Here is a 261,404-nt window from a genome sequence, read left to right on the forward strand (position 1 = left end):
ATATCTTCCTTGAAAGGATAATGGAAGATGCTCTCGAAGGCCATGAGGGCACTGTAAGCATTGGAGAAAGAAGAATTACAAACTTGCGATTGTCGGATTACACAGATGGCCTAGCAGGGACAGAAGAAGAACTTGTCGATGCGCATAGACAATACTCCCTCTGCACAGGGTATGCAAATAAATGCAGAAAATACTCAAATCATGACCAATCGCCAACAGGGCTTTCAAAGGGGCATCATCATTGGTAACGAAAAGCTGACAAGTGTCAGTAGTTTTAAATACCGTGGAGCTATTGTCTCAGATGAGGGAACCACTGGCCAGAATTGCATAGTCCACAACAGCACTGGCAAATCTCAAAACAATAGGGAAAGACAAAGCGCTAGATACCAAAGACACATACATACATACAAAGACACCAAAGTCAGGCGTTCCCTGGTCATGGCCAAATTCTTTTATGCTTGCGCGTTTTGGACACTGACTGCAGAGCTAGAGAGGAGAGTCCTAACAATGGAATTGAGATGCTATATTTAAAGACCGCATCACAAACGAAGAGATTAGGGACATGGTTACTACAGTGATTGGACCCCACGACGACCTGCTAACTAGTGTAAAAAAAAAAGGAAACTAAAGATCTTTGGCCATACTTTGGTGCTTGCAAAGACCTTCCTACAGGGAACAGTACCAGGAAAAAGAAGCAGAGGCAGAACATATATTTTGAATTATTTTTTTTTTGGACATTTCTGAAGTGGTAGAATAATAATCTCGGTTTAAGATTGATCAATCATATAACAGAATAAACTTTGTGGGAGGAAAAAAAACGCACACATCAATTATGAAAGTCTTGGTCCTCTTGGCGCCCCTTTCTCCTTAAAAGAGGATGTCTCCTCCTCACTTGTCATCAGGCAAACTTGTCCTCATTCGCCTCGTTCGTGCACTCTCTTCCACTAAACTCCACCGGGCAGATGTTCGGGATTAGCAGACGTCCCGGGGTTGAGTCTTTTCAACTTGTATCCTCCTCTCTCTTCCATTTTGACACCAGTCTTCCTCCACTCTTCTTAACTAACCCCCCCCCCCCAAAAAAAAAAAAAAAAAAAAAGTTATGCACCCCTCTCCGCGCCCACATTCATCGTTGTTGTAAGCAAAACAATTGTTTACAGGTCCCTGGCTAGAGCACGCTCCCGTATTGTTCCCCTCAAAGTCTCGCGAAGTCTCGGAGAACTCGGTCTCCATGGAGATTAAGGCCCAATGCCTTCTACGTTCTGTTCTCCGTCACAATAACATCTCTCCTACTTCAGTCTCTACACACACACATACTCACAGATGGAGAGAGGGAAGGAGAGAGAGAGGGAAGGAGAGGGAGGGGGAAGGAGAGGGAGGGGGAAGAGAGAAAGAGGGAGAGGAGGAGGGAGGGTGGGAGAGAGAGAGAGAGAATTAAACTCAAACTGTTCATTCTTCGCATGATGCCATCTCCACATCCTAATATGTCCAGATCTGTGCAGTGGAGAGAATTAGAGCCAAAAATAAAAAAAAAGAAAAAGTCGGTAGGACAGAGGGGCTTCTCTGAGATTGGAAATAACTTTATGCATTAAAGAAATAGTGAACTACAAGGACGAATAAAGACTATATTTATGATCTAAATAGGGTGGCGTTTAAAAGTTTTTATTTTTAGGTGTAGGGGGAGAATGATAGTCGTGTTTTTGTGTGTGTGTGTTTTTTTTTAAAGAAATCTTGTAGCGCAAAGTTCTCATTGCGGTGTCTTCAGTTGAAAAAAACCCAACTGTCTCACATATCAACCACAAAGAAAACCCGAGTGACTACGTAGCGAAAACTATAGCCCTCGGGTAAATAAACAAACGCGCTAAGCGTACTAGTAATCACCGGATACGAAAGATTTTTTTTTTAAGTAGGAAAAAAGGGGGGGGGGGTAGGTCGATGGGGAAGGCTGGCTGGAGAGGGGGGGGGGTGTGTGGGTGTGAATAAAGGAAGAAATAGCATTAAAAAAAAAAAAACTCGATTCATTATAAAAGCATTAAGGCTCAATTATAATTGTAAGCGTAAGTTTTGATGTGAAAGTTATTTTAGATGCAGATCCACATAGTAAGTCAAATATACTCACTAGGATATTAGTAAACTTTCACACATCTTCGAATAAAGTTTTTTAAAAAAATAATATAAACTTCTTCGTTCTCATTGTTATGTTGGAGCGTTCGGATGACTAGACCAATAGATGAGATGAATTGCGCAGTGGTTTCCAAATCAGGCAGCTCCCCTTTGAGTTTTCTTTCCACAGGGGTGTTCTGAGGCCAGTGACTTGTTCGGGACTCTTGGTAAAGAATGCATTTTAGAATAACATGGTCAGCGTTCTCTGGTGACACTCCACGTGGGCAGATTTCACTGGTTCCAATTTTGAGCTTCCGGTAGCCTACATATGTTGACTCATTTTGTTGTGTCCGGTGATGAATCGAAAGATTAGACGTTGATCTTGTCAGGATAGATTATAATAGGCATCATCTTTCTTGTGATTCGGATGAGAGCTTGTCCATTTCTCATTTATTTTATTCACTATTAGTTTCTTCATTTCTTCTGGATAGAGTGCAATGTTGAATTGTGTGTTTGTTTTACAAACCAAATGATTTTTTGTAGTCACAAATGTGTATAGGTTTTAGTTTTCAGTCTAGAAATAAACTAAGAACTACAAATTAGCTGGCTCTATGCTAAAGGATTTAAATGAATATCTCAACTTTATGTCAACTTTATGTCAACTTTATGTCAACTTTATGTCAACTTTATGTCTACTTTAAGTCAACTTTATGTCAATTTTATGTCAATTTTATGTCCACTTTAAGTCCACTTTATGTCAACTTTATGTCAACTTTATGTCAACTTTATGTCAACTTTATGTCAACTTTATGTCAACTTTAATTCAGTTTTATCTCAACTTTATCTCAATATTATCTCAGCTCAACTCCCTTTACGTCCTGTTGTTCTCACTATTCACGCGTGTGTCCGTTCCCAAATGTCTTTCTTCAGCCATCCCTCGCCTTTAATACCCAGCATATGCCTTTTATACCCAGTATATGACTTTAATACCCAGCATATGCCTTTTATACCCAGCATATGCCTTTTATACCCAGTATATGACTTTAATACCCAGCATATGCCTTTTATACCCAGCATATGCCTTTAACACCCAGCAAATGCCTTTAATACCCAGCATATGCCTTTAATACCCAGCATATGCCTTTAACACCCAGCATATGCCTTTAATACCCAGCATATGCCTTTAATACCCAGCATATGCCTTTAATACCCAGCATATGCCTTTAATACCCAGCATATGCCTTTAATACCCAGCATATGCCTTTAATACCCAGCATATGCCTTTAATACCCAGCATATGCCTTTAATACCCAGCATATGCCTTTAATACCCAGCATATGCCTTTAATACCTAGCATATGCCGATTGGAGAGAAAACTAGAAAAAAAAAAACAACAGATTTACAACATGCAAAATATGTTTTAAAAAGCTTATACTTTATAAAAAAAAAAACCTTATATAAGGGGGGAAAATTCCGCACTTACAACTATGTCTCTCAATAATGTAGAAGTTATTCCCTTATTCCTTATAAAAGAACATAATTAATTACAAACATTTAATTGACTAATTGGTTAATGTTTTAATTATATCGTGTTTTGTTAGTTACAATAAATAATTGTGGTAAATTTCCAATGGATACGAGAATTAGTGTGGGAGAAATAATGTGAACAATATATAAGGGAACCAAACCCTACATACTTAGCCATATGTGTAAATATTAAGGATTCATTACCAGTACTTAATTGGCTAATTGGTTAATTTTTTTAAAAATGATTCGTGTCTTGTCTATGCCTTTGAACTATTGTGCAAAGTTTTAACTTGATCCGGGTAATGGAGAAATAACGTGTACAATGGCAGACTTACTGACAGACAGACAGTGTGTATTGATATAAACTTAGCAAAAATCATTTTGACAATGCGATATTAAGTTAACTGTTGTTAAGAATTTTTATGTGTACTTGAACTAACCTCATATATCAAATAGTGTGGTCTCTATCGTAAGTATTTTTTAAAATAATGTTGTTATATCTTTTTAGCGGCCCCCGAAAGGAGAGAAGACGCTATTAGTTTTGTGTGGCCTGTCTGTCCGTCCGTCCGTCCCGTTTGGATCTCGTAAACTAGAAAAGATAGTGAAAATCCGACATCACAATAATTTAGACCATTCAAAGTTCTGATGCAACGGCTACTTTTTTCTTTTCTGAAAGCTAAAAATCTAATTTTTTAAATCACTTATGCAAGCAGTTTTTTTCATAAAAATACACCACTTTTACAACTATTCACTATTAATAGTGACAAACACGTGAGGCTCTTTATTTGGGGAGGCACTGCTTTGCTATAATTGTACCTCAATAATGCAATCGGTTGTAGATTTTTATTTTATTTCAAATAAAATAATATATTATGTCTTTTCATTTTGAATAAAATCTTCTTAAAAAAAAAAAAAAAAAAAAGGAGGGCCCAAAAAAAGAGGTTAAAGACCAGAAAAGAGGTGAATGAAATACCCAAAAAAGAGGCTAAAGCCCAGAAAAGAGGTGAATGAAATACCCAAAAAAAAGAGGCTAAAGCCCAGAAAAGAGGTGAATGAAATACCCAAAAAAGAGGCTAAAGCCCAGAAAAGAGGTGAATGAAATACCCAAAAAAGAGGCTAAAGCCCAGAAAAGAGGTGAATGAAATACCCAAAAAAAGAGGCTAAAGCCCAGAAAAGAGGTGAATGAAATACCCAAAAAAGAGGCTAAAGCCCAGAAAAGAGGTGAATGAAATACCCAAAAAAGAGGCTAAAGCCCAGAAAAGAGGTGAATGAAATACCCCAAAAAGAGGCTAAAGCCCAGAAAAGAGGTGAATGAAATACCCAAAAAAGAGGCTAAAGCCCAGAAAAGAGGTGAATGAAATACCCAAAAAAGAGGCTAAAGCCCAGAAAAGAGGTGAATGAAATACCCAAAAAAGAGGCTAAAGCCCAGAAAAGAGGTGAATGAAATACCCAAAAAAAGAGGCTAAAGCCCAGAAAAGAGGTGAATGAAATACCCAAAAAAGAGGCTAAAGCCCAGAAAAGAGGTGAATGAAATACCCAAAAAAGAGGCTAAAGCCCAGAAAAGAGGTGAATGAAATACCCAAAAAAGAGGCTAAAGCCCAGAAAAGAGGTGAATGAAATACCCAAAAAAGAGGCTAAAGCCCAGAAAAGAGGTGAATGAAATACCCAAAAAAGAGGCTAAAGCCCAGAAAAGAGGTGAATGAAATACCCAAAAAAGAGGCAAAATCCCAAGGATTCCCAGGATGTAAACAGCTCGACAACTGAAGTCAAAAGCTTAAAAAGCTGAGGTATCCTAAAAAAAAAAAAGATTGTAGATTTTTTTTTTTATATTTGTATTGTTAAGTAATGTAAGTTCTGTTTTATTAAGTACTATATTTGCACACACAAAAATTGTTTATTATTTTTTTAAAGAGAAATAAATCTATTTAGTATGCTTATAAAGTCAAACATAATTGTAAAAAACAATTAATAAGAAGTTTTTCATATTATCGAGTGAACTACAGTACCACAAATGCTACTAAGGACCTAACCAAAGAAAAAAAAATTTTTTTTTTAGATTTTTTTTTCACGGAAATGTTTTATTCTTGAGAAATAAGAGAGTGGCCCTTTACAAAACATTAGATCAATTAGATATTCATTATAATTCATCAGTTAGGCCAGTTTCACATCTAACGTCACATTCACTTTCACCTATCCTTTGGTCTGCTGGACCGCTGGGGCACCACACGAGATCTGTTAACCTTTTTTTTTTCTCCATTATTTTTTGTCATTTGTCTTTGATAGAAATTTATTCTGATAATATTGAAACCTGCCTTTTTACCTGCCTGGGTGGACCACTTCGTGTGGGGGGGGGGCGATTTTCAGTTTGTGTTTCCACACAAACTGTCTTAGTAAGCTTGTTTTGTTTTTGTTTTTCGTGTGTATTAAGCCCACACTCATTACAATTATTGAAGCGAAAATGTGCTTACCAGTGGACTGTGAACATTTAAATGTACCCATTGCGTTGACTGGGCAGCAGGTATAATTGTGTCATTCTGCTCAACAGCAGGTATAATTGTGTCATTCTGCTCAACAGCAGGTATAATTGTGTGCATTCTGCTCAACAGCAGCTATAATTGTATCATTCTGCTCAACAGCAGGTATAATTGTGTCATTCTGCTCAACAGCAGGTATTATTGTGTCATTCTGCTCAACAGCAGCTATAATTGTGTCATTCTGCTCAACAGCAGCTATAATTGTGTCATTCTGCTCAACAGCAGCTATAATTGTGTCATTCTGCTCAACAGCAGCTATAATTGTGTCATTCTGCTCAACAGCAGCTATAATTGTGTCATTCTGCTCAACAGCAGCTATAATTGTGTCATTCTGCTCAACAGCAGCTATAATTGTGTCATTCTGCTCAACAGCAGCTATAATTGTGTCATTCTGCTCAACAGCAGCTATAATTGTGTCATTCTGCTCAACAGCAGCTATAATTGTGTCATTCTGCTCAACAGCAGGTATAATTGTGTCATTCTGCTCAACAGAGGTAAAACTTTATACTACCAACAAAATAAGAGAGAGAGATAGAGAAGGGGGGGGGAAGAAAGTGCTATAGAAATATATATTGAGACTGAAAGAGAAAATTAGTATTGAGGAGATTGAAAGAGAGTGTGAGAGAGAAAGTTTGTGTAAAAAAAGAGAGATTGTGTGAAAGAGTGAGAGAGAGAGTTTGTGTTAAAGAGTGAGTGAAAGAGAGTTTGTAGTAAAGAGTGAGAAAGAGAGAGTTTGTGTTAAGGAGTGAGAGAGAGTTTGTATGAAAGCATTAGGGTTTATTAAAAGAAATTTCTATAAATCAAATACGAACATTAAACTAAAATGTTTTTTAACCTTGGTTAGGTCAATAGAAGAATATGCATCCTCTGTTTGGGACCCCTCAACTCAACTCAAGAAAACATTGGAACAGACACAAAATAGAGCAGTGAGATTCGTAACAAACGAATATTCATAGTTGACAATAGTAACACCTTCAGTAAAATCACTAAATTTAGAAAGCCTTCAAGAGAGAGGACTCAAAAGTAAAGTACATAAAACACTGAACCATAATCTTCAAATACAAAAACAAAATTTAATAAAATACTCAGAAAGACACAAAGATAAAGGCACATTCCTCGTCCCATATGCTAGGACAAATGATCCTTCTTCCCTAGCGCTATTAGAGAATGGAATGGGTTGCCTGAGTCAGCCATGAAAACCAGTGACTTGGTAGAATTGAAGTCATTAGTTAACATGCATGACTAGATGCATGAAGCGTTGAACGTAATCATCCTTTTTGAAGTAACGTCTGTTTTATAAGAAGACAAGAAAGCGTGTGAGAGAGAGAGAGAGAGAGAGAGAGTTTGTGTGGAAGAGTGAGAGAGAATTACTGAGAGATCAAGAGATCGAGAGAGAAAGAAACTTTGAAAAAGACGTTATGTCAGGATAGAAAAAAGAAATAAGAGTGTTTGTGTGTTTGTGTGTGTCAGACAGAGACATGGTGTGTGTGTGAGACATTGACAGAAAGATGAAATTCCAAGTCAACACAATATGATTGTAAGAGGATAGGAACTCTTCTATTTTGTTTATCGTTTGGAAAGGTATGAAAACGAGTTTAACCGGAAGTCGAGAGGAACTTTTGAACGCCTTGTTTTTATTTGGCATCCCCACTCCCGCCAAAACACCCACATACACACACACGCAAACCATCATTGAATCCTCAAAGCAAACAAACTGGCGATCGTTACAACAACATCAAAGATGTTCTTCCTAGGAATTGAGAGATGGATAGAGCAGTGTGGGAAAGAAAGTGTGTGTATGTCTGTGTGTGTGTGTTTGGAGGGAAAGGAAGAGGAGTCTTTGGGAGGGGGGTTTGGTAAAAGGTATTTTTTATAACAATCGCCAAGTGACTAGGTCTAACACTATAGGGTAAGACAGTGTTTCCCAAACTGTGTTCCGCGAGGCTTGAATAGGTGTTTTGAGAATTACTGGAATAATTAACCAGTAAGCCACCACGTGAATTAATATCTCTTAAAAGAAAACAACTAAGCAAAGTGTTCCGCTAAATACTCAGAAAGTGCGAAGTGTTCCGCTAAATACTCAGAAAGTGCGAAGTGTTCCGCTAAATACTCAGAAAGTGCGAAGTGTTCCGCTAAATACTCAGAAAGTGCGAAGTGTTCCGCTAAATACTCAGAAAGTGCGAAGTGTTCCGCTAAATACTCAGAAAGTGCGAAGTGTTCCGCTAAATACTCAGAAAGTGCGAAGTGTTCCGCTAAATACTCAGAAAGTGCGAAGTGTTCCGCTAAATACTCAGAAAGTGCGAAGTGTTCCGCTAAATACTCAGAAAGTGCGTGCGAAGTGTTCCGTTTAGGAAAAAGTTTGGGAAACACTGGTGGTAGAATAAAAGTAGAAAGGGAAGTAATCCTTGTAGGTGAATTGAGATTAGAGTTTATGCAAAGGTCGGTTAGTGTTCTTGTTGTTTTTTTTCTTATTAAGCATAAGACCGTGTGTATCAAACTGCGGCCCGCGAACCCCCCCCCCCCCACCCCCCAAAGGGTCCAGGAAACGACCGTAGGGTTCAGCAGAAAGATTAAAATTACATACAATTAAAATAACTTTTTCGCTAAAAGCCGGTTTAAAAGATAATGAACTCGTTTCTCACTTATGCTATTTAATATGTATATTACGTACTGTGTATGACGACCTTATCCAAAGAGTTGAGAACTTTCTTTCCCTTGGATATCCCGACTGGGTATTGAGCCCTTTTGCGCATGGACCATCGCAGATCCAAAAACACTCCATAATAATAGAGTAGCAGCTTTTTGAAACATCTACAATTGAGAAACTTGAACTAAAGTTTAAACAAGGATAATACGAATTTTGGTTATGAAAACAGATCCTAATGTTATATCCAGCATTATGGATTATTGTAAAGAAGTTGCTGACTGTTTTCCTGTCTTTACATTTGAACCTATTTGAGAACTCTAATGGGACAGGAGCGTTTGTCTGACTTGGCATTGCTAGGCATAGATAAGGCGCTCATCGAAACAATTAACTTTGATGACGTCATTGACGTCATTTTGCGAATGCAAAATCTGGAAAAGTACTTCTGCATAAAAATGTGATTGTCGCTATAGATTGTCCCCTCGTTTTGTATCGCTTCCTGGTGACTGTTATTCGGCAAATTTAGGGTACTGTACAACAGCTTCTATCAAACTATGGAGCACCCTCCACCATTCAATGGGGCACCCTCCACCATTCAATGGAGCACCCTCCACCATTCAATGGAGCACCCTCCACCATTCAATGGAGCACCCTCCACCATTCAATGGTGCGTCCTCCTGAAAAGGGGGAGCGGAGGTCTGACCTAGGACCTAACAAAATAAGTATATTGGTATTGTAGTTATAAATTCATGTTTAACTATTAATCAAACTAAATAAAAATGGGTTCAAAAATTAAAATATTTTAAACAAGAGACGTCATTTCAATTTTCTTAGGAAGAACTTTTAAAATATATCCCGCTTGCTCGAGAGTCCAATGCACCAATGTCACCTCAAAAAGTGCTCAAAGAAACATTCAACCCACGTACAAATAAAGTTCCCTAAGTATAGATGATTAGAGATGTTATATTAAGAATTACATATTTTAATTTAATATAGTGTAAGTTATACATTTAATATAATATATTGTACCTAAGGCTCTTATGTTCTGTGGGTTTAAGTCACCCCTTTTTTTTTCTTTGTCCATATTCTGAATTAACTTTGTGTGTTTTATATTTATGAGTGTGTTTTTAAATAGAAATTTATCCCTTCCTCCCTGTGACGTTACAGCCCAATAAGAGGCTCTGACCTTCAACACATCCTTCCTTTTCGTCTTCATGCCCGAACTCTAAATGATCGTCTGCTTCTACGTCCTCTATCCATTTGATTCGTGGTCTGCTGTTGGGTAGCCTGCCAATTCATTTTTTGCTTTTCAAATAACAAAAACAAAAAACGAAAAAAATTCTAAGAGATTTTTTGTTTATGAAGTTTGGCGAATATTCTAAAATGTTTACCAACTGAGTATATGGTGGGTTGAGTGTTTTTACTCTAAAGAAAACTAGAACAAGAACTATGTGGATGCCTCTTGATAACGGTGTAGCCTTGAATGAATAACTACTGTCCCTTTGCATAAATAATAATGGATTTGCGAGTTGGTAAGACGAACGCTCGTCCCCTGTGTGAAATGATGACCGAAGGTCCTATGAGATTTACGGGACATAGATAAGACGATATTCTCGGGACATAGTCAAGATGAGATTCTCGGGACATAGACAAGACGAGATTCTCGGGACATAGACAAGACGAGTTTCTCAGGACATAGACAAGACGAGATTCTCGGGACATAGACAAGACGAGACACGTTTAACTAAAGTCAGTTATACAATGGAAGCGTAGTAGATCTGACAGAATATTTTCCAACATTTTTGAGAATGAATCCCAAAGTGAAGTTGATAGATTGTTAAGGGTTCTATTGAAAAGTCAAAAAGGTTTTGATTTTTTTTTTCTTCAGTATATGTTACATATTGGCAAAAATATGCATACACACGCAAACCATTATTGAATCCTGAAAGCACATCCTTAAATAAGAATTTCATAAATCCAAAATAACTATTCACCAACTACTAACATAATCACTGTAATTCATCTGCCCCATAGATTGCAAGGCCTTAAAAGGAAAGGGGGGGGGGGCGAGAGACTTTCCTAACTTACACAGACCCCCCAACTGTATGAAACAGAGCCCCATCCATTTCAAACAGCTCACTATTCGATTGTCTATTTGTATGCAGATTTGATATGTGGGGAGGGGCGGAGATAGACTGGAGAGAGAATGAGAGAGTATGTTCGTGGGAGGGGGGGGGATCATTAAACGTACGTGCAACACCTGCACAGTGATAGATACACCGGGTAGATCAATGAATGTATGAACTATTCAAACCTCCTGGGGAATCCAGTGGCACTCGGAACAGCTTCGTTATCTGTCTTTTGTTCCGCAGCAAGACGTCCTCGTGCTCATTGAAAGACTCGCAGCAATGTCTTATAGAGGCCTCGAAACCATGTCTAACTGATGCTTTAGGGCAATGTCTTAATAAACCCAAATCATATTGTCTAACTGAAGCCTCGATAAATTGTCAACTTGAAGCCTAAGTAAATTGCCTCAATTAAAGCATCAGTTGTCTAATTGAAGCCTCAGTAAATTATCTGAACTTCAATAAATTATCGTATTGAAGCCTCGGTAAATTGAATAGATGAAGCCTCAGTAAATTGTCTAACGGAAGCCTCAGTAACGTGTCTAATTGAAGCCTTAGTAAATTTTCGAATTAAGGCATTGATACATTTTTTAAAAAGTCATGCCTTTATCTTATTAAAGCCTTTGTATTGTCTATTAAAAGTTTTAGTATATTTCATTGATGCCTCAGTACATTTATCAAATTAAAAGATTTATTCTAAACACCAATATTACATATCTAACTGGCGAATCAGTAAAATGTCTGCATTCAATTTCATTCTCTTATTCAGGTATCAGTGTGTTGTCTGGCATTCTTTGTAATCTAACCATTACGAAGTAAATTAGTGGCCAGAAATATAGACAAGATCCCCAAAATGAAATGCAAAACCATAGAAGCTGACACAAAACTGATTTCAAAAAGATACAAAACTGATACAAAACAAACAAGGGTTAGATACAACACATATACAGAACTCATACAAAATTAATACAAAGCTAATAGAAAACAGATACAAAATTTAAACATAAAACTTCTTTGCACTTTTTTATTTGTATTTGGTACCGAAAAGAAATGTATTGATCCGAACTATTCAAAAATCTAATCTCTTTAGTCAAACCTCAGACTCAATTCAGACAGTGCAACTGAAGCCTTGTTTTCGGACCATTGTCCAGTTTTATCGGTCAGGTTTTGGAACATTATAATCCTGCAAGCAGCCACACCCCATGGAGATCTGTGCGTGTGCTTATTCAGCCCAGGGCCCGCCGCCCCCCACACCCGCCCTTCCTCACGCTGCTGCAAGGACAGAAGCACTGCGTGAAGTCTCACACCTCCGACAACCGAGGACTAACGAAGTCTATTCGGGTGCTGATCATCTTTACCTCTTGAAGGGAAAAAAAAAAGGAAAATGGAAAAAAAAGGTGGGGCGTTTGTCAGGTGTAGTTGTAGAAAGCTGGAGTGGGGGAGGAGGAGGATGGGGGGTCGCGGTTTGAGACCAAGAAAGGTGACAGAAAGAATAAAAAAAAAAGAAAAAGGAAAATGGACTCACTTCTCGCTTGAATGGACCGACACTTTTTATTTTTCTGTTCCTCGGGCCGCCACAATGCCACGGACTCGGGGCACAAAAGAATACCGGGAAAAGGGAGGGGGTGGGGAGAAGACTATAAGACAGGGGGGCGGGAGATGTGCAGCGTGAACGTAGCGGAGTTAGGGACCTTTTTTTTTTAAATGTGTATCATACGAAGTACGCTGGGATTGGATGGAATAGATAGACGCTGAGACGTCCAAGTGTTCGGATGCCAGGTGTCAGGTCTGGGAGGTGTCCGTCCTACAATATGGCATGTCATCTGCTCTGGTGTCGTTATGGAGTCCTGTACAACTTGCCCGTCATTCTGTGTTCGAGTCTGCTTGTATGTGTGTTTTATCTTATCTTATAAAATACAGATTGTACTTTAAAAAAAAAAAAGAAGATGATTACTTCCATCGCTTTTTCCTAGCTCAATCTAGTCATGCATGACTTAAACTCTGCCAAGTCATTGGTTTTCCTGGCTGAATCAGGCATTCCATTCCATGCTCTAATAGCACTAGCTCTAGCTCTTCTAATGTATATGTCCCAGTGTTTATGCATGAGTCTGTGCGTATATGGAGTCTGTGTGTCTGTGTTGCTGTGATACCTTATGGTTATTACATCTTCACATCATAAAGGGGTTAAATCCGATGATCCAAAGTCCAATGAACATCGGGAACCCTTTCCTTAGATGTAGAGATGACAGAATTCTTCTTTACGAAATAAAACACTTTAATTCTTCCATTATAAATCATAAAATTATTTAACTCTTTCTCTCCGTAATTATTTACCTGATTCTGGTGGAATCTACGCTGGTATAGTCAGTTAGGAGAGAAAGAGTTAATACACATTATTAACACTCAACTTAGTTTCAATAATAGATTTATAAAATAAGACTTAAAATGAAACTTAATGTTCCAGTATAGAAAAATCGAATTGCCTTCCCTTGTATTTTTATTCTCACTAAAGAGTAGATTCTCCAACAGATAAAAAAGAACCAAAACATTCTGTTGAAAATACCCCTGTTTATATTGAACTCCATTCGACTATATTTAATTATGTGGGAAATTACTGTTATTTTTCGAAATGTAAACAAGCCTAGCTTTGATCTGGTCTTGTGGTATGCGAGCTGAACTGTCGTTCGGTCGTCTCAATGTTCCCGGGTTTATACCCTGCCATCCCCGTCGTCCTGCGAGAGCCTTGAACTAGGAAATAGATTATCTTCAACTCTGAAAGAACATTTTAAAATGTAGTGTGTTCGCGGATGAATAAAACAAAATGGTCATATCATTATCATTACAATGAAGGCTATCTCCTCCCAAGTCTAATTCACACTGTTTTGAATTTCATTCTAAATATTTTGACACTATTGAGCAGGAGGAGCGGTGGATCAGCGGTAAAGCGCTTAACTTCCGAACCGGGGTTCTTGGGTTCGAATCCCGGTGAAGACTGGGACTTTTAATTTCGGGATCCTTGGGCGCCTCTGAGTCCGTCCAGCTCTACTATCCACCTGACATTAGTTGAGGGAAAGTTAAGGCGGTTGGTCGTTGTATTAGTCACATGACACCCTCGTTAACCGTTACCTTTACATCATCTGCCTCATAAATAGCAAGGTTTGAAAAAGGAACTTTACTTAAATTTTGGTAAAATTAAATCAATTATTTTGAATCAATTATGTAAATACTATTTAATAACTGAAAATTTAACAAAATACTCGCAATATCATTTAGGTTTGTTGTCAAAAAAAGATATACCATTTGGTTTATCCGCTGACCTTGTCTTATGGAGTGCGATCCTAGAGCACTATTGAATATTGTTAACTCTGTGTATGCATTTTGTTAATTAATGGTATTTTCCCTTGACCTTTATTTTGGATGGGAATTGTTTAACGCAACTTTCATGCTTTTTAAGATGCTCAGTACGTTATGGTCACTTTTGTGGACAGGTATGGGATGTATCTTGGAAGTATCTGGGAGGTATCTGGGGGGTATCTGGGAGGTATCTGGGAGGTATCTGGTTGAAGGTTTTCTTGGTGCCTTTTCAAAAGCAATTTTACTGGATTATTACTCTATTTTTAGCGGCCCCCGAAAGGGGAAAAGACGCTATTAGTTTTGTGTGGAATGTCTGTCCGTCCGTCCCGTTTAGATCTTGTAAACTAGAAAAAGATAGTGAAAATCCGACATCATAATATTTTAGACCATTTCAAGTTCTGATGCAAAGGCTACTTTTTTCTTTTGTGAAACCGAAAAATCTATATTTTTTTTTTTTTTTTAAAGTTTGTATTGCTAAGTTCTGTTATACTAACAACTAGATTTACACAAAAAAATGTCTTTGATAGTATTTCATTCTGATGTTCTTTCTGAAAATATTGAAACCTTTTTACCTGCCAGGGTGGACCACTTCGGGGGCCAATTTTGAGTTTGTGTCTCCACACAAACTATCTTTGTAACCTTGTTAGTGTATGATTATTGACATGGGTCGCCAGCCTCCTATTATTTTAAATAAAAATTAATTAATGATGACTAATTGACTAACTGAATGGTTAATTTTTTGATAGATGTATGCGGAAAGTTTTAACTTGTTTCGAGAAAGGAAAGTGGACAATTAAGGTGTACATGTTTACACCCAGATAGACGGATACGCGGAGTCTATATAAGCTCAATAATTACACATTGGGGGGGCGCGGTGGCTGAGTGGTTAAGGGCTTGTCTTCCGAACCTGGGATCCTGGGTAAGAATTTCGCTGAAGACTGGGATTTGAATTTCGGGGTTTTATGGACGCCCCTGAAGTCCACCCAACTCTAATGGGTACCTGGCTTTAGTTGGGGAAAGTAAAGGTGGTTGGGCGTTGTCCTGGCCACTTGACACCCTGCTCGCCTGCTCGTTAACCGTTGGCCAAAGATACAGATGACCTTTACATCATCTTCCTTCTAGATCGCAAGGTCTGAAAGGGGAACTTTACTTTTAGGCCTAATTACACATTGTTACATCACGCTTTGTAATCAGCTTTTAAAATTTATATTAAATTATTAAATGCTATAAATGGTCAGCAGTTTTTTTTCCAATCTCTAGGAGACATGCTCTATAGCTCTTAAACAGAAAATTTAACATGACCGGATGACCCTTTCATAAGGCTGTATCAAGATGGGCGGTGTTTGCCCGAAAAGCTCTTTGAGAGGACTTCATAATACAAGTTGTCGCAATGTCACTTTTATTTCTGGACCCAAGCGATGGACACGCCTGGTCACTCCGGCCCTTTGAGCCCTCACCCCTATCTCGAGACGGGATCACAATGCATCTAATTTTGGAACAACAAAAGGAAGGGGAGATGACTCTTCACACTTGGGTTAGCACCCCTTCTCTTTCAGTTGACAATAGCAACATTGGGGTTGGGTCGAACTGTTTAGATCCCCGGCAACTTATCTCCATGAAGACTAAATAGAGAAGGCGTATACACAGGGGTGGCGACAGTGCGCACCGACATCAGAATTGAATTCTAGATGGGCAGGTAGTGTGATGTTGTAGACATTTGCATTCCGCCTACTTCCGACTGTATCAAACAAATTCATTAGTCGAGTAGGGCGTTGAAAGGATGGGTGCCGAGGTTCTAAATATCCGTTGATTAGGGAGGGAGTTTCCAAAGAGTCGTAGTGCGGGACATTCAATTTGTACCTTGTCACAAATACTGACCTTTTCTTTGACCACTACAAACCTTTTAGGCGGCCGTGACACCTTAGGACCAAGTGATGGGTACAGGAGTTCTAAAAAGAAAAAAAAAAGGGGGGGGGGTAGTATCAAGCCAATAGTAAATAAAAATAATTCGATAGTATTTACCCCTAGAATAAAAAAGGGGGGGGGGGGACGTTTTAAAGCGAGATTTTTAAAAATAGTTCATTTATACACAAGAATATTTTTTTTGTACAGAGTTTTTTATTTATCCAGGGTCTGAAATTTGAGTAAATTCTCACTTTTACAATTGAAGATTCAAACTCTAGACCTATTGGTTCGGAAACCAGGCCCCTTATCACTTAGCCACTATGCCCCGATCCTGGTAGACGTCGAGCTTAATGGTGCCAATACATAGACAAAGGGCCAGATAAGTCATAAATGTATCGTTACAGTGGTCTTTGATTTATCAATTTGTTCACTTATGTACATTTTTTTAAAACCAATATTTTTTTTTAACTTTTCATCCATCTTGTCATTCCTTGGCACCAAGGACGCCAAGATATCAAGACATTTCAAAGTTAATCAAGACAGCAGTTAAAACTAATTAAAACTATAACTAACTGTACCAATATAACTATACCCACTCAGTTCTCACAGGGACCCCCATAAGAAATTTACCACAGAACTATCTTGCAGAATATTACATATAGCAACTCTTTAAAAAATAATCTATGATATATACCACTACGTAGAGGCAGATCTACAAAAAGCTAAAAAGTCCGGGCATGGAGACGTAACTATCAGAATAGAGAGATAGGCTAAAGCAGGCCAAAGACCCCAAGGGTTGTTGCGCCACTGGATGGCTGGATATCACTATTGGAATTGATTGAGTCATTACATTCAAGAAAATATCGAAACAAAATGTATTTTCAGATTTCCTGTTGTTCTCTCTATTTTATGTATTTGTCTGTAGTTTATTTGCAAATAACCTCCTCGGTAGGACATTTAGCACTTTGCCTAAAGAATTTCTGATCATGATAGGCAAAGAAAGAAGATGCGACATTTTTTAGTTACTTTGAATATTAACGCCAGACATTCTATAGAATGAGCATCAAATCTATCATTCGCTCTTTCATTTAGAAATAAATTTTGTTTTAGAGAATAACTGGTCCATTCGTGTCGGATTTAAATTTAAAAAAAAAAATTGGCCTGCAACCTTTCCTGCTAATATTGGTAAATGTTCTTTAAACTTAATTCTCGTATGTAACTTTTGAAGGTCGTTTGCGCTGACGTTATATAAAGCAGATTTATGTTTCAACCTAAAAACTGTGGGTGCTATATTAGTATTAGTTTTTACAAAGCTTATATCAACGCACTCTGTCTGTCTGTCTGTCTGTCTGGTACAAAGTTTGTACACGTTATTTCTTCCACACCCAAACTCGGATCAAGTTGAAATTTTGCACAACTATTTCCTTTATCTGACAACACAAGAATCAATAAAAAAAACTATTAAATAATTATTATTGCTAATTAATTAATTTGTTTCGTATCTCAAACAAGGGAAAGAAGTTGTACTTGATTGAAGTGGTGGTATAACATGAATTAGTCCCCTTTTTTAGGTCGCCGCTCTAAATTGTAATAAACACTATATAACTATACAATTTTCTCTCCTCATAAGTACCTCACCAGTGGCGTAACTAAGGGGGGGGGGGGAGGGGGGGGAGAATTTTAAAATCCCCCCGGGCCCCCACCTAGGGGGGGCCCCCAAATGGGTGTCCGAAATTTATTTGTAAATACATAAATTAATATATTTGATTGACAAATAGTGTCAACGGGTGTCTTTTTTTTTCAACATTTATGGATTAAATTTATCACAAAGACTAAACCTAGATCTTGTTCTATCAGTACGTTGACTTTGTTGACATATTTTTTCCCACAGAGATCAAAGTTTTTTTTAAAGTTAGTTTTACATTTTAAACTTTGTTGCCACGAAATAAAACTACATGATATACAGCGAATTCCAGGTATCTTGTTACCTTTACTAATAATAGATCTAAATGGCGAGTATTTTATGGCTACACTAATTAACCTTGAAGCAAAATTTACAGAATCGAGTATAACAGATCCAAAAGTTATTCTTAATAATGCTAGAATAGACTTCACACTCGAGTTATTACCCCTCTATTCATCTTTCCTCAATACAATGGAAACTCTATTTTTATTTCCATCTAATCCTTTTGCTTTCGCACAAAACATAAACAACAAACAATGACGTAATATCATATAATATTAGCACATTCTTCCTTTTGAAGTTATTATCACACCCTTCCTTTTAAAGTACTTAAGAGTGATATTTACTAGCAGGGCCGGCACTAGCATTTGCGGGGCCCTATGCGAAACGGATCGCGCGGGGCCTAGTCTGGGTAGGGATGAGTATAATGTCAATATTATTTTTTTGAATTAGAAATAGGCCTACTTTCGTCTTTGCAATAAATTTTTATCAAATGAAAGCTCGCAATGCCACTTTTTATTTATATTCACCCCAAAATGTCAATTTCGTCTATTCTTCAGGAGATGTGAATAAATTCAAAAAAAGTTCATGACTTTATCGTATATTTTGCCTTTTCATGAGATTTCCGGGAGGCCCTGGAAAATCAGGAGGTCGCAAAAACCCTATTATTTTATATACGTTATAATGGTTTAATTTAATAATGTACACTTAGAATTAGCGCGGGTCCTATGAAAGCGCGGGGCCCACTGCGACCGCATAGGCTGCAGTGGCCTAAGGCCGGCCCTGTCTACTAGGAACTTTAACAATTCGTCCACTTCTGGTTGTCTTGACTGGCACAACAAGTTCTCTAGACGTTGGTCTATAATTGTCTGTTTCGTTTGTTCCAACAATTTGCAGTTCATTGTCTTCATCGGTATCATAGTAGCCAGAGATGTCTTCATCAAAACTCTTATTCAAAAAGCGTTGATTTCTTGTGTATGTTTTCCCGTTTGTCTTTATGATGTAAGATCTGGGTGGCCAGCACAACGACCTAGCGCTTTTACTTTTCCCCAACGTATGTCAGGTACCTATTAGAGCTGGGTGGACTCAGAAGTGCCCAAAGATCCCGAAGTAAAAACAATCCCAGTCTTCACCAGGATTCGAAACCGAAGACATCCGGCTCGAAAAACCGCTAGTCAGAGTACACCACGTTTTATTTGAAACACAAAGTGCCTTAATAAGCTATATAATTCTAGTCATGTTTTTTTTTTATGGCAACTGCTTTCTGCCATGTTTGACCTAGACGAACTCTCCGACAGAATAATCTTTAGGTAGTCTAGCTTTTGCATCGTATTTCACGTTGCTTTTCATGTGTCGTTCGTTGAGTAATGTCTCTGCATTTTCAGCTACCGATGGTTTCAATAGTTTGGGATCAGTTGGAATGATTCCCTGAGTCTTCTACTCGTCAGCAGATGGTGAATACGGCAGTCCACTTATCGGAGTATTTCTATACTCGAGCATAACGAGATATAGATCTTTCCCACTTTTGTATGCTCTGAATCCTTTTGCTTGCGCACAAATCATAAACAACCAACAATGACGTAATACCATATAATATTAGCACAGAATCTTCTTCATGCAGTGGAAAATTAAGAATTTTTTGCCTATCTGGAATTCTGGTCAAAGCTCTTGCGCCCAATTAATATAGTTCAGAAGAAACTACAAAAGTCTGGACTGCATATACGGGAAGCTGCTAAAGAAATTAGTACCCTTTCATGCTTTCTGCAAAATGATGAGAAACTGACAAAAACCCAATCCATCGAAAAAGCAAAAGAAGGTAGTGAATACTATGGATTCCCTGTAATCAAAACAACCAGAAGAAAGAAAAGACTTGATGGGAAGTTGAGTTCTAATGTAGGACTGTCAATAGAACTGCAATTCAAACGTGTTGCGACAGAAGTGCTGGACAGATTTCATATGGAGATGAAGGGCAGATTTCAAAGGCTGGAAAGAAAATGGATACCTTTGGGTTTCTTCTTGAACCAATACACCTGTTAGTAAGACCCGCTTATGACAAACTGTGCTACTTTTCCTGTTTGTATGATGAAATAAATGGAAAATCGCTTTTTCAATGATGTCATTGATGCACTAGCACTTTTCATCAACAAACCAGTAATACAATCACCAATAGACATATTGAGGAAACAGGCTTCATATGGTAATTACGTGTGCTCAAACCTTGCAACTTCCTCCGAATACCGCTAACTCAGGCAACTTCCATTACGTCATGTGAGAGATCATTCTCAAAGCTCAAGTTCATCAAAAACTATCTCAGGAGCACAATGACGCAAGAAAGGCTTATCATGGCTTTAATGTCAGTGAATTCACAAATACTAGAAAGTATCGATGTAGATGATGTTATAGATTTATTTGCTGCACAGAATGTACGACGTGAAGCGATATCAATTTAGATTTGTCACTTGTGCATTATTTAACTAATAAACAACGGTATTATTCATTAAAAGAGTCTTGATTACTTTTTGTTAAGTTTACAGATATACTGAACCAATTTGATTTGGTGCTTATATATTTTTGCGTACATTATTCCATGTCATATGTCGAATGTCAAAATGCAAGGGGCCCCCAAAGAGGTCAATCCCCCCGGGCCCCCAAATCCCTAGTTACGCCCCTGTACCTCACTATCACATCGTCCTGAGGAGACGTTAGCCACGAGCTTGAGTTCAGGTCGTTCTCTCCCTTTTCAAAGTTCTTTTAAAAACCAATGACGGTAAAAATCCACCCAGATATCCTTTATTTCCCATCCCCCATGTTCCCAACTGGTCCAGACAAGTGATAGAATCATAGCGCATTGAGAAAGTGATAGAATCATAGCGCATTGAGAAAGTGATAGAATCATAGCGCATTGAGAAAGTGATAGAATCATAGCGCATTGAGAAAGTGATAGAATCATAGCGCATTGAGAAAGTGATAGAATCATAGCGCATTGAGAAAGTGATAGAATCATAGCGCATTGAAAAAGTGATAGAATCATAGCGCATTGAGAAAGTGATAGAATCATAGCGCATTGAGAAAGTGATAGAATCATAGCGCATTGAGAAAGTGATAGAATCATAGCGCATTGAGAAAGTGATAGAATCATAGCGCATTGAGAAAGTGATAGAATCATAGCGCATTGAGAAAGTGATAGAATCATAACGTATTGAGAAAGTGATAGAATCATAGCGTATTGAGAAAGTGATAGAATCATAGCGTATTGAGAAAGTGATAGAATTATAGCGCATTGAGAAAGTGATAGAATCATAGCGTATTGAGAAAGTGATAGAATCATAGCGCATTGAGAAAGTGATAGAATCATAGCGTATTGAGAAAGTGATAGAATCATAGCGCATTGAGAAAATGATAGAATCATAGCGCATTGAGAAAGTGATAGAATCATAGCGCATTGAGAAAGTGATAGAATCATAGCGTATTGAGAAAGTGATAGGATCGTAGCGCATTGAGAAAGTGATAGAATCATAGCGCATTGAGAAAGTGATAGAATCATAGCGCATTGAGAAAGTGATAGAATCATAGCGCATTGAGAAAGTGATAGAATCATAACGTATTGAGAAAGTGATAGAATCATAGCGTATTGAGAAAGTGATAGAATCATAGCGTATTGAGAAAGTGATAGAATCATAGCGCATTGAGAAAGTGATAGAATCATAGCGTATTGAGAAAGTGATAGAATCATAGCGCATTGAGAAAGTGATAGAATCATAGCGTATTGAGAAAGTGATAGAATCATAGCGCATTGAGAAAGTGATAGAATCATAGCGCATTGAGAAAGTGATAGAATCATAGCGTATTGAGAAAGTGATAGGATCGTAGCGCATTGAGAAAGTGATAGAATCATAGCGCATTGAGAAAGTGATAGAATCATAGCGCATTGAGAAAGTGATAGAATCATAGCGCATTGAGAAAGTGATAGAATCATAGCGTATTGAGAAAGTGATAGGATCGTAGCGCATTGAGAAAGTGATAGGATCGTAGCGCATTGAGAGAGTGATAGAATCATAGCGCATTGAGAAAGTGATAGAATCATAGCGCATTGAGAAAGTGATAGAATCATAGCGTATTGAGAAAGTGATAGGATCGTAGCGCATTGAGAAAGTGATAGGATCGTAGCGCATTGAGAGAGTGATAGAATCATAGCGCATTGAGAAAGTGATAGAATCATAGCGCATTGAGAAAGTGATAGAATCATAGCGCATTGAGAAAGTGATAGAATCATAGCGCATTGAGAAAGTGATAGAATCATAGCGCATTGAGAAAGTGATAGAATCATAGCGCATTGAGAAAGTGATAGAATCATAGCGCATTGAGAAAGTGATAGAATCATAGCGTATTGAGAAAGTGATAGGATCGTAGCGCATTGAGAAAGTGATAGGATCGTAGCGCATTGAGAAAGTGATAGAATCATAGCGCATTAAGAGAGTGATAGAATCATAGCGCATTGAGAGAGTGATAGAATCATAGCGCATTGAGAAAGTGATAGAATCATAGCGCATTGAGAAAGTGATAGAATCATAGCGCATTGAGAAAGTGATAGAATCATAGCGCATTGAGAAAGTGATAGAATCATAGCGCATTGAGAAAATGATGGAATCATAGCGCATTGAGAAAGTGATAGAATCATAGCGTATTGAGAAAGTGATAGAATCATAGCGCATTGAGAAAGTGATAGAATCATAGCGTATTGAGAAAGTGATGGAATCATAGCGCATTGAGAAAGTGATAGAATCATAGCGCATTGAGAAAGTGATGGAATCATAGCGCATTGAGAAAGTGATTGAATCATAGCGCATTGAGAAAGTGATGGAATCATAGCGCATTGAGAAAGTGATTGAATCATAGCGCATTGAGAAAGTGATGGAATCATAGCGCAGTGAGAAAGCTAAACGCATAAATAAGCGCTTAACAAAAACAATTGGTAGAAATATTATTAATCGCACAGATTTATTTTCTTGATCTAGATCTATAAGAAATGTAATTACATGACTGATCCAAATTAATTGATACAATTACACTTTGTATAAGCTTTATTTTTTTTTTTAAGTATTTTATATTTTTATTTTTTCAGTCGATTTCAAGATTATAACAGCTTACCGCAAACCTTCCGAAAGACGGCAGGAGATGAAGTCGGACAGGGTTTGAACCTGCCATATCAAGACCCATAGATCGACAACCCAGTGCGCATACCATACAACCATCCTACAAGCAAATTCAGCGGTAAAAGGTTCAAAAGAAATGATTGTATAATTATTAGAATAAAAAGAGGGCTTAGTAGGTTAGCCTAATTTCATTGGATCATGTGACACAAAGACCTTGTCATACTATGTGGTGAACAATGGTTTCCATTCATCATTGACGTCATAGTCTTAAACGAAAAAAAAAACAACACGGAACATTGAAAATGAGGTCTAAATTTATGGAGAGAAAATGACAATACATCTTTAACAGCAAAAAAAAATTAGTGCTAACAGACGCCATTATAAACTTGTCAGAGGGACAGATGGAAGGCTCGGTGGTTCGTTGGTTCCGGTTTTGTCTTCGGCTAGGGGAAGACAATTATTTTGCGGGTCAAAAGAAAATTCATAGGATGGGAGTCAAGGAGGCGTTCACCGTTAATAGCTTTGGTTGGTCATCTTTAAAGTCTCTCTCTCTCTCTCTCTCTCTCTCTCTCTCTCTGTCCCCGTCTGTCTGTGTCTGTCTGTGTGTGTATGTATGCGCGCGCGCGTGCGTATGTGTATATATATATATATATATATATATATATATAGATGAGAGAAAAAGGAAGGGTGTACGCTATCATTATTAGTATTAGAAACTATAAAAAATGTTAAAAAGATATTCTGATATACATTAATCTCAACTATAACCTAGCAACAAATTACGTATTCATACAGACAATTCAACACACTTTGTACCATTTTTCCGAAAGAGTCAAAATGTGTCCATATTACGACTCCATAATACAAACGGATGATCCTTGTCACTTGTTTACGCATCTTGTTAACGTATTAAGAAAAGTTGTTGGTATGTTAAGGGGAGGCCATCCCGAATTTTCGGGCTCATATCATTCTGGGTTCTGACCCGCAACCTTAGTCCCCGTAAAATGGACCTCATTGACCAATCGTAAACATCACAACGTGATAATATTGATAAAACAACGACAAGAACTGTCATGTAATCGCCATAGTGTATTAAAATTAGATCTTAATTTGTATAGAAGAGATAGAGAATCACGTGGCTAAATGTTGTTTCTTTACGATGAGTGAATGAGGTCCATCGATAACGTGTTCGATAATATAAGTGTGTATTTTGTCTCCATCTTGTGTACTGGTCCATTTCTTTTTACAGGGAGCCTGAATGTCGACTTCTAAAACGACTATCTTACAACACAGGGCGCTCTGAAGGAGACCAACGCAAGAAAAAAAAATAAACACGCCACCCAAGATCCCCATTAAAAATTATGGGATCAACATTTGCGTTTAAAACTTTTCGATAAATAGACATTGTCGAAGTTTAACGTTTCTCAAACTGTGTGGAGTGCCACCTAGAGGGTTGTGGTGTGCAGAACATGATCAGGAAGGCGAGTCTTTTTTTTCCACGACCATATACCCGTGGTACTTGCATTGTACTTATAATTCCAGATTTCAGTATTACTCAAGTAAAGACAACATTACAACCAATGTTTTCAATTAAAAAAACGTATTAAATTAAGTGATATCGTTTCGTCTTTTAAGTAGACCCTTTGAAACTGGTTAAAAAATGAGTCGACTGCATCAAGATTTATCCGAAAGGTTCAATACCAAACGTCTATTCTAATGCGATTCTAGAGTCTTTTTGTCGTACCTCAGAGCTGCCAAATGACTCAATTTTCTGTCGTTCTGATGACGTCCTCTGCGTTAATAAAACAGACCAAACAAGACGGAAGAATACATTTCATAAAATCAGAGTGCTTGACAACTCATTTACAGCGCTCTACAAGACTCACTAGCTTGTTAAAGGGGTGCAAATGTAGTTATCCGGTCTAGAGAACTCATCACTAGAACAACTTGTAGTTAAAAGTCTAGATGCAAAAGAGGTAGAGGGGTTTAGATATATGTGTCATATGTGAGTTTATGAGAGAGATAGGGAGAGAACGAGAGCGAGAGAGAGAGAGAGAGGGGTGTTGAGTAATATGTTCAATCTTAAATTCACATTTGACTGCGGCTCTAATCCGCTTATAACTGCAAGACGGCTAGACGCGGCTGCAACGAATTCCTTACGTTGGGGCACTTCCTACTCACTTGAGTCACGGGAGGTGGCTGCCAGCACCTCTTCCTCGTATTCAGGCGCGACGCCTAGGCAGGAAAGTGCTGCGTTTTTCTGGCGCCGCTTTTGGGGGGTTTAAGCTTTAGTCCGCTGTTGGCTATTCACATTCACATCTACAGAACAATATTGTCTTTAAAGAGTACCTACTCACAACATTTTTTCCCCTACATATTTTTTCTTTTACCTTAATCCTGTGAGCCCTGCGCTTCAGTTCTTTTTTTCAGGTTTGCAACAGAATTTTTTTTGTTTATTCTTTTCTTGAGCGAAAGGGAAAACTAAAGTAAGTGTGTGTGTGTGTGTGTTCAAGTTGGGGCATCGTCTTACCCCCCGGGTGGCCCCAAGATTAGCTACGCTGTCTGTATTTTTTCTCTTTTCAGGAAAGTGAACCGCGCGCTCTGGTTCCCTCCCGTGGCGTCTTTAAAGTAACGAAAGACAACTCCAGTAAGCATGGCGTCGCCTCGCAGAATTAAGAGAAAGGGAAAAAAAAAAGAGAATAAAAAGATTTAAGATTAAAATTGACATTTTTCGGAAAAAATGGTAAACGGGCAACAGGAACTAGCCCTCGGATTATCCTCGAAGTTCGAAGTGACACCTTTTGTCTGCCCTAACCCATGGCATATGTGTGTGTTTGAATGCGTGGTTGGGATTGTTGGTGTGGGTTTGTGTGATAGCCTGTCATAACTTAGACCTTTTTGTGTGTGTGTGTGTGTGTTTTAAGGCCAAGACGGAGACGAGAATAATTTACGGTGATGTAAATTACGGCCGAGAAAGAAGACAACCTTTAACTCTTTCTCTCCGTAATTATTTACCACATTCTGGTGGAATCAACGTTGGCATCGTCTGTTAGGAGAGAAAGAGTTAAGATGGGGAAATCTTTTGAAAACAAACAACAAAACAACAACAAAAAGTTCCTTAATCTTTTTTGAATGTCTAAAGTTTTTTCAATGAGAATTTTTTTTTCTCTCGTTCCAATTTTAAAAAATTAAGTTTTCTAAAAAGTTTAGAAGTGAATGACGAAACTTTAAAAAAGCGGATGTTGAAAACGAAACAATTTTGTATGTCGACAGAGAATTTTTTCGTTTAAAGTAAGGAAATAGTTTTTAAAAAGTAATAATAATTAAGACATACATATAAAATGATGTGGGGTGGGAACAGGTGTTACCGAGTGGTCTAGCGCTTGACTTCCAAACCTGGCAGTTGAGAGTTCAACTACTGATGTGGAATGGGAATCAGAACTTCGTGGGTACCTGACATGAATTGAGCGGTTGGTCGTTGTGCTGGCTACATGGCACCCTAGTTAACCTTCGACTATAGAAAGACAAGCGCTTTCCATTACCTGCCCCATAGATCAGAAGGTATGCAAGGGACCTACTAGCTACTAAACAACACCTCCTCTTTTATCTGCCACCAAAGTTGTAGTCATTATGGTTTTGTCTCCCTGTAAAGACGTTATCAGCTACCCTATGCCTCCCCCCCACACACACTTTAAACACACAAATTGCTACTCTCTACTTTCTCTAACACACATTGATTGCTACCACCTCCACCCTTACCAGATACACAGACACTCACTGATTGCTACCACCCCACCACACATAAATCCCTACACACTGATTGCTAAATCCCACACACTAACTGATACCACCTACATCCCCCACCACACACTGATTGCTACCACACCAACCCTACACACACCCCAAACATACTGATTGCTACCAACCTCACCCCCCACACATACACCATAACCACACACACTGATCGCTACCATCCTACCCCCCCCACCCCAACAACATACACACACACATACATCAATTGCTACCACCCCTACCCATGTTCACATGTTGTGCATTTAATCCTGTCAAGAATTGCTGGCTAGTTGAACAAGGCATCAAGTGTGTGGATAAACTAGAGATACAAAACTCTTTGCACAATAGAGTCCACCTTGGTGAATGTCACTGAGCGCTAGGGCGAGGGGAGAAATGGGAGCATTTCAGAAACGCGGGGAGGAAGCTATTAAAGGGGAGGGGGGGGGACTCCCACCCATACATCGAGAAATATCTAAATATTAATAAAATTTGAAAAGGGAGATTATCACCATGAATGAATTCGCTCGTCTTCTTGTGACTTTCACAAGGTGTCAGTTCATACTCCATTTTGTTTCACCTCCCCTTTTTATGCCCCCCCCCCATCCCCCACTCCCAACTGACTCTTTTTTTTTTCAATAGCCACTAATCCTTTTTTTTCTTTAGCCTCCTATAAAATAAAATATGGCTTTGTGCAGACTCGCTTGGGAGGAAAGGACAAATAACTCCAAATTGTCGAGACTGCTGAGCCATGTTTATGAGTCCTTTCACGCGAGTCAGTCAGTCAGACAAGTTCCAAGCTTTGTCCAGAGTCGCTTGGCGAGTCCATGTGAAGGAATAGTTTATTAAAGCTCCCAAAACAAGAATCGCGACAGAAAAGAAGATATAATAGCCGTAAACCTTGCGCGCGAAGACGGGAGAACTCAGACTGCCAAGCTTGCAAGTATTTTTTTTTTATTTTATTTCAGAGCTTAGACCGTCAAAGTTAAGGGAAACGCCGATGACATTGTATGCTGTTGGACACAATTCAAAATTGGTAAAGGCCTTCTTCGATTCTAGTCAAATGAATGAAGTAGGGCAGATGACAACATATCCATGTGGATGGTTGCCTTTTCGTGGTATGCGCCCTGGACTGTAGTTCGATCGTCTCGATGGCCCGTGCTTTATACCTTGCCCACTGCCTTCACACGTCGTCCTGAAGGATTTTTGGATTAGGAAGTAGTTTATCTTCAACTCTGAAGGAACATCTAAAACATGTAATACATTTTACAAAAAACATTTACAAAACATAGGTGTTTCTATGACAATTGCCAGTACAACGACCAGCTACCATTACTTCCCTTGATTTAGCCAGGCACCCGTTTAGAGCTGGTTGAACTCACTGACTTTACTCTAGTCACTGGAGCCCGGCGTATTATTCAAATATCTAGCTCTAATCATGATTAGACTATTCAGTTCCTTTGCGAGGACTTATTACCGAGACTTTAAGGTTAAAAAACAGAGTGAAACTTTTTGAGATTAACTAATTAAGTGCAGAACGCAGGAAAATTAATTGAGAAATTTATGTTCATGAAAATATGATATAATTAGCAGGGGTCTGTGTGTAGCTGTAGAGTTATGTTAAACAGCTGGGCCGTCCCATTGCCGTCCTTTACACGTTCGGTGTCATCAAATGGACTGACACCGACCTCCATGACATTGATAGACTCACTAGAAAATTACTAACCAAATTTCGATGCCTACACCCAAAGTCCTCCACTATAAGGTTATACCTGCCCAGGAAGGATGTGGTTCGTGGATTGCAGAACATTTTCTAATTATGTAAGATGCAAGTTTTAAAAATGAGATCAAAACTGTTCGCCTCCAGCAATCAATTAGTTTCCTTTCTACGCAAATATGACTCCGAAGGAACCCCTCTGAACCTACACACTGCTGATGTCAATGTCGGTTTGGACGAAGTAGGGCATGAGATTCGCCAATGGGAAGAAAAAACACTCCACGGAAAATTCCGGGCTTTATTACATGGGAACAACATTGACAAGGCTGCTTCCTTAACATGGCTCAAAGCAGGTCATCTCTACCCTGAAACAGAAGGCTTTGTTACAGCAATACAGGACAGAGTAATCAGGACAAAAAATTACGAGAAGCATATCCTGAAACTCAATGTTGTCGACAAATGCCGAAAATGTGGAAATGTGGGTGAGTCGATTGAACACATTATGGCAGGATGTCCAGCCCTATCAGAATCAGCCTTCCTAGGTCGCCATAACCTAGTTGCAAAGTTAATACACCAACACTTGGCTTTGACACACAATTTGATCGGTAAGGACATTCTTCCTTATTATAAATACTCACCACAAGACGTTCTCGAGTCTACTGAACATCTGCTGTACTGGGATAGGCCTAACGGTAGATTTCAATCGTCCTGATTTGCTGCTCATCGATAAAAAAGAAAAGGCCGGTACCATTATCAACATCGCCGTACCACTGTCTCATAATTTAAGAAAAACTGATATAGAAAAAAAAAAAGAAAATATGGGAACCTAGGCTTGGAGATTAAGCGTCTATGGTAATTGTCCAAAATAACAATATACCCCATTGTTATATCAACCGAGGGGATAATAACAACTGACCTCACAGACACCTTCAAGGCCCTTAACATTCCTAGGAACATCTTCGTTGCCTGTTAGAGGGCGGTACTGCTGCTGACCTGCCACATCACCAGAAAATTCCTCAGTGGAAACTGTTAAAGGGAATACGATGAATTTTGTTTCTCTTTAGCGAAACTCGACCCTGGCAGCGCCATAGAATGACTACTCGTTCATTTCTAACATAATAATAATAATAATATGGATGATCTAAAGCTATATGCAGAAACCGAGCAAAAATTACACACCTTAATCAAAACGGTAAAATGCTTTAGTGACGATATCTGTATGTCTTTTGGCCTGGATAAGTGTGGCATCATAAGCATTAAAAAGGGCAAGGCAACGAACACCAACATTGAATTTGAAGGCATCGAGGAATTGAACTCCGCCTCTATTTATAAATATCTTGGAATAAACCAGAATGCCAAGATAAACCATAAGAAATTAAAAGAGGACTTTCTTGGCAAATATAGGCAAAGAGTTAATAAAATCCTCAACACCAAACTGTCTGGCAGTAATCTCATCACTGCAATTAACAGCTGGGCCGTCCCTGTGCTCCTTTACACGTTCGGTGTGATCAAATGGACTGACACCGACCTACATGACATTGACAGACTCACTAGAAAATTACTAACCAAGTTTCGATGTCTACACCCCAAGTCCTCCACCATAAGGTTATACCTGCCCAGGAAGGATGGGGGTCGTGGATTGCAGAACATCTTCAAATTGTGTAAGATGCAAGTTTTAAAAATACGATCAAAACTGCTCGCCTCCAGCAACAAATTAGTTTCCTTCCTACGGAAATACGACTCCGATGCAACCCCTCTGAACCTACACAATGCTGATGTCAATATCGGTTTGGACGAAGTAGGGCATGAGATTCGCCAATGGGAAGAAAAAACACTCCACGGAAAATTTCCGGCTTCATTACATGGGGACAACATCGACAAGGCTGCTTCCTTAACATGGCTCAAAGCAGGTCATCTCTACCCTGAAACAGAAGGCTTTGTTACAGCAATACAGGACAGAGTAATCAGGACAAAAAATTACGAGAAGCATATCCTGAAACTCAATGTTGTCGACAAATGCCGAAAATGTGGAAATGTGGGTGAGTCGATTGAACACATTATGGCAGGATGTCCAGCCCTATCAGAATCAGCCTAACTAGGTCGCCATAACCAAGTTGCAAAGTTAATACACCAACACCTGGCTTTGACGTACAAATTGATCGGTAAGGACACTCCCCCTTATTATAAATACTCTCCGCAAGAGGTTCTCGAGTCTACTGAACATCTGCTGTACTGGGATAGTCCTATTCTGACCGACAAAACGGTAGATTTCAATCGCCCGGATCTGCTGTTCATCGATAAAAAAGAAAAAACCGCTACCATTATCGATATCGCCGTACCACTGTCTCATAATTTAAGAAAAACTGAGATAGAAAAACAAAGAAAATATGGGAACCTAGGCTTGGAGATTAAGCGTCTATGGAAATTGTCCAAAATAACAATATACCCCATTGTTATATCAACCGAGGGGATAATAACAACTGACCTCACAGACACCTTCAAGGCCCTTAACATTCCTAGGAACATCTTCGTTGCCTGTCAGAAGGCGGTACTGCTGCAGACCTGCCACATCACCAGAAAATTCCTCAGTGGAAACTGTTAAAGGGACTACGATGAATTTTGTTTCTCTTTAGCGAAACTCGACCCTGGCAGCGCCAGAGAATGACTACTCGTTCATTTCTAACATAATAATAATAATAATAATAATAATAAGGCTTGTCTTCGACTTCAAAGATTAATGTGGAGAGCAGCGATCTACGTATTTGGCGACATCGAGCGCAGACATAACGGTTTAACTGAATAGCTGTGCAGCTGTAAGCAGAGATTTAGCCGTAAGTTTCACCCTAAATGTAGCTGGAGCCTTACGAGTTAGCTCAATATGTAGCTCTAAATCTTTATATAGTTTTAAGACTATGTGTAGCTCTAAGTGTAGTTTTAAGTCTACGTGTAGCTCTAAATCTAAGTGTAGCTCTAAGTCTAAGTCTACATGTAGCTCTAAGTCTCTGAGTAGCTCTAAGTGTAGTTCTAAGTCTCAGTCTACATGTAGCTCTAAGTCTCTGAGTAGCTCTAAGTGTAGTTCTAAGTCTCAGTCTACATGTAGCTCTAAGTCTCTGAGTAGCTCTAAGTCTCTGAGTAGCTCTAAGTGTAGCTCTAAGTCTCAGTCTACATGTAGCTCTAAGTCTCTGAGTAGCTCTAAGTGTAGCTCTAAGTCTCAGTCTACATGTAGCTCTAAGTCTCTGAGTAGCTCTAAGTGTAGCTCTAAGTATTTATGTAGTTAAAAAGCTGTGTGTATCTATTTTTTTTTTTTAATTTTTTGTAGGCCCTAAAGGTTGTATATTAGATATTTTTCTTTCATTTCATTAGTTGTATTCTAATTTATTATAATGGAAAATATCTAACCCATTAAGAACGAAATACAACATCTTATCTTATCTTATAAGAACAAACTAATTTGGGTAAGTCACATAGGCTCATGTTGTATGTATCAAGCACTCCTTGGCGCCCTGTAATTTAAAAAAAGATCTTTTTAAATCAGTGAGGTCATTGGCGTGACAAACTATTTTGAAGTACAGACTTGAGCAGAAATTTTAAAAAGCGATCAGTTTCCTGTCTGTCTGTCCGTCTGTTCCTCTCTCCCGCATCACTATTCAACACAGGGCGAATAGGACAAGAACTCATCAAGGCAGACGAGGCATCCCGTAATGGGATGTTTTCGTGACCCACCACCGCCCATTCAATGCCCCTCGTGGTTGGTTAATTATCTCCGGTGTCAAATTTAATAACATACCCATTTTGACTTTGGTCCGGGGGTCCAAAGCGCTCGGTACAGCCTTGCGTGCAATAGGTTATGAAGGAATGATGCGGTTGTACTTTGAAAATGGGAAAATATTTAGACGGAGCAGAAGCTGGAGAAAAAGAGGAGACAAAATGTTACAATATGAAGGACTGGAGGAGAGAAATAGAATAGGCAGACACGGACAGACTAAAGGACGGACACAGAAACACAGACATATGGAGAGGCAAAGCCAGAAAGACGGTGAGAGAAAGAGAGAGAAAGGGACAGAGAGACAAACAGAGAAAAAGACAGAAAGACAGGGATAAAAAGAGAGACTGATCAACAAGAGAGAGAGAGAAATACAGAGAGTGAACAAACAAAGAAACGGAAAGATAGAGATAGAGAGAGAGAGAGAGAGAGAGGGAGAGAGGGAATCCTCATTGCATCTTCAAAAAAACATGAAGTGACGCCAAGTCGTAGCGTCAACTTTCGAAAAAGTTTTTTTTTATTAGCCATTTTATTTTAAATAATAAATAGCGACTTATCAAATGTCAACTTCTTAATTACTGATGAGATGAATCAACTGTTGAAGCTTCTATGCATAGCTTCGCTTCTATTCAAACAGCTATTAGAACGAGATCAATCGCTATAAGCCTCAACCCTGACCTAAGACGTCGCTACTTGTAGGCAGTGAAGACAAATAGTTCGTTGCCGCGTCCTGGGTCTGACGTCACTACCTGTGACGTGGCAGGTCGGTGTCGAGGCTTACTGTAACGATTGGTCACGGTTTGACTACATACTTTAATTTTCTGCATTTATTGTATGCATAGAAGGCAGGTGATTTGGGGCTTTTTCATTAGTGTCAAACTGGAAACGAGGATATATTGTGTGGGTATATTGTGTGGATATATTGTGTGGATATATTGTGTGGATATATTGTGTGGATATGTTGTGTGGATATATTGTGTGGATATATTGTGAGGATATATTGTGTGGATATATTGTGTGGATATATTGTGTGGATATATTGCGTGGATGTATTGTGTGGATATATTGTGTGGATATAGTGTATGGATATAGTGTATGGATATATTGTGTGGATATATTGTGTGGATATATTGTGTGGATATATCGTGTGGATATATTGTGTGGATATATTGTGTGGATATGTTGTGTGGATAGCACTTTATCACTTTCTCCCTCCCCCCTTTAGTCTTCGTCCTGGTCATCTCGTGACTATATATTTGTAAGTATCGAAAGCAGACCTGGTGTAGAGAGCTGGATGAGTCGTTGGAAAACATTTAGGGAGGAAGATCTTTTTTTTTTTTAGTTGGTTTTCATTGCCTATGCACACCTTTTACATTAATTTATATCAAAAGACAGTTGACAAAAGTTTTGAAAATAGATAATTAAAAAAAATTAGCTCATAAATCGGCTTTTAAAACAAGGAAAATATAAAATTCATTAAAAAAAAACACTCATCTAAAAGGAAGAACCCCACATTAACAATTATATATCTCAATAATGTAGAATTTATTTCCCTTTTTCGATATCAAGCAAAAAAATTAACAATAATTAATTGACTAATTGGCTTTTTTTTTAATGTTTTTTTTTATATGTTTTCTTAAGTAGAATAAATAATTGTGGATATTTTCAATTTGATTCAAGACTCCATGTGGGAGAAATATCTTCAAAATTTGTAGCAGACAGACAGAGTGAGCTACAAAGTCGCGTGACTTCAGCTTAGAATTCAAATCCTAAACCTTCTGGTTAGAAGATTCATACCCAATCGATGAATACCTAATAAACAAAGAGAGAACAGACCCAATGTCTGAAAAACACACACAGGCATTAACAAAAGACAAACACAAAGTTAAAAATGTCATCAGAGTTCATGTAAGGGGCACTAACATTAAAACGCATTCAAATGTGGCCGTGCTTATCTTCGATCTCCTAGGAAACCTGCCTCTTCCTCGTCCAATACAGCCATCCATACCCGAGTGTCTCTGTCTCTTTTACCTCGCTGATGGCGGCAATAAAAATCAAAGAACAATTCCAACACGCAGCGGTAACATTCCGGGGAACGCGTGGCGAGATGCGCAGAGGCCACCTTCAATTATCGAGTCTTCGCTCGAGGGGAGGCTGGGGGGGGGATATGGGTGAGTGTGAGATCGTGTTGAGGTGAGCGGATGTGGTTCAGCTTTGCTCTTGGTCTGGGGTAAAGGGATAAGACCAGGACAGACATGGTTTCTCGTTTAAAGCCCCCGCGTTGATGGTCACGCAACAAACTCCCTCCAGTTGCTTCTCTCGTCATTCTGACCATGTCCAGTACAGAGTATCGCTTTTTAAACAACATCGCTGTCACCTACGCTCGTAATGCATGCAATAATTAGTACCAGTCATAGGCGTAGATAACTCTAGTGTTGCCAAAGGTTATCAGATTGTTATACTCTCCACCTTACCCAAATAGGCCTCCAGAAATTTGATTTTCACGATATTTTTTTTTATTCCTAACAATGTCATGGACGCTTTTTTTAAAAGATCACTGCTGCCAACTAAATTATAAAATTTTGTTTGTACTACAACCGAAAAAACTTAATACGATTTTAAAGGGCTAAAGAATGTACACAATTATCATTAACCTTTTAAAATTCATAGTTTATTAACATTTTCTAAAATTATGTACGCACGAATAAACAAAATTGCAATGCATAGTTTTCCGGCGTAGATGTAAATCTCTAATAGATCTACATTAACTGACCATAACCAGTTAGTCTTCAAGACTTGCCAAAGTTACTGGCAGACGACAAGAGCAAGAAATAACACGCCTGACTAATTGATTTAGCAGTCAAATGAAAGTATTCACCTTTTTAGAAGAAAAAAAAATTCGACCCGACGTTTCATAATCGAAATTATGATCACATGTTTCTGGGTTCTATCTTAGTGCATTTTGTGTGTGTATGTGTATATTAAACATTATTTATGGAAAAGTTACCAAAAATTAAATGTTTATCTAAGCGTTCTTTTTTTTTTTTTAGAAAAAAAAAATTGTAGAACCTGGCGTGTTGATTCTAAAGAGCTTCAAGTCGTTATTGCGTATATCCGTGTATCTTAGAAGTGGACAACCTGCTGTTCTCCTGCAATATATCTTGCTGCTATTGACCTTGTGACGTTCTGTGAACTTGTACAAGGCAGCCAGTGCGTCTAGTACGTTGGTTGCTTTATTAAATTACAATACCTCTATACAAGTCACAACGCCATCGAACCTGGAACCTGGACACGTATCTCGAAAACGGCTCTAACGATTTTCCTAGAAATTTAAAAGTTGATGTATATCACTCGTTGGCCACACTGGAGAAAGCTTTAGCTTGATTGTAATAATTTTTGACATTAAAAATGTATTTTTAAAAATTAATTTGGGTAGAGAACTAGGTCTAGATTTAGATCCAACATAGGTTTTGAAAGGACTATCGCGTTCTTGAAAGGACCATTGCGTTCGGGAATTTCCTAATGAAAGACTTTATTGATTCAAGAATTTAATAAATTAATGTTCAGAAGAGTTGTGCGCATTGTCTTTTAAGTCTAGATGTAAAGGCCTAGCATTAAGATATTATAAGGTGTATTAGATCTATACGTTGGCTCTACCAGGATTCTTTCTCACGGGGAAGAGGCGGGGTACAAATGTTCCATTGATTTTTAATCAAACATTCATTAGTTATAAAAAGAAAAACAATCGCTTGTATAAAAGAAGTATATTAATGTTTGTATTATGTAATCTATTTTATTTAGCTATTGTAGCAAGCGTTTGAAAAAAAAAGGATTTTTTATAAAAGTAAAAGGCGTTTTGCTTATTCGCATATCTAGGTTAATCGCATAAGCAGGACCTTATCTAAAGATCAAGTGTATGTAGATGTAGCTACATATGTGCGTGCATATAATTGAGAACACCCCTCCCCCACCCCGGCCCAGAATATGAATATTTACATATCACGCAGTTTAAAACCAAAATGAACGCTACAGTTGTCCGCCATCTCGGCTCGGGTGTCAAAAGGGTTCTTTTTTTTGTTCCGTAGGTAAAAAAACATTCGATGAAATTCAGTGCTTCCAGAAAGCTCTGTCATTGGCGTCTGTCTCCTGGAACCAGCAGTGCAACATCGGACAAATACAGTCTGCTGGATCGATGTATCTGGCTTGAGGATCAAAACGTTTAAGCCGTTGCAATGTTAATCACTCGGTAAATCGTTGCGACCAAATCACACTCGCTCATCATCAGAGCGATTATCTGCAAAATAAAAAAGAAAAAAAAATCTTTAAAAGAAAGAATACCGGTACATTTAGCCTCCTGAAATTGTCCCGCCCCCCCCCCTTTTCTCTTTCTGTCCTCTCTCTTCCTCTCTCTCTCTTTTTCTCTATCTCTGTCTCTTTTTTTCTCTCTCTCTTTCTCTCTCTCTCTCTCTCTCTTTATTTCACAAATTCCCTCAGAGCTGTCCCCCAGGGACTTTCCACAGTGGAAAAAGATCCGCGCCTGTACGCAGCCCATGCCATGATAGCATCTCATCTTGCAGCCTCATCTCCCCGGGTCTCTCGCCGTATCTCCCCCCGTCCCGGCCTCGGCAGATTCACAGACAACAGTTTTAGGATTACGGGCCGCGGGATTTCCGTGGCACAAAGACCCATGGAGGTTATCGAGGGATTTGCCCTGTCTTTGGGACCTCCGGACAATTGGCAGCACTGGAAGGACAGAGATGGGTTGTTGATAGAGAGAAAGGCAGAGAGAGGGCGACTCTTACGAAGGCTTGCGAGCCGTGATTATGAGTTGGATTGGAAAGGCGAAAAAAAAAGGGAGGGGGGGAGGGTCTTTCCTTATGGTCTACTGCCCGTTACGTTGTGTTCTTGTGTGTTTGTTCTGGTGTGTGTGTGTTTAAATTTATATTTTAAATGTACGTAACTGCGTTAAGAAATGGGAGATTAGCGTGCAACAGTTACGATGAGTGTGTTTTAATGTTTGTGTATGTGTTAATATATATGTTTGTGTGTGTGTTTCTATATGTGGGTGAATGCGATGACGATGCTAGCTAACAGATAGTCAGGAAATGGATGACGGTCTTCGTGCGAGTCTTATACTCATAACCCAAATCTGGACATGTAGATCTATGCAGCCTAATGCGCAGGCTTATTATCATATAGCGTGAAGGAGGGGAATTTAAACAGATGAGTGGTTGTGGGACTTGAGCGGAGCCGGAGGGGCAGTGCTATCACAGAGGAAGGAGGGGGCTGAGGGGGGGGGGGCTCCGCAAGGTTTGTGCTTCATCTATACCTGTGATGCCCAACTTAATTCGACCTGCGGGCCATTTTAATTTCTGACACTCGTGTCGCGGGCCACATGAACGAAAATGTACACATACAAAAAAAAAAATTAAATTTACCTGAATTTGAAACTATTAGATTAGAAAAACTGTGGAGCCAGTACTTGCATTAAGGAATTGGATATCTGAAGTGATTGTTTTTCACGCGTCAGAAAATGGCTTAATTTCTGTACTTAAAAAAAGAACAACATTGTAGCTAGCTTTGATGTCGACTCATTTTCTTGTCGCTTGTCGGTAAATATTTCCAAGAATCCTCCAATCTCTAGGCGTAGTCTAACAATCTTTTTATTCGCGGCTCAAACCAAGAATATTTGTTTCATAATGACGTTTATATTTTGTTCTGTTTGGAAACAGTCACCTTTTTTTTTCTATAGATCACATATGTTGGCATATGATTATGCTGCACAAAAAAAAAGTAAGAGCCGTTCTCTTTTTCAGGTAGATTCTCATTTCATAAACACACTAATGTTAAAGGTCATGGTTACCAATCAATTAAAGAAAAATTAAGGGCCCTAACGTTGGTAAAGATACATAAGTCAGCTTTTTTTTTTCGATGGTGTTGTCTACACTTTGTGCCGACATTTCGGCGGGCCGGATGGAACCACGTCGCGGGACGGATCTGGCCCGCGGGCCGTATTTTGGGCATCACTGTCCCATACGAATCACTTGTGTTTCAAAGTTTAATTAAATGATTTTTAGTTTTAAAATTATTTTTGGTTTTATTAATATATTTGAAAACGTGTTTAATAATAAAAAAAAATTAATAAAAAATAATTAAAAAATAATAAAAAAACAAAATAAATATAAATAATTACTTTTATTTTTAGAAACAACGCTTTTATTGAGTGAAATTGCATCATTTATTTTGAATCAATCAAGTAATACATTTTTAAGTAGATCTAGACTAACAATTATAAATGTGTGTGTTTAGAAATATTTAGCATTCTCAAAGCAGTTTGGAGGGGGAGGGGGTAGCGGATAGAGGAAAACAAATGTTGTCCTTTGCAGTATGAGGAAAAAAAATATAACTAAATATTGCCTTCCTCTCTCTCTCTCTCTCTCTCTCTCTCTCTCTCTCTCTCTCTCTCTCTCTCTCTCTCTCTCTCTCTCTCTCTCTCTCTCTCTACCTATCTATCTATCTATCTATCTTTTACTTTTACTCTTTATTTCTTATTTTATAGTTCAACAGACCGGTCCGTAGAACCCTGAAGCCTAATGAAACGGAAGAGCCTTTATGTCCTAAAGCCCATTATTCCACGGCCATCGGGGCCGTGCATCGTTATCTAGCGTGGAGCAACTCGCTGCTGCCGTGCTTGTGGCCTGCAGGGAGCAGACGAGATGCCTTCTCGAGAAACAGAAGATGGGGAATCGATGAAACGGAAGCCGCGCTCTACGTCTGACCTAGTTATTCCACCAACAATGTTTATGGTACATAAAGTATGATAATTAAGATATCTGGCGTGGTCTTGTCGCACCCCCCCCCTCTTTTGGAACATCCCCGTAATCCCCCCCTCCCACCCTGCTTGCCATAGTTACACACAAACAGTCCTATTTGTCCTTGCCAGTAACGCGGAGCGAATATTTTTAAAACAAATCGAGTAAGCATTGCACCGAATAGTGAATGGAAGTCAAATTCTATACGATTGAAATGTAGTACATGTACTCGAACTATTTCCAATATAGATAGCCTACTATTGGCAAAATATGTTAGTGGCAATCTAGCGGGTGGCCAGTGATGCCCAGCGCCGTAAGGACCCCCGCGATAAAGAAAATCTTCTCTAGCCGTACAAATATTCGTAGCTCTGATACTAGCTCTAAGGCACTACGCCTAACAACAGAGTTTCTCTCACGGCTCTACGGGAGGACTAATCCTTCCAGCCTTGCTACCAATTGGAGTTCATCTCAGGTGATGTGACAGGTCTGCAGCAGTACCGCCATCCGACAGGCAACGAGAATCTTCTTAGGAATATTAAGGCCCTTGAAGGTATCTGTGAGGTCAGTTGTCAATATCTCCTCGGTTGATATAACAATGGGCTATATTGTTATTTTAGATAATTTCCATAAACGTTTAATCTCCAAGACTAGTTTCCCATATTTTCTTTATTATATCTTAAAATCAGTATTTAACTCTTTCTCTCCTAACTAACGATACCAACGTTGATTCCACCAGAATGTGGTAAATAATTACGGAGAGAAAGAGTTAATGAAAATGTTTCTAAATTGCTAGGAGTGTACTGTAACAACAGTTATAACATACATTTTCTTATTTTTTGTTTTTGTTGTTTTTGTTGCTCGTCTTCATTCCAATCTGGCATGCTCAGTGAGCCATGTTCCTTTCTATTTGTGTGTATGAAAAAAATCTGGTTAACTGCTTCTTGCTGACTTGAGGAGATTAATAAATACAACTGTCATTTGGAGATTTGAACTCTGGTCTTTACGTTCAGGTAACAAAGCAGTTTGTATTATTGAGGCACGCGCCCCATTGCAAATTAACCTAGATGAAGATTCATATTTAATCAATAGCCGTGGGGAACTGCATAGCGCCAAGTAGGACTGGGAATCCCCGAAGAAGTCTTCAGTAAACTGGTAACTCATTTCCGACCAGAAGCAGATCCACTTCAAACTAAACTCACTCGACCGCGCCATTCACACAGGGGATTGAATAATTCAACGATTCAGCTGATACATTTAAAACTGCTTTTTTATAGATGTCAACTATGTGATTTTTTAAAAAATGCCATCTAGATCTTATGTGCTTTTTAAAAATACTTTTCAGAGAAGAATGGAACAAATTGATGCTAATAGTTTTCAAGTGATCGTATATAAATTGCCAACTCTTCAAATAATGTTGGGATTTTTTTTTTATACATATCGGATATGGGCCAGATACTTCAAAAATGGATATAGTGAAGTCACATGATTGCAATCGTTAAAAAAAGGTATTGGGTATTTGCATGTTTTTATCCCATAGACTTACATTTTCTTTACTTAATACGTTTTAATTTTTGCTCAACAATTAGGCCTTACAATTTTAAGTTCACTTAGATAACTTTTTCACTTTTTTATCGGTGCTAGGGTTAGATATAGTCTCTTGGGCAATACATTTATATGGGTTCAAGAAAAGCATCTGTGGTTGCCTCTAGTTGTTGAATATCGCTATTCGCTTCTTGCGGCTAAATATCGTTATTAGCCTCTAATGAAACAAATTATAAAGCAGTAAGGGTTTAGCTGAAAATATTTGTTTCAAAGAGAATAAGGAGCTATAAAGTTCCCCTTTCTGATCTGGCAATGATACATGATGTAAAAGTTGCCCCACGGTTAACGAGAGTGTCATGTGACCAGCACAACGACCAACCGCCTTTACTTTTCCCCTTTTTATTGTCAGGTACCCATTAGAGCTGGGTGGACTCAGAGACGCCCAAAAATCATGAAAAAAAGAATCCAATCTTCACCAGAACTCGAACCCGGTGCGATAGCCAAGCGCTTTACCACTCAGCCACCGCGCCTCATTTTAAGGATTTATAGTCATCTTTTTTATGAAAGAATTTCTGTATTTTATGAGTTAGTGGTGTGGAGTGTGCTTGCGTGCGTGTGTGTGTGTAGCTGAGGTAATTTTGATAAGGATTGACGGCATGTGCACTCTTTAAAAGAGAAAACAGACGCAAATTTTATGTGTGTTTTTGTGTGTGTCACTTCAGTGTGATTACAAAGCTGTACTTATCTAATATATATTTCAACATTGTCAGGCTACCATGAAGACAAAGGAGCTCTTAAACGTACCACAAGCGTTACGCATAGGTAGCGCTCATCATGGCACTAAAAGTACAGACTAGCCATATAAATAACGCAATACTTAAGACTCAAGAAGAGATGTATGAATGAACCATGCCGGCTATTCACTAGTGGAAGATTCCCCCTGCCCCCCCCCCATACCTTTATGGTGCTAATATCAAATGTAGACTACTAATTAAAGCAACGATCAACTTAATTAGCTGGCGAAAGTCTTTCATGTAAAATGTAAACAACCAAAAAAAAAAAACACAAAAAAAAAAAACAACAACAAAGCTTATCTAAACGGAAGAGAAACACATATCATCTGTAATCTCTCAATAACGTAGAATTTATTTTCTTTTTTCGATATCAAGCAAAATAATTCATTGTTAATAATTAATTGTTTAATAGGTTAATTTTCTAGTTGATTTCTGTTGTTTTTTTTTAGATACAATAAAAAATTGTTGGAAGTTTCAACTCGATCTGAGACTAGGTGTGGGAGAAATAATGTGAACAATTATCTAAGGTTACCAAACCCTACATATCACTTAATACTGAAGGATGTTGGTATCAAACAAAATATTTAATTATCAGTAATTAATTCACTAACCGGTTACTTTTTTATTTAATTTATTCATCTTTTAGGGACAAAACTAAAATGAGAGCCACCCTCTTAAGAAATATGCTATTCGCGAATGACGCAGCGGTAGTGGCACACACGCAAGAGGAACTTCAGTCACTAATGTCCCGCTTCTCTAAGGCCTGTAAAGAATATCGCTTGACTATTAGCACGAAGAAAACAAATGTTATGGGACCACGCTACAGCACCACCCTCCATCCTCATAGACGATAACAAGCTGGACTCCGTTAACGAATTCTGCTATCTGGGATCCACAATTACAGATGACCTGTCTCTAGAAGAGGAGATGAAAAAACACATAGGGAAGGCTCCCTCGACATTCACTAGACTCAGACCAAGAGTTTGGGAAAACCTTAAGCTAACTACGGTGACCAAAATGGAAGTCTACAAGGCATGCGTTATGAGTAAACTGCTGTATGGCAGTGAATCAAGGACCACCTACGCAAAGCAAGAGAGAAAACTGAACTCATTCCATTTAAGATGTCTCCGTAGCATCTTGAATGTCACATGGAAAGAAAAAGTGTGCAATACTGAGATCCTTGCGCGATCAGGTATTCCCAGCATCTTTACAGCCCTTAGACAACACCGTTTGCGCTGGCTTGGACATGTTCGCGGATGGAGGACAAGCGCATCCCGAAAGTCATCCTATATGGTCAACTCGCGACTGGCACAAGAAAAACTGGTCGCCCCCACCTCTGATACATAGTTGTAATAAAACGTGACCTCAAATCAGTGAACATCAATACTGACCATTGGGAAGACATAGCTCTAGACCGCAACAGGTGGAGAGAGACAGTGACCAAGAAAGCTATGGACAGTGAAAGTACATGGGTTTCAGCTCAGGAAGAAAAACGTACAATCCGAAAAAAGTCCAGCTCCTCTACCACGGAAGCAAAAGCCACCTTACAGGGGCGTAACTAGGGATTTGGGGGCCCGGGGGGATTGACCTCTTTGGGGGCCCCTTGCATTTTGATATTCGAGATATGACATCTTATCTTATCTTATATAATACAGACGTTACTTCAAAAAAGATGATTACGTCCTACGCGTCATGCATTTAGTCATGCATATTAACCAATGACTTAAATTCTGCCAAGTCACTGGTTTTCCTGGCTAGCTCAGGCAACCCAATCCATGCTCTAATAGCACTAGGGAAGAAGGAGTATTTGTACAAATTTGTCCTAGCATATGGGACGAGGAATGTGCCTTTATCTTTGTGTCTTTCAGAGTATTTTATTAAATTTTGTTTTTGTATTTGAAGATTATGGTTCAGTGTTTTATGTATTATTGCTACTTTACTTTTGAGCCTTCTGTCCTGAAGGCTTTCTAAATTTAGTGATTTTACTAAAGGTGTTACTCTAGTCAAATGTGAATATTCGTTTGTTATGAATCGCACTGCTCTATTTTGTGTCTGTTCTAGTTTCTTAATGTTTTCTTGAGTTGAGGGGTCCCAAACAGAGGATGCATATTCTATTATTGGCCTAACCAAGGTTAAATAACATTTTAGTTTTATGTTCTTATTTGATTTATAGAAATTTCTTTTAATAAATCCTAATGCTTTGTTTGATTTTTTTTGTAGTTTCATCAATATGTGGATTCCATGACAGTTTTTCATTTATTATAACACCTAGGTATTTTGCGTTTTTAGTCTGTGTTACTGGTTTGCCATGAATAAGATAAGTGGAATTAATTTGTTTTAGTTTTTTTGTTACTCTTAACAACTGACATTTTTCTGGGTGGAAAGACATGCTCCAATTTGATTCCCATTTCTGTAATTCATCTAATTCTCTTTGTAAAATATCTGTGTCTTGTGTTGTTTTTATTGTTCTATATATTATGCAATCGTCTGCAAATAATCTGACTTTTGTTCCTGAAGTAATGCAATTTGGTAAATCATTTATGTAAATTAAAAATAGTAGTGGACCCAAGACTGTTCCTTGAGGTACACCTGAGTTTACTGTTATCGGTGTTGATTTAGAGCCATTTATTATTACAGTTTGTTCTCTCCCTATCAGAAAGTCTTTAATCCACTGATGCAGTGGAGAAGACATGAGATAATGTAGGAAAAATAAAATAAGCCTCAAATCAAATTGGTTCAGTATATCAGTAAACTTAACAAAAAGTAATCATCAAGACTCTTTTAATGAATAATACCGTTGTTTATTAGTTAAATAATGCACAAGTGACAAATCTAAATTGATATCGCTTCACGTCGTGCATTCTGTGCAGCAAAGACATCTATAACATCAACTAAATCGATACTAGTATTTGTGACTTCATTGACATTAAAACCATGATAAGCCTTTCTTGCGTCATTGTGCTCCTGAGATACTTTTTGATGAGCTTGAGCTTTGAGAATGATCTCTCACATGACGTAATGGAAGTGGCCTGAGTTAGCGGTATTCGGAGGACGTTGCAAAGTCTGAGCACACGTAATTCCCATATGAAGCCTGCTTCCTCAATATGTCTATTGGTGATTGTATTACTGTTTGTTGATGAAAAGTGCTCGTGCATCAATGACATCATTGAAAAAGCGATTTTCCATTTATTTCATCATACAAACAGGAAAAGTAGCACAGTTTGTCACAAGCGTGTCTTCTAACAGGTGTCTTGGTTCAAGAAGAAACCCAAAGGTATCCATTTTCTCCATATGAAATCTGTCCAGCACTTCTGTCGCAACACGTTTGAATTGCAGTTGTATTGACAGTCCTACATTAGAACTCAACTTCCCATCAAGTCTTTTCTTTCATATGGTTGTTTTGATTACAGGGAATCCATAGTATTCACTACCTTTTTTTGATTTTTCGATGGTTTGGGTTTTTGTCAGTTTCTCATCATTTTGCAGAAAGCATGAAAGGGTACTAATTTCTTTAGCAGATTCCCGTATGTGCAGTCCAGACTTTTGTAGTTTCTTCCGAACTATATTAATTGGGCACAGGAGCTTTGACCAGAATTCAAGATAGGCAAAAAATTCGTAATTTTCCACTGCATGAAGAAGATTCGGTGCTAATATTATATGGTATTACGTCATTGTTGGTTGTTTATGTTTTGTGCGAAAGCAAAAGGATTCAGAGTATACAAAAGTGGGAAAGATCCATATCTCGTTATGCTCGAGTATAGAAATACTCCGATAAGTGGACTGCCGTATTCACCATCACAACTGCTGGCGAGTAGAAGACTCAGGGAATCATTCCAACTGATCACAAACTATTTAAACCATTGGTAGCTGAAAATGCAGAGACATTACTCAACGAACGACAGATGAAAAGCTAAGTGAAATACGATGCAAAAGCAAGACTACCTTAAGATTATTCTGTCGGAGAGTTCGTCTAGGTCAAACATGGCAGAAAGCAGTTGTCATAAAAAAAAATTCAGCACCCAAATCTTACATCATAAAAAACAATGGAATAACATACAGAAGAAATCAACGCTTTTTAAATAAGAGTTTCGATGAAGACATCTCTGGGTACTATGATACCGATGAAGACAATGAACTGCAAACTGTTGTTACAAACGAAACAGACTGTTATGACCAACGTCTAGAGAACTTGTTCAGTCAAGACAACCAGAAGTGGACGAATTGTTAAAGTTCCTAGTAGACAGTGCCGGTCGCAGTGGGCGCCGCGCTTTCATAGGCCCCGCGCTAATTCCAAGTGTACATTATTAAATTAAACAATTATAACGTATATAAAATAACAGGGTTTTCGCGACCTCCTGATTTTTCAGGGCCTCCAGGAAATCTCATGAAAAGGCAAAATATACGATAAAGTCCTGAACTTTTTTTGAATTTATTCAAATCTCCTGAAGAATAGACGAAATTGACGTTTTGGGTTGCCAATAAATAAAAGGTGGCATTGCGAGGCTGCGAGCTTTCATTTGATAAAAATTTATTGCAAAGACGAAAGTATGCCTATTTTCTAATTCAAAAAATAATAATTTTGACATTATGCTTATCCCTACCCAGACTAGGCCCTGCGCGATCCGTTTCGCATAGGGCCCCGCAAATGCTAGGGCCGGCCCTGCTAGTAGATATCACTATTAAGAACTTTAAAAGGAAAGGTGTGATAATAACTTCAATAGAAAGGATGTATTAATATTATATGATATTACGTCATTATTTTTTGTTTATGTTTTGTGCGAAAGCAAAAGGATTAGATCATTAGATGTAAATAAAAAGAGAGAGTTTCCATTGGATTGAGGAAAGATGAATAAAGGGGTAATAACTCGAGTGTGAAGTTTAATTCTGAAATTTTAGACGCCAAACCCGAATAATGGACAATTTTAGCATTGTTAAGAATAACTTTTAGTTATACTCGATTCTGTAAATTTTGCTTCAAGGTTAATTGGTGTAGCCATATAATACTCGCCATTTAGATCTATTATTAGTATAGGTAACAAGATACCTGGAATTCGCTGTATATCATGCATTTTATTCGTGGCAACAAAGTTTAAAATAGATAACACACTCCATCTTTAAATTCTGATCTGTGCGGCAAAAATAGGCATATTTTTAGAATATCTAGGTTTAGTCTTTGTGATAAATTTAATCCATAAATGTGGATTAAAAAAAGACACCCGTTGACACTATTTGTCAATCAAATATATTAATTTATGTATTTACAAATAAATTTCGGACACCCATTTGGGGGCCCCCCCTAGGTGGGGGCCCGGGGGGATTTTAAAATTCTCCCCCCCCATCCCCCCCCCCTTAGTTACGCCACTGCGCCTTAACCTGCGATATTTGTGGACGGGAGTGTCTCTCCAAAATAGGGCTCTACAGCCACATGAGGAAGTGTGCTCTGAGATGAACCATAGTCGTTCTACGACTGAAGGAGGCCAATGAATGAATGAGTACGCACAATAAATAATTATGCGAAATTTCAACTTCATCCGACAATAGGAGCTGGGAGAAATAATGTGGTAAAAATTTTTTACCAGACAGAGTGATTTGATATAATTTTTTTTTAAAGTGTTAAATAACATAAGAATTGAAGCGTTTTGAAAAGTATCCCTTTGTACATCCAGAATAGTCTACCTTGTGTGTGTAACGTACGTCGTAATTGTCTAAGCGTCATCTAGTTTTACGTCACAAGTAATGAATCAGTTGGATAAGCGTCCTGTCTTGTTCATTAAGTTATCACACCGTTTAAAAAATAAAATAAAAGGCCCCGACTCTACGATTAGGTATAAAAGACTCAGAAATTTAAACCAGAAAGAAACGCCTGCAAATATCTGAGGCTCAGTGCCAGATAAGATAATCCTAGTGTTTGTTTCCAAGTTGTCGCCATAACAACATCCTCTCGTTCATATTCTCGAGATAACACGAGAAGAAACAAGCAAGCTCAGAAATCTCCCCAAAAAAACATTTTTTTGTGTTAATATTCGAAACTAAAGAGCTGAAAAAAATCAAAAGAGCTTACTAAAAAGAAATAGCATCCTGCAACTTAAAAGGATGCTCCCGCTGTGTCAGCTTGAACATTTTTTTGGTTCAACCATTTTTCTTTTTTTTTGGCTTCCTTCTTGTATTTTCCCCCCTTGCTGCATCCATCTTCATTCTCCTGACCGCCATGTTTTGGCGACGTCCTGTGGCTTTGCACGGAACTGGCCCACGGCGCGTACTTGATTACTTTTCGGAGGTGCACTAAACACAGGACGGTGGGGAGCCGCCACGGGAAGGCGGAGGGATACAAGTACTCGAATAATGAACTGAGCGATTGGGGCCAGCGCGAGTCACCGAGAGTGAGTATTCCCATGCAAGTGAAAAGGATGAGGAAGATCTGAGCAAGAGAACAATGAAAACACATGCGAGTCAGCAGGCTGTTCATATTAACACAATAAGATCTAGGACATTGTCGAGGGGGCAGACACAATATATATATAATACAGCATACAGAAATTAAATGTATTATATGGAGAGATTGAAGTCATGGTTAGGTCATACGGTATAAGCTTTGAGTTGTCCAAAAGAAAGCCTATATATATTTATATATATATATATATATATATATATATATATATATATATATATATATATATATATATATATATATATATATATAATAGGACACCGTCATCAACCTGCCGAATTATTCAGTCTTTGTTAGTGATGTGTATCAAATATCGAATAAGAATTCTGCATCAAATATAAAATAATTTAACATAAAATGTTATAGAACTTATAAGCAAAAGAAGAAAAAAAAAGGATTTAACAAAATATGTAACAAGAAAAACATTTTTAAAATTATTTTAATAAAAGACAATGCCTCCTTTAAACATCTTATAGAGCAATGTTTTATAACTAATGAATGATAGATTTTATTGAAAGGTTATCATTTTTTGTTTACTATGCCCAGCTCCCCATTCCCTTCCAGTCCACAACCCGAGAAACAAAACCCTGGTTAAGCGAATGTATATATCTAAACTAGACTTAATAGTATTCCAATGATAGACCGTTACATCAGGACTCAGTCGACGGTGCTCAAAATGTTCCTGAACATTTATTTATTAAACTCTTCAATGAGTAGGACCTACATGCGAAAATACCAGAAGATTCATAGTCTGTTCAAGATAAGTATTGTTCATTCCTTTAGCCAAATTTAAATTAGTTATTGTTTATACTTTTAAAAATGATAAAGGACAAACTAGAGTTTTCCCAATGTGGCCAACGAGCTAGTGATTCTTTTACCAACGTAAATTCAACGCCTGTGAAATTTCTAGGAAAAACTTGGGAGCAGTTTTCAACAAAATTCTCAACCATTGAGGTTCCAGGTTAACTCTGAATGTGTGACTTGAATGAAGGTATCTTGTAAAATGTAAATTTTATTATGAAACGTCAGGAAACAAATTAACATCAAATATGTTCTTTGTTGGAAGCGTGGTCGAGAGGCTAAGTACTCTTGAACTTGGCTTGTCTACCTATGAAGGGGGCTCGAGGTTCGACACCCGACAAGAGCAGAGTTGTGTTTACTGAGCGCTTAAAGGCAGCACGGAAAAACCTTCTCCCAGATAATCCCTCCCCCCACTGGTCCACGAATGAGATTAAACCAGTGATGCCCAAAATACGGCCCGCGACGTGAAACGACCTTTTAACATTCAACGTTAAAGAAAAGGTAGCATTGATTGTAAAGAAGAGTTTAATATGAAATGTTAAGAAGAGTTTAACATCAAATATAAAGTACTTTTTCAAATCCCCGAAAACTTGGTCAAATGTTCCTGGGCGTAGCCTTGACCTTACCAAAAACATCAACGTTCTTCAAAAAAAGAACATAAAACTAAAATGTTAATTAACATAGTTTAAGGCAGTTTAAGCTAATAATAGAATATCCATCCTCTGTTTGGGACCCCTTAACTCAAGAAAACATAAAGAAACTGGACACAAGATAGAGCAGTGAGATTTATAACTAAACGGATCTTTTCAGACAAATCGAGACATCTCGCAATCGCTCCTTGCAATAATAATTTGCTTTCTGTCAACCGTTGATATGCAAATATTTCTACTGTGACATTTAAAATGTTTGAAATCATCAGCAACATTTTATTGTAATATATATATAGTACCTGCCAATGAGAACACTTACGCATGTAATAAAAAGAAAAAAAAAAGTCCGATTTATTAGGCAACCCTTGGCTAATCGTCAAGGGGTTTGCGACCCCCAGGTTGAGAGCCGTTGTGAAATTTGTGTTTGAATCCAAGTTTGCAAGCTACACAAACATGGTATCATAAAAATAGATTTTTAAAAAACACTTTTCTCCGAAGCTTTTAAGTAATTGACTCACTGACTTACAAGATCTTTTTCCCTTGGCATTGGTAATTAACTTTTACCGCAGACAAAGTTTCTTGTTGAGTGCCCATATGGTACCTAAAACAAATCGAGTTCCTATAAGACCTATATATTACCTGAAAAGTGATAGTATTAATGACCTAGATCAGCGAACTACACATAGATGACTAGAGTGTCGTCGCGATTCGGAAGGTCGCCGGGGGTATAAGCTAATGCCGGATCTCTACACTGTAACTGTCAGGAATTGGCCATTCAATGTCAACTGGCAAAAGCTTAAGGATAGGTTTGGGGAGTTTGGTTTGTTTGGTTTTGTGGAGGTATTAGAAGCAAGTGGGAAGTCCATGGGTGTTGGACATGTAACGTTGAAGAACTCAGCAGACGTTGCTAAGGCTGTTAGGTACTTGGTCGAAATTAGGTAATAGAAGTATTGTGTTTGGTACTTGGTCGAAATTAGGTAATAGAAGTATTGTGTTAGGTACTTGGTCGAAATTAGGTAATAGAAGTATTCTGGTTGTCCCTCATCGTGTGAGCGCGAGAGGTTGACGCAATGATAGGGTTGATAATTGGGTCGTAGCAGTAGATTTGATGCCGTGTTTTTGATAGGCTTGAGCACACACGGAAGTAATGTGTTACTATTTGGTTGAGTAATTGGTAGTAGAGTCAAATGTACATGATGAAGCTCAGGTAATAGAGCATTTACTATAGTAAAATTACCATCTTAGCCTATTTGAATTTAGCAATTGGGTTACGTAATCTAGTTGCATTTTCTGTCGTATAGGATAAAGGTAACTAATGACATGCAAAATTGTAGCGCGGGTGGTATAATATTAACATTATCTCGTTCAACTGTTGTTTATTTTTAATGATATCTCGGTTGAAGGACTGTTTACGGATTAAGGTGGTCTGGAGGGTTGTAACAAATTAATACTTGTAATTGTTAATCGTGTTGGCGGTTTTGTACAGTGGAGTCGAGCCAGGCTAAGCGGAGTTGTTTCCCGTTACTAATTTACCATGTAGGGGTCGGTCTTTTAGAGTGCACTGGAATCGTGAGTGCGCGGAGGCTTTGGGCAGGGTGCAGGCGTATCTGTGTAGGTACCCCATTCTTCGTTTGCCTAATCCTTCTTTGCCATTTTTTCTTCAGACCGATGCATCGGACAAGGGAATCTCCGGTATACTGAGCCAGTGCGTGAATGATGTTCTGCATCCCGTCAAGTGTGTGAGTCATAAATTGTTGACTCTGGAGCAAAGGTATTCGATAATCATGAAGAAGGTTAGGCTAATGTGTTTGCCATACAAAAAATTGGACGGATATCTCACTGGTTAATATATCTCATTAAAACAATGTGAGTTTTTCACGATGTTATACATAATTTGTTAGATAATAAAATGGTTTCGTAGTTTTCGTGACACTGCTTAATTATTATAAAGATTTAGATGTGGAGCCCTAAAAATTACTAACACGTTATGCAATTCATTTTACTTGTTAGATAATAATTAAACTTTGAAATTAATCATTTCAACCGGATTTGTCTTTTATTTGAGCTACTTCCCATTTTATCAAATTTAAAATTAATATATGCTAAAATTAGAATAATGCTTATCAAATTGATCAAGTAAGGTACACTGGCTGGGTTAATTTGCTGATTCGTGATGTTAACATATGAACTGATACACTATGATCACATATATTGTACTGAAAATGTTTTTGTAACCAATCTCGTCACTTTGAGACTTTGTCCTTTGTAAGTAGGATGGCTGCCAGGTCGTGTGGAATGCGCTCTGGACTGTCGTTCGGATGGTTTCGATGGTCCCAGGCCCTCTGCCGTCCCTCGTCGTCCTGCGTGAGGCTGGGGCTAAGATTAAATTATCAACTCTAAAGGAACATCCGAAACATGTAACACATTTTTAAAAATTTTACAGTGGTCTAGCTTCCGTTTGTCTCTGTTGGTAATCATATGATTATTATTTTTTTTTAAATCACATGGTTCTTGTAGCCTACATGTTCATTGCCCCATGATATATATGGCTCATTCTGTCTCGGAAGACAATGGTTGCGCCCAGATGAGTCACGGGTGAGATGGGGCAGAATCTGGAGTTACTGATCAAGCCAATTCTGCAGCAGCAGAGTTTACCACTGTTCGTGCATGTATATGCATCAGTGCTAGGGCTAGCTGACAGGGCAGCTTTATTTTTCTTTCTCTTGGCTGACGCAGCTTCGTTTCTTTTGCATTCGGCGAAGTTCGTACCAGCTCGTACAGTCTGTCTCCATGCTATTCGGTCTAGTGCTATCTCCTCCCACTTACTTTGGTCGATGCCCGTGGCTCTCATGGCTCGCTTGAAGACATCTCTGTAGGTTAGTCTTGGGCGGCCCTTGGATCTGACTCCCTCTGCGAGATCAGCGTATAGGATGTCTATAAGGATTCTTTCATCCGGCATGCGAGTGACAAGACCAAGCCAGCGGAGTCTTCTCTGTTGAAGGAGAGCCTATTATTATATTTTATTAAATTTTACTTTCATTTGTCAAGTTTTATATCAAAACAAGGAGGGCAAGCGAAATGATGTTATGCTGAAAACCGATTGTTTATAAAAATGGATATTTGATTGGAGATATTTGAAACAAGCCAATCTTACGATTTATTCCATATTTACTTGCCAGAAAACGTAACACAAGCATAGAACATATTATGGTCCTCTAATGAGCAAGGTGAGCATATTCAATAATTGTTCATTATTTCTTCTAATTTAGATTGTCTATTGGTTCCAACTACAGACACTTTATAAAAACTCAATGTCAGGGTCATATCCGGCCAGTTACAAATCAACAAAACATACAAAATTGAAAATGGATAGCAGGCCCACTAAGCGAAGATATGTTTAATAATTTAAGCCTCAAAATTTAGTATGAAAAAAAAATGCTTTATACAACTATGTTACCCATAGGTCGTTGTGTGCTTGTGTGCCTGGTGAGTTTCTGTGTGTGTGTTCGCATGTGCGACACGCACGTGAGTTAAAACTATAATTAAATTGTTAAGTACAGGAAAAGTTATAAAGTAGAGCATAAAACATATCTTCAACCAGGGGCAGAGACACCCCTCCTTTCTTTCCCCCCCCCACCCCATTTCAACTACTACCTAACACACATCCCTGTTGCCCCCCCCCCCCCCCCGTTCTCCTTTCCTTGACGTTACTGAAGGGGCCAGGCTATATTCTCTAGATATTTAAAATAGATTTTATAACTAGCTTGCTGGCAGGAGGCTATCTCGTCAAATACGTCCGGGGACGGGTGTTGGGGGAGGTCCCTTCGTGAACCTCCTGAAAGATGAAATACGATCAAAGGAAACGCCGCGGGAACCATTTCGACAGCTCCCGCGAAATGTTCATGATCATAGCAGGTCGGCTAGTGGGGGAGCGCTCAGGGACAGATAACTCTTCGGTGCAGTCTGGGTGATATGATTTTTTTTTTAAATTCCTATGTAGCAAGTATTGAAACATATTAAAACACACACAAAGAAGTATACAGTGTATTAAACTTAATATTACATAAAGGAGGTTGATCATGCAAAACCAAAATGCGAGTGAAATATTCAGCGCAGAAAAGTTGAATCTTGCTCTGCTATGAAGCTGTTATGAAACACATAGACAATTATATATATGGACAGTTTGTAACATTCTTTTTATGTTGAAGTAAATATATATTCTATTTTAAATCATGCGATCATCTGTGGGGCATAAGTTCATATGATCCCATACCCCAGCACATCAACCAACCGCATACAGCAGTTACAGGGACATTGTGCAGACTTAGCGATCCAAAGTGTTTACAGGTAACAATAACAGACCCACTGAGAGTACTTTAAGAAGCTGCTTACCAGTGGTTTGAAAATATTACTTTCCTATAGATGAAAAATAAAAATCAAAATAAATATGTTCCATACTAGCTGGTGGAGCGGTATACATTCTGGACTTCCGTCTCGATGGTCACGAGTTCGAATCCTACCCGCCACCATATCCCGTAATGTAGTAAGTAATCATTTTAAACTCCACATGAACGTCAGAAACTCGCTAAACAAAGTTAGTTGCCATAATTTATATAAGATTGTGTGCAAACGCAAACTCAAAATCGGCCCCCCGAAGTGGTCCGCAAGGGCAGGTAAAAAGGCAGGTTTCAGAATTTCCAGAGTATCAGAAACTATGAACTACAAACTATCAGCAACTACAACCTTATCTCTGTAAATGCAAAAAGAGGGCACGTGCTTGTGACGAAAGTGTTGTTGTATTGTTAGTTCGACTAACGACTTGATACCACATGATACGCAGATTTATTAGTGTTATAATTATTACATTGTTAATATTCATTGTATTCAATGAACTGATAGTTATGAAGATAAAGTTAAATGTGAACCTGGGCTAACTGATGTTATTGTGTTATTGAATGATTATCTAATTGATCTAACTGTTTTGTAAAAGGCCATACTCTCATTCAAGGACCCAACAAAGAGATTTTTCCATAAAAAAAAACAAAAAAACTATTTCTTATCTTATCTTATATAATACAGACGTTACTTCAAAAAGAAGATGATTACGTCCTACGAGTCATGCATTTAGTCATGCATATTAACCAATGACTTAAATTCTGCCAAGTCACTGGTTTTCCTGGCTAGCTCAGGCAACCCATTCCATGCTCTAATAGCACTAGGGAAGAAGGAGTATTTGTACAAATTTGTCCTAGCATATGGGACGAGGAATGTGCCTTTATCTTTGTGTCTTTCAGAGTATTTTATTAAATTTTGTTTTTGTATTTGAAGATTATGGTTCAGTGTTTTATGTATTATTGCTACTTTACTTTAGTTGTGCTATTCACATTTCGGGGGCCACTAAAATGTATTTTAAAAATCCGTCTATATTAAGGATTATCTTCAAGTCCGAAGATTAATTCGAAGTGCAGTATTTCTCGTGGCTATGAAGCTCCAGCTACGACCTACATATTTTGCCACTCCAGCGCAGACATAACCATTGTCCGCATAACTCATAAATCTCGACTCGTATTGGGTTTTTACATCATGTGTGTAAAAAAAAAACCCTTTAAAATCCCCAAACACCTGCACATCAGTTGGAGGACCAAGAGAAGAAAAGATCTGCAATGTATTTGATGTAACAAATGAATCATGGCTATTACTCAACGTGACTTTTTGTTCTTTTTTTTTTCTGTTAATTCATCTTTATTAGGGCGTAAGCTTTTTATACTGAACAAGAACGGGAACACTTTTGTCTACAGCCCAAGAGACATTTGGACATGGCTCAAAAGCGACAGTTATATTATTCCTTGCAATTCACAGGTTGTGTATACAGTATCTGATAGGCTAATTTGAACAAACACTAATATGGTTTTCAATTTAACATATTACAAAATGTATAGACTTACTATAACATTACCAGAAAAAATTTAAAAAAAAATAATTTCAAGAGCCATAATATGTGACAGTATTTGTTCTTTTGAAATTATGTTTAACACAGAGATGCTAACATGCTAAAAGGGAAATGTGTATTCCCAGACCTGGAAATGTGTATTTTGAAGGGCAAATGTGTATTTTCCTAAATATCAAGAAATATACTCAGGATAGACTCAAATTAAATCATTCAAGCGCATAACATACACAAAATGCAGCTATCCTAAAGTTAACACAGCATAAAGTTATATAAGACATTTTGTATATGTCAAAACATTTACATCTCCAATCTTTGTCTTAGACCTTTCTAGACTATGTCAGAATGATAACGTTCTTGTCACTTGGCAATGATCTTATGATCATAATGCCTCTTGTGTACTTCACATTCCATAATAGTGGCAACAGAACATTTAGCCGGATCAGTGACATCTAGTTTTATAAAAGTAATTCTGTTTATAGGCAACCTCTTTACAGGTATCCAGACACTGTAAATATTTTATATCACTCAGATTTACTTCTTCCAGTCCTTTTTTTTTTTTTTGCATTGTTAGCTATTAAAGCTTTGGCCTCCTCTACAATCACTAATAACAAACATTTTAAATATTTGTTTTTCAGGCAGATAATCCTAATTAGTGATGAACCTCTTTCTAATATAAAAAAAAGCTTGGCTATTGAGTCTGCCTTAAATGCCCCTGAGTTCATTTTTTTAAATTTAGGCCTTCATAAGTAATGGAACCTAGCTAGTCGCTAGTGACTATAACAAAAGCTACCACAGAAGATACATTTTTAGGGCTCTCTCGAGTCCACCCAACTCTAATGGGTACCTGTTTTTTTGTTGGGTAAGTAAATGTGGTTGGTCTTTAGGCTGACCACATAACACCCTGCTCGTTAACCGTTGGCCACAGCGTCATCTGCCCTATAGATCGCATGATCTGAAAGGGGAACTTCCCTTTTTTTCTTTTTTTTTACTGTGAGAAAGCGCAAGGAAGAAAGAAAGAGAAAAAGAGAGCAATTGAAAAAGAGCAAATTAGAGAGATGTTTACAAGGAAAGTGAGCAAAAGACAGAGAAACAAGAATGAAAGAGAGATAGCGAGTGTTGGAAAAAGATTGACAAATAGAAAGAAAGAGAGTGTGCGCTTGACCGTGTGTGTGTGTGTGTGTGTGTGTGTGTGTGTGTGTGTGTGTGTGTGTGTGTGTGTGTGTGTGTGTGTGTATGTGTGTGTGTGTGTGTGTGTGTGTGTGTGTGTGTTGACCCAAGCATTTCGCTCAACCTCCTTATTGTATAGAACAAGACGCACGCCACACAAGGTTTAAAATATGTATTCGAAAGAAGAGAGGTGAAGAGGGAGATTCGATGGGCTCTAAGAAGATTTCAGAGTGGGGGGATTTTAAAACTCTTATTGGAAGAGAAAGAAACCTTTTTTGAGGTGCTCTGATCTTTTGCATTTTTTTAAACATCTTTAAGATCTTTTGTGATGGCTAGATTAGGATAGTATGAGCCTACAGATCGCTGAAGCATATCCGCCACTAGGGCGCTCCAACAAAATGCCCATTCCTGTCCGTTCAAAGTCCCGTCCTAGTTATTTTGTACAAAGACACATGTCAGTCCTTTGGAGACCAATCGTCATAGCAGGCATGAACACTCATCTGCAACATCCAACCTGTGGAGACCAATCGTCATAGCAGGCATGAACACTCATCTGCAACATTCAACCTGTGGAGACCAATCGTCATAGCAGACATGAACACTCATCTGCAACATTCAACCTGTGGAGACCAATCGTCATAGCAGGCATGAACACTCATCTGCAACATCCAACCTGTGGAGACCAATCGTCATAGCAGGCATGAACACTAATCTGCACCATTCAACCTGTGGAGACCAATCGTCATAGCAGGCATGAACACTCATCTGCAACATCCAACCTGTGGAGACCAATCGTCATAGCAGACATGAACACTCATCTGCAACATCCAACCTGTGGAGACCAATCGTCATAGCAGACATGAACACTCACCTACAACATCCAACCTGTGGAGATCAATAAGTGACACTACTTCCGTTTCCTGTCCTTTGTCCTTTCAAAATTCGTCCGTATTTGTTATATATATATATATATATATATATATATATATATATATATATATATATATATATATATATATATATATATATATATATATATATATATATATATATATATATATATATATATAAATACACATGTCACTCCACTCCTGTCCACTCCTGAACAAGCGTCGTAGAAGACCTGAACACTGACCTATAACGTTGCAACCTGTGGGCAGTGGAGACCAACAGCTCGTTGCCAAACGAGCTGTTTGTCTCCACTGTCCAAAGGTAGAGACGTCGCAGGTCTGGCAACGAGCTGTTTGTCTCCACTGTCCAAAGGTACAGACGTCGCAGGTCTGGCAACGAGCTGTTGGTCTCCACTGTCCAAAGGTAGAGACGTCGCAGGTCTGGCAACGAGCTGTTGGTCTCCACTGTCCAAAGGTAGAGACGTCGCAGGTCATTGTTGAGGTCTACTATAACGATTGGTCTTGTTTGGACACTCTCAAAGACTCGGACGTCCAAAAGGTTAATACATTTTTTTTTTCTTTACAGAAAATGTTAAAATAATCAACATACAGAAATTATATTTCTAGAAGTTTGTTGTCACGTCTGCCCCCTTCACCCTCGGTGTCAGCCATGGGCATGTGGGCGCTATACGCCACCGATATTTATGGGCTCATTCTATTTACACAAACTCTTGTTATCGTGCTGCACTAAGATCGATACCTACAAAATTCAATTGATCCCTTGTGATACTCTTTAAAAGAGACTGCCTTACGTGTTGCATTGGTGATCTTCGGTTATCTAGTAGTCGGTGTAATACGAGCAACAAGTGACCATTTGACCGTTTGACCAGTCATTACCTACTGTCACTTCGAGTATATATGTATATACATATATATCTATATAGATATATATATACATACATATTATATAATATATATATATATATATATATATATATATATATATTTAAATGTGTATACATATATATGCATACATACATATATATATATATATATATATATATGTGTGTGTGAAGTCGTTGTGAATTATGTTTTAGATTTGGTTGTGACCTCATTCCTTTCTCTCTTATCTCTTTCCAGTATCTTTACTCTTTTTTATTTCACATCTCTATCAGTGCACTTGGTTCAGAATAGACTGTTTGGAACTGGGGGGCTGGACACTTTTATTTGAAACAAGTTATTTTGTACTTTTTTTTTTTTTTAGAGCATATACATTTTAAAAAAAGTATTTTTCTTAATATATCTTTAAATAACTTCCGCTTTCTTTTTAAAATCTTGTTCTTCTCATTATCTCATTATCGTTCTCCTTCTGTTTCTCCCTCTCTCTCCTTCTGTCTCTGCTTCTGCTTCTTTGACTCTATCCTTCGCTCTCTCTCTCTCCTTCTCTCTCCTCTCCTTTTCTCCTTCTCTCACTCCTTCTTTCACTCTTTCTCTATCTCTCCTACTCTCTCCTTCTCTCTTTCTCTTCTACTCTCGCACCTTTTATCCCCTTCTCTTACTTTCTCCTTCTCTCCTTCTCTCTCCCTCTCTCTTCTCTCTCTTCTTCTCTCATTCTCTCTCTCCTTCTCTAATTCCCTCTCTCTCTCTTCTTCTTTCTCTTCTCTTGTTCTCTGTCTTCTCTCCTTCATTCTCTCTCCTCCCTCTCTCCTTCTATCTGACCTTCTCTCTCTTTCTTTCTCCCTCTCTCTCTCTCTCTGTTTCTCTTTCTTTCACTCTCTGTTTCACCCCCTCTCTATCTCTCTTATCATGTAGGAGCTTAAACAAATCTTACAGATGAGTAAACAAAACAAAAAAGATCTGCAGCGGGGATGTATTGTAAGTCAAGATTTAGCTCAAACTCCATCAAGTAGCTCTTCCACCACACACCCGCTTCCACAAAGAAACAGACATTGACTCCCCATCACGCGCACGCACACACACACACACGTGCTTCTCTTTTTGTATGCCAGTGTCTTTGCGACCTTTTGTGGCATCATTTCTGCCAAGGACTCTTGGACAATGGGACTAGCTCCTGAGCGAGTGGGTGAGTGACGTCTGCATTCTAGCCTCCGGTGTCCAGGAGAGATAAAGAGAGAACATAACGGGGAAAGCAAGAGAGAAAGAGAGAGAGAGAGAGAGAGAGAGAGAAACACTCGATTTTCAGAGCAAATACATTTCCCTGTCCTACCTTCTCCCCTCCCCCCCCCTCCAACATTCTCCAGCAAACATGGTCTTCTCCTCTCGCATCCCCTTCACCCTGCAGATCGCACACGCTCTTGCGTTGAATGGGCCGGGAGTCCCTGGAGGTCTGCGTCACCCAAAGCTGTTGACTCTCGTGCTGGCTCAGGCTCGTCCTGCGGGACCCCCAGATTACAAGTGTACACAGACCAACCTGCGTGCCGCTGAAAGTATTAATGAGCGAGAATCAAAATTCCATAAAGGCTTTCCCCCCCCCCTCATCTTTCCAGAATTTCTTCCCAACCCCTCAAATACACCTCCGCTCACCCCCACCCCCTCTTCAAGCGCTCAAAGATAGTTTGGAATATCCGGAAAGCGTTTTGAGATTGTTTCTTTTTCGGCTCCTTTTTGTGTGCGCTTCTCTTTTTTTTTATTTTATTTCCCAAATCCCGTTAAGGATTTTTTTATTTTTTTTTTATATTTTTTTTTTGGCGATTATTTTCTGAAAAGTTTGGCGGGAAATGAAAATTTGTATATGATAATATTGACTCGCTCAACGTCTCGGCGTTAATTCGGTGTTAAAATATTCCACTTTTCAGTTAACGCTCGTTCAAGTATCTCATTTGGCTGGAACCTCTCAATGGATGGGATATCTTTTTTTTTTCACGACTTTTCACGAGTAAAGTTTTTTTTTGTCGTCTGCAAAGAGGATAAAAGAATCATTTGGTAAAATTTTTGGAAGAAATATTTAGGGAAAAACAAAAAAAAAAATTCTCTTCCTTCTTGGGAGTTGGGTGTGACGAAGGAGGGACAAGATAAAATCTTACTTTTTATGCATGACCTTGAGAGCCCAACAAGGTCTTCAGGGTCACTTATTATAAGCTGTTTAAATAGATTTTGCATTTGTTCCTTGGTCCTATATTTGTTGTTGGCGGTGAGTCTTGGTTTTGTCGTTGTTGTTGTTTTTCTTGCAATACCAAATGTTGTTGTTAGTTGATGTCTACATTAACAACTAATTCCATTTGGCACGTTTTTTCACCCACTTCCCATTCTCGGATCAAGTTGAACTTTTGTATAATTATTCATAGTCGATAGCAATAGACGAATCAATCCAAAAATTAACCAATTAGCTCATCATTTTGTAGTACTAATCAATTAATTGTTTTTATATAATTGTAATTGTTGTTATATAACGAAAAGGGAGCTAAACCCTATAATTTTCAGATAGATGGCAGTAATTATTTCCCCTTCGACGTTCTTTGGTTTTAAAGAGTTATCTCTTTCTCTATTTATCACCAAATAAATGAAATCATGTTGATGATATTTTTTAAATGTTAGAATACAATGTATAATGTTGGTTTATACTTTTTGATTATGTTTTTTTATGATAGTTTTTTTTTAAATACTATTATGATTTTATTACCATTACAGTCCGCTCTTATCAGCCCACTTCTGAATTGCATTAATTGTTATAATAACCGCTAACTATAAGTATGTATGTATATTTTATCATTGTGACAAGAGCTTTGTCTAAGTTGCATTAGACACAATATGTAGATCACAGCTGGGTCTACAGTCTCTCCAGATATTCACATTGGAAGACCTTGCTATATGATTATTTATGTAAATCGTGAGCGTGATGTCTTCTGGCATCGAGAGTATTGGGAGATGGAATGGAAACAAAGTCTTTTGTAGTTTGTCCTTTGTTGGAGCCAGCATGAGGCATAAACCACCTGTCCTGTTGAAAATCCATGGCGCTGAACACCTTGAAAAAACCTGGTCACCCAACTCCATATTCTGCTACACTGATGGGTCAATGCTGAAGGGCATCGTCAAAGCCGAGTACAGGATGCCGATAGAACACCATGACACACCAGATCAGCAGTCAATCATGTGGGGGCCTTCCTGTATGGGCGCTGTGGGGAACAGCGCTGAAGAGTACGGCGTTTTCTTTGCCAGGGCATAATGGGAGGACTAGACTCTTCCTGTTCTAAAAGCAGTCGGAGTTCGTCTCTGGCACTAATAGGATCAGGTGCCTGAGAGAAGACCGAATTCGTTATAGTCCCACTTACTCGGTGCCCGTAAAGGTATTTTCTTATCCTGTTGCCCATAAATGTATTTTCTTATCATGGTGCCCATAATTGTGTTTTCTTATCATGGTGCCCATAATTGTGTTTTCTTATCATGGTGCCCATAATTGTGTTTTCTTATCATGGTGCCCATTAAGCTATTTTCTTATCGTGGTGCCCATAATTGTGTTTTCTTATCATGGTGCCCATAATTGTGTTTTCTTATCGTGGTGCCCATAATTGTGTTTTCTTATCATGGTGCCCATAAAGCTATTTTCTTATCATGGTGCCCATAATGATGTTTTCTTATCATGGTGCCCATAAAGCTATTTTCTTATCATGGTGCCCATAATTGTCTTTTCTTATCATGGTGCCCATAATGGTGTTTTCTTATCATGGTGCCCATAAAGGTATTTTCTTATCATGGTGCCCATAATGGTGTTTTCTTATCATGGAGCCCATAAATCTATTTTCTTATCATGATGACGTATAAATGACAGTGCATGTGTACCAAGCAACCAAGCTTCTTCTTTCCAGTATATGGTTTAGACAATCTCTTCAGGGCTTTGCCATTGAAGAGGTGGTGACGGTGGCAGAGCTCGGGGATCTGAACTGTACATCGATCGCAACTGATCACGTTTTTTTTTAAGCATTACTTTAGCTCGCGAGAGCACTATAGAAAACATCCTAACTCTAAAGCAGCCTCCCCCCCGCCCCAGAAGGAATTGTATCTCTTCCCCCCCCCCACCCCAATCATAAACCATGACTCTCTAACAAGGACGTCCCCCAAGAGTCCGCAATACTTTAATACGAATTCCACGTGGACGAAAATCACTGTCCGCAACCCGCGGAACCAAGAACAATAACTCCGTTACAGCTCAAACGCGTGTAAGGGAGGTAATCCAAGTAAAAATCTGTGTATCCGTCGGAAAAAAAAATCTCTCTTTTTTTCTTCTTTTTTTTCTTTCCCTCTTTCCATTTTTTATTCTTTCTATCTTTTTTTAAGCTGGTCTTCTGTGCAAAATCCCTGGAGGTACTCCTCGGCTATTTTCAATATTTGATTAGAGTACAATCGCTTTTTTGAGATCGTTTGGAAAATGACTTTGCCGCCAAATTCCCTGAAGAGTTCTCTCCCCATTCTTTATTTTCTTTTTTTTTTTGTCTTCCCTTTTTTTTTACTTTCACTATTTTTTTTTCCAGCCCAATCACAGACTCCGACGCTGGTTAACATTTCTGTTGGAGCTCGTCTCCCGTATATTACTGCTAGGAACTCAAAGCCGGACCGCGGGCGGATGTCTCAAAGGGGCAGACGATAAAGACGGCAGAAACAAAAGAGTGACGATGATATACAACAAAACGTGAAGGGATACAGGGGGGGGGGGGCGCTGATCAGGGAGGGGGGGGTGTAATAAAAGGTAAGAGATGACGTGGAGGAGCCGAAGAGATGGGAAGGAGGGGAGGGGGGGGGCTCTTTTGTCAAACGCCATGAGAGTGACTTCCCTTAGAAAAACAGGTGAGAATGGTGGGAAGAATGATATTCGAACTGAAATGATGGCCGCCCATTACGGGTGACGATAGATCGAAGAATAACTTTTTTTTTTAATTTTCAAACATAAAAGAAATCTGGCTAATGAAAATTGATCTTAGATTTGGATCTTTTGTTTTGTTTGGTTTTTTTCCATTTTATGGTCAGGTAGGTTGAGTGATTCACAAGAAATCAAACGTTCTGGATTGATCATTGAAAAACCGAAATATGGTTATCTGTATTCAAGAATCAGGAATCTCAAAATAAAGAAACACCATTTGATAAGAAGACTCTATATAGTTCTCTTTTTCTCGCCCTCTTTCTTTCTTTCTCTCACCCCCTCTCTCTCTCTTTCTCTCTCTCTGACTCTTTGTCTATTTCTCCCTCATCTCGCGCTCACTCTGTCTCTCTTTTTCTGACTTTCTATCTCTCGTTTCTCCCTCTTTCGCGCTCTCTCTCTTTCTCTCTCCCCTTCTTTTTCATTCTCTCTCTATCTTTCTCTTTCCTGCTCTTTCTTTCCGTTTATTTCTCCCTCTTACTCTCTATCATTTCTCTCTATTTCGCTGTTTCTCCCTCCCTCCCTCTCTCTCCCTCTCTCTCTCTCTCTCTCTGTCTCTCTTTCTATCTCTTAAATACACGATTCTCTTCCTTGGATACGCAACAATCTTCCTTGTAGATGGATTGGTTTTCAAAATATCGTATAAGTCAGAGATGATCCAAGAAATCTCCTTTACCTACGTTTGGCTGGCTCTCTACTGAGACGAACGATTGGTCTCAGGACATTTGCGGACATTTGCACTGTCCTGGCAAGTAACTGTATTGTTCGACAGTCTACCTCATAGTTCCCATGTGACAAAGTAACTCATACTTCCCATGTGACAAGTACCTTTTAGTTCCCATGTGTCAAAGTACCTTATAGTTCCCATGTGACAAAATACTTTACAGTTTCCATGTGGCAAAGTACCTCAATGTTACCATGCGACTAAATACCTCAAAGAGCCCATTTGACACTCTTATAGAACGGCATTATGAAGACGCATATAGTTTCAGATCCCAGAAAGGAAATGTAGAACTAGAAGGTAGACCTCTATCAACTAAGCCAGTCCCCTCTTCGTCCAGGCCGATATCATAATGCAGTTTAGACTCAGTTGCTTCTTGAAGACTGCAAGGAACCTCCTTTGTTGACAGATTCCAGTCAAAATAAAGTGCCGAGAATGAAATGGCCTAGAAAACGAGACATTAAGGAGGAAGTGAGAACCGGACATTCAAAGATGATGCTTCGCCGCTGTCTTGCATCTTATGGTCTACTAGGCATAAGCTCCTCTACTTGTTAGCGTCTCTAACAGCCTCGGGCCACTAGATTTCCTCGTGGCTCAAACACTGAGTAAGTCGATAGAAAATTCAGCGCAAGATAGAGGTCTTCTTAGTCTGAGTTGGACATTTGCCTCTAAAAAAAAAAGAAATATGAATCCACTCTTCCTTGGCTGAACGGCTTCGGAAAATCTAAATTTGAGAAGAGGAAAAGTAGAGGACGATTAGGTAGATAGTCTAGTTTGACGTTAGACGAATCCTGCAGTATTGTTGGTAGTACGCATCATGGGCCGCTTTTACCCCCCCCCCTTTTTAAATTGACTTATTGTGTGTGTGTTTCCGTATTGAGGAATTGCAATTGGTGTACGGTATTGCAGAAAACAAACAACAAAAAATCTCTGCCAGTGTCGGAACCTTTTAAAAGAGAAAGTCACAGAACATATTGCTGAAAACGAGTCACCGGATTGGTCTTTGGAAAAGCGGTGAGACCAAAAGTGACTGTAATGTATTCACTGTACCCAAAGACTAATCACAAACCTCAACGTCCTCCGTTATAAGTAAAAGTCCATATCCGAACAATATCCCCTCCCCCCCCTCTGCCCCTCCCCATCACCGCGCCGACCCTTCACCAATTATTCACCTTCATTGAGCTGAACATTATGTCTTATCAAGAAGTTTATGACCGTGTCATCCGCTTTCACTATTTCTTAACAACCCCTCCCCCCCCCACACACACACAAAATATCCTCTTAGGTTTAAATCTTTCACCGTTAACTGCTCTGTGGACTCGTGGTCGTGTGACGTCATTATGGACGCATGTCTCCGACTATAACTCAATATCCGGTCAATACGGGGGACGAGCCTTGAAATTGGAAAATTTTCTCCCCACAAGCTTTTGGAGATTCGAATTTTTTTTTTCTTCTCTAAGTTTATCGATCTCTGAAGGACTCAGGGCTCGCTAAGCGTGAAATTAAAGACTTAGTTTCTAGGGTCTTCACCATCTCTGTCCGTCTTTCCTTCACTATCCTGTTCTGTCCATCTATCTCTGTCCGTCATTCCTTCACTGTCCTGTTCTGTCCATCTATCTCTGCACGTCTCGTCTTCACTTTCTTTCCCTCTCTTTCCTATTCTTTCCATCTATGTCAGCGTTTAAATGTCGAATTACTCGCAAACTGTAACTTGCTCCATATTTTCATTTGTTGATTGTTTAAAAAAAAAACACATTAAGGACTCTAACAAACATTTCTATTTGAGATGTAGATCTGAAGATGTCTTGATGTTACTATCAGATTGCGTTTATTAGACAATGCGTTTCGGATGTTATAATTTTGTTTAGATTTCTATTTTAAACAATTACTGAACACTCAAATAATGTCGATATACCGGATCTTAAAATGTAAATTATTAATCAAAACAAAATAACAATAGACACTATATAGTTTTATAATCTCGATGTCAGCAGAAAAAAAAATTAATGTGATTTGTTGGAAAAAATTCTTAAAATTGTGTTTCTCTTTAACGAAACTCGATCCTGGCATTGCCAGAGAATTAATACATAATAATAATAACAATAATTTAATTTATAAGGCGCTGTTAACAAATATAATGTAGTCTCAGGACGCTTCTTTCCCCTGTGTAAGCTTTGTTTTTTTAAAAAGTATTTTTAAAAAATATTTTGCTAGATAAATACAAATACTAAAATCTAATAGTAAGGTATCAGTGATACCCTATGTTGACAGTTCTGAAAAAAAGCATTCATTCTAAATCTAAAAATCATGGGCGACAAACTCCACTTGGATACGTGAAAAACTTAGTTAAAAAGCTAAAAAAAAATTCTACGTTAATAAGTAATTTAAATTTTTTGGTATCTGTAATTTACTATTGTAAAAAAATACAATTCCTCATCAAAATAAATATATATATATATATATATATATTATATATATATTGTAATAACTAAAGGGAGGCAACTCAACGAGACATATAGACGTTTATTTACATAGAGACATGACAAACACAAAGGGCATCTGCCTTGAGCACAGCAACTCCATATTGGCTCTAGACTTGGGCGGAAATCGTTAGTCTCTTATGCCAACATCCGACTTGTCTGGTCACTGATAGTGCGCACCTTCTTTCTGCACTATCTTGGATGGCGGTGCGCATGGCAAAGTCATAACAATATATTATATATATATATTATATATATATATATATTATTATGTTAAAGACGAACTAATTTTCATTACCAGAGTTGAACTTCCTTATAGAGAAACAAAATTAATTCCACCGAGACATGTTCTGGTGATGTGGCTGTTTTGCTGCAGTACCGCCCTCTGACAGACAACGAGAATCTTCTTAGGGACGCTAAGGACTTTGAATGTATCTGTTGTCATCAGACCCTCGGTTAATTTAACAATGGGGTACATTGTTATTTTACACAACTTCCGTAATCGCTACATATATAGGCTTAGGGTTCGATTTTTATTTTGTTTTTTACAAAGCTTATATCAATTCACTCTGCCTGTCTGTCTATCTGTCTGTCTGGTAAAAGTGTGTACACGTTATTTCTCCCACGCCCTTAAGTTAAAAAAAAACAACAAATGAGTCAATTAGTTACTGGTAATTAATTATTGTGTTTTAAACCAACAAGGGAAACTAATTATTCAGTATTCACAGATATTGCTAAATTTGTTGGGTTTAGTCCCCTTATATAATTGTAAACGCTATTTCTCCCTCGGGCATTTTCCTATCAATTTGATAATATAAACAATTATTAATGAAACCTAGCAAAACATGAATCAATTTTATAAATACCCAATTAGTCAATTAATTATTGAGAATTCATTATTTTGTTTAATATCGAATAAGGGAAGTAACGTGTACATTATTGATAAATATAGTTTTAAGTGCGGAGTTCTTCCCCTTTAGGTAAGCTTTTTCTTTTAATGTTTTTATTAAATATATATTTTGCTTGTTTTGCTGTGGTTTTCCTTGTATTGTGGAATAGTGGTACGGAAATGTACATGATGGTATAAGATTTTTTAAATTCTAATTATTAAAATAATTATTATCTAAAGGTTTTCAGTAGACAAATGGAAATTAGATGAATTAGACTATATTAATCTATATCTGGTGTACATTTAGAGGGGCCTTGATCAGACTTCCGGTACTTTTATCTTAAATGTATTATGGAGATAAAGTCTTATTGACTTGCACAACTTATACGGACTATATCCATCGGTGGCACTACACATCTGTATTGTTTCAATGGTTTATTTGTAAACTTTTCTTCGTGTCTGTGGTATGGATATGACGGCTGTGCATAAATTCCGTCCAAAATGATCGCATCCTAAAAGTTAGCAGATTTCAATGTTTATTTTATGGAGAGAATTCAAATCAAACATGACAAACACACAATCACACTATTTCTCTCTCTCTTCCTCTCTTGTTCTCTCTCTCTTTCTCTCTCTCTCTCTTTCTCTCTCTATTTCTCTCACTTACTCTGTCTTTATCTCTCTCTTTTTCTCTCTATATATATCTCTCTTTCTTTCTCTGTTTCTATCTCTTACTCTATCTCTTTCTCTTTTGGTATCTTTATTTCACTCTTTCTTTCTTTTTTCTTTTTTTCTCAGTCTCTCTCCCTTTATCTCTCTGTCTCCCACTTTCTCTCTCACTCTCTCTCTTTATTTTACTCTCTCTTTCTCTATCTCTTTTTCTCTCTTACTCTGTCTCTCTCTTTCTTTCTCTCTTTCTCGTTTCTTTTTCGTGTTCTCTTTTTTTCTCTTTTTTTATCCCTCTTTCTCTTTGTTTCTCTTCTTCTCTCTTTTTTCTCTCTGTCTCTTTCTATTTTTCCCCTCTTTCTCTTTCACCCTCTTTCTGTCACTCTTTTTTTCTCTTATTTCTCTTTCTCTCTCTCTATTTCTCTCTCTTGTTCTCACTTTTCTCTATATATCTCCTATTTCTCTTTCTCTAAATCTCTCTTCTCTCTCTCTCTTTTTCTCCCTTTCTCATTTCTCTCATTCTCTACATTTTTCTCTCTCTTTCTTTCACTCTCTATTTATTTCTCTCTCTTTCTTTACCTTTCTTTCACTCTCTCTTTTTATTTCTCTCTTTCTTTCTCTTTTTCTCTCTTTTACTCTCGATCCCCACCTTATAATAATGAATCAAATTTTATCATCATCTTTTCTTAGTGTTCCTCATGGAACATAGGGCCTCTGAAAAAATACGCCACTCTCCACGGTCTCTTGCTAGTTTTTTAATGACTTGGCTTCCCTGCTCTTCCCTGTCCTCTCTGTGTCGCCACGTTCTTTTTTGGTCTTTCTCTGCGTCTTGTTCCCTGGGGGTTCCACTCTAAGGCCTGTCTAGCTCTGTTGCTGGTATCTTTTCTAAGGGTTTTACCAATCCATCTCCACTTCCTCTTTTAGATCTGCACCTCCATATTCTTCTGCCCACTCATCTCCCACAGTTTGGGGCTTTCTACTTTGTCCTACCAGTGTAATCAAATTTTTTAATGGCATTTAAAAACAAAAAACAAGCAAAAACAAACAAACAAACAAAGACACAAATCTCTGGTTTCCTATGTTTACCGTACACTTTTAATTCACTTTGAAAAAAGTTTCCAAATGACTTGTACATTGTTTTCCTTCATACTTAATTATCTTTTTTTTTTATTTTGACATCACACATCCATTTCTAATGACATCTTGAAATGTCATCAATATCAATGTCATAATTACATCATTTTATTTTATAGTCTAGTGAAGCATGTTCAACATTCATGACATGTACAATTAAAATATTTGTTGAACTACTCAACAACAAAAAAAAACATAGAATAATAATAATAATAATAATAATAATAATAATAATAATAAAAACTTGAAAATAACCAAGCTCTACCCATAATACATTCTCCAGTGACAGACTTCCTCTACAACATGGTTACTATGATACAAACACTAAAGCTCCATGGTTACCCGGCATAAAAAATAAAATAATCTCCAAACAAAGTCCAGAAACAAATAAAAATAAAATGGATTGTACATTTTCGTTTAAAACGAATTGGACACTGATTTGTTTAAAACAAATATATATATATAGATAGATGTTTATACAGTGACTATTTTCACATCCAATGTACACTATGTTATGTACACTTAGTCCGTAGGAGAATTTCATCTGAAAGAAGGAAGTCAAAGACATATATGGAACACATTATTATGACGTGAACGAAAACGTCCAAAAGAAACATAGATTTTCATGAAATATAGATCACTATCACCCGAGGCCGACATTGCTATGTGAGGTACTCTTTCACTTCATTCAGTCCTTTTATTCATTCGCATTTCAGTCATAAGTCTTATAGTGTTGAAATCGAAAGTAGAAAAAAAAAATATTATGAAAGAAAAATAATTCGCATCACATTCGAAGCGAAAGTTGAAGGGGAGGGGAGGGGGGGGGGCGAATAGTGTCAAATATGAGTGGATTTGTGGCTAACGTATGAACCAGGGTGCCGTGTGACCAACACAATGACCAACGGCAAGGATAATAATTGATGAGGACTGGATTGTAGTTATTCTCTGGTAAATGACACTTGGTTTAGAGATCATAGCGCCTTGTTGGAGGCAAACATTATTATATATCTGTTTGACATGTTTCGGATGTTCCTTTAGAACTGAAGATTGTTACATCCTAGCCGAAACCTCCCACATGACGAGGGGGAGGAGCGGAAATAGACAGGGTTCGAACCCGAACCATCGGCACAACAGTCCAGAGCGCATACCGTACGACTCTGCAGCCATCCATAGCTTTAATGAGTCTAGGTGTGTTTTTGAATTGCAACATACAAGTACCGGAGATGAGCACTTTGTTGCAGAATGTTGAATTACAGAATCTTGGTCTATGCGAGAATTATTTTTGGGGGGTTTAGTTTAAATGTAAGGTCATTCCCAGTCTCTAAGAAGTAAACATCATTAGTTTGTGAACGGCTAGATAGTATGTTGTTGCATTGGCCACACGATACCCTCGTAAACTTAAGCATAAACTATCGATCATTTGTTCCACATATCTAAGGCTGAATGCCAGAAAGTTCTAGATCTAGACATAAATGTGAAAGGTTGGACTGATGACGTGTCTCAAGCGGCATGGCAAGAATGAGTTATCCATTGGTCAAGAACAGTGAAGAGTAATTAAGCACACGTTCGTGATTAAACAGTTTAAAAATAGGAAAAAAATCTGAAATCGTTTATGTCCAATGTCGTGAACATAGCCATATTTTTTTTTTATTTCTAAGATAAAGTCTAGATCAGGTTAGTAAATAGGGTAGCCAAATAAAGAATGGTATGACATCGTTGAGAAATAAATAGATTGTATTGAATATCATCAATGTGTAAATAAAGGTTTAGACAAAAAATTGTTTAGTTATACTGGGCTTCAAATTTTGTCAAAGTCGAAAGAATCAGGTTTCTTTTCATTCTAGTACTACTATAGAGTTTATTTCTTGCTTTGTTTCCCCTTTCAGACCTTGTGATCAATGAGGCAGATGATGTAAAGGTCATCTGTTTCTATGACCCTACGGTTAACGAGGGGTGTCATGTGGCCAGTACAACGACCAACGTAACAATTAGAGTTGGATGGATTCAAGTGACCTACTAAATATCCCAAAACTCTATGTCCCAGTCTTCGCCAAGATTCGAACCCGAGATCCCATGGTTCGGAAACAAAGCCTGCTCAGTAGCCACGTCCGTTTTCTTGCTTAGTTTTTAAATTTCTTTGGAAACTGAAGAAAGAAAGAAAGAAAGAAAGAAAGAAAAAAAATGCACGTTGCGGCTAATCTACTTCCGGGTTGTTGTTGTTTATTTATATCTTTTATTTACATCCTTTCTGATCCAGGAAAATAAAATGGTCATCAAAACATTCAAATCTAGTTTCAAGATAGCATTAACAAAAAATATATTAATCTTTGAAAGTCTCAGAGGAAAAGAGGAAAAAAATATATTAAAAAAATAGAAGATTTAAAGAAGAAGAAAAAAAAAATAAACTTATATACAGAACTTTAAAAAGTTGAAATATGGGAGAATCGGAAGAAAACTTTACAAAATTATTATGCCATTCACAGAGAATTAACACATAGTACAGCCTTCTGAAGTGTAATTATTGGACATTTATTATAATTTAATAGCATTTGTATTTATATGTCTTAACAATTCCATTTCGTGATGTAATGACGTATTCGATAACTTTGAAATAAAATGGTACAACTCATGCGAGGCGCTACGACTTTCTAAGACTTTGCCATTCCTACATATTGGAGAACCCAATCAATAGCTGGATTAAAGTTATCACCAATCATTCCATGACTTTGACTAGATAAAATAGGCAAAACTTTTAGAAATTAAAGTAAAAAAAAAGTAAAATCTAATTAATTTATGTTCAAACAAAGAATTGAATGTCTTCCAATAAACCACTTTCATGGATTATGTCCCCCTGATTAGGAAATACTGAATTCGAGAAGCTAGTACATCATCCAAATTAATTATAATTTAAATTGTATTTTTTTCTATTTCTATTTTATTTCAAACCTAACATTGACGGAAATGCTAAAAAAACCAACAACACATTCATCCCCGAATCAGTTGAACTACAGAATAGATGTTCATAAAAATATGGATAATATTATGCTCAGAGGAAGAGAATGAAAATAGGCAAAGAAAAAAAAAAACAAATATTTCATCACTAAATAAAAACATACCCGATGAGTTAGCGATTTGTTCAAATCTTTCAAACTCTGATTTTAATGTTGTTTTTATTTATTTTTTTGTTTATTCATTTCCTCTCTTAGAGACGTACCATCCAAAAAGAAGATTTTTACCTCCGACAGGTGCCCAGGTGTAAATTTAATTATGCATGTTCAATAGACACTAACACTTTTTCAAATCCTTTTGAATAAATTACAAAATTAGGTGTAAATAATCTGTGTATTAGTATATTATGCGCAGTTACAATAGTCCGAAATATCTTTGAGACTACAACACAAGAAACTGTTTCAAAAAATAGACCATATTCTTATCTTGTAGCAGATCTGAGACAATCAAACCTACACAGTGAAAGCACAGAGAGAACAAAAGAAAGAAGACGATAGTTTTTGAAAGAGTTTTGTTTTTCCTGTTCTGGAACTTTCTAATTCCTCGTTGTCTTCATCTCAACATTCAAACCTCACAATTCAAACCTCGACATTCCAATCGCGACATTTACATCTCGACATGTATACCTAAACATGTACATTTCAAAACTCAGCCAAAACATGGATAAATGCACACACTAAGATTTTGTGTCTTTTTTTTTTTTGTCACCTTTAACATAGTACGTTGCTTCTTGAAGACAACTCCTTTGACCGAGCCTATTTAACTAAGTCTCCTTTACGTAAAGTGTTTTGACTTTATTGCTTTATTGCACTGTTACACAAACTCGCAACATATAGGGCCTACAAAACAACAACACATCTTTCTTTCTCACAGTGGCGTAGCTAGGTATATGAGGGCCCGGAGGGGGGGGGGGGCTTGACCTCTTTAGGGGCCCCTGCATTTTGACATTCGACATCATGACATGAGATAATGGCGTAATATATTTAATATAAAAACAAATTTCGGACACTCTTTTGGGGATCCTTCGAATTTTTCAAATTTGGACCCCCCTCCACCCTAGCTACGCCACTGCCTTCTCAGACTATTAAACTAAAAAAAAATAATTATTATATTTGTTAATACAAAATTCTTTAAAACCCAAAGAGAAAAAAAAATGTTGAGAATACAAGAAACATGAAAACAATATTACACTTTTAATGTCATGTACACACTTTTTAGACATCTTACAGTATTTTTCAGGCATACAATAAATAGTGATTGTTTCAACACAGTTTTTTTTTCCTTCCTTTTTATGATTACAGTAAAAGCTTTAATAATCGACCTTGATGCTGATAGTCTGATAAATACAACGAAATAAGCACATACCAGCGGAAACACAGATGTTTACTGTATCCATGTATCCTACTTCTGTCGTACAATACAGTAGCATCTTTAGAGGGTTAATCCCAGATCTGTCTCGCAGAAGTCAACATTATCTTGGGAAGAGTTATCCTTCGCTGTCTCATGGCGCTTCACGTGTTCGTAATATTCTTCTGTTATTATTTTCTTTATTTAAAATCATTATCCAAAGTTACTCTACGAAACGTAAATAAAATTGACTTCAATTTTTGTTACATTCTTGATGTCGCAGAATTAGAGTATTCTCTTCCGTTGTTATGACCACAATATGAAATGATTGTCAACTCCAATATGATTGGCTCACGTGTTGTCATTCCTACGTATTGAGGCTCCACCTCCGCCAGCGAGTAGGAATTGATTTATGGCAAGTGAAGTGTGCTCAGGCTCACAATGCGCTGAAAAAATAAAGTATCCAAATTTAGGCCTTAGTTCTTGTTTATAGTTCCTACCACATGCACGACTTTGGATAGTGGTGTAAGACTCAATGGGCGTTTACTTCACAGTAGGCCTACACGGGACTCGAACTCCAGCGTTTTTGTTTTAAACCTGTCCTGATAGGTCAAGTTTTGATTGATGTCATAAAAGTTAACATCAGATGCCGATCCACTCTCATAATGTAGAAAAATTTGAGACTTTCTTGAAACTTGTTTTAATGTCACACTAATGTAGTGTCTTTTCTTGGATATTCATATCATTATTTACTTGTTTTACAATACAAACGCTGTTTATTAATTTCTTAAGGCTTAAATTTCCTATATTTGTTCATCATTTCGATTGTGCACCATTATCAATAAGTTAAATAAAGCGAAGCTCATTAGTTTGGTAATTACAAGTAAATAACAACTAATACAATCTCTGTTGATATATTTACTCTTAGTAAGCTTCAGTGCTGGTATCAGATATAGTGCCTCAGAAGCACATGGAGTGGCGACGCCCCCGTTTTATAATGAATACAAATCACAAAGACTAGATGCTCGAAGTAAGTACTCCAAACGCAGTACTATCATCTTTCTAAATGCAAACAAGTTTTTCTTTTCTGTGGATATCAATGAAGAGGAGACTATCTTCTCCAACTGTAGAACCTGGCATGTTTTTTTTTTGTAATCTTCATGTTGGTGTTTTCTTTATTTTTTCTGGTCAAGCAGTAAGAACCCCCCCCCCCCCAACTTTTTTTAAAAAAAAAAAGAAAGTTCACTATAAACACTTCCAGGAATAAAACAAAAGCTAACTTTGAATGCCAACCGACAATGACGAGAGACTGTAACACGGGGAGAGATGTCAGTGATATCCAGGCGTTCATATGTAACCATGGAAAGGTTCCGGTTAAAATTTCGTTTTTGCTGTTAAAATAACAAAAAAGAACAGAAAAAAATCTTCAGAACAGCTTGTCCTGACATTCATAATCTTGCCCAGTGGATAATTGTCACCAAACTTCTGACGTCATCTCGGACAGTTGTTGATGGTGTGGATGGTGCGGGTGGTGATGCGCCAACGAGGGCGAGAGAGAGGGGTTGAAGTGGTGGCCCATGCTCCTGGGAATGCCGAAGGGCTCGTGGGGGCCCAAGGGCTCTGGCGTCGACGAGGGTGGCATCATGTCTCCGGGCATGAACTGACCGTCTGGACCAATACCTGGGGTGAAAAAAAGAGACATTTGGTTTAGACCTTTAGATAGAAAAGGGAGGTAAAAAAAAGTATGTGATGCAAATGCAAACATTCAATAGTTTTAATAATTTACATAGAATGTTTGTTTTCATTGAATAGTTAACGGCTGTTATAATATTGCCATTAGTATAGATGTACCGTTTCAATAATTTCTAATGCTAAATAAAAAAAAGTTAAATTTTGAGTGATTTTTAAAATGCATTTTTAATGTAATAATTTCTCCATAATCCAAAGAGATGCATACAAGTTTTAATGCTAAATCATATGTAGTATTTTCCATAGTTATAAGAGATCTCAAATAGTAACGGTTACGAAGTATTATATGGAAGTAGGTTATTAAAGATATTGAAATATGGGGAAAGGAGAATTAATGCTATAGAATGAATTGTTGTAATTTTATGTTTAATAATTACTTTTATTTGTAACTTTGACTGGCTTTATGGTAAATCAAAAATACTATTGATAAATAGCTGCCCATCAAGTGGGGTGGGAGGAGGGGCTGAGTTCGAATCCCGCTTCGGCCGACTTGTCCTTGCTGAGCGCCCATAGGCAGCAAGGAAACCCCTTGCCAGAAGCACTCTCTCCAACTCTCTCCACGATAAGAGATTGGGCCACATTCCATTTAGCATGCTTTTGCATAGGAAATACAATATAAACAAACAGAAAACTATTACATGTATAAACTTGTTTTGGGTATATTTTTGATAAAATAAGGTTAATAAGCAATGATCGAAGACTCTCTCTGCAGTTTCTCTACCCATAAGATCCAAACAGCTTGACATATGGAAATTGGAAATACGTATACTTAGAAAGCATTATGTGTGACTTTCTGTTCAAAGCAATGCGCGAAACCTTCAAATCCTGACATGTGACCACTGGTGAGTACCATTGCATTCCCATCACATTGCTCAACGCTTGAAGAATTTCCGTTTTGGCTGAGACCGAGGTTCCCGGTACCTCTCAGTCTCTCGCCCCCACACACTCGCAACTACCCACACTTGAACACCAACACACACACACACACACACGCAAGGTGATGCACACATTCGGTTCAGGTCTCGAGTTAATTAACCCACACCACGTGGAATGACCATGGCGTTGAATTTCATCGTCTCCCGCTGACCAGCGCCTCTACCGGGTGCCAATAACAACAGCCCGTGCGAAAGAGGATGCTTGGGTAGGAGGAGGGGGGGGAGGGAGGGGAGAGAGGGTGTTGCGTTGGCTGGGGCCAGGCTTGGAAAGAAGTGGATATTATCTGACCATCACATTTGTACTGGACATCGCTTGCATAGTTCTGAGGCGGTGGAAGTTTGTTTTTATTGCGGTCATAAGAGAAACAGGAGCAGACGGCTTGACCACCGAGTCTGGGTGGCTAGAGACGTCAAGAGAGACTTAAAAAAAAAAGATTCCAAAAATATGTTGTATTTATAACACACACGCACGCATGCACGCACACACACACACGATGAGTATATGAAGCGTAGAGCAAGGATTACTGGAAAGAGGGGGGAGCGTACAGAGCGGTAGACACCTCAGCGGTACTAACGGGTCCTCGGCCAATGTCAAAACTGACCTCAACGTGACCACGTAGTCAGCGCGAGTTCAGACAACCGGAGCATTACGCGCTGTAGAAATGAATCTCGGGATTGTTGGAATACCACAACCCGGGTCCTGGCATGATGTACGCCTGTACTCAACGTGGCGTGCATTTCAGTGTGGGCGTCCCTTAGCCTTTCGTGCCTTCAGACCATTTTTACTCGCCCTCCCTCACTCTCTCTATTCCATACTGACGTATGCGCTTTTTTCCTACCCATCTCCTCTAATGGCGCCCCTCTCATGGCGATCCAACCCCCCGATTCAAATTGTGTTTTTTTTTGTGTCTTTTTTTTTTTTTTGTTTATTGTCGGATCCAATTTGAATGTCATGGGCGTGCCGAAAGAGTGGGGCTTTTTAATGATTACACTATGTACGGTATTTCTCAATAAACACGGTCCGGGTAATTAACTCGCAACTCTCAAAATGTTATGATCTGTGATTTGGAAATTAGTGAATAGGCCCTAGATTATAGATTTTTAAAAAATATTATTTCCGATTTGTTTTTTGATGAACTTCTATTTATAATGTGAATTTTTAAAACCCTCTTAGTAATTTAATTACGCGGCTGGTTACACATTAATGGCATGTGGCCTATGTGGTATGCGCTTCGGACTGTCGCTACAATTTTCCTAGTTCGAACCCTGTGTGTCGCTTTCTCGTGATGAAACTTCTAGGAGTGCGACTAGATCTAGAACTTTCAAATCATGTTTAAAATAAAACTGAAAACTAGGCATTTGAGGTAATTAGGTGTAGACTTATTAAGAACTATTAGGCCTGGCGTTTATTTCTATATAGAGTTATAGCTAGCCCCTCTTATTTCTATATAGAGTTATAGCTACCCCCTCTTATTTCTATATAGAGTTATAGCTAGCCCCTCTTATTTCTATATAGAGTTATAGCTAGCCCCTCTTATTTCTATATAGAGTTATAGCTAGCCCCTCTTATTTCTATATAGAGTTATACCTAGCCCCTCTTATTTCTATATAGAGTTATAGCTAGCCCCCCCCCCACCTTATTTATATAGAGAGTTAAAGCTAGCCCCCCCCCCCAATTTATATAGAGAGTTATAGTTAGCACCCCCCCCCCCACCTTAATTCTATATAGAGTTATAGTTAGCCCCCCCTCCCACCTTAATACTATATAGAGTTATAGTTAGCCCCCCTAACATTGAGCTTGATGATGGTGATTATTATAACAATGATGATGATGGTGATGGTAGTGGTGGTGGTGATGATGATGATAATGGTGATGGTGAACATGAATGGTACAGTGACGTAAAATACACCCAAAAGGTCATCATTACTCCGATTCTTGCCTAGCTTTGACCCTTTGGTATTTATATATGAACATTAACTTTCTCCTTCTGTGTTTCTTAAGAAGACATTCAGCTTGAACTTTGCTTGGGTTAAAAACAAAACTATCGGTTTTCACAACTAGATCCTCTTCAGAGAAAGCGTAAAATAAAACCCAAAGTGCTGGGTTTTTTGTGCTTTTTTTTGTGTGTTTTTGTTATTCCCATGCCATAGAGATTAGTTACATATTATGAAAAAATCGCAACTTCATTATTTCCTATTTCTGATGTTTTTAAAAATATTATTACATGTTAAAGTTTTCATGAGTTAAGAAAAAATTCACAGACAAATGATAGTGTTGGTCAGAACCCCCTCCCCCCCCCCAACACACAGAGAAAGAAGGACCTATCTTCGCTAATCTATTGCCCTAGCGAAGACAAACAAAAAATCGTAATTTCCAAGGTGCAATTGACAATACACCACGTCATGTCAATATATTGGCTGCGATGGGGTGGGGGGGATTCAATTAAATTAAGGGAATAGTCCTACATAGTCTTGGAATCAAACGAAACGCTTCGTAATTAAATTAAACATACAACCCTATCATATTGCATCTTTGGTGATATGAAGACTAAAGCTTTGTAATTATACGAGCGAGCGCCTGATCACAAAACAATGGGAACAAAAGACTCAAAAGTGTACTCTCTTGCATCCGACAAGTATGTCATGAGGAGCATCCTCTCTTTTGCTATCCCCCCCCCTTTTTTTTGTGTCTTCTTTGTACCTCCCCACCCCTCCCCTTTCCCAAACGGATTCTCTAATAAACCGACTCCAAGACGTGGCGCGGTTCAGGAAAATGTTGTAGGCACTATGAGAATAGAAAAAGGGGAGAGGGGGGGGGGAGATGGATCCTTCACAACAAAAGGGATGAAATAAAACAATAAACCAACATAGCAGACGACAAGGATGTTTTTACTGCCAGCGTTCCCGCGGCCATCGATCCCCAGCTGCCAGCAAACGAACCGTGGCCGTGCAACATTTTTTACGCATCATTTCATCTAGCAGCTCTTCCTCCCGCCTCCCTTTCGAGAACGGTGAATACCTCTACACTGTCAAACAGCGACACACACACACACATACAAAAAAGTATAGTGCTTACAAAACTACCCGTACCCGTTTTCGTACTTATAGAACAAGAGAATCTTCCCGCCATTAACTAGACACTACAAATCACGTCCGTTTTTATAGGCGCGTGACGCACTCACTCGCATGGTAAATAGTAACATCAAGGGGAGAAAAAAAAATCCGCGCTTTAAATGTAGTCACGTCTTTCAGTATCTCGTTTTTCCTTTTTGTAGTTGTGTGTGTGGGGGTGGGGGGAGGGGAGGTGAGTTATATATGCATGCTTCTTTATTACTCATGTTCATAAAACCCCAAAGCGTTTCAGTCGCTACGTCATACATCTCCGCCATTGGTGTAGGACGTTATGCTTGACGTCCACGCGATGCGTGAACATTAGAGAAAACGCAAAAAAAAAAAAGAGGACAACAAAAACAAAAACAAGAAATAAAAAAAAAATCGGTGCGTAACTGCGGGTACTTGTTTTTCTCTCGCTTTGATTTCCAGGGGCGAATGTAAAAACGTTAATTGCCTGAAAACACTTTGAACGCGTCGTGTTTACATTTTTACAATGGCGCAAACTGCAAACAGGGCGGTGATTTGGGTAAGAATAATGTTTTTACAAACAAAAAAAAAGTTCTCACTCAAATGCCGGCTACAATTTTAAAAAAAATTAAAATGTAAGTAGATATTCAAGTTGTTTGAACTCGATGGAGGTAGAATCAACACCTTTAACTAGAAAACATAATGTAATTATGACTCAATTGTTCTAGCGTAAAGATATGAGCGCTGAAGTCTACGGCTGTGAGCGTTGGAGTCTATGACTGTAAGTGCTGGAGTCTGTGGTTGTATGTGTTGGAGCCTATGACTGTTAGTGTTGGAGTCCATATCTGAATGTGTTGGAGTATATTACTGCCAGTGCTGGAGTCTCTGGCTGTGGATGTTAGAGTCTCTGGCTGTATATGTTGAAGTCTATGACTGTTAGTGTTGGTGCCTATGTCAATAGTTAGTTAAAAGTATTCTTGTGGTTGTTTTACTTTGGCTATTATCAGTTTGTGACTGCCCTAATTGTAGTTTAACCCTAAACTCCGCAGCAAAAAGAAATCAACAATTTTCGGACAAACTCGTCCAGCCCCTTCCCCCCATTTTTTTTTAATTTTTACATTACCTTCAGCATTCAACCAGCAGAAATGTACCTCAATGGTTGCTTCTTTATGGTTGCACTCATTCAACCGCTGACAATCACCAACGTCCACTTATAAACAGTTACATTACATCACGAGAGATCACGTGTCAGAATTGTATTCAGAAAATCGTCATACTTTCTCCCCCTTTTTAAAAAGTGTTTCACTAAAAGCACTCTCCCCCAGCCCCCCTTCCCAAACCCGACGATCTCATTGATTCCATTTCTAAATGCCTACCTCAGAATTCCCCCCCCCCCTCTCCCACCAAAATCGTTCTGGTGGATGACAGGAAACATTGACAGTGTTACGCGGTGAGCGTTTGTTCGTGTCGTTCAAAGTCCAGAGGCTCATTCGGTGCGCGTGCATTTTTACGTGTCTGGGAAGCGATGGTTAAGTGTGTGTGTGTTGAGTAGAGGTATGAGGGGGAGTATGAGAATGATGGGGGAGGGGGGGTGGCTTCCACGTGCTCCAACGTGTCCATATGACAGGTACCACCCCCCCACCCCCGTTCCTTTCTCTCAAAGCCTCATCACATTCAGAGCTGACCAGAACCAGGTTACACATTTCTACCTTTTCACTCTTTCTCTCTTTTATCTCAAATTCTCTCTTCTACCATTCTCTCTCTCTCTCTCTCTTCTTCTCCATTCTCTATTTCTATTTTCTCTCAATTTCTCCTGTTTATTCAATACGGGGCATTACAATCTAATGTCATTACATTTAAAACCTTTTTTTTTTTTCAGACGTCAAATAATCCGTAATTTGAGCACGGAGACTCTAAACTACTCAAGATTCTATCTAAGAATTTCACTGTGCATCAAAGCAGGAAAAAAGAAAAGGGAAAGATAACTTCTTTACTTCCTCGATATGAGTTCTCTGCGCTTGGTTAACGTGTCATCTTCATTTAAACCAGATCTAAAGGCGGGAAATTTTCTTCGTTTCTGCTTTTGAGATTCTGGGCTCCTCTTAATGGCCCGTTTCGTGGCATTCATGGATAGTTTTGAAACTGTCAGTGTTAATTATATTATAATATTAGTACAGCCTTTTTGTTTTGTTCTCTTCTACACAGTTCATAATATATATATATATATATATATATATATATATATATATGAGGGTGTTATCGACATATTGCGAAATGCAGGCATTCTATGGAGTTCCGGGCGTTTTTAGGCAAATTACGAAATGATTCTCTATAGAATGACATGTTCTGTGTCAGGCAAAGTAAAACAATGTCTTATTTAGAAAGTTATTTAAATATAAATATGTGAAAAAGACTACAAATAAACAACAGGATTTCTTACAACTAAAAATACTTTTGTAGGCCCATGTTTTTATACCCTATGCTAAGTGCAGTTTCAATTTTTAATAAATATTTTTTTTTAAATTTACAAATCGTATTTAAAAAAATAATATACATTTGTAAATATAGGACTCGAAAGTTTCTTCTAAGTAGACAAAAATGATAAATTAAAGATGGCGAAATATTGAGATGATATAATTGTCTACACACAACAGCAGCGAAAGAGAATCAAAGTAATTCATAAACTCTTAAATTCTGCTCTTGTTTTGAAATATGTGTGTTAGTTTCTTAGTAAATACAAATTCAAAATAAATTTAATAATGTTCTAAACAGTTCTCTTAACGTATGTAATAAATAAATAATTTTAAAAAATAAAATAAAACAAAGAAAATTTGACATATTCTATTTGAATGCGTTTTTATTGTATTTCCAAATTTTCCTTTGTTCTTATTATTTTATGTTTAAAAAACAACCGCCGTGAGACCCACTGAGGCTTACCAGACACGCACACCACTCGATCAGGCAGCCATTGTATTGGTTTTCTGTTGTCCGTCTGTGAAGCACCTGATCGTGCATTTTTTTTTGTTTTGTTTCTTACGAAGATGTATGCATATTATGTGTGCACATACTTGGAGACCTCAATTTGTAAATAAACATTTAGAAGGTCATTTGTTTTCAATAAGCACTCTGACGACACTGATTTGTTAAGGGGACTGTATTTCATAACTTTTAATGACGAACCTGAACTGCGATGTTGCAAAAAAAATAATTAAATTAAACATTCGAGGGGAAGGAGGGGGAGAATTTGAAAATCCCCCGAAGCCCCCACTTGAGAGGGGCCACCAAATGAGTGTTTTTTACATTAAATATTACATATTACGCAAAATGCAAGACCTTCAAAGAGGCCAAGCCGCCGGGGCCCCCAAATGATGGTAAATTCCTAGCCTCGCCACTGACCACTGCTCTCCCACCCACACTGATACTCCTTTGAAGAAAATGAAGGTTCTTAAAAAAAAAAACCCAGGATTTTCGACATCGGAAATTGGTGATTGTCAAAGCCTCGCAGTACTATGCCAAACGGACTGGTTTCATTGAATAGTGATCCCCCTACAGATCCATTGCGCCCAGGACCTACCGGTTGGAAAGTACACATTTTGTCAATTCACTTTGATCTTCACCACCTTCTACCAGTCCCATCGCCTCTTCATCGTACACCTTCAACGCGTTCACCACCTCGCCATCCGAAGTCTAAATGGACGCCATGAACTTATGAACACCAAAAAAAAAAAAAAAAAAAGAAAAAAAAAATGAACAAAACATAAATTAAAGAATTCACAACAGCACTGGTCTCAATAGTTTGGGGGAAAGGAAAAAAAACGTATCAAGTAGACACCACGGGGCGCTGCCTTTGTAGGCAACCCTCCTCCCCCTTCTGTAAATATAAAATGTAGATCTTTTTCAATTATTTCCGCACTCTCTGCATTCTTTACCCCTCTCTATAAACACAGATTTGTGCCAATGGGAGTCTCCATCACATTATCGAGTGTGGCTTTACTTCTTAGGAGAATTCTGAGGCAGCCACAGCGGAACATTTATGTTTAAAGGTACATGATTTTGGTACTGACGATCCTAAATATAAGGGAGGTAACAGAAAAAAATTTCTAAGTCAACATGCAATTAAATATTGGAGGGGGGGGAGGGTGTGTGTGTTTACGGCGCCGTCTTCGAATTTTTATTTTTATTTTGCACATTTTTTTGTTCTCTAGGAGCAAGGTACTAGAAAGTTCAAGAACATTCACTTAAGGATGTAAATTATATTACCAGTGTTTACCTCGAATACCAGTATGTTTACCAAAAGTTAGTGTTTCACAATCTTTCACTGATTATGTCCCCTATATCTCCATAGAATACATGGTGTCGAGCAAACTCCATAGGCGGCGTTATAAGTGGGGGCTAGGGGGGTTCGCCGTGTGTAGCCAAAAAAACAAAAACAATTACTAACAGTTCTAACTTTGAAAAAAAAATTATTTATAGACCAGTTGTCCCCCTTCTTTCTACGTGGCGGGTTTTAACCAGAGAGTCTTTAGAATGAATCTATCGCTGCGCTAAATGCACATTCCTTAAATTAAAGTATCTTTTTTTAAAAAAAATAATACTTCGTTACTCAAAAAAAAAAAATACACCACTTGTAAGAAAAATGTCCCATATCTATGAAAAATATTAAATTTTTGTTGAAAAAATATTCTATTTCTATGCAGTACGTGAGCTGAATTTTTTATTTTTCTTTGTCCCTAAATATTTATGGCTAAACCGATTTGAGCGCTATTTGAGTGAGAACATTAAAGATGAAACAGGCAAGTGAGAGGGCAGTATAGTTTTATTTGTTCTCGGGCTCTTCCACTCAAATATCTGACAATTTTCAATTAAATATCAAAAGAAGCACGTGAGCCATTAAACCGCAAAGTGTTTGTCAGAAATGAAGAACTTGGTTTTTTGATTGTCCGCTAGACGCGATTTGTTGTTTTGAGTCTGAGAGAATCGGCACCTGTACGAAACGTAACGGACGCTATGAGTTACCCCTGTAAGACGTTCGAGTATGAACGCGGCGCCCAAACTACGTCCTGCGGGTTTTATCCGGCCCTGACGCAATGCTATCCGGCCCCACTCGAAACGTCTGCCCACAGAGCACAGACTTGGTTCTATTAAACTCGACCTTTAAGCAGCAATACGCGAGTGGGAAAGTAACACGGCTTCTATACCGAACACTATTTGATACAATTCTAAATAAGGGCTGAGATATAGCGAACAAGCTAGCTCCGTATAATTTCATTCTAGACCTGGTCAGCCTCCATCAGTGCTCAGGGTTGAAAAAGCAAATATTTAAAAATCCTATTTTTTTAAATAAAGCTTATCTAAAAATGAATTATTGGTAATGAATTATTTTGTTTCATATCGAAATAAGGAAAATAGCTTGTACATTATAGATAAATATAGTTTTAAAGGTGGAGTTCTTCCCCTTTAGAAAACCTTTTATTTAAGCTGATTTTAATATATATATATATATATATATATATATATATATATATATATATATATATATATATATATATATATATATATTGCTGCTTAATCTCACTTAGCGCTTATGGCATTATTACTACTACCACGAGAAAAAGAGTCTCTCAGACAGTTGAGCTTAACAGTTAACTAGTTAAAGATAGTCTGCAGTTTTCTAGTCAATTTAAAAACACATTCCTTTTATTATAAGCTTGTACAGTGTTTACTCAGAGATACGGGAAAATTCGAGTTCGTTTTCTTTAGATTTCTAATCGAGTACTTAGAGTGTGTGTGTGTGGGCTGATGGTGTGTGTGTGTGTGTGTGTGGAAAGGGGGAGGGGGTTGAGTTCGGATCAAGCGACGGAAAGGGAGGTGGGTCAATACTGAAGGATTAACTCTCTAAGTCCACGCCAAGATCAGCGAGGAGCTTTTGTAAAAACAGAGGCACGGAGAGTCTGTTTATGGGTCTCTTACTGGAGATCGAATTCTTGATCTGGGGAGAAGAAGGAATATGAAACAAGAAATCAAGTACAAAACTCCCTGGGAGTCATCGAATCCCTGTCAACTCGGCTCACCCCCCTCCCTATTTCGCCCGTCTCTCCTAGTCCCTCCCGACTCTCGGTGGTGAAGAGAGCTCGGGTCAAGCCCTTGGTATCAACTTACAATCTGTCTGCTCCAATGCGCGATGCGGGTGACCGACTCGCGAAATCAGTTTGACAGCTGCATAGTACCAGGACCGGCAAGGGGCTGAGACGGAAACCAGTGAGGCGCCCTCTCCCACCCCATATGAGCTCGAGAATCCTTTCCCCCCTCCCCCCTCGTCCATAATTTTTTTTTCCTGATCCAGAGCCGTTCGGTTTCGCTAACCTAACCGGAAGCAGGGGACCGGATCTTACACCGTCGGCCATCGATTCTGACCCTCGTGGCCCAAGTCTCGGCAGCCACACGGAGATTTAGATGTGACACGGGAACACTCGTTTCTCCCCCCTTTCTCCCCCCCCCTCCTCCCGCACAATCAGACACGCATACATACAATAGAAACATACACCCCACAAACAAAAGGATATTCTCAAGACTTATACACAGACAAAAAAATATTCTATCAAGAAACATTTTTTTTTAATTAAAGTACAAAGATTGTTGGAATCCATAGTTATCATGAATTTTTAAATGATAGATTAAATGTTAGATATATATAGTTTAGAAGTCTTCTCTTAGACTTCTACTGAATGTGTCCGATGCACACTGACGATGGCATACCAGAGAGAAAAGAGATTGTACAGAAATGATAAAGACTATAAATGTTCCCAAACCTTCATAACTCTAGGCGTAGGGCAGATATTTACATATTCCTGATCATGGGCCAAAGGCAGTGTCAAATCCGAAAAAAAAATATAAAAAAAATTGTCGACGTACGGTCGTGAGATATGCGCTCTTGACTGCCGTCTCGATAGTCCTAGTTCGAATCTAGCCTGCCCCCCCCTCCCGGTCCTTCGGGAGGTATGGGCTAGGATGTAATAATCTTCTGCTCTGAGGGAACATGTGAGTTAAACCAAGGGAAACCTCTTCGAGTTCATCAGTCACTGTGAGCTAAAATTTTTGCAGATCTGAGTCGCGGGACGGATATAGCCCACGGGTCTTAGGTTGGGCATCACCTCCTTAAGCTGCTGTGATGCCCAACTATGTCAATGCATCTAGCTAACATTCTGGATAAATGGAATGGTCCCCCTTAAAAGTGAGTAAAGTTCCCCTTTCAGACCTTGCGATCTACAGGGCAGACGATGTAAAGGTCAACTGTTTCTTTGGCCGCCGTTCAAGAGCAGGGTATCACGTGGCCAGCACAACGACCAACCGCCTTTACTAATCCTAACTAAAGTCAGGTAACCATTAGAGTTGGTTGGACTCAGGGGCGATCTAAAAATATCAAAATTCAAAATCACAGTCTTCAACGAGATTTGAACCTAGGACTCATGTTCGAAAGCCAAGAGCTTAACCACTCAGCCACCACACCCCCACATTTAATTTGTTTGTTGGTTGTTTCTTTTTCATGAATTTGAAAAAAAAAAAAAAACAGTGTATAGTGGTTGTCTCCCCCCCCCCCCCACACACACACACCCAAGACCAAAACGAAAACAAAACGTTTTGTAGAAGTTGTACACAATGCTTTTATTATAGTCGAATTGAAGTTCACGGCTGACTGTCAGGTCTCAGTGTACGAAATAAAAGATAGAGAGATTAAAGACAGAAAGGGACTGAAAAACTGGAGTGAACGAAAAAAAGAGGAGCTACACAAAAAAAATCCTTTAACATTCTAGAGTAGGCGCCCTGCTGTGATAAAACATTTCCATCCTGTTCCATTCATTGGGAAAACGCCCCGGTCTTACGCTCTTTTCTCGACATCAAGCCCCCATCCATTTGGCGCCCCTTTCGTCTCTCTCCCCCTGCCCCCCCCCCTCCATTTCCCTCACTCACGCACAAACATGTTACATGTAGCATACTGCAGTATCGATATCCTTGTTAGTTGCCACAAGTATTCATACCTTGCAGGGCGCAGTTATCAACACCACCCGGTCGTTTGAACGTGACACTATCGATCTCGCCCCCCCCCCCCACGTCACTTGGTATTCGGAGGTGTTGACAACGTTGGCTCTACACCAGAAGGTCGGGGGCTTGAATGGACTTCAAAATCTACTTGTCTTCTCTCTCTCTCTGTCTCTCTCTATCTCTCTGTCTCTCCATTCCATCTCTCTCTACCTATTCCATCTCTCTCTATCTCTCCATTCAATCTTTCTCTCTCTCGTCTCTCCATTCCATCTCTCTCTATCTCTGCAAAAAGTGTTTGGCTTATCCAGCCATAAAAATAGGATAAAACAATAAACCGACAAACATACAGACAGACAGACAGACAGACAGACAGACAGACAGATAGATAGATAGATAGATAGATAGATAGATAGATAGATAGATAGATAGATAGATAGATAGATAGATAGATAGATAGATAGATAAAAAGATATAGATAGATAGATAGATAGATAGATAGATAGATAGATAGATAGATAGATAGATAGATAGATAGATAGATAGATAGATAGATAGATAGATTACTAATTACTAAACGAGTACTAATATAACTGCCACTCAAATAATAGATATTAACAGTGGCCTAGCAAGGTACTCGTTGGCCCGGTTGCAAGAATATACTAGTGATCCCCCCCCCCCCAATCCTGTAGTTTGTGTGTAACAAAAACCACATCGACTCGTCCTGTAGATATCATTACATTTACAATAATACACATTCCAATGCACGTATTGCCTATAGTGCCTTAGTGTCATTATGCCTGTCAGTATTGACTTTGTACAAGTAGGATTATACCTGACATTATTTAATACATTTACATGCTTAGTGAATTTTTTTATTTTTATTATTTTTTTCCCTATCTTTGTGGGAATGTGGGACACCAAAGTCAGTCTGATGCGCTCCCTGGTCATGGTTACATTCTTACATGCTTGCGAATCTTGGACACTGACTGCAGAGCTAGAGAGGAGGATCCTAGCAATGGAATTGAGATGCTACAGAAGGCTCTTAGGTAACACATACGAAGACCCCCTCAAAGACGAAGAGAAAGGAGACAGGATTAGTACAGCCATCGGACCCAACGATGATCTACTAGTTATTGTCAAAAAAACGCAAATTAAAACTATATGCACATATCACGGGTCCTCAGGGCTTGCGAAAAAAAAAACTTCCTTCAGGGAACAGTACCAAGAAAAAGAAGAAGAGGCAGACAGAGAAAGCGATGGGAAGACAATATAATGAACGGACGAGCCCGTCACTGAAGGAGATGCTATCAAAGACAGAGAGGAATGTAGAAAGGCGGTCAGCAGATCTTGTGTCGTGCCCCATCGGTCCAACAGACTAAGAAATAGGTAAAGGTAAAGCTCTGTGGGCCCGTAGTGGTGATAGGCTCTGGTTCAATGTACAACATCGCGCCATGGTTGTTACAACACTGCGTGTAAGATGTGTCTAGTACCTATAAGCAGTCAAGAAGGTCTACGAAAAAGCTATCGTGAATGTATTCCAAACAAGAGATTAAAAGAGAGAGACAAAGTAACCTAGACATAAGAAAGATGCTCAAGCTAAAAAAAACAACAAATTCTTACAGGTACAATGAGCGAAGAGATCAAACGGAATCGTAACCATAATGCTGCAGGTAAAACTTCGCTTCAAAACAGTGAAGGGGAGACCACTCATTTCTAAATGAACTGATGATGTAGAGTTTAGTTCAGTCTAGAACGTTGAAACAACAATTTATGACATCACGTTAGAATTACACGACCAGAGTTACCTTTTCTTTCACTGCCACCGGATGTGTTTCAAAGTTACCGATTGAAAAAACAAAAACAAAAAAAAAGCGGTACTAAAGGTCTAACACAGCGGTTCTCAACCTTTTAAGCTCGGCGACCCCTTTTTACACCCCCCCCCAACTCTTCCGCGACCCCCACCCACCCCACACTTACACAGCAATAGAAGAATTGATAAAAACAATCCATTTATCGATGGTCTTAGGCGACCCCTGGCAAATCGTCAATCGACACCCAAGGGAGTCGCGATCCACATGTTGAGAGCCCCTGGTCTAACACATTGAAGTGCATTCTAATGTAACAAAGCTCAGTTTTAATTGAGTTCGGCTTATTAACATGGACTGTAGCCCACAGAAAAGGCAAATGAGCTTTTCCTGAAATCAACACATTTGCATAACGACACTTCCTGGTTGCTTTCATGCACACACACACATATTCACAAAGTATTTACCACAAAAAAAAAAAAAACTATGCTATTTAGTGATTGAGATTTACACACACACACATACACACACAAACATAGCATCATTCTTTTTGGCATTTCTTTTCTTCATAACATTCTTTCACTCTCTCTTGATCTCACTATTACCAGTTTCTCTTTTTTACGCTTTCTTTTTACTATCATCTTTTCTCTTTCACACACTTCTCTTCTTTTCCCTGGACTCTCTAACTCCCTTTCTCTCTCTTCTCTCTCCTTCACCAATGACTTTCTCACTCCCTTTCTCTCTCTTCTCTTCTCTCTCCTTCTCTCTTGACTCTCTCCTTCTCTCTTGACTCTCTCTCTTTTCTCTTCTCTCTCCTTCCCCCTTGACTCTCTCTCTCTTCTCTTCTCTCTCTTTTTTCATTGGCTCTCTATCTCTCTTCTCTTTCCTTCTCCCTTGACTCTCTCTTTTCTTCTCTTCTCTCTCCTTCTCCCTTGACTTTCTCTCTCTTCTCTTCTCTCTCCTTCTCCCTTGACTTTCTCTCTCTTCTCTTCTCTTCTCTTCTCTCTCCTTTTCCTTGGCTCTCTCTCTCTCTTCTCTCTCCTTCTCCCTTGACTCTATCTCTCTTCTCTCTCCTTTTCCTTGGCTCTCTCTCTTTTCTTTTCTCTCTCCTTCTCCATTGACTCTCTCACTCCCCCCTCTCTCTCTCTCTCTTTCTCTCTCTTCTCTTCTCTCTCTCTCTCTCTTCTCTTCTCTCTCCTTCTCCATTGACTCTCTCACTCCCTCTCTCTCTCTCTCTTTCTCGCACTTATTCTAAAAGATATTCCGAATTCCAGCCTTAAACAAACATCAAGATTGAGTTATTAATTTTTATTGAGAGTGTAAAACAGAAATAAAAAGGATGCTGAACAGAAAATAGTGCCGGCATTTCTGTACCAAGCATTCAAAGGATTTACTCACAGACTAGGTCACCATCTCGCAAAGACTCACCCAGGGGTTGCGTACCCTGGCAGGGCGAATTCTTGCTACGGGCCAAAGATCACACAACACGTAGAGTAAGAGAGGGAATAAAACCATGGAGGGGAGGTGGAATGAGGAATGAACGACAGTACAGGAACACATTTTTTATTAGGTTTTTTTATGTATTTATTCTCCTTCCTGTGTTTTTTTTTTTTTTTTTTGAAAGCCGTGAGTATAAATTAATAGCGCCATAAAATATAAAGACAGAAGTCTGTGCTAGCAACTACTTAAGAAGGGGTACATATGACGAATGGATTTGAACCTACTGCCCTTTCTATTTGACTTTTATTCTGTCATGTGTATCATATTTGTCTGTCTGTCTATTGTATTGATGTCTGAACCACTTTACATTTGCTTGGTTCGCTTTCTGTATTGAAAGGGTTGGGTTTGTCTGGCTATTTCTAATGTTGTTCTAATGTTGTTTTAATGTTGTTCTAATGTTGTTTTAATGTTGTTCTAATGTTGTTCTAATGATGTTCTAATGTTGTTCTAATGATGTTCTAATGTTGTTTTAATGTTGTTCTAATGTTGTTTTAATGTTGTTCTAATGTTGTTCTAATGATGTTCTAATGTTGTTCTAATGATGTTCTAATGTTGTTCTAATGTTGTTCTAATGTTGTTCTAATGATGTTCTAGTGTTGTTCTAGTGTTGTACTAGTGTTGTTCTAATGTTGTTTTAATGTTGTTCTAGTGTTGTTCTAGTATTGTTCCAATTGAATAGAAGAACAAGAGACAGAGGGACACAATTTCGAGTATATATTAAAGGAAAATCTTGGGCGCTTCCTGGTAATGAGGGACTACACAGGTAACTGACTCCTCAGATACACAGATCTTGCTATTGAGTGTGTGTGTTATATACTATTATATACTTCAATTATATATTTCAGGTCGAGGGCGCGGTGGCTAAGTGGTTTAGCGCTTGCCCGGGGTCCTGGGTTCGAATCTCGGTGAACACTGGGATTTTTAACTTCGGGATTTTTATGGCGCCCCTGAAATTAGTTGGGGAAAGTAAAGGCGGTTGGTCGTTGTGGCTGGCCACTTGACACCCTTCTCGTTTACCGTTCGTCCAAGAAACAGATGACCTTAACATCATCTGCCTTATAGATCGCAAGGTCTGAAAGGGGACGTTTATATTAGTTAACGCCCAGTAATGAGCTATTTTACGTAATATAAAAGTCGAAGTACACATTAACCGTATTGTCATTTTAAAAAAAAAATGCATAATCTTTAAAATTGTAAAACCAAGTTCAACAAATCTCACAAGGAAACTCAATTTTTAAAGTTCCCCCCCCCTCATTTCCTTTTAACCTCCCGTGCAAACGTAGAAATAAATAAAAAAAAAAACCTACCAAAAAATCTAAACAAAATATTCTCCCTGCTGCCTTGGCAATAACAGACTTGGACGGTGGGAAGGGGGCAGGAGGGTTGGCTCGGGCGCCGAGTGGCATGTCAAGAGCCCCGTAAACGAAGACAAGGGAAACAACCAGAGCCAAGAGGTTCAACGAGGGTGAACCTCTTTGGGGTTCAGTCTCAGGCAATAGCGCGGTTCTTTCTAGCGTTGTAACTTCTTTAAGGAAAAAAAAATCTCTCTGCAAAGACTTAGAAACCATAAATAAAAAGAATGCTTTGAAACTCCCCCCTCCACAAATCCTTGGCTTTGCCACCCCATCCCCACCCCATCTATGCCGCTCTATTTTTTTTTTATTTTTTATTTTTGGCGTTTTATTGGGTGTAACATCCATGAAGTATCCTAGCCAATAGTTAAGTGTGTTAGGATAGCCTCCTCCCCCCCCCCCTTTGGCAACTCCAATCCATCCTGCTCCCTCCCAGGTACGCCCTAGCGCCTCTTACAGAATTAATGAAGGGTACAATGATAGCGATACGTACCCCTCGCCACCGCCGCTGGAGAAAAAAAAAAAGACGATAAAGGGTAAATAATGAACCTTTGATGGCGGGCGTAGAGGCGAATCATCGCCACACTCTCTCCAGCCCTGTAGATCTCCCCCCACCCCCTCCTGCATGTCAATCCTTTTCTATTTGTGTTCCTTTTTTTTCTTTTTATTTGTTCAGCATTCAAAAAAAAAGTGTTTGGGGAACAAGTTGGGGAACAAGTTACCAAGTGTTAACGAAACAGAAAAAAAAAATGTCCATGTTTTGGTGCAATGTTTCCTTACCGGCTACCCGAGGACTGAATTGAGCCTCGCCATTCGAAGGTAACAATAATAATGTATATGTACACTCGGGACTTTGTTCATTAAATACTTCACATGTATGAATCCACTCTTTGTTTGCATATCGATTTATTTAATGATCGGTTCTGACTATTATAAGCAATAAATAACTTAGGAAAAGAAGAGAAAGTAATATAGAGAAAGTGGAGGGAGATCTAATGGAACGTAAAGAAAACAAGCAAAAAAAACACAACATGAAGCCTTGGAGATGTGTTAAAATAAATGGATAAACGAAAGACCGCTGATGCTAAATTGTAATAATAACGTCCTTCTCGAAACCAAAGAGCCTAGAAATTCAAGTGTACAATTCTAAAAAGTGAAAAAAAAATATGCATATGATAGTATACCTTTTCAAATACACAGATTTTTAACACGTCCAGTAAGCTGTACACCGGAAGCAAAATAATAGCATAGAATCTGTACAGTAATCCGCCATAGATAGTTAGCTAGTTTTAGCAACCCTCTATAGATGAAAATGACAAAAGATTTCTAAAAAAAATAATTTTAAGTCTCGCTTGATGTTCATAGTGTCGTAAAGTTATAATGTCAGTAATTATGCTCTAATAACTTTCCTATTTAATGGTTAAATCGTATGTATTATCAGAAGACATTAGATCATTAAAACTATAAGCATTAAAAGAAGGTAAAAAAAAACATAATTATGATTAATGTTTACGGTATTTTAAAGCAAAAAAACAACAACAAAAACATTACGAGTGTAGTTTACGGTATTTTACAGTTAAAAAAAAATCAGTGCAAGCATTCTTCGTGTAATTTATATAGGTCATGATGTTTAGAAGGAACACGTATGTTAGCCTTAGTGCATCCGCCATATCGAAACACACGAATTTATTTCTAAATGTATCGATACAACTTTGTATCATTGTGTACTTATACTCCGATATATCGATGCACCTATTAAAGAATAATGTGCATCTGATGAATTAATGAATTTAAACTTTATCTCACCTAACGAGTACCTAGAACATGGTACTTCACGGATGAGCACCGTGCAAGAGATGAAACGGAAGCTAGACGTGACATAGACAACGTGACAGTGTGACAGTTTCTCATGCAGCGTGACAGTTTATACTATAACAAATAGTGTATTTTATGAGGGAAAAAACAACACTTTTTGAACTGCGGACAAAACAACACTACTTGAGCTGCGGACAAAACAACACTCCTTGAACTGCGGATAAAACAACACTCTTTGAACTGCGGACAAAACAACACTACTTGAACTGCGGACAAAACAACACTACTTGAACTGCGGACAAAACAACACTACTTGAACTGCGGACAAAGAAACAAAACACAAATCTCAGAAATCCTGAAAACAAAACAAAACGTCCTGAAGAAGACGTTACTACCTCTTTCTCTCTGGAGATTTCGTTCTTCGTTCCCGGAATCCCCGGGCGTGGAACTGACCCGAGTCCATCACGATGACCTGAAGGTGCCAGCACGAGATGCGGGATGGAAAGCTGGGAGAAATAAAAAAAAAGGGGTGGGTGGAGGGGGGGGGGGAGGAGATGGCTGAATTTCTTGTCACGCATAGACTTTCACACCAACTGCTCAGTTTACTAATGCGAATCTGCTAAGGGAGAGAGATGAGGGCAATGTCCATGGGTGACAGATGACGCCACTTGCACGCGCCAGACGGGCTCCCCTAGCACTGAGCTCCACCAAACGCTTTGCTACTTCCACCATGCAGGGTTTATATATTTACACGTGTTGGAAATAATGACTGATGGAAACGGGGAGATGGGCAGATGAGGAGCCTAGTTGTTTTTGGGGTTGCAGCACCACGCTGTGGCCAGAATAGCAAAAGTCACAGATGCCGACGGGACACGGTTGGTTGACCTCTAATGAGCTTTTTAAGGTCGCTCACAACAATGGAAGGGAAGTCACACCGAAAAATAGGCGCCGAGGTAAATTACATTTTTTTCATGATCTCGCGAGATAAATATGTAGGGGCGAGATTTGCAATGCACACATCTGCAGCAAGGTACGACATTGTGGCTTTTCAGCATATCTGATGACGTCAATCTAGAGCATAACGCGGCATGGCTTCGTCCACGATATCTGATGACGCCAATCTGTACCACAACATGACATAGCGCCATCCGTGGTATCTAAGGACGCCAATCTGTAGGATTATTTGACACTTAGATTTAGCTTTTCGTTATAAAGTATTTTTGCAGTGGAGATACTTTTATATAGGCCATGACACAATAGTGACACTGTTGCAATAAAAAAAAAAAACGCTAACAACTAGAAACAAAAACTATTCTAGTATGCTGTCAATAGTTATGGCGTTTATAAAATAGTATGTGATCGTATATATAAAGAGAGTACACCAGAGTGTTGGAGAGTATAAAAGAGTGTTGGATAGTACATAACAGCATTGGAGAGTATAGAAGAGTACAAGAGAGTATTGAAAAGCATTGGATTGTTAAAGAAACTAGAAGAGAGTACTCAGAATGATCTGAAAGTATCCAGAGAGCTACACATTGGAATCTCAGAAAGTTCCAAACAGTTTTCTCATATTGCCTTTATATTATGTGCATTCCAAATCAAAGACAAGAGGCCTCAATGGTTAATTAGATTCATAGTGGATTTCCTTCTAAGAAAATAACATAGTACTTAAAATAAGACTTGTGTCAAATCGGAATCAAATAATACTATAAGTTTAGCCCGTTCTATCTTCGGGTGGTGTCTCACTACAATAGTGTGCTACTGTGCAAGTAAGTCACATCACGCTCTAGCCTGTCAATACGAGATCGTAGATCTAGATCTATACTTTGTTCGCTTACTTGGCGTTACCTCCAATGAAAACAAGTCTAGGCCTGTGACATAAATCTGCCGCGTCGCCAGGAAGCGAAAAAGAAAAAAGAAAAAATAATAAGTCCACGAGCAGTCAGTCTATCGTGTCATCCTGTCGCGAGGAGTTCGCTAAATATTTAGAGTCTTCTGAGTGGCGGAGTGACATGTCATAAACTGAAGGTCAGGTGTGGGGTGGGGAGGTCTGGGGACTGGGTGATACAGAATCAGTCATGTAGAATTCTTTTATTTTGAACACGATTCTCAAACTTAAATCACACTTTTAACTTTCCTTTGTTTAATGATTAAAATGTACTTTTTTGTTTGTGCTTGAAGTATCTAATTGTAAGAAGATTTAACGGGAAAGATTTGTTTCTTTGATTATTATGTTTGTTAAAATATAATATTGTGTGGGTATTAATTTCTTATGTAATTATTAATTATATTTATGTTATCATTTAAAATATTAAAACAAGAAAATATACTAAATTAAATGTAATAATAGTATATTAATAGTATGGTAGTACCTTCAATGTGCTGATCTACGCCAGACTTGTTTGAAGCCAAATAAAAATGAGAAGCACTTACTGCCCAATATCTATTTTAAAAAAAACTCTTCAGGCCCCATTCACACCCCCCCCCCCCAGCCTCATTCGCACATCAAAAATGAGACACGGGGAGACCAAAGTGTCCCTTAAGTGGCGCTGATGGTTTAAATAGTGAGTGACACATGTCTAAATTCAGGCAGGTATATCTTATGTACATTATGGTGTCAGACGCGAATGGGTTAAAAAAACCTCACTGCTCTGCTACTGTGCATGTACGTCACCTAATTTGTTACTCTTTTTTTTTGGGGGGGGGGGGAGGGGGGGGGGAAGGAGAAAAAAAAAAGGGGGGGGACAATTTTTTTTATTACACAAGAATTAAGCAATTTCAATGTTTGGATCATGTCTCGTTACATGAACAGAATGGTTCCATTCAACATGTAGTGGTCGCGGTGTATAACTATAGTGTACTCTCGTTCGTCTTCGCACACCATAAACGTGGACACTTTCTCCGATTAAATTTGGTCAATATCCAAGTTTGTTCAAACTTAATAGAGAATAGATGTCACGACGCACGAAACGCTAACACTGTAGCTACATGTAGCTTTGTAGGTTCACTGTAGCTACATGTAGCTTTGTAGGTTCACTGTAGCTACATGTAGCTTTGTAGGTTCACTGTAGCCATCTTGAAAATAATTTTTTATTTCTATCCAAGACGCTAACGAACGAGATAACGGTTAATTTGATAACAGCGCACCTATCTTTAAAAAGCTTATATTTACTCACTCCGTCTGTCCGTCTGTCTGTCTGGTTCAAATATTTTAGACGTTGTTTCTCCCACTTTCCATTCGCTGACCAAGTTGAAACTTTGCACAATCAAGGCATAGTTCATGACTATACAATTTTTTTTTTAAATTAGTCTATTAGAGGTAATTAATGTATTTTGTTGTTTTAAATAAAAGTATAAATGAAAAGGGAGTTAAACCTTGCAAGATTGAGAGAAATGATAGTAAATTAGAGTGGTTCTTCCATTTAGATAAGCTTTTTTTAAAAAGTATTTTTTAAAATATATTTTGTTTGTTTTAATATTCTCTTCCATTTTTCATATTTTTTAATAAAAAAAAGTGTCAATAAATGTATCATAAAAATGTGAACTTCTGTTTCTCCCTCTCCCTCCCTCTCTTTCCCAAAAAAATGTGTACAAATGTTACATAAAAAGAAAACAAAAAGAGTAGAACTCATATAGCACGAGACGCGATCTTAGTTTCAACCTAACAATTGTCTGTCTCTCACTGAACGGGACTCTGCATCGTCTGTTTCATCCTAAAATAAATAAAAACAAGTGGCACACCCTCTTCTCCCCTCCCCACCACAACCACCATGGGGTCCGTTGGCAGTTGGCAAAAGCTGGGCAGTAGATCTATGTCACAGTGTCACAAGAGCTGTCTCTGCAGTGTCAGATGTCCAAGGCTGACAGGCTAGTGGGTCGTAACCTAATCGGGTAACAGTCCCCCTTCTAGCCGTCAGCCCTGCTGTGTTTATCTTTTTGCGGTCGCCATCTTCCCCTTTTTATTTTTTCCATGTCACCCTTTCCCCCTCTCTCCCCTCCCCCCCCCCCAACTCGTCTCTTTTTTACCCTCAACTCACTACTCGCGTTTTCATCCTCTGTATAAACTCGACACCCCTCTCCCCTTCCCCCTCAAACCAATACAACTCTTTTGCTTGCTTGAATCCGTCATCCGAATCAACGCTGATAACAGACACCTTAACCAAAGATTAGCATACGATTCTTATATTAGGCCTATAGTGGCAATAAATGAAGGAACAGACAAAGATCGATATATTATGAAAGGACTAAAAATGGGAAAATGCGGTGTCCTTGCTGCCTTAGCAAACACAACTCAGCTAGGAGTTTAATCTTAAATTGAATATTTGATGTCTCCATTGGGTTCCAACTTAAGTCCACTCGGTCACATAGAAAGTTGTCATGACATTCAACCACACGCCACAGCAACTGTGAAATCCAAATAAAAGCAACAACAGCAGCAGCCATTCACCAGATACCAGATCCCGGACTTCCACTTCAAAATGAAGAAGAAAAAAACTAGCTTTGGAACTTTATTTCAGAATTTTCTTAGAAGAATTAGAAGAAACAACAACAGCAACAGAAACAACCACAGCAACAACAGTAACAACACCAACAGCAGCACCACCACCAACAACAACAACAGCAACAACAACAGCAGCAACAACAACAACAACAGAAACACCACCACTACCAACAGCAACAACAACAACAGAAGCAACAACAACAGCAACAACATCAGCAACAACAGCAGCAACAACAGCAACAGAAACACCACCACCAACACCACCAACAACGACAACAGCTGCAGCAACAATATCAGCAATAGTAACAACAACAACATTAAAATGTGCAGAACCAAGGAGGGGAGAGGACAAACTAGGAAGTGTGTATTAGGGGCTCTTGGCTGGGGAGGGGAGTTTGGGGGAGCCAATACACAGAGGCGTGCCCCCCAACCTCATCCTCCATGTTCAGGCACGAGGAAAGAAGCGCTTGTCGACAGACGCTATTTTAACCTTTTCGATTACCAGGGGTTTAAAGGAGGGTTCTTGGTGTGGATCGATGCTTTTCTAATTGAGTAGGAAGCAAGTGATAACACACAGGAGTGAACGGGGCCGGCTTTAGACCGATTTGAGGCTCAGATAGAGAAGATAACGGGTAAATATCTTCCCATCCTGCTCTGGCTGGATCCTTTGGCATTAAGGAGGGAGTTTAAGAGATGAGGAATAGAGAGAGAGGGGGAGGGGTGGAGGAAGAATGTAAAGCCGATTCATCTTTTCTCAATCCATCCTTCTAGCTCTCAGTTCATCCCTAGTTTCTCTCGCTCTTTCATCCTCCTCAATATGTTTTTTTTTCCCACAGTCCCTCAATTTTTTAGCTACATTTTCTTTTCATTTTTTCTAGGACCAGTTTTCTTTCTTTGACTCTATAGAGTGACGTTTAAGTATTATAGAGTACGTCAGTAGCGCCTTGGCTTAGATTTAAAAAAAAAAAAAAAGAGCTAAGTTAATTTTAGCTCTCTAAAAAAGTGAGCACAATTGTTTTTAAATTTCAATATGCAAACTGTTTTTTTTTTTTCTTTTTGAAATAATAAAAACTTTAAACGTGTATGTAGTATTTAGATCTACTATAATATTTGTAGTACTACACAGTTACAATTCTAATAGAAAACTGTGTACGTGTGTTAATAAGTATGCGCTAGTGTGTTTCCGTGGTTCTGTTTCTATTGTCTGGGTGTCCCGATAAGTTACAGCAGTGCGGGGAAGCGGGCGACACAAAGGTCTAGGGGGCTACTAATGACATATGTTACCAAAGCTCGTAAGGTACTAACACCAACAAGTAATCTGATATGAATAATCAGCTTTCCTATCTCGTGTTTCCCCCACACCCCCTTCTGTTTTTGTTTTTTTTTTTGTTTTGTTTTTGTTTTCCTCGATGTTACATATATCATATATACAGAGACAGGGGAGGGGGGAGGGAGAGACAGACTGCACGAGATAGTTTGTGTGAGAGGATAGGACAGTGAAAAAGAGAGAGTTACGGAGAGAGAGAGAGAGAGAGAGAGAGAGAAAGGCAGAGAGTTGAGAAAAGGTAACAAACAGAACTGTGAAGATAGAATTAGAGAAATTAAAAGATTTCAATTAAATACAATGTAGTTTTTCGACTGTCAGATTTTTTTGATTTTTTTTACATGAAATTATAAATTTAGATAAATAAAAAATAAAAAAAAAACATTTTATGAAGTAATTGCAATCTTTCAAAACCGCGCTCTCAGACTGAAGAAACGAACCAAAAACGAAAGTCGAGGTCTCGACAAAATATGTGTGCTCTGAACATGAGTTCCACACAACGACCATCGATCAGCGATACAAGAAGAAATTTATTTTTTTAAAAGTCTCTTCGCGATGAAAAGCGGCTCTGTGGAAGTGAGTGATCCAAAACAGTTAACATGGGCGGTGACAAGGGCGAGGGGGCGTAGAAACAGATGATTATACAACTAAAGACGTCAAAGCAGACTCTCAGCGCCCTTAAGTCCCCGCCCCCGTCTTGCTCTGCCACCAGACAATCCAACGTTTCTTGTTATAGTTTTTATATTCTTTACATCCCCCCCCCCAGCCCTATTCCTTTTGCTCCCGCTTGTCGCTGGACTTTAAATATAAAAAAAAAAATCGCAGATGGCAGCGATGAAGGAAATCAATGTGGACTTTGTCCCCAAGGGCAAGACTCGAGTTGCCGAGGAGATTTTCTAAAATAACTTTCCCCTCTTCCCATACGCACTCTCTCTCTCTCACACACACACACTCACACTTAGACACACACACGCGACCTGGCCTTCTCATCTACCATGCCTTCGCCCCTCAGCCACGGTGATAGATGATCGGGAAGAGAGCGCCCACAACTCCCCGGGTATCTCCGGCCCCGGCCGTGGGGGGAACGGCTTTCCACGAGATGAAGAAGCGAGACAAAGTTTCCTCCAGGAAGAGGAGAGCTCCGAGAAATCTCTTTCGTCAATCTCAGGACTCTTCTTTATTTCCTCCATCATTTCTCTTCGAGTCTCTCTCCATTTTGTTTTTTTATAAAAAAATGTGTGTGTGTGTGTGTCTTTCTAGCTTCAACATCCTCCGTATTACCATTTTCTTCATTCTCTTTCTCTCTCTCGCTTTCTCTTCTTTGTTTTAGTAATATGTCTTGAAGAATTGTTTTTTTTTTCTTCTGTTCTCCCCCCCCCCCTTTTGCCCCTTAAACCTGGTCTCAAGTCAAGCATAAACTGAATAGTCCATGTTTCCATCTATTCTTTCAACATCCATCATTTGGGGTAAAGAAAAAAAAATTAAATTAAAATGCGCACGCTGGTACAACATTTAATTTAGCAAAGAAATAATTTTGATCCAAAATTAATGACTTTACAATAAACTATGCAAAAACATCAAAACCAACAGAATAATAACGACATTAAAATTTAAAAAAATGGAAGGCAAACTATGCAGACTGTTATCGTCTAGCCAAAATGTAATACTCAATAATATTTAGACAAGAAAAACTTAAACATTGTAAAATCAAGTATCTTTTACTAAGAGTATCAATTAGTTTGTAATCTTGACTAAACAATACTAAATCTGAGCGATTAGAAATATTTTTACCAATTATTTTTGTTTAGCACTATTTCATGCTTGTAGCTTTCTCAATGCGCTATGACCCTATCACTTGTCTGGACCAGTTGGACAAGAGTAGGGGTAGGAAAAATAAAGGGGTATCTAGTTGTTAGCTTTTTAAATGCATTATACAAAAAATGAATGAATGTTTTATAGTTATCTATTGTTAGTCTCAAGCTTTCATTCTATACAAAGTATAAAAGGGGATTAATTCAACTTACACCATTTTATCAGTCAATGTACAATTTCTTTCCCTTATTCAAGATAATCAAAAATAATTAATCACCATAGTTAATTAAATAGACAGTTTTTTAAATGTATTAAATGTATTAGTCGTGTAAAAAATAGAATTGCGCAAAGTTTCAGCTTGATCCGAGATTGGGGGTGAGAAAAATAATACGTACAAACCTTTTACCAGACAGACAGAGTTGATATCAGCTTTGTAAAAACAGAAAACAACCGATGCCCAGTAGCGACAAAATCATCATATTACAATCATCCAATAATGCATCTTAATTAAACATTCAATGCTCAGGTCCTTCTATGTAAGACAGATATATGTGTTAGTTACATACTTTACAAATAAAAGCATAAGTGAAGCAAAGTTCCCCCTTTCAGACCTTGGGCATATGATGTTAAGGTCATCTGCTTCTTTGGTCAACGGTTAACGAGCAGGGTGTCATGTGGCCTGCACAACGACCAACCGCCGTTACTTTACCCCAATTTAAGTCAGGCACCCATTAGATTTTGGTAGACTCAGGGGCGCCCTAAAAATCCCGAAATTAAAAATCCTAGTCTTCACCAAGATTCGAACCCAGGACCCCAGGTTCGGAAGCCAAGCACTTAACCACTCAACCTTTAGAGTAAAAAAATTATATATCGTAAGCTGAAAGGTTAAAATTTGTTTCATCCGATATCTTCGTCGTTTTTCCACACTGACAAGACCTTTGACCCGTAAACAATACAACATTTGACCCGGAAACAAAGTTATAAGCTTAACAGTTTATTACCTACTTAAAGAGTTGTTGTTTTTTTTTAAATTTTACTATAAAAATAAAAAAATAAAAAATCTTTTGTTAAATGGCTCAAGAATAAAAATGTTTGTTTTGAAAAGAACAAATTTAGACAAGTGAGAGAGAGTGAGAGTGAGAGAGAGAGAAAGAGGTGGAGGAGGAAAGAGGGAGAGAGAAAGAAAAAGATAGAAATAGAGAGAGATAGGGAGAGAGGCAGAAAGAGAGCTGAAAAAGAGAGAAAAACTGAGAGACGATGTGACAGAAAGAGAGAAATATAGGTACAGAATGAGAACGAGGGGGAAAGTGAGAGAGAGAGAGAGAGAGAGAGAGAAAGAGAGAGAGAGAGAAAGACAGAGAAAGAAAGAGATGAGATAAATTTTAGTCAAGCAAAAGTAATTCATCTTTTCATTTTTCCCCCCGCCAATCTTGATCACATCGTCCTCAACCGATTTATCCACCCCCAACCCCCCCTTTCAAACTTCTCTACCCTCTTCCTTGCCATTTCCCGCCCTAACTATCGTTGGAGACCATCTATGCAAACGACCATATTCCAGTGATTTGTGACTTTCAGGATAGCAAGGATCGGACGGAGCTTTTCCCGCCCTTTCTCCCGCTCTCGTCTGCTCGGTCTTCTCATCGTCTGCCGGAATGCGCTTTCTTAGCCAGAGGCTTGAGATAAAAATCCTCCAGCGCCCCCAAGGAGACGCGCAGTGCGCCCCGTTGGACATTTCCCGGCTCACATATGACAGTCTCATCTCCAGCACGAGCAGTTTGGCAGATCCCCAAACGCCCCCCCCCCTCCCTCTCCTACGCCTCCTCCCAGAACATTGCCTTCTCAATCTTGGGCCACCGAGAAACGACCATCCATTTACATTAGCTTCTTTACATTTAACCAAAGACAAAAAAAAAAGAACAAGAGAGAAAGAGAGAGAGAAGTGGGACCGAAAGAATAAGAATAGAGAGAAAGTGAGAAAGAGAGAAATAGGAAGAGAGAGAGAAGAAAAAAAAAGGGCGAGTCGATCGCTTCCTCTCTGGAGTGTGAGTGGTGAAGTGAGGGGTTGGCTCACACCGGAAGACCAGGACGCCCAGGGAAGATTATCAGCGTCTGCACGAAACAGATATCATATCCCCTTTACGCCATAAAACTAATCACACCCTCCCGCCCGCCCTTACGCCTCTCTGCCCCACAAAGCCCATACCAATGTTTCTTTTTTTTTTTTGTTTTGTCTTAAATAAACGACACGGGGTTGTAAATTTGAGAGATGTATTTGTGCTTGTGTGTGTGTGGGCCCTAAGTTCCCGTTAGCAGGCACTTTGTTTGAAAATCTCAATTATACTTTTTGTTTTGTTTTTGTTTTTTATTGTTCATCGTGTTTGTTTGTTGTTGTTTTGTTTTTTTGTTTATTTGTTTAAATTTTTGTTCGCATTAAAGTTGCACATTTTAAACCAGTATTCCAAAGCACTCTGAATCAGCATATCAATAGTTTGGCCATCTTGACCCGCTCAAGGCTGAACACAGATGCTAATGGACACTTCATTTTAAAAGTCTCCTGGTAGAGCTATTATTTTCTTAGGGTGTGAAAAGCAATAACAGAGCTAGACAGGCCTTAGAGTGGAACCCCCCAAGGAACAAGTCATAGAGGAAGACTAAAAAAGAACATGGCGACGCAGTATACTAGATGAAGCCGAGAGGACAGGAAAGAGCTGGGAAGCCATTAAATAACTAGCAAGAGAACGTGGAGAGTGGCGTGTTTTTTACTGAGGCCCTATGTTCCACGAGGGACGCAAAGGAAAGTTGATGATGATGAATGTAGATCTATATTTCTTTGTTATCAGTAAAGGCTGCCCTTTCAAACCTTGCGAGTTATGGTTCAGATGATGCAAAGGTCATCTGATATCGTTACTATGACTTTATGTTTAGTCCAAGACTTTTATAGATCTAGTAAGTGATCATTTAGTGCTCTAGGTAAAAATGTGCACATATTGGATTGAAGGTTATTTGCTTAAATACAAGTCTCCGTCTTGGCATTTCAAGAGTGATGTTCGTTTACCAATAGAAGTCTAGTTCTTGATAATTAACCAAAGAAGTGATTCCATAAAATGTTTTCAAAATTGTCAAGAAAAGTATTACAAAAATAAACAAAAGACAAGCAACTAAATGTGGACTTTATTTTTTTTATATTATTTATTATCATATGTGTTTGTCTTTTTTAAAGTAGAAGTAATACAATTTTGTAGTGCCAGATCCTGCACTCGTTGGTAAATTTTAGGGTTTTACCGATATGAACAGAAATAGCCCTCCAAGCCATTCTAAAATGTTTTGGAGAATGGGTGGGACGCTAGCAACTGGAAGGTCAAGACAACGAAGTATAAAGGCCAGTGTATGGGTAAGTGTCCGGTGTCCACCCTAGGTTCTTACCTAAATGACGACTGGCCGGATGCATTCCTGGCTCCATGTTCAGAGGCGGCGTTCCTTGAGAGGGTGGGAGAAAGGTTAATCCTGGGGGTGGCCCATCCTGGGGCTGACCCATGAAAAATTCGCCGTATCCTTGGTAGCCAGGATAGAATTCAGCTCCATTATCTGAAAGCGGAAAGTGGAAAAGACAAAATAATTACAACACTGTAGGACTAGTTGATGAAGGGGGGGCAGTCTTGTAAGCAAAGTGACAATAAATGAATCATTAATGAAGTCTGACTTTAACTTGGATTTAAACCATAAACACTACCCCATTTCCCTTGTACTAACCATCAGCATAACTTTATTAATCCAAATATTAATCCCTAAGACTAGACTTCCACCTATCAAGATCCTTAAGCATTAGCCCTAACCTTTGTCAAAATGCCAAGTTAAGTTATCATCCTAAAGCTCAAAGAATACTAGGTTCAAATTGTACACACACAATGTCTTGACTACCTGACAAACATGCACGAAGTCAACGAGCTCTGTGTTTTTAATAACGTAATCACTAATATAAGCTAGATCTATGTTTTTAGAACACGTCTTATAAATTATTGACGTTACTTCAAATAAGAAGATAATTACGTTCTACGCGTTTCATGTGTCAGTCTAGTAATGCATGTAAATCAATGACTTAAACTCTGCAAAGTCGTTGGTTTTTCTGGCTGATTCAGGCCACCCATTCCACTCTCTAATGGCACTAGGGGAAAAGGAGCACTTGTACGATTATGTTCTAGCGTGCATGTACTAAAGGAAAGCTAGATTTTAATAATGCAAACACTTATATAATTTAGAATTGTGACATCAAGAACGATGAAATGATAAACAATACATATAGAAAGTAAAACATGGCATGTCAGTTTAATGACAGTTGGAATGTTGAATGTATGTATATATAGAGATTGATCGTCATTGGATATTCATTGTAAAGTCTTAATCCTACATTAAAAAGAGGTATCGGGTCAAAGTTTACAGATGACGAGACTAGAACGACTTTCATAACTCTCATTGTCAGTATTGGAGTGAAAGAGTCGTTTTCAACAGAACGTGACGACATTTTAGATGTTGCAGCGAGACCTTCATACCCCCGATACTCGTTTTTTTGGAAAGGGGGGGGGGGCAAGCCCCCCTTCCCCACTACTCCCATATACCCTCTCGAACATGGACGCCATTCTGGCGCCCATCACTCCCGCCTCGCACTCCTTTTTTTTTCTTTTTTTTTACTTGTTCAGAATGTTCTTTATATACATTGAGAGTTGATTATATAAACTTTCAGAACGCCCTCTCGGGGGCGCCACTTATTTCTTAACCTTGTTACGATCCTGGATTTAGTCATTTCGTGACAGACTGATAGAAATATGGTTTCCAATGCTCCCTCCACCTAGGCACCAACGCTTCAACCCCCCTCAGACACAGAGAGTCAACCCACCCCAGGAGGGCGAAATGCATGAAATCCTAAACGCCCTTCCAAAGAATGAGTGAGCGAAGGTGGGTTGAGTGAAGAGTGAGAGGGGGGTGGGGAAGAGGACGCGGGCGTCTTTTAAAGAAAAGCCTATCGGTTTGTATCTTTCCGTGCTGGTTTCCCCCCATCTAAAGACCTCTCGGGTTACGCTCCTGCTTGTCACGTTCATTAGATTGTCGTTTGTTGTCGGCCCTGTTCGAAAGGTTGTCACATGTTCAAAGCACGTCCACTTCTCATTTCAGACCGCCCTCTCCACCCCACCCCCGCCATCGCCGCATTCTTTTTCCCCTTCCATCTCAATCTACCCACACCGCACACACGCGCCCCACCAAACGCCCCTCTTTGTCTAATTCTCACTCCATGACGTTGTTTTGTGTAAACTCGCGAGACTTTAAAGCAAAAAAAAAAAATCAACTCAGACTTATGAAAATATATACAATCATGGCAGTTCAAATGGGATTCTTATGCGATATCACAGACAACATGGTACAAGTAATGTTTACAATAATAATGTTTTGTAAGTAAAGGTGAGGACAACATTAATAAGTTTGTCATCCTGACATTGTCTGCTACAAATTGCGGTAACTCTTTCAGACTTAACACTCTACGGAAGCAGATGATGTAGCAAATCTCGTCTGTTTCTATTGCTGACGGTTAACGGGAGAGTCATGTGACCAGCACAGGGATTTTTTCGACCTTTCTTCGTGTGTCAGGAACCAGTTAGAGTTGAGGGGGGGGGGGACCCAGGGGCGTCCCAAAATATCCCAAAGTTCAAAATCCGTGTTTTCAGCGAGAACTTCTCGGTGCGGTAACCAAGCGCTCTATCCCTCGGCTGGCACGCCTCACAATATGTCTACAATATGTCTACAATATGTCTACACTATGTCTACACTATGTCTACACTATGTCTACACTATGTCTACAATATGTCTACAATATGTCTACACTATGTCTACACTATGTCTACAATATGTCTACACTATGTCTACAATAAGTAGTACAAAGTATAATAGTCATACGTTCATATATTCATATGTGTGTCATAAACACTGACTTTGGGTTAGAATCGTTTTAGTCATTATGTGTCTAAGGTTAATGGTAGAACGTGTTAGCCAGTAGCGCTTTGGATTATGCAGATCTAGGCGATGTTTTTATATTGAAAATAATAATTATATTACAAAGTTAAAAACAGAAAACTGAAAATAAAAGAAAAACTTAGAGTGATGACGCCTGAAAGATTCTTGACAGAGCTGCAAGAGAATACGTCTCAGCACGGGGTCTCAAAGCAGTGGGAATCAGCCATGACGCCATACCAATTAGCTAATGTACGGGCTGACCGAAAACAACAACAACAACAAAGCGGTTTGAACACAGGCCTTTCAATCAAACCAGAGCATACAATCTCAGATACTCAGCCTTTTAGAGCAAGAGGTAGAAGGGCTATTGTAGATCGGATGAGTCAAGGTTAAGTATTCCCTCACACCTGACTGTAGACCGCCTGTTACATTTCCCCGCGACACCTTTTCAATTGAAACGAAAAAAAACAACAAAAAAAAAACAGGCCAACAATATTAGAATAAATACAATACTTTGGCTCTACGGAGAGAAAAAAATCCACAAGTCTAGCGTTTACTACTGAAGTAAATTTTACTGCATCATTACTTCTTATCTAAGCAAGTTCTCGTGTATTTCGCCTGATTGTTTTTTTTTTCATAGGCGGAGAGCTTTAATGAGCATATGGGGGCGGAAATAAGAGTTTGGACTATATTGCTAACGTGATAGAGGTCTTAAAAATTGGGACCCTCTCCCCAAAAAGCCCTCCACTGCCACTACTTTTTAACTTGATGTATTACATTCTTGCATCCAATCAGTAGTGAGGATTGTCTGTCATTGACACTAACCCAAACATTCAGCAGGTAGAATGGCTGTTGGCAGGATTCGAACCCGCGACCATGTTGACGACAGTCCAAAGCACATACAACACGATCAAGCAGCCACCGGGCAGGAAGAATATAGACTTAATCATTTATTAGTTTTGAGACTCGCGCTTTTTTAAAATTCATGAATAATGTCATCAATTAGGTGACAAAAACACGTCAAGCCTTTGTGTGTGTGGGGGGGGGGGGGGATGGGTTGAATGGCACAGAACGCATGTCTGCCAGAGCAAAGCGTAGCGCCCCTTAATGGCGTTTCACAACTGCGACACCGCAGGCGCACCCAGACTAGGCACCCGTATGCCGTACTAGCGGCGAGAAGATAGAGACCCTAATGACATCTTACCTTGGTAGCGCCGTACGTCGATCAAACCAGCAGGTAGGAATAATTTTACGGGGGCCATTAAAGCTCGGTTGCACCGCATAAAAAAAAAAATTCCGCTTCCAAATTTTTAACTAACCCACTATTTAAGAAAACAAATAAATAAAAGAATGTTAACTTTGACATATGTCTATGTCTTAAAGCTGTGGCATCGAACAGCTTGGCGTCAATATGACAGATCGTCCTACGTCTTAAGTTGCGCCAAAATTTAAAGACCTTTATATATTTTTGAAGACATCCTTCATTTTATACGTTGACATCTTTCATCGCCAGGAAAAAAGGAAAAAAAAAAAAAAGAAAGAAACGAATGCGCAGTCGACGCCTTAAAGTTTTGTCTCGTTATGGCGTCAGCAAGCCTCGATTTCAGTTCCGCGTCATGGCAGCGCAGATCATTTGCATAATTTCCGTTTCAATGGTGAGAGAATATCGTCTGATCTAATCTTTCTGGACGATCTTCCCTCTATTTTGTTTCTGTTCGACCAACTTCCTGTCTGTCTTTTTTTTTTTTTTTCACTATTTTTTTTTCCCTTCATCTTACCGAACAAAAAAAAAAAGGTAATGGTTTAGAACTGAGAAGGTCAGAACTGTTCTAGTTTATTAGTTTGATGAGAAGAAAGGAAATCAAAGATACGCAAAAGTACATTCTTAAATCTACCATTATACCTATGACTCTTTTAGTGGAACAGTGATTATTTTAGGGTCTGCACATTTCCATGTGGTGGGAACAAATTTATCGCATATAAAAAACAAACAAACAAAACAGTTACATACTACCAATAATAAGAAGGCATGTATTCGAGTCCTAAGTGTTTCCCGTTGCTACACAGCCCCAGCTGCGACCTACTTATTGTGCCAAAATTAACTAAAGTAACATTAAAGGTATAAAATAAGCAGCTATAAAGACCCACAAACGCACATAGACTATATATTGGAGATTTTTTACGCATGGCGGAATAACAAATTCTAACTATCTTTTTGGTGCATCTGGTGTACAAAATAAACAAGTGTTGATAAGCTAAGCTTTTATAAAAGGTAAATGATATAGTTTTACCACTGCGCTATCAAATGTTCTAAGCTCTTTAGTTTGTAGTACAAAATAATTACACTATGAAGGAAGCTGTACATTTTACTCAAGGGCGCAACTTCAAAACTTCTTTAAAAACACATATGGATATAATTGTGCATTTAATAATAAATTGATATATTATTATATAGTGGACACATCCGTCCTTTTTGTTATATTTAGTTGGCAACGTAAGGATTTAATTTAGCGATAATGATATGGTTTAGTAGATCTTGAATATCTTCAAAATAGATTGTTCCCGGGACCAAATATAACAGAAGAGTTTAGCAATTCACAATATTATATTGACCCATCTGTAACCCACATATTTAGTTGCTACTTACGTAGTCTGCCTTGGTGTCTATTTAAGTTCTTGTGTCGGCGCATGTCATGGGCGTTGTCATATATGGTTGCTCACACAAGAAAACATTTACACAGAAGACCATCCGTCCTTTTGGCTTTATAAAAAAATCCTTTAAATTATAAATCTGAATTTTTCGCTCAAGGGTGTAACCCCAAGTTGTGTTCAAACGTCACTCACTACTTCCCATTGGGTGCTGGGGCGTTTCCTTATAGATACAGAGAAGTGTAAAGGCGTTGTCCCACACAAAACATGTTCAATATATTTATCTGAATTTTAAATGCGCGCTCGCTCTGTGTAGATGGGCATTGTGATTGTATGCATGGGAAAAAACAACGAGGGGGGATAACTTTATATAAAAGTGTCAACCAGATCATAAATTTAACTTCCTTGCTCTTTGTTACAACTATTGTTTGTTGTTGGTAGAAAGCTTATATCAACTCACGCAGTCTGTACATCTGTCTGTCTGTCTGTAACAATTTTTGCACACTTACCATTCTTGGATTAAGTTGAAATTTTGGATAATTATTCAAAGTCGATGACAATAAATTAATCAATTTAAAAAAGTTAACCACCAAATTAATCGCATATTTTAACGGAAAAAAAGCACAAATAGACCGCCGGTGGACAACAGGTTCGCACCAGATGCGGAAAAATTTGCAGGTCGCAAGTGGTTTTGGGTAGTCAATTGAAGCACAGCAATCATCATTAATCTTCGGAATCGAAGACTTTAACTAATTTCATAATAATGTTTCTTTTTTAAATCTTTCACTTCTGTCATGTATCTTATCTTCAGATTCTTGGCAGTAACACAATGATTGTAGGGCTACTCTTTTTTAGCTCCTGGGAGAACATCCTCAACGAACGTCAGCTATCCCTGTATGAACAGTGCACGTAAGAAAGGTCAAAAGTGGGAATAGGACTGCATGTGTGTATGCACTCCAGCTGTGCTGTTGAAACGATGCCTTAAGCGGCTCTGCAGAGCCTCTGGAAGTAAAAGGCTGATGGTTGATCCCCCGGTTGTTCATTGAAGCGGTGAGCGATGTATTCAATGTGAATGTACGGGTGTAATACCCTGCTCGGAAAAGTCTTTGTAGGGGATATTACTGGATTGAAAAATGTGGGAGAGGGGTATAGGAAAGCCCCAGTGACAGAGAGAGAGAGAGAGAGAGAGACAGAGAGAGAGCGAGAGATGATCTTGCAGGTGTATTAGACCAACTTGTTGGCAAAGGTTTAACAAAAAAGAAAGAGGGGATTATAGAGAGAGGTTGATGCTGGAATTACCTGAACAAAAGGGAATTTATTTCTTCAAAATCAGACAAGATTTGCTAAATTCTCTTACGATTCATTCGATCTCATCGGCAGGCGTAGCAAAAGCACGCGCTCGATAAAATCATCATGAACTGTAAAAATATTTGGAATAGTTTTTAATCAAATGTGCCGAAAACATGTAGATCTACTTCCCGGTTTCGGCTAAAAAGTGAGAGACTTATAGCTCCCTCTTTGTGCATGGACAGACCACTGTCTTGTCTATATGTACTCTTGTTTGACAACTGCTTGCCTGTAACCTCCTTAATATAGAATCGTAGATACATGCATATTTTAAAGACCATTGAAACACTACTCTCTGACACCACAACTTTGCATACTCATTATAATAATCTTTCCATCATGAACTTTCTGGCGCCCATTTAACGCCACAATACTAAGAAAACAAACGCCTCCTGGTATGAACAATCTCCCCCCAACCTTCCCCCTCCCACTTTTTTTTTCTTCTTTCAGTTTCGTACAAGTTTGTCTTTGAATTTCTCGCTGTGTCACTCATCTGGACAATGTCCGTCGTCTTTGGGGAAAAAAAGTGAAAATTGGAACCTGTGGGTCCGGGCGTAAAGTAGAGAGGCTTACGTGTCCGTGACGTCTGAATGACCATCGGTCAAGAAAGTGCCCGTTACTTTTGACCGATTGAGATTAAACTAACCACGAAACTCGCACGGCCAGTGCCGTCCTTAACAGGAGCGTGAAAAATATAACGTCCCATTGTGCGCCCCAAATTCCATAAACACCCCCCTTGGCGTAGGTATTTTCTTTTATTGCTGACCAGTGGTCAGCGTCGCTTTATGAATTCATTACCAAGTGCGTCTTGCCCCAGCACCAAACAATAATTGGCTTAGAGACGTCTCCAGCTCGGACAATACGTTCCGGTTATTTGTTCCCAGCACGTCATCACCTTCTACGTCGAATGTCACGTTCGACACCCGTTGACCACTGGTCATTTCCAAAAATTAGAAATTGGAAATCAAAACGAAGAAAAGAGCCGATGAACAGAAATTACTGGAATCTATGTCACTTAGCACATTTCTAGCTGGAGTGTCCGAAGTTAGGTAACCTATATTAAAGATAGAGTTGTGTGCTTTTATGGTAGTCTGGGGAGGCGAGAAAGTGACAGAACTGGACATTAGTGATACAAAAGTTACCGTAACCCTTTTTCATTATATCATTGTAACCTTTGTGTAACTTTTTTCTTCATCTGGTGGTACGCCAATAAAAAAGAAGCCAAAATAAAATTATTTTGAGATTTGGTCGGACGTTTCTCAATATCTGGGATCTTTTTCTGCGTTTAAAGCATTGCTTGCTTTTAATAAGGTAGGAACAATTGCCCCTGGTGCCCCCTCAAAGTAACGGTTTGTTCAGAGACAACAAGGTCGCTTTGACCATTAGACGTTGACCCCCAGACGCATGACCCCGGCTACCGTGACTTACGGTCCAGGCAGGTAGAGAAACTAATAGTACCTAAAGTCTTGGTCAAAGTGACTGTTAACAAAAGAAGAAAGAAAATCCAACATGGTGATGTCATAGAAGTGTATTTTGGGCGTATTGGCTTGCTGACGACCAGGAACAAAGAAATGATTGGCAAATAGTGGCCAGATTTTTGTGCCATTGTTCGCTTAACTAAAATTGTAAGCTTCAACAGAAAAAGTAAATGTAATTTGCTAATGTGAACAGCATACAATATAACAGGACTTTGGAGTCTAAATCATACGTTTAGTAATTACTGCTTCTTATAATATTGATCAAATTACACTTTTCAAAAAAGTTATAATTCATTAGGGTTGATTTAGATTGGGAGTACCCATGGGAAGAGAGATATCTATTCGAAGTGAATTTTGTAAATCAATCATGGTACATACTTCAACAATAATATAATCACAGACATAGCTTTAGATTGAGAAGTGCCTCTGGGAGAAGTCTTTTTGTGGCTCACTCTGGAACTCAAGGGCATGATTCTAAAGTGGTGAATTTACTCAACCAATCATAAGCACGACAGCACGTGACGTGTTACATCATGTGGTATAGCCCTAAGCTCGTGCTGCCAATAAATAATGTGCGGCTGTGATTATTGTTGCTGTTGCTTTTGCTGACCTAGAAAAACTTAGAGAAATTTGAAAAGTTTTGGTATATTTTTTTACACTGCAATGGGAAATTTGTCACTTTATTAATTTATAGTGTGCAACTGTTAGTGCATAATAACTATTTATTCGAAATTTTTATATTTCTGAGAGCATTTAACAAAAAAATTGGTCTAGTACCTTTTGCATTATATTCAAGTTGTTATAAAACGTCTTTGCGAGGGGGCAGCGAATCGACAAACAGAAGCAACTGAATATTGAATACAGACGAGAGCTAAATGCTTACTGTCGATATCTTTTAAATAAAGGGATAGAGAACATGTGGTAAATTATGATCTCCTTTATTTGTGGTGACGTCTGCCAGCCTCGGACAGTCCAAGTGTAGTGTGTAAGCCAGACAATAATTTGTATTCACTCCCCTTAAACTCCCCCGTTTCCAGCAATAAATAAGGTCCATGAAAGAAAAACCTTCTGCACAAAAAGGCCTCCCTTTTTTTTTCATTTACTTCTGTAGTCAGAGGCGTGGACCAATAGGCGTATCGAGAAACATACGGGTCGACACGGGAGGTAAATTCTGAAACGATGGACACTCGGCTACACTTCATTGTCAACGCCCTTGTCTGTCTTTTGGGCGCTTAGGAGTGGGAGGGGGGCGTCCATCAAAAAGGTGTGTTTTACGATTTTTCTACCGCCTCAAAGTAATGATCATCCGTTGGGTGGCAGAGGTGGATAACTTGCCCACCCCCCTCCCCATTGTATAGTACAAGTAGCCGAAAGCATAACTAAGAGGACAGATCCGAGCTTGAAAAGACGATCGCTTCAATTTATTCGCCTTTTCCGGGGCGGGGGGTAAATGATACTGTCCACTGCTCACGCCCTAGACTGGCACCCTATTAGCGTTCTGGTATTATGGCCTTCTTCAATTTCACGGAATGTGATCCGGAACTTTAGAATGGGGTGGGGAAGGTAAGAGGGACTACGAGGCCTTCCTGTGCAACGCACCCCCCACCCTTTTTCTTTAACGCAGGATATTTTATTTGGTCACGGAGAAAAACAAATCGCGCCATTCTAGCAGTGAAGGAAAACGGCGCCCTAAACCATGAGATTTCTTCTTCCCATCGCCCCAAAAATACACCCTGAGTGAAACTTGTGGATCGTGGAGTTTAGCGTCACTTCCGGTAGAAGGAAATCGACACAATATTTGTTTTGTGTTGCACACAAATGTCATGTTCATTTTTTGTTCTGTTTTATTTATCGGGGGAGGGGGGGGAGTGGCTGCGTGGTTGAGGGCCTGGTTTCCGAACCTGGGTTCCTGGATTCAAATGTCGTTGAATATTGGGATTTTGAATTTCAAGATTTTGGGCGCCAAACTCTAATGGTCACCTGACTTTAGTTGGGTAAATTAAAGTAAGTTTGTTGTTGTGCAGGCCACATGACACCCTGCTCATTAACCGTTGGCCAAAGAAACAGATGGCCTTAACATCATCTGCCCTATAGACCGCAAGGTCTGAAAGGAGAATTTAATTTTGCTTTTATTTATCGTTTGAGCATTTGGGTTGACATGCAACTTTTTTTTCATTCTCGTTCTGTATACACCAATAAAGTTTCGGTTTTATACAAACAGTGGTTTTAATAACAAAAAGTGTAAAGAGAACTTCAAATTCCTACACAATTCTTTTTAACTTAAATTCTTATAGACGAAAATCTAGACGACTCGATCCTACTCATGGCTGCCTGGTCGTGCGGTTTGCGCGTTGGACTGTCATTTGGATTTATCGATGGTCCCGGGTTCAAAACCTGCCCACTCCCATCCCCTGTCCTTCTGCGGGAGGTTTGGACTAGGAAATATACTATCTTCAACTCTGAAGAAACATCCGAAACATGTCAAACATTTTACTAACAAACTTCGTTACATGTATAACAATTATTGTTTCGTAGATTCTGGATACAAGTTTGTCAAAAAAGCTTTGGTCAAACGCTTAAACTAATACGCTGTGTATTTTTTTCTTAAATATAAGGCTTTCTAAGGCAAGGAATTGGAAAAAAATAAATATTCATGATTATTACAATTTGTTTTCTAAATATACCGTCATTATCTGTGCTAACGATAGGCTGGATGATTTGAGCATTTTCGTTACTCGAAGGCAAGGACAACATGTTTGTGTAGGCATCTTTTCTAGTCCGAAGGGGAAGCTTTTGTTAAAATAATGATTATTACCAATAATCCTCGGCTAGTTAATTAATTAATTTGACATGGTGTAGTTCTTCTGTTGACCTCAGCTACAAATGATGCAATCATAAATAAACTAAAACTTTATAATCTTGCTTAACATTTCAAGACAATGAATATTCCACTTACAAGATGATTCAGCTACATACTCAGTCAACATGGCTGAGTGGCGTAAACCGCTTGGCTACAAAACTGAGAGGTCTCAAGTTGAAATCCCGATGTTAGCTTAGGGGCTTTTGAATTCTAGTTTGTCTACCCCCCCCCCCCCCATGTCTTCACCCATATACTCCCTGCTATCCTTATATAAATATAAGAGACTTGACGACAACTTAGTAAACAAGAACAACGTGCTAAAAAGCGATAATAATTAATAATAACAATAATAATAATATACTTTCAACGTAAAAGGCATTCAACACAAATACAGATAAATACAAATATTACTCAATATGAATATTTTTCGATACTTCTGACACTGATTTTAAAGATCCATCTTGAATTGAACTTCATCTTCTGTAAGCATCCATTACAGCACCGGGGAAAATATAAAATGGCGACGCTGGCTCTGGGCGACAGACACGTCCCTTTTAACGTGCGTTCAACAGTCTGGTTTGCGGAGGTCCACCGCTGTTGTCAACAGCTGAGTAAGATAGTCGCTAGAGCGGTAAAGACTTTTTAAATGACTATGGTCATTGAAGATGCAAGCGAACAACCAGATAGCATCGACCTGTGAGTTGATAACATCAGAAACCGCACAGTTCAGGGGCTTTACAACGTCAACAGGGGCATTCTCTTAGTACCGTCACCCCCAAGTCGGCGCCCCGAAATACCCCATTGTGGAATGCAGTGCCCGTATTTTTTTGCTTTCCCGTAGAAACATATTTGATTGTTCTCTCTTTCTTTCTTTCTTTCTCTCTCTCTCTCTCTCTCTCTCTTTCTCTCTCTCCCTTTTTTCTTTTCCTTATAATAGAAGGCTTATGTCATGTATCCAATATCTTTAAACGTCAACTCAATCTCAGCATGGGAGTGTGTGTGTGTGAGTGTGTGGGTAAAGAGGAGCGAGGCGTGACAAAAGAGGGTGTGGGGAGGTGGCAGGGGGGGGGGGAAGGTGAAGCATATATTCCAGGAGTATACAAGGAGGTAGGAGGGTGCGTGGAAGGAGGGGGGGGGGGACTTAAATCCAGTCAATGTGGGTGGGATTTAAATAGAGATAAATAGATTGACGTGCAGGCGATACGGCCTGTGCAGGGCGCCGGGTGTGGCGGCTGTGAATACGTAATCGTACATCTACAGCACCTAGCATTGTGTTAGAACGCAAATAGTCTGGGAAGGAGGGGGGGGTGTTCGAACTTACAAGTCAAATAGTCTGGGAAGGAAGGGGGGTCTTCGAACTTAGAAGTCTTTAGTTTTGTAACATTCTACACATGGGCGCGATCACCATCCATTAAACGTCTCTACAATGCTGTTATGTAGCGCATCTTTTCTGCTTATAATTTTTTCTCGGTGCGCTATGGTCCAATTTCTTTTGTGGACCAGTGTGGTATCTGGGAGAAGGTTTCCGCGCTGCCTTTAGGCGCTGAGCAAACACAACCCTACTCGAGCCGGGATTCGAGCCAGAGCCCCATTGTTAAGTGGTCGAGCCGTAGCCAAGCGGTTTTGCCTAATCAGATGCACAAATTATTTACTAGATCCTCCAGAAGGGGTTCGTTTTGCCCCGCGTTGCCCAAAGGATGTTATTAATATTGCCCTTAAAATGCAAAAACAGCGTTGTAATTGAGCCCTAAACATGTGGTTAACAACTCTCTACTCAGGCTGCTCAATGATTTCTGATGACATGTCATTGCACATTTTGTTTTAATGTCATTCTATGTGTCAGTCGTAATTCAACGCAGTTTTTGAAAGGTAACAAAACTATAAAATTGTAAAAGCACTAAAATATGCAAGCTGCCATAACCTATTTCTATAACACATACAGAACGTAGGCTATATAATGTCCTAAGTAATACTAAAGCAATGACAATATCGGAGCAGACTATAACATTTCAAGACACTGATGGCAATATTTTTGAACAGCACGTGTGGTAAAATGACTGTAAGGAACATATTGTATTCTTAGCCACTGTTTGGCTGGATTTTTGTCCCCCAACATAGGCAGTGATTTACGACCTTGCCACCCACTCTACCCCGGCCCCCTCTCCCCAAACGAATGGCTCAGAAAAACTAAGTATTTGACAGATTTTGATCACCATACATTAAGCCCATGTGTCAATAGACAGAGAGATTGAGGAGTGAATAAAAGTCTTATTACCGCGCGTATTGAATTGACACGGTGGGGGTAATAAAAAAAAAAAAAAGTACGGTAACACTAGAGTGTCACTTGTTCTAAATGTAGAATTAGATGATCCGTTTAATACCGAGTTTCCAGGGTGTGAGACTTAGAAAAAAAATTGATGCTTAAGATAGTTAACAAGATGTTAATGTTTAGATAACATTAAAACTTGCAGTAAATGTGAAGAATTGAATTTTTATGATATTATATAACTATTAGAATAGGCGTGCATTATACGCGGGTGTCTTTTGTAAGATAATATCTTGGCTGTACACCATCGGCCCCCCATAGATCGCGAGGTCTAAAAAGGGGGACCTTTTTTTTTTCTACAATGCTTTAATAAAACTAAAAAAAACAACAACCGAATTACATCATAGCGTTGCCTTGAGAAAATCAAATGCTCAAATGTGTGTACAGCCAAAAAAAAACAACAAAAAACTTAGGCATGCTCCCCCCCCCACACACACACAGACACAGAATGAAATCACACGTGCTCGCGTGCACAGAAAGGCCCTAACCCTACGGTGATGAATGACTTGGGCACAGAACACAGACGGCCAGTCCAAACAATAAAGTAAAGGGAAAAAAAAAACATCAACACTGAAATCGCATTTTAAAAAGAACATGTTAGGGTGGGGCCAGAAGGGCACTTAAAATTCAGGGGGGGGGGGAAGGGGGCATATGTACGTACTTTAAAGACAACGATTTCACACCTCTATAAATATTAGACAATAGGGCCCCCAGGGAGTGAGCTTGGGAGTAGTGGGGGGGGGGGCCACTGTGCACGCTTGCACGCCCCTCTTCTTTATACCTCCTTACTTTCAAGCCCACCCCCGCCCCTCATCTCACTGTCTTGTCTCTTTCTATTCAAGCAAAACTTCTATTGACGGCGTTCAATGCACAGCAAAGGGAAATAAGCAATGTCGAGAGAGAGAAAGGAAAGAGTAAGACAAGGGGGAGTCTACTGTATGAATGAGATGAAACGGCCTCTAGCTGATGGCCTGTACCGTCGTTTGCACATCTTACAAACATTTCACGCCCCCCACCCCCTTTTCACAAAGGCGACGGTAAAAATTTTAGACAAATAGTAAAAAAAAAAAAAAAAGTACGCATTCTAGATAGATGAAAGGGAAGACAGGGAAACCTTTTTTTCCGACAACTTTACGCGGGGTTTTGTTGACCTAAGTTAATATTTTAAAACATACACACTCCTGGTCTGCGCGTTTCATCTTTTGAGATTTAATATTTATATTTTTCACGCTCTAGATGGATTCAGTTTTGCTGCTTTGCCGGGCGAGATGCATACGTGAAATGTTAATCACCGACTTCCGGTTTCATTGTATTACCGAATGAAGTGTGGTTATCCAGAAGATAAGCCCCCTATCGTCAGCGAATTCTTCAAAGAACTATGTTTAGGGAAGATTACAAGAAATTAGATGTCACTCTAATGAATCGCAATCCTGACAGTGTCAGTGACAGTGTCAGAGACTGACAATTAGTTTATTTGTCGATAGTAGTAATAATAATAACAATATACCCTGTTGTTATATCAACTAGGGGAATAATGACAACTGACCTCACAGATACATTTACGCCCTTTATATCTCTAAGAAGATTCTCGTTGCCTGTTTGAGGGCGGTACTGCTGCAGACCTGCCACATCATCAGTGGACACTGATAAAGGGACTAAAATGAGTTCTGTTTCTCTCTAACAAAGCTCGACCCTGGCAGTGCCAGAGAATGAATATTAGCTCGTTTCTTAGGTAATAATAATAATAATAATAATAATAATAATAATAATCGGAATTGGCTTCCTGGTTGCGCTGTTCGGCCGACTCGATGTGTCATGAAAAGAAATGTCGTTTCAAATTAAACTTGTTAATAAACACTATGAAATTATATACTATATCATATTAACTTATTTAAGTGTGTATGTACCGGATCAAAGGCGTATCTAAGGTGGGGGGTAGAGGGAGGGGGGAAATATGCAAACCCTCCCGGGCCCAACTTGAGGGCGGCCAAATGAGTGTTTTTTTTTACATTAAATGTTAAATATTACGCAAAATGCAAGGGCCCCCAAAGAAGTCAAGCTCCCCGGGGCCCCCAAATGATGGCAAATGCCTAGCTACGCCACCGGATGACAAAATAACGTGTGAGTTAAAAGTGACCCCGTTTTCCTAGGCCGTTTTTTGTTTATTGTACACAAACTATCATTAATTAGTGCGCGTTTGCTGGGTTAAGGGGTCTGGTTAGATTAATTAAAAAATATTCGATATAAAAAAAATACATTTCCGCAACCATTTTTTTAGATAATAAAATTGTGTGTTTTCTTGTTTTAGATTATCTGATTGTCAAAATGGTTGGAATTTAATAGCAAAGAAAACATGAATATGAGTTACATGCACCGTTCGACCCAACGTCTGGGTTTAAAACTGATCATTTTATTTCAGTGGACAAGTTTTGTAGACAAATTGGTCTGTCTGTCGATGTTAATGTGTGAGTGTTTGTAGAGGAGGGGTGGGGGAGGGGGGGTGGAGGGTGCTCTACACCTGTGTCTCAGCACTCGCTGGCTAAGCGGCTAAGCAATCGTCATGATTGGGGATTAGGTTTGTAAAATTGCTAATTGAATTTCGTAATCCACTTCGCTAACAAGCTGCCCTGGCTGCTGCCCTGGCATCACACCCCAATCTCTCCACACACTCACTACAAATGTGTGGAGCATGTGTGTTGATCTTCATTCTGGTCACACACACACACACGGATTGATGTGCGACGTGCGCACTTGTGATATGGTAGTTGGGTGGATGTGATGCTAACCAAACGATATAGGTTCGAATCTTGTTGGAAGTGCGTTTCTTCTCGGGTATTTTGTAGTTCCTACATTGTTAAATAGTCACGGTGTTCTAAGGAGCTAAAATATTCATTTGTTATCACACGTAGATTATTTTCAGGTCAAAAATAAAAATTGGATTTCCTTTCTGTGAAAAACCTGGTACTGGATAGATCCACATGAAGAGAGAGCACCAAGGAAGGTTCTCGGATTGCAGATGCTATACACAACATCAGCAGAAAGAAGGGTTAAAATGCAACTGCACCTGATGATTACATATGCCCAACCAGCTGTGTATCAAGGATTGGCATCTTTAGTCACACAAGAAGATGCAAAGGGAAAAGATGATTTCTCGAGACGTAAAATGCCACAGAATAGTCACTATTTATCTTCTTCTTATCTTATATAATACAGACGTTACTTCAAAAAAGAAGATGATTACGTCCTACGCGTCATGCAGTTAGTCATTCATTTGAATTGATCCACTTCTGTTTTAGTTTACATCAGAGGCGGCACCATAACGAGCTTAAGAGTCACCATTCAATCTTGATTGTTCTATCTGTAGGAATGATTGTTTGGTTATATCTATACGAATGATTGTCAAGTTCTACCTTTATCAATGATTGTTTTGTTTCGGTTTATATGAATGATTAATGTATTTCTATCGATATTCTATATGAATGAATTTTTCATTCTATCTAAATGAATGATTGTTTGGTTATATCTATACGAATGATTGTCAGGCTCTACCTTTATCAATAAGTGTCAGGCTCTACCTTTATCAATGATTGTTTTGTTTCGGTTTATAAGAATGATTGATTTATTTCTATCTATATTCTGTATGAATAAATTTTTCATTCTGTCTAAATGAAATGATTGTTTGGTTATGTCGGTCGAGAGGATAGTTTTTGAACAACCAATGATCGCTGACATTAATTTGTTCCATTGTTCAGGAATGATGAACACAAAAATTTGAGACAGGGGCGGGGTCTAGGTGCTGAAAAAAACACCAGCTGCGCCCATCTAGTATTTCACACTATTCTGTATCACTGCTCAGCAGGTGAGACAAGACTGAGAATTTTTTTTTGTTTTTTTACGCTCATCGATTATGCACTTTCACAATCACTGCGACAAGAGTGGGTGGTAGGGCTCCGGGATGTAAAGTGAGCATTTAACCGGAAATTTTTTTAACATGTTGTTTTAAGTGTGTGTGTGTGTTTTTTTTCAAACAACGAGTGTTTTCAAGCATTGCCCAGAACAAGCTTCAGGCAGATTACGTTCTCTTTTCTAAAAGAGGTAATCTAAATGAATAAAAAGTACCTAAGCCAAAACACTGAAAAGGTTTCGATAGAGAACTTTGAATGACAGGGCACTTACATAATTATAAAAGCAAACTTTATCAGTGCTACATTCAGTTTGAAACTGAGACTGCTGCTCTAGAACTGCATGGTTTAATAGCAGTAGAGGGGGAGCAATGGCTCTTGGACCATACCAGTCCTCTTGCTGAAGGCCCAAACATACATAAATGGGTGCAAATCATTTTGAATAACTTGTAGTGAATACATAAGGATATGGTCAGACAATGTTTGATGTAGCCTTTAAAGTGGTAAAAAAGCTCTCGTAACAGCTCTGAAATGGGTAGAGCATTATCCTTTTAGTGTTGAGAGGGGAAGTCAAAAGAGATTGCTGCTTTATAAAAGGCATCTTTGTTTGGAGCATACACTTCTCTTGGCAGCTTTAATTGTAAGTAAAATAAAGACCTTGCAATCTATGGGGAAAGTTGTAAAATGCTGGCGAACGGTTGACGAGCACAACCGCCTTTACTTCCAAACAATGTCAGGTACCCAGTCATCACCGTGATTCAAACTCTAGACCTTCCGGCACGGAAGCCATGCATATTATCACTCAGCCGTCATGCACTACCAGCATAAAATTCTCCTTTCAGTGTTATGATCTTACGACAACGCCAAAACGTCACTTGACAGACATATCTGAAATCTTCTGCAGATCCTGAATGAGCAGCGTTCACATCCCAAGACCATCGTTATAATCCCATACGCATATTGAGTATATCACAAACTACTGAGACAGACATTCATTCCACTCCCCCCTTTATCCCCCTCAGATTTCAGTGTGTCATCTTGACATAATTTGGTACGCAAAAACTTGTCGTCCATTACGCCAGACGTGTCACTTGCCTTCCAGGCTGACGCGCTAATTATATAAAAAAAAAAGCTAAGAGTTAGCTCTAAATACGCTAGATAGGTTAATCTTCTAAGTAGTTTGACCTCTCGCGACCTTTGATTTGCACCTAGAATATCATCATTCATTACGAGATTAAAAGTCTAGAGAGTTATAACTTCAATTGTTTTTAATAGCTGGATGGGGGAGAGATGTGGACAGGGGGGCGATAACATTAATAGTTAAAAGAATCATATATTAGTGCAGTAATTAAGTTTGCTCAAAGCTTACGTTAAATTATGACAATATAATGGAAGTATTTTCAAGTACTTTGGGGTTGCCATTATACGAACAACTTTAGATGTTTTTAGATATTTCATAGGGGCACGTATGTGGTGTGGTAATATCCGTCTATCTATCTGTCTGTCATACGTATGTCCATCTGTCTGTATATGTGTGCATGTTTATTATTTGAATTACTAGAGTATATACAATTAGAATATTTGGTGACCTTGTGGTTGACTAATAAGGACCCTTATTGCTGCCCATAAAGTTCCATCCATTATCTAGCCAGAAACAAAAGTAAACAAAAAATTTCCCCTTTCAGACCTGCGATCTATAGAATAGATGATGTTAATGTTATCTGTTTCTTTGACCATTTGAATGAACACAAATGGCCTTCACAACAAACAATGGCCTTTACTTTTCCCAACTAAAGTCAAGTACCCATTAGAGTTGGACGCCCTTATAATCCCGTAATTTAAAAACCCAGTCTTCACAGAGATTCGAACCCAGGACCCCAAGTTCAGAAGCCAAGCGCTTAACCACTCAGCAACCGCGTCCGCAGCCCGAAACAATCTGTATCTTTATTCCATAGAATCATTATTGTTGCGAAAAAGAATCCATATTATCCACCCATTAAAACTCCATATTGTTAATGATGCACCGAATCCACAGTGTCGCCCCCATGACGTGCAAGAACTCAATCTCGAGCTTCAGTTGGGTTGAATAAAAAAAAAAAAAAGAAGGTTGGACCTGATGACGTCGAGATGAGGAGGATTCTATCCACCGCTGGTAGGCATCGTCGATCTAGTTCCAGCCATTGACCACTGTCCGATAATGTCTGTGATTATGGTCTGAAGTGATTGGCGCATCCGGGAGAAAATGTCTGTAATTACGGCGCAGTCTCATTTTCTACACCAGGCACAGAACTGGCGCTCATCACGGACATTTCTTTTTTGTATGTCACGTGACGCCTCCGTGTTAAACGACAATGGTGAATAAAGTTGAGAGAAATAGTTGCGTGTGTGTGTTGAGAGGGGGGGGAGAGGGAAGCGGCGATTTTGTATATGTCGATTTTAACTGCAGTGCGATGATTTAATTTGTTTTTTTTCAAGTTGCTTTTTTTTTTCATTATTAAGATCTAATAATGTCTACATTTCATATCTATACTATAAAGTAGAATGTAAGTCGTATGTATGTTTCAAATAGAAATCAAAATCGTTTGACCAATCTTGATGAAACTTTGCCCAAATGTTCCTTGGGTGCTAACAGGAACCGTGACCTAAAACAAACTAAAGTAAAGACCATCAAAAAAAAAAAAAAAGTTGCCCAACTCTATGACAGTATTAGTATTTGATGAATCAAGGCCATGTTTACCATGTTTAGATCGAAAGGATCTAGATCTAATTTTTAAAACTACACTTTGCACAGATAGTGCTTTACTTTGATAAATGAAAATACAAAATATAGTCCATTGATTTAATTATTTAATAAAATTAACCTTCAAATTTGTGTTTTAAAGGTATTTTTACATAAATGTGTTCCTTATATCTGCGAATTTAGACGTCCTGACGTAAATTGTTTCATTAGACAAGACCGAAATGTTATACATCTCCCTATTCTTAGGTCTATAACTCTTATTCTACTCTACGACGATAGAACTTCTCTTCGCTTAGATAGTTTTATACTTTAACACATAAACATACTAATTATAATCCATTCATTTCATATTTTAATCAAATTAACATTCAAATTTATTTTCCTAAAGCATTTTTCATACATTCGTTCGCTATAGCTGCACAGTCGTATTGAGATATTAATAATTCCATTCTCGTCCTCCAATCTGTGACCGAGACAAAATCTTGAAATATAATTTTATTGAAATTAACGAACACAGCGACAGAAATGCTTTGATATTCTATGTAGTATTTTGATACCCCCCCCCCCCCCCCCGAAAGATCCGGCGCCAGGGTTGGCTGCCCCACCCTCCTCCCCGTTTTTTTTTTGTTTTTAATATTTCATTTATATTATTCTTGATTCTTCTTTGTCTGTCTACTTTCTTTTCTTCATTCCTATAGTATTCCTACTTCATCTATACTCTCTCTTTCTCTCTCTTCTAGTAGGAACCTCCATTTCTTAGACTTCCAATATTCAAAACGAGAGCGTAGGAGAAGAGGGGGGGGAGGGTGTCTCGTGAATGGAGGACACATACATAAGAGGCAATGCCTATACTCACTTTCATTGTTCAATTTCTCATTCATCACTCAAAGTTATAGGGCCTACTTTTCGTCTCCCCCCCCCCCTCCCATTACTTTTCATCATACATTGCGTCGTTCAGGACGAACAACAACCAACGACAGAAAAAAAAAGATCCGCAACAGAGAAGCAGACCTTTCTTTACGACGAGTTTAAAAAAACATGGCCACACCAGACATTAAACACAGAGAAACACTATAATTAACAAAAGCTAATTAACCCCCACGTCAACCAATCTTTGTTTATGCCCCAGCCCCCCCCCCCCCCCACCATACTCCACCCAATTCTTTTGAAACACAGACCTCCGAACCTTACGTACCCTTGAATTTATGTGGCACCCTGATCGCCTCGTCCCTAGCACCCCACTCTCACACACACACACACGCACACACATACTCGCGCACCTTTTTTTTTTTCCTACCCATTTTCTCATTCGCCATTTCCAGCAGAGGACAGCAGGAAGAAAGGAAGGCCAAAGCAACACTAGATACATAGATTAGTGCGCTTGCGTGACTGATCAATGCGTTCAACATTTTTGGGGTTTTCCCGATTGGCAACGCGTTATTTTCATTGTTTGTCTAACGCGTTGACGAGCTGGGTAAAAAAATATAAATATATTTAAAAAAAAAAAAAGCATGGTTATTGTCTTTACTGGGGTTAGAGTGGTTGATTTACTGAAAAGTAGAAAGAGAGGCGGGGTGGAGGGGAGAATTGCATAGATTACAGTCATTGATGAGTTACCCGGAAAAAAAACAAAACAACAGTAGACCGCTTGACAGTCGGACGGTGCCCCTTTTGTTTGGCGCCCTGAACAATGACACTGGCTTAAACAAAGGGAACGCTTTGTAACGAATGCTATCCGTTTTTGTTTTTTTTTATAATGGTAGTTGGAGGGTGGGGGTGGATGAGATAAAACTGACTCCATTAACCCGCGCCTCCTCCCCCCCCCCCTTCCTTACCCGCTGTTACCCAATGTGACATTTTCTGTTACTGATGAAGTGCCCAAGCTGATCGCACGTACGCCAAAAACATACACGAGCAACATACACGCACGTGCGGTACTCACACAGGCACTAGTCACTTAGCGGGCCAGTTCCTATCTGAGACTCAAAACTGAAAAAGGGGGGGGGGGGGCGGATGGGGATAAGGATATGGAATTAAGGCTCCTTCTCATTTACCAGAATGCAGTGTAAAGTATCATCTTACACATCACCTCCCCCCTCCCCCCCCCCCACAAACGCACACTGTTTAACCTTGTCACCCTCCTCCCTTGCCCCCCACCAAACTAAGCGCCCTGATGTGGCCTTCAATTTAGCTCGGTAACAGGTGTGTCATCTGGGTTGTTGTGATTTTGCTTATCGCTCCCCCACCCACACGCACATACAAACATCTCAACCTCACCCCCCTCTTATTTCATCAGCAAAAGACACAAAAAAAAAGTAACCAAATAGAAAGATCCAGTTTTGTTAAGAAATATAGCATAAAAAGCCGGATATGACCAGTCTTCTGCGGGCCTTAGATTGTTATTACTGATCTAGTGGATTGGATTTAGATCTAGATCTATGGCAAACCTGGCGAATGTTCCCTTCATATTTTTTTTTTAGTCATGAAAATAAATAGTAGTCTAAAAATGGGTTTACCCTTTCAACCGACATATTTTTTATCAAATATAAAATACTGTGAAGGCGGGTTTACCCGTTTTGTTTAAAAAGTTTCGTTCTTTAATGGAGATAAATTTAGGTTGTTATTTTTTATATTTATGGCTCACTGGTGGTGGGAATGAAATTAAGCATACTCTACGGTCTTCGCCGTGATCAAAGGAACATTTATGCAAAGTTTTATCAAGATTGGTCAAACGGTTTTGATTTCTATGCCGGACATACAAACACACATACGCCTTACATTCTACGTTATATATTATATAATGAAACTCTCGAGTTAGATAATAAACTATAACAAACAAACATTTGATAATTTGAATTCTAGGATTGTATATCAAAGTTCTCTTATAATATGGTGTTGTGAATGTGCCTTAAAGTATCGATACTACACCAGTGGCAACCTTAATGGTACACGAGGATCAGGGCGATTACCATATCTAGCCCCCCCCCCCCCCCCGACATATAAAAGTAAACACACACACACACATACACAGCTTTTTTAGAGAGCATGGAATTTTTACGGAATGTATCTGAAAGATGGATGATTTCGGAGGGTTTACAAGTAAAGCAACCCTTTCAGACTTTGCGATCTATTTGGCAGATGTAAAGATTATCTGTTTGTGGCCAGCGGTTATCGAAGGTGTCATGTGGCCAGCACAACGACCAACCGCCTTAACTAATGTGAGGTACCCTTTAGAGCTGTATGGCCTCAGAGGCGCCCTATAGATCCCGAAATATAATTAATAAATCCCCAGTTTCCATAAGGACTTGTACAATGCCTTCCTCGGGATGCAACTTGGGGCTGACTATAAGTTTTGTGACACTATGTCCCTTGCAACTGTTTTGAGTCTATGAATAAAAAAAAAAGGCTGTGTTGTTGGGATCAATACATTGAAACCCCGAGTCTTTAGTTCAGTGGCGTGGTGGAGGGGTGAGGGGGGGGGGGGAGACGAGCATCCAATTGGTCACAACAAGAGACTGACTATTTAACATCGTCTTGACACCAACAATCTGGCAACAGGTCGAACTGACCGGGTGTTGCCATTACGATCTAACGACGTGCGAGCATGTGTGTGTGTGTTTGTTGATGTGAGTTTGTCTTGATGTGTGTGTGTGTGTGCGTTGATGAGAGTGTGTCTTGATGTGTGGTGTGTGTGTGTGTTGATGTGAGTCACATGGTGTGTATGAGTGACTGTTTTCTGTGTGTGTCTCTTTGCGCGTGCATGAGTGGTCGAATGAGAGAAAAGGAGGTTATGAGTGTTAGATTATGTGTGACAGAGAAAAAAAAAGATGGTCGGTTTGTACACACGTAGGTCTGTATGTACACGGCGCCTCTCTATTAAAATGTACAAAAACCTAATCAAAGAATTTCATTACGTTTCCCATTTTTTAAAAAATGGCATGCGAAATAATGTTTTTTTAAGACGATGTAATATAGTACATTTTTTTTTGCTCCTTCATATTTCTAGGTCAGAGCTAAGTCTACGTAGTCAGGTGAAAGACTAAACCCTTACTTACTAGTTCGACTTAAATATAATTTCTTATAATTGTGTTTCCTGTTTCTTTGTTTCGGAATATATCCCGTTCCAACTAGTTCCCTGTATCGTATTGGGGGAAAAAGATCCCCCGCTCTTTGTTTTCAATGGTATTTGATAAAAAACAAAGTTTTGCTGTAAGTCGTAAAACGTTGCGTTTAGGTACTCACCCAAGTAGCCGAATCCTGAGCCCATCAGATCAGGACTGTCACCTAGATCCTCCCCGGGCCTCAGCGCCCGCATGCGCCTGGGGTTGCGGAAAAAATGCCTCCTGGCGCCCAAAGCGCTAAGCTGCTTCATCCTCCTTTCTTTGGAGCGTCGGTTCTGGAACCAAACCTGAGAAATAGAAACGATTTCACATTACCAGTCACGTGACACATAAACAGTCATGTGACACATAGAACAGTCATGTGACACATAGAACAGTCATGTGACACATAGAACAGTCATGTGACATATAGAACAGCCATGTGACAGAAAGAACAGTAGCGCTGCCCAACGTCATCAAAAATACAGACGGTGCGCACTATCCTGTTCATTATCCTAAACAAACTCTAAGCGAAATGTTTTTGGGCTGACGAGTTTTCGTTCAAGAGTTGAAACTATGAGAAACTAAAGGCAATAGATGAGAAGTGTCCGGTGTTTGCAGTCGTTACGTAAACGGTTAGATCTACTACTAAATTTAAAGAATTTAATAAAGTCGCTTATCTACTTTGACACTAGTATCAATACTATTTATTATAGCAATTAATCGGCATTATATAACATCATTTGTGTGGTTGCCAAGAGGAAGAAGAAAGAAGATAAAGATGATGATGGTGATTGTGATGATGATGGTGAAGATGATGATGATGACGACGATGATGATGACGATGATGATGATGATGATGATGATGATGATGATGATGATGATGATGATGATGATGATGATGATGAGGACGAGGACGGGGATGAGGGTGATGATGAGGAAGGAGAAGAAGATGAGGATGAAGAAGATTATTATGATGAAGATGAAGATGAAGATGATGATGATGCTTAGGGTGAGGATGATGAAGGCGCATGTATTGGGTTGAAAGAATAAACCAAGTCTATTAATGTCTCTGCAGATAAGGAGCACTAAAGATAGTGTGTTTGTGTTTTTAAAGTGTATGTGGTATTTGCAAAGTCCAGTGTATGTGTGTTTTAAAGTATGCCTGTATAACATCGAGTGAGAATGTATTCCTTTCTTTTTTTTCCCCAAAAATTCGTATTTTACATGATATTTGATTAAAAACCCAAACACTTATTTCTAGAAAACAAAAACAACCTGTTGTCGATAAGCCGCCAGAAATAAAAGATGTATAAGACTCACAAGATAAATAGACAATGTTCAAGTTGTTTAGATCTGTTATGGGGGCTAGTTATTAAGATCAGACTAAAATTGGGCGTGGCAAAATGTGGGTGATCGAGGCGACACAAAAGTTAATTAGTTCCGAGACGCCATCGGCACCTTAATGTTAATTTTACACTTCCGGCGTTGTTGACACGGACGTGACGTACACACGAACGTACATAAAGTCTTACAGGGTCACTGCTGGACGACAGACGTGTCCATCTTGGAGGTCACTATGGGACCAGTGACGGGAATGGCTGCGTGCCGTTACTGCCTCCTTCGCGGGCAGTTATTTCCCATTCTCTTATCAGGGGGGGGGGGCAGGGTTACGGAGAATTTATATTTCGTGGGTCAAGGAGTGACCGTTACCGCCTAATTGACAGCCTGGACATGACACCGGGACCTGACACCATAAGTCGCCTGCAGTGACCGTAGAAAACCATTTCCGAAACGTCGACCGCTACCTCCCAGTCTGTTAGATAAAAACGCAGTATTTCCAAACTCTCTCTCTCTCTCTCTATCTCTCTCTCTCTCTCTCTATCTCTCACTCTTTCTATCAAACATATTCTCTGATTCTTTCTATCTCTCACACAAGTACATACTCTCTCACTCTATATTTTCACTCTCATACCAAATCTCTCTCCATCTCTCCCTCTCTCTTTCTCTCATTTAAAACTCTCTCTCTCTCTCTCTCAGTAAAGAAAAAAAAAAGTCCAAGCTACGAAGTTGAATTAAACATTAATTATGCAAGACTGGACATGCGCCTCTTTAAAACCCTAACCTGGAATTCTAAATATTTTATAATTAATCCCTCACATTTTCCTCTGCCCTTGTGTCTTCATTCCATAACTAATTACCTTTTTTGTTGTTGTTTTTCTTTCTACCTCCATCCCTTAGTCTCGTCCAGCAGTACATGGAGACCTGAACGCCTGGAGTTTGAACATTTATTTCCTGTTCAGAGTCAGATCAATGTCTAAAAGAAAAAAGTAATGTTTCCCTTTCAGCTCATGCGGTCTATAGGGCAGATGATGTAAAGGTCATCTGTTTCTGTGACTAACGGTTAGCGAAAGTGTGGCCAGCACAACGACCAACCGCTTTTATTTTTCCCCAACTTATGTCAGGTACACATGGGTGGACTCAAAGGCGCCCTAAAGATCTCGAAATTAAAAATCGCAGGATTCGAATCCGAGACCCTCCGAAGCGAAGCGCTTTAGCTCTCAGCCACAGCGCCTCCAGAGATAGGTCTGAATCAGAGAATCAAAACGTTTTTGATACAGCCAATACGGACTTGAACTAGACTGTACAGGTTAAAATGTTCGGAGTAAAAGAACAGTGCGCCTATACAACAGTGCACCTATACAACAGTGTGCCTATACAACAGTGTGCCTATACAACAGTGTGCCTATACAACAGTGTGCCTATACAACAGTGTGCCTATACAACAGTGCGCCTATACAACAGTGCGAATTCAACGTGGTAGTAATACAGAGCGGTGCTGTTCGAGTGCTTTGTTGAGAGGAAATGACGTCAGAGGAGGAAAGGTTGGCTGGAATAATTCGAACTGTGAAAGGATATTTTGGAGCCAGAAGGTATAGTTTTGGAGGATAAGGGATATTAAAGAAAGAGAAAGGATATTTAAGAATGAGAAGGGATCATTTGGGATAAGGAAAAAAATGGGGGGTGGGGGTAGTTTGAGAGGAGCCTGGAAAGTTCTAGATGTGGAGTGACGAAATTTGGTAGTACAGACGATGAAATTAAGACTGGCATCAATCATTTAGAAAAAATGGTTTCTCCTAGTAAATAGGCTACAAATCAAAGAAGATGTGTGTTAGTAGTGAATCTACGAGATGTTTAGTGAATGGTTCAAAATTTCTTTGAATTTGACGAGAAACTTTCTGAAAAGGTCCGAGCATTTTACTTCCCCCCCCCCCCCTTTTTAAAAGACAAAATGTACAGAGAGCTGCCTTATCCAACCAATGCTAAGTTCATGTAAAATATAGGTCTGGTGAGTTTGGCTTGTTTGGTTTTAAATGTTGAAGATGTTCCTTCTTAACTGAACATTATACGTCCTAGCCCGAACCTCCAACAGGACGTCGTGGGATAGGGTTTGAACCCTGGACATTCGAGACGACAGTCCAGAGCGAATATCACACGACCAAGCAGCTATCCTTGTTATCTGAATTTGTTAACACTGATAACGAGAACAGTCCAAAAGATGACGAAAATAACAGACGGACAGACAGACTGAAAATATAAACGATTCTCGGGATCAATATTAATTTTACTTTAAGCGCTTAATTAGTGATTTCGATGAGAGAGAGAGAGAGAGAGAGAGAGAGAGAGAGTTAAATGTATAATTCTAAGACATGTTTATTTTTTTTATTTTTTTTTGGCGCTTACTTGTTACCAGCGATGTAACACGCTGTCCAACCAAAGATAGACTAATGAAAGATCCACGGTTGAACAGAACCTGGCCTCTCCACTGTCTGTTTGTTTAGTTGACTGCTAAGTCTTGGATCCTGTTCTGTCTCACCTTCCAGGTGATGACCTAGTTTCCTCAAGTGTGGTCAACAGACAGCAAGCGGTCATAACGCACTGACAGCAGCAAATTGAATCTGTCAGATCTGGACAGGGCTGACAGTCACGTTGGCGGTTCATCCTCTTTTGAAGAAGACAGGGCTCCAGTCTCTCTCATCCAGCACCCTCCTTTCATCTCCGCCCTCACCCTCATCCTTATTTGTTTTTTTAATACGAAAGTTACTTTTATGTTGATTTCTTTTTTTTTTTTTTTGTTTTGTAAACCTCAACAAAGATGGCGCACGATGGAGTAAAAGGTCAGGGATTTGGTGTCCATCCTGCAGCCAATGAGGAGTGTTGGTGTTCTCGTTCTAAGTCCACCCTCTAGCCAATGGAAAGGGGCAGTTAAAAAAAAAAAAGACAGGCCAATTACCGTAATGTTCCTTCTCACTGCCCTCTTCTCTCTAAGTGTCACATACCATATTAGTTTAGTTTTTTTTTGTCCGTCAATGTAAGGAAAACATGACTTGACGCCATGTTGTTTGTATAATTAACGGATCCAATTAGAAGTAAACACGAGGGTGGGTTTTGTTTTCGTGTGTGTCTCTGTTCTAGCATGGAATGATTTAGGAATGTAAATGGCTAGAGTCAGCCTAGAGTCATTCCATGGTGTCCAGAGTTCGGCATTGTAAAGCGACAAAATGCTAAAACTGTGAAAATGGGATGTGTGGCGGAGTGGCGTAAACCGCTTAGATACCTTTCAGGTAGGGTTGAGTTCTAATCCTAAATCGAGCTGACCTGTGTTTGTTGAGGGTCTATAAGGCATCCTGAGAGCAGCTCCCAGATACTACCCCCACCCTCCCGCTCGAAATATCCACGTCAAAGATTGGACCAAAGTGAACTAAGAATGCATTAAGTATGAAAGATGCTTGATACAAACACATTTTTTTTTAAATGCTTCAAAACATTGTAAGATTTTAGCACATTTTTTTTAGTTTCTGCGCATGCGCATAAGATCACGTTGATTCTGTTGTGAAGATGTTGCGGTACATCGGGAAAGAAAGCTGGAAAGCGAAAGTAAATTTTGCAACACGCCGGAAGGACCCGATAATGTTTAGTAATTAAATTAAATTTTTTTTTTTTAGATCTTTATAAAAATGGTGTCAGAAGTTGACTGTTCTTTAAAACTTATCTCGTACTCTGCTTCCTTCCCATTGTAATTTATCTCCATAACTATTTCTCCTCCCTCTCCCTCTCTCTCTCTTTCGTTTTCTTTTTCTCCTCCTCATTTTTTGTTTCGCTTATCTCTGCCATCGCCGCCTTTATTCAATTACTTTGATGAAAGTGAAGATGATTTAATAAAGAACTGCACCGTGTTGTTCACTTGATAAAATACCACAGGGTAGCAGGTACGGCGAGACGAGAGTTAAGAGGGGGGGGGGGGGGAATTAGGTAAAGGAAGAGAGGGCGTCGTGAACTGTTAGTCTTAGATCTAAGATTTAATATACATGTAAAGCCTTTAGAACAAATTTACAGAAGGTTTGGGTTGTTTTCCACATGTGAGTGACAGTGACATTTTTAAGTTTATTCAAAAATTACTTTACCAGACATAAGTCGAATTTGTAGACAACATAACATGCTGAAGTGTGATATTAAAATTACGCAGCACACTTGCCACCATCACAGAACAGCCATAAACTATCGACATACAGATTAAACTAGAAGCTCATTGTCAACGATTCGTTGAACTGACCAATGAAAGATGGTCAAAACCAAATGCATGTCAAGCATTTGACCCAATACCATCAACACAAACAGAGCGTCAAAGACCAGATCCCAATTTTGATTTATGATTGTTTTCCATATATATTCTGCACTGAGTGGCAGTGTTCATGATAATAACTCAATCCTAAACACAATCACACATGCTAACACAAGGACAAGTGTTTAACGAACCTTGAGAATCAACAGTGTAATTGAGCCATGACCGCCACGATTAAAGTGGCGCCCCGCATACTTTCAGGTCAACGTCACCACCACCTTTTACCTTTCTCTCTCTCTCTCTTCTCTTCTCTCTCTCTCTCTCTCTCTCTCTCTCTCTCAACCACATACTCCATCTCACCTCAATATGATAAGCGCCAGGTCTCCATTGTCTCCGCCCCTGACATGTGTTGAAAGACTCTCGGGTCCGCGCAAAACCCTATCAAGTGACACTGTGTTACACAGCGGAACAATGGCTCATACTCTCAGCATTTCAAAAAACGAAAGAAAAAAAAAAGGCGAATAGAATTGAAGAAGAAGAAATAAAAGGTCGCGGTGTGAGGGAAAGAGGAAAAGGGGGGGGGCTAACTGTGAAATGGAGAGGGGGAAGGGCCTACTTAAGGTAACAATTGAGTGTATCTGATTAATGAAATACCACAATCAGTGTTTCACGCTTGATTTATTGTAATCATCCTCTAACCTTTGACTTATCATAACCATTATTTGACCTGAAGACTTTTCACAATTTTCATTTGACCTTTCAATTCTTACCACCATCATTTGGCACTGTGCGTATAGTGGTGTAATCACAAATAAATATCCAATCAAATTCTTCAGGATCAGTGGAGTGCCGCCAAGTTGACCATAATAAAGTTAATGAATAATTAGCTTGTTTATTCTTAATGTTTCTAGATTTTAGGGCAGTAATACAGATAACTAGCACCACATAAAGTAGACCAAACTATATAATCAGTCATTATGTTTTAAACAGAGAGATTGTGAATAGTGGAGAGAGAAAGTAGAGAATAGATGGAATGGGAGGGAAAGAGATAGAAGGGTTGAGAGAAAGAAAGAAAGTGAAAGAGGGAGAGATTGAAGGAGGAAGAGGACCTCGCTTGTGTTGACGTCAGTGTGATGTAATCCTGTAAGTGAATGAATAAACAAGAAGAGATGAAGGCTAAATTAACATTAAAGAAGTTTAGAATGAATCTGTGGCATTTTACGTCTCGAGAGACGATCTTTTCCCTTTGCAACTTCTTGTCTTGGGGAAAAGCCTTGGCGGTTTAGAATGAATAGAGAAGAGAGAGAGAGAGAGAAAGAGAGAGAGAGAGAGAGAGAGACGGAGACAAGTAAAATAGACTCGTCTAAACAAAAAAAGAATATATCCAAAGCAACAACGACTACTGATGTAAGAACCAGCCATTATTTTGAGTTCTTGTAGGTCTGAGAAAGTCGTAAACACTTGTCAACGAGAGGTTAGTCTGGCTGGAGGACTGGAGGAAGGCTGTGCGGGGGATGCGTACACATAGTGTGTGTGTGTGTGGGGGGGGGAACAAGGATCCTCAGAGCAGGATGAAGGATCTTACTGAAGTGTTTCATGAAGTGACTTTCTTTTTTCAGTCTTTCTTAAGATTGTAGGTGATTGAGTCAGTAAGAAGTAGTCAATGATGTGATTGAGTGATTGAGAGAAACGTACGTCTTATTATACCAATGACTCGTTGAGCTATGACATACCATTAGTCCTAACTGCCCCCCTCCCCCATCTTGACTATGACTAAACATCTTTAGATATCTGGCTAAATCTTGAAGAAAAATATCTACTTCACAGATCTTCATGTATATTACATAAATGATAGTAAATCTAAAATAGCAAAACATTTCTTTGATTTTTTGTTAAACTCAAAATGTGTCTATAGATTATAGATCAGCATCATATTTGTAGATTATTTTTTATTACAAAAACGCACAAATTCAACAAAATTTTAATGTAGAAATGTCATGCAAATCTTCAAGGCTCAACATTTAAATCTGCTTTAGTTATTTGAATGAGCTGGTTTAAAGCAGCTGGTAGGAATAGAATAGAATAGAATAGAATAGAATAGAATAGATCCCTCTTCGTACTTAAGAGCACACAGTTAGTGGGTTTACAGTAAATGCTATCCCAAGGATGCAAGTGTCAAGGATAAGAATTAACGAGCTTCGAGTATTGACGCACAAGTCAACCTTAATTTATTGGGTCACTTACCTGTTCAAGGTAATCCGACTCTAATCAGGTCACGTGAGCATGACCCAGTTTTGGTGCCATTTTTTTTTAAATGGAAGTGTTAACATTAAAAGTTTTGGAGGGAGTGTGAAGTTACATTGTGTTGGCTAATTTATAAAAGGAGAATAGAAATCAAAATGGATTGAAATCTAAGATAGGTAGAGAACGGACATATCAGAAAAGTTTTCAATGTCACCAATTTTTGATCTTCCAAAACATGGACTGGATGCAAATGTTGACATTATGTCCTCTTCTTGAGCTCATCAATTCGTCCTCCCGCCCCTCTTTCCTCCTCCATGTATTGAGACAGCCTTCACTGTTAGCACCTAGCAGCATCATTAGCACACCTCCACCCAGGATTGGCTAAGGACGCATCACTGCGAAACTGAAGTAATTCGTGCCAGGTTCCCGTACAGAGGGTTCAAATACAATCCTCTTCATCTTCCGTCCTCTCGGGGGCAAAGGAATAAAAAGGGCGCCAACAAAACAGACACGACAGTTCCCCGGTGGTGGACATAGATACTGCCTCCTCGGCTTTCAGGACACTAATGTTTCCCCCCCCCCGGCCCCCTTTTTCCATATGTTTATTTGCTAATCTGTTGCTTTCCATCCCATGCTTCTCTACCTTCAACTGTTCACTATATCTGTGAACAAGACACTGTCGTGGGTGGCTAGATGTTGGAAGTTGATAAACGAGAAAGCCACAAGGAAAGGGAACGGAAATGACGTACTTTTTTTTGTGGAAAAAAAAATCGGGAAATCCTACAAAATTTCCCGAAACTTAGAAAGGAACAATAAATAGAATGGGTAAATTAAAGGGAGAGAAAGCAGTCGAAAAATTTTCATTAAAAGTAAAACTTGACTATTCATAGAAGCAAATACTCTTTCCCTTGTTAAAATCTATGCAAAGAACCTATATGTTGACATTACTTGCCCAAAGTATACCGTATTTAAAGAAAAACAAAATATCGTTATATAGGTCTAGTTTGTAGATGTTTATACACATGCCTCTTGTATAAAGAGACGAGATAGACGACTATTAATGTACAACTATTAATTTTAGTCCATATTGTTGAAGAGACAAGAATACTTCGAGGTTATTGTAATCGCGGGCACGTTGCCCTGCCTCATCGTGGCGCCCGCGTGGAAACGGCCATTTGAGGAATTGGCTAGGCTAAATGGGTAGCAACACAGGACTCCCGTGGGGATGCCCACGGGTAGACGAGAGTCCACTCATTGCACGGGCGGGGTTGTAATAAAGTCCCCACAAACACGTCACCAATCCATGCGCTGTTCCTCAAAGGGACAGTTACATAAATGGCGGATCCCGCACAGTTAGCTTGGTACATTGAAGGAAAATGGCAGAAGTCCCCGGTGCATTCTCGGCCTTCGGCCGTGTCTCTAGTCCACGTGTCGGGGGCCGAATGCATCGGTCAACAGCAATGCCTTACATAGGCATTGTCTAGGGTCTCTCCCAAACAGAACTGTGTGTTCACACAGGTTTTTTTTTTTTTACTGTTTGGCGTCCAAACAGGTTTTTTTTCAAACTTAGAGCTCGAAGAGCCTTCGGCTCAGCTCTTAGACATCAACAAGGTTATTGTAATCTACACGTAAATTTTATTAACTTATGACTAGAACGTTAGAAAGTGGAACATATTGTGTCCTACAATCTCTTTTGCAACGATCAGACACTGCATTGGTCAAGTTCTGGAATGGCCAAATACTGCAATAGTCAAGCAATGCAATGGCCAAACACTGCAATAGTCAAGCAATGCTATGGTCAAACACTGCAATAGTCAAGCAACGCTATGGTCAAACACTGCAATAGTCAAGCAATGCTATGGTCAAACACTGCAACAGTCAAGCAATGCAATGGTCAAACACGGCAATAGTGAAGCAATGCTATGGTCAAACACTGCAATAGTCAAGCAATGCTATGGTCAAACACTGCAATAGTCAAGCAACGCTATGGTCAAACACTGCAATAGTCAAGCAATGCTATGGTCAAACACTGCAATAGTCAATCGATGCAATGATCAAACACTGCAAAGGTCAAGCAATGCAATGGTGAAACACTGCAAAGGTCAAGCCAGAAGATAGGCTGTGTTTCTATGCAGACTGATCTTGAAAGGCCTTTAAGAGAAAGATATGTATACACATACACATTTTACCTCACTAACGCAGTGATTCCCAAACCGCGAGCCATATCCTACCCTTAAGGGAGGTGTTAACTGGCCCTTGAACCCTCCTGCTCACATTGCATACTCAAGCTGCTTCGTATACTAGCGCATTGTTTCATATGTTTTTTTGTATTAACTCAATACGCCAGCCTAGAATGATAAGGACATTTTTGTTACTTCTGACACCAATTTCAAAGCCTCCAATGACACTTGAAGAAAGCACTCAGAAAGCTAAGCATGCACGTAGGACATGATGCCTGAGTCTGAAGAAGGTGAGTAGGAGAGAGCTAGACCACACGTGCGTTAGGTTTTTACCTCTCTTCCGTTCTGGTGTTGATACCACCAAAAAAAAAAAAAAAACCAACCTAGGAAGATTGCGAGAGAAAGAGGCAAGAGTGGGCAAAAAAATGGGGGGGGGGGGCAATGAGCTATTGATAATTTCACAAGGGCCACTTAAGACGGGAGACACTTGGCTGGGGGGGGGAGGGGGTGCTATCGTCGATACAAATATCAGTGATATACCTTTTTTTTTCTTCGCCAATACCCCATCTGTATCAGCTATCACTGGTTCTCCATTGGTTCTAATGTTACAGTTCGGGGAATGACAAGCAAGACAAAGATGAGAATATATAGGTTAGTGAGAAATGAATAGAAACGCGGTATGAAACAGTTATACTTGTACTATATGGACTTTTTACTTTAATAACTGAAGTACACTTTTTATATAGAAATCGATTACAAATACTGTAACTACTACGAGGTAGAGATCTGCATCTTGAAAGTCACTAGATCTGTATGAAGGCTACGTAACACAACGCCCTACAGCCTAGTTTCTTGGCAGCACTACTGGAGTGTATTGTCCTTTCGGCTCTGAAAGTTCATCTCTGAGATCTGTTCGCTTACTTTGACCAGTCCAGAATTTGTTTTACCTCACTCTGGTTTCGTCTACTTTTACCCCCCCCCCCCCCACCCATTCCCCACGCACTTATGTTTTATGATTGGTACCAGTCTCCCAGGTCTAAATTACGAACCGAAAAATAAAACCTAATGAAATACTCAGAAAGACACAACGATAGAGACACATTTCTTACTCCACATGAAAGGACAAATTCGTACAAGTTCTCTTTCTTCCCCAGTGCCATTAGAGACTGCAATGTGTTGCCTGAATCAGCCAGGGAAACCAATAACTTAATAGAGTTTATGTCACTGACTAACATGCAAGAATAAATGGACACATGCAATGCGTAGGTCGCAATTATGAACTGACGTCTGTACACAATAAGATAAGATAAGATAAGACAGAGGAGTGTGTGTGTGTGTGAGAAGTACGGAGATAAGAGGGGTGGTGGTCATTTCAGAACCAACGCTTCTTCTGTCTCTCTTAAGCCCCCTCTTCCTCCGTCTCTCTCTCTCCACCTCCCTCCCTCTCTTTTACTCTTTCCCTTCTTCTCAATCCCTCTCTTTTGTTCTCCTATACTCACACACGACTCTCGCTCATGGGCATCAACTAATATGGGCAACATTCTGTGCGAGCACAACCCAAGAGCCGCTTATCACAGCCCTCTGTAAGACATCACACGAAACACTCTTGCTGGTCAACTTGTGGCGCGCGAGTCTATGAGACAGTCCTCGTCTGACAGGGGCGTATTCTAAGGAGGGGAGGCTAGAAAAAAGATCTCACTGCAAGCAATTTTTCAATTTATTTTAATTTATTTTATTTTATTTATTTATTTATTTTTGTTTCACGTGTTCATTTTTTCTCTCATTTCTTTCCAGTATTCAATGTCTGTTTTCTTTCTGTCAAGTTTTACATTTTCATTTTTCTTCTTTCCCAAATGTTTTTAAAATTAAAGTTAAATTTTTTCATCTTGTTCTTATTTTTTTGTCTTATTTTCTGGGACTTCTCGAAGTTAATATTTTATCCGTTTTATATATTCATTAATATGTTTTTTTAAAAGGACAAAATCATTTTAGATTATCTACGGTCATTTATATATTTGTTTAATAATTGAAAAAAAAAAACAACATTTTTTTCCCTGGAATATTTCGTTTACTTTATGGTTCGTTTCGTTAAAATCAAAAAGATGGAACAAGCCTGAAGCTTATTTGTATATTGGAAAATAAAGTTTCCCCTTGCAGACCTTGCGATCTATGGGGCAGATGATGTTAAGGTCATCTGTTTCTATGGCTAATGGCAAGGTGTCACGTGGCTAGCACAATGACCGACAGCACTTGCTTTCCCCAATTAAAGTCAAGTACCCATAAGCATTGGGTGGACTCAGGGTCGCCTTAAAAATCCAAGTCTTCACCAAGATTCGAACCAAGGACAGGTTATGTAGCTAAGCATTTAACCACTCTGCCACAGCGCCGCCGTTTATTCGTATATACATAAACCTAATTTTTTTTTGAGCGGCTAAGTCACGTGATAGGCAGAAATCTTGTTTTACTTCTAAATATGTCGTCTCATGATCTTTCTTTGAGGCTAAGTTTTTTTTTTTTTTTTTTTTTTTTTATGTTGTTTTTTTAAATTCTTGATTTCTAACTTCGTATCCATTTGAGGCTCATTTCAAGTTTGATTATACTTTCAATCCGATTCTTATTTCAATGTCCTCTCCAGCTGAAAAGATCTTGAGACTTAGGCCTACTAACAACAACTGGAGAAAAAAAATGGTGGAGCTCGACCTGCCTGGACAGTGAATGAAAACGTCTCCTGTTTATGTGGCCAATAGTTGATAAAGGTATTTGTTCGATCAGCACACGAGCAGACATTCTCATTATCGGGATTCGAACATCCTCTTAGCAGTATACTCCTCGACCATTAAACTAAGATGTACTTGCCCATGTATAGATACATTACACTCCATATTGTTCCTCCATATTGGATATGCATATTTAGAAGCTCTGAGCACAAGGGAAGGATAACCGCTGATGAATTCCAAAACAAGAGCAAAGAGTTGTTTCCCCTTGCCGGCCAACGCGAAAACACAAGCAAACAAACAAGCATGCTGTCGAACGCTGTTGCTCCGCGGCGACCAGTTTAGCATTTAGATAGCCAGCGCCCACCCTGCGCCGCACAGACCGCCCCCCCCCTCACTCGCCCAAAAGCCGCAAATGCTCATTGAACTCGAGGCATCTGGGCATCGCGTACGCTCCAGAGGCCGGAATTAAAAGACAGAACGCCTGGATGGTCACACAAATGAGTCGCTCCCTGTTGCCCCGAGGGATTCATCCCGAAAACCCCGAGCGGGTCTTCGGGGACTGAGAAGGGGGGGGGGGAGGCGGAGGGGGGAAAGAAACTCTGGAATCGGCCATGCTAAAACTGTCATTAACGTCGGGATACTTAGTTGGACGATGGAACGTTGCGCGGATGTGTGCTGGAGAGGAGGGAAGGGGGGCTGCAAGCGTTGGGAGGGGAGGGACATTATGTTGAAGAACGAGAGGAAAGAATGACCAGGGATGGGGAGATGGACAGAAAAGAATTGGAGGGGTGGGGGTGGGGGTTCATCGGTATGACGTTAGATGAATACAATTGAAGCCGTGTCGCCATCTTGGTTGTCCGTTTTGTTTAATTAGACTTACAGACTCACACATCTTTAAATCTTAGCTGTGTTAGCGCTCACCTGAAAATAATTCACTGTGAACTTTAATGTTTTATAATATACGCCGCCATGACAGTGACCTAAATATCCCCCTCTCTTTCAGACTCTCTCTCTCTCTCTCTCTCTCTCTCTGCTATTTAGTTACTAATACTACCGTTAATTTATTGTTTGTTTTTTTTCATCATTTTTTAACGCTTTGGGCATCCGTCTTTGTGTTGGAAACCTACAGAAACGCCTTTGCCCAATTCCCGAAAAGAAAAACACTGACAATGTATTATGAACTTAAAAGAGAATTGACATTGGTTTTAGTCGTAGCTTAAAGTTTCGTTCCGTTTTTTTCCCCAACAAGTTTCATACGTTCGTTCAGAAATGAAAATTATTTCGTTTAAGCCTAAATCTTATAAAGACGTCAGGGGGTCTATCGAGACGGCAGTCCGAAGCGTATATCGCACGACATAAATATAATTTAAACCTCGAATCCTCTTTGTCCTTTTTTTTTAAATCTCATTTATCATATATCTTATTTATCCCATTTATTCCTATATCTCCTTTATTTGATTGTACGTATGTATCCCATTTTTCTCCTTTGTCCCATTTCATTTATTTGTATCCCATTTATCAATTTCATGTATTTTGTTACATTTATTCATGTATTATTTGCACCCCTTTTATTGGCTTTAATTTTGGTATTTTCTTTTTTCTTTTTTTTTTTTGTTTATTTTTAAAAGCAGATGACGTAGAAGCATAACGATGACGTCACGTGTGACCTTGACCTTCACCCTGTCGCAGCAGACGTCGCGTGCTTAAGAGAGATGGGTTAGACTTATGACAGTGCTGTCATCTCGAGTAAAGTCCCGATTTACCAGAGGCCCAAACCTAGAAATTTTAACCCATGTGCCCCCCCTTCTGCAAATACGAATTTTGAGAGAGAGAGAAAGAGAAAAAGAGAAAGAGAGAGATAGAATATATAAGGAGAGATTCAAAAGAGAGAGAGAGAATGAGAGAGAGAGAGAGAGAAAGAGATAGAGGGAGATAATATAATGAGAGTTAGAAAGGAGGAAAAGAAGAGAGAGGGGAGAGAAAGAGATCAAGAAAAAGAAGAGAGAGAGAATGGGAGCAGTTTTTTTTTTTTTATATTTTTAAATACATCTGACCAAAAAAAAAAAGCTTAAGGTGGCAGGAGGAAAAGACAGCCCACTGTGTTGCCAACTCTAAATCTTTAAAGTGACTCTAAACAAAAAAAAACTTAACGTATTTTATTTAAACCAAACTTTTCCAAAAAGAACCAAGAACAGCTCAGCCAGTTGTCGCACACTTCAAGCAGCTCTCACATCAATAAAGTCAGAAAGAGAACACCGCTAGGCAAAGGCTGATGGGATTTTTTTTTTTGGGGGGGGGGGAGTGAGCAATAGTGGGGAGAGAATCTCGAGTGGAACGCACGTAAAACTAAAGGCTTAGAGGAGGGGGGGGGGTTTAAAGGGCTTGAGTTATCACCCGTGAGGTCAATGAGACAACCTGGATGACCTCCTCGGCTTGTAGGTAAGAAGATGGGGTGTGCAGTTGGGGGGAGGGGGGGGGGAGTAACAAATTGGACAAGAGAGATTGATAACATGTCTAGTGTTCATGGTGGCAGCGAGTCTCACACCGAAGTTGGTTTGCTTGGTTGTTGGTTTGTTTGGTTGTTTGATGGTTTGTTGCTGGTTTTGTTTACACGTTGATCTGTTTGTTGCATTTTTTTTTCTCCTTAAGCTCATTTTAAGGGTACACAATCCTTCGCGAATATTTGTAAAACCTTTAATATATTTCATAACTGTTGAAAGGTCTTCTATATATTTTTTTATTATTACTATTAAGAACCATTTCCTCGATTACCTTTGGAGTGTTTAGACTACAGAGGGTGAGAACTTTCGTGTAACTAGCTGCTGGTCCTATAAGATTTATATTTCACATTTTATAACGGAACGACAGCTATTTTTGTGTAAAGATTTCATACATTTCCACTTAAAAAGAAGTACAAAGTAATTTCGAAATTTTTCATTTCAGAAAATTTAAAATATTAGAGATTGTACCTTTTCCAGATATTTGTTTTCAGAGTATTTAGTCAATACTATCTTATGCGATTATATATTGAATATCGAAACACACAAATAAATATCTCTTTGTAAAACGCTCATGCTGTAAGCGACTTTTTTTTTCTGTTCATCTCCCTTTCTCGCACTCACGCTCTATCCGACCTGAAGTCTCAAATGTTACTGGACTGGTCAAGCCTCTCCGTTAACGCTTTACATTATTACCTCCCTTCCTTCTTGCCGCTTTTATACCGCTCTCTTCTCCTTTCCTTGTTGTCAAGATCAGTCCCGGCCAAACTACTGACCAACAACTGACCAATAACTGACCAATAACTAGCACAATTAATGACGTTCTTGGACAAATGGGACAGTCGGTGACGGACATTAGCCAGAAATTAGTTACAACTATGGAACGGGAACGTCGAGAGCCAGGACGAATTGTCGGACAACGGCGAGGTCATATTTCCCGTGTTATGAGCCCACCACAGTGGCCCGTGAGCTGAACTTAATGAAAAAGGGCTTGGGATGGACAGCGCCCCCGAGGTCCTCCCCCCCCCCCTCCTCTTTATTCCTGGCCGCTGCTCTCGGGAGGTCATCGTGGTGACGCCTGAAGGGGCCAGCATAACTGTAAATAACTAATTATCTTTTGGAAGTGTTGCTGCAGTTGCCGTGGTCACGTGCCACGTACAGCTGACGGAAACGTTTATTGAGGTGGCCCGGGTTGAGGCAAGGAGGGTGAGGAGAATTAATAGACTGGGAGGGGGGGAGCATTCCTTTTTCAAAACGCAATGGTACTATTTGTATACATCACTGAACCCCCCCCCCCCCAAACAAAAAAAACCGCACTTTAGTTGATACGTCCCACGTGAACTTACGACATCTCAAAAAGGGCCCTTATATACAAAGGTGAGATGCTGCAGTGCTTTAAGGGGAAGCATCTTGAGTGCCAAACAACAACAACCGTGGGAAGCCTCCGAGGCGCGCGAGGCTGAAGAGGGCCACCAACGAAGTATTGTGTCCGAAATCTCACTCGTACAATGCATAGACATCACAATTTAGAAGATAGGTTAAAAGACAAGTACACCAGACTATATTCCATGAACTATTATAGTTATACAAATAATTGGTAGGCTTACTATACGTTGTGTTGTCCTATCTAGTCTGACCAAACAACTGACCGTTCATCATCTAATGTCTTCATTATCTAATGCAATCGGAACTTTCGAAGGACTTTTATAATAGATTGTTTGCTTTTACACTTTAAAATTAGTTCAAATTCAGACTTTTCTTTTGTAAAATATGCACACACACACATTGAATCAAAATCAATTGGGGAGTTTGTGTTGAATATCGAACTCAAGATTTAATTCGGCTGGCAGTAATTTACAGAGTAAGTTGATTCCGTTGTTTCTATGGTAACATTATAAAAACTTGTGAGCATTAGTGGAGATTTAACGATAGGAAACAAACGTGTTGACGTCACGCAGTTACAACAGCAACAGCCAAAGTCTCACGGTCCCCCCTTCCAGGGTGTAAACCAACACCTCTTTTTTATCAAGACTGCCTACGTTGACCTAGGCCACCTCTCCTCACGACTAATACGTTCATATCTCAAGCAATCTGTAGCTCTTTTTTTTTTAAAACTTTTCTCTGGGAAACAAATTCATTTGATTACATCTTTCACTCATTCCCTTTGTCAATCTTCACCCATCTCTCTCTCTCTCTCTATATATATATATATATATATTATATACGTGTCTCTTCCCAATCTTTCTCTCTTTCAATCTTTCTCTTCTCCATATTTTCCCTCAAAACTCTATAAGACTCCTTCTCTTCTACACTTATCTGCAGCGGTCACACTACGCTTCTCCGCCCACTACGCGCACGCACTCACTCACAGATACTTCCCTACTTTTCCCACCCCCCAGTGAGACATTTCACTGTATGACGAACGACCTGTGGACAGACATGAAATAATGGAAACCAACGATAATAGCGTGGAAAAAAAAAGGGTGTGAGGGGGGGGGAAGAGTTTCGACACAGGTACCCTCCCTACCTAGCCCACTTACCCCCGGCTTGTTTTGGTCCCACGAACCACTACAACTGTATTCTCACCCCTGTCTCAAATCCAAAGCAACTCACTCTTTCAAAATGGTGACCTCACCTTAGTGATCGATATGAATCATTTTATTTTATGTTGAAATAAGTTTCATGTCAGATTAAAGTGAATAAATAATCACATCAAATGTCAGTTTGACATATGGGTTGAACATGCGGCCCTGGTACCTGTAACTTACAGATCGTTGGTGGCGGTGTCGACGCCCAAGGTGCCAGAATCTTAAAGGGGCGCACATTCCAGTCTAGAATACTGTCCATTAAGATGAATCGGACCACGGTGGTGCCCGATCCTGTTCGTTCTAAGAACGGGTTTGTCGACAAGAATCTGACCTGTTTTACAAAACGGTTCTGGTACTTGAAAATTGGGTCCCGAAAAAGCGGCTAGTTCCTTTAACAGGTAGTTCGACTTGAATGTTTTTCGTATCTTTTTTTATGAAGTTTTTTGTTTTTATCTGTTTCATTGATACCCTACAGCCTTTACCTATCCCTTAGTCTGTTGGACCGTTGGGGCACCATGCAAGATTTGTCGACCGTCTTTCTTGACCTTACTAACTAAGCACTAACTCTTCACAACAGATGCTCGTGCAGTTAGTCGTTCAGAAAGACCTGATTGGTGCATAGTCCAACAGAACTGACCAGAGTCTTGCATAGTCCAACAGAACTGACCAGAGTCTTGCATAGTCCAACAGAACTGACCAGAGTCTTGCATAGTCCAACAGAACTAACCAGAGTCTTGCATAGTCCAACAGAACTGACCAGAGTCTTGCATAGTCCAACAGAACTGACCAGAGTCTTGCATAGTCCAACAGAACTGACCAGAGTCTTGCATAGTCCAACAGAACTGACCAGAGTCTACCATGTCTTCTTAAATAGAGATTAAAATATGGTAGATTTACTAGGTGAAGGTCACTCAAACAGAGCTACCATCTCTTGAAGAGCTTTTCCATGAAAGATGCCTTTCCAAAACACGCACGATTCTTAAAGACAACCTGCACCCATTAAACCAATGTTACATCAGATCTGGACGTCTCCTTTCCATTAGGACTAAAACAGAAAGATTTAAAAAACTCCTTCATCCCACTGTCGGTCAGAGTGTTACAAGATCATCTGTCATCATCGAGAAGTACATAGAAGTCAAATTCATAAAGCGGTGATAGTGGATGTTTATGTGTTTCGTGTGTGAATGTTGTTCATATTTGCATCTATACTGTTATTGTACAGTAGTTACGCTGAGGTTGTCAATTGTAGTCAAACTGAATTTCCATTTGATTGAATTAAAAAAAAATATCTTATCTTATCTTATCTTAAAAGGGGAACGTAACCCCTACAGACTTTGCGATCGTATTTGCAGGCTTCAACGGGATTCAAACTCGATGCTCCTCGATGCGTTTTAACACTCAGCCACCCTGCCTAATATTATGGTCTTTGCGTAGTGTAACTGATTTGTTTATTTTCTGCGCGTGTCCAGCGAATAAAGCCAAGATGGTGGGTTTTCTAGTATTGGTTATTTCATTACACTCTGGTGCATTATAAATTGTTTAATTTAGGTCAATATGGTGAGATCCAAGTCAGACCTAAACTCTCTTCAGTTTTGTTTGTTTTTAAGGACAAGAAAGAGACAACAATTTTAGACAAACAGCGGTAAAATAAGAGAGAAAAAGATGTGATACGGGAGGCAACTAAGAACTTTAACGGAACTCATCACAAGCTCCAGCCGTGAATGTCAATTTCCGGTTTGCAACTTCGCCATCTTGGAAAATAAAAAAATAAAAAAAAAGAATAAAAATAAACATTTAAGAGGGACGCGGGTGTGAGGTGGTGCAGGGGCGAGAGAGAGAGAGAGAGTAGAGAGATGACCCCACGTGAACTGGCAAACGTCTTAAAGCTCCGCCCATCTCTTACGCTAATGTTTTTTGAGCATGGGGTTGCATAATGAACAAAGGCAAAGTGAAGCACACACACACAAAATGGGGGTGGGGGGGGGGGGGGTTGTGGAGAAGACTCTTTAAAGAAGAGTCATAATTCATGGGAGGAGTGGAGGGAGGGGGGTGAAGGAACGAAACAAAAGAGTGATAGAGAGGCGATTTGGGTTTGGATGGGGGGGGGGGGGACACAAAATACTTCTTCACACCGTCTCTCCCTCTCTCTCTCAGAAACACGGTCACACGTTGCACCGACCTCTCTACGGACGTGCAGTGTTCGATTGGAGACCTCAAACACTGTTTATGTAGGAGCTCTTTGATGTGGAGATTGACTTTCCACTCACTGGACCAGCGTGTTACAGACGATCCTCCCCCCTTCTCCTTTTTTTTATTATATTGTTTTCCTTCACCCAATTGTCTCTACAGCTCCCTCCTACCCTCCCCCCTGTTTTTTCCACCTGCCCGTAACACACTCACGTAGACACGCTATTTCTTTTCAGTGTTGATAGTCTAAGTTTAAAAAAACTATTTCTGTGTTGATATTTTTTTTAAACCATAGGTTGTCTGTTTTGTGAAATGTTATTTATTGGTGACGATAAAACTCTAACTAACAAGCTCTCAAACAAACGTACCAACGGACAAGCCAGCCGACTCACTAACAGTGTCACCAATAATCGATGACTCACCAAAAAAAAAAAAAACATCAACAGTATCAACAACCATTTTTTTTAACAGACTCATCTCAGTGTTACCAACAAACTAACCTACAGTTTCATTCAATAGCTTACCAATAGCTTCACTCACAAACTCGAGAACATACCTACCATACAACAGCCTACCCCACATACGTAGTGACGAAAGGAAGATTTGTCTTAACCACACAAAGGCTTTCGAAACTTAAGATTGTTCGATCTAACTTTAATACGTATACAGTGTAGCAAGGGTTGGGGAGGAGGGGGGAGAATTTGAAAATTCCCCCGGGTCCCCACTTAAGGATGCCCCCCCCCCCCCAAATGAGTGTTTTTTACATTAAATATTAAATATTACGTAAATTGCAGGGGCCCCCAAAGAGGTCAAGCTCCCCAGTGCCCCCAAATGATGGCAAACTCCAAGCTACGCCCCTGCAAGTATATAAAAGATTCAATATATATATATATATATATATATATATATATATATATATATATATATATATATATATTGAAATCTGTTTATTGTTAAACATGGAAAGAAAGATTATTTTTGTTTTCTAAATTATCATTTTGTTTTGTACTTTTGAAAAGTTTGTCACCCCCCCCCCCTTTTTTTTTCTCCAGTTCTTACATCCTTGACCTTCACGTCTTCAGGAATCCTCACTTCCACTATTCTTACAACGTGAGGAAAAAAAAAGGCCCCTTCCCCCAGGTCTCGTGGTCTTGTACCTCGCACCCCCCCCCCCTTTTTCGCCTGCCTGGACGAGAGTCTTGAGTTCAAGCGGCGAGTATGATTTCTGTTCGATTGGCTTGCACGCGCTCCCTCCCAGTCGTTAACGGAGAAAAAAGAAGACAAGCCCGAGACAGGCGTTATGAAATATGCATGAGCTGAAATCCTAGAAGTCTTAGGGAGATTGGACGGAGGGCGGAGGGAAATACTTAAAAAAAAAAAAACAAGTGTGGGGGGGGGGGTGTAGGGGGATAGCAGCGCGAGACGAGGAATTGAGCGAATTGTTTGGGGGCCACAAGACATCCGAACACATTACAACTGTGGGGTGATGGCTTCCGAAGCAGGAAGAATAAGAAATAGTTTCAAAAAGGAAAATGGCTTATTATAATATTCGTTTGTTTGTTTGTTTGTTTGTTTTCGCAGTTTGTAGAACTAAAAAATCCTGTTGCAATCAAATATGTAACATTCTGTTCAATCAAGGGTAGGAGGGGCAGTGGCTGAGCGGTAAAGCGCTTGGCTTCGGAACTGGTTGTGCTGGGTTAGAATTCCTGCTGAAGATTAAAGATTTTTTTTATTTTTTTTTAAATTTCGGAATCTTTAGGGCGCCTCTGAGTCCATCCAGCTCTAAAGGGTGCCTGACATTAATTGGGGAAAAGTAAATGTTGGCCACATGACACCCTCGTTATCTTTGGGTCACAGAAACAGATGACCGGAACTTTACATCACGGGCATGGTCACGCACATATACACACACATTCTTGTTTAAAGCAAGTTCATGCGCCCTTATTTCACCCCAAACCACACAGTCGAATGTTTTCTTGTGTGTTTGTGTGTGTGTGTGTGTGTGTGTGACTCAAAAGATCTTAATACAAAAAAAAAAAAAAAAAGGTGTGTCGACATAATTTTGGAAAAAGTATCCGAGTTGTTTAATCTTCGATATTCCCAGATTTGCACCCAAGGACATTCTTTTTTTCAAAATATTTATTTTACATTGCAAAAAAAAAAAAAAACAAAAAAAAAAAAACAAGACCAAACATTAAGTTCCATGTTTTCACAACAATTAAGGTTAATATTGTTCAAACTTGACGATCATTAAGTTGTCAACGGTTGTCTATTATCATCTTTTGTAAGACACATATTCGAATATTATATTTCGTATGAGTCACTAAAAAGATTTGTAAATAGCGTTATTTTTAATTCAATTTTATTGTTAAAAAATTGACAAAATAAAAATGCATATCATTTTAAAATCTAACTATTTCCACTGATAGAATAAATCATTTATAAACTAAATCTTAAAAAAAAAGAGTCTACTGGGTAAATCCCTGATAACACGAAGGTAGTGTTAAAAAAAGAGTCAAGTCAATATTGTCCAAATAAACACTGATGCTCACCCACGAGAGTCCAGTGAATAAATACAAGTGCTCACGAGTCAATACGTCGTGTGTCCTGGAATAGCACTTCCTCGAAAAGAGTTTAAGGTCTGAAATAAAACGAGGAGGGTTTGGAGGGGCAGGAGTCCTTGAGAATGTCGACCTAGACAATAGTTGTTTTTTTTTTTTGGTGAACTCATAGTTCAGAGATGTAGGTTGTTAAATTTGGAACTTTTGGTGTCAGAAGATAATTATAATAATAAAAATAATAATAAGAAGAAGAAGAAGAAGAAGAAGAAAAAGAAGAGACATTATTGTCCTTGAGGAAATGTGGGGTTCTTTCCCCCTATATTAGATAAGCTTTTTTGTTATACAATTCTGTATTACACATAACAATTCATTGTAAGAGCAAACAATGTATACGATAGCAAACAAAATATACGTTCGTACGTGCTTAAATATTATATGATAGTAAGCTCCCAAACTACATTACAATCAGAGAAGGAGGGGTTTTGAAAAAATATATAGATATATAGACTACTTTTAAAAACAAACAAGGAGAAGAAGCGCACAATTACTGACAATTCTTTTAATACTGCAAGATTCGTCTGACGTATTCTATATTTAAAAAAATAATCAACACTGGTTAATTGATTAATTGGTTACTTTTTTAAATATAGATTCACAAGTTGTCATAGACATTGAATAATTGTGCAAAGTTTTAATTTGATCCGAGAATGGGAAGTGTGAGAAATGACATGTACAAGATTTGTACCAGACAGTCAGAGTTGATATGTGCTTTGCATGGGAAAAAAAAAGAATGAAAATGAGATAAAATAGACACGTTTTAAAATGTGTAATTACCATAGCATTGATTAAGTTCATTTTTACTAAAGTGTTGAAAATAGGGTAGGAGGCCTCCCACTACAGCTCTGGACAGCAGCATATTAAAATCAGACGCTGATAAAAGCCCCGCATTGTCCAGTAGATGGTCTGCCCAAAATTCTAATGGTTCATGCACCATAAATGTTCCAGGGTACTGAACAAGAGAAAAATGTATCCAAAACACCACAGATAAGGGTACCCACTTTAAATTGTCCTATGTAGGCCTATAACTGTACTCCGCAAGAACAGCTACTCTATGTGACTGGCGTTGGAAGTCAAAGAGAGGCAACCCATAACTGAGCCACCAACATCGTTTCCGGTTTCGCCTTGAGCCAAACTTATAGGTGCGTGTTTGTGCGTGGTGATGGGATGTTTATTGATGTCTTGGATGTTTGTATAATACATCCTGATGTCATACATATGTTTGTGGAGAATGGGGGGAAAAATAAGAGCTTCTGGTGTATTTTATAAAAGAGGGGACTCCGCAGGTAAGGTGTGAGATTCGGAAGAATACAGATAGATAAATGGGTAGCTAGGACAGACTGGCTAAGGACCATGTGTTGATGGATGAACGAATGGATATGTGTGGATTAATAAATGGTTGGATTGATAGATGAATGGAGTAAGTTTCTATCATGATCTATGAGCCCATAAGTTTCAAGTATCATGTTAAGTCTACGTCTGTGAATCTATGATTGAAATTGAGTTATAGTGTATGGTTATAGTGTGTGTTCAATCCTTTTGTGATTTCTACATGAGGATTTACAAAATAAATTCATAAAGAGGAACTATGCCATTACTTCGCACAAATGAGTATCCCATTGTTACAGATAAATACAATGAGTAGTAAAGTTCCCCTTTCAGACCTAGTGGTCTATAGGGCAGATGATGTAAAGGTCATCTGTTTCTGTGGCCTACGGTTAACAAGGGTGTCATGTGGCCAGCACAACGACCAACCGCCTTTACTTTTCCCTAACTAAAGTCAGGTACCCATCAGAGTTGTGTGGACTCAGGGCGCCCAAAAAATCCCGAAATTCAAAATCCCAGTCTTCACCGAGATTTGAACCAATGACTCCAGGTTAGGAAGCCAAGCTATCTACCACTCAGCCACCGCCCCCACCCCCTTCCAAAAAAAAAAAACAAAAAAAGAACAAAAAAAAAAGATAGATGTATGGATGGATTAATGAATGGATGAATAGAGCTATTAATGGATGAATAGGTAAATGAATTGGTAGACGAAGAAAATAAATTATGGACGAATAGATAGATAGATCAATCCATGAAAGCAGAAACAAAATACTATCAAACAAAAAAACTAAAGATTACTTAGCATATTCATATTTGACGTACCACAATAATATCGCAGATAGGCTCTGCTTGTTTCGTGTATTAGAAGAAAAAATTTGCCACACAGAAATGCTGCATTAGGAGTCAGGTAGAAGGGGGGAGGGGAGGACAGATGGGTGTGAGTTAGGAGGTTGAGGGCGAGGACGAAGGCGTTGAAAAGTCAGAACTAACACCTTCATCCTACGTGAGTGGTCCCATCATTTCGTTGGTCACGGCAAACCATAAAAAAAGAGAACCCTGTTACATGTTGGGATGCTGTACTCACCCCCAAGGTTGTCTGGTTTGTGTTTTAAATAGAGTTTATGCGAAAAAAAATGTGTGTGGGGGGTGGGTATGGAAAGAAAAAAAAATGTGTGAAGGGCGTCGTGTGGTTGTGTGGTTGGGGTAATTTGACCAGCCTTGTTAGCCTTAACTCGCTCGACTTACAACCCACTCTGGAATTTCACTTTTGGCACAAGAGCGTCACTTATTCGATATCTTATGATTTGAAAAAGTCAGCACCTTTGAACGAGCGCTCCAATCTATAAGTCCCTAGGGGCATGCTGGCTGAGGGGGTACAGCGCTTGGCTTCCATACTGAAGGGTCTAGCGTTTCACTCCAGGTGAAGACTGGGATTTTAAACTGCGGGATTTTTTAGGGCGCCCCAGAGTGGCGTGTTTTTTTCCGGCCGGTTTTTCCGGCCATATCACACTCTCGTTAACTGTTGGCTATAGAAATAGTTGACCTTTACATCAACTGTCCCTAACGATTGTAAAGTCTGAAAGGGGCACCTTTATCACCCTTTTACCAAAACGAATTGTTCATTATATTAAACCCAAATCCTTATGTCCAACATAGAAGCCAAAGTTGTTGTTATTTTTTTTCCCAAATGAGATTTAAAAATATAAAAATGTGTGAAATCTTGCTGTAATCACTGGATTATCTGCCCTCCCGTCATCCTGGACTCCTACGTCTACTAATCTCCTTAAAGTTCAGTTCAATTAATCTGAACACTCTAGATCTCTGTGCTTCGACCTATCTAAACAACTCTTTATATTGTCTCGTTTAGAAGAAGAAAAAAAAAAAAGATGTAGATAATGCCTAAGATGTGGAAGAGAACAAAAAATACACAAAAAAGTCTACAGCTTTGTGTCTAGTAAGTAGATTGGGGTCAGAATGCCCTAATAGTTTGGGGAAAAGGGAGGGGGGGGTCATAACGCAACGAGGAACGAGGGCGTGAATCCCTGATCGTGCGTTGGAAGAGAGAAGGCGAGCCCAGGGGCGCCGCTTGCTGGTAAAGATATTTTAAGCTTATTAACAAGAACGTAGTCCATTCGTAACTCCCCCATTTTGTGTGTGTGTGTGTGTGTAAAGGCCTCCCTCACTCTTCGTGTTCAAATTTTTTTAACATACCTCCATACGCCGCAAGGGAGCTGGGAGGGAGGCAGTGAGGAGGGCGTCGTGAGCATTACCACGTGTGGTTCTCTGGATGTATGTCGATGAAACCACATGCGGTCTGTATGTCTATACCATATGGTGCACGCGTCGTGGTAGGTAGGTAGATGGACCGGGGGGGGGGGGCGGAGACTGAGTGTTTTAGCAATCGATAGGGTCCATACAAAAAAAGAAGAAGAGGTAGTCACAAACTTGCCAACACACAAATAGAAGAGTGTACTGGGGGAGAGGGGAGAGTATGGGAATAAGACAGAGAGAGAGAGAAAGCGGGAGGGGGAGGGACTAGACATTAAATGTGTGGATAGTTTTTAATCTTTATTATTTGGATTTAGACTTTGTTGAGCTGATTTCTCTTGTTCTCTCTCTCTCTCTCTCTCTCTCCTCTCTCTCTCTCTCTCTCTCTCACTAATACAGAAAATGAACCCTTAAGTCTCTTGAGTCATGCGGGTACCTCCAGAAGTCCTCACTTTCAATTCAAACGCGCCCTAGAATTCCACCCTCTGTTACCCCCTACTTTCCCTTACACGCAATCACTAGTCAAAGCACGGAGGGGCGTATAATCACCCTGAGGCGTTGTATAATGAGCATATATATTTAACAATATCCAAGCGTACAAGTTGGGGGGGGGGGGGCGCGCTATCTGGAAGAAGGTTTCCGTGCTGTTTTTAAACTTTTGCTTGAGTCCGAATTCAAATTCAGGGTCTAGAGCTTCATCGACAATGACTAAATGTGCACATTTTTAGCCAGAAGTGGAAGAAATAACGTGTGCCGTGAAGCCGCCTCTGATTATCACCATCAGGATCATATCCGCCTCAGTTATTGTCAGATTAGGTTCTTATCGGCCTCAGGCCCAGATCAACATTGAGTCCGAATTAATATCAGGTCCCAATAGACATCAGGTCTATTACTAACACCAGGCCCAGATCAACAAAAAAAGGTCCAGAGCAAAATCAGACCCAGATCAACGTCAGAAGCAGATAAATATGAGGTCCGTTAGTAACCGTGAATCTACACGCTACTGCATTGACGGGTTTTTGAGTCTTTCCAAGGCAACCTTCTACAGATTATCAGCTTTGCAATGCCCCCTCCCCCCCCCCCCAAACTGTTTTTTTCTCCCTCAACACCTACATGGCTCTTTAAGATGTTTATATATTTAATTGTCTGCATAAATCGCGTCTTCTCCCCCCCCCCCACTCGTCAAACAATGTAATGAGCACGCTGTGAGCCCCCTCTTTTTGTCCCAATGCCCCCCCCTTTCCCCTCTAAGGCCCATTCCCCCCCCCCCACACACACAGGTTGACTGTATAAACCACTACCCAATCTATTTGAAACCATTGGTAACAGTTGCAGAAGATTGACATACCATCTGGCTACCTGCCCACTACTCTCCCCACCCACCTAATCCTCTCCTCTAACTATATTTTTGTTACCCCTCCCCCCTTTTCCAAATAATATCTCTCTTACCTTTTATATAGCGCCAACGCGCTAGTGCTAAACACATACGCAACTTACGGCTAGGTAATCTACCTATATCTCGCTTTAGCAATGACAGATTTTGTAAATAATAAGAGACACTGACATCGATCCAAGTATCAAAGGGGGAGAACTAATTGGATTTCGTCTTAATGTCAGAGTTATCCAAAAAAATACGTCATCATTTTGTTTTTTTAGACTCGGCGTTATGGTATGATCTAAACATTAGCACCTTTGTGAAAAGTTGTCATTGCTGAATTTAGGACATTTCTGTTGACTTCTGAAGCCTCTGCTGTGGATGAGGTTCGTGTTTGAATGACCACCAATCACGGAGCTGTCTACCACCATTCTGCCAAACAAGAATCGTTAGCTTAGGATCACCAATTTTTAAAATATATCTCAAATTATCATTCTGTTGTGATATAATCAGATAATGTTTCTTTCATCCATACATCTAAGTGGTTTTCAGTAGCAATTTGAAATATGGTATTTAATGTGTTGTTTTTTCTCTAATCCAACAGTTCCTGGTTGTTATACAATATAGTACTGGCATCTAGATTATATATGTAACAAAATATTTAAATAAAATAAAGTATTGGGTTTTCCGCATAAAATCTACAATAGTGTATTTATTATACTTTGTATATTTCTATTTTGTTTTACATTTTATATTATGTGATTTCTTTCGTGTTTTTTTTTCTATTATTAATTTTTTTGTTACTCTTCATGCTTTCTGTTACCCTGGCTGACACAGAAGATAACTCAGCAGACATAGATTGTCTGGATCGCGTTAGCCTCCCTTGGCTATTCCACGACGCTGACAAGTTCTGTCAAACAAGGCGGAGATCAAAAACGTGAGGAGAAAAAAAAAAGGAGGTCCTTCGGTCCTGCCCTGGGACGTGCATGCCCCCCTCCCTCCCCACCCTGTCTTTAACAGGACCAGCTGGACGAACCTGGACTGTGGAAGACGTGAATTTGAAAGTACATGCACTTGGGAGGTGACGTTCTAGGGAAAGAGTAAAAGATACAGTAGTGGTTCCCAAATGTTTTCCTTAACGGAACACTTCGCACATTATGTGAATTAGCGGAACATTTTGTATATTCTATTTTAGAGAGATTAATTCACGTGGTGGCTTACTAGTTAATAACCAGTAGTTTGTGGAACACCTATTAAGACCTCGAGGAACACAGTTTGGGAAACACTGGGGTAGAAGATTGCTGTACTTTTAGCGCTAGCAATACAGTACAATGACAGTACAATGACAGTACAATGACAGTACAATGACATTAAATCATTACTGACTAAGCTACTAGTTTACGTGTAGTTTTCATTTAATTGTTTGACTCGAAGCGATGGAATTAAATAAAGTAAACAGGCCTACGATTAATGAGTGTGTCATGTAATCAGCACAAGGACAAACTGCCTTTACTTTTCTCAACCATTAGGGTTTGGGTGGACTCTGACTCTGTCCTAAAAGGACAGTAACTTAAAATCCCAGTCTTCACCAGGATTCGAACCCTAGACGCCCTTAGTTCGAAGGCCAAGCCTTTCACCCCTCAGCCACCACGCACCGTGCAAATTCAATATAGAGACTGCGTTGTTTGGGTTCGTTTCCTATGTCTAAATAACCAACACCTACGAGATGACGATGCACAAGTCATACTAACGGTTTGTTGGAGTTGAAGTGGCAGTTTATCGAGGCGTAGGGTCGACAATATCATCCAAAGTGTAATGGGCTAGTGTAATGGGTTAATGTAACTGCTGGTGATGTGTGGTTATCGTGTTGTAGTAGTTCTAAACTTAAATCTAGAATTACAGTATTCAAGCCTACACCAGGGATCCATAAGTAGAATTCCCTGACAACTAATCCACTTTAGAAAATCGAATAATGGAATAACATAAGCCTGAAGTGTAGAATAAATAGTCACACATTATATATAAAGGAGACAAAGTCAATGAACTTATCAATAAATCCACAGAGATAGTATTGAAATAATGTCCAATGGAAAACTGACTCGAATTTTAATTTTCCTTTTTTTTTTCTATACTTTTAATATAGATCTAGAAACATATTCAGAATTTTATTAAAACGGAAGTACTTATGAAGCATGCGCACATTTGTGTGCGCGCGAGAGATTTTGTGTTTAGGTACAAGGACTTCTATCTTCGGCCTTTGTGAGTCTGTATACGTTTTATGAGTTTGTGGTGGTCTCTTTATTTTTAAACACACGTGTGTAACGGTTGTCATGTGTTGCTTGGTTATAGAATGTGTAGTTGTACTAGAGTGTGTTTTTATTTGTACTCACGCTAGAAAAGTGCCGCTGAAAAACTTGTGAGTTGGTGGCTACCCCCCGCCCCTATGTCAACTCATATCTAAAAGCTGTACACTACATCACCCTTACTAGCTCAGTGTGTCACACCCACCCCACCCGCACCATCTCACAGTTTCAAGAACAAAAACAAAGTAGAAACAAAAAAAGATACATTGCTTGGTTATCTTCTAAAACACTTAGCAACACGGGGACGCCCCCGCCGGCGAGTGGTGCGTACTTCGATGTTAAATGATGTTCCCGGATGTTTGCAGCGGCTGGAGTCGATCGGAGCCCGCAATACCTCTCCCCCCCCCCTCGTTCTTTACCGGACCTCCTGTCTTGACAATCACAGCGCGTGGACGCCTCGGTAGGGGCCCCCGGCTCGAGCATGCGTGTCCCTTTAACTGCGATTACACGCGAGTAATTGAAATCCCTTCGAATCGTTAAGAGGTCTTTTTCTTAAAAGTAGATGCGAACTTAACCAAGTAAAACACTGAACAAGAAAAAAAAAGGAAAAACTTAATAGTGCCGGGAGGGCAGGGGCGGCGATGTGGGGACCGGGCGAGGAAGTTAATGTTTGCCAACATAAAAATGTAATTACAGCAAGAAGGTCGAACTAAGGCGGCAATTAAGTAGCAAGACTCCGCTTTTCATTTTGTCTTTTAAGATCTTTGGTTTTATGGTCTATAACTAGACTAGACCTCGATGTCTTTTTATTTTACACTAACTATTTTGTGATGGTGCAAAACAGAGGCTTCGGTGAAAGCTAACATGCTCATATTGTGGCTATATACTTCTATAATACGCTGTAGATATAGAATACACGTGTGTCCCTAAAACGACACACATCATAAAAGGCAAACACAGTATTAAATGCACTCAATAAAGCAAAATAAATGCAAATAGTGAAAACTCGTTTCACTGATGTTGATGGTTTTCTCTACAGTTGACTTCCCTCCCATTTATCCAAATTCAATAATAGAACACAATTCGTCAATATATATAGATGAATTTTCATATATGAAACAGGATATAGTAGTTTAAAAAAGAAAGGGAGGGCACTGAGAGACTAACTTAACCCCAACGCTTAATGCAATGTTGTTTTTTTTTATCTTCAGCTCGGATCATGTGACCGTGCCAACTATAAGACCGAGACCTTGACTTTGACTTGAGTAGGTCACACTAAACCGTAAAAGCTTTCACTGTAATCGCATGTTTGTGTGTGCGTGCGCTGGGGGTGGAGAACAAAAAGTCTCACGCAAAATTTCGTCACAACTTCTGGCTCGAGCAACTTTGTGTGTGTGTGGGGGGGGGGGGAGGGTGGAGACGAAAGAACTCAAGACTAGTATATTGTATTTAAAAATAAAAAAAAATATTTGAACATGAAAGCCTCACTAAAGACACTGTAAACCTGACTCCTTTTTTTTTTTTTAAACAAAATATTTTCTCTTTTCAAGTCATTTAAGATTCGAACTTTTTCCCCTCCTGATTTGTGTGGGCGCAGGATTGCAAGAGATTTTTTTCAAAATTGAAAACATTTCAAAATTCAATCATAAAATTTAGATTCATTCATAAAATTTAGATTCAATTTTAAAATTTAAATTCAATCATAAAAATTTGAATCAATTCATAAGACTTAGATACATTCTTATAATAGTCAATCATTAAATTTGGATTCAATTATATCATTTTTTTAAACTGTCATCATAAAATTCAAATTAAATCTAAAATTTACATCTTATCATACAATTTGGATTAACCACTTACACTTTTATGAAAACCAAATATCTGAGTGAGAAGATATGTACGATTCAACTGTAGACTGTGCTGTAACCCTGCAGTATTATGTTTGTATGGGACAGGTGGTGTCATAGATACATTAATATCTAGCATGTACTTCTTCTATGTCATTGTCAAGAGAGTTGAGTCGAAGACTTTTGGGACTCTAGGCAATACATCGTTAAGTCTGGACAAACTGTTCTGCCTGGGGAGGGGGGGGGGTTCCAAGCCTATGTAATTTGTTACAGCACTATTACCGATGGCTCCTATTTCAAATAAGAATCATAGATATGTATTATTTTTTAACCCTTTAGACGCGTGTTGTTGCTTAGCCTCTAAACACTAGAATTGTAATGCTCTCTTGTAAAAAAGCTCAGCACATTAAGGGTTAAACTTGTGCTTAAATTTTAAAAAATATCTTGCAGTGTTTCTTATAGGTGCTCGGTTGGAGGGTGGGGGAGAAGGGGGGGCGAGAAAAGAGTTAGTGGAGGGAAAGAAAAGAAGGGGGGGGGCGAGAAAAGAGTTAGTGGAGGGAGAGAAAAGAAGAAGGGGGGGGCGAGAAAAGAGTTAGTGGAGGGAGAGAAAAGAAGGGGGGCGAGAAAAGAGTTAGTGGAGGGAGAGAAAAGAAGGGGGGGGCGAGAAAAGAGTTAGTGGAGGGAGAGAAAAGAAGGGGGGGGGCGAGAAGAGTTAGTGGAGGGAGAGAAAAGAAGGGGGGGCGAGAAAAGAGTTAGTGGAGGGAGAGAAAAGAAAGGGGGGGGGGGCGAGAAAAGAGTTAGTGGAGGGAGAGAAAAGAGTTGGGGGGTGGAAGAGTTAGTGGAGGGAGAGAAGAGTTGGGAGGGGAATCACGTCTACGGATGAATTAACATTGCTTGCCTTGGTGGCCGAGGGGTGTCCAATACTAAAGTTTACAATACGACAAACCTGATGGTGAGCTTCTTGTGCTTTATTCAAAAAGTTGAAAACCAAGAAGATAACAGTGTTTGTTCCGAGACTCGAAAGCATGTCTGTAAAACACGTGGTACACACAGTCGGCATACTTTCTGATTTCTTTATTTTACCCACATTCTCTCCCTTTTTTTCTCTCTCTCTCTCTCCCTTTCCAGTGGGATACTATTTTATGAGCTCCAAGCGCTTTTTCTTCACCATTTTTTTCTTTTACCTCTTTATATTTATGTACATAAAAAAAAGACAGAGATCATAAAATAAAACTCTGTCTATCTGTCTGACACGCATGTATGTACTTATGTAAAAGTCTACACTGGGGCATTAAGCCGATGATGCATGATGGTGTTGAAAGGGCTTCAGCCTTTGTGGCCCGGACAATATCCCGCCTAGAGCCTGTCTTTTACGTCTGCTTTATGAGATTTTTTGTGAAGAGTTGTTTCCCCTGCTACCTTCAACATTTACCTGTCTTTTCTTCTTTTATTTACCTGTGTGTGTATGTGTGTGGGTGTGTGTGTGTGTGTTGTATTTTTTTGTTTTGTTTTAAAAATCCTTTTCTCACCTTCTTGTCTTCCTTTAGTGATTTGGTTTTCATGCTTCCCCACCTCTTTCATACGCCTCTGAAACTTTGATGTTGAGGTATTATACTGTACAGGTTTTTGGGGCGTTTTTGGACTTTTATGTTAATTTTCTCTTTTTGTGTGTAAAAAAAAATAAATCTTTAAAGGTGGATGTATACGACCAGGGTTGCTATTTAGCCACTTTTTTTGTAGGAGCTATCGCCCTTCTTTCTCTTTCATCACTTTCTCTTTCTCCCCTGCCTCCCCAACTCTCTCTCTCTCTCTCTCTCTCTTTCTCTCTTCCTGTCACCAGCGTGGTTTGGCTTAAGAAAATTTATTAGAAATCTTTCTGTTTTTTTTTGGGGGGGTTGTTTTGTGTATTTCTGTGTGCCGTGAAATGTGTTTTGCATGTTGGGATCTAAAATCTAACTATAATGGAGGGGTGGGGGGGGGAGTAGGGAGAACTGTAGGTGTGAAATGTGAGGGTGAAGAGAGAATGTGGTTGTTAGGTGATGATGTTGTGGGTGGCTGAAGTGTGATGGATGTGGGGTTTGCGGAATGTGACGAGGAGACATACATTAAAGTATAGACAAAACTTGTACAAAACATACAAGACCTGCTACTGCGCGAAGCTCATTCGATTGGAGTGCGTGTAACATACTTTGGGCTTGTTGATCGGAGAAAGTTCGTATAGCTTACGTTGGGCTTGAGAACGAACTCCAGATCAATCTTGAAATACTTAAGTACCCTATTGACGACATACCCCCCCCCCCTCAAAACAACCACGAAACTTCTGGCAACCCTGGTATTTTTTTTTTTTTGGTCTTGTGGTAGTATGGTATGCACTCTAGACTTTAATCTCGATGGCCCCGTGCTCGAACCCCCATGTTTTGGTCACCCTCCGCTGCCTTGAAGGCGGTTTGAGCGAGACCAATAGCTCGTTGCCACGTCGTACAGACCTGTGACGGTATTGGTCTAAACTGCCCACAGGTTGTGATGCTGCAGGTCAGTGTCGAGGCCTCCTATAACGACAAACTGATTTGCGCATTTCCCAAAAACTAACTTTCGCTTTTCTCCTGAAAACAGAATACTGTGACTATGCTGTAGAGATAGTTAACATATGCAAAATGTAGTAACACATCAAGTTAATGTCTATGTTATATGTATTGTATATTGATGTACAGTATTTCATTTAAGAGTAAAATATAATCAGTACGGAGTGATAGATTTCTTGCATTGTTGCTGCTTGCGTAGTTCATCTGCTACTCTATCCGATGTATCGCGAGGAACTGAGTCTAGATATGTTTCATACGTGAAAGACGAACTTTATTTTGGTTTCAGAGTTAATGGAAACCTTGTATTCATCTGCTTACATCCATCAAAGCGAGATGCTTAGCCGTAGATCTCATAGGACTTCCTCTTGCCTCCCCATCCTTCTCAATGCCTCCCGCTTCTTCCCTCTCCCCCCCCCCAAAAAAAAAAAAATCCCCTCCCAACGAATGTGAATCTTTTCTGATCTTCCATTCCATCCTTCGCCCACGCCGTTAGCTCATCCAAAGGGAGAAGACCCACAAGGTCCGCGGCAACTTGTCCTCAACGTTTGGTCTTTGGGAACCTCCCCCCTCCCCCCCCCCCGTCCCCCGCCCTTTCAGCGCTGATTCGAACCCTGTCAAGTGCCGACGATGGGGAAACCCTTTCTGGTCTGCAGGAAATTCTGTCGTTAGGGAACACACGGGAAAGGGCAGCGGCTGACTAGATTCGTTAGAGGCTTCAAAAGGACGCGAGATTAGCATCAGAGAAGGATGCCCACATTTGTGACGCGTTAGGGAGCAACAAAAAAACAGAATGAACATGAAACAACACATTAAAAAAATTTCAATAAAATCGCTACGAATACACACAATCGTTGTCTCAAGCTATATTAGATCAGTTGCTTGAAGGGAAAAGGGCCATTACGAAGCCTTATAATTCTTTTATGTTCTCGTGAATTGAGGTTAAATTTTTAGGTCAAGAATTTTTTTAAAAAAATTATGTTTTTGGGATATAATTTAACTCTTGTGTTCGTCGTGCTAGAAATATCAAAACTTTCATTTCGGCTTGAATAGCTTACTAACAGCGAACCCACAGGGGCGAGAAACGAGTTTTATGTTAACACAAACTTGTTTTGTATTTTTTCTTACTCATGTTGTTACGTTGGAAGCTTTATATTGTTACTATGTTTTTATATTTTAAACTCTTTCTTTCCGTAATTATCTAACGTGCAATAGCAGTGATATTCATTTCCTCATTTGTGTTTCACTACCCTGTTATGATCTAACTTCAATAACTTTTTTGTATGTAATCTGGAAATGTCATATTAGATATATAATTCTAGAAGAATTCATGCTCATTTTATATAGCACAAATAAAAGTTTATAAATCCAAAATTTAATTTAATTTAGTGGGGTAGGATCAACGTTGGTATCGTCAGTTAGGAGAAAAAGAGTTAATTCTAATTTCAGAGTATCCATGTTGTAGAAGATTTCTTAATGAACATATTGTGACTTGAAGAGTCTCTGTACATGATTATGATGATACTATAGCTTTATCTATCAACTCTGTAGTGAAATTCTCTTTTTCGGCCTTTCTGTAACAATTGTTTTGAAGCGATGTAAAGTTTCTTTTAAAAAAAATAGTCGTTTTAAGAAACCACCGATTTTTGTTGGTACCTTATGCATACGGCAGTCGATTGAAAGATGGTGTTTGGTCTTCCCTGAGTCCTAGGTCGCCCATACGTTATAACTTGATTGATTGTCTTCTGGTAGCGCTAGGCTAGTATAAGCGCCCTAGCCCAAACCAAAGTCTCTGTTCTCGCAAAGGTGGAGAGGGGGGGGGGTGCGCCGCCGCCGGGGGCGTACAAATTGTGCTCTGCTGTTGTTTTTGTTTGTAAAATGAGATGGATAAACACCCCCCAGACGCGCAGGTGTGCTCACAGCGTTGTGCATCGTTTGGGCAGTGACAATAGCAGCAATAAATATTATGCGGCGAACAAGACATCTGGCTTTATAGGCACCCAAGCTTCCTCTCTCTCTCCACACACACACACACACACCTCTCACACACGTACCCACGCCCCTCTAAACCAGATCCCGTAGTCCTAGTTAAGCCAAGACCAATCCCAGAAAAGAAAAAAAAAAATTCTCCCTGGTGTTTTGAAAACCGTCCATAGAAATACAAAACCCTCTCTGACATCAGAGCATCCTTCTTGCAAGCCTTTTTTTTTTCTCTATTGCTGCCCATTTCATAGAGGGTAGGGGATTAGAGGATATTTTTGGTTCTCTATCCGGTAGCACTAGCATTGGGCCATTCTAGTGCTGGAGACATCCAGCAACGAAGTTTAAAAGCCCAAATGTTATCTTTATTGTTTTTATAGCACACTAGTTCACTCACAGTTTATATGAATGTTGTTTTATTTTTGACACCCGTGTAGTGTGAAGTATTTGGATACCTAGTGTATCTCGCAGGGAGGGGCTGGGAGAGCAAAGCAAAGATGGAGAAGATCGTTAGATCAAGAAGCAAGAATGGCAGGATGACCTGATGGCATATTGCCCAGGAACAGAGTCCAAAGTGGAAGTGCTGTTGCGGCCTTGTGCTCCACAACAAATGCCCAGAAGAGCCATGCTTTAGGGCTGTAGGCTTATGCACTTATCTTATCTACTTCAGTGCCTGATCAGGCTAATCAATTGATCTGCTAAGTTTCCTGTTAATACCCATTTATTTGTTATCTCTTACCTAAAATTTTCTGCATGAATACATAGAGAAAGAGAGAGGTGATATGACGGCAGTGTTCAAACTCAAACTGTCGTCACGATTTTTTTTTGTATTTACAAATTTAATTGTAAGAAATTAATTTTTATCTCCACAAGCACTAGATGAAATGATGGAATCAAAATCTGGCTCAAAAGCACATCTAACAGCACATGTAATAATGTTACATAAGTAGGGTCAGACTAGTTCAACAGTTGACTTTTTCTTTAAGTCTATCACACTCACACTTTAAATGTTACACATTTTAAAGTAAGATATCATTAGAGTACTTTTATTTCTATAAATACAAATGTTATAATCACTTTAGAACTGAAAAAAAAACAAAAAAACAAATAACCTTCATTATAAAAAAACAAGTTTTGATATTTTATAACTGTTCATGACATGATGAGTTTCAGTCCTGTGACTTGGTCCATTTTAAAACAAAATAACATGTTTGCTTTTAGAGATTTTATCAGAACTACAAAATTGTTCTAACTTAGAATCATGCCACATCTTCTTTGTATACAAAAAAATACAACAACAACAGCATCCACTATAATAACAGCAACTTCCTACACTGCAAACATTCACAATATTTTAAATATTTTTTTTGAATGATGATGAATCCAAATTAACTTGATGGCAAATAACTAATTATTAACATTTATAGGGTTTTGTTTTTGGTGAACATGTCAATGCTTATGACTTAATGTTACGATATTTGTAAGGGTTAATTCAACTGTATTCCGTTTCTTTGTATCGATGCGCTTGGAGACCACGGCTAGAATTCAGAAAGAAAAACATCTTGACAAGTCCATAGAAACATTGACACGGTCAATCTGGTCAACGGCTAGATTGGTCACTGCGTGCTTCAGGGTATAAGACGGTTGGGGGTCTGGTCTTAGGACGTCGTCTGAACTGACTTGGGTGTTTTGATTTCACCCGGTGCATGAAACGCTCTTTTTAACAAACAAAAAAAAAAAAAAAATCCAGCAACTACTGTAGCAAGATATGGCCAGAAGCAACTGGGGTGGAAGCGGCTCTCAAGGACCAGCGGGGCCTGGCATGGTCAGCTTGGCGTATAAACGATGGGGGAGGAGGCTTTTGTTCGTAAGCCTTTTGTTCGCGGAACCTGGAGAGTTTGTAGAAGGCCTATTTTGCTATCTCCCTCCCTCTCTCTCTCTTTCTCGCTCTCTCTCTCTTTCTCCCTCTCTTTTTCTCTCTCTCTTTCTCACGTGGCCTTCTTTTTATTTTGACGTCAACCTAGTAAATCATATATTGTGTTGTTGTTGTTTTTTTGCCTTCAATTAACTTAATCACCAATACAAAGTTCGGCCTGAACATTTTCTCCGTTTTTTTCAACCTACATCTCTCTCTCTCTTTCTCTCTCTCTCTCTCTCTCTCGCTCTCCCACCCCACACCCCCAACCGCCTCGAATCTTTTCAATGCAATAGTTTGATTCGAGGGACCAATCCCTGGACCCTCTACTGGTAGAACTCAATACCCCTTAGGACATCAGGGGCGGACATTTGTTGACACAACCTTTTCCCCCCGGATCAATGATGATCGCGTTATGAATGAGCCCTAAATCTCCAACATCTCCCCCCGCGACGCCCCGCTCCATCTCATCGGCCAGAGACACACTGCCACAACATCAGTGGAAATACTTGAACAGTTGTCTGGGTTGGTGGTGGTGTTTTTTTTTTTCTCTAATTTTTTTTTAAATATTTTTTATTACTAACATCCCTACATTGGCTTTACTGAACTCTTTTCTTTACTAACTCCATATTCTCTCTTAAATGTGTTTTATTTCGAAGTTTTATCAATTGAAGTAAGAATAAAGTAGGCAAGAGAAAACTCATCATTATCATAAATGTGTTGGTAGTTTTTTTTTTCATTATAGTATGCTGTTTTTTTTTAATGAACTTCTGAATTCTAGTAAGCATGACTTTAGCTGGTTGTTTCCTATCACTTCTTTAGCTGGTTGTTTCCTATCACTTCTTTAGCTGGTTGTTTCCTATCACTTCTTTAGCTGGTTGTTTCCTATCACTTCTTTAGCTGGTTGTTTCCTATCACTTCTTTAGCTGGTTGTTTCCTAACACTTCTTTAGCTGATTGTTTCCTATCACTTCTTTAGCTGGTTGTTTCCTATCACTTCTTTAGCTGGTTGTTTCCTATCACTTCTTTAGCTGGTTGTTTCCTATCACTTCTTTAGCTGGTTGTTTCCTATCACTTCTTTAGCTGATTGTTTCCTATCACTTCTTTAGCTGGTTGTTTCCTATCACTTCTTTAGCTGATTGTTTCCTATCACTTCTTTAGCTGGTTGTTTCCTATCACTTCTTTAGCTGGTTGTTTCCTATCACTTCTTTAGCTGGTTGTTTCCTATCACTTCTTTAGCTGGTTGTTTCCTATCACTTCTTTAGCTGGTTGTTTCCTATCACTTCTTTAGCTGGTTGTTTCCTATCACTTCTTTAGCTGGTTGTTTCCTATCACTTCTTTAGCTGATTGTTTCCTATCACTTCTTTAGCTGGTTGTTTCCTATCACTTCTTTAGCTGATTGTTTCCTATCACTTCTTTAGCTGGTTGTTTCCTATCACTACTGCAGCTGGTTGTTTCCTATCACTACTGCAGCTGGTTGTTTCCTATCACTTCTTTAGCTGGTTGTTTCCTATCACTTCTTTAGCTGGTTGTTTCCTATCACTTCTTTAGCTGGTTGTTTCCTATCACTTCTTTAGCTGGTTGTTTCCTATCACTTCTTTAGCTGGTTGTTTCCTATCACTTCTTGAGCTGGTTGTTTCCTATCACTTCTTTAGCTGGTTGTTTCCTATCACTTCTTTAGCTGGTTGTTTCCTATCACTTCTTTAGCTGGTTGTTTCCTATCACTACTGCAGCTGGTTGTTTCCTATCACTTCTTTAGCTGGTTGTTTCCTATCACTACTGCGGCTGATTGTTTCCTATCACTACTGCGGCTGATTGTTTCCTATCACTACTGCGGCTGGTTGTTTCCTATCACTACTGCAGCTGGTTGTTTCCTATCACTACTGCAGCTGATTGTTTCCTATCACTACTGCGGCTGATTGTTTCCTATCACTACTGCAGCTGGTTGTTTCCTATCACTACTGCGGCTGGTTGTTTCCTATCACTACTGCGGCTGATTGTTTCCTATCACTACTGCGGCTGATTGTTTCCTATCACTACTGCAGCTGGTTGTTTCCTATCACTACTGCAGCTGGTTGTTTCCTATCACTACTGCGGCTGATTGTTTCCTATCACTACTGCAGCTGATTGTTTCCTATCACTACTGCGGCTGATTGTTTCCTATCACTACTGCGGCTGATTGTTTCCTATCACTACTGCAGCTGGTTGTTTCCTATCACTACTGCGGCTGGTTGTTTCCTATCACTACTGCGGCTGATTGTTTCCTATCACTACTGCGGCTGGTTGTTTCCTATCACTACTGCGGCTGATTGTTTCCTATCACTACTGCAGCTGGTTGTTTCCTATCACTACTGCAGCTGGTTGTTTCCTATCACTACTGCGGCTGATTGTTTCCTATCACTACTGCGGCTGATTGTTTCCTATCACTACTGCGGCTGATTGTTTCCTATCACTACTGCGGCTGATTGTTTCCTATCACTACTGCGGCTGATTGTTTCCTATCACTACTGCGGCTGGTTGTTTCCTATCACTACTGCAGCTGATTGTTTCCTATCACTACTGCGGCTGATTGTTTCCTATCACTACTGCGGCTGGTTGTTTCCTATCACTACTGCGGCTGATTGTTTCCTATCACTACTGCGGCTGGTTGTTTCCTATCACTACTGCGGCTGATTGTTTCCTATCACTACTGCGGCTGATTGTTTCCTATCACTACTGCGGCTGGTTGTTTCCTATCACTACTGCGGCTGATTGTTTCCTATCACTACTGCGGCTGGTTGTTTCCTATCACTACTGCGGCTGGTTGTTTCCTATCACTTCTGTTGCAGTGTTGATATGTTTTCGCGGTGTAAATTTATAGTGTTAAGTTTTGTTTTTATGTTTTATGTTACAGTCGCCAATGAGCCTCGATTTGTTTTACGATGCCATAAATTCTATTTCTTTCCATAAACATTTTTGGCGTGGAGGATAAAGAATGCTTCCATTCAGCCAGTTGGTTTGAGATTAACAGAAATGTTTCATCGGAAGTAGATGAGATTGAGCAATGGTCCAATTAAAATGAATAGACTTCAAATGTAAATTATTTAAAATTGAGATTTGTTGACGTCGATTAGATAGATGTAATACGAATCAGTCCTAGATACACACCACTTCTTTTAATGAAGCCTCACACTTGCACTCATAGCTTCATTTTCTTGATCATTTCTTACAGATACACCAGAATACTTTCATTTGCCAGTGGTGGGATCACATTTAGCAGAAGTCATTTAACCCTCCTCCTTTTCGGCATCCTCCCAGACATCATCGGTTTTTTTTTTTTTCGATTCACATGAAAAAATTTTTTGTTTTATTTTTTAAGTTTTGTAGGTAATAAGAATGATGTTGCTAAAAAAAAAACACTTTCCCATAACACTCACACACATTACAGATACACAGATACACACACAAGAAACGCCCCTGACAGTTTACTTTTTTTTTTCGCAGGCGCCACATCCGTCACTCTTAGAACTCCACAATGGTAACATGTGATACATTTAAAAAAAAAATGAACGCCAGGAAAGACAGCCACTACAACTACCACAACCAGGTGAGCCTGGCAGTAGGGCGTGTGACAGGGAGCATTACTCCACCTAACGGGGAGGTAGACCGTTCTAGACATGGCGTCACCCGTGGGTGTTCAACCGTCCGTTACTACAAGTACTTCCACACGCCACGGTCTTTTTTTTTTTTCTAGAAAAGGTGGTGGCTGATATGTGAGGTATACATGTATCCATTCTGGATTATGTAGTTCCAAACAAGATCTTTGCCTTGTCATAGCTGTATGACCATGTACACTAGGTAATGAAAATATACATGCAACTATTGCCAGGTACATTTAATGCCATTTATCTAACTACTTAGCGCTTATGTTAACCTAGATTTGAAAACAGATTGAAAAAAAAGTCAAAAACTAGGAAGCATCCAACAACAGCTGCGACAAAACAACCACCAGCAGCAGTGACCGGAAACAACCAGATACAGCTGTGATAACAAGCAATACGTTTTTTTGTGAACTCTAGTACACATTTTCTAACAACACTTTAGCTGGTTGTATCCTACCCCTACTTTGGTTGTACCAGCTACAAGAAACCCAGAGTGCTGTCCACACTTGCGTGCAAGAATGTGCAAAAATGTGCCTCAAAGGACGAAGACTTCACTAACTCTCTAAGCGCAGTCCACACTTGCGTGCAAGAATGTGCCTCATAGGACGAAGTCTTCACTATCTCTCTAAGAAGAGTTCCTCGCTGTTCTGAGTGTCAAATCGTCTTCGCACTGGATGTCGACAGTCATCTTCAAGAAATGCTAAGTTAAATGACTATTTTATTGCAAACGCTAAGTTAGGGCGTATCAGCTTCTGCTCCTCCATCAACACACCCTTGCCATAACCTCGAATTCTGCATTCCCCGAGCTCAGCACGAGGGCCCGATACATCAAGCCAGCCCTGCTAGTTCAACTCCATTGTAAAGCACATTGTGTCCCATGCCCATCTTGAGTTGAACCCACACACGAGCGAGGCGAGCAACGCATCAGTTTTGATGGCAAGGGGAGGCCGTAAATAAGCCGACTTTTATAACCAGTGCCGGCGTGAACTATTATGACGCCTCGCGCGCAAGAGAGATCACCTAGGTGTCGTGACCGCGCGGTTGCTAACTGTTAAACACAAAACACATGCTGACCTTCTGGTTCGGTTCACGACATAATGTCAATGCACACGAGTTTAGTCATTTTTCATTATTAGAAAACTCGGTTATAACGACCCTCCTGTTTAAGCATCTGTGGTTGATGACTTCATTTATCTATATCAATGTCTGGATAGTAATATAATATATAACTTGTCCCAGTCCAATTCTATTCGATATAGCACAATTAAAAAATATAAAGACATACAAAACAGAACAAGATTTTGGTGGAATATAAAAGAACCATAAAGGAAGTACAGTTAAAACCTGGTCACGCTCCCAAAGCTCCATTAATGTTCTATACACAAGAGGTAGTTTCCTAGCCAGGACCTCTTGCAGGACGACACGTGTTGGCAGAGAGCAAGGCTCGAAGCCAAGACATTAAGATGATTCCCAATCGGTTACAACACGACCAGGCAGCCATCCCTGGTTTACAAGGACATTCTATCCCTGGTTTACAAGGACATTCTATCCCTGGTTTACAAGGACATTCTATGATCGATGAAAAGAAGGCTAAATGACGCCGTGGCTGGATAGGAGTCCAGGACAATCGGTCTTGAGGTGAACGCTCTACTGTCAATGCGTCATCAGTCAAGCAAGAATACTTCTTTTTTTTTTTTTAATCTTATTAATTTTTTCTTCAGCCAACTAAAGACTGTACATCTATGTAGCTGTGAGGAAACTGTTGAAACATGTGTGTGTTTGTGTGTGTGTGTAACATTGTGAGAATGTGTGCACTGCCATTGATGATCTCTGAATATATTTGACAATTCTAACTACGCGTCTCTTCCTAATATATTGAAATTCATACTACCATAGTTTTCTTAATAGTAAGTAGACCTAGATATGCAAAGGGTCTTGAACTAGATTTATATTATATATTGTTTATGTATATTTATATATTGTTCTCAGACTAAAATAGTACCGCATCTCAAATAAGATATGCAACTAGAATTCGAAGTATGTTCCTGAAAGTTCGGAATCATATTGTAAGAAGAGAGAAAGACAGAGGTGGAGCGATAAGGGGGGAGGGGGGTCGAAGGCATTAACCTGGGTGGTCTGGCAGTAATACATTTACAGTACACTAAAATGTAAAAATAGTTTACTATCAAAAGAAAAAAAAAAACTGCTCTTACAAACGCGTTCTTGCAAATGTCACTAAAAAAAATAATCAAGGAGCTGATTTATAGTTGGCAAGTGATGAAGTGACATGGGGAGGGAACTCTCCGTTCGAAGTAAAATAAAAATATTAAGAATTATTTGCACAAAACAATATTTTAAAAAAGTAAATAACATTTTTATGGATTTTTCATTTAATACGGAAACAAAGGACTGCAGAGCTGGAGAGCCTTGAGTACCCACTAGTAGGCCTATAGATATTTCGACAGATAAATAAGGAAGGTTACTTTAGAAATCTCATCGGACCAATGACGTAACGATTACATAACACTATGACGTAATGAATCTTTTATTATGTCTTTCGAATTTCAGTGCCTGGGTTTCAGGGGTTAGCAAAAAAAAATGAATTTGAAGGCCAGGATTTGAACTCTATAACATCTATTCAGCAGTCCAGCACTTTAACGTCTGTACTGCTAATGTATGTACGTAATGTTTGTGGCTGGGAGGGTAGGTGAGGTGGGAGGGCACAGTAAGAACAACTTTCTTGGTCTGGATTTCAAATGTAGAATTAAGAAGTTCGTAGCAGTGGTCAAGCTGGTCATTGATCTGTTAGGGAGCAACTATCCTACCGGACCTACCATTTGTAGCATCCCCCTTGGTCATTGTCTATCATCACGTTCTCTCTCTTGTTTGGTTTCAGCCTCTTACACGCTCAGCCTCCTTTCTTCCTTAAGACGCCTCAGCCTCGAGCAAGTGTATAAATAAATAGCTTTCTGTCTTGCGTTCAGGCCCCCAAGTTCCGGAACATGCTTGTAGCCTTTTATTCCCTCCCTCACAGTTAGATGCTCCGAGGGTTCGATATGATCACCTCTTTCAGTTAGGGTACGTCTGCATTTTTTTAAGGGGGAGACAACTCAATGTGTATGAACGGATAACATCTCAGAGTTCGTTAGCCCCCTTGGACATGATATCGGGTTCAGTTGTCAAAATATTTGACCTCAGTCCAACAAGATGGTTGATCGTCTTCCAATTTTTTTTTTTTATCTCTCAAACCTATTTGAATATTTAGTCTTTTTTTTTTTCCAAGGGGAGGCTAGAACTTCAGCAGACGACGCGTGATGCCGGACAGATTTCTTATCCCCGTGAACGTCTTCCGTGAGGAGGGGAAGGCCGCAGCCGACAAGAGGGCTACCGGAAATGAAGCAGAGAAAACCAAGACGCCGGGGTTTGTCAGATAGGGGGACTAGAACTGACCAGCGGCTTCCGTTGTGGACGTTGGTCCGAACGTGAGGACATGATCAGAGAATGGAAGGATCTGGATCTAGACCGGGAAAGGGGGGGGGGGGGGGGGGGTTGTGAGTACGAGACATGAAAACAAGAGGTCCAGAAATAGGGACACTCGCAGAAGGAGGGGGGGGGGGGAGTGGGAGAGAAAAGAAAATGAACAAAATAGTAAGAAATTAATTTTATCTTGGCTGAACAAAATTGTAAAATATAAACACTATAGGCCATTATGTTTATGTATTATTCTTATTCATTGCTCTTTGTTCACTCTGTCTATTCACACTAGTTTACTCCTTCTAGTTGCCAAGTGGCCTAAGTAACTAAGTAACTAAGTAACTATGTAACTAAGCAACTGAGTACTAACTAGTGTTCCGTAGTCTCAGCTTTGTTTCGTAGACTGGCATTCTGATCAGACCTTCAGACCAATTTAACTTTTTTTGTTTTAAAAAATGTTCTCTATTGACACTCTTTTATCTGTGTATCTATCTATCTATCTATCTATCTATCTATCTATCTATCTATCTATCTATCTATCTATCTATCTATCTATCTATCTATCTATCTATCTATCTATATATCTATCTATCTATCTAATCTATCTATCTATCTATCTATCTATCTATCTATCTATCTATCTATCTATCTATCTATCTATCTATCTATCTATCTATCTAATTCATCTATCTATTCCCAACCTATTTGTTTGTGAGAAAGAAAGACACAAATCACGACCCTCTTCTAAATAAAGAGTCTTTAGTAAAACACTTGGTACCAGCCTACCCGCCCCAGCCCACCCTACTCTTCTACTATATATTTTTTTTTGGGTCTTAAACTGTGGTTGATCGATTCAGACCGGCACCCTTCTTGTTCAAGGAGCTATTCATATGCTCTCCTAACGTGTGAACCTCGCGGCACAGACACAGAGATGCGTAGCACCAACAGCAGGCCACCCCCCACCCCCTTTCGCTTACCCCACCGGTCAGAATGTGTGCGGTGCCAATACTAGCCATCCGGGATCCTGTTCTGAAGTTTCTCGTTAATAAAAGACCAGAAATCTAACAGTGCAGAGAAAAAGTATTAAAAAAAAATTTAACACGTACAAGTATCGACTTTTTATTTTTGGTAGTTGTAATCGTTTAAAAAGAAAACTAGTATCGAGATTATCATGAAATATTAAAAGAAAGAGAGGGAAAAAATACTTGTAGGCCGATATAGGATTCGGTTTGTTGTGGTTGTGTCTGGCTCTCAAAGGGAGGGGGGAGTTGGACCTAGACCAATTGTTATAGAAGGCCTGAACCCTGACCTGTGACGTCACAGCCCTATTGTTCTAAACTCCCCACAGGATGTGACGTTGCAGGTCAGTGTTGAGGTCTTCTATAACGAATGGCCTCGGTTGGACAGTTAAAAAAAACGCTTTTGGACTATTGGGTCTACTCATTAAATATTGAGTTTCTAGGTCCACTATCACTCTGTCAGTGACTGTCTGTTCGGTGAATTACAAATCCTGGGAGCATTGGGGACGATTTGTTTCCGCAAAAAGTATTGTAAGGCATGTAACCAGATCTTGTACAGTCTCTCTCCCTGACCTAATGATTGTACATCGGATATTGTTCTGGGTTTCAGTGTGGGAGCTGGATTCCAGGCGTTAAGCTCTGGACATCGGGGTTTGGTTGTGGTGTCAGTTTAGGGGCTGGACTCCCAATCTTAAACTCATGCATTTTTGCCTGTCATTCTACAGATCTACCTTATACTTTAAACACTAGACCTGAGTCACTTGCTCATCGGCTACCAATTCAGGACACACCACTCCACCCTAACACCCGCTCAACACCCTAGGCACCCCTCATACGCCCAATAAAAAGTTCAGCTGAAAAACAAGGGCATGCAGGGCGGTAGCACCAAACTTATTGACAGGACAACTTGAAGCTTGTGGTTCGTGGTTCAAAAGGAAGGGGGGGGGGCGGTGTGAACACCAGCGTACACTTCAAACACAAACCCACCTCCCCAGAGTTGACACCGTCACGACCGACGACAAACATGTAAAAAAAAAAAAAAACCACCACGCACATACGCACACACACGAGCAAAGAGGGAAAGAAGAAAAAAAAAAAATAAAGATTCTTTAGAAGGGGATGGCATTGACATTTCTTTATCTACATCCACACAGTAGACAATGGCTGTACAACAAAACAGATCTACGTCTAAGATTTTAAACAAATCATTTCCCTGGCATTCATCTAAGTGAAACCAGGATCGAAGACACATTTAGAAAAAAAAAATAGAGGATGAAAGAGGCGGTAAGCAGACATGCCAATGTCTTCACTTTCATTTAGTTTTCTTGACAAAAGGTTGAAAATTCTTGTTATCGATAATAAGTTGTTTATTTAGTTTTTCGAGTGAAAAACAACGCCACGTGATTCTTTAAAATTGCTCTTACAATTTAGAATACATTTAATTTTCTTGCCAGAAGTCAGAAGTCTGCCAGATCCAGAAGTCTCACTATCGATCTTCGTTTTCCATAAATATCTTACGTCAGTTTTTTGGACTCGGTTCGTTTTGGGGTTTGTTTGTTATTGTTGTAAACATTGTTGTAAAAGCTATTCAACTGATGCAACTTACTCCTGGATTACATAAACTAAACCCTGAATCAAGACATAGAAAGTTTTAGTGAGTGGTGTCTGTTCCAGCCTGTTCTTTAATACTGTTATGACAGAAAATTTGACCTGAAGTGTTGCGGATGAAGACAACAAAATGTCATGAAGGCGAGCTGATGGAAAAGGGTTCAATGCTTTTACCTTTTTATTAGATTTAATGCCGACTCACTTTATTGCTTAATTATTACTTAATTAGATATTTTGGGATTAAAATATATTTTAAGGAGGTAAAAAGCTTTCCATTTTTTTTTCAAGAGAATTTTCTGAAACTTTTTAGAAAAAGGAAATAGCGTCTTACCTGAATGACCCTCATATTAAGGCCTGTTTCTTGAGCGAGTTGTTCCCTGATATGTCTCGTCGGTTTTGGGGTGGCCGCAAAGGCGGCTTTCAAAGTTTCTAGCTGCTTTGCCTTGATGGTCGTGCGAGGTCCCCTCCTTTTGGCGCCCACCGTGCTGGAACCGTTGTTCCCGCCGCCACCGTTACCGTTGCCACCAACGCCCGAAACGCCGTTACCGTTGTCTGGGCTCGGACAGCTGTCGTTGCTGTTGACGTCCGGCCCGCCGCGGTCAAGAGGAAGGTCGCTGGTGGAACAGTTCGAATCCACGGATCCGGGACTAGCGTCCAGGTTGGGGCAATCCCTCTCTTCCTTGATGGACTGAGGCGGGACCGGGCTGCCCAGGCGAGGGGACAGTAAGGAATTGAGACCTCCGCCTCCGTTGCTGAGCGGGCCCAGCCCAGGAGGGCCTCCCATGGGCCCGTTAGGATTGAGACCGTTGCTGTGACCCAGCGCGCTGCAGTTGAGGGGTCCTCCCATCCCCCCGGCTAAAGGGTTGCCCATGCCGTTGCTGACGTGGCCCGGTCCTCCGCTAGCGTTGATGTTGAGAAAGCTGTTGTTGTTGTTGTTGGTTCCCAGCGCGTGGGACATGCTGAGTATCGATTCTTTAGTATCGTGTGGACTTGTATCGCCATCTAGAGGAAAGTCTTTGTCGGAAATGTTGCCTTGTGTGTCAATCCCGGAGTCCATATCGCCGTCATCTTCAACATCAGAACCTGCGATAACATTGAAAAGGTCACTTTTAATAACAATAACAATAATAATCATAAAGAACAAGAGTACATTTGCATAAAAAATTTGCATAAAGTCTATCAATTTCTCGTATCTTTGACAAAGAATGAATATTTAATGGTTCCACTTGACTTGTGGGTTGCTGCTCAAGACTATAAGCTCTGTGTTATCAGTTGACTGTGATCAATAGTACGAAGTGACGTCGCCATCGAGGCCAGCAAAGAAAATAATAGGCCTACAGTTTATGAAATCAATGTCGCGGAAAAGGGTTATCTTCTACGGGTCCTTCGTTTGATAACTATTATGGGGTGTTAGGTATGGTGTAACAAGATAATTTTATTGTGTTCAGCCTGAGCAGTCCAGAATAGCTTCCCTTAGAAGTCCTTTATTTTCCAGTTGTTCAAAAAATAGTTTAGACCTATGTGCATAATTATCCATTATTTATTATATTTTATGTGTCTAGCAAATAAAATTATATATAACATACTCAAGGAGGACCTGACAGTAGCCGATGTAATTAACGTTTATTAATAGACGATTCGGATGTTCCTTTAGAATTGAAGATTATTTCATTTTAGCCCAAACATCTCGTAAGACTATCGAGACAACAGCACAAAGCGCGTTCGACAAGGCAATGAAGTCATGCGTCGTAACTATGTGGAAAGAATTGCAAAGAGTAGATGAATTCGACTTTTTAAATAGCGCATTTTAATGAGCAGTAAATCTGGTAATCAAAATAGAATTAGAAAAAAAGTTCTTATTTAAACGAAGGTAGAGATTCTGGATATTGATATTAACACTTAACACAAAGTTTAATACAAACTAGAAGAAAAACTAAGCGAATAGATTCTTATACCATTCAATCTTTGGAGTTTAAACAAGTGTCATTATACTTGATAGATTGATTAAATAGTGTTCAAAATGTCTATTTTTGGTTGCTTTTTGGAGGGTTTATTTCGAAGTTAACCCTTAAATTGCTGAGCTTTTTCACAAGAGCGCTTACAAAATGGAATTACAATTCAAGTGTTTAGAGGCTAAACTACCAAACGCGTCTAAAGAGTTATTATTATTATTATTATTATTATTATTAAGAAAACAGAAATCTGTAACAATAAAGTGTCTACTTCTACAGTAAATTACAGTAGGTGTCGCGTTAGTTTACAGTTAAAACTTGAACATGTATCTCTAATTGTTTATTTTACTTTAAGATAAATAAAACATATTAGCCCCGAATGAACTAGTCTAATATAGAAAAGGTGGAGGGGCGGAGGACTAAGCTTATGCACGAACTGTCACAAATCGTTTATTTCATTCAATGGAATGTTTTTTATTATTATTAATATTGAGTTGATTTCAATAAAAGAAAAATCAATAGACCCAAACTGGCAAAAGTGGGGGTTTCTGTTTTGTTTTGTTTTATAGAATTTTGAAGAGAACAAAAAAAGGTGGCGGGGATAGTGAATAAGACATATGAGAACCACAGAACGGTATAACCGCGCTCTTTATTTTCTGTGTAAACAAAAGAAGAAAAAGTGATTATGCTAAGCTGTTTTCACGTGACAGATTTACAGACATATGCAACAGCGTACTCTAGAGGTCTATACATGTATATTATATATCTGTCAATGGACAATTAAAATGGTGTGGGGGGGGGGGAAGGGAGGGACGGAGAAAGTGTGAAAACGTGTGTGTGAGGGGGGGGGGGGAGGAGGGAGACAATGATTGAGTGGCTTGTGAACCAACTCGTTTTGTTTAGAAGCCTTTCTGAGAAATGCGTGTTATGTACATCGAGGGGGGTTTGGGATAAATATAGATTCAGTGTTGTTGTTTTTAAATTTTCGTTAAATCAACAGAGTGTAACGACGGGAGGGGGGGGGGCTGTAATTCAGAAGAGGAGGGAGATCAATGGAACTTTGTCGTTGTTGAGTGGAAGTCGCGAGGGAATAGGAGATGAAAGGAGGAATCTATTGCGACGTAAGCCTAGAGAGGGGAGGCGGGTAAGGATTATCGGGGACAGTTGTGTAGCAGAGATGCAGGTAAGGGTGCCTTGAATATCACCTGGACGTTATAATGGCACCATGCTTCATGTTCGCTACTCACTATTTCAGTCGATGTCACCAGCTCCTCCTCTCTCCATCCCAACATCTCCCCCCCCCCCTTCCCCAAAGTTTTTTTTATTGGTTTTCTTGGTCGAATTTGCAAATATACGGAGAGAGAGAGAGAGAGAGGGAGAGAGACAGAAAGAGAGAGGGGGAGAGAAAGAGGGAGAGACAGACAGAGAGACAGACAGAGACAGACAGAGAGACAGAGAGAGAGAAGGATTGGTCAGTTTTGTGTAGCACTCTAACTAATTAAAGAAATAGATTTCTACTGTATAATTTTTGGGCAGTTTTTTTGTGTGGAGTTTAGAGCGTGTGTCTGTGTGTGTGTGTGTCCCCGTGTTTATGCTATATCCGTGTGTGTGTGTGTCCCATTGTTTATGTATATCCATGTGTGTGTGTGTGTCCCCGTGTTTATGTACATCAGTGTGTGTGTGTGTGTAATGGTCTTTGTGAGTTGGCTGCATAGTTACACGCGGCGTTGGACTAGATACATTACACACGGTACTAAATGATTTTTAAAAGAGTGGATTCGAACCTAATCAAAGCCTTAACCCCGGTGTAGCCTGATGATGTTTAGTGATTGAAACTTCCTTTATATCACTCTCTTTGTTTTCCCCACCTCGGCCACACTACTTCCAACGTACAGTTCAACACAAAAAAAAAAATTCTTTAATCTCCCATCTCTTCCATATAAAAACCTAAAACCTTTTTCTCTACGCACAACTTACCCCCCCCCCCCTCCACCACCTACACCTATTTTTTCTTCACTACCTTCTATCGCTTTACAGTTGACACATCTCTGCCATTGTAATGGGACGCCGCCTCTGCCAGGGGTGAGGTTTGGGAGGAGGGAAGGGAAGGGAGGAAAGAACAGAGCACCTCCCCGCAGATCGCGGTGTTAACCCATTCATACCCCCACGTGGACCCATTCATCGCGTCCGCTTATTTACTCAGCAAATATAACTCATCGACCAGGTTAAGTCACTCAATGCCGAATTGATTCAAGGGCTCAAACTATTGAGTGAAGACGAGGGGGGAAAGGGTGATAATCCTCACGTAGTTATGAAAATAAAAAAAAAATGTTTTTTTTTTGCTTGTGGATGATTTTCAGTTGATGGTGTGGGTGTGTCAGTGAGCTCACGTTATATTTTAAATTACTCTTTCTATATATTATATGTTATTTATGTCGACGATAAAAAATTATACAATATTTTATAAAATTTAAAATGCACTACTTCACCTCTTTTAATGTGTACAATTTTGTATATATATGAATAATAATAAGCGTAGTAAACGGTGTACGAATACAGACAATCAACCCCACACACACAAAGAACAAAGTAAGAAAAACTTAGCTTGATGATTGAGTGACTATGGAAGATCAAAAATACTCCAAATCGTGATATCAGGCGACACCTTAACCCACAGACACCCTCGCGCCCTCCAACATCCCAGTAAACATTGTGTGTTATCCGAAATAGAATCTCATTACAGCGGGATTTGACATATCGTCAAAGAATTCTTTAATTGATTGTTACAAAAATATTGTTTCCATTTATTGAATGTCGATTCTGGTAGTACTGAAAAAAATTTACTTGAAGACACATCTTAGAAAAAAACAGATTTATGAGAAAAGCTAACTCGACGTCACCTCGATACTTGTACACATCTTACAACGAGCTCCTCTTGTGTCCTGTCTCTGGGAAGACAATAGAGTATTAAGGCCTTGCACATCCTAGTGCAGGCTTCAACGAGTTAATGTTCATTTAGTGTTCCTCAAATTTTAGAGTCCCCCGCCTAGCATAAACGCACGAGACGGGAAAGACCCATTCTGTGTATGTATTGGGAGAAGTGGGGGGTGGGGGGCTGAGCGATTACATTTTATGTCCCGGAGAAGTGGATTTGAGGATAACCCTAACCCTCAACTCATATACACACCAAGATCGTGACTGAACCAGGCCGGGAACAACGGACTTTTGTTATTGAGGCAATGTGACTCGTCTAACGATTTAAAACGGTGATGTGACTTATGCAACAATTTTGATACATATGCATAAATCAATATAGCACTAAGACACTGATATATATATAGATATATATATCACAATATGACGTTAGGGCTCTTAAGTTATTAACTGCGTCACATATGTACTCAATGTTTGATTAACACTATATAATGCAGTTGCAACCCCTTCTTTCTGCCACAACGTCATCAGCGCCCTTAAGGGTGGAATGAATGAGAGAGGGAGTAAAAGACAAAAGAGAGAGGCATTCTCCCCCCTTGTCTCTCCATCCTCTAATTCTTTTATCGCCGAATGAAGACCACTGTTGTCTCCGGGCACAACGCCGCGATAATTTCCCTCTAATTTGACAAATAGATCGACGATCTAACGCGATTTTCGGATCGCAAGGAGGGTAAAAGTGGGGGGTTAGTAAGCCCCCCCGCCCCCCACACTGCTATAAACATTCTCATTCCTTTCTTGGTCCCCCCTTCACCCCTCAACAGCGTTTTGCTTCCCCCCTCCCCCCTTTTTGTTTCGAAATGTGTCCCGTTTGAAAACTAGATCTTTCGATGGCACCCCTGAGGCCGGATAAGTTAAACGGATTATCAGCCAAGCGGCGAGGCTATGATTGACTTGGTCCAGGCAAGTGAGGATACAACGAGGGCTGGGATGAAGACGGTGGAGCTGGGGGGGTTAAAAAAAAAAATCCACAGAAATTGGAATGAGCAATGAAACATGCTCACAAGTAGACACACACACACGCGCGTACACACACTTGCAATGTCTACACAAAAAAAAAACTAAATGAGTGAATATTTTATGAACAAGGGTTTGTTTTTTTTTAAAAAGTAAAATATCAATGATAGAATTAATAATTAGGTTTATATCTGTCGTTGTAAACTGAATTGAATTTAGTTTTTTTCCCTCCCCCTGGGTTTAAAAGACATCATATTATTGTGTGTGTGTTTTTTTAAAGATTTGCACAGATTTTTTCATTATATTATTAGCTCGTGATTTATGTTACAAAAAAAAAAAAACATTAACTTTTTGAATTCTTATTATCAATATAAAAAAAATATAAACAGAACATATAACGTAATCCTGGCAGAGAAGAGTTATTATAATAATGATATAAAAAAAAAGTAGATCCTAGGGTTATCAGATTGTGAAATATTGAAGCTAACGTGGCTAAGAACAGATAACTCTGTCGTCGCGTATGTGATATGGAAATTAGGGAAATGAATGATGCATGATGGGTGCCGGAAGATGGGAAGGTTGATAGGATGATAATGTATAATACGCGCGCTTTAATATTGGCAGGTCGGTGCGGCCGCGTGCGGTGCTGCGTGCCGCCATCTTCTTGGTGATGATGTTGTCTTGGTTACAATAACTCATTTGTGTATCAACATGACATCTTTTTTTAAAAAATTATAATTTCCTTTTGGGGGGGGGGGAAGGGGGAGGATGGAGGGGAACTATCTAGATACTAATTACATATTCTTAGTCAACTTCAGGTTGACAATTCTGATTTCATTTCAACAGACAATCTATTGTTCTGGTACTAGACGTAGGAAAGAGAGTTCAATTTTGTAAAACAAAAAAACTGTATGCTTTGTAAGTTAGTTTGGAAAATGAAGGTCAAATCGAATAGGTCACTTTAACAAAAAAAAAAAGGGGGGGGGGGGGTATTTAATGTTCAACTTTGTGTGTGTGTGTGTGTGTTTCAAATTGGGCGTTATGTTTTTTTGTGTTGCAAACTTTTGTTTTTTAAATGGTGCTTTTCAGTCTTCCATTTGTCTGTCTGTCTGTCTCTCTTCTCTCTCTCTCTTTTCTCTCTCTCTCTTCTTTCCCTCTCTTTCTCTATATCTGGGTCTCTTTTCTCATACACTTTTCTCTCTTTCTATCTCATACACATTCTCTAACTCTCTCTCCCTTCCCTCTCTCTCTTCTTTCTCTTCTCCCTCTTCTAGCTCTCTCTTCTCTTTCTCTCTCTCTCTTTCTCTCTTCTCTCCCGGCCTCATTCTCTATATCTGTGTCTTTCTAATACACTTTTCTCTTTTTCTAACATATACACATTCTCTAAAACTCTCTCCCTCTCTACTTTCTCTCTCTTCTCTCTCTCTTCTCTCTCTATTTACTCCCTCAATCTTCTCTCTCTCTCTCTCATTCTCTATATCTGTTCCCATTTTTCTCATACAATCTTTTCTTTTTCTAAAACATACACATTCTCTAATTCTCTCTCTCTCTCTCTCAAGCACATTTTTTTCTCTTTCTCTTACACCCCACCCCCCTTTTCTCTATCTCTTTCTCCTGCAACACTCTCATTGCTGAACACACGAAGAATGGACTCGCCGTTGCGTGCACAACTTGAAGCACGGTCTGTCGTCTGCAGAGGGTCACCCGATGACCCCTAGGGGTAAGACAAACACCCGTGCACAATGGTGTCCACTACAAAAAAACAGAACAGTGTCCAACTGTCCAGGATTGTTGACCCACGGCAGTGGAGGGGGAATGCAGGAATAACACGTCACTACTGACGCCACAGTAAGACATACAACAGAAAAAGGGGGCGGCGGGTGCTACAATAGTTGGGTTGGGGCATTTAGGCCCCCATCAATCATAAATTGAGATTATCGACGCCTTGATAAAATGGATTCTAACAGATAAGAAATTATGGAATACATTTGAAAGAAAAATATTTAAAAGAGAATGGACTTAAAAAAGAAGAAATTATAAATAAATAAAATGATAGAAAAAGAATTCAAGAAGAATGCAAGACTTTATGTAATATAGAATAATAGACAAAATAACAACGATAGACAGGAGAATGAAAGGTGAAATAATACAAAGTATGAGAGGAATAAAAATGAAAGGAAGAAAGAATAATAAGGAGTTCCTTGCTCTTGTAAAGAAAGTAGGTCAAGACAGTATGATAGAAAGAAATTATGATTTAAAAAAGGTAACCAGAACTTTGTTTAAATGACTAAACCGTTGCTAAATCTCAATTTAGTCGTTTCTTAATATCTCATGTACACCGACAGTTCAAATCTCGTTTAGCTGCCGACAGATGGCGTTACTGGGCGCTGATCATCAGAGACATCTCGTGGCGAGGCTCCTAAGGGACTTGCAGAATACTTGGCGACAGGCTTGATGGTAGCATGGCTCACGGCGCCTCTATCGCGCCACCGCTCCCTTCAGTCCACTGGTTCACTACAGCCCTCGAGGGGCGTGAAATCAAGGGGCAAGATGAAGTTTTGCCCTGTTCTCTCCAACACCCCCCCCCCCACTCCCCGTGTTTCCCCATCATTTAAGACGAATTAATAGACTATGATTTTCTTTTTACTCTTTATGGAGTATGCAAGGCGCTTCCTTCTCTCACATTCTCTCTGTTACTCTCTCTCTCTCTCCCTCTCTCTCTCTCTCTCTCTCTGCACTCTCATCCCTCTCTGATTTAGAGTAACAGGAAGCTAGACAAAAAGATATAATGGCGTCAGAGAAAAAAAAAAGAAAGAAAAGATTGAGCTAGAAAGATAGAGCGATAAAGATTGTAGACTGACAAAAAAGGCTAATAAATAACTAAATGAAAGACTCATGCCTCATGATCTATAATAATTTCAAATTCGCTACCCAGATATCCTATCAACAGGTCTTTGTATATAGTTTATTAGAAATTGATTTTAAAATTATTATACATAATTCCTTTCTTTTTGCCTAAAAGTGCACGCGTCTGCACATTATAATAATAATGATAATAATAATAATAGCAAAGATTACGATTACTAAGAAAACTGTCCTCGTTTAATGTTAGCGAAAAGGCCTTGGCTATGTTTTATCACGCTCACATCTGCAATGTTTTAAGTTTCAATATCACTGCCTGGTATGGCAATCTGAGCATTAAAAATTAAAATAAACTTTATAGAATCCTAAATGCTGCTGGCAAAATCATTGGCAAAAAAACAAACCCCATTTGGGCAGTTGTTTGAGACAAACGTCTATAAAAAAGCTAACAAGATCCTCGAAATAAAGAATCACCCTTTGTTTCGGGATTTTGTGATTTTACCATCACAAAAGAGATACAAGACACCGATAGCAAAGACAAACAGACGCAGACGCTCTTTTAGGATCTCTGGGATTGTATCATTTAATAAGAAAAATCTGACATATACTTTATTACATGTAAATTACTAGTTAGTTTGGTGTGAATGTACATTTTAATTTCTTATAGTTATAATGTTTTTTGTTTGGTGTAATGCACACATTGTAAGACAAATTTCCATACGGACAATAAAGATTATTATTATTATTATTATTATTATTATTATTTATTATTATTATTTATTATTTATGTGAAAAACGAACTAATATTCAGTCTCTGGCACTGCCAGGGTCGAGCTTCGTTAGAGAAACAAAATTCATTGTAGTCTCCCTTTAACAGTGTCTACTGTTATTATTTTTCTTATTATTAGTAGTAGTATTTGTTATTATTATTACCATCATTATTATTATTATTTATAATAATTATAATTATTATTGTTGCCGTTCTTTGAAACTATTCTGAAATCGAGCTTTAAGCGCCTAGATAATATGTGAAACTATTCTGAAACGTAATTTCTATTTGTATTCTGTACGATATGTTGATGTATCAGCAACAGTTTATGAATCAAAATATATTTAATCTTTTTGTTTTAAATGTGCAAGATGCCCCCCCCCCCGCATCGCCCCTCTATCAAGTTGTAAGAAAGTGGTGATCACACATGTGCAGAATCTGTAATGACCACCTCCGGGACTTCAAACGTTGTGAACTGTTAGCGACCACGTGCCGGCATACGCCCACTTCGTAATAACATTTCATTAGCAAATGACCCCGAAGTTGCCCCCCCCCCCCCAGCGGACGCCGCCGTTTGTATCGGTTGGGGTGAGTAAATCCCAGGGAACGTTGGCCTGATCGCTCATTTCTACGAATGCTCTATTGGCTATGTTATCATTAAATCCTAGACGAAAAAAAAAAGGGAAAGAAAAAAATTTGATGTAGCGCCCCCCCTCACACACACGAGTGACCCCAACACTGTCTTATGCTTCGAGCTCACACCATCAACCACACCACTCCGGCCATCCGCTACTGTCCCGACAAACTAACAGGACACGTGCTTGGTGAAAAAGTGTAGGCGAGCAAGAGTTAATGTTCGAAGCCGCTAAAAAATTTTGCTAGCTGTGGGGTCCAAGAAAGTTGTGGGGTCTTGGAACATAGTCCAAGAAAGTTGTGGGGTCTGGGAACATAGTCCAAGAAAGTTGTGGGGTCTGGAAACATAGTCCAAGAAGGTAGTACCATACGTCATTCAAACTTTTATTTGCATTTTTAAAAAAATCTTTGGTTCCCGGCTTTATACAACAAATTAGGGCCTACAAGGAATGTCCTGTGTTCCTTCTGCCTGCAGACGTCTAACGATTCCCGACTCATTTTCTTGTAAACTTGTAATTGTGGTACTTTATGTTATGTTGAGGTCTGCTCCACCTGATACATGTTGGAAAATTGACATCATTCCATGGCTAACTGTTTACGAGACTATCACGTGACCAGCACAATGACCAGAAAGACACGGTCATACTAAATCAACTGTGGCTAAAGTGTCCGCAAAGCCATAAAAGAAAAACCTATCTACCTATCTATCTATCTATCTATCTATCTATCTATCTATCTATCTATCTATCTATCTATCTATCTATCTATCTATCTATCTACCTATCTACCTATCTACCTATCTATCTATCTATCTATATATATATATATCTATCTACCTATCTATCTATCTATCTATCTATCTATCTATTCATCCATCGCTAAGTCTATATCTGTCTTTATATGTCCTTTACGAACAACTAAAGGCTAAACCGTGAAAAAAAAAAAGATGCAGATTTCTAGAATTTTCTCATCGAAGTCAAACTGACGAAAGACGTTTTGTGAGTATGGGAGCTCGACAAAGATACCCATCTTCACACGCCTCTGTCTCCCCACCCTCCCGATTCCTTTCCCAACTCTCGCACACCCCATGTCCGGATGTCTGTCCAAGACAGGACAGGAGAGCTCCGCAAACACTAAGCGTTGGTCATCTTTGACGAGGCCACGTTTTGTTGTTGTTTTTTCCCTTCTTCGTCTCTTTGAACCGAGAGCTAGAAAGGGGGGGGGGGGGGGGGTCGGGGATTTTGGCAGCAGTTGTCCAACGTGCCCCCCCCCCCCGGCCACACTTCACACTAAGAGCCTGATGCAAAGGGTTGTACGGGTTTTTTTTTTAACTGTCACACGCACGTGTCTCGGCTGATGCCCCAAAAAGAGATTGTCCCAGGTCGTTCTGTCTTTGCCTAAAGTCAGTTCCCAAGAATATGTGGTGGCCTAACGAAAAAGGGGAAGCGCTTGGCTTCAGAACCGGGGGGGGGGAGGGTTTCTGGGTTCGAATCTTGGTGAAGACTGTGTTTTTTTTTAATTTGGGGATCTTTGGGCGCCTGACATTAGTTGGGGAAAAGTAAAGGCGGTTGGTCGTTGTGCTGCCCACATGATACCCTCGTTAACCGTGGGCCACAGAAACAGATGACCTTTACATCATCTGCCTCATAGATCTGAAAGGGGAAACCTGATGAACAAGTGAGCTACTTTACAACCACTTACATATTAAAAAAAAATAAGTTCCCCTTTCAGGCCTTGTGGACCTTAAGGATAGCGGGTGGTCAAGTGGTTAAGACCTCTGATACCCAACGGAAAGTCTCGGATTCAGACTTCGACTTCTTAAAATTTCATTGGAAAATTATCTTCTTGTTGTACCAGTTCTGATCTGGAGGCTTGAACTTAAATTCCTGGGTACAGACAAGGAGATGAACATCACGGCTGACTACTGACCACATAACAATTGTTTAAAAGTTGTTGTTTTTAATTAACCACTGAACACACAAATTGGGGACTTTGGTTTTACCTGTCCTTTGGGTCGCGAACAAAAAATCAAAATATTAACAATATAATTATTATTATTAATATTTTCTTGACCCCTTTTTTTCGAAGTGGGTGCATGTGTGTAGAGGTGAAGGGGCGTGAGGTGCTATACTTTGTGACAAGTCTCAGAAAAATGTTTCCTCCTCACTAGGGGGCGCTTCAGCTAGCCTGATCTTACAGCGTCCCTCCCATCTCCTCCCCCCCCCCAACACATATATACGATCACATCTCCCCCCCCCCCCCCCACCCCAATTGTAATTCTGTTCAAAGGTTAAAGCTAAAGCATTGTTTAACACAAGACAATATTTCCACATGCCTGTAAGACCAGGGCGCAAGTACCACACGGTGCAGACAGCAGCTCCCTTCCATTACCCTTCTGCCCCTCTACACGAAACTTAAAAAAAAAAAAAAAAGGATGTAGACTTGTAAGTAGGTAAGCCACTCTGTGTGTGTGTGTGAGTGTGTGTGTGTGTGTGGGATTGTGTGTGTGAAAGTGAACGTTTATATGTGCGGGCTCTAGTTTGTTCCGCATGTCACATGTCAGTGGAGGACGTCGTGTCAACATAGAACCGCAGCATAGTCCAAATAGTGGTCACAAGAAACTCTCGCGCTTGACCTTTTTATCTAGCTTTCCTTTTTTTTTTTTTTTACCCCTTTTTAGGATAAGCAAAGGGGGGAGGGGTCTCAATGGGGCAAACATTGTTTCATTAACTTCACCTACCCTAGGATAGTGACGGAGGGAATGGGAATAAATAAATAAAAACAGGCGGTTGTTAGGTGGTAATAGTAAGAGCCCTTGTCTTTTCTTACTTCCAATGTTCATTTATTATATCGCAATTAGTAGGGAGCGCGATTTCTTTGACGTTAACGCGAATGTCTTCAGTTCGAATCCTAAATCGTGTTTAATTTATTTTGCCCCCCCCCCCCCCGGGCCAGTTCTTTTATTTCCCAAACATTTATCTTTCTGATTTGGAAAAAAAAAAACATTTTCCCAGACGAAAAAGAAACAACACAAATATTGATTGAAAGGAAAGGCTACTTTGACATGTTTGGTTGTATTATTCACTTATTATTCTTATTATGCTATGACATTATACACTACATTTGAGTGCATAACGCTTAATCTAAATTATTTCTTTGTTAAGTCTGGGAAAGGTGAACTTTTCCCTGTATGAAAGGGTGGCTCTATTAAACACCTCCTCCTACCCCCCCCCCCCCCACCCATATTTTACCTTTTGTATTTTTACTAAAAATCTTTTTGGGTGAAGACAAAATTCATCTACGCAATGTGAAATCGCTGGTACGCGCCAGAGAACGGTCCCGCGTCAGATGAACAATTCTAGGTATGGACCAGGACCAAGTGGTCCGCGAGTCGTGTCCTGACATAGGTAACCACAAGACAAAGTTCATGTCTCTCCCCCCCTTCCCTTCCTTCTGTCGCTAGACTGCAGTATCTTCTCTGCACCTCCACAGATACCCCCATCCTTTTTTTTTTACCACGCCCCACCAAACAAGAGCTGCCCAACATTCTCCCTAACCTACCAGCGTTCCTATGGCTTTTTTCTTTTTTTTGAGTGTAAGGTTCTCTGTGTGTATTCCTTGTGCTATTTGCACGGACCTATGATGACCCTGCTGTTGATGATGGGGATGAAGCAGGGATGGGGGAGTAAGAGGGTCTGGGGGGAGTTTGACTGCTGTAGTGGCACGTTTTGAGTAAGAACGGCTCATTCTGGAGCGGTCAAGAGAACCTGATGACCAGTGAAGTAACCCCACCCCAAAATTTAGCAGGTAAAGTTTTCTTTCGGTATCAAGATCAATTTATAAGGTATAGTCTTGCTAAATTAATTAGTGAAACCATAAGACAAATACAGTGACTCTAATATACGAGTGCATGCCAGGTTATATCCACTGAAGCTATGTAATGTTCTTACTTAGAAAACAGAATAAAATAACAGAATAAAATAAAATAGGTTTTCGATGTTCAAATAAAATATACATGTTTATCTGTCATTCATTTTTTTTTGTTTGTAAATTTTTGGTTAAAATGGTAATTAAAGCTTCAAGATTTTTATATTTATTAATTAATACATGGCGATACATAGTGTTTCAAAATGAAAAGACGAAGTGTTCAAACCATAAATGGGATTCTAACTTTCCACTTCTCTCCCCTTCTTCGGGCAAACAAAAAATATGGAAATTTATAAAACCAACTATTTTATATGACATTTTGTTTGTCGTTATTTTTAGATTTTTTGGTAACTGATTCTAAACCAGTTTATACATATACATGACTGGAAAAAATGTAAACTTTACATTATTTCTCGATTGGGTGTGAAGAATATAGATCTTGATCAGCATGGTGCTCACGTTCTCCGTGTGTTTAGCAAGGCTTGATGGGAGTATAGGCGTGTGGTGACAGGTCAAATATGTACCAACAATTTGTGGCACGAAAAATAAAAATGTCTTTTAATTCTTTGTGGCGTATGTAGAAGTGGGGGCACAGCACTGTGACGTGACAACGAGCTATTGGTCTGAACTGCCCACAGGTTGTCACGTTGCAGGTCAGTGTTCCAGCATTCTATAACGAATGGTCTCGGTCGAGTGCGGGAATGCTCGTTGAGAGCAGCTTCAACATGGCCAAACTAATTTTGTAGATGATTATATTATGAAAATGATAATGGTCAAACCAGAGTTTTCACTGTATGGCCAATTAATTGGGTTTTTTTTCCCAAAAAAAAAATTTACACAAAACTGTCACGTATATATGAAATCGTTTGGATTGTCCAGGTTCCATCTATTGTTATTTTGTCCCCCATGAGACCATTGAAGAGTTCGCAAGCTAGTTGGATGAATTGTAAAATTTAAAACAGGTATGACAAAGTATGCATGACTTTAGTTTGACTAAAATTAACCAATCATTGATATGACTAAAGTATGTATCCGTTTAGCTTATAGGTTTTCTGATCAAAAGATAAGACAATACCTCCAACAGAATATTCATTCGGATGGGGGGGGGGTGGGGTGAGAAACAAGGGAAGGGGAGCGCAATCTTGAGTGATGTGGGTGCCTTCCGTTCTTGGGACAGGGGCTTAAGAAAAGATTTCAACGTGTGTGCGTGTGTATTTTTTTTCTCTTTGGGGAGGGGTTCTCACTTTGAGTTTGGAGAAGGGGCGCGAATTGAGGGTGCTCGTCGTGCGGGAGAAGGCCGGGGTGGGGGACTAGGGAAGAAGAGTGAGTGAGTGTGTGTGTGTGTGGTGGAGTGTGTGTCAGTGTGGTTGAGGGGGGAAGTTTGAAGGAGGGTGCTCGCGAGTCGTGTGGAGAAGATCCAGGAGACATTTGAAGATGAGTGTTTGACATCTGTCGCAGGTTCGCAAACACATTGGCGCTGGTGGTGGCGCTGGTGAGGAAGCTGACGGGGTGAAAAGAGGAGAGGGGGGGGGGTTAGTCGACTCGATGGGGTGGTGTTAAGAATCTTTAGCTTGTTTGTGGCGTCATTGATCGATTTCCACCCGACCCCCACTCTATCCAGGCTTCCGTCATTCAGGTTTGTGTCAGACTCACTGTCTTACCATCTACTGTACGCGAGAGAGTCATCTTAACCACTTACATTTACAGTCACCTACAAGCATATCGATAGGGGGTGGGGGGGGGGCGCTAACTCCGTATAATAACTAGATCATGATGTAGACCTATAGATCTATTGAGTTCATGTTTGTATGTGCCCATTTAGATGATGTAAGGTTAAAAAACTTCAAAGAAGTATCAAGGCTGACTAGTCGTTTTTTATGGGCTCTGGACTGTTGTCTCGATAGTCCTGGGTTCGAATCCTGATCGCCACAATCTCCCGCAGTGATTCGGGAATCTTGGGCTAAGGAGTAATAATCTCCAAATATAAAGAAACGTCAATAAAAATAATATAACACATGAAAACTTTAGTCAGATAACAACAATACAACTCTAGTCAGAAAAAAATAATATAAATCTAGGCAGACTACAATAAATCAACTCTAGGCAGATTTAAAAAATATAAATGTAGTCAGAAAACAACAAATAACTCATTAGATTTCAACAAAATAACTAGTCAGATTATAACAATATAATTCTAGCAGATTACAACAAAATAACTAGTCAGATTATAACAATATAATTCTAACAGATTTCAACAAAATAACTAGTCAGATTATAACAATATAATTCTAGCAGATTTCAACAAAATAACTAGTCAGATTATAACAATATAATTCTAGCAGATTTCAACAAAATAATTAGTCAGATTATAACAATATAATTCTAGCAGATTTCAAATAAATAATTAGTCAGATTATAACAATATAATTCTAGCAGATTTCAACAAAATAACTAGTCAGATTATAACAATATAATTCTAGCAGATTTCAACAAAATAACTAGTCAGATTATAACAATATAATTCTAGCAGATTTCAACAAAATAACTAGTCAGATTATAACAATATAATTCTAGCAGATTTCAACAAAATAATTAGTCAGATTATAACAATATAATTCTAGCAGATTTCAACAAAATAACTAGTCAGATTATAACAATATAATTCTAGCAGATTTCAACAAAATAACTAGTCAGATTATAACAATATAATTCTAGCAGATTTCAACAAAATAACTAGTCAGATTATAACAATATAATTCTAGCAGATTTCAACAAAATAATTAGTCAGATTATAACAATATAATTCTAGCAGATTTCAAATAAATAATTAGTCAGATTATAACAATATAATTCTAGCAGATTTCAACAAAATAACTAGTCAGATTATAACAATATAATTCTAGCAGATTTCAACAAAATAACTAGTCAGATTATAACAATATAATTCTAGCAGATTTCAACAAAATAACTAGTCAGATTATAACAATATAATTCTAGCAGATTTCAACAAAATAATTAGTCAGATTATAACAATATAATTCTAGCAGATTTCAACAAAATAACTAGTCAGATTATAACAATATAATTCTAGCAGATTTCAACAAAATAACTAGTCAGATTATAACAATATAATTCTAGCAGATTTCAACAAAATAACTAGTCAGATTATAACAATATAATTCTAGCAGATTTCAACAAAATAACTAGTCAGATTATAACAATATAATTCTAGCAGATTTCAACAAAATAACTAGTCAGATTATAACAATATAATTCTAGCAGATTTCAACAAAATAACTAGTCAGATTATAACAATATAATTCTAACAGATTTCAACAAAATAACTAGTCAGATTATAACAATATAATTCTAGCAGATTTCAACAAAATAACTAGTCAGATTATAACAATATAATTCTAGCAGATTTCAACAAAATAACTAGTCAGATTATAACAATATAATTCTAGCAGATTTCAACAAAATAACTAGTCAGATTATAACAATATAATTCTAGCAGATTTCAACAAAATAACTAGTCAGATTATAACAATATAATTCTAGCAGATTTCAACAAAATAACTAGTCAGATTATAACAATATAATTCTAGCAGATTTCAACAAAATAACTAGTCAGATTATAACAATATAATTCTAGCAGATTTCAACAAAATAACTAGTCAGATTATAACAATATAATTCTAGCAGATTTCAACAAAATAACTAGTCAGATTATAACAATATAATTCTAGCAGATTTCAACAAAATAACTAGTCAGATTATAACAATATAATTCTAGCAGATTTCAACAAAACACGTCAAGATTTTGAAAAACTGCGTTCGAATGTCGGAAAAATTCCACAATTGTGATCATCTTAGATTCCAGTCCAGTACAATGACCTATCATAGAGTGCTCAATATTTAGAGCCATAATAGAGGTTAGTATTATGCCCCATCATGCCCCATCATTGAGTCCACAATTTCGCCCCCACTATAGGTCATACAATGTTAGGATGCAGACTACAGAACAACACATTTCTCTTAAAGCATAAAAAAAAAAAATCATATAAAAAAAGATTTGAGTCGTGTCAAGATGTGTGGCGGGTGTGTGTGTGTGGGGGGGGGGGTAAGGCAGTGTGTGAGGAGAAGTGAGTGGAGGGGGGGGTCAAATAGGATCACTTATTGAGAACAAGAGACCCCCCTCCACGGGCAGAAGGCTTTCCCTTTAGCCGGTCCAGTATTAAGAGGCTGGGCAACGCTCAAGGAAAATACTTGAGTCCTCTTTCTCTTTCTTTCTCTCCCTCTCCTCTCTAGAACCGGCCATGTTTGAGCACTTGCTCTACAGGGCTGTCAATGAAGTGCCTCCGCCCCCCTCCCCCCTCAATCCCACCAGTACCCTCGACTCTCCCCCTCGGTCTTATCTCTTTACTGTCATTCTTCTCTTCTCGTCAAATGTTTGTATGGTGCTTCATAATGTCATTTTTTTTTCAAATTGTAATATTTTTGTGATTTGTCTATTTTTTTTTTTTAAAGAGCATTGTTTGCTGTTGTGTACACTAATTATTTTACAATGTTGTTATTACGTGTACACAAGCCCTTTGTACACAATGTTACAACTTAATCAACTCATCTAAACATTTTTTTTCACTATTTGGTGCTTCATGTAAATTACTAAAAATATTGAATACACTATGCACATGCAACATGTAACATGAACGTTTAAAAACTAATTTTAAACCATTAATTTTTTAAATAAGGTAACACAAAATACAAAACTTTATTGATTGAAATCCTTCATACACATGTTTAAAATTTCTCTACCATATGACCTCGACCTAATTGTATAGATAGGAAATTTTTAGATAGACCTATAATGACTTAAGTCGAGAAATGAGCTACAAAAATTTAGGGAGGCAAGTCGTGTGGACTACATTAGGAGGGAGCCAAAGAACAGAAATGTGGGGATATAAAAGAAGGTTAAAGAAAAAAAAAACTCTGAACGGTGAATGCTATAACAAAAAAATGGACATTTAAGAAAAAAAAAAAAGACTTGATGAGAAGGAAGTGAGCAGAGAACGAGGATAGTCAAGGAAATCCTTTATGCAAACAAAATGGCGTCGCTTCCGGCTAAGAAGTGACGTATTCAGTTCAAGCGGCTAGAGAGTCGGGAACATATCGAACCGCGGCCTATCAGGATTTAACGGGAATACCCGTTCATAACATTGAAAGAAAAAAAACAAAAAAACTCTAACTGCAGCGATGAGATCTTAAAAAGGGTTTGATCTTCAAAGAAATAAGAATAGTCTTTATTCCTCCCCTTTTTAAAGTTACTCTTTCCAAATTTAAAGGCTGGTGAAGACTTTTGTAATACCCTTTGCATAAGCGCGCCTTCCTTGCTAAAATATAATCTCTTATAAGTCAGTGACCCTCGAAGCACTGCCAGACATTTCTGTCCACTGTATAGCCTCATGGGTAACGGTTTCATTGCGGGGTGCACCACATTTTTGAGATGGTGCTGCATGTAACATGCGTGCAGGAATTTTTTATATGACCACAACACCGAAAAAGGCGCGGTGCCTGAGCGTTAAAGCGATAGGCTTCTGACCGGGGGTCTTGGGTTTGAATCCTGGTGAAGACTGGGATTTATAATTTCAGGATCTTTAGGGCGCCTCTGAGTCTAATGGGTACCTGACATTAGCTGGAGAAAAGTAAAGGCGGCTGATCGTTGTGCTGGCTACAGAAGCAGATGACCCTTCAATCATCTACCCTATAGACCGCAAGGTCTGAAAGGGGAACTTCACTTTTAACACTGAAAAAGATCAGAATGGTGGGGGAGGGGGGGGAGGCTTGTGTTGAGGGTATACCTGGGAAAACTCAACACATTCCACTCTCTACCACTTAATCGAAAAAATCCGTGGTGTTGAGGTCTACATGTATGTGATTCTTTGTTAGTCTCAGAAAACATCTTTTGCGCTTCATACGTACAGTTTTCATTGTTATCTCCCTTTGTTTTCATGTAGTTGTTTTTCCCCCTCCTAACAAGGCTAACGGTCGCGTTATACAATTTGGTCAACGAGTTCAAACGGCAATTTGACTCGCCTTACGCCTTCAGTCTCCTGCTTCGCGCCCCTCCCCTCGGGGGCGTCCTTCTCCCTCCCCCACCCCCCCCCCCCCATTTCGTTTTTTTTTTTTGGTCACAATTTTTTGTTCTCTGGACATTTGTCTCTGCTTACGAGTTTTGCACGGGCATCAAAACGTAGTTAGGGTTCTCTCGAGGGACCCCCTTGAGGATTTGTCGAGCCAATTTAATTTGCATTACTAACAGAGCAGCAAGCCCACCCTCTTTTTTTTTCGCGGGCGCTAATCCAATAACCCCCTTCCCCCTCCCTCCATCACATACACCCATGCTTGCGGGGCCAGAATCGGTCTACGCGGTGAGGGGCGCGCATTTTGCCCCGATAGTTGGGTAAGAAGAAACATGAGCAGACGATCGGTTTTGATTGGTTGAAAATGTCATTTTGTTTCTCTGCTCTTTAAATGTTATTTCTGGTGACCTTACATAGACTTATTTGTAGTTCTACTTCCGATATGCTAATTACAGCAACCAAATGTATATCCTTATGCAGTTTTGAGTGAATATATATATATATATATAGGCCATATGTAAGTAGAACAGGGAGATACAATGTGAACGAGGAATGGAGTGAGAGAAAGATAGACTTAGAGACGAGTGAAAAGAGAGGGGATAAAGATATAAAATGGAGATACAGGGAGGATAGTGAGAATGGCGCTAAAGAGAGGACGGATACATTGAAAGAGAGAGAGAGAAAGAAAGAAATATTCAAGAGGCGGAGAAGAAGCGAGAGAAAGGGTTAGGGAGACATCGAGAAAGAGACAGAGAGAGAAGGAGAGAAATGGAGAGAGAGAGAGAGAGAGAGAGAGAGAGAGAGGTTTGTGGAAGAACAAAATATAAAATACATTGGGAAAAAACACTTCCATTGACTTAATTCTGAGAACTATGTACCTCTTTGTACCACTATGGAAAAGAATCACAATGTGTGACCTCGTGAGCTGGAATTCTTTGATGCTGGTGGTAGGGAGGAGGAGGGTGAGGGGTTTTCTTCGAATATATTTTTTTTTTCACTACGAAACTAAAAATTTAGACTAAGGAAATATTCTGACTGTTAGCAAAGAATGACGACCATATGCTTCAAAGCTGCATACTCTATCCAGAGGTTCGAACAAGAGACTGGCCCCCAAAGACACCTCCTATAGAAAAAATAACTATCTGAAGAGCTGCCCCTGATCTGGAAACTACTGCGCTGTTCACCTCAAATCTATATGACTGGTCACCTGAACCCCCAAACAAAAATAAGAACGCAGAAGAAGAAGTTCGAAGATACTACATAGGTGCTTCACAGAGTGTGCTCAACGATGAAAGTGTCAGTGGCATCAGCTGATATTTAATTGCCAATCATAACATAGTCACACAAAAAAAAGGGGGGGGGGGTGAAGACATGTGAACTATACCGAATCGGCGGTAGGAAGTAATGACACACCAATGACCCTAAGCGATATGCATCTTTCACGTGATCTCCCGTCTAACTGACCATCCTGGGGATTCCAGACATGACGTTCTCTTGTCGGCGTCTGTCAGTCTGTCCGTAACGGCTGGCGGCTTATGTCAAAGGTATTTTATAATGGTAGCCCTGGAACGTATCTTCTCTTAATGCGTGCACATCTGTCAGCGTATCTGTCAATCCATCGACCTTTCTATCCATCCGTACTAAATCTATCTCTTCGTATTCAACGGGGCTTCAAGTCGGCTCGCTATAAATAGCCCTGCTCCATTTCGAGTAAATGGTATAATAAAACATCCAATAATATTTATTAAACTCCGCCCCTTTTGTGGAGCTCCTCCTCCGTCTCACGCGAGCGATAAAAAAAAAAAAAGTTTGTATCTGAAACAAATAAATAAATGCGCCTAATTCGCGCGCTTTGGACAACGAATGCAAACAAGCAGAAATCTTGCTTTCCACAGACTCCCAGGAAGGTCTTTTGCGGGCAACTTTCTTCAACTCGATTTGCCACTCTTTCAAAGTGGCGCTAGCCCTTAAAAAAATTAAGACCTGTTCCCCCCTTCCATACATAAGATATTCCTGCCTTTTCTCCCCCTACTGTGCCGCCCTTGTACTAGCGACGTCGGTCGGGGCGCCCCCATCTCCCCCACTCGTACTGATGGAACCGCCGGGCTCTTTCGATGCACACGACGAACAAAAAAAAAGGACCCCGAAGCGTAAGGGCGCAGCGGGGCGCCGCGCAGGTTAATGGCGTCATAAACTTCGTGTTTTTTTTTGGGGTAGCGTGTTCTTGATAACCCCCCCTTTTTCAAAAAGCAGCCCTCCCCAGGCGGGCCGAAGCTGGGTATTGAGAATGAAATATTATTTTATCTCTATCTATTTATGTACGCGCTCGGACGTGTGTTTGTTTTGGAGCAACACATACAAGCGCTTCAAATAACAATTTTAGGAAGCGTGGGTCTTATGTCTATCTGGTTCACAGCTTCTCCATACCAGGAGTAAAGCTAATAAATACAGCGCAGAATCTTGGTCTTATTCCACGTTTTGCGTAAGAAGGGGAGAGGACTATGCAAAAAAAAAAAATCATCAAGTCACTATTAAGTTTATTTTTTTTATCCCCCTTTGTTATGTGGATTTTGATGTCTTTTAAAATTTTAACAATGGAGGAACGATTGTTCCCAGGATATGATTTGAACCATTGTCTAACCAAACTTATGTCCAAACATTATCGCATTTGTTACTTGGCACGTTCAAGCGTCATGCCATTAAAGCTTGAAACTGGGGGGAGGCCAGGATTTGAACCCAGGACTATCGTGACGATAGGTCGGAGCTCCTACCACACGACCATCCAGTCTTTCCAATCACAGACGCTTCAGACTTATCATTTATTATTGAATGTTGTTTATATCAACTCACTCTGTCTGTCTGTCATTCTGGTAAAAAGTGTGTACACGTTATTTCTCCCACACCCTTTCTCAGATCAAGCTGAAACTTCGCACAATTATTCATTAGCATAGACAAGACATAAATCGATAATAAAAAGTAACCAATTAGACAATTAGTCACTTGTAATTCATTATTTTGTTAAATAGCAACAAGGGAAACTAATACTTCAGTATTCACAGATGTGGCTAAATTTGTTGGGTTTAGTCTCCTTAAGTAATTGTTAACGCTATTTCTCCCTCAAGCATTCCCCGATCCAGTTGATACTTTAAACAATTATTTATTGTACTTACAAAACAGGAATCAATAAACAAAAATACTCAACTAGTCAATTAATTATTGGTAATTAATTATTTTGGTTGACATCAAATAAGGGAAATAGCTTGTACATTATTGGTAGATATAGTTTTAAGGACGGGATTATTTCACTTTAGAGAATTTTTTATATTTGGCTTGCCTTTTGATCCACCCGCAGCTTTGTGAGCTGATAGAGACACACACTATTCCCCAATTCAGGTGTTTGTAAGCTTACAAGAGACACACACTATTCCCCAATTCAGGTGTTTGTGAGCTTATAAGAGACACACTATTCCCCAATTCAGGTGTTTGTGAGCTTATAGAGACACACACTATTCCCCATTTCAGGTGTTCGTGAGCTTATAGAGACACACACTATTCCCCATTTCAGGTGTTTGTGAGCTTATAGAGACACACACTATTCCCCATTTCAGGTGTTTGTGAGCTTATAGAGACACACACTATTCCCCATTTCAGGTGTTTGTGAGCTTATAGAGACACACACTATTCCCCAATTCAGGTGTTTGTGAGCTTATAGAGACACACACACTATTCCCCAATTCAGGTGTTCGTGAGCTTATAGAGACACACACTATTCCCCAATTCAGGTGTTTGTGAGCTTATAGAGACACACACTATTCCCCAATTCAGGTGTTTGTGAGCTTATAGAGACACACACTATTCCCCAATTCAGGTGTTCGTGAGCTTATAGACACACACACTATTCCCCATTTCAGGTGTTTGTGAGCTTATAGAGACACACACTATTCCCCAATTCAGGTGTTTGTGAGCTTATAGAGACACACACTATTCCCCAATTCAGGTGTTTGTGAGCTTATAGAGACACACACTATTCCCCAATTCAGGTGTTTGTGAGCTTATAGAGACACACACTATTCCCCAATTCAGGTGTTTGTGAGCTTATAGAGACACACACTATTCCCCAATTCAGGTGTTTGTGAGCTTATAGAGACACACTATACCCCAATTCAGGTGTTTGTGAGCTTATAGAGACACACACTATTCCCCAATTCAGGTGTTTGTGAGCTTATAGAGACACACACTATTCCCCAATTCAGGTGTTTTCTTTCTATTCCATTCTATTATTCAACGGTAACAGGATGCTCTAATTCTGAAATTCGAAGGATTCTAATTGGTTTTCCAGCTCGCGCTACTCCTTCGAGCCGCCCGGGTCACTTTCTTAATGAGAACGAGTGTCGTTTTGCATGTCTAAGCAAGACACCGTTACTCTAGTTGTGGACGAGACAGTGGTCGAGGGAAAGAGCACCCGAGTGTCTTTTAAACTAATTAGCAGCTCGTTTAGTTTGACGTCTCCATTGCAAAGCATTGGATCAGATTAAGTTCCGGGGCAGGGGGGTGGTGAGGAGAAGACGGCTATACAAACAATCATATTTCTTACGGTTTTTTTTTAATACTGAATTAAACATTAAAAATTAAAAGTCTGGGGGATTTTGTTTTCGTAACCCTATTTTTGTTATTATTATTATTTTAAAATGAGCTATTAGCCCATTTAAGATTCTCTAAAGGGAAACAAAAACTTTACTGTCCCCACAACTGTGTCCACTGAGGAATTTTCTGTTGATGGGGCAGCTCTGCAGCACTAGCTATGACAGGTAATAGGTTGTTATATTTGAGTCGTATTTTAAATTCTTAATTAAATACCTTATTTATTTTAGGCTCAACCATTTTAACAACAAATACAAGGTTATATTAATTAAACTTTTAATATCTCAAGCATCGGAAACGGTCTGTAACAAAAAAAAAATAAAAAACCCATGGCCCTATGCCTACAGATAAGGAACTTGTTTTACTCGATTTGGTCCATGATCGTTAGTCATAACTGTTCTCTAAATTCCACTAAAATAAAACAACTTTAAAAAAAAAATTCATTTCAAACTTAGGTATATTTTGTTGTAATTGTCTTATCAATTGCCTTTTGAAGAAAACGGGTGGTGGGGGGGGGGGATTCTTTATGAGTGTGATTTAAGCTTTCTTTTATTACATTCTTTGCTAAATCTATATATATAAAAGGGCTGGCAAAGTCCAATTGCCGATAATTACAAAAAAAGATCTGACAAGATTGTGGTCAAACAAAATCTTGGTCCGAGGTCCGACCCGATTCTTACGAGTAAAATCCACGTTAATGTCATCTGCTGGAACTGCCGAATTATGGGCTGCTCTAAGCCCCGGCGCGTCTTTGCCGCCAAGACGACTCCTCGTCCTGTACGGGCGGGGTGGGCCCCGAGTCCCAGAACAACGTAACTCAATTAGTGCACGCGTACTAATCGACGAGGTTGTGGATGCTGCGAGCTGCGTGAGCACATCGTCTTCAAAGTAAGTCCTCATCAACCACCCATCTCTTTTCACAGCGTTCTCCGGGGGTGAGCCACTCGCTAAACAAAATGATGAAACAACATTTCCTGTCGCTTTTTTTTCGTCTTGATTTTTTTGTCATGTTTCTGGGGTTTTTTTTTTTTTTTTTTTTTCTTCTGTCTTTTCCCTTAAGTAAGACTGAAAACAGACTATGAAGGCGAAGTCATGCACCCAAGAGAAGTCTGGCACAGATTAGGAAATCTCAGCCGTCGGGTCCTACGGATGGAGCTCTGGCGGGAAATTCGGCGAGCACCAAGGGACGCTACTCGCCGTCTCCATTTTCCCTGATTAGCTGCTATTACAGAGCGTTTAGAAGTTTAGTGTTACGGGAACGACTCGATGATAAGATTAGAGAGTTAGAGTTCTCCCATACCCCCCCCCTCTCTCTTTCTTTCTCTCTCTTTCTGTGACTATCTATAGTATTGCTGTTTCCTTTATACATTTTACTGAGGGAGAAAAGGGGGTCGGCATGACGTTTTATCGTCTGCAATACCAACCACAATGCAGACGTCAAATCTAGAACACGCGCTCTCCTACACATGAGAATTCTGTCGACAGACTTTTATCTGGTGACTATCCATGTGTAGTGTTACTGGTCAGCGCAGAGTCGTGGTGAAACACACACACACTTAATTTGGGGCTAGCAAAAAGTGCATTGAGTGGTCAAAGATATTTGATAGCGTGGGCATTTCAGAAAATTTCTATTGAAGATTATAATAATAATAATAATAATAATAATTTTATTTATAAAGCGTTGTTAACAAACAAAATGTAGGCTCAAGGCGCTGTAATAACATTACAAACACAAACACGACAATTGAAATCAAAAACTAATCTAAAAAAGTTTTAAACAAGTAGGTCTTAATGTTCTTTTTAAAAGTGGTATAGCATGTTGTCTGTCCGAGATCAATGGGGAGTGAGTGCCAAACCTTTGGTCCGTGCACTGAAAAAGCCCGCAGACCGTAGCTTTTGATGGAGAAACGTGGCACCACTAAGAGCGTTGTGTCCATTGAGCGCAGGGCTCTCTGGGGGACATATGGAGTATGATCCGAAAAAAAAAAATGATGAAACCTTCGATTCTCCAAAGCTAAGTCTAGTTGTAGCTGAAAGTAGCTAGCTGTAGCTGAGAGTAGCTAGAGACTGAAATAGACCTACTCCTCATATAACTGTATCCGTTTTACACCCTCCTAAATGGTTTTTATTTTCGTGGTTTACACATAAGAATGTAGACGTTTTGTTGACATCTATTTGTAGTATGGAAATTCTCATTGGGAAGAGTAAGGAAAGAACAAACTCTTTGGGAGGAGTGGGGAAAGTAGAAACTCATCGAATGAGTACGTAATGAAGAATGAAATCAAGAAAGAAAGAATGAAAAATGAAAAGAAAAGAATTTTTAAAAAAGGAAGAAGAAAGAAAGAAATCGTGAAGGATAAAAGAAAAGAAGAGAGAACAAAAAACAAAAAAAAAGAACAAAAGAAAGAGCAAAAGAAAAATGAAAATAAAAAAAAAAGGGAAAGAAAGATGGCGAATGACTAGATGAAACAAAAAAAAAGAGAAGAAAAAGAAAGGGAAAGAAGGAAAGAGAAAGAAAGAAAGAGAAAGAAAGAAAAGAAAAGAAAAGAAAAGAAAGAAAGAAAGAAAGAAAGAAAGATAAAGTAAGAAGAGTCAGTGAAAGAGAAAGGAGGTATAAACTTCAGCAGGCAGACTATCGACTAGGCCAAGATCTAATTCGATTTACGTGTCAAGGAAGACAAAGATTAAGAATACAAAATGTCCGCGAGAGAGGGTAGAAGGGACGCGGTAACATAAAACAAGTTGGGAGAGAGAAAGGTTCGAATTCTGCATGAACGCGAGGCCAAGTACGATAAGCCCAGAGCTCCAGGGCCCCCTGATCCAATTATTCAATTAACCGAACGTGAGAAATCCGCTGCGGTATTAATTAGCCATCGGCCCTTCAATGCCAGGTGACCCGAGGACCTGAAATCTATAGCACGTTACGACTACGCCCCGATTCTCCCCCGCATGGTGCCTACTGCCCCCTTCTCCGCATCCTCTTAACACACCCCCCTCCACGTGTATGCTATATGTAAATTTAATTGATTTAAAAACAAACATAGCAAAGAGATTGATATATACAAATATTAACACACCAGAAACGTATAAAGCTCCTTATATTTGGTTCATATAGAAAACTTTATGAATACATTGAAAAAAGGTAAAGTTCCCCCTTTTTAACATAAGCAGTCTATATCTATATTATTCATGTAGTATCAGATCATGCAGTCATCTGTTTCTGTGGAGGGTATCATCTGGCCAGCAAACCTTTACCTTACTTTTCCCCAGCTAATGACAGGTACACATCACAGCTGGGTGGACTCGACTCAGAGACGCCTTAAAAATCCTGAAATTAAAAATCCCATTCTTCACCAGGTTTCGAACTTTGGACCCTCCGGCTCGGAATCAAGATGCTTTACCACTCAGCCACCACGCCTCCTTATGTATACATTGCTATGTATACGTTCTATGTGCATCTATAAAGTTGTTCATAAATTAACGTATTACTAAAAACATTGCAATGTTTAAAATTGTATGTATATCTATAGAGTTGATCATAAATGTATGTCTAATGAAAACACACAGTATCATTCCAGCAGTATCAAGTCGGAGACGAAGCTGTTATCAATGACATTGTTTATTATAAAGCTTGTACCAAGTTGTTTTTTTTTTCTGTTTTATTCAAGGGGGTATTCACGCTAAACTCAAGCAATGTCAAGGTCACTAAACTCAAGCGATGTCAAGGACGCTAAACTGAAGCAATGTCAAGGACGCTAAAACCCAAGCAATGGCAAGGACGCTAAACTCAAGCGATGTCAAGGACGCTAAACTCAAGCAATGTCAAGGACGCTAAAAACCCAAGCAATGTCAAGGACGCTATATTAAACCTTAATTAGCGAAATACGATTTTAAAATTTGATCTATACACGGAAAAGGTTTTTTTAAAAAAATGTGATTCTGCAGTACTTTAAAGTGCCACACAAATGATCAAATAACTTTTGTCAACTACGGCTTCTAATCACTTCCTTCATGCTGTACACCGGAAACACCAAAATGCTTGCTATTTATAGTTTTTTTTTCCGCCATAGATGTGTAGTTCTAGTATAGTGTTTTAAAAAGTAAGACTTTAGCAGTTTTTATTAGTATAGACAGATTTATCTTATCTTATCTCATCCAATTCACACGCTTCCTTAAAGAACATCCCACACTTACCCATGTTTATCTAGCAATACATGTGAATTAAAGACTTAAACATTACTAAGTTATTTGTTTTGCTAACTGACTCTCAGTGACCCCGTTCCATGTTCTTATGGCACTAGAAAACTAAGAACACTTATACGAATTTGCCCTAGCATATGGAATAAGAAATGTATCTTTATCTTTTTTTTTTTTTTTTTTTGTCTTTCTGCGTATTTCATTAGATGTATGTGTGTTTAAGAGGTAGACTAGTAGTATTATATTTAGTATTGTATTAGATTATATTAAGTTTATATTAAATGCTTCTAATTTACTTTTTAGTCTTTTGTCTCAGAGTGCCTTTAAGTGTTATGATTTTTGCGAATTAGATTTTTGTTTCAAATCCCCTCTCTCCCCCTAATATTTCTATCCCCCTATTCGGCAAGAGGGAGGAATTGAAGAGAGTGTATAGAAATGTCCTAAAAAAAAACGGCGCCCCCCGCTTAATGCTAGAATCCTTCAGGGGTGTTGCTTAATCTGCCACTGGCTGCCACCTGTAGTGGTCAGTGTCCTTGCAAACCTCTACCGATACCCCATAGTCTAAACAATGAATAAAAATTGTGGGGGAAAAAAAAGGGGGGGGGAGAAGTGCACAATAATGGAGTTTTATTGAAAGAAAAGAAAGAAGAACGGGAAGAATGAAAGAAAGATTTAAGGTGAAGAAAAAGGGAGGAGGAATATAGAGACTCAAGTGGGGCGAAGGTAGCGCCCTGTATAGAGAGGGGAAAATAAAATATTACTTTAAAAAGAAAAAGGAGCCCTGAATGTCCAGCGTCCTAGGAGAAAATCTGAATGACCACTGCCCTGTTCTTGTACACGCCCTTGGCGTCTGCTTAACAACTTCCTGAAGTGTCCTTTCACGCTTTGGGAGAGGGCGTGGTGGCGCTGCGGACCGAATTGTTCTTGGGGTGTCCACAAGAGTTCATCGTCCAGCACTTCACGGAGTGTCATGAATCCGACAACACACTCTAGCGGTCGCCATCTTTGACACTCGTATTCAGTGGAGGCTCTCCCCTCGATATGCGGACCTCTGTGTGCGTCTCTCTCTCTCTCTCTTGCTCTCTCACTCCCTTGTTCAGACCTTATTCAGTTTGCTATCTGCTCAACGATGTCCCTTATAAGGCAGCTCTCTCTATATTCGTTTTGTACGCACCGAAATTTCCCCCCTTCCCCTTTCTTTATGTTAAGCCTTTAGTTACCCTATTTCTTGGAGTGGCAAGTGCCCTCGTACAAGCTCGAGGAACCCCTCCATCCCTGAAGATATTTTTTTTTGGTGTCCAGAAGTGATAAGGAGCTGTCGAATAGTAGAAAATGTTTATATCTAGGGGGGAAAAAGTCAAACAAAAATATCATAGCATTGTGTTGGCGTAATCAAATAGCAGTAAATAGATCGCCAAACTCCACTCATAGTAATGAGTTATGACCATGGCTTGGTGGGTTTGTTTTTCATGCGTTAGGACTGACAAAACAAAATAAAAACAAGCGGATCATTTTATGTGTAACAGAAGTAGGTTAGAAGTTGTGTGTATGTCTGTTTTGTGCATACACTTTGAACTCGCTCAGTTTAGTTCTCCATCAAAGATGCTGGTAGATTCTTAAAGTTATGAAGTGAAATGATTTAAGCAAGAACTTAACCTTAGCCAGGAAACCCAGGAAACCCCAGGCCAGTGTTTCCCAAACTTTTTCCTTAACGGAACACCTCTCACATTCCGAGTATTTAGCGGAACACTTTGCTTATTTTTTTACAGAGATGAATTCACGTCGTGGCCTGCTAGTTAATTATTCCAGTAGTTCGAGGAACACCTATTCAGGCCTCGCGGGAGCACTAGAGTTCTGTGGAACACAGTTTGGGAAACACTGCTCTAGGCCATTGCAAAGTATCTTTCTAATGGTCAAGAATGAAGCAAGCTTTTCGCCCCCAGTTCTGTCTAAGGCTCTATTTTGTAGTGAACTTACCCGAGACTCACACACAATTGCTATAGGCATGTATATCGATTGAAACGTACAACCATGTACACACAGACACACACATCAATATAATTCGCAAGCTGGAGGATCTATTACTTAAAGTTAAGGATTGGGCCAAGACTGCTAAATCTCGCAGCTTTCAAATCCAGTTTATTCCCATTCCTTTTATTCTCCTATCACCTCCAGCCCCCACCCCACAGGCCCCCACCGTCCAAATTCTTTTAAGGCCTGGTTGACACTGACATCAGTCTTAGTTTTATAATAGCCAAGATTAGGTTTGCTATTGTTATACGTAGAGCAGCTCTAGATTCGTTATATGCATTTCTCATTCGTTAGTTGATGATAGTTCATGTGTGAATAATTTAGTTAGAGAGGCTCCGAAATATCCCCCCCCCTCTTATTTTGTCTTCTCATACTGTGACAAGGTGAGAATCCCAGGCTCAGAGCCCTGTGCTTATGTAAGTCCGGCACTGCTTCCGTAGTAAAAAGTTTTAATCTTTGAGCCGAATGCGCTGATTTGAATGTAACTTCTTTAAGCTTTTGGTTCGTCGTTTTTAACTTTTGAAGGGAGATATAAAAACAAAAATAGACGGAAGAAGAAGCACTATAAACTATGGCAGTGAGAAACTTTAAATATAGAGTACTGCTTTGTTTTGTGATAGGTTGATACATTTTTCCCTCTAAATCCCCACAACACACACACACACATTCACATAGGATATTTTTAATGACAGCTGTTGAATTTTAAATGTGTTTGAATATGGCAGGGTAGACACTAAATCTCACACAAAATAATCAAAGAAACAATGGCAAGGGGAAACTATTCTCCTTTTTTTTTTTATAAAGATACATTTAAAAAAAAAAAAAGGATTATCTCGCATGACACGTTCCTTGTCAAGGCGCTCAATGAGTTTCGCTTGTTTACTGCCGTCTGCAAGGAATACACAATGCAACCAATCGTGAGGCACTTGACAGACAGTGAAGGCTGGGGGAGTGCGGCATGACCCAAACATGAGAGGCGATAAGCTATTGGACGTAAACGGTCATTTCCTTTCCCTCGCTGTTAGGGAAGACAACTGTGAATTTTGTTTTCCTTTTAACAAAGCTGGATCCTGGCAGATCCAGAAAAAGAGACTATTACCTTATAGATCGAATTACCATAATAATAAAAGTTGTTGTTTTAAATGGTACATGATCAGACCAACACCTTCATATTTCTAGTCACAGGAAGTACCAGACTCTATCAAAATGTCTCCTATCCTGGGATTAGCTTAGGCCTAGACTGTAAAGTCTGTAATTGACGAACTGAAAGTACAGTTTTCATTTTTCTTTTAAATTCCTATGTGGACATTGTTTAGGGGGAGACTACACTAGGTTTCGCTTCTCTGTTCATCTCAATCCTAGGAGTGCCAAAGAATGACGATTCCTTTTTTTTTTTTTTAAAGTAAATCTCTGTCGAAGTAAGGTTGTGAGCAAACAAGATATATTACCGATCAAAAATTGTTTTGGAGGAAATATTTGTTCGTATGAACACGATCGATCTGTAGGCGTTAGGGCGTTAGGGTTAGGGTGTTAGGGCGTTAGGGCGTTAGGGTTAGGGTGATGTTTTTCAATAAACTGAACGGAACAAAAGATAAAGTGAAACTTAATTTCAAAGCTTCCATTTCAATGTTAGATGAATTGTTCGTTGACTTTCAAGAAACGATTTTAAAGAAACGGATTCATGTTAGGGTTCGGGTTCGGGTTAGTGTCAACAACGCAACAAATGAAAAAGAGGAAAGGGGTGCAGAGGAACTTATAAGAGCCATGGCGACAAACACATCCGGGTCATAATGTTTAATTACGACAAGAGGTCAAACACTGGTGTATGTATGTATGTAACATGTAATTTCTTTAGCGTCGCAGAAAGTTTCTTTTGTTTTGTTTCGGGGTTGTTCCTTTGGAATTTAACATCCTTTCCCCAACCTCCCTTAGGACGCCAGGCAGGATTCAAGCCCGGGACCATCGAGATCACAGCTCAAAACGTATACCCCACGACCAGGCAGTATATGAAGCCTTCCATCTGGCCACATCTTGACAACTTTTACAGAATTAAAAAGATTCATCCCTGGGCAAGCAAAACGAGGGGGTGAAGGAGGGAGGGGGTGTCGGGGCAAAGCATTGTAGCTAAAGGCGTAGGGCGCCAAGTCTGCACCTATTCCTAATCGAGTCCCATTGACTCCTCCAGTCTAAATTTCTCATGCATCAAGATTTTTTTTGTTTTCGGACACAAAAGAGGACAGAAGGAGCTGAACATATTTTTGTTCAGTTCAGCCGAGGTTAAAAATCCATGTCTGATCTCCGGCAAAAAAAGGCTCACATGCCAGGTTATAATTAGCGGGGAGGGGGGGGGGTGGAATGTGAGGTGATTAAGCACGCAAGCCACGTTAGATCTTGTCTTATCTTGAGCTTACACCCGAGAGGCAAAACTATAAGAACAGTAAAGAAGCAAAAACAAAAACAAAAATTAAAAAAAATGGTGTATCGTGGATTGAAGTCAAAGGCGTAATAAACTAGTTAAATCCATGAAATAGACACACAAAAAAACATTACAAAGAGAGTTTGTGTTTTCACTCAAACTCGAACGTGGCCCTCAAAAGGTCCACCTGTTAATTATTTCTTAAGTAATGCAAATCAAGAAGCAGGTTTCAATATTTTCCTCAAGAATATCAGAAACAATGAAGAACAAACTATCAAAACTACACAACCCCCCTCGCTCTCTTTGAAATAGACGTAGGCAGAAAAAACATAGTTAAGGAGCTCGACCGACAACAGCAAATTGGTTTAATTAAATGGTATTGTACAGTGCGTTTTTGTTATTAAAGTGATTCCTAGTTCCAGAATAAAAGTTTTGTATTTATTATTTGAGGATCTCAGTTTTGAATTTATAGTTTACATTTATATCTCCTGCATCCCTATAGTGTTGGAGTGTTCAGTAATTGTTTTAATCGAGAAATGTATACTAAATAATTACACCAGAAACGCACTGTCTGATCAATACAATCTCATCGTAACATCGAGACATTCTTGTCATCTGGCACTCAAACATATATCGCCACAAAAGCTAAAGCCCACATTAAAAAAAAATAGAAATAAAGTATGGATGAGGTGTAATGAAAAACTATAAATATACTTTTCCCGAGGGAGTGGGTGCGATTGATGTAATTGTGGTACTCACCAGCATATTTGCTATTTATATAGTCCTCTTTACATATGAATTTATTCTCCTCGAGGACGTAGAGCTCCTCCCCTGTAGACAGCTGCTTCCTGCAGACCACGCAGGTGAAGCATTTCAAATGAAAGACTTTATTCCTGGCTCTCCGGACCAGGTCGCTCGGGGAAATCCCTTGGGAGCACCCAGCACACTTCGTTCCATATCTCCTGGTGACATACACACACAAAATAGACATTAAAAACAATATATATATTATTATGTTTAAGGATATATTTGCTTATAATATGCATACATATCTATATTAATAAAAGGGCTATCACCAAAAAAAAAAGACGCTAGCAAAAATGTGAATCATCCCAAGGCAGACCATAGCTTGGTTTGCGTAGGGAGTGACAAAAGCATGGGCGTAGCCAGGGGGGGGTTCTTAGGGTTCAAACCCCCCCCGAAATGAAATCCCCCCCCCTGGGGGGGGGGGGGAGTCGAAATTTAGTGATTGATTTTTTGCTTTGATTTTGTTTATTTTAGGTGAAATTTTAATACTAAACCATCACTTGCCCTAGCACAACCAAAAGGGTTTTGAGTTTAAAACCCCCTACCAGGGGGGTTCGAGTTTAAAAACCCCTACCAGGGGGGTTCGAGTTTAAAAACCCCTACCAGGGGGGTTCGAGTTTAAAACCCCTACCAGAGCGGTTCGAGTTTAAATACCCCTACTAGGGGTTTTGAGTTTAAAACCCCCTACCAGGGGTTTTGAGTTTTAAACCCCCTACCTGGGGTTTTTGCAGTTAACTCCCCCTCTTCTATAAAACAAAACAAAAAAAAATGCAAACGAAAATCCCCTAATTCCAAGAGCACAGTTAAGGAAGATTTTGATTTTAAAACCCCGTCTAAAATTTACGATAACCCCCCCTCTTTAATATAAAAAAAAGCTAATTACGCACTCAAAATGTTATGAGCGTAGCTAAATGGGTTTTGACTCAGTTTTGAGTTTAAACCCCACTTGTAAAAAATACCTCTTTTTAATAATAAAAAAAAGCAAATTATACACTAAAAATGTTATGAGTGTAGTCTATGGGGTTTTGAGTTTAAACTCCCCTCCAGTGGAGTTTGAAGCTAAAAAGTACCTCTTCAATATAAATAAAAGAAAATTACTCACTCTAAAATCTATGAGCGTAGTCAAAGGGGTTTTGAGTTTAAACCCCCCGTCATCTTCAGTGTAAGAAAAAAAGCAAATTACGCACTCAAAATGCTATGAGCGTTGCCGAAAGGGGTTTTGAGTTTAAACCCCCATTCAGAGGGGTTTGGTGCTAAAAATACATCTTCAATATAAAAAAAAAGCAAATTACACACTAAAATTATTTGAGTGTAGACAAGCCAATCGGGGGTTTTGAGTTTCTTCTACAGATGGCTTTTTTTTTTTAAAGTTTAAAACCCCTCCAGATGGTTTTGAGTCTAAGATCCCCCTACAGAGCATTTTGAGGTGGAAAACCCCCAACAGAAGATTTTGACGATAAAACTTCTCTTTTCGATATAAAATCTAAATGCAAACTACAGTCACTTAATTCCAAGAGCGTATTCAAGAGAGGTTACACATTTTTACCAGTGGCAGGGCTCCATTAATAAACTGCAGTGAATAGTCATCTACCGAAATCGAAAAACACTAAATATAGCTCAACAAAGATGGCTAAGACAGATTTCAGGAGTTATAGAGATCGGATCTAAATCAAGGAAATCCTATGCCGAACTGGGAGTCGACCCCTTAGTAAGATTGTGAGAGAACGACGCATGATATTTGCGGGACATGTTCTCCGACAAAATGAATTACGCATAAGAAGAGTTGCAATGATATCCTAGTACAACTTGACGCCATTCATTCATGGAGGTCCTCATGGTAGGTGGGAAGAGGCTTCAGACATTACCAGAGACAGATTTTTATGGAAACTGCTTGACGTCAAATGCTCCGAACGGCGTGGGAGGGTCTAATTCAGTAAGAATAGCACATTAGGTTTTTGAAATAAAACTTTTTAATAGCAGGAAAATGCACTGTAGATACCTCAGAATATGCATTTTGTTGGTTTTCAATATCAAAAATAGTGCTTGGCGGCGGGGTTTCGCCCAGCGCTGGGGAGCTCCTGGCGATCCCCCAGACCCCTTGCTAGTAATGGCGGGGAGACCACAATTTTATGGAAACAGCTTGATGGCAAATGCACCGAACGACGAGGGAGGGTCTAAGTCAGTAAGAATAGCACATTAGGTTTTTTAAATAGAACTTTTTAATAGCAGGAAAATGCACAGTAGATACCTCAGAATACATTTTGTTGGTTTTCAATATCAGAAATAGTGCTTGGCGGCGGGGCTTCGCCCCGCGCTGGGGGAGCTCCTAGCGCTCCCCCAGACCCCTTTGCTAGTAATGTCGGGGAATCTACAATTTTTTCACTAACTCATGGAAGAACCTATTCTAGGGCACAATAAACGTCTTCCGAAAGAATGAAGGATCAGAATGTAATAAAGATTATGTACACACACACACACATACACATAAATACATATAATTTTTTTTCGCTGGGGGGGGGGTCGGGGGGGGGGGAGAAAAAAATTCACCCCCCAAAACCCCCCCCCGAAAAAAAATCCTGGCTACGCCCATGGACAAAAGTATGTAGGTCAGGGCTGGGTCAGCGTAGCCATGTAAAATGCAGCATACTTCTGTAATTTTCATGGCTAAATGATACGATATATGGAGCTGAACTTAGGGGAATATTTCCCAGTAAATATTCCACGAGAAGAATCACAATCAATATAATGTATGACATAGAAACTTAATCAACAAGAAATCAAGAAGAACAAAACATTTTTTTTTTAATTTTCATTATAAATTTTAAATAAATACATTTGTTCCCTCTCTAGCGTGTAAAGGTCATCTGCTGTATAGACCACAAGGTCTGAAATGGGAACTTTCTTTTTGTACTTACTCTTTAGCTTTAGACTTTTTTAACGATCCGGTTTAAATCTTTTAAGCAATAAAATGCAACAGCGAAAAAGATAAAGCGAAATAGAGATATAAAAGGGAGGGGTGTGAAATATAACTTACACAAATACGTAAAAACAAAATCTAAAAAAACAACAAAAAACATGCAAAACTCCACATTTACAGCGCGTATATCTCAATACTGTAAGACAAAATTTCTTTATTTATTTCTCGATATCATACAAAATTAATTAATGACCACTATTTCATTGCCTAATGGCTTGATTGTTTGAATTGATTCATGGAATAATTGTGCAAAGTTTCAACTTGATCGAAGATGGGGAAGAGGGGGAAGTACTTTGTTCCAAACGTGTACCCGACAGACAGAGTCAGCTGATGATCTAAGCTTTGTACTATGGAAATATTGGGAGATGGTGTGAGATATATATATAAAACAACGCAACAAATATATATATATACATATATACCAGACAATGACAATGGCGTCATGTTGTATTTGCTCCTCCCCCCCCCTCCCCAAATTATGCTAGTTAATCGAGAGAGCTGGGTGGACAGAGGCAAGACTTAAGAAGCTCCGTAGATCCTAGAGGACTAAGTAGTCTTTAAAAGGATTTCAGCTCTTTCACATTTCACTTCGGAAGCTAAGCGCTTTACTTTTAGATTTACATATGTCTGTAGCGGGGAAAAAAAAAAACAACTGTTGCACTGAAGTAACCATGGGTGTTGTGATATTAGAAGTCCAAATTAACGGAGTAAGGAACTAAGTCTAATTTGAAGGACGAAAATGACTTAAGTTTGTATTCTCCGGGACTTGATTCAGTGGTTCTGCGTTTACATTGCTTTGTCCGTCGCTATTTCCGTCGGTATTTCCGTCGCTAATTTCAATACGTCTCTATGTTCCGTACAACTAATAGCGTTGAGGATTAAAGATCAGAACATGATCTGATGATGTCATTACCGCATCTCTTTGAGTAAAATACATTAACTTACAATAGTAAAAAATACAGACAATCAAAAACTTAGTTTTTTTAACTATGAAGTGTTGGATACTATTTGTACTATTGCTTGCGTCTAGCTGGTTGTTTTTTTTTTGCTTCAGTCTGATATAAGCAAAGAGGATTTGTGGCACAACAGCAAAAAAAAATAAAAAAAAATCCAAGACCAGCTTGTAATTCATTGTCTCCTTTGTTATTTTGTTGAGGGTTTTTTTTTTGGTAATTTATTATATTGTCAAGGGGTTTTGTTTTTTTAAAGGTGAGTGGTTTTCAATGCACGTGCATTATTTCCAGACTGTAGGTAGGCAATAAGGTATGTAGGGAGGGGGGTAAGGGAGGTAGTAGTGGAGGAGGGAATAGAGGAGGAGTGCTAAAACAGTGAGCAGTGATTTGTGAACGTTCAACTCATCATGTTAATGTTGCAGGGGGCTTGGGGATATACAAGAAAGTAAGTACGTCTATCTATCTATCTATCTATCTATCTATCTATCTATCTATCTATCTATCTATCTATCTATCTATCTGTGAAGAAACAAGTCCTTTTACGTTTAAAGTGCCCTTTTAGTTGTGGAACATTTCAACATAACATATATACACGGCAGACATTATATACAGATCTCATACTTCACTAGCTGACTTCCTCTCTTCTTGTTTACACACTCGTCACTTCCCCCAAGTCCCCTAACTCTCGATAGCCAACACTTGACCGTGTGTCAGGGTTGACCACACAGTAACCATGTCACCACACTATCTATCTATCTATCTATCTATCTATCTATCTATCTATCTATCTATCTATCTATCTATCTATCTATCTATCTATCTATCTGTGTCTGTTTGTCTGTCTGTCTGTCTGTTAGCTATCAATATGCCGTCTATATATCTATCAAGGTGTCTGTCTGCCCGTCCGTTCGCGTCGGACTGTCCGTGTGTCTTTCTTTCAAGATAAATACGAAGACCCCAAAACACCTGAATGGTGTCAAAAAAGATTTTAAAAAAACGAAACCAATAAACGCGGAAGGATATTAATAACAAATGAATCTTTTGAAGTGTACATAACAAAGAGGATTAGGTCATGGCGCTGGAACTCGAGACTTAAGAAGCTTGTTAGATCTAAAAAAAAATACGGGGATACATTTATGGTAGCCGCTTAGAACTTCTTGCGTTGAACGCAAAGTGTAAAGCACTTAGTCAAGAGAATTAATTACAACGCCATCAGTGAGTGACAATAGGGCAAGGTTTAGACAAGAAATAAATGAGCATTAAAAAATAGTGCATGGATCTAGTTTTGTTTGTACACGTGCGTCCTGGCCCCTTGTGGCTGCATAGTCGTGCGGTTGCGCGATGGACTATCGTTTGGATTTATCGATGGTCCAGGGTTCAAACCCTGCCCTCTCCCACCCCCCGTCGTCTTGTGGAAGGTTTGGACTAGGAAGTAAACTATCTTCAACTCTGAATGAATATCCAAAACATTTACAAACATGTATTTGTATGTGTCACGTCTCCGTGTCTTCGTGTGTGTCACGTCTCCGTGTCTTTGTGTGTGTCACGTCTCCCTGTCTTTGTGTGTGTCACGTCTCCGTGTCTTCGTGTGTGTCCTGTCTCCGTGTCTTTGTGTGTGTGTCACGTCTCAGTGTCTTTGTGTGTGTCACGTCTCAGTGTCTTCGTGTGTGTGTCCTGTCTCCGTGTCTTTTTGTGTGTGTCACGTCTCCGTGTCTTTGTGTGTGTCCTGTATCCGTTTGTCCATATAAGGCAATTTTTTTTTATGTGTTTGTTTTGTTTCGAACTTTGACGCTGCAACAGTGCAAAGGGACGAAAAATTGGTGAGAGGAGGTGGGGAGGGGGGTTAACTTAAAACACGAATTCGACACATAACGCAGACGTGAAGTAACAGAAACATAGACGTTCAAGACTCTAGATGTGTATGTGTGTGTAGAAGTGTGCGTGTGTGCTGGTCTGATGGTCTGAAAGGCTTTTGTGTGTCAGACTACTTGTCTAGTTAGAGCGAACATCCCAGTTCTAATGAAACAAATGAAGCCTCCTCCCCCCCCCCCCCCAACCCTACCCTACCCTTGTTCTCAATCGCAGGGTCCACAGGCAGCAGCTGTTTTCAAACTTAGTGCAGATTTAGATTCTTTAAACCAGTGTTTTTGTTTTGTTTGTTTGTTGTTTGTTTTTTCAAATCTTACTGAAATCTGGATGCGTGTAAATATAAAACTGAAATCTAGACCGAAACGAAAAAAAAACAACACTTTATGATTAAGAGTCATTGCAAAGTTGTCATTTTCATATTAGAGATCTTCATCTATCGCAAAAAAAAAATGTAAATAGATAGTTTATTTGGTGAATTGGTGTAGAGAATAAAGGGAATATTGGACACGCTTTGTTTTTTTTTTTTAAAGTTATAATGATAATGTTTCTGCACATTTTAGCACAGCAGAATCAAGGTCTCTAAGCCAGGGATTCTCAGCCTGTGGGTCGCTACCTAGAGAGGAATCGTATTAAGGGCACTAAAAAGGTTGAGAACCGCTATTATCAGCTCTTCCATTGGAATTCAATTTTGTATTTTAGTTGGCAACATTCAATTTTAATTTAGCGTCCTTGACACTACTTAGGTTATCGAGACATTCCCTATATGTATTTAAAGAAAGTACTAATCCAATACAAATCGTGTGACTAACTTTATTTCCCTGACACACATGAGCTGCGTGGAACTGGGTAGACTTGGAAAACTACTAGAATCCCAAAACACAAATCTTAGCGCATAGATTTGAACCATACACAATCGCCTAGGCTGCCTAAAGCTCTAGCATTTATTTAATGTTATCATTACGAGATACGCCTGGAGGAAGCTGGTTGGTGGCCAATGTCCTAGAAGGGACCACAGGCAGAGATGAGATTATGAGATTACGAGATTTGAAAATTTTCGCTTAGCAGTACACACCTGACACACACACACACAAAATATGCCTCCGTAAATAAAAATCTACTATCTGGAAATTCCAAATGAAATGGTAAATTAAAAATTGGGACTTGGTTGAATATGTGAAACGAAATAAAACAAAGGTAAGACACACACAGTTGCATAATTAAAGTTGCAGTCTTGTTGTATTAGCTAGATCTACTTCTCGTACTTCCTCGGACTCGAGAGTTGCTCAAATGTGAAATATTTGTTCGATTCCGGCTCATTTGTTTCTTTTTTACCTCGTTTGTTTAAATATTCTGCAAATTTAGCTTCAGGCGTTTCATTCTTTATTTATGATTATTAAACAAACAATAAAAAAGAAAACATCCTATCTTTTATACACGGAGGGGAAAAAATATAACAATAAAACACCCGAGTGTTATAAAGACGAACAATAATAGGAAGAGAATAGTTGATACAAAAAAGAGAGAAAAAGAGAAGAAGAGAGAGATGGAAAGAGAAAGAGAGAGGTATTGAGAGAGGGGAGAGGCGCCCTAGAATCAAACACAACAAAACAGAAGTCTTTCGTTTAAAACAACGATTGTGTCCGGTCTTGTCCTTCAAGACTCTGGCATGAGCTAACAAAATAGAATTTATTTATTGAGACCTTTTTTTCCCCTTGTCTTTGCGTCTTCATTCAAAGGTCTTGTTGTCTCAGCTCGAGGCTGTAGATATGGTTCTGTTTACTTCTGAATTACAATTATAAAATGATTTACGACGTAGATTTATTTGCCGCGGAATTAACAATAACGAATGTGAGCCATTCTTTTAAAAAAAATATATATTTGAAGCTTATTAGATATTATCTCTTTCTGTTTGGTTTTCACTGTCGCATTTATTTTTTAAAATATTATTTTTATTAGATTATTTTTTAAAATCCAAATTCTAGTAATTTCTCTATATCGTAATCCTGCAATCAAATTGCATAATAATAGATATAAATTTAGATATAGATATTTAAATTTGGATTTAGATTTACATTTAGATAAATAAATCACCCCTGTAACTGAAAACTTTAGGTCCCTAATGTTTTTTCTCCCATTAAAAATGTTTTATTTAGTAATAATAATCATAATAACTATAATAATCACAATAATAACTCGTCTCGACCCTGGCAATGCCAGAGAATGAAAGTAGTTCGTTTTTCCACAAACAATAAATTAGAGATGGGAAACGAACCGAACCCGAACCGAACGAACCGAACTCGAACCTCACTTATGACCGAACCGAACCGAACCCGAACTTTGAAACTGCTTGGTACGAACCGAACCGAACGAACCCTCCTTTTCTTAACCGAACTAACTTTGCAATTTTTACATCCCTTTTTAATATTTTGGGTTTAAAAAAATAATTTACTTCAATATTTTATTTAAATTCTAATCATTCCATTATACTTTGAAAACTTGGGAGGGGGTGGTGGTATTTTGAAAAAAAAAAAGCGGCGCGCTTTGATTCCCATGGGTTTTTCCGTACGTGCCGACTCTCCCCTAACCTTGAATTTTCGCGGGCTGTTTGCAATATTGGTTTTGAGTCGAATAGGCGCCCTCTAATTAAATCTAGATCTAGATTCAAGTTCCTAGTAAGTAGAAAGTTGACAAATATTGTCACTTTTATTTGAGATGGCTGTTAGTTGAGAGTAGAATATTTTTTGACGATTAGGAGAGTGTAGATATAAATAAGTTCATTTGTGTTCTAGTTTAAAATAAATTTTAATTATCTTCTATTAAGTGATTTATTTTTACAAAATTTTAAAGTATTCCATATTGGAATATTATCAGTGGTGTAGCAAGGGTGGGGGAGTAGGGGGAGAAATGTAAAATCCCCCCGGGCCCCCACTTGAGGGGAACCCCAAATTAGTGTTTTTTACAATAAATATTCAATATTACGCAAAATGCAGGGGCCCCCAAAGAGGTCCAGCCTCTCCCGGGCCCCAAATGATGAAAAATTCCTATCTACGCCCCTGAATATTTTTACTATTATTCTGTTTTTGCATTATTGATCATCAGTATTTTTAATGCAGCGTTTCTCAAACTTTGGGTCCTCTCCCGTGGGTGGGGATGGTTAGTACCTTGAATTGGGGGATGGGGAGACCCAACTTCTTGACAAAAATGGGTGTCATAAAGTGTGTGTGTGTTTTTTCTGGTGGCGGTAAGAAAAGGTTAAGCGATTGATTAGTGTTTATGCATTAAGGATGATGAAATTAGCGTAATGCAAATGTGAAACGGCAGACAATCTTGAGACATGAAAGAGTAAAGACGTTGTTTTGTGGTGACCTAGATTTTGTTTAAATATCAGTATATTTCATTAATATTACATCTCTATCTCAAGTTAAATATGTGACTATTGTAATAACAGTTAGGCTATATTGAGTTGTTAACATAAGAACTTTATTTTAAAGTTTATTAAGTTTATATATTATTATAAGGCTTGTCTTCGAGTCCGAAGATTAGTTAGGAATGCAGTTTTTCCCATGGCTGCGCAGGCCCAGCTGTGACCTACATATTTTGCCACATCCAGGACCAGCATAACCACTGTTCGCAGGTGGTCGAATTAGTTTTTCTTTTCGCGTCTGCGTTTGTCCTCGGCAGCGGATTTTCTTTTGGTCTCAAATGTGTATCACGCGGCCTTTGGGAGTGACCTCCAACTGACTAGTTCTGAGACTGCATGCAACCAGGTGCTCTCTTCTATGTCAGCTAAGGCAAGTTGGCTTCTAAGCTGGTCTTTGAAGCGTTTCCGTGGGGCACCTCTGTAACGTCGACCACCTTTTAGCTCACCAAAAAAAAAAGACTGCCTTTGGCATACGTTCGTCTCCCATACGAGAATCCCTGCCCAGCGTAACTGTCGGACCATAAGAAGTCCATCTATACTCTATACTATCCTTACCGGTAAAAATATAAAACACCTATATTGGTTCAATTGTACTAGCTGTTTGTAAGCGACAAACCAACGACCAACTAACAAAGAGAGGGGACATTGAAAAAAAAAGTTATATTTTTAGTGTAACTTATCTGAATATTAGTATAATTACATGCTTGAAAATTAAAATATATTAAGTGAAGATGTCATTTTATCTTCTAATAAGACCTTGTCAACTGAAGACTGCTGTTTGCGAGGCGCGTATGCACAATATGGGTCAAAACGTTCTGAAGAAAACATTTTAAAACATCTCCACTAGTGTGATTCTTCTGCATTTTTTTTGTCTCAGAATAGTCGAATTTCTTCCGTATATTGCAATTTATAATAGTGACGACTTATGTGTGAAAAAAAATCCTCGATAGAGACGTCTTTACACGAAGAATATTTGTTTAAAAAGATCAGGCCCATTATAGAAGGACGTGCGCAATATGTAGGCCTACCTAGAATGTCCCTTGCATAATTCTAATGGCCAGGTCTGCCTCTTTATTATTAGATTTAATATGGCCCTCGACTTTTTTTTTATTATGATGAATAGTGCGTTCTGAAAGAAAGCACATCGATATTAGCCTTTTTAAAAAATTCGCTTAGCGCCGAGTCACGCCCAGAATTAAACCACTTGCCGACTTGAGCGAAAACCTGCCGCATCTTCATTTCTATCTCCATTAAGAAATTTTTACAACGCTTTAAATGTATGTAGGCAACATTATTTTGGCATATGTATTGCCCATAGGCCTATTATATGTTGCAAAGTATTTGTTTTATGTAAAAATTCAAATAAAAAAGTTTTAACTAATAAATTGCATTAAACCTTATAACTTAATTTTGCTATTACATAATTTCATAACATCGAACCGAGCCGAACCCGAACTTTAGACCTGACCGAACCGAACCGAACCCGAACTATACTCGTCATCGAACCGAACCGAACTCGAACTTAAATCTGACCGAACCGAACCGAACCCGAACTTTAAAAGTTGGGTTCGATTCCCATCTCTACAATAAATGTCTTTATTATCCGCGAGGTACTTAGTGCTACAATTGTGCATTACAATACATAATTAGAGCAAACATTGTGTACTATAGCACACAAGACATACGTTCATACCCGAGTTTCTCTGTAACATTACACGTGAAATGTACAACAGTGAGGACAGTAACTTACAGTTTTGTTTCACGATTTAATTACCAAAAGGAACGAAAGAGTTCTTGTGTCTATTTGTCTTTTGTGATCGGTGACTTAGACAATGTCTTGTTGAGCGATTTTTTTTCCGATGCCTAGATCTAGCAAAGTTTTTTTTTTTTCTTTTCAGGATCTTGGTAATCTTTTTATAGTCATTTGGCAACATTGAAGTTCCTTTTAGAGCCCATAATTGTCTTTCGTTTATTTCGAATGTTTGTAATTTAAACAATGTATGAGTATAAAATTCTAAAGAAAATATATTCCATTTCGATCTAGATATATAGTTCTGTGAATTGAACTAATCAATCAAAGCATTAAATTGTAGTTTAAATTCAATTTCCAAATAGCAAAGAAGCGGTAAATATAGTTTCTATATAGAAAGTACAAGACATATAGATAATGGCACATTCCTTGTTAATATGCTAGGACAAATTTACACAAGTGCTCCTTCTTCCTTAGCGCTATTAGAGTATGGAATTTGGTTGCCTGATTCAGCCAGTAAAATCAATGACTTTGCAGAATTAAAGTCATTGATTAACATGCATGAATAGTTTGACCTAGGAATACGCCTATGACGTAATCATCTCCTTTTTGAAGTAACGTCTGTATTTTATAAGATACTATAAGATGGAAATGTATTGAATAATTATCAAGGGCGTTAAGGCCGAAATCAAGTGTCGATCATTTCAGAACTTCGTGATTCACCATGCGTCACAGAGCAGACGATCTGATACAGGGGGTCAAGGCTTGTACAAATGTGCAAACGTTTATTTGTGTCGTCTGCAGTCTAAAATGAGTCAGTTTGTATCGTACTGAATCTAGTTCCCGAGATGAGCCGAGTCCAATCGTAATAGTGTCAGTGACATAGATAGCTCTGAAACGATTGGTCTCAATTGAGACTCTTAATTTTAGCCTAATTATCTCTTACAGTAAACGAAAGTCTCCCCCCCCCCACACACACCTTTTTTTTAACTGAATTGAACGCGTCGGTTGAGTGGCTGTTGGCTCTGACTAGCCACCGTAACGCGATGATACGGTTGAATGGCGCCTATCAAACCAAGTGATATAGACCAAGGACAAGCGCGATCCGTATCCTTTCTGTTGCTTGTATATTCTCAGCAAGATCATATAAAGAAATATTCGCCTCTGTTTAAATATTACCCCCCCCCCCACTTCATTTTTCTTCCTTCTTCCATTTCGGACTTACGGCGACCAGAGCTTCATTAGTTGGCATGTCCATCAATATTTGATCCACGACAAGGTCATAAATTGTGTATATTATTGTCCGTGAAGATGCGATTTGAAAAGAAGTTTGCCAGCTGAATAATTGATGCCCCATGGCTGAACAGCGAGGAAGTAAATACACAGAATACAGCTGTAGTGACAACATCCGATGCTTTAACATTGGGCAGTCTGTTTCAGTCTTAACGGAAGACTCTAAGCAGCAGTCAAGGCCAACCACTCGCAAGTCTTTTCTTATGCGTCGACCACCAGGTGAGTTGTTGTTCTTGTTGTCTTCTGTCGTTATTTGAACTTAGTGCAACTCCTGGGGGGTGTCTGCTGATCAATGTCATTCATGGAAAGTCGATGGTGGAGTTTCGGCATGAATATAGAATATTATGGTCTCATTTAGAACTTTTCTAAAACATTCTTAGTTTGGTGAAAATGTTTCTAATCGCAAGATGGAGAGCAGGCTTTAAACTAATTCAGATTGAGAATAAACATTCTACCTTTCAGTCTAATAAAATAATAAACATCCCTTAGAAGATTCACGTTGTCTATCAGTGAGCAGTACTGATGCAGACCTGCCACAGCACCAGAAATTCCTCATTGGACGCTGTTAAGGGGAGACTACAGTGATTTTTGGTTTCCCTTCGACGAAGCTTGACACTGGCAGTGCCAGAGAAAGAAAATTAATTCATTTCAACAATAACCAAAACAAAAACAGCATAATGTTCTAGAAGTACAAAGATTAACGTACCAAATTATCATACCATAATAATAAACACGAGATAAATTATGCCGTGTAAACGAAACGAAAATTAATAATAAAAAGAAAAGAGTAAAAGTTCCCCTCTCAGAGCATGCGGCCTATATGGCAAACGATGCAAAGGTCATCTGTTTTTGTCAATCCACGATTAACGAGGGTGTCATAAAACCAGCACAAAGACCAACCACCCTTAGTTTTTGCTAGCTAATGACCGGTACCCATTAGAGCTATGTGAATTCATGGGCGCCCTAAAGATCTCGAAATTTGAAAAAACATCCCAGTCATCACCAGGATTCGAACCCAAAATCCTCTGGTTTGGAAGCGAGCGCTGTACCACTCAGCCACATCGCCTCCCTGTCATTATTCTGGCCACAGAAAGAAATGACCTTTACATGATCTGATAGACTGTTCGGTCTGAAAGGGGAACCCTTAATGGCAGCTGTGAACCAACATTCGCGTAATGATAGAATGATAGAATGTACTAGCAGACGATCTGAAAGTAGTTCCGGCAGTTGCAGAACTCGTCTGTTTCTTTCGTTAGTAACATATATTAAGTTACTTGAAATACAGACCATCTACTAACCAATTCAAATAGACTCAAATGCAGAACTATCAACTATCAACTATCAACTCACCTGAAAAAATCCGTCCGGCAGTAAAGCTTCCCGTCCCGGAAGAAACACTTTTCCGTCAGGTTGCACTTACAGTCCGAGCACTTTACGCAGGTAGCGTGCCACGCCCTGTCCAGAACATTGAGCAAGAACCTGTCCAAGATTGGGCGCTCGCAGCCCGCACATTGAACCATCATGGTTGAAGGTTTTGGTTCGATTCCTATCTTCAAGGCTTGCGTCGGGGGAAAAAAAAAAGCACAATTGGAGCTGTGCCTTGAAGTTGATCTTTGAGCAGTCTCCGGAAACTGGATTCCCGGATCTTTGAGCAGACGAGAGTTGTTAAATCCAAATCTAGTTTGATGTTTCTTCTGGAGACACCTTCTGTTACAGAAACAACCGCTAGATGTAGTAACAATGACGAGGCCGATAAATAGAGGAGGAAGATATCACGAAGAGTGGCCCCCAAGGACGTTAAATGTCCATCTCATTACATGACTTTGACAGATGATAACTGCTGCTTTTTATGGTTTGGCCATCTGAGGCCAACCCTAGTGGCTTCGACATCATGGCCACCTGCGTAAGAATAAAATACCATGTATAAGTGAATCTATCAATGAATCAGTCAATGAATTAACTAATTAATTAGTCTATCTATCTATCTATCTATCTATCTATCTATCTATCTATCTATCTATCTATCTATCTATCTATCTATCTATCTATCTATCTATCTATCTATCTATCTATCTATCTATCTATCTATCTGTCTATCTATCTATCTATCTGACTGTCAGTCTGTCTGTCTGTCTGTCCATCCAATTAAAAAACTGAGAAAATATTTTAAGTCTCTTCATCCAACATTACAAAAGATCATATATCTAGTTATCTGTTTATAATTTTTATATCACGAAAAAGATTATTGTAAACACTTTCCGGGTGTGTAGATATCAGATCATAGATCTAGGTATAATATGGATCTCTATTCACATTAGTGCAATGGGCAGGTAACCATGTAATGTGCTTAATCTTTTGCGACAAATACATTTACTTGTGGTGCAAGATGCAGTGAATATAATGGTATACTAGCATCTCTATGTCATGCTTACAAAACTGAGTACATTTCAATTTTCTTAATATAGTATTCTTGAGGGCCACGTTCTTTGGACTTGTAGACAAAACCATATTTTGCTATGAAGTTAGGGTTTGGTGTAACATTGGAATATACTTTTGTCGCTGTGTGGATTATAGTGATAGTTTCATAGTTGTGTCTGCGATCATGTAACAATCGTGTCAATAGATGCTTACACAGATTGATTGCAGTGTTGAAAAGTCTCAAAGAAGTTGACATTGTGTTTGTTATTGGAGTGTGGAGTCATTCCCCTTGGTAAGAAAGTTCATATCAGAGTGTTGTGTGTAACCTCGTACTGTGTGAGTGTGTAAATAAAATGGACTGATGAATCTGGCGTTATAGTGTTGGCGTTGTTTATAGTTATTAAGTGTAGCGTTTCTAGCTTAACAAGTGGTAGCAGAGCGTGGTTACGATCCACGGACCTCTGGGTTATGGGCCCATGTGTTAATAGTATGTAGAGCTATTCCCCTTGGTAAGAAAGTTCATATCAGAGTGTTGTGTGTAACCTCGTACTGTGTGAGTGTGTAAACAAAATGGACTGGTGAATCTGGCGTTATAGTGTTGGCGTTGTTTATAGTTATTAAGTGTAGCGTTTCTAGCCTAACAATCACTGGCTCTAGTGTCCATTGTCCCAATATTTTTACCAAATGTGTTCTTTTATTTTTTTAAGTTTATTTGTGAAAGTGAAAGATAGAGTGTTCCAAACAATAGGGGAAGGGGGGTAGAAAGCATGTTCCCTACTCCCCTGTCTCCTAACTACCCTAACTTTTCTCCCACCCCACCCCCTTCTTCCAGATCGCAACCCTCTTGGGGTACAGACAAGAAGCATGTTAAAGTGTTGTGTTTTTCCGTTAGTTTGAAGGCCATGGAATATCTCATCAGCGTGTCAGAAGAAACTTCAAGACGTCATTACAGCACACTCTGTTCTTATTTAGGTGACACATTCTTATAAAGCCCGCTAGGTTTTGGAGAAAGGGGGGGGGGGGGGAGAGGGAGGCACTACAACCGAAAACAAAAATATAATTGTGTCCACTTGGCGTTTTGACTGGACGCCACATGGGCGCGCCCCTCTGACTAAATATCCCCCCTTCACCTTCACACCGCCCCTCCCCCCCCAATCCATTCGTTTCTATGTCGCAACCCCGAAGCGCCTCTCTGACGCGTTTTCGCACCTTTGAATCCCCACCCCACCCCCTTTTCGTTCTTTCTCTACCATGACACGCTTTCATAAGCGACAACTCTTCCCATAACCAACACGGACCTGAAGAATCTAATCAACGCTCCTGAGAAAGAAGAAAAAAAAAAAAGACAGTAGATAATTGCCCATTGTCCAGTTGGTCGCGTGGCCGCTAGTTACGGGCACCCCCCCGAACCGCCGACGGACAGTACCAGGCTTGGACTATCATTAGCAGTGACATCGCGCTGACCAAACAACTCGTAGCAGTGTTGGACCTAACGCCCAGTAACGCTCCACAGACCCCCAAGACATTTCTTATAATACGCAGGCTCACTCCACAAAAACCTAGACCTACATGTCCTGCCACCAATCTCATTTTTTTTTTTTTTTTTTTTTTCAAAAATCTTTGTATGAAATCTATTCTGTATTTCTAGTGGATAAAAAAAAATGTATCTCTAATAATACATTTCTTCACAAAACTACAAAAAGCGTTTGATTCATAAAACAGGATTTCCCAATTCCACAACTCAATTTTTCTTTGAACTGTTTGTTTTATGATTCCAAAAATTTTCGGAACTATCAACTGTAAGATCTAATAATCCTAGATGGCAACGGTGTCTCTAAATGGCTTGATTCTCTTTTAAATTTCACTCTTTGCCCGCGTTACCCTTTTGTATCGCTGTGATTTGAAACTCCTATAAAAGAGAATGCTCTTAGTTCCATAATCAAAGAACTTGATATATTTCCTTACAAGAGAATGAGTCTGTAGGAGCTAAGAACAATCTCCAAGTAGTATCGTGATATAGGGTACTCAATTATATAACTAACTAGCAGAAATGCCCGGCTTTGTTTGAGTTTATTTTCAAAGGTAAAAACCAAGCCAATGAAAGTAAAGTAAAAGCATAATGTTTAGTGTATGGTAGAGGATGGATTTAACATCTCCTACAATCTGGGCCACGATTAAACATTGCTGCCAGTATCAATCCGACTATAATAAAAAATTGCTTAAACGGCCTTGAAATAATTTAGGTACAATACAATTTAGAATTGGTTTAATATAAATAGCATAATGTTAATAAATGCTACTTATGAGAAAGTGGTGGAGATAGGGAGCCAAACAAAATGTGTATATTGTAAATTATAATACTAAATACATAACTTATTTCCCTTTTTTTTTAAAATCCTAACACTGTTATGCATTATTTCTTGAAGAACCAAATTAGTAATACAGAATAAACCAAATAAACCAACATTAAGTTTAGCCACTTAATTAAGAAGATTGTTTATTTTTTATCCAGTCCCTCGGAAACATACAAAAGAGAATTAGGGCCATAAATGATTAAAATGAAAAGCTTCATATATTAACTAATACAGAGTTTATTTATAGTGCAGTACTAATTTACTAAAATGAGAAACCTCACGCTGCATCACAATCTTGAGCATTGATTACATTTGACGTAAGGAGTTTTACATTAGTCATTTGACTTAGCTGTTAAGTAACCAAGTACACAAATGGAATCAAATGTCTTGTGTTAATCAAACTAATGTTTACTTAGAATATTTTTATAATCGAAAGCATAATAAATCATTATTTTATGTCAGTTTCGGGGGGTTGACAATTCATTCCATTATTCCATGCAAAATGGAATCATATGTCTTGTGTTTATCAAACTAATGTTTACTTAGAATATTTTTATAATCGAAAGCATAATAAATCATTATTTTATGTCAGTTTCGGGGGTTGACAATTCATTCCATTGTTCCATGCAAAATGGAAGACGTCTTAAGGACAGAGTCGATGCTGAGACTACGGAGGGACGCAGTGGACGCCCAAGACCAACCTACAGAGATGCTTGCAAGCGAGATCCGAGGACTACAGGCACCAATGAAAGTAAGTGGGAGGACATTTTACGCAAGATCAGCCAGCATGGAGACCGCGCATGGTAGTACGAGCCTCGCCGAGAGAGATGGAAACGAAACAATCTTAGAGCAGAGAATCCGAAAGAAAGCTGCCCTATTGGATCGCCCTAAAACTTCACATGCAAAAACTGTGACCAAACTTGGTGGGCCGCTCCAGAAATGGGCTATCAGATTCTGCCGGGACTCAAGAAGAAACCAGGGCAAGTGGTTCGTCTGGGCGCAACCTTTGTCTTTCGAGTTAGGAGCCATCATTGTGTTTCCAATTCTCTAAAGCTGCCAGGATAGAGAAACATTAAATGGAAATAGCATAGAACGTAGCCTCCCTTTAGAGTGTCCACTGAGAAATTGTCTTATGATATAGCAGGTCTGCAGCAGCTAGGTCCTCTCACAACTAATGTGGAGAGTCACAAAAGGTGACTCATTTGTCACTAACTCTTTGGCTGATAGCACTTTTGGAAAATTGTGTATTATTGTTATTATTATTATTGACGATTGATTAAAACATGATTTGTAGCCAAACTAGGGCCTTAATCTTTTCACCAATAGGAATATCTTCTGATAGCTGAAGTAACCGGTACGACTAGCCTAGACCAACTGATTTGGATCTATTTATGCACTGCATGATTATTCGTACTTTATAGTATCGCGTTATTTCGGGAAATAAGGGATAAATTCAAATCGAATTTCCGTATGTATGAATACGAAATAATAATAATAATAATAGTAATAATAATAATAATAATAATAATTCAATATTGGGCAGTTATTCACTTATATATTTTTAGTTATGATTGTCAACAGAAACCTGGAATGATTTCTGTCCATGTATTTACGTCGCTTTGTTTATCAAATTGGTTTAATTAAATGGATCAATCAACATTTCATGGTTACGCTTTCATTTTACGTAAAACATATTTATCTATTCTACCTGTTTACCAGAGAGGAAACAAAATTAAGGTTTCGTCAAACAAATGAACCAATGGGAGACTATTGCTCAAAACGACTAAAGGGGGAGCTGCCAAATATGGTACGGTTATATTCTACGACGTTTAACGCCAAAATATAGAACGTATCTTTGCGCCTGCTACTTGGCGACAAATTATCACAAGCGTCATAACTCTTCCACTTGGCGCCAAAATTTAAAGGATAACCGACTTTGCTACTTGATACTAAACGCGGGTGGTATTTTACATTTACGCTATTTATTAATTTTTATCTTGTTTTATTTTCTTGTCAGTTAATTCATATGGAATTATTTTTACGAGTGTTGCCAATTTGTGTGAGTGCATAATGCATATTATTAGGTAAAGTCGGTGGGTTATCTACGGTAATTGTGACGCTTCCCCTTGCTCCCCCCCCCCCCGCGAAAAGCTCCCTACTCTTAGACAATAATATTTAAGTAATCAACGCCTCTGAACATTACACTTGAAACTTATGAACTTCTTGATGCAAACGTTTGCAGACGTGAAAACGAAAGGGCGGGAATTTTAATTTATTGATTAAATCTAGATCAGATGTAATTATTCTCTACCAAGTTTAGTTTAAATGAACTTTAACAAATTTATGCAAATTTAACCAAAACTTAGTAACAATGATATTAGGAGTAATAAGTTGAGGCAATCTCCATAAAATCGACAATAGGATGACAAATTAGTAATCGGTGTTGAAGACGCCATTCCATTATCAAAAGAAGCCTACCTATATAAATTTCGAATATTTTCTATTGGAGATTTGTACTGTGAACCTAAGAATGTCAAGGGCGATAAATTGAACGACCATGATGCCAACTAAATAAAAGCTAACAATGGGAAGTGGTTAAAATGTCCATTCTGCTGTAGCAAAAATTGTACAATATGTATCATTGAACTGTTTCAAATAGAAAACATTATCATCACTTCTCTTATTCTTTACACCGGATACACCACAAAAAAAAACGCTTGCTATGTATAGATTAGCCTCCATGTATAAGACTCTCCACTAGTATCACACTGTGTGCTTAGGTTGCCTGGGCTTATTTGCAAGCGTTTCAACTGTCCCTTCTAAATCGATATTTCTCGTTCGAACCCTGGCCCCGTCACCCCCTGCCGCCTCGAAGAAAGTTTCTAAGGGAATAGTGTAAGAAATACATTTGGGGGATTAAAAAAAAATTGAGGCATTTAAGATTGTAACTTTGACCAAAAAAAAAAACATAAACAAATACTTGAAATGGTTTCACCTACAGTGACATCTCTGTAGAGTTGATACCGCCCCACATACTAACGTAAGGCTGCCATATGTTTCAGAGTTTTATTAGTGTGTGTGCGCGTCTTCAGGGAAATCGTACCCACCAGGTATTTCCAATTGGAGATCGGACTTAATGCCAGACGACTTCACTAAATACTCCACCGGAAGACCAACCCCAAAATAGAGTTCTTAGTAAGTCTAAATTTTTTTATTTGTGTGTATGTTTATTCGTTCGCATGTTTTGTTTGGGGTTGCAAAAGTTTGGTTAGACTTGTATCACTATTAAGGCGTTTCATGAGAATGTCTTTCTTCGTACTCCACAACAGCTGCTCAATATACAGGTTAAAATGATGATGATGATGAAGATGATGATGAAGATGAGGATAATGATGATGATGAAGATGAGGATAATGATGATGATGAAGATGAGGATAATGATGATGATGAAGATGAGGATAATGATGATGATGAAGATAAGGATAATGATGATGATGATGAAGATGAGGATGAGGATGAGCATGAGGATGAGCATGATGAGGATGATGATGAGAATGTGATGGTCACGAAGGTTGTGTGCATTGCTAATATAAGTCATACATACTTACATGCATGTGTGTGTGTGTGTGTGCCAGTGTATGCAGATTAAAACAATGAAAGGTCAATACATATGTGCTACCATTAGCTCTAATATTTGAATCAGTCTGGAGTGGACGACACTCAAACGGGAGTTAATGTTGGGGTTATAATGCAAGACTACAAGGCTATTATTACACGGCGATTATACAAATATTAATCAAAAATATGGTTTTCAAAAAGTGGTTGATTGTATATATTCAATGAACCGAAATTAAAAATATGTTTTCACAAGTTCACATCTTACTTGTAACAATATGTCATTTTTATCCATGTGCAGAGTTATTGATATTCATCTGACTAGCACAATCCTTCTAAGGGCGAGTACCCAAAATGTTTTTTATAGCGATTTTGTTCAAAATATTCAAGGAAGAATTTATTCTATATTGCTAAAAATATTCATTAATATAATTATTTCTCAAAATTACATCTATACTTATTCTATCATATATTTCTTCCATATTTGCAGTTTGTCTTTTCAAGATATTGTTAAGAAATATTATGTTGGTATTGAAATAAATTATATACAGTAATATTTTTATTATAGTTACGTATTTTGAAATTTCGTTTTCAATCCGTAAGTAGGACAAAGAAACACTTAATTCTACAGATCTATTTCTGAACAAGAAAGACATTAACTATGACACTTCAATTGACAATATTTTGGAAATGTAAACTTTTGGAAATAGAGAATGAATCGGTAATAATAATTAGATTAATTGCACCATGAAATTAGGACACCCATCATTTAGGTCGTTTTCAGTGTAAAGGTCTGCCAACGTTGCGTCATTACAATATCGTCTCCGAAAAGAAGTTGTTTGTTTTTTTATTGCCTACATTAAATGAAAGGAAATATGTTCAGAAAGTTGGGGTTAATATATTATGCTTATAAACTAGACTGCTACAAATGATATATGTTTTAGACTGCTACAAATGATATATGTTTTAGACTGCTACAAATGATATATGTTTTAGACTGCTACAAATGATATATGTTTTAGACTGCTACAAATGATATATGTTTTAGACTGCTACAAATGATATATGTTTTAGACTGATATAAATGATATATGTTTTAGACTGCTACAAATGATATATGTTTTAGACTGCTATAAATGATATATGTTTTAGACTGCTATAAATTAAATGATATATGTTTTAGACTGCTATAAATGATATATGTTTTAGACTGCTATAAATGATATATGTTTTAGACTGCTATAAATGATATATGTTTTAGACTGCTATAAATGATATATGTTTTAGACTTCTATAAATAATATATGTTTTAGACTGCTATAAATGATATATTTTTTAGACTGCCATAAATGATATATGTTTTAGACTGCTGTAAATGATATATTTTTTACACTGTTATAAATGATATATGTTTGAGACTGCTTTAATACTATGTTTTAGACTGCTATAAATACAGTATGTTTTAGAAACTTATAGCCTGCTGTAAATGATTTATATTTTTAGAAACTATATAGACTTATATAAACGGCTTATGTTTTAAAAACAAACCACAGACTGCTGTAAATACTTCTTCTTCTAATTTGATTTCCTCTCGGAGCAGGGAGACAAGAACTGCAGTTTTTCTTAGGGATTAGACAGCGTCAGAATAACTTCGTACAGGACATAATTATGGCCTTGTCTGTGATGTATTATAGGCTATACGTTAGAGGCTTCGTAAACTGCTTAAAGCAATCATTCATTTGAAGCTTGTATCATTCCACTTGATGTGATGGCATGCCTTCCCCCTTCCCTGCCCTCTTGACCTAAAGCGATAATATGATAAACCATTTGGTTTAAAAGTGAACCAATATTAAAAGGGTTGTTTTAATTAGTGTTTTCGAGGGGGAGGGTAGAAAAAAATAATCACATGTATAAACTATATAAACTATATATATATATACAGAGAGGAAGATTTAAAAAAACAACAACATATAAACAGAGATATAGATATGCTATACAATGTTTGCACCATTCGCTAAAAAGCAGTTTTGTGTGGCCTGTAGGTCCGCCCGTCTGTCATTTCATCATTTTAGAAAAGGAAAGCGTTATTGAAAATCCGATTTCACCGTATTTTGTAACATGTTAATATCCGGTAGAAAGTCTACTTTGGTCTTGTGAATGGAAACCCTTTCATTTTAATATTAGATATGCAAACATTAATTTCTTATGTACAGATAAACCATTTTTAAGACAATATTGTAAAGACTTATATAGTAAGCTAAATAGATCCGCGTGATTTAGAACAATTTAATATTAGATATTTGATAGCTATTTGTAAGCATCAAATAACTACAAAAGGTTTACAAAATATGCATATCTTATTCTTTATGTATTAACATAGCACGTTCATATACATTTTTAAAACAAATTTATTAGGAAGTGGTTCTTGCTATATTACAGTTGAGCATCCAGCTTAATTATACAGTATCACTACCAATTCGTTCGTCCATTTGTCTAAATGTAATAAAATAAAATACGCAACAGAAGAACTCTGTCTAGCCAAAACTCGTGCAATAGACGAGCATCCTGCTTTGATGGGATTGTGGGTTATTAATACTTTGTAGCTCATAGTTTCTGATATCAACACATGACTTTGTTGTATGACTTCTTACTTCCACTTGTGTTTAGTTCCATGTATTAGCACATACTACTATAATCACTCAGTAGTGACATATTCACCAGCATATCCATCATATTCGCAAGAGTAAGGTATCATCTGTATTACTTACCAAACAGTGAAACCACTCGCCTGCTACGAGTTTATGTGCAAAACATAAACTACTTATTCTTAATCGGACTACGCAATGGTATTTCAAGTATATTAGTTATAATCATTATAAATCTAATTATTCGTGGTGAGTTGGGCTCCAGCCATACAATGTAATATTGATATAAAGGTTTCTGAACCACCTTAACCTTTGATTTGTTACAACTTTTAAAGTAGTTCCACTCTCAAGATGTGATTGGTGTACCATCAGCAATTACATAACATAGTACGAAGACAACTATCTAAAGATCTAGAAAGTGTGTAAAAGATCCCCAATAATATATCTATCTAGATACCATAAAGGATGCACTAAAGATCCCAAGAAGACGTAGGCTATTTAGATTTATTTAACGATCTCCTACAAGTTCTATGAAAGATCCCCAAGAAGGTCTATCTAGAATCTAGATCCCAATAAGGATTTCTCTGCAGTTTTTTTAAATTCTGAAAACAAATGATACAACGTTGTAAAAATCTGGTTCTTGTAGTTACAAACTTATCTTTAAGCTCCATGTAAGCTCAAGAATGTAAGCTCCATGTAAGTTCAATGTAGAGAGTCCCTCAGTTGTCACTGATTTATACTATAAAGAACAACGTAGATCTAGAAGCGTGAATTAAAAATCGCATGAGTTTTAAACTTAGATCTAGTTGGATGAATAATAGAAATCGAAACCATTTGACCAATCTTGATGAAATTTGGCATGAGTGTTCCTTAGATAATGGCGGAGACCGTAGTGTATGTTAATTGTCTCTCCTACAAGAAGGCCCTAAAAATAAAATAATAAAACGCCTAAATTTATCGTTTTTCAAGAACGTAACATTTAAACTTATCGGGTAATCCCATTTTCACAGTATTTTATATTAGCTATGTACGGGAACATGGCGCTAGTAAATAAATAAAATACTATTTTAAAAGTGAACTCATGCATATTAAAGTTGCAAGTCCGGTAAGGTAAATATAGTTATGTAGTATGCAAACACATTAGTCAGAATGTCTCCTCATAAGCATACCGAATATATCATGAAAATATTTAACCTCATACAATATTAATTTGTATTTTTTAAATTATTTCTGCTATTAACTTGACACTCTCTTCATGGCTGGAAGTTTGGGAAAGCCATGGAAATTATTATGGAGATGTTAAGTATTTATTAATATAATTTACTTATTCATCATCATCATCAAACTCCATTTGAGTGAGGGCTTGAGAGGCTCAAATCCTCTCTTGCAAAAGTCCTGGTCAGAAACCCTACTGTCTTGCGTAGTGCGTACGCGTCACCATACAGGTCGAGAATTTGGATACAAGGAAATAAGACTTATGAAAATTCCAGACAGGTTAGTAACGCAAATGTCGAGGCTTCGATCCCGATACTGGTAACTTTTTTTCTATTTACTCTTTCAACAGCGTCGTCAATTATGATATGCACATATGTACAAATTGTTATAGCTCTCTTTTTTAGTTTTAGTTATAGTGTTAAAAGTACTGAATAATTACATTACATATTTTTTTTCTTCACATTAAAACGCTTTAAAAAAGCCAAAGTGTAAATGATGTGCAATAGTTCTGGCTGTCCCATACCCTCGTGATATAAAATAGAAGGCTGCCTGGCCGTGCGGTAAGCGCGCTGGACTGTCCTTCGGTCGTCTCAATGGTCCCGGGTTCATCCTGCGGGACACTCGGACTAGGAAGTAGATTCTCTTCAACTCGGAAGGAGCATGCGAAACATAAAAAACATTTGTACCAAATAAACAATATTCAGAATCTGATATAGACCTAGACCTAGATTATCGATCTATATGTTTAATTGCGAGCTCTATAGTGTGTTTTGGGAAAAAAATATATATGCGTATTTGTGTCTTGAAAAATGTTACTTTTACTGGCCATTCACAAGACAATGGATTTCTCTGATGACCATGAGAACGGAACCAAGGTCTAGCCATATCTCTTTGCAAAAAAAATGTACGTCTGCTGAGCTTCAAAGTCAGACTGACTGTAATACGATGAGGCCCTGTTATCTATGTGCCGTGTAAGCTAGCAGTGAAGCAGCAGGCTGGGTTCGTACACACTTGGTAGGTCACGGACTTGTGTGTTTTAATGGTCAACGGTGTTACACTGTAACAGGTTATGTGACTTTTAAAACCGTACGTGACGAAGTGGTTGACTTAAGCGTCCCGAGTTCACACACACGTAGATCTAGAGAGAGGATTTGAAAACTGTATGTGTTGACGCCTAGGAGAGGGAAAGGGACGGAGCGTCTTGATAACACAACTCTTAGTGGGGAGTGTTGCAATATTCAGTATGGACGTTTTTCGAATTACCATATAAGACGTCTGCGCATAAGTGCAATATGAACTTTATGTAGTCTAGCTATGAGATGCAATACAAAAGTCTATGATGTCTACATATCTTTTTGTTATTTCCATTTTTATAGCTTTGACCTATATGTTTATTTGTTTAACATGATTCGAATGTTTATTTAAATTGTAAGATTGTTACATCCTAACCCAAACCTCCAATAGTCGAATATGGGTTTCGACTACCGGTTGGTTAATCAAAACAAACGTTTTTTTTTTCGGTCAGAATATTTAGGAATCGAAACTATCTTGCAGGATTATACCTGGAAATGTTGATGTCATCGGACCAGCCCAGTTATTATAACCGATACGATGTATTCCATTAAATCGGAACTGACCTGTATATGTAACCACACACGTAAGGAGGACTGCCCAGTTAAAACGTTAACCAACTGTATGAGCTATAATATATGGTTCGCTTATTGGATAAATAATTGTCATCCTCAATAAACGGTTTAAAGATGAAACACAATATACAGTTACATGTATTTAGAACGTCTGTTGAATGGAACACGGCGAGATCATATCAGTACCACTCCCATACAGTCGATCAATAGCCTAGGCCTAAGTCTAGACATGGTTCTATAGAACAATCCAACTTGCGCCTGTACAGCTGTAAGTATTCTTCTTGCTCTAATCTGACATTCATTTCATAGGACTTCATATACAGTCTATAATACGAAGCTACGCGTTGCGCGTTCTTCCAGTTTCCTAATCTTGATTATAATGAACGGCTTGACTAAGTCTAAACCTATTTTTTAAAATGCGTTACATAAACGTTCGCTTGGTTTTGAACGAATTCAAATTTAAACTGATATTATCGAGTATATCAAAGAAATCGATTGGATCTATTCGTGGCAGTTCGAAATATGTACTAAATCAGTGTTTCTCAAACTTTTTAAATAAACGGAACACTTCGCACATTCTGAGTATTTAGCGGAACGCTTTGCTTGTATTCCAAGAGACTAGCGTGATGGCCTACTCTTTAATTCTTCCAGTAGTTCGTGGAACACCTATTCAGTCCTCATGGAACACTAGGGTTCCTTGGAAAACACAGTTTGAGAAACATTGCAGTAAATAATAGGTAGACCTATGCTTTCCTCTCCCTTCTTGTTAGGGCCCTAAATGTACTTTGAATGAAAGAGATGCATGATATGAAAAGGGCTCGCTGTGAGAAAAAAAAAAGTTATCCCATAAACCAGTGTTTCCCAAAGTGTGTGTTCGGGGAACCCTAGTGATCCGCGAGGCCTGAATTGGTGTTCCACGAACTACTGGAAGAATTAACTATTAGGCCTCGAAGTGAATTAATCCCTTCTAAAAAAAAGAAATTTAAAATAATAATTAAAAAATAAGCAAAATGTGCAAAATGTTCGGTTAAGGAAAAAGTTTGGGAAACATTGCCCTAAACCCTTGTGAGTTGGGAGAAGGGTTAAGGATGCCCAAGATTCAAGCATTCTTAATGTCCTAAAGAAATTCATGCGTCCATCTGATCTTTGAGGTTTGAACGACGTTCTACGAATATTAGCAGACATGTCATGTTAAGTCATATATAAGCAGCTAATAATCCAGGCTACATTTAATCAAGCTAGCCATGCTACATTTACTGAATCTACATCTATCTATACTACATTTATCCAGGCTACATTAGCTAAGGCTACGTTTAGCTTTAGTATCCAGCCTTATTGTCCTTTTTGTTTTTGTTTGGCTATTACTATTTTCTACATCAAAACGCATATTCAATCCATTATATGCGAGATCTAAAAATTCAATATTTATGGACATATCACAAGATCTCAGGGCTCGCAAAGACTTTCCATCAGGGAACAGTATCAGGAAAGGCGGTCAACAGATCATGTATGGTGCCCATAACGGTTCAACAGACTAAGGGATAGATGTTATTGAAACCCAAACTAAACAAATATAGGTGCTTGAACCAACCCCTCTACGAGTATGGGTGCTACAGAAGACAGAGAACCCCTGAAAAACGCTCTAACTTTATAGACTACGCTGCAACTACGGATGTTTTTTCAATCTTGGAGACTTATTTATAATGCCATATTAAGTCTGACTCAGTAAACCAAAACCCTTAGCTTCCATGGTGGGGATTAATCCCGAAACGCTCATACACCATGCGCGTTATCTCTAAACCACCATATTAAAAAAAAACACAAAAAAAAAAAATCACTTTCTCTTGCGCTATAAATGTTTGTAATATATGCATATACCCTGTATACATTATAAGTAGGAATGTGTGTATAGTGGCTTAAGGGCTCCTGTTTGTCTAGAGTGAGAGAGTGTGTACATGGTACATGCAAGTGAGATTATTTATTAACCCTAGGTGTATAACAGCTGGAAAGGATAACTATGTCGAGAGTACCATTTATTAGAACAAGAGGAGACGCATTTAGTTACATTGCATAAAGCGTTATTACAAGTGCTGTGTTTCGTGTGTTAGATATATGTGTCTGTGTGTTATGTGTGTGTGTACGTGTGTTGATAACTCGGAGCCCGAAGAGAGAGGGGGGGCTCACTCGCCATGATGGGGGATGGAAAGGGGGCGCCGCGTACAGTGATAGAGAGCTATTTATTAATCGATCATCGACAAACATTTGAAATAATACTGCATCCCCTGCATGTGTGTGGGGAGTGATTGGGTGTAGGGGCGCGAGTCGACACTAGAGCCGAGAGGGCAAGTTGACATAATGACAGCTGTGTTAATGTTGACTAAGTTTGTTTTTTTTTTTCAAATAAGAAACACACACAGAGAAAGTCGAAATAGTAAAAGTCATAGATTATAAGGTGTTGATTTATTTATGAAGGAGCGCTATACATCCATACGGCTAGAATACGGTCTATGAGCTGTATAGATCTTTCAGCTCTAATGGACAAAAATGGGGAAAGCTTTAATTTACACTGTTTCCTAGACTTAACACGGCGTGTTGATTGATTCTTTTTTTTTCCGATCACTTTCATGAAGTGTATAAAATATGCATTATTTTTATGGACGTTTATATCCCAGGACTAGTGAGTCTATCATCAAATGTATAATTGTATAAATTAGACTTTTGGTACGAGTGTAACATGGAATACATCGAAAGACCAATTTTTAACTTCACCTTTAATGGCCTAATTATCCGTCTTTGATAGATGGTCCATTCTTTAACGAACAATATTTTATAGTTGTAGTTATTTTATACACAAATAAATATTCTAGTGTTTATATGTTGTTACTTTTTTGTTTTTCTATTGTTTTTGTTTTTTTACTTTCTTTATACACTTGTAAGTTTAAGTTTGGTACACTACAGCCAGGGGCGGATTTATGGCATTGCTGGCTTTGCAGCCGCTTTATCCTTCTTAGTTTGTCTCAACAAAATTCAACATGATGTATTAAATGTTAAAAAATTAAGAACAGTTATATTAAATTTATTTCTTTAAGCAATGACAAGTTTTAGATATAATATTCAAGTCGTGCTTTGTTTGAACTACAGGCGATTTTAACAAAAAAAATGGAAATAATAAATCGGGTCCTGGGCTCCCACTTCACTTAAATCCGGCCCTGACTTGAGTTTGAACATGAAATAAAACTGTCTCTAACTTCATATCTCAAAGCAGTACAAGATATTCATGTCTTTTGTTTTCGGAATGCATGAACCATGGGACAAGTTGTAACGCTAGAGACTTACTAAGTTGGTGTTGTGTATAACTTTATAAATATCTTACGTATAACTTTCTTTTGATGTTATACGAGTCGTTTAAATACCCGACGACAGAAAGACAGAAGTATCTTCTTGGTCATTGAATAAGTGTTTTAGTTTTATATTCAATTTAAACTCAACAATTATCTTGGTTATATATATGTATATATATATATGTGGAGAGAGGGAGAGAGAGAGAGAGAGAGAGAGAGAGAGAGAGAGAGATAGATAGATAGATAGATAGATAGATAGATAGATAGATAGATAGATAGATAGATAGATAGATAGATAGATAGATAGATAGATAGATAGATAGATGGATAGTATATGATACATATATTCATGCATATTGGACTAGCCGCTTATTCTGACTTCTGACAGAATACGAATTTTTAAAGTATCGAAACATATCCTATTATTGATGTTGAATAAGATTTTTTCGGACTCGCCGGTAATTTGAACCAATTCAATCGCGATTCGATGTCCGTCAAATATTCCCTATATGGCTTATATTTATTAGCAACAAGGATTTGACATACGTTTACATTATTTCTGTTACATTATTATATAAGCGTACACTTATTGAAAGATGGACAACGCTAAGTGGGTCAATGCTTGAATCATGGATTTTGTACATTTTGAACTATTTAGTTGTTTGTATTAAATAATACTTGTTTTATTTATCTTATGTGTGTTACTTATATGCTTTTTGAACAGATTTATTATTATTTCATTACTTTATGTTTCAAGGTTGGTATTTGAATTCTGAATACAATTCTGAACTGTAATTATGCATTAATTACGCTATAGTAATTGTAATGTTTATGTTTCAGTGATTATTATTTTTATTAACGCCTTTTTTTTTCTCGCTAGATGCGTTTGCCGGCTTACATATTTCATGAACCCCCCCCCCTTTCAGTATATAAGCTAGGTATAATATTTGTTATCATTTATTTTCGGAGTCGGATTCGGGAAGCAGGTAATTAACTTCAATTAGATATAACCCCAAGGCGTTTGAATGTGAACATAAACTGAACGGGCTTCTTTCTTTGTATACTTAACCGTAACCCTAACCAATACAATTTATAGCCATTCTTATTTTTAAAAAAATAAAATATTCTATCAATTTCCTAGACATGTTTTAATCTAGGTTTTAAATGATGCAAGTTCATTAGTTGTTTTTTTTTTAAAGCAAGTTATGACCGTCACATATGGTTATTATAGTCAGCATTTATACCTAATCTTGGAACCACAAATAGAACTGAAATATTTTGCCTAAATTATAATAAAATTAGTATACATTAGTGAACGATAATGTACAATACCAAAGATCTAGATCGTAACTAACTACTTCATTTACCACCTTCAGTATCAACCTGTTCTCATACCTTGGGGTTTGTCCTTGCCAACACACGCAGAGATTTAAAGTTCCGTGTGTGCGTTAAACCCTCCGTGCAAATGATTTTGTGTGTACTCCAAAATTTAAGAAAACACACCGAGTTTCGAATAAGCAGAAAATGTACACACAATCTCCAGGAAGTGCACACGCGCGTTAAATCAACACATTCAATGCAAAGTAGGTGTCCGTTGAATCCGTAGTCGAGATGAACATTATGCAAGTTGAAGGTCTGTCGATATTACACACACACACACACACACACGCGCGATCCCACACTCGTTGGAAATATGAAAGCACTATTCACAACTCTTCTAGATGCGGAAAAATTAGAAACACTCTTTCACTTTGCTCGCTTCTGAACACCAAAACTTGTGCAATATGCTTGTTTAATTCTACAAGCTAAACCCAACACTACATGTTGTTCTAGGCGTTTATATTCATATCCTGTGATACCTTGCACGAGACCTGATATGAATATTTACTATTTATTTTTATTTTAGTTCCTTCTTGAACGAACAGATCTACTCCTTGAAGTGAACGGTTTTGGGGTTCTCTCTCAGTCTATCGCCTCTCTCGCTCTCTCATTCAACAAGCCTGTCTGTTTACACAATGCAGAGCGGCTTCATCGGGAGAGGCAGGAGTCGCAAAGTTTCCACCAAGTCTTTGCCCACGGGCGCCCAATCAGCCTTTTCCTTTCTAACAGCCCCCCGTTCGTCCACCACCGATTTTCTTCATTTTCCCCCAACCACTCTTACACCGAAGGAGGCTGGTTTGACTTCCTCCCCTCTTTCTATTTTTTTTTCTCTCTCTCCCTTCGACGTTAGGCCCCGCCCACTTCTTGACTTTGGTTGGTCGATTGCTCGCTGAGCCCCCTGCGCGCTCGTCTGCAAAAGCGGGGTGGGAAAAGTGCAAACCCCGCGAGATCCCGCCTCAGGTTTCTCACGAGTTTGACGCATTGAACAGGCACGAGACCCTAACAATGGAATGGGCGTGGCTCTATTCTTGTCAATCACGTACCAGTCGCATGTCACATACTGGACACCCCCCCCCCTTTCCCTTTATCACGAATCCTAAGAGAAAGGGACAAAAATATCAAGCCTTAAACAAACATTTCTAGTTCATTCGATACATGTATTTGGAGATAATTACAATGTTTGCTATGTCAGTTGCAACTATAGGTAAAATAAATACCTTCATTAATTAGAATATCACATTTAATACACTTTTCTTATTATCAAATGTTAAAAAAATAAAATGGGCGGGGTTAATAAGCTGACATTTCACACTGTCTGGGAATCTAAACTGGGCCTGTAAGTTTTGCTTCCTTGTACACAAAACAGAAGCACATCAAAAAGTAGGCCCGACAAGGGCGGGTCACTCTTCTTACTGAGTTTCTGTACTGGCGATCGAAACCTATTATTTGTAGCAGGATGCGAGTGGTGTCCCCTTGGAAGACGGCTGTAAGATAGTAGAGAGCCCTGATACAAATTGCGGCGGCCTATTTTGAGCTGTTCTCTAAAAACCTCCCATTTATAAATTAGTTTTTGCTGTTACTGTTGCTATTATGGACATTTCGCTGCTACAGCGGAGTTGGTGCGTGTATGTGTGGGCTTATAATACTGTGATTGTTATAGAAAAAGGATAACTGTTTTGTTGTTACTGTTGTTTTGTCGAGATGAGATTGCCTTTCTCAGTACCGGTGTCTCTATAGCAGTAGTCTTGTTAAACGGACTATGGACCTCCTATACAACACATCATATTTATGATATTGTCCTTAAAGTATTGATCATCTTTAAACGAGTTGGAAAGGGGGGGGGTGTTCGAACATGGTTCCGATGTAATCAGGTTCACAGAGATATAGATATTTAGATTAAATCAGCGAGGTGAATTAGAAGTATCAATCAGGTACGTTGTGCTGTTAGGATAAGCTGCTTATCCAAAAAAAAAATATACATTATTACGCCGTGTTTTACTCTATTCGTGAATGTCAATTAGTTTTAATTCTTTATCAATCGCTCACTTCTTTTTAGTGACAGGGTCCATTTTGAAGAGTTTCAGGGAGGTTCTGAGGACGTCCCTTGTTTTGGTGTCTGTGTGTGTGTGTTTCTATGGTGACGGTGGGAAGAGGTTAGCGATTGGCTGTGAATGATGTAAGATAAGTGACATTGTTGTCAGGTAGCACAGACGACTTCCATTATTGCCAGACTTAGAAGACTTGTTGGTGTAGTGAGACAGATTTTGTTCAGATTACCATTTCATATCAGATTTTGTTCAGATTACCATTTCATATCAGATTTTGTTCAGATTACCATTTCATGTCAGATTTTGTTCAGATTACCATTTCATGTCAGATTTTGTTCAGATTACCATTTCATATCAGATTTTGTTCAGATTACCATTTCATATCAGATTTTGTTCAGATTACCATTTCATATCATTTACTAAAGTCTACTACATTGATGTCATTTGATCTCAAGTTCAATTTGTTTATTTTGTAATAACAGTTATATTTAGTTTTGTTACAAACAAAAAAAAAAAGTTATTTCAAGCTTTATAAGTTCAGATATATCACGCGTACAGCGGTGAAGTCCACCAGCCGTTTGGTGCTCGTTGCTCGACACAAGAGACCTGTGACGAGCAACGACGTGGCAACGAGCTATTGGTCTAAACTACCCACAGGTTGTGACATTGAGCGTCAGTGTTGAGGTCTTCTATAACGATTGGTCTCGGTTCAGGTCCCGGTGAGGGCTTGTTTTGTAAATTTCCGGATTTTTTGGGCGTCCTTGAGTGCTCCCAACTCGGGTATGTCAGTACGTTGGTAAAGTAAAGGCAGTCACGTGGTGATCGCCACAACATTCGGCCATAGAAACAAATGAGAGCTACACCCCCCCCCCCCGGCCTCATAGATCCCCCAAAGATTCTAAGGCTTGTCTAACTATATCGGTATTTGATCTTATGGTGCTGTAACGTTGACACCCATTTTGTGGTTCTTTTCATCACTCAGAGATTGCTATGTCTAGTACATTTTAAAAGTAAAGTTCCCTTTACCTGTAAAGGTCATCCGTTTCTGTGGCCTAAGGTGAACGAGGGTGTCATGTGACCAGCAAAGTTAAAAAAAAAAAAATTAAACATAAACTTTTGACTATGAAATTATTGTTCATCTTCATTATCATAAATACCTATTTGTGTGGAAAGCGCTCGGGACTGTCGTCTCGATGTGCCCGGTTCGATCCCAGCCCGCTGCCATTCCCCCGTCGTCCTGCGGGAGGTTTGAGCCAGGAAATAATGATCTACAACTCTGAAGGAACACCCGAAACTTGTAAAACAAAAACCAAACTAACATGGTGTCATCCAACAGTTATTAGATTTCATCATAATCTAGTTGGTTTTATTAAGCGGAGATAGCTGTCCAAGCTTCATTGGCTAACTTCTAAAGTGTTTTTTTTTTTTTCAGATTACTTAGATTCTAATCATTCTATATGTGTGTCTATTTGTGTGTGTGTGAGAGAGAGACACACAGAGATAGAGAAAGAGAGAGAAAAAGAGAGAGAGAAAGAGAGAGAGACAGAGAGAGAGAAAGAGAGACAGAGAAAGAGAGAGAGAGAGACAGAGAGAGTGAGACAGAGAGAGAGAAAGAGAGACAGAGAAAGAGAGACACGGAGAACGAGAGAGACAGAGAGAAAGAGAGAGACGGAGAAAGAGAGAGGCAGAGAGAGGGAGAGAGAGACTAAGCACGTCACGGAGGGTCAAAAGTTTCCGTTTATTACGCTTGCATTCCTTTTTTATTTCCCCTTCATTGTAGGACCGCACCTGCGGGAACCCAATTTATCATTTTATTGCTAATGTCTAGATATTCACAACTAGTACAACATAGAAACAATAAAGGATATCACATTTAACATTTAAAGTTCAATAACAATAGGTGACTATGTAAGGGAAGCAACCTAACTTATTCTTGGACCGATTTTTTAATAGTTTCACTTTAAAAAATAATTACTTAATTGTATTATTATTGCTGTTTATATTACTACAAACGCTACTATTTGTTTATAAAGTAAAATTATAGTTACATATAGTCTATGTGTTTCATTTACAATGTCTGAAATTATATTATGCGTTCAAGAGTTATACTAAATTTGAGTTTACTTTTGAATGAATCGGTACACACCAAATTATTAACATTGTCTTGTCGGCAGGATCGAAAGTTGGTAATTAAATGTCACGATCGTGGATCAGTGACACAGATTTCCGTACACCAAATTAATCTCCGAGAGCAGTGATGGGCCAACGACGGCCCGCGGGCCAAATCCGACCCGCTGCGGAAAAAAAAAAGAAACAAAACACTATGAATTTTAATACGAGCTGAAACATTGGTATTATTCAAATGAACATTTTCTGTTGCTGAAGAGCTTGCCTGCATGCGTTCCTAGAAGGGAGCAACAAAAAGGACAGACATTTTTCATTAAGTGGAATGTCTAGGAATTTAGAAAGCCTCTGCTTCGAGAATATGCAATAGTAAAAAAAAAAAAAAACAGAGCTCCGAATAGAAGGAAACTACAGGGAATTGGAATTGTCCATGTAAACCACTCCGAGAACAATATTGCTTTCCTGTACTGCACCATACATCAAGACATTCTTTGTAAACTGTACCATACATCAAGACATTCTTTGTTGAACTGCCTATTGACTTTTGCAGGCGCTCCTTAATTATATTCAATCTGAACACTTCGATCTGTTTTACTGCACTTCGTGCAGGGCGCAGGGAGCATGGTGCGATTTCGAGCGAGTCTGGGAACTAACCAAATGAAACATTTCTTTCTTCCATGTGAAAAATTAGTCTGCTGGATAATGTGAAAGTATTTTAACATTCTGCACGCTCTCAATTTTGAATTGCAAAGATCTACTGTGTCACTTTAGGAGGCCACCTTAATGGTTTCAAACAAATCACCAAACTACAAATTCACTCACCGTTATGACGGAAGAGAAACTTATGTATCAGGATGATAACTTGATAACTACATGGCAAATTTCAAAACAAAAAGTATTTTAAAATTCTGTGCTGTTGAAAAGGATGTTGATATTTTCAGAAAGTGTAGGGTAGTAAAAGAAGACTTGATTGCTGACTGGTCGTGTGGTATGCGCGCTGGACTGTCGCTTGCTTATCTTGATGGTCCAGGGTTCATTGGGCCCACTCTGCCCGCTGTCATTCAGTCCTGCGGAAGGTTTGGACTAGGAAGTAAATTATCTTAAACACTGAAGGAACATCCGAAACATGAACACAAATTTTAAAACCAAATCCAGATTCTCAAATGTAATTTCTCATGCTCAGAGAATGTGTGCAAAGCAACCTTCATATATCTTTGAGCCGACTCGAAAAATCTTTGTCAGCAATAGATTGACGACGAAGACTTCAGTGTACTCTTAGAATAACTAGCTGCCCAATTGGAACCAAAGCAGGACTAGTATCCAACCACTCACAGATAAGTCTTAGTATTTCACGCACAATTTCTGAATTTTCATATAATGGCTCTCCACAAACGTTTAAGTTTTTGGCCCGCTACTAAAAAAGTTTGCCCTTCACTGTTCTATATATATATTAGACTAAATTTATTGTAATATTAAATAAGGTTAAGTGGTTTGATTCTGGTTACGTTTGTGATTGTTCGGCCTTTCGCCGGTGTTATTGGATTACGTACTACGTTGAGTGCTACCTCCATTAGGTTTCCTTGCATTAGACACCGCTGCAGCGCCTAACAATATATATTATATATAAAGCTAGAAAAAGAGGCACGAATCCCAGAAAAGAGGTTGAAGAGACCCCCTAAAAAAAGAGGCAAGATATGAAAATTATAAACACACGTGGCGCATTAATCCTTCAGGAAGCGCTACATTAAAATCACTGAAGCGGTATATCTTTTGAAGTTAAATACTAGAAAGACCTAAATCTACATTGAAAACACTTTTGCCGTCTTTACTTTCAAAAGCATAAGAAATTGTTACGAAGAAACGAATTTTATTTTCCACTCTCGCCACTTGTTAGAAAGACACAAGGATGGAGGCACATTTCTGATTCCATACGCTAGAACAAAGTCATACAAGTGCTCCTTCTTCTCTAGTGCCATTAGAGAATGAAATGGGTTGCCTGACTCAGCTAGAAAAACCAATGACTGAGCAGAGTTTATCTCACTGATAAACATGCATGACAAGATTGACACACAAAATGCGTAGGACGTAATTATCTTTTTTTTTTTTTTTTGAAGTAACGTCTGTAATCAGTAAGATAAGATACAGTTGACTTAGTCTCTGTACATCACTGAAACTTTTTTGTTTTGTGTTTTGCAAAGTAATATTCAGATACTGATTTTTTTTAAAATCATTTAAAATCTAAACAACAGGAAAAATAAAAAGTTGTTTATCCTCAAACGCATCCTAAGAGTTGCGATGACATGGAGGCCAATACGAGGAAAGCGAAAACAGGGACGTACTCGTATAACCTGGCCAAACATTTTCATGGAGGACCTCAGAGCAGTGGACTCCAGGCGGCAGGAGGCTTCAGACATTGCCAGTGACAGATCTTTATGGAGACAATGCTCGAAAATGCGCTTGAGGATCTAAGTCGAAGTCGTTTATACTTAATAGTTCACTTAGTAATTGGAAATGAATGAGATTTAGTCAAAAAAAATGATTACAAGCCATCAATCACATGAAGCTTAATGATAAGAATAAGGAGATTGAGGAGGGGGGGGGGATAGGATGCGTCAGCTTGGAAGCATGTCTAAATACATTTATTCATTAAAAAAGGTCCCATTTAAACTTATAATTCTCGCCAAAACACCACACACACAAAAATCACCATATATTTGTAATTTATTTAATCACAAAAGAGAATACTTCTATATTGTTAATTAATTAAAATGAGAAAGTACTAACAATATCTATCTATCTATCTATATCTATCTATCTATCTATCTATCTATCTATAGACAGTATGGTGGCAGACTGTGCTTGTTGGTTCGAACCTGGCCGAGAGCAAACCTAAGGACGAGCTAGCCATAAGCCGATCCGAAAGTCTCTGGTTCGAATCTTGAGTCTAGGCAGAATAATATTTTTTCCATAATTTGTGGTTTGGAATTCCACGATTTCAGTCAGGTATAATAGTAATTTACCTAGGCTGGGGCGGGGGGTGGTGGAAGCAAAGGTAAGATTGTCATTGCCTTACTCCCACAACGCCACTTTTAACAGTTGGCTTATAAAACTTAAATTAATGTATCTGCTCACTGAACCGCCATTAACATGGGAGATACACTTTGAAGATTTGACATTTCTTCATGAAGTTACGTTGTCAAAATTCTTTGCATTTCCCAGTCCACGATCACGTGACTTCATCCATCAACATGGCGCCACTCAGTGTATAACTATGTCATAACACCACAGAGTGTTTTGTTTGTTTTTCTTTCTATCTATTTTGTTTCTATAGCCCCCACCCCCCACTTCATATGTTCTAGTTCTATCTCAATCCAACCCATCCCCTGTTCCTTTTTTGTTTTATATTGTTCTTTCTACTTAAAGCTTGGTTTCAAGGTTTTGTGTCGAATTGAAAAAAAAAAAAATAAACGAGAATGGGGGAGATAATTAGAAAACACAAAAAATGTGTTTCTTTGCGATGATATACAAATTCAGAATTGGACGAAGCAGGCCTGGTGTGGACATAACATGCGAGGAAGTCGGTTTTGGGTGGGGAGGAGGTAGTTGGGGTAAAAAAAAAAGGAGGGGGGTGGCGCTGAAGTCCAAATTGAGTCGTCGCTGAAGCTCGCAGGAAGATGATGGATACACCACGTCACCCTTTGGAAGATTATATTAAAACATACGAGTAATGAGGTAGATGGCGCTTCAGAGCCTGCGCGTGTGTGTACGTGCATAAATGGGGGGTGGGGGGGGGGAGCGAGGGGGTAGACAGAAGATGAGAATTCTTGTCGACTTACAATCCCGCGAACTCTTGTTAAGACAAATTGCACCTATGCATCATGGGGCCATCTCTGGTGCTGCCCCCAAAGTCTTAATGAAGTACGGGGAAAACGAAGGCATAAAACCTGAGGGGGAAAAAAAATTGGGGGGGAGGGAGGGATGGGTTGATACGACCCCTGGGCGTGACTCGTGACTCTGGTAACTACGACTAATTGACGCGTTAGTTCAAAGCACTACCAAGTATTGTCACGCGTTGTGGTCATTGTTTTGTGATCGAACGCTCTTTAAACACCTATCGGTCATTTTTATTATATTAACATCTAATTATCTGATCGGAAACATTCCTTCCTCATAGATTTTGTCTTTAAAATTACTTTTGTACTATAAGCCTGCTCATGGAACTTTGGTCCAATCTCTTTTTATAGACCCATGGGAGGGGGGTGGGGGGGGGGTTCTGGAAGAAAGTTTCCCTGCAGCCTATGGGTGCTCAGTTGAGATTCGAACTCCAGCCATTTGATAGGTAGCCAAACTGCCTCTCAGCCTCACATACAAAAAAAATCTCCATAATTAAATTGAATAGAAAGCTTGAGAAAGAGAGTGCAGTGGCTTGGAACTAAAACTTGAGTGGATCAACTAATTACAATAGCAATCATCTAATTAAATTCACACTCAGATACCGCAATCTACATTCTAATCTCAGTTAAACTTTCCTCATTGTGTGTATACTTAAAGAGGTGCAACCTTATTTGGTAAACTCTTCTTAACAGTTGTAAAGCTCATACCTTGTAAACCGTGCCCTTTTCAGACCTTGTGATCTACAGGGTAGATGATGTAAAGGTCATCAGTTTGTATGGCTCACGGTTAACTAGGGTGTCGTGTGGCCAGCACAAAGATTAACTGCATTTACTTTCACCAACTAATGTCAGGTACACGCTTTAATTTGGTGGAGTCAGAGGCAGCCTAAAAATCATGAAATTCAAAATCTCAGTCTTCAGAGAGATTCGAACTCAAGATCTCTAGGCTCAATACCCTGTTGACCTGGAAAACAAAAGTGAAGATTGCGTCATGCTGAATGTAGGGAAACGTTCTTATTAAGTGTTATAGTGTGTGTGTCTTTGTGTGTGTCTCTGTGTGTGTGTCTCTGTGTGCGTGCCTCTGTGTGTGTGTCTTTGTGTGTGTCTCTGTGTGTGTGTCTCTGTGTGCGTGCCTCTGTGTGTGTGTCTCTGTGTGTGTCTTTGTGTGTGTCTCTGTGTGTGTCTCTGTGTGTGTCTCTGTGTGTGTCTCTGGTGTAATACATGTCCTATGACTGAAATGCTATTTCTAGAAGTAAGTACTATGCATGGAGGCGCAGTGGCGGAGCGGAAAATCGGAGGTCCCGTGTTCGAATCCTGGTGAAGACTGGGATTTTAAATTTCCGGATCTTTATGTCTCTTCCTCTCTTTCTCTCTCTCTCTCTCTCTCAATTGTATTCTTCTGCCTGTCTATCTTTCGCTTAGTAAAAAAAAACTTTTAATGTATAAATGTATAATGTATAGTTATTTAAAACTATATTTTTTGATGATTAAGAAAATGGGACCACAACATTAAATGATAATGTCAAATTCTCGCCTAAAGCCTCTTTAAGGTTATCTTTCGGTACATCGACCTCTGTCACACTTTACTATTCCCTCTCCAACCTCATCCACATTATCACTGCTGCCTTTAACGCCCACCAGAGCAAAGACTTATTACTGGACCATCTAATTCGAAACGCTATTAACACGGGGAATTCCCGGAGAAAGCCAGATAAGCGCACTAGGACGCTATGCTAAATAGGTGTCATAAATTCCGCTTCCCTCTTCGGTCTAGTGTGGGTTTTTTTTTCCGGGAATTCCCAATGGTCGTTCTGCACTTCGGTGCATAGATTCTGGTGGGGGGGGGGGGGGGCGAAGAGCACGGTGGAAATTGTGGCATGATTTAAAGGCGAGACTGTGGAGCCAAGTACTGGAGAGGCGATTAATGACTTCGTACAAGCCACACCGGCCCCGTTATCTTGTACAAATTGCCCAAAGAGTTAGTCGATAAGCCAGACAAATGTCAGCAGACGGCACGCTTTAAAGATTAGAGAACAAAAAAAAATGATGATCGATTTTTTTCGTTGATAAAATGTGTGTAAAATGTTTTTTTAAAAATCATAGTCAAACTTCAATGGCATTCTATTTACATTTTTACTATTAGCTTGCTGTCCGACATCAAAGCCGCCCCTTGAGAAACAGTGTGTGGATAGTAACATGTTTGCTAGGGCTTTCTTTCATGCAATGGAGATGGTCCATAGGCATTCTCAATTTGGGTTTTTTTTTTGGTACCCTATTGCCCTAATCATCTCTTCTAAATTCTCTTCTAACGTCTCTTCTGACGTCTCTTCTAACGTCTCTTCTAAAGTCTCTTCAGACGTCTCTTCTAACGTCTCTTCTAACGTCACTTCTGACGTCTCTTCCAACGTCTCTCTAACGCCTCTTGAAACGTCTCTTCTGACGTCTCTTCTTACGTCTCTTCTAACGTATCTACTAACGTCTCTTCTAACGTCTCTTCTGACGTCTCTTCCAACGTCTCTCTAACGCCTCTTCAAACGTCTCTTCTGACGTCTCTTCTGACGTCTCTTCTAACGCCTCTTCAAACGTCTCTTCTAACGTCTCTTCTAACGTCTCTTCTAACGTCTCTTCTAACGTCTCTTCTGACGTCTCTTCTGACGTCTCTTCCAACGTCTCTTCTAACGCCTCTTCAAACGTCTCTTCTGACGTCTCTTCTAACGTCTCTTCTGACGTCTCTTCTGACGTCTCTTCTAACGTCTCTTCTAACGTCTCTTCTGACGTCTCTTCTAACGTCTCTTCTGACGTCTCTTCTAACGTCTCTTCTAACGTCTCTTCTAACGTCTCTTCTAACGTCTCTTCTAACGACCGTTTCCACCCGAGCGCCACGTTGATGCTGAAAGGTAACGTAAACTAAGAAACCATCACGAAGAAGTTACTTGAGCACAGTCGACTAACACAACTGCATGACTGACCAGAAACTTTCATAAGTAATCATCAAGGATAGGTCAAAGTCCTGTCATTAACTACTTAGTTATTCTCGTCAAGTCTATTTCTCAGCTGACTACAGATGTGTATTACTCAGGCGCCATTTTGCCTTCACTGGCATACAGGAAAGTAGCTAGCAGAAGATGTCCTGTGCAAGAGACAGTTGTGGAGCTCTCACGAAGGTCACGGGGGACATGTTTGACGCCCAGAGGAAAGCCCTTGTAGAGGAAAGGAGCAGTAGAAGTCAAGAAAACTTAAACAGGCACCCGGCCGACAACGGCTTAGCTAAATAAGTTGTGAAAAAATATGCAGTTCGCAATTGGGCCTTGTGAAACACTGCACTCATCTTTGCAGCCATTGCCTATTGTTATAGATATTTAGTATGTTTTAAACCTTGGCAAGACTAAAATCGTCAGGTCACAGTTTAGCTTTCATTACTTCCCCCAAAAGTGCTGCTCGAATTCATTTTCAAAAATTTGTATCATCCATTGTATTATTATTGTAGCCCATTGTATTCCATGCTCCTTTAGCGTACTAAGTGCAGGTGGGGGGGGGATGTTTTTCATGTCAGAGTTTGTTTTTCAAACTGTAGAGATTATAAAAAAGGCGAGAGAAAGTGTAATGTCTTGTTACAAAGTTTATATCAGCTCATTCTGTCTATCCGTCTGGTAAAAACGTCATTTCTCCCAAACCCAATCTCGGATGCAATTGAAATTTTGCACAATTATTTCTTTAACTTGACAAAACAAGAATCAATATAGGGGAACAACAACAATTAGTTAATTATTTTGTTTGATATCGAATGAGGGAAGGAGACTATACTCCGGTGATGTGGTGGTATAAATTGAATTAGTCCCCTTTATACTCTTTAGACTAATGTGGAGAGAAATAGGTCGCCGCTTTAAAGTTTGAAACTAACACTAGATAACTACAAAACCTTTTATTTTCACCATGACTTCGCTGACACAGAGAACATTTCATACGCTTGAGGAGCGTTGAGGAGGTTTTAGCCCTCAAGTTTAGATTCAGATCTTTCCTTTTAGTAGGCCTACTCTTTTTTTTTAAATAAATGCATTCAAAAAGCGATCACGGTAACATTTACGGGATACCCCCTTTTCCTCCGCCACTACTTTCCCAACTGGTCCAAATAAGTGATAGGATTATAGCGTATTGAGGAAGCTAGACGCATGAAATAGCGCTAAACAAAAACAATTCTTGAAAATATTTATAATCGCTCAGATTTATTATTGTTAGTTTACATCTATTACAAATTTAATTGACATGACTGATCCAAACTAATTCATGCAACTACGCCCAATATAAGCTTTTTATAAGTATTATATAAGTATTTTTTATATTTTTCTTGTTTAAACATTGATTTGAAAACAGCACCAAGAGCACAATTAAAATACGTACTGTAGAATAAATTAAAAACTGCAATGGCTTATAATACAACTGAAGATTGCACCTTTAGGTTGGTATGTCCTGGGAAGTAGGAATTCCTAGAGGAAAAGATTGCACTTATAACCTGTTCAACAAATAGGATTACCATTAAGCAACTGTTTAGTCCAGAAACGATATTGGATTGTTGTTGTTGTTGTTTTTTACAAGAGTTATTAGGAGATTATTAAAAATGTTTGCTCTTCACTTGCGCCAGCAAATTAAAACTTCATATATAATGTCTTTTCTCGGAGGCCTACAGGTAATAATGAGTTAATTAGTTTAAGTGGTAATTGGTTTACTACAGGTATAGCATGGCTATCTGATGACCCAAGGTATTTACTTTTACCCAAATGTCACCACATGATGTTATAAAATTAAATTTTAGGTAAAAATCCTGATCGGTTATTCAAGATTTGAACCCAAGACTATCGTCCCAAATGCCTAGTGCTACACCCCTAATTCATCTTGTCACATTATATGATGGTTAGGTGCCTTAAAAAAAATTACTTAAAAAAATCTTCCTTAAATCCTTTCGCTCAGATTTAAAGCATCAGGGCTTGAATCACAGAAACTTAGCCCCGAGCTGGACGCTTAGACAATTGAGCTTCCTTTTTCCTATACTATCAACATGAGAGGCATATTCGCACAGCCTCCGAGTTAGCTGAACTAGGACTAAAGATGTCCTACACTTTCAAATTGAGTGGCATATTCGCACAGCCTCTCAGTTAGCTGTACTAGGACTAAAGATGTCCTATACTATCAACATGAGAGGCATATTCGCACAGCCTCTCAGTTAGCTGAACTAGGACTATAGACTTTATATAACGATACTCCGCTGACCTTTCTCCCTGTCCATGAACTCCTTGACCCCAAGATATTGAATGAAAATCCTGGATTTAAGAGATTAAATTGGTTGTCTATAAACTTGTTTCCCCCATATGAACGCATATAAATAGAAAGTTGGACCAAGCGGAAACCATTCCGTTTTGTCTCTTCCACGGACCATCGCCCACCTCTTGGTCACCACTTGCTTTCATCTTCCTGGTTAGTAGATTTTGTTGACTCGAGTACAGCAAAGGGACGCAACAAGAAAAAAACAACAAAAGCCCGTAAGATCCGTTCCCATGGGGCGACAACTGGAAAAAAGGCAACAACTCTATGGAGGCAAAGACGATTAAATGAAAATATTGATACTCATGTGTTGCTGAGAATACCGCAGGGCTTGACAATTTCTTTTTCTAAATCTTATATTTATATGGATAAACATGGCTCTTAGTATAATGATTCCATCTATATTTTAAAACTTGTGTAAAATGCAAGTTATTTGCTATGCTTAGATATATAGTCTATATAGATCCTATTGAATCAGTCGGACATTATATTCTACATTTGCCTAAAAGTGTAACAGCCCGCTATTGCATACATGAACTTATTGTACACATTTTTCATCTTATATAGTGTTCCGTGTCCAGTCTGCTATCGATTGAATCTATTTATAGTTTGTATGTATATATTTTAAGTTGTTTACAGCTTCTAATACTTACAGGCCATCCCTCATCTTTAAAGAACCTTGCAGTCAACCTGCAGCAGCGACACAGTCAAATGCAAGTAGATGACAAACTATACCACCCTTCCAGATTGAGCTTTGTCCAAGGTTTGAGGCCATACATGGCATCGAGGCTTGAAACCAGGACCGGCATTAGGCATACGCAAACCAGGTAGCCGCCTTGGGCCTCCGATTGGTTTAGGGGGGGGGGGGGCTCGCAAAGGAAAAAACATACTTGAGAAATATTGCGAAACATGAATCAAATGGCTGTATGGCTGTATATGTACTAGCTTAGTATGGTTAGATCTACGCGTTAGACTACACATGTTAGAAGACCATTGTTTCTCCCTTTAGATGAAATGTAAAACTGTTAGTTCTAGTCTGATTATCACGAATGAACGCTACATGAATTTAAATTATTTGTCGGTTTACATATAGGTACATATGGGTAAAGAAAGGTTTTTAACTCATTACGTATTTGTCGATATTAATTTTCATTATGTTTTTCTATTTCATTTTAAGTCACCCTTTTCACTTCGCCTAGAGCCACCAATCACCTAGAGCCACCAATGACCTAGAGCCACTAAGCACATAGAGCCAACAATCACCTAGAGCCGGCCCTGCTTGAAGAAGCCTCTTGGCTAATTTACTTTTGACCGAGACATTCAATAAAACGATATAAGAAGCCAAAAAAAAAAGGGGGCCCCCATTGGCGAATTGCACATTCCAAAATCTGCTTTGGCTAGTTATAGACCTTTGATTTTTATACAATTTTGTTTTTTTTTAATTTAGAACAGCGGTTCTCAACCTTTTAAGCTCGGCAACCCCTTTTTACAATCACCCACTCTGCCGCGACCCCCCTCCCCCGACACACACATACAGCAATAGAAGAGTAGGCAATAACAATCCATAGTTTCGATGGTCTTAAGCGACCCCTGGCAAATGGTCAATCGACCCCCAAGGAGGTCGCGACCCACAGGTTGAGAACCCCTGATTTAGAACATAGCATTGTTTAGAGTTTAGAGAGTATATAGACGCTGGAACTGTGTGATGACATCAGAAACTTACGTATATTTGCAGCATGTACTTCTATCAGGGAAGAGAGGACAACTGTATTGATGTTATAGGAAAACCAGTTTGTCTATGGCAAAACTTAAATGTGAGAACCATTAAGCTTGTAGACTTTCGTATTGATCATGGAATGACCTGAAAATAACACTCAAAGTGTGAACAGATAGCTTTCTCGGCTACTCTTTGTTAAAGAGGTCAACTAGTGTGAAAAGTAGTTGACCAGGTGTTTGGCATCTTTAGGGTCTTTATATACTAAAGATGAGAAAAGCTTAAGTATAACAAGTGAACATTTGCGTTTTTTTGACAACTCAGTTAAATTTACATATTTGCTTTAAAGCACCAACTTCCAAGTGACAAGAGCTCATCACTTGACTAGAGGCAAAAAGTAAATACCGAGTGACACCATCATATTAGACTGGCTGAGGCTTCTTTTCAAATAGATATGAAAGAAAGATCACCCTTTGTGTCAGGATTTTGTGATTTTACCATCACAAAAGAGATACAAGACACCGATAGCAAAGACAGACACAAACACTCTTTTGTTCTCCTGGCAATCAGATCATTAAATAACAACAATCTGATATAAACTTTGTCACATGTAAATTATGAGTGAGTCTGGTGTGAATGTACACTTTGGTTTCTTATAGTTATAATGTTTTTTGTTTGGTGTAATGCTCAAATTGTAAGACAAATTTCCTTACGGATAATAAAGATTATTATTATTATGTTAGAAATGAACGAGTAGTCATTCTCTGGCGCTGCCAGGGTCGAATTTCGCTAAAGAGAAACAAAATTCATCGTAGTCCCTTTAACAGTTTCCACTGAGGAATTTTCTGGTGATGTGGCAGGTCTGCAGCAGTACCGCCCTCTGACAGGCAACGAAGATGTTCCTAGGAATGTTAAGGGCCTTGAAGGTGTCTGTGAGGTCAGATGTTATTATCCCCTCGGTTGATATAACAATGGGGTATATTGTTATTTTGGACAATTTCCATAGACGCTTAATCTCCAAGCCTAATTTCCCATATTTTCTTTGTTTTTCTATCTCAGTTTTTCTTAAATTATGAGACAGTGGTACGGCGATATCGATAATTGTAGCGGTTTTTTCTTTTTTATCGATGAACAGCAGATCCGGGCGATGGAAATCTACCGTTTTGTCGGTCAGAATAGGCCTATCCCAGTACAGCAGATGTTCAGTAGACTCGAGAACCTCTTGCGGAGAGTATTTATAATAATGAGGAGTGTTGTTACTGATCAAATTGTACGTCAAAGCCAGGTGTTGGTGTATTAACTTTGCAACTTGGTTATGGCGACCCAGGTAGGCTGATTCTGATAGGGCTGGACATCCTGCCATAATGTGTTCAATCGACTCGCCCACATTTCCACATTTTCGGCATTTGTCGACAACATTGAGTTTCAGGATATGCTTTTCGTAATTTTTTGTCCTGATTACTCTGTCCTGTATTGCTGTAACAAAGCCTTCTGATTCAGGGTAGAGATGACCTGCTTTGAGCCATGTTAAGGAAGCAGCCTTGTCGATGTTGTCCCCATGTAATGAAGCCGGAAATTTTCCGTGGAGTGTTTTTTCTTCCCATTGGCGAATCTCATGCCCTACGTCGTCCAAACCGACATTGACATCAGCATTGTGTAGGTTCAGAGGGGTTTCCGTAGGAAGGAAACTAATTTGTTGCTGGAGGAGAGCAGTTTTGATCGTATTTTTTAAAACTTGCATCTTACACAATTTGAAGATGTTCTGCAATCCACGACCCCCATCCTTATTATTATTATTATTATTATTATTAAATGATAACTCTTTCAGACCTTGTGATCTAGGAGGGCAGATAATGTAATGCTCATCTGTTGAAATAGTCGACGGTTAACGTTTGGTGTAATGTGTCCAGTACAACGTCCTATCGTCATTTCTTGCCCAAAAGAATGTGAGATAACGTTAAGAATTAGCTGGACTCTGGATCGTATTTAAATTACAAAGTTTAAAGTCAGTCTTCACCGGGATTCCAACTTGAAACCTTTGGTTGGGAAGCGTAACATTTTACCACTCAGCCACCCACGCCCCTAAATACTAAGTAACGTCATGATATAAGAATTTGAAGCTTCTTTTAAAATGCATATTGGAGATTTTAAATGGTACGACATTTCTCGCTAAGAATTTCTAAAGAAGAGAGAGAGAGAGAGAGAGAGAGAGAGATAGTACAGGAAAATGCTTTTAAAAATTGGACGAGTTCATCTCTTGCTGGGAGGAGGTAACCGTTAAACTGCACCCATGTGGCGTATACCAGAACGGAACAAGAATAGCAGCTTAAGTTAAATAATCTCTAAATACACGCTACACAATGAGATAAAGTTGTAACGTTTAGCACTGAACTGAGACTCCAACAAAATTTACTTGAACTAGCGATCTCATGGAAAGATAAAGTTCAAATGTACCAATACTCCTGAGTTATGCAGGCAACACACACGAGAGAGAGAGAGAGAGAGAGAGAGAGAGAGAGAGAGCATCCAAAATGAAACTTTATTTCTCTTTGTAGGTAAGGCTCATTTCAATGAATAAGGTATAGTCTCCATTCTTTGACTGTAATACTCATGGGGGTTATTGTCCGTCTATCCAGTAGATATAGTACTCCCTCCGTTAACTCCCAAGCTGCCCCTCTCTATTGACTCCACTCCCCCTCACACACGCGTGAAGCCTTGGGGCTGATATGACAACAGGCTTTTTCTTTTTTTTTCTTTTTCTTCTGAGAGCGCGTTGGAGGCGCGACCATCGACAGATGTCCAAGTAAGACAATGGCTTTTTTGGGAGCCCGCTATCATTCACGATGTCCAGCTCACGTAAGTGACCAATATCAATATTTTGACACAGTTCCCCGCAGCGTTAAGCCACTTGTGTCCAGACTTAAAGCGTTTGAATCGAAGAAACAGTTTAAGCGTAGACAAAACACACCGATATAGCGTGAAGTCTTTTGTAGCCCAGAAACCTTCTAGGTGTTCTGTTCTCATTGTCATGTCCAGGCTTTGACCAGCTCACCATTTCGGCTATTTTCACCAGACAGCGTCAATGTTTTCACAGTTGAGGTGACGAAACACTGGTTCAACTTTCTATCCTTCCTAACAGTCTCGTGTTGCTTTAATTTCCCTGTCTGCCATCTCTTATCTAGTCCCTCAATTTCTAGCTAGATATGTCATCACAAACAAACATTTTCAATTAATTAGCTTACCTTTAAAGACTTCGTGAAAGGTTTCTTCTTTTTAAAAATATAGTTTTGTATTTTCTAGCGTAAGATAAATAATACTGTAATAAACAGGAAACTGAATTATAAAGTGATCAATGAATCAGATCAGAAATTACTTGATTATGTCAAATGAAGTTGCTGATTTTGCACATTAAAAAATCGCTTAAGTTGCACACTCCAAAACGCGGTCCAAAATGTAAAAGTTAAAACGAAAGTCTGTTATGTTAATTTCTTACTTTATATTCATTGTTTAATCATCGTTAGTGGAGATTTTAAGACAAATCTGAAATGCGGCAATACTATATCAGTGTATAAGGTTGGCTTTAGAAGCGAGTATGCATACTGTGAGTATGAAAGTCTTAAATTAAAACACGGTCTCAAGCTAAAAAAAAAACCCAACAAATCTTTTTCTTTTGTTTTAATACAATGAAATATAAGAAGCGGGACAGAGAAACATACAAACTGGAAAAGAAGTGAAGATAAAAGAGAGAGAGAGAGAGTAAGAGAGAAAGATACTGACAGAAAAGACAGAAAAGAGAAAGACTTATATATATGCACCAAGCATTACAACAGTTTAGACCGCAACACCACACGGGCGCTCTTAAAACGCCCTAACTTTTCAAGGGAAAAAAAACAACTCACAAGAGCCTTTCTGATGAAACACTTAAGTAGAGGTAAACATTGGCGACTTGCAACAGGCATGATGGGAAGAGAAGAAGGAACAGGAAGTTGATGAATTCTTGTCAAAAATCAACACCTTCATCCATCGAAGTCAACTACTCTGTGAAGTTACCTGGCGAGCG

The 261,404-nt window shown here is 39.0% G+C and overlaps 1 protein-coding gene across 1 annotated transcript; it reads right to left on the bottom strand.

Moving 5' to 3' along the window:
* Nucleotides 1-69,318: 69,318 nt before the first annotated feature.
* On the bottom strand, nucleotides 69,319-242,947 carry LOC106079744 (LIM/homeobox protein Lhx1-like). The gene is made up of 7 exons (XM_056005901.1): nucleotides 242,265-242,947; nucleotides 224,986-225,534; nucleotides 211,325-211,527; nucleotides 177,378-178,129; nucleotides 129,200-129,365; nucleotides 105,079-105,240; nucleotides 69,319-75,421 (listed from the first exon to the last, which is right to left on the bottom strand). Exons 2-7 carry the CDS (start codon nucleotides 225,156-225,158, stop codon nucleotides 75,216-75,218), a joined length of 1,662 nt encoding a protein of 553 aa, XP_055861876.1. The 5' UTR covers nucleotides 225,159-225,534; nucleotides 242,265-242,947; the 3' UTR covers nucleotides 69,319-75,215.
* Between the last annotated feature and the right edge of the window lie 18,457 nt (nucleotides 242,948-261,404).

This window comes from Biomphalaria glabrata, chromosome 12, assembly GCF_947242115.1.
Source record: "Biomphalaria glabrata chromosome 12, xgBioGlab47.1, whole genome shotgun sequence".
NCBI classification, from domain to species: Eukaryota; Metazoa; Mollusca; class Gastropoda; family Planorbidae; genus Biomphalaria; species Biomphalaria glabrata.

What these genes read in the sequence shown, in the direction of transcription:
- LOC106079744 (XM_056005901.1), bottom strand. Translation starts at nt 225,158, where the DNA reads ATGATGGTTCAATGTGCGGGCTGCGAGCGCCCAATCTTGGACAGGTTC. An exon ending in TGCCGGACGGATTTTTTCAG is followed by an intron (nt 211,528 to 224,985) that starts GTGAGTTGATAG and finishes GTATGTCACCAG; the next exon opens with GAGATATGGAACGAAGTGTG. An exon ending in TCCGGCCAGTCGTCATTTAG is followed by an intron (nt 75,422 to 105,078) that starts GTAAGAACCTAG and finishes TTTTCACCCCAG; the next exon opens with GTATTGGTCCAGACGGTCAG.